Source organism: Bos indicus, chromosome X (genome assembly GCF_029378745.1).
Source record: "Bos indicus isolate NIAB-ARS_2022 breed Sahiwal x Tharparkar chromosome X, NIAB-ARS_B.indTharparkar_mat_pri_1.0, whole genome shotgun sequence".
In the NCBI taxonomy this organism is placed as follows: domain Eukaryota; kingdom Metazoa; phylum Chordata; class Mammalia; order Artiodactyla; family Bovidae; genus Bos; species Bos indicus.
This window is the reverse complement of record NC_091789.1, coordinates 148,870,998-149,159,355: the sequence shown is the minus strand read 5'-3', so window position 1 is coordinate 149,159,355 and position 288,358 is coordinate 148,870,998. Positions and strand designations below refer to the sequence as shown.

At 42.7% G+C, this 288,358-nt stretch overlaps 3 long non-coding RNA genes and 1 other non-coding gene across 5 annotated transcripts; 2 read left to right on the top strand and 2 right to left on the bottom strand.

The window, feature by feature from the left end:
- Nucleotides 1-87,782: 87,782 nt before the first annotated feature.
- TRNAC-GCA (transfer RNA cysteine (anticodon GCA)) lies at nt 87,783-87,854 on the bottom strand. The gene has a single exon. It is a non-coding gene; the product is annotated as a tRNA-Cys (tRNA).
- Nucleotides 87,855-108,764: 20,910 nt separating this feature from the next.
- LOC139180876 (uncharacterized) lies at nt 108,765-272,937 on the bottom strand. Of its 2 annotated transcripts, none has more exons than XR_011565090.1 (3): nt 272,794-272,937; nt 117,728-117,827; nt 108,765-112,607 (listed from the first exon to the last, which is right to left on the bottom strand). It is a non-coding gene; the product is annotated as an uncharacterized lncRNA (long non-coding RNA). The 2 variants fall into 2 exon arrangements; XR_011565089.1 differs by lacking the exon at nt 272,794-272,937 and adding an exon at nt 118,748-119,236.
- On the top strand, nt 201,316-202,680 carry LOC139181738 (uncharacterized). Its single transcript, XR_011565489.1, has 3 exons — nt 201,316-201,447; nt 202,272-202,411; nt 202,605-202,680. It is a non-coding gene; the product is annotated as an uncharacterized lncRNA (long non-coding RNA).
- LOC139181737 (uncharacterized) lies at nt 204,003-208,183 on the top strand. The gene is made up of 4 exons (XR_011565488.1): nt 204,003-204,110; nt 206,276-206,377; nt 206,547-206,583; nt 207,985-208,183. It is a non-coding gene; the product is annotated as an uncharacterized lncRNA (long non-coding RNA).
- Nucleotides 272,938-288,358: the final 15,421 nt, after the last annotated feature.

Here is a 288,358-nt window from a genome sequence, read left to right as displayed (position 1 = left end):
TTTCAGTCTCCTATCTTTTTGCCTTTTCATACTGTCTTTTTCTTCACTCATCATTAAATGTCTACCCCTAGAGCCATAGGTAAGAGCAGATCTGCATTTTGTAAACTTTTCTGGCTCTTCACGTGAGAAAAGTATATACAGTGTGAATCATTTCCCCCACCTTCTATCACTCAGCACAATGTTTAAAACAGTTATCAGTGTCTGCATATGCAAGGAATCACATATTCACACCAAATGAAAGGAGTTTGTCCGCCCAGATAAAATTTTGTGTATTTGAAGTTATATTGGATAATTGTTGTATTCCAACTTTGTGGATGTTTTTCAGTGATTTCAATGCATTTCAATTCTGTAATGACTAAGAGGGCTTCCCTGATAGCTCAGTTGGTAAACAAACAAAACAAACAAACAAACAAACAAAACCTACCTGCAATGCAGGAGACCCAGATTCAGTCTCTGGGTTTGCAAATTCCCCTGGAGAAGGAAATAGCAACCCACTCCAGTCTTCTTGCCTGGAGAATCCCACGGACAGAGGAGGAGACTGGTGGGCTACTGGCCATGGGGTCGCAGAGAGTGGGACACCACTGAGTGAGAAACACTTTCACTTTCATTGTCTAATGAATCACTGCCTGGGTTGTGACAATGCCCAAGGTTTGCCAAGATGGCTATGCCTCTCGGTATTCAGAAACTATATATATAAAGGAAAAGTTCACTCTTTTTCTTTCTTCCTAAAATTCTAGATTTCTCCATGTTTACTGGCTGTAAACATGACCTGTTTGTATCTGCAGGTTATCTCTGCAACTACTCATCAGATTTAGTGTGTAGAAAATCCATCTTTGTCACTTGAAAGTGACTGGATCTGAGACAACATATTTTGTCTTTTGAAGGTTAGATTGTTCACCAGCACTGAAGTGATACCTAACACATATTCTTGGGTGTCATACAGAAAGAATCCTAATTATACATCAACTTTTTATTATCTTAATCAACCAACTTGAATGTGTGTTTTTTTTTAAGGGAGAATGGAGAATGCATAGAAAAATATGCCTCAGGCACAAAGGAAGAAAACTTTTATGCTGTTGACTGTAAGTATGAATGTTGCACTAGAAAGAGTACATGCAGTTAGAAATCTTGGTCTCAATTTTCTTCAATAACCCCATACACCTGAATTATACTCCTACTAAAAATCAGAGGTCAGGGAGTGGAACATCTCCCTTCAATGGAATGTACCTAAACGAGACCAGATCCAGACATCGTAGACTGTGAACTTAAGAGGACTTTACCAAGCATTATATGAACAATGCTAGTGGAGGTGACAGAATTCAAGCTGTGCTCTTTAAAATCCTAAACAGTAATGCTGTTAAAGGGCTGCAAGCAATATGTCAGCAACTTTGGAAAACTTGGCCGTGGCCACAGAACTGGAAAAATCAGTTTCCGTCTCAATCACAAAGAAGGAAAATGACAAAGAATGTTCAAACTACCACACCATTGTGCTCATTTCTCATGTGAGCAAGGTAGTGGTAAAAATCCTACAAGTTAAGTTTCAGTAGTACATGATCAGACAACTTCCAGCCTTATAAGCATGATTTAGAAAAGGCAGATGAACAGGATCAAATTGTCAACATTCACTGGGTCATGGAGAAAACAAGGCAATTCTGGAAAAAAATAATTTTTTTTTCTGGCTTCATTGACTATGGTAAAGCTTTTGACTGTGTGCATCACAACAAAGTGTGGAAAATTCTAAAAGATATGGGAATACCAGATTGCCTTACCTGGCTCCAGAGAAAGCTGTATGTGGATCAGTCAGCAACCATGAGAACTGGACGTGGAACAACAGACTGGTTCCAAATTGGGAAAAGAGTACAAGATATCCTCATGCAGCTTCTATGACTTACATGCAGAGCATGTCATGCTAAACACCAGACTGGATGAATGACAAGCTGGAATCAAGATTGCTGGCAGAAATATCAAGAGCATCAGATACGCAGATGATACCACTTTAATGGAGAAAGTGAGGACAAACTAAAGAGTCTCATGATGACAGTGAAAGAGGAGACTGAAAAAGCTGGTCTGAAACTCAACATTCAAAAACACGAAGATCATGGCATCTGGTCCCCTCACTTTACGGCAAATAGAAAGTGGAAAGAGTGGAAGCAGTGACAGGTTTTATCTTCTTGGGCTCCAAAATAACTGCGGATTGTGACTGCATCCATGAAATTAAAGATAATTTGTATTTGGAAGGCAAGCTATGATAACCCAAGAAAGCTTTTTAAAATGCAAAGACATCACTTTGCCAACAAAGATCCATTTACTCAACAGTATTTTTTTTTTGTCTAGTTATGTATGGATTTGAAGGTTAGACCATAAAGAAGGCTGAGCACCAAAGAACTTATACTTTTGAAAGGTGGTGCTGGAGAACACTCTTGAGAGTCCCTTGGACTGCAAGGAGATCAAATCAGTCCATTCTAAAGGAAATCAGTTCTGAATATTCATTGGAAGGACTGATGCTGAAGCTGAAGTTCCAGTACGTTGGCCACCTGATGTGAAGAACTGACACATTGGAAAAGACCCTGATGTTGGGAAAGTTTGAAGGCAGGAGGAGAAGGGGATGACAGAGGATTAGATGGTCAGATGGCATCATCGACTCAAAAGACATGAATTTGAGCAAATTCTGGAAGATCGTAGAGGACTGAGGAAGTTGGTGTGATACAGTTCATAGGGTCATGGAGAGTCAGACATGACATAGTGATTAAATATCAACAAGAACAATGTTACTAAGCATGAGTGTATAATTTATATTTTGTAGGGTTCGCACAGATAATTTATAACAGGCTTATGAGCTGAGGTCTCGGGGTCTATCTTGAGGTGGCACATTAGTGCCATTCACTCTTTAAAAACAATTTTATAATATCTTGATCCATTCAAGTGACATGCATGAACTCAAGGAAATCATTGTGAGTTCAACCATAAAGGCAGCTTCTATACAAAGCAGTGGGTTTGCTGGCTAGCTTTGTATCTCTGAGCTCTTTATAGTGGCCCTAAATAACCTTATTATTTTCACATGGCCTAAGGGAAACATGTTTGATTAAAATTTAAACACAGCAATATGTGATTACAATCCTTGCCTAAACTAAGTAGTCACACACTACATATGTGAGAGCCACAAATTAGTAAAATTCATGCCTAAAATATTTCCCCAACTTTGATCGATAACTTCTGATATTTGAGGTTTTCTAAATGATGCCTTCATTTTTTCTTATTCCCACTCTATGGTTTCCTTTGGCTGAATCATGAATGCTTCCACTGTCTTCACTCTTCTCCATTTTTGCAACCCTTTTTAGCTTGATTTTTATCCACTGACTAACCAAGTGAGACAAACAGAAGTGCAAGACTTCTTAGAAGTTCTCTTGGGGACCAACCATTGCAGCCTTCAGGTTTGTTTGGGGGACTGTAAATTGTACCCACATCAGACCCAGTACCAGCAGTGGCCTTGATGGTGACCTGATGCCCAGAAGATAGGTTTCCTCTCACTGTCCCATCCCTTCATGAACATCACAGTCAATTCAGTGATGCTGCTATGCCCACCTTGGTGAAGCCATGGTGAACCACAGGTGGTCCCTGATAATCTGAGGACAGGCATAGTCTCATTTAAACTGTCCCAACGTGAGCAAGGCTGGTGGAATCAGCGTGGCCTTGGGAAAATTGCATATTCTTGTCAGGGCTCTGAGACTCTGAAGCTGCCAGAGTCCAGCTCCAGCAGCCAGGGATTCAACCTGAAGGGGTGAGCAGTGTCGGTGAGAAGCAAGACAGCCTCTCAGTTTTCTTGGACTGCCTATTTATTTCAAGTTTAAGATTCTCTTTTATACTTTTACAAAAACATTAGGTCAGAGGTTTGCCATTTTCAGTTCCCCCTCACCAGACTTTTTATCTCCATAAATCATTACTGTCCTTCAAACAGATTTCCTGCTTCAGCGATTCTCTTGGAATCAGCTTTACCATCTATTATCTACTTCCTCTTATGTGTCCTGTAGTTAACTTGTGATTACATTGTAACTCATGCTTCATTCCTCAGTTTATTTCTTATCTTTCTAAATCCTGTTTTTCCCTAACATCCTGAGCTCACTATCTCTTAAAAAGGCTTTTAGCTATAGTATCTCTAAAATTCCTAACCTCTATAAGCTATAGTAAAATATGCTAACATTACACTATTCCTTAAATTCCTTCTTCAACTTCTAACTATTTTAATTATTTCTAAGCCCTAAATTCAGTAAACTCCTTTGCCATAAACATTTTCCTCACAAATAGGCTTCAGATATCAATCCCTCCCATGGCCTCAAGCTGTGGCCTATGTGCTCATCCTGGAATGCTCTTTTGTGAAAGTCCTTGAACAAATGTCAGTGACTAACTTTATGAATTATTTTCTGAGCACAGCTGCAGAAGGCTTTGTGCCTTCTCATGCTCCTCTCAAGAACAATAAGCACCTTAATATTCCTTTTCAGTGAACTCAGCCCAGGAGAGGAAAAAACAAGTCAGAATCACAAGGCCTAACTCCTTCATCCCGGGTCCATGCCTGCGGGACAAAGAGAGGGGGTTGGGGCCATGCCTCCATTTTGTCACTAATGCCTAGTACGGCTCCCGACATGAAGCTGGTTTGGATGCCTTTTCTTATTTTCCCCCAAGAACACTAATAATTTTCAGTGTTACAGAGACTGAGCAAAGATGTTTGCATGCTTCAGGAACCCAGATGGGCATTTTTAGATTCCATGTTGCTGAGTGATTGAAGGACGGTGAGGTGGAGGCCAGGAGAGAGATAATGGACATAGAGTGTAGTGTGACACACAGTAGGTCAGAGATGCTTCTTGTCCAGACACATGGGGCAGAGTGAATGGGCAGGACAGAAAGGAGGGGCAGCGTTCCAGGTGGGGAAGGAGGTCACCTCTAGGTGGTCAGTGCCTACATCAAAAGGTTGCCTGGCCTATGCAGGCAGTCAGGAAGATAATGAACACAAGTTAGGTTGATTTTTGTCCAGAGAAACCAATTCCACGGCTGGGGAAACAGAAATACAAAGTATTTTTGAACCTGGATTTGATAATATGTGTATGTTGTTTAAAACACTCTTGGGGACTTCCCTGGTGGTCCAGGGGATAAGAATCTGCCTGCCAGGGCAGGAGACATTGGTTCAATCCCTAATCCGAGAAGATCCACGACTAAGCTCATGCACCACAACTACTGGTCCTGTACTCTAGAAGCCCGAGCTGCAACTACAGAAGCTCATGCTCTCCAGAGCCTGTGCTCAGCAAAAAGAGAAGCCACGGCCTGCACACCACCCCTAGACTGTACTCCACAGTCACCACAAGTGGAGAAAGCCCACGGGCAGCAGGGAAGACTCAGCAAGTCAAAAATAAATAAATAAACAGAAAGAGAATCTGTTAGGTTTATCAGAACACATGTTCTGTCCAGCATCTTAGTAAGAGAGCAAAGAATGACTGGCTAATTGTGGGAAAAGGTGAGGATGAGGAAAATTCGTGCCTCCTTTCCTTGCCATGGTTAACAGTAGCATTCTGTGCAGGCATAAAGTGAGTGGGTCCATACATGATGGACCGTTCTTCATGCCCATCTTGTGTCACAATAATCTAAGTGACAACAAGTTAAGGTGCGGCTGTTTGTATCTTTTCTCTCTCTCGTAGACGCGGGTCACAATGAATTTCAACTCATTCGGGGGGACGCGAACTCTCTCTTGACGCATAATGTCAACGTGGATGAAGATGGCAAGGAGACAGAACTGGTGCAATTATTTGGTAGGTATGACATCCTGTAATTCCCATAACCATTGTCATGTAACATGTACACTGTCAGCACTTTCATTCAGAATATCAGGAGGTGCTGACAGTATTCTATATTCAGGGTGTAAGGCCTGCATCATTATGCTCACTGAATTAAGGATCCTGGAGGTAATCCACCAAGAAACAGGGGGCCATAACACATCATCAGACATTGCAAAATGATTCCTATCTGTTGAAATTTTTTAAAATGAAGTTTTCCTAGAATATTTTTACACATGTCAACAAATTTCAAGCCATGTCTATAATGAGGCTGACTTTGTTTCATGTTTAAATTTTTATTTACTTTTTAATTGAAAAGTAACCGCTTTATAGATTGTACTGTTTTCTGCCAAACATCCACATGAATCAGCCATAGGTATATATATGCTTGTGTGAATGTTGCTCAGTCGTATCTGACTCTTGGTGACCCCATGGACTCTTGGTGACCCCAGGGATTCTTCAGACCAGAATACTGGAATGGGTAGCCTTTCCCTTCTCCAGGGTAACTTCCCAACCCAGGGATCAAGCCCAGGTCTCCCAGACTGCATGAGGATTCTTTACCAGCAGGGTCACAAGGGAAGCCCAGAGGTATACATATATCCCCTCCCTTTTGAAACTACCGCCCATCTCCCTCCCCATCCACCCCACACCCAAGGTTGATACAGAGCCCCTGTTTGAGTTCCCTGAGACATACAGCAGATTTCCATTGGCTTTCTATTTTACATATGGACAAGTCAGTCTCCATGTTACTCTCTCCATACATCTCACCATCTCCTCCCCTCTCCCCATGCCCATAAGTCTCTTCTGTATAGCTGTTTCTCCATGGATGCCCTGCAAATAAATTCATTATCAGTACCATCTTTCTAGATTCCATATATATGCAGATCCTATATGTATGTGTTAGTATATGATATCAGTTTTCTGATGCATTGAAGTCTTGGAACAGACACTTATAAGATAAATCTTTGTCTTTTTCCATGTTTCAAATGCATTGTTTTTATGAACATTGACATCACCCCCTCAAGGCACTGAGAGGTGTGTGTTCCATGGGGACAACAGGGGTCTATTTGAGAAAGGTTATTGGGTCGAACGGTAGGTTCATGAAAGAGTAAATTGCCCCCTGTTATTATGTGTGATGAGGTGAATGTGTCCGTGGAAGGGGACAAAGGTGTTTCCTACTAAGCTTGGTGTAGAAACAGATATGAGTGACAGGTACATATGTGAGGAAGGTGAGAGAAGCAAGTAGATTCCATATTAGGATGGACTGAGCCCCAAAGTCATGAAGATCCTGGCAAGTCTTTGTCGTCCAGCTCCTGATGCTGAGGAGTATGGTGTCCTACTCTCCAAGTTGAACTGGGCTCAATTCTTTAGACAGAAAGCACATGTGTGTGTGTGGGAAGCATTGAAAGCTCTTAGATTACACAAGTGAACATCTGATTGTCAAGTTCCGTTTCTTGTTCTGTAGATTTAGAAATTTCAGTGGGTTCCCAGGGGTCAACAGTTCTGTTTTTCTGCATGGTGATTTTACAGGCAAAGGAAATAATGTTGAACCGGAATACAAAGAGGAGTACTACAACACAGTGAGAGAAAAGGGGATTCCAGAAGAAAATATCCTGAACTTCATCGATAATGGTAAAGGAGTTATACTTTTCCCCTGAGCATACTATTCAACTGGTGTGTAAAAATCAGAAAACAAGTCAACTTATTCAAAATTTCTTCTTCCACAAGTAATCTCTTTTAAGATCAGTTATTACAAGAAAGAAAGAAAGGAAGGAGGGGAGAAAGAAAGAAAACTTGGAAATGCTGGGGAATGTTAGTAATCGGTGGCTCTTTTATTTCTCCCATTTTGTTTTTCCCTAGATAACTGTCCAGAGGAGTGAACAAAAGTAACTCTGACACTTTTGTAAGTAAACATGATCTATTATTAATGCTGCCCCTTTCAGATGAAGCAATAAGGTCACACTGTTATTTCATATGTGTGAAATGTTTGTTCCAACAATTTAAATGTGTCACTGAAGATTTTTTTTTGTTCCATAATTTCACTGCTCTTGAGCCATATTATTGCCAACAGTTTGGTTGATTAACACTAAGCAGCTGTGGTGAGAAAGTCTTATCCTGCAGGAATCTTGCAGACGAGAGTCATCAGACAGAAGCAGGAATCCCCACGAGTTGGTGAAAATTGTTAGTGTTCCCATCAGTCCTGACCTTGTGGTTGTCCCCACACTTTCCTCCTCCAAGAGACTCGGTATTAAACAGAGCTCTGCTTCCCTGAAGCAGGGCTTCCCGGATAGCTCAGTTGGTAAAGAATCCACCTGCAATGCAGGATACCCTGGATCAATTCCTGGGTCTGGAAGATCTTCTGGAGAAGGGAAAGGCTACCCACTCCAGTATTCTTGGGTTTCCCTTGTGGCTCAGTGGGGGAGACCTGGGTTTGATTCCTGGGTTGGGAAGATTCCCTGGAGAAGGGAAAGGCTTCTCCAGTATCCTGGTGTGGTGAATTCCATGGACTGTCATGGTCCATGGGATTACAAGGAGTTGGACACGACTGAACGACTTCCCCTTTCACACTTTCTGCAAGACCTGTGTTTGATCTCATATGATTCTGACAGAACCAGTAAATGCCTTCCAACCACACTGTCTGAAACATGCATTTACAACATATTCCTACTCAGAAGATGTTCCAAAAGTGAGAAGTTTAAACTTTCTAAACTAATACAGCCTCCAGAAAGGACACTGATCTTAGCTAAAGTATGGCTTTTAATGTTCTGTCGAGAAAGAATCTTAACAAAAAGAGCGACTAAAAGCATTAGCGTCCAGGTGAATGTGATAACAAAGAAGTGGTACGTATATTCAATGGAATATTACTCAGCGAGAAAAAGAAGCAGATAACTCTATTTATAGCAACATGGATGGACCTAGATATTTGTCATGCTCAGTGAAATAAGTCAGAAAGAGAAAGACAAATGCCGTAAGTGTCACCTATAGTTTTCAGTTTAGTTCACTTGTTGTCATATCCAACTCTTTGTGACCCCATAGACTGCTGTATTTCAGGCCTCCCTGCCCATCATGAAGTCTCAAAGCTTGCTCTAACTCATGTCCATTGATTCGGTGATGACATCCAACCATCTCATCCTTTCTCGTCCCCTTCTCCTCCCACCTTCAATCATCCCCAGCATCAGGATCTTTCCAAATGGGTCATTTCTTCGTGTGGGGTGGCCAAAGTCTTGGAGTTTCAGCTTCAGCATCAGTCCTTCCAATGAATATTCAGGGCTGATTTCCTATAGGACAGACTAGTTGGATCTCCTCTCAATCCAAGGGACTCTCAAGGGTCTTCTCCAGCACCACAATTCAAAAGCATCAATTCTTTGGCATTCAGCTTTCATTATAGTCCACCTTTCAGTTTACTGTAGATAAAATGCCATGGTTCAGATGGTCATGAATTCTCCAACAATGCAGGGGACCAACATTCGATCCCTGGGTCGGGAAGATCCCCTGGAGAGGGAAATGGCAACGCACTCCATTATTCTTGCTGGAGCATCTCCATGGACAGAGGACCCTGGTGGGCTCTAGTCCATGGGGTCACAAAGCGTTGGACACGACTGAGTGACTTTCACTTTCACATAGATATCACTTCTGTTTGGAATCTAAACCATGACATGGAGGAACTTATTCACAAAACAGAAACAGACTCACAGACGTGGAGAACAGACTTGTGGTTGCCAAGTGGGAGGGGGTTGGGAAGAGAAGGACTGGGAGGCTTGAAGTTCAAAAGTGAATGTGAAAAAAAGGTTCGTTGCTCAGTCGTGTCTGACTCTCTGCAACCCCAGGGAACACAGCCCTCCAGGCTCCTCTGTGCATGGGATTCTCCAGGCAAAAATACTGGCAAGGGCAGCCATTCCATCCTAGAGAGCATCGCACCAACACAGGGATCAAACCTGGGTCTCCTGAATTGCAGGCAGATACCTTACTGTCTGAGAACTTGGGGATTAGTAGATGCAAACTATTATACACAGGATGGATAGAGAACAAGGTCCAACTGCATAAACAGGGGACTGTATACAATACTCTGTAAAACCTAAATGGGAAAAGAATCTGCAAAAGAATAGATACTAACTTTTGTATGTAAAATCACTTGGCTGTACACATGAAATTAATGCAACATTGATAATCAACTGTACTCTAATATTTAAAAAAGTAAAGAAGTTAATTCTTGAAGACCCAAAAGACAAAAGTTTCAGGATTAGAGTTGTCTGCTCCAAATACAGAGCCTGATAATCATCTTTAGATGAAGATGTACATGCATTGTGAAATCATTACTCACAGAATCAATCCTCAATGGGAAATCTCCAACCTTATGTACATCCTGGGGACAATTTCACATGGAAACTGCTGTCATGGAGATGTGCGTGTTGAGGTCCACTGGGAACTGGACACTGGATCAGCTACCAGCTCCCTCTACCCTGGACAGCCTACTGCCTGAGGCTCACCCTTGTGAGCAGTCCTACAATTAACTCTACTAAACCTTTGGTTCTCTTTTATTCACCTACAGAAAGAGTCACTGAGACCAGACATGTCCTCGTCTCCATGGAATCAAGATCAACAACATGAAGATGACTTTCCTGGTTCCTGATTAACATGAACCTGCTCTCTTCACACTCACACTCCCTTTCCCATCTCATCTCTCCTTGTCACTAAATCATGTCCCGATTGGTGTTATTTGATTGTTGAGGGTTTAAATAAATCAATTGAATATCTGCCCTGCATACACATGTCTGTGCAATAGTCACCTCATTTAAAACACACAAATGTCCACATTAAGTATCCTGGAAACTGTGCATTTCATAGGACAGGTGTTCATCAGACACAATCCTTATGTAGGTTTGGTAGACATGTCCTCAGCTGTCCAGGGAAGAGGGAGAAAATAGACTAAACCATCTTGGAGCAGAGTTATGAATCCTCCACTGCCGGGAGCCACCACGGGAGAACCCACCCATGACAAAGGTCATGCGGAAGAGACCTGACAGGCAAAGGCAGATCAGGCCTCGAGGGACCCCCTGAATCTGCTCAAGCATCTACCCCAAAACCAAAATCTGTCTACTGTTTATTATATTATGCCTTTCACCAACTCTTCTGTCATTAACAGGGGGCTATCCCTGATCACCTTTCTCTGGAAAAAATCAACTTAGGGCTGTAGTTAATAAGTCTCCTGGGCACCCCTCTGATGGCTTTCTAGCTTGCCTGACAGGCTTATCTAGACTCTTGCAGCTGCGCATGTGACTGTTCACAGCCTCCCAACCGTGAGAGACACGGGAAGCCTAAAACATTCTAGAAATATAGAGCCTTTCAAAGAGTTAAAAAATATTAAAGTAGTGCTGGTGTAGGATTTCATTGCTAAGCCAATGCTTGCTGCCCAGTTTCCATATCCCTTATCCATTGTGCACCTGGGAGTGCATTAATGAACATGGTTGGAATGTAAGCAAAACAAGTAGCAGCCTTGGAATTAACCACATCAGACCTTTAAGCCAATTGGTTCTTTCTTTGTTGTAACTTACTGCACCTTTGCTCTGTGAGAATGTAACTCTGTTTAGCACTTTCTGAGGCTGACATAGATTAGAAATATAAAGAAAAAACACTTCAAGGGAAAATAAGTTTTCTGGGTGAGCAGCCTTTATCAAAAAAGAGTCATAAAATGTCCACAGGTCTCCAAGGCCAGATGATACTGTGCACAACATAGTTTGTGGGAAGGGTGTGCAGAAAAATCCTGGTTTTGATTAAGACAAAACTAATGTAATGTTTGGGCTGACTCTGTATGACTTTGCATCTTTCATTTCCCTCTATGTACAAGTCAAGGTATAAAAGTTCCTTTTGAAAATAAAGTTATGGACTTCGCTTACCGAAGCTTGGTCTCCCGGTGTTGTTCTTTTTTTCCTTTTCCCTCCTTTTCTCTCTCTCTTCTTCCTTCAGGATGACTCCTTGGGGCACAGGGGCTCTCTGAGTTCACTTTTTTGCCTGGGCTTCCAAGACCCGATCGGGAAGCCACCCTGTGTCTTCACTAGGTGGGGGGGTCTTCCTCCTCACTCCACCGAGAGGGAGCCTATGGCCTCTGTGAACAGAGCAAGTTCAGTGCCAGGAGCTTTATTGGCTTTCTGTGCTTATCAAGGGAGATCAAGCCCTGCTCTCTGCTTTGCTATCCTTTCGCCTAGGTCGTCATCCCGAGGGTACCCCTGGATCCTGCTGGGGCTAGACCCCAGCACTTCACTGTATGGGCTTCTCTGATGGCTCAAATGGTAGAGAACCTGCCTGCAATGCAGAAGACCCAAGTTCTATCCTTGGGTGAGGAAGATCCTCTGGAAGAGCAAACAGTAACCCACTCCAATATTTCCTTAAGAATTCTATGGACAGAGGAGCCTGGTTGGCTACAGTCCATAGGATCCTAAAGCGTTGGACAGGACTTAGCAACTAACACTTTCAGTTTCAGCCTACACTATGGAAGGGGTCAGTCTGATCAAAGTCCCTAAAATGCATCTTATTCGTTCACGAGAAAGGAATGTAGGTTCCACTCACTAAGGCTTATGCACAGAAAGCGTAGGGTGACATTACTGTTCAGTTCAGTTCAGTACAGTCTCTCAGTCGTGTCCGACTCATTGCAACCCCATGGCTGGATGGCATCACCAACTCCGGGAGTTGGTGATGGACAGGGAGGCCTGGTGGGCTGCAATTCATGGGGTTGCAAAGAGTCGGATACGACTGAGAGACTGAACTGAACTGACCTGAACTGAATAACAGCACTCCAGGCCTCCCTGTCCATCACCAACTCCCGGATTTTCCCAAACTCATGTTCATTGCCTCGGTGAACCATCTAGCATTCTCATCCTCTGTCGTGCCCTTCTTCTTCTGCCCCCAATCCCTCCCAGCATCAGGGTCTTTTCCAATGAGTCAGCTCTTCGCATGAGGTGGCCAAAGTATTAGAGTTCCAGCTTCAGCATCAGTCCTTCCAAAGAACATCCAGGACTGATCTCCTTCAGGATGGACTGGATGGATCTCCTTGCAGACCAAGGGACTCTCAAGAATCTTCTCCAACACTACAGTTCAAAGGCATCAATTCTTTGACGCTCAGTTTTCTTCACAGTCCAACTCTCACATCCATACATGACCACTGGAAGAATCATAGCCTTAACTAGACGGACCTATGTTGGCAAAGTAATGTCTCTGCTTTTTAATATGCTATTTAGGTTGATCATAACTTTCCTTCCAAGGAGTAGGCGTCTTTTAATTTCATGGCTGAAATCACCATCTGCAGTGATTTTGGAGCCCCCCCAAAATAGTCAGCCACTGTTACCACTGTTTCCCCATTTATTTCCCATTAAGTGATGGGACCAGATGCCATTATTTTAGTTTTATGAATGTTGAGCTTTAGGCCAACTATTTCACTCTCCTCTTTCACTTTCATCAAGAGGCTTTTTAGTTCCTTTTCATTTTTTGCCATGAGGGTGGTGTCATCTGCATATCTGAGGTTACTGATATTTCTCCCAGCAATCTTGATTCCAGCTTGTGCTTCTTCCAGCCCAGTGTTTCTCATGATGTACTCTGCATAGAAGATAAATAAGCAGGGTGACAATATAAAGCCTTGATGTACTCTTTTCCTATTTGGAACCAGTCTTTTGTCCCATGTCCAGTTCTAACTGTTGCTTCCTGACCTGCATACAGGTTTCTCAAGAGGCAGGTCATGTGTTCTGGTATTCCCATCTCTTTGAGAATTTTCACAGTTTATTGTGATCCACATTGTCAAAGGCTTTGGCATAGTCAATAAAACAGAAATAGATGTTTTTCTGGAACTCTTGCATTTTCAATGACCCAGCGGATTTTGGCAATTTGATCTCTGGTTCCTTTGCCTTTTCTAAAACCAGCTTGAACATCTAGAAGTTCATGTTCACGTATTGCTGAAGCCGGGCTTGGAGAATTTTGAGCATTACTTTACTAGCATGTGAGGTGAGTGCAATTGTGTGGTAGTTTCAGCATTCTTTGGCATTGCTTTTTTGGGATTGGAATGAAAACTGTCCTTTTCCAGTCCTGTGAAAAAAACTGTCCTTTGGGGAGGAGCTAAGATGGCGTAGGAGTAGGATGGGGAGAACACTTTCTCCCCCACAAATTCATCAAAAGAACATTTAAACATTGAGTAAATTCCACAAAACAACTTCTGAATGCCGGCAGAGGACATCAGGCACCCAGAAAAGCAACCCAACTCTTCAAAAGGAGGTAGGAAAAAATATTAAAGACAAAAAACAGAGACAAAAGAGGGAGGGACAGAGTTCTGTCCCGGGAAGGGAGTCTTAAAAAGAGAGACATTTCCAAACACCAGGAAACCTTCTCACTGCCGAATCTGTGCCGAGCCTTGGAAGCACAGAGGGCAACATAACAGGGAGGAAAAATAAATAAACAATCAAAACCCGCACATCGCGAGCCCTATGGAAACTCCCCAAGCGGAGAAGTGGCGCAGACGCCTGCATCTGCCATTAGCAAGTGGGGGCTGGGCAGGGAGGTGCGACTCAGGCTGCATCGCAAGGATCTGGCCTGAACACCCCGAGCGCTATCTGAGCGAAATAATTTGGGCTAGCAAACCAGACTGTGGGATATCTACCACGCGAAAAGCCAGCCCTAACCTAAGACACCACCAGGCCCGCGCACGGAACAACGGACTGAACAGAGATAGCCGGTGGCAGACCATCCCCCTCTGGTGATAGGCAGCCAGAGCCGGAAGGGGACAATCGCAGCCCCAGAGAGACATTATCTATAAAACTGTAAGCAGGCTTCTTTGCTAACTAAAACTTCTTGGGGGTCTGGACGGTCAACATCTGCCTGAGAAGGTGCGCCAGTGCACACCTAGATAACCGAGTGGTGGGGAGGCGATAAGTCGCAGCAATCGGGCGCGCCAAACACCTCATCACCTGAGCTGCTCGGATCTGGGAAGGGCACAAAACATAGGCCCAACGGAACGTCTGCGCCTCTGAGGATGACCCGAGTGCCTGAACCTGAGCGGCTTGGACCTGGGAAGTACAGGCAACCCAGGGCCGGCCACGGATGGTTCCCGGCGGAGCAACCTAGAGCCTGAGCAGCATGGGCAGGGAGGCTACATGCGCTGTGAATGGGGGGCAGACCCAGTGTGGCTGAGGCACTGCGAGCACACGCCAGTGTTATTTGTTTGCAGCATCTCTCCCTATCTCCCCTCAGCGCGACTGAACAAGTGAGCCTAAAAAAAAAAAAAAAGTATCCTCCACCGTCCCCTTTGTGTCAGAGCAGAAACCAGACACTGAAGAGACCGGCAAACAGAAGAAGCTATACAGGTGCAACCGCCTTGGAAGCTACAGGCAATAGATTAAAACCCCGTGGTTAGTACCAACTACATAGGAAGGGGCCTATAGATCTTGAGAAATATCAGTCGGACCAAGGAACTAGCCAAAAATGAACTGAACCCAGAATACTCACAACAAAACCGGAGAAACTCCTAGATATATTTTTACTATTTGTACGATCATTCTTTCTTTCTTTCTTTTTTTAATTAAAAAAAATTTTTTAAGTCCTCTATTATTCCTTTAATTTTCACTTTTATAACCGATTACTTTGCAACAACAACAAAAAAAGTCCCTAATTTTTTTTAAAGCAAACTCCATATATATATTTTTTAATAATTTTTTTGACCTTGTTTTTTTTTTTTTTTTTTCCTCTTTTCCTTAACATTGTATTTTTGAAATTCCAAACTCTACTCTAGATTTTTAATTTTAGCTTTTTGGTATTTGTTATCAATTTTGTACCTATAGATTTTTTTTATAATTTCTGTGACCCTTTTTTATTTATTCTTTTTCTTTTTCTCTGTTTCTTTCTCTTCTTCTTTTAAATGACATTGTATATCTGAAATCCCAAACTCTAGCATTTTTAATTTTTAATTTATTAAATTAATAATTTTAAGAATTTTTTATTTTTGCTTTTTTAAAATTTATTTTTAAATTTATGCTTTTTAATTTATGCTTTTTGGTATTTGTTATCAATTTTGTACCTGTATTTTTAATTTATGCTTTTTGGTATTTGTTATCAATTTTGTACCTGTATTTTCTTTATAATTTATGGGACTTTGTTTGTTCTTGTTTGTTTTTTTCTTTCTCTTTCTTTTTCTTCTTTTTCTAACACTGTATTTTTGAAATTCCAAACTCTACTCTAGATTTTTAACTTTTGCTTTTTGGTATTAGTTATCAATTTTATACCTATATTTTCTTTATAATTTTTGTGACCTTCTTTGTTTTTGTTTGTTTTTTCTCTCTTTCTTTTCCTTCTTCTTTTCTTCAACATCATATTTTTGAAATTCCAAACTCTACTCTAGGTTTTTAACTTTTGCTTTTTGGTATTAGTTATCAATTTTGTACCTATATTTTCTTTATAATTTTTGTGACCTTGTTTGTTTTTGTTTGTTTGTTTTTTCTCTCTTTCTTTTCCTTCTTCTTTTCTTTAACATCATATTTTTGAAATTCCAAACTCTACTCTAGATTTTTAATTTTTGCTTTTATGTATTTGTTACCAATTTTGTACCTTGAAGAACCCAATCTTCAGTACCCATTTTTCACTAGGCAGCGAGATTACTGGCTTAACTGCTCTCTCTCCCTTTGGACTCTCCTTTTTCTCCACCAGGTCGCCTGTGTCTCCTCCCTAACCCCTGTCTACTCCACCCAACTTTGTGACTTTCTGTGTGTTCCAGACGGTGGAGAACACTTAGGGAACTGATTACTGGCTGGATCTGTCTCCCTCCTTTTCATTCCCCCCACTTATCCTCCTGGCCACCTCTGCCAACTTCTTCCTTCTTCTCTTCTCTGTATAACTCCGTGAACAACTCTGAGCGGTCCAGTTGTGGAGTGCACATAAGGAAGAGATTACTGGATAGCCCACTCTCTCATTGATTCCACCTAATCTCATTCGGGTCACCTCTAACTCCCTCCTCCCTCTTCTCTTCTCCATATAACGCTGTGAACCTCTTTGGGTGACCCTCACGGTAGAGAAACTTTTCATCTTTAATGTAGATGTTTTATCAATGGTGCTGTATAGAAGGAGAAGCTCTGAAACTACTGTAAAAATAAGACCGATAACTGGAAGCAGGAGGCTTAAGTCCAAACCCTGACTCCAGGGAGCTCCTGACTCCAAGGAACATTAATTGACAGGAGCTCATCAAATACCTCCATACCTGCACTGAAATCAAGCACCACACAAGGGCCATCAAGTTTCAGGGCAAGACATACCAAGCAAATTCTCCAGCAATAAGGAACACAGACCTGAGCTCCAAGATACAGGCAGCCCAAAGTCACCCCAAAACCATAGACATCCCATAACTCATTACTGGGCATTTCATTGCACTCCAGAGAGAAGAAATACAGCTCCACCCACCAGAACACCGACACAAGCTTCCCTAACCAAGAAACCTTGACAAGCCACCTGTACAAACCCACACAGAGTGAGGAAACACCACAATAAAGAGAACTCCACAAACTGCCAGAATACAGAAAGGACACCCCAAACTCAGCAATTTCAACAAGATGAAGAGACAGAGGAATACCCAGCAGATAAAGGAACAGGATAAATGCCCACCAAATCAAACAAAAGAGGAAGAGATAGGGAATCTACCTGATAAAGAATTCCAAATAATGATAGTGAAATTGAGCCAAGATCTTGAAATCAAAGTGGAAACACAGATATACAGCCTGGAGACAAAGATTGAGAAGATGCAAGAAAGGTTTGACAAGGACCTAGAAGAAATAAATGAGAGTCAATATATAATGAATAATGCAATAAATGAAATTAAAAACACTCTGGAGGCAACAAATAGTAGAATAACAGAGGCAGAAGATAGGATTAGTGAATTAGAAGATAGAATGGTAGAAATAAATGAATCAGAGAGGATAAAAGAAAAACGAATGAAAAGAAATGAGGACAATCTCAGAGACCTCCAGGACAATATTAAATGCTACAACGTTCGAATCATAGGGGTCCCAGAAGAAGAAGACAAAAGGAAAGACCATGAGAAAATACTTGAAGAGATAATAATGGAAAACTTCCCTAAAATGGGGAAGGAAATAATCACCCAAGTCCAAGAAACCCAGAGAGTCCCAAACAGGATAAACCCAAGGTGAAACACCCCAAGACATATTAATCAAATTAACAAAGATGAAACACAAAGAACAAATATTAAAAGCAGCAAGGGAAAAACAACAAGTAACACACAAGGGAATTCCCATAAGGGTAACAGCTGATCTTTCAATAGAAACTCTTCAGGCCAGGAGTGAATGGCAAGACATACTTAAAGTGATGAAAGAAAATAACCTACAGCCCATATTATTGAACCCAGCAAGGATCTCATTCAAATATGAGGGAGAAATCAAAAACTTTTCAGACAAGCAAAAGCTGAGAGAATTCAGCACCATCAAACCAGCTCTCCAACAAATACTAAAGGATATTCTCTAGACAGGAAACACAAAAACGGTGTATAAAATCGAACCCAAAACAATAAAGTAAATGGCAACAGGATCATACTTATCAGGAATTACCTTAAACGTAAATGGGTTGAATGCCCCAACCAAAAGACAAAGACTTGCTGAATGAGTACAAAAACAAGACCCCTACATATGTTGTCTTCAAGAGACCCACCTCAAAACAGGGGACACATACGGACTGAAAGTGAAGGGCTGGAAAAAGATTTTCCATGCAAATAGGGACCAAAAGAAAGCAGGAGTAGCAATACTTATATCAGATAAAATAGACTTTAAAACAAAGGCTGTGAAAAGAGACAAAGATGGTCACTACATAATGATCAGAGGATCAATCCAAGAAGAAGATATAACAATTATAAATATATATGCACCCAACACAGGAGCGCCGCAATATGTAAGACAAATGCTGACAAGTATGAAAGGAGAAATTAACAATAACACAATAATAGTGGGAGACTGTAATACCCCACTCACACCTATGGATAGATCGACTAAACAGAAAATTAACAAGGAAACACAAACGTTAAATGATACAATAAACCAGTTAGACCTAATTGATATCTATAGGACATTTCATCCCAAAACAATGAATTTCACCTTTTTCTCAAGCACACATGGAACCTTCTCCAGGATAGATCACATCCTGGGCCATAAATCTAGCCTTGGTAAATTAAAAAACATAGAAATCATTCCAAGCATCTTTTCTGACCACAGTGCAGTAAGATTAGATCTCAATTACAGGAGAAAAACTACTAAAAATTCCAACATATGGAGGCTGAACAACACGCTGCTGAATAACCAACAAATCACAGAAGAAATCAAAAAAGAAATCAAAATTTGCACAGAAATGAATGAAAATGAAAACACAACAACCGAAAACCTATGGGACACTTTAAAAGCAGTCCTAAGGGGAAAGTTCATAGCAATAGAGGCATACCTCAAGAAACAAGAAAAAGAGTCAAATAAATAACCTAACTCTACACCTAAACAACTAGAAAAGGAAGAAATGAAGAACCCCAGGGTTAGTAGAAGGAAAGAAATCTTAAAAATTAGGGCAGAAATAAATGCAAAAGAAACAAAAGAGACCATAGCAAAAATCAACAAAGCCAAAAGCTGGTTCTTTGAAAGGATAAATAAAATTGACAAACCATTAGCCAGACTCATCAAGAAACAAAGGGAGAAAAATCAAATCAATAAAATTAGAAATGAAAATGGAGAGATCACAACAGACAACACAGAAATACAAAGGATCATAAGAGACTACTATCAACAATTATATGTCAATAAAATGGACAACGTGGAAGAAATGGACAAATTCTTAGAAAAGTACAACTTTCCAAAACTCGACCAGGAAGAAATAGAAAATCTTAACAGACCCATCACAAGCACAGAAATTGAAACTGTAATCAAAAATCTTCCAGCAAACAAAAGCCCAGGTCCAGACGGCTTCACAGCTGAATTCTACCAAAAATTTAGAGAAGAGCTAACACCTATCCTGATCAAACTCTTCTAGAAAATTGCAGAGGAAGGTAAATTTCCAAACTCATTCTATGAGGGCACCATCACCCTAATACCAAAACCTGACACAGATCCCACAAAAAAAGAAAACTACAGGCCATTATCACTGATGAACATAGATGCAAAAATCCTTAACAAAATTCTAGCAATCAGAATCCAACAACACATTAAAAAGATCATATACCATGACCAAGTGGGCTTTATGCCAGGGATGCAAGGATTCTTCAATATCCACAAATCAATCAATGTAATACACCACATTAACAAATTGAAAAATAAAAACCATAGGTTTATCTCAATAGATGCAGAGAAAGCCTTTGACAAAATTCAACATCCATTTATGATAAAAACTCTCCAGAAAGCAGGAACAGAAGGTACATACCTCAACATAATAAAAGCTATATATGACAAACCCACAGCAAACATTATCCTCAATGGTGAAAAATTGAAAGCATTTCTGCTAAAGTCAGGAACAAGACAAGGGTGCCCACTTTCACCATTACTATTCAACAGAGTTTTGGAAGTTTTGGCCACAGCAATCAGAGCAGAAAAAGAAATAAAAGGAATCTAAATTGGAAAAGAAGAAGTAAAACTCTCACTATTTGCAGATGACATGATCCTCTACATAGAAAACCCTAAAGACTCCACCAGAAAATTACTAGAACTAATCAATGATTACAGTAAAGTTGCAGGATATAAAATCAACACACAGAAATCCCTTGCATTCCTATAGACGAATAATGAGAAAACAGAAAGAGAAATTAAGGAAACAATTCCATTCACCATTGCAACGGAAAGAATAAAATACTTAGGAATATATCTACCTAAAGAAACTAAAGACCTATATATAGAAAACTATAAAACACTGGTGAAAGAAAGCAAAGAGGACACTAATAGATGGAGAAATATACCATGTTCATGGATTGGCAGAATCAATATAGTGAAAATGAGTATACTACCCAAAGCAATTTATAGATTCATTGCAATCCCTATCAAGCTACCAACGGTATTCTTCACAGACCTAGAACAAATAATTTCACAATTTGTATGGAAATACAAAAAACCTCGAATAGCCAAAGCTATCTTGAGAAAGAAGAATGTAACTGGAGGAATCAACCTACATGACTTCAGACTCTATTACAAAGCCACAGTTATCAAGACAGTATGGTACTGGCACAAAGACAGAAAATAGATCAATGGAACAAAATAGAAAGCCCAGAGATAAATCCACGCACATATGGACACCTTATCTTTGACAAAGGAGGCAAGAATATACAATGGATTAAAGACAATCTCTTTAACCAGTGGTGCTGGCAAAACTGGTCAACCGCTTGTAAAAGAATGAAACTAGAACACTTTCTAACACCATACACAAAAATAAACTCAAAATAGATTAAAGATCTCAATGTAAGACCGGAAACTATAAAACTCCTAGAGGAGAATATAGGCAAAACACTGTCCGACATACATCACAGCAGGATCCTGTAGGACCCACCTCCCAGAATATTGGAAATAAAAGCAAAAATAAACAAATGGGACCTAATTAAACTTAAAAGCTTCTGCACAACAAAAGAAACTATTAGCAAGGTGAAAAGGCAGCCTTCAGAATGGGAGAAAATAATAGCAAATGAAGCAACTGACAAACAACTAATCTCAAAAATATACAAGCAACTCCTACAGCTCAACTCCAGAGAAATAAATAACCCAATCAAAAAATGGGCCAAAGAACTAAATAGACATTTCTCCAAAGAAGACATACAGATGGCTAACAAACACATGAAAAGATGCTCAATATCACTCATTATCAGAGAAATGCAAATCAAAACCACTATGAGGTACCATTTCATGCCAGTCAGAATGGCTGTGATCCAAAAGTCTACAAGCAATAAATGCTGGAGAGGGTGTGGAGAAAAGGGAACCCTCTTACACTGTTGGTGGGAATGCAAACTAGTACAGCCACTATGGAGAATAGTGTGGAGATTCCTTAAAAAACTGGAAATAGAACTGCCTTATGATCCAGCAATCCCACTGCTGGGCTTACACACTGAGGAAACCAGAAGGGAAAGAGACACGTGTACCCCAATGTTCATCGCAGCACTGTTTGTAATAGCCAGGACATGGAAGCAACCTAGATGCCCATCAGCAGAGGAATGGATAAGAAAGCTGTGGTACATATACACAATGGAGTATTACTCAGCCATTAAAAAATACATTTGAATCAGTTCTAATGAGGTGGATGAAACTGGAACCTATTATACAGAGTGAAATAAGCCAGAAAGAAAAACACCAATACAGTATACTAATGCATATATATGGAATTTAGAAAGATGGTAACAATAACCCTGTGTACGAGACAGCAAAAGAGACACTGATGTATAGATCAGTCTTGTGGACTCTGTGGGAGAGGGAGAGGGTGGCGAGATTTGGGAGAATGGCATTGAAACATGTGTAATATCATGTATGAGACGAGTCGCCAGTCCAGGTTCGATGCACGATGCTGGATGCTTGGGGCTGGTGCACTGGGACGGCCAGAAGGAGGGTTTGGGGAGGGAGGAGGAAGGAGGGTTCAGGATGGGGAGCACGGGTATACCTGTGGTGGATTCATTTTGATGTTTGGCAAAACTAATACAATATTGTAAAATTAAAAAACAAAACAAAACTGTCCTTTTCCACTCCTGGAAAACACTGCTGAGTTTTCCAAATTTGCTGGCATATTGAGTACAGCACTTTCACAGCATCCTCTTTCAGGATTTGAAAGAGCTCAACTGGAGTTCCATCACCTCCACTAGCTTTGTTCATCATGATGCTTCCTAGGGCCCACTTGAACTTCACATTCCTGGATGTCTGGCTCTAGGTGAGTGATCACAACATTGTTATCATCTGGGTCGTGAAGATCTTTTTTGTACAGTTCTTCTGTGTATTCTTGCCACCTCCTCTTAATATCTACAGCTTCTGTTAGGTCCCTACCATTTCTGTCCTTTATTGAGCCCATCTTTGCATGAAAGTTTCCCTTGGTATCTCTAATTTTCTTGAAGAGATCTCTAGTCTTTCCCATTCTATTGTTTTCCTCTATTTCTTTGCATTGATCGCTCAGGAAGGCTGTCTTATCTCTCCTTGCTATTCTTTGGAACTCTGCATTCAGATGCTTATTTCTTTCCTTTTCTCCTTTCCTTTTCACTTCTTTTCACAGCTATTTGTAAGGCCTCCTCAGACAGATATTTTGCTTTTTTCATTTCTTTATCTTGGGTATTGTCTTGCTACCTATCTGATGTACAATGTCATGAACCTCCGTCCATTGTTCTTCAGGCACTCTGTCTATCAGATCTAGTCCCTTAAATCTATTTCTCACCCCAATATATAATCGTTAGCAATATGATTTAGCTCATACCTGAATGGTCTAGTGGTTTTCCCTACTTTCTTCATTTTACTTCTGAATTTGGCAATAAGGAGTTCATGATCTGAGCCACAGTCAGCTCCCAGTCTTTTTTTTTTTTTTTTTTGCTGACTACACAGAGTTTCTCTATCTTTGGCCTCAAAGAATATAATCAGTCTGATTTCGGTGTTGACCATCTGATGATGTCCATGCGTAGAAGATTCTCTTATATTGTTGGAAGAGGGCATTTTCTATGACCAGTGCATTCTCTTGGCAGAATTCTATTAACCTTTGCCCTGCTTCATTCTGCATGCCAAGGTCAAATTTGCCTGTTACTCCAGGTGTTTCTTGACTTCCTACTTTGCCTTCCAGGCCCTATAATGAAAAGGACATCTTTCTACGGTGTTAGTTCTAGTTCTAGAAGGTCTTGTAGGTCTTCACAGAACTGTTCAACTTCAGCTTCTTCTGCATTACTGGTCTGGGCATAGACTTGGATTACCGTGATGTTGAATAGTTTGTCTTGGGAATGTACAGAGATCATTCTGTCATTTTTGAGACTGCATCCAAGTACTGCATTTTGTACTCTTTTGTTGACTATGATGGCTGCTCCATTTCTTCTAAAGGATTTTTGCCCATGGTAGTAGACATGATGGTCATCTCAGTTAAATTCACTAATCCAGCCTATTTTAGCCCGTTGGATCCTAAAATGCCAACATTCACTCTTGTCACCTCCTATTTGATCACTTCCAATTTACCTGGAACTACCATTCCAGGTTCCTAAGCAATATTGCTCTACAGCATCAAACATTGTTTTTATCACCAGTCACATCAGCAACAGGTGCTGTTTTTGCTTTGGCTCTGTTTCTTTATTCTTTCTGCAGTTATTTCTCCATTGATCTCCAGGAGCATATTGGGCACCTACAGACCATGGGAGTTCATCTTTTAGTGCTGTATCTTTTTGCCTTTTCATACTGTTCATGGGGTTCTGTAGGCAGGAATACTAAAGTGGTTTGCCATTCCCTTCTCCAGTGGACCACATTTTGTCATATCTCTCCACCATGACCTGTCCATCTTGGGTGGCCCTACATGGCATGGCTCATAGTTTCATTGAGATAGACAAGGCTGTATCCATGTGATTAGATTGTTTAGTCTTCTATGATTGTGATTTTTAGTCTATCTTCCCTCTGATGGAGAAGGATCTGAGGCTTATTATGAAAGATTGCTGATGGGATAGACTCACTGAAGGGATACTGGGTCTTCTTCTGATTGGTGAGGCCCTGCTAAGTAAATCTTTAATCCAGTTTTCTGTTGATGGGTGGAGATGTGTTCCTTCCCTGATATTTACCTGGGGCCAAACTAAGGTGGAAGTAATGAAGATAATGGTGACCTCCCTCAAAAGATCCTATGCATGTACTGCTAGAGTCCCTGTGTTTAACCATGTAGCAGGCCTCCACCAACCCACACCTTGACCCGCCAGACACTCCCTACACTCATGGGCAAGTCCAGAACAGTCTCCTGTGGTGTTACTGTTCCTTTCTCCTGGGTCCTGGTGCACAAAGTACTGTTGTGCCCTCCAGGAGTCTATTTCCCAGTCCTCTGTAAGTTCTGGCAACTCTATGATGGGGTTAATGGCGACCTCCTCCAAGAGGACTTATGCCATACCCACAGTCAGAGCCCCTGTGCCTTGACACTCCCAGAATGATCCTTCTGATGAAGCCGAATGGTCACTGCCCTCTTTTTCTACAAGATTGTGGAATGGACTTTGACAGTGGGGAACTGAACCAACACTGACTCCGTGTTGGAACTGTTCCTTTGATTTGCTTTTTGTTGTCATTGTGATTATAATTGAACATAATGCCCTGCCTCAGAAGACCCTACCCTTCAGCCTGATTGTTAACGTGCCTTTTCTCAGCTCACAGGGAGATAAACTGACCCTGCCTACCTATGAAAAGAAGAAATTAACACACACATTCCAAAGGCTGGCCCACTGAGATGTTCTGCAAGACCAAAAATCCATTGTACTCTAGTTCCTCACTGTCTCTAGCTCTTTGTTCTGCTTTTTTACTTCAGTTTCTCATAACTTCTCTCCCTCTGGCTCTATTAAAGAACCTGGCCTCCAGACCCTGACAAGATGGTTACTTTGAGACATTAGTCTGCCATCTTCTCAGCCGACTGTCCAAAGAAAGTCATATTCCTTGTCTCCCCACCTTTCTCGGATTCACTAGTCTGTCAGTTGCACAACTAAAGAGTCTATATGCCATAACTAAAGATCCCACCTATGACAAAACAAGGATTTTGTGTGCTGCAACTAAGACCTGGCACAGACAGATAAATAAAGAAATATAATAAATCATTTTTGTAATAAAAGTTATATATAGAGTTACTTTCTTTAAAACACTGGGCTTGTGTTCTATTGTCTCAACTTTAGACTCTAACTACATTTCAACCTTGGTCATGTATCCTTGAGGGAACCTGGAAATTTGAGTGGCCAAGATCAATATCCTCCTTGCACTGTTTAGTTAGGAGTTGCTCAATCTAAGATGTAAAAGCAGTGGTTACAGAAAAAAAGAGACAAGTAAAACAAAATTAATAACCTGCTGTTAGAGACTTCTCAGTTACAAAAACCTGAATAAATTTGAGGAGAAAACAGGAAAATGTACCAAGCAGTACTTAGCGTTATTTGGAGGGAGTTACAGCAGTAATGTTTTTTAAGATGGTTCTGTTTTTATTTATTCCTCTATTGCCTACATTTTGACCAATATTAATGAGAGTTGGAATTAAAGGTCATAATGCGTCCTTTCAGTACAAAGCAATAGGATGTTTTTTTGTTAATCTGTTACCTTAAGAATGAAAACTTTTTTCCTTTCTATTCTATCTCTTAATTGGTGGAGAAGGCTTTACAATGTTCTCTTGGCTTCTGCCATACAACAATGCAAATCAGCCATAATTATTATTGATCACCTCCTTTGTGAGCTCCTCCCCTCACACATCTCACCCCTCCAGGTCATCACAGAGTGGGTGTCTGTGCTCTCTGTGTTTCAGCAACTTCTCACCAGCTCCATATGATTTGCAGGGAAGGAACACAGATGCAGATACAGAGAACAGACTAGTGAACACAGTGAGGGAAGAAGAGTGCTAAGACCAGTGGAAACCAACATGATTATTACAACTGTTGCAATATCTCTTAGAAGAACTAGCGCCTAATCTCCCCTTGATTGGCAGTCAGATCTTCCTAAGATGGGATGGTCCTAGGATACACTCCCAGGGGACACATGTTGGTAAGAGTCCAAAAAGAAAACCTGGGAATGCTGGGGGTACAAAAGTAGAGATGGAAGGCTGATGATGGGATGATAAGGGGTGTTAGCTGGGATCAAATGACTACTCAAATTTATCGGAATCAGGGACTTCTCTGGTGGTCCAGTGGTTAGGATTCTGCCCTTCCCCTGCACAGAGTACAGGGTCCATATGGATTTCATCTCTGTTCAAGAACTAAGAACCTGCATGCTGCATGGTGTAGCCAAGATAAAGAAACAGACAAAAAGAAGGAAATTAATATCTGGATCAAAGACCAAAGAGAGGAAACGGTTTCAGGATATTCTGAGAGATGAAAACCGTCTATCACGCAGACTTCACAGCTGAAAATAAGACAGGATAATATACAGACGAATATTTGAACAGAAGACATAGCATGATATTGCAACTGAAACAAAAGAGAATAAAAGGAAAAGATAGAGATACTATTGTAAGTCCACGTGAACATGAAGGAAAGTGATCCTCTGAGGATGTGAGCTGAGGATGCCCTTGAGAGCACAAGCTCTCCTCAAAGGTCGTACTTCAATCCAAATGAAGGATTCTGAGCTCTGATCTGTCCCAGGAGCAGCCAGCACGGGGTCAGTTCTCACTTAGTTGACTCAGGAAATCTGAATCTCGTTTCTTAATTTATATACTGAGAACAAAATAAATCTTTTAATGTATTTATGTGACAAATTACCATGAATGAAGATGAACATAAGTAAAATATGATAAAAAAAAAAAAAGACTCTTTTCACTGTTTCAGTGACCTTGAGTTCAGAAATTTATTTTTTCCATTCAAAAATTATAAAAATTCCAAGGACTGATGTCCAACTTTTTTGCTTGCTGGGAGAAACAACTGAGTTAGTGAGTAAAGATTATATTGCAAATAAAATGGGTAAAAGGGTGTCCGGAAAGAAATCACTGAAAATAAACTACTGATGTGACTTCTTCAGATGAGGTTAAGGGGCATTTGAATGGATTGTCCTCTTAGTACTTAGGAGGAAAAAGCCCACACTGGAGCAGGAGAAGGTGATAAATGCTACGTGCTGACCTGCTCCTCACCTCAGAATAATAGGAATCTTTCCAAGGGTCTCTGAGGAGATAGTGTTCCCTTGGCTAAACCACACAGTCAATCTTTGCTTTCAGAAAATAAATGTTACACTATTTCCTCCATGTTAAGGAAACAGTGAAGGAGTGAGGGATATGTACCTTGGACAGCTCATCTCATTTTGCATCTCATGATGAATAGGAAAATAAATAATTGCCACCTTGCAATATTGGATGTATTGCAATTTCTCATTTACTTTAAAGGTCAAATGCCCACATCCACATATGCTTCTCCTAAAACAAATCTCATTATCAAAATGACAGAATGCCAGATAATCTAATCTGTGCAAACCAGGATACTGAAGGTGCCTTCTGTTGTAACTGTGATCATATGAGGAACAACAATTGGTTCATGTTGTGTCACGCCAAAAGATGCAGGCTATAAAAGTGGCAGCAATTTTCCAACCACTGGGGCACCCTCAGCTTCTACAGAAGAAGGGTCATGAGAATCAACAAGATGAAGGCTCTGCTGTTCAGTCTTGTCCTTGGTCTGCTTGTTGCCAGTCAAGGTGAAGCTCAGGGAGATGCCTCACAGGTACCAAGGGCATTTGAACGGTGGTCCAAGCTTGGGAGGAGGTCTTGGAGTGTATCCATGTGAGTGTCCCTTTCAGGGTTTGGTCATGTGGATTGCTAAGTCTAGCCATGTCCCTGCAACTCAAAATTGCTCCATTTACTGGAGCAATTCACTCTATACCTGCCCTTTGTGATGTCTGTATCATCTCTACCATCCATTCATTGGCTCTCATGTATGTTCACTACTCTTGCAAAACGGAAGGAAGATCACACAGCTTTGGATTAGGGCTCTTACATTTGATAAGATAGCTCAAGCTATCTCAGTAATACCTCAATTATTTCCTTTCCTGACGTGAGTTTTCACATGATTTTATACCTAGAGCTGTGTTCATAAAGATAGGTAACCTCTGCTAAGTGAAAGGGCAAGGAACCTCCTGAGGGATGATGTTGGGCAGAATTTACAGAGATGGACTAAGATTTCTGAAAGGAATTTTGCTTTTAGTTTACAGGAAGATGGATAACCCATTACGCCGCAGCCAATAACATAGAGAAAATCACCGAGGGTGGGCCATTCCACATTCTCATGCGTTACATCGAGTTTGATGAAGAAAATGGGACAATACACTTCCACTTTTATGTCAAGTAAGTAAAAATCACCCAGAAGGTAAACACCTATACACCCCGACTGGAGGGAGGGTGTGTCTTCCCCATCTGCAGGGAGCTCTCTGGGTGATGTTGAGAGCATGTGACACTGAGCTGTGAAGTTGACCAGGGTCTCTGAGCTAGGGGAGGAGGGAGGCAGTTCCCCTGAGAGCCTCCAGGGAATGTCCTGAAAACTCTACTTAGAGGGGGAACCCAGAAGCTCCACTGCCATCAACTCATTAAAGGAAAGAGGAACACAACAGAGGGATGAGGCCCGTCTTCTGGAATCCACAGTCCCCACCAGGGACTTGACCCCTGCACAATTTGTAACAAACGGTTCCCATTGACCCAGATGCCAAGAGCATGGGGACAGTACACAGTCAGCTCTGCCCTCGGGGTTTCCTCCCTGGAGGTTTCATCACCACTGAGTTTACCAAAGCCATCAGAGCTCCTAGTGACCTTCCCAAGTGCCTTCCCAGGCGCCTGCCAATGCAAGTGACATAAGAGAGCCGAGTTCGATCACTGGGTCAGGAAGATCCCCTGGAGGAAATGGCAACCCACTCCAGTATTTTGCCTGGAGAATTCCATGGACAGAGGCGCTGGTGGGCTATAGTCCATGGGGTGGCAAGCAGTTGGACATGACTGAGCAACCAAGCACACACGCACACACACACACAGATTTAAGTGCCATTCATGGAATGTCCATATAGGAACATGCAAGCATGGCAGAAATCAAAACAATTGTTCAGCAATTATCCACCACTCCACCCCACCCCCAAAATAAACAAACCAGAACATGTAAACTCAGGTATGCACTGTGAGGAATAAAAATATTAAGAAAAGAAACAACTAAATGTTTTATGCTCAGAGATATTGCTTTATAAATATACATAACTGATTATATATTATATATAACCATATGTTTGATACCATCAGTTCAGTCACTCAGTCTTGTCTGACTCTTTGCGACCCCATGGATTGCAGCACGCCAGACTTCCCTGTCCTTCACCATCTTCCGGAGCTTGCTCAAACTCATGTCCATGGAGTCGGTTATGCCATCCAACCATCTCATCGTCTGTCATCCCCTTCTCCTCATGCCTCCAATCTTTCCCAGCATCAGGGTCTTTTCCAATGAGTCACTTCCTCACATCAGGTGGCCAAAGCATTGGAGTTTCAGCTTCATCATTTGATAGTATACTTCCAATTAAGATAAAACCACTCATACAGGAACAGGGAGAAGGTAATGGCGACTCACTCCAGTACTCTTGCCTGGAAAATTCCATGGATGGAGGAGCCTGGTAGGCTGCAGTCCATGGGGTCACGAAGAGTGGGACACGTTGAGTAACTTCACATTCAATCTTCATTTTCATGCATTACAGAAGGAAATGGCAACCCACTCCAGTGTTCTTGTCTGGAGAATCCCAGAGACGGGGGAACCTGGTGGGCTGCCGGCTATGGGATCGCACAGAGTCGGACACGACTCAAGGGACTTAGCAGCAGCAGCGGCATACAGGAACAGACTCACACACATATATATCCCATCTCAGGAGAAACATTTGTCTGTTCTCATTAATATTTTAAGAACATGTGCCATCATCCTCTTTGCTGTATTTTACAATTTCTGTGTCTTATGTTTAAATTTTCATGTGGCTAATCTTTCTGAAATCAATTTTGCCTGGAATAAGAAATGGCAACCCACTCCAGTATTCTTGCCTGGAGAATCCCATGGACAGAAGAGCCTGGCGGGCTACAGTCCATGGGGTTTCAAAGAGTCGGACACAACTGAGCAATTGAGCACACAAAGTATAGTTACATGTAATTAAATGCACCATTGTGGAATACACAGTTCAATAAGCTTTCACATGAGCACAATTGTTTCATTGTCTACACAGTCAAGATATAAAATTCCAGGCTTCAGCTGGTGGCTCAGTGCTTAAGAATCCATCTGCTAATGCAGGAGACATGAGCTCCTTCTAGGTCTGGAGGGACCCCACATGCCCGGGAGCAAGTAAGCCCAAGTGCTACGATGACTGTGCCTGAGGGCTATATGCTCTATAGGAAGAGAAGCCACCAAGGTGAGAAATCCCAGCACTACAACTAGAGAGTAATAACCCTTGCCCTCAGCAATACAGAGAAGCCTGAGTGGCAAAAAGACATAACACACTCAAAAATACAAACAGTTTTGTTTTAAAAAACAAAGATATAAAATTTGTCTAGCACACCTCCTTTTATTCAGTTCAGTTCAGTTCAGCCACTCAGTCATGTCTGACTCTTTGCAACCCCATGGACTGAAGCTCACCAGGCCTCCCTGTCCATCATCAACTCCCAGAACTTGCTCAAACTCATGTCCATTGAGTTGATGATGCCATCCAACAATCTCATCCTCTGTCATCCCCTTCTACTCCTGCCCTCAATCTTTTCCAGAATCAGGTTCTTTTCCAAGGAGTCAGTTCTTTGCATCAGGTGGCCAGAGTATTGGAGTTTCAGCTTCAGCATCAGTCTTTCCAATGAATATTCAGGACTGATGTTGTATAGGATGGACTGCTTGGATCTCCTTGCAGTCCAAAGGACTCTCAAGAGTCTTCTGCAACACCACAGTTCAAAAGCATGAATTCTTTGGCACTCAGCTTCCTTTATAGTCTAGGCCTCACATCCATACATGACTACTGGAAAACCCATAGCCTTGACTAGATTGACTAGATCGTTGGCAAAGCAATGTCTCTGCTTTTCAATATGCTGTCTAGGTTGGTCATAACTTTCCTTCCAAGGAGTAAGTGTCTTTTAATTTCATGCCTGCAATCACCATCTGCAGTGATTTTGGAGCCCCCTAAAAAAAGTCTGACACTGTTTCCACTGTTTCCCCATCTATTGGCCATGAAGTGATGGGACCAGATGCCATGATCTTAGTTTTCTGAATGTTGAGCTTTAAGCCAACTGTTTCATTCTTCTCTTTCACTTTCATCAAGAGGCTCTATAGTTCTTCTTTACTTTCTGCCATAAGGGTGGTGTCAGTTGCATATCTGAGGTTCTTGATATTTCTCCTGGCAATCTTGATTCCAGCTTGTGCTTCTTCCAGCCCAGCGTTTCTCATGATGTACTCTGCATAGAAGTTAAATAAGCAGGGTGACAATATACTGCCTTGATGTACTCCCTTTCCAATTTGGAACCAGTCTTTTGTTCCATGTCCAGTTCTAACTGTTGCTTCCTGACCTGCATATAGGTTTCTCAAAAGGCAGGTATGGTGGTCTGGTATTCCCATCTCTTGAAGAATTTCCCACAGTTTATTGTGATCCACACAGTCAAAGGCTTTGGCATAGTCAATAAAGCAGAAATAGATGTTTTTTCTGGAACTCTCTTGCTTTTTTGATAATCCAGCAGATGTTGGCCATTTGATCTCTGGTTCCTTTGCCTTTTCTAAAACCAGCTTGGACATCTGGAAGTTCACGGTTCACATATTGTTGAAGTCTGTCTTGGAGAATATCCAGCATTACTTTGCTAGCATGTGAGATGAGTTCAATTGTTTGGTTGTTTGAGCATTCTTTGGCAATGCTTCCCTTTGGCATTGGAATGAAAACTGACATTTTCCAGTCCTTGGCCACTGCTGAGTTTTCCAAATTTACTGCCATATTGAGTGCAGCACTTTCATAGCATCATCTTTTAGGATTTGAGATAGCTCAACTGGAATTCCATCATCTCCACCTGCTTTGTTCGTAGTGATATTCCCTAAGGCCCATTTGAGTTCACATGCCTGGATGTCTGGCTCTAGGTGAGTGATCACACCATCATAATTATCTGGGTCGTGAAGATATTTTTGTACAGTTTTTCTGTGTATTCTTGCCACCTCTTCTTAATATCATCTGCTTCAGTTATGCCCATACCATTTCTGTCCTTTATTGAGCCCATCTGCATGAAATATTCCCTTGATAGCCCTTATTTTCTTGAAGAAATCTCTAGTCTTTCCCATTGTACTGTTTTCCTCTATTTCTTTGCACTGATCACTGAGGAAGACTTTCTTATCTCTCCTTGCTATTCTTTAGAACTCTGCATTCAAATGGGAATATCCTTCCTTTTCTCCTTTGCTCTTTGCTCTCTTCTTTTCACAGCTATTCATAAGGCTTCCTCAGACAGAATTTTGCTTTCATCTTTCAGTGTCCTATCTGCATATTCTAAACTTTTCTGGCTCTTCACACGAGAAAAATATGCACTATGAATCATTTCCCCCACCTTCCATCACTCAGCACAATGTTTAAAGCAGTTATCAGTGTCTGCATATGCAAGGAATCAAGTTTTTCACACCCAATGAAAGGAATCACATTTTTCAAGCCAAATGAAAGGAGTTTGTCTGCTCCAATAAAATGTTGTGTGTTTGCAGTTATATTGGATAATTGTTGTATTCCCACTTTGTGGTTGTTTTTCAGTGATTCCAATGCATTTCAATTCCTTAATGACTAAGAGGGCTTCCCTGATAGCTCAGTTGGTAAAAACATCCGCCTGCAATGCAAGAAACCCCGGTTCAATTCCTGGGTCAGGAAGATCCACTCAAGAAGGGATAGGCTACCCACTCCAGTATTCTGGCCTGGAGAATTCCATGGAGTGTATAGTCCATTGGGTCACAAAGAGGCAGACATGACTGAGTGAATTGTACTTTCACTTTCAGTGACTAAGAACACTCACCACACTTCACTGTGGGCATTCCTCATTAATCCAGTTTCTGTAGGGTTATTTCCCTTTTAGTATTAGTGTCATGAAGATTCTTTATATGTGTCAAATACACCTTTTTTTCACATACATGTACAGAGGACATATGTGAAGCCACTTACTCTTTTGTTACAGAGGTAACAATATATACTTATCATATATTATATGCGTACATTTCTTTATAATATCAATAAGCACACCAAGTTTACTTAAGTGTTTTCTTCTGTAAGTGTCTGTGTGAGTGTGAAATGTGTCTGTATACAGACATGTGTCTTTCAAGTTTAATCCTCATATGGCATTGTGATGGAGGAAGAGTGTGTGTTTGGAGAAAATTAAACTTTTTTTAAATTTTGTGATTTTTGGCTGTCATATTGTCTAATGAGGGCTTCCCTGATGGCTCTTATATGGTGTAATAGGGCCTGGTGACTCTCATATTGTCTAATAAGGGCTTCCCTGGTGTCTCAGAGGGTAAAGAATCTGCCTGTAAAGCAGACCTGGATTTGATCCCTGGGTCGGGAAGTTGCCCTGGAGTAGGAAATGGTGAAACACTCCATTATTCTTGCCTGGAGAATCCCACGGACAGAGGAGGAGACTGGCAGGCTACTGGCCATGGGGTCGCGAAAGTCGGACACATCTGAGTGACAAACACTTTCACTTTCATTGTCTAATGAATCACTTCCTGGATTGTGACAACGCCCAAGGTTTGCCAAGATGGCTTGCCTCTCAGTTTTCAGAAACTATATATATATATAAAGGAAAAGTTCATTCTTTGTCTTTCTTCCTAAAATTCTAGATTTCTCCATGTTTACTGGCTATAAACATGACCTGTTTGTATCTGCAGGTTATCTTTGCAACTACTCGTCAGATTTAGTGTGTAGAAAAACCATCCTTGTCACTTGAAAGTGACTGGATCTGAGACAACATATTTTTTCCTTTTGAAGGTCAAATTGTTTACCAGACACTGAGGTGATAGCTGACACATATTCTTGGGTGTCATACAGAAAGAATCCTAATCCTAATACATCAACGTTTTATTATCTTAATCAACCAACTTGAATTTTTTTTTTTTTTAAGGAAGAATGGAGAATGCATAGAAAAATATGTCTCAGGCACAAAGGAAGAAAATTTTTACGCTATTGACTGTAAGTATAAATGTTGCGCTGGAAAGAGTACATGCAGGTAGAAATCTTGGTCTCAATTTTCTTCAATAACCCCATACACCTGAATTCTACTCCTACTAAAAATCTGAGGTCAGGGACTGGAATGTCTCGCCTCAACGGAGTGTACCTAAACGAGACCAGATCCAGACATCCTAGACTGTGAACTTAAGATGACCTTACGAAGCATTATATGAACAACGTTAGTGGAGGTGACAGAATTCAAGCTGTGCTCTTTAAAATCCTAAAAAATGTTGCTGTTAAAGGGCTGCAAGCAATGCGTCAGCAACTTTGGAAAACTTGGCAGTGGCCACAGAACTGGAAAAGATCAGTTTCCATCTCAATCCCAAAGAAGGACAATGACAAAGAATGTTCAAACTACCACACCGTGGTGTTCATTTCACATGTAGTGTGAGCAAGGTAGTGCTCAAAATCCTACAAGTTAAGATTCAGCGGTACATGATCGGACAACTTCCAGCCGTATAAGCATGATTTAGAAAAGGCAGATGAACCGGATCAAATTGTCAACATTCACTGGATCATGGAGAAAGCAAGGCAATTCTAGGAAAAAACAAACAAACAAACAATTTTTTTTTCTGTTTCATTGACTATGATAAAGCCTTTGACTGTGTGGATCACAACAAAGTGTGGAAAATTCTAAAAGATATGGGAATACCAGATTGCCTTACCTGGCTCCAGAGAAAGCTGTATGTGGATCAGTCAGCAACCATGAGAACTGGACGTGGAACAACAGACTGGTTCCAAATTGGGAAAAGAGTACAAGATATCCTCATGCAGCTTCTATAACTTACTTGCAGAGCACGTCATGCTAAACACCAGACTGGATGAATGACAAGCTGGAATCAAGATTGCTGGCAGAAATATCAACAGCATCAGATACGCAGATGATACCACTTTAATGGAAGAAAGGGAAGAGGAACTAAAGAGTCTCATGATGATGGTGAAAGAGGAGACTGAAAAAACTGGTCTGAAACTCAACACTCAAAAATTTGAAGATCATGGCATCTGGTCCCCTGACTTTATGGCAAATAGAAAGTGGAAAGAGTGGAAGCAGTGACAAGTTTTATCTTCTTGGGCTCGAAAATCACTGCGGATTGTGACTGCATCCACGAAATTAAAGATAATTTGTATTTGGAAGGAAAGCTGTGACAACCCAAGACAGCTTTTTAAAATGCAAAGACATCATTTTGCCAATAAGGTCCATTCTGTCAACAGAATGGTTGTTTTTTCAGTAGTTATATATGGATTTGAGACTTGGACCATAGAGACAGCTGAGCACCAAAGAACTGATGCTTTTGAATTGTGGTGCTGGAGAAGAGTCTTGACAGTCTCTTGGACTACAAGGAGATCAAACCAGTCCATTGTAAAGGAAATTAGTCGTGAGTATTCATTGGAAGGACTGATGCTGAAACTAAAGTCCCAGTATGTTGGCCACCTGATGCAAAGAACTGACTCATTGGAAAAGACCCTGATGCTGGGAAAGTTTGAAGGCTGGAGGAGAAGGGAATGACAGAAAATTAGATGGTCAGATGGCATCATTGACTCAAAGGACATGAATTTGAGCAAACTCTGGAATATCGTGGAGGACAGAGGAACCTGGTGTGGTACAGTTCATGGAGTCATGGAGAGTCAGCCATGATATAGCGATTAAACATCAGCAAGAACAATGTTACTAAGCATGAATGTTAATTTATATTTCGTAGGGTTCTCACAGATAATGTACAACAGGCTTATGAACTGAGGTCTTGGGGTCTATCTTGAGGTGGCACATTAGTGCCATTCACTTTTTAAAAACAATCTTATAATATCTTGGTCCATTCAGGGTGAGATGGATGAACTTGAACTCAAGGAAATCATAGTGAGTTGAAACATAAAGGCAGCTTCTATAAAAAGCAATCGGCATGCTGGCTAGCTTTGTATCTCTGAGCTCTTTATAATGGCCCTAAATAACATTATTATGTTCACATGGCCTAAGGGAAACATATTTGATTAAAATTTAAACACAGAAATATGTGATCACAATCCTTGCCTAAACTAAGTAGTCACACATTACATATGCAATAGCCACAAATTAGTAAAATTCATGCCTGAAATATTTCCCCATACTTTGATTGATAACTTCTGATATTTGAGGTTTTCTAAATTATGCCTTCATTTTTTTCTTATTCCCACTATATGGTTTCCTTTGGCTGAATCATGAATGCTTCCACTGTCTTTACTCTTCTCCATTTTTGCAATGCTTTTAGATTGATTTTTACACAGTGAATAAACAAGGGAAAACAAAACTGAAAGACTTCTTGGAAGGTCTCTTGGGGGCCAGCCATTGCAGCCTTCAGCTTTGTTTGAGTGACTGTGAGGTGTACCCACATCAGGCCCAATACCAGCAGTGGCCTGATGGTGACCTGACGCCCAGAAGACAGGTTTCCTCTCAGTGTCCCGTCCCTTCATGAATGTCACAGTCAATTCAGTGATGTTGCTATGCCCACCTTGGTGAAGCCATGGTGAACCACAGGTGGTCACTGATAATCTGAGGACATGCATAGTCTGAAATAAGCTGTCCCAATGTGAGCAAGGCTGGTGGATTCAGCATGGCCTTGGGAAAATTGCATAATCTTCTCAGGGCTCTGAGACTCTGAAGCTGCTTTGGCTGCCTTTTTTTTTTTTTTTTTCCAAGCACACTAATAATTTTCAGTGTTTCAGACACTGAGAGTGGTGTTTGCATGCTTTGGGGACACAGATGGGCATTTTTACATTCCATGTTGCTGAGTGATTGCAGGAAGGTGAGGTGGAGGCCAGGAGAGAGATAATGGACTTAGAGAGTGTAGTGTGACACGCAGTAGGTCAGAGATGCTTCTTGTCTAGACACACGGGCAGGGCAGAGGGGAGGGGCAGCGCTCCAGGTGGGGAAGGAGGTGACCTCTAGGTGGTCACTGTCTACACGTCCCAGCAGGTAAGCTGTTTTCACACCAACAGACAGGGCAGTGGGTTGTCATACCCCAGTCTGAGGGGCTTGGGAAACACAATACTTAAAGTGTTCAAAAGGTTGCCTGGCCTGGTGGAGGCACTCAGGAACAGAAGGTGATGAACACAGATCAGATCAGATCAGTCACTCAGCCGTGTCTGACTCTTTGCGACCCCGTGAACCGCAGCACGCCAGGCTTCCCTGTCCAACACCTGGGGAGTTTCTCTTTCAGTATCCTATCATTTTGCCTTTTCATACTGTTCATGGGGTTCTCAAGGCAAGAATACTGAAGTGGTTTGCCATTCCCTTCTCCAGTGGACCACATTCTGTCAGATCTCTCCACCATGACCCGCCCATCTTGGGTTGCCCCACGGGCATGGCTTAGTTTCATTGAGTTAGACAAGGCTGTGGTCCTAGTGTGATTAGATTGATTAGTTTTCTGTGAGTATGGTTTCAGTGTGTTTGCCCTCTTATGCCCTCTTGCAACATCTACCGTCTTACTTGGGTTTCTCTTATGTTGGGCGTGGGGTATCTCTTCACGGCTGCTCCAGCAAAGTGCAGCCAATGCTCCTTACCTTGGAGGAAAGGTATCTCCTCAACACCACCCTTCCTGACCTTCAACGTGGAATAGCTCCTCTAGGCCCTCCTGTGCCCGTGCAGCCACGGCTCCTTGGACATGGGGTTGATTTTTGTCCAGAGAAACCAATTCCATGGCTGGGGTAACCGAAATACAAAGAATTTTTGAACCTGGATTTGATAACGCGTTTGTGATGTTTTAAAACACTCTCGGGGAATTCCCTGGTGGTCCAGGGGATAAGAACCTGCCTGCCAGGGCAGGAGACATAGGTTCAATCCCTAATCCGAGAAGATCCCACACGCCATGGGGCATCTAACCTCATGCACCACAACTACTGGTCCTGCACTCTAGAACCCCGAGCTGCAAGTACTGAACCCCACGCATCCCAGGGCTTGTGCTCAGCAACAAGAGAAGCCATGGCAATGAGAAGCCCACACACCACACCTAGACTGTACTCCAGAGTCACCACAAGTGGAGAAAGACCACGGGCAGCAGGGAAGACTCAGCAAGTGAAAAATAAATAAATAAATAAGCAGAAAAGGAATCTGTTGGATTTATCAGAACACACGTTGTAGAAAACATCTTAGTAAGACAGTAAGGAGTGACTGGTTAATGGTAAGAAAAGGTGGGGATGAGGAAAACTCGTGCATCCTTTCCTTGCCATGGTTAACAGTAGCACTCAGTGCATGCATAGAGTGAGTGGGTCCGTACTCAATGGACCGTTCTTCATGCCTGCCATGTGTCACAATAATCTCACTCACCATATGTTAAGGTGGGGCTATTTGTATCTTTTCTCTCTCTCCTAGACGAGGGTCACAATGAATTTTGAGTCGTTAGAGCGGACGACATCGCTCTCATAGCACATGTTATCAACGTGGATGGAGACGGCAAGGAGACAGAACTGGTGCAATTATTTGGTAGGTATGACATCCTGTAATTTCCATTGCCATTCTCATGTAACACGTCCACTCTTGGAACTTTCATTCAGAATATCAGGAGGTGCTGACAGTATTCCATAATCAGGGTGTAAGGCCTGCATCTTTATGCTCACCAAATTAAGGACCCTGGAAGGTAATCCACCAAGAAACAGGAGGCCATAGGGTCCAGAATATCACATCGTCAGACATTTGCAAATGATTCCAATCTGTTGAAATTTTAAAAATGAAGGTTTACTAAAATATTTTATTTTACACATGTCAACAAATTTCAAGCCATGTCTATAATGAGGCTGACTTTATTTCATGTTTAAAGTTTTATTTTTTTTAATTGAAGGATAACTGCTTTATCGATTGTGTTGTTTTCTGCCAAACATCAACATGAATCAGCCATAGGTATACATATGCTTGTGTGAAAGTTGCTCAGTCGTATCTGACTCTTGGTGACCCCATGGACTATACACTCCATGGGATTCTTCAGGCCAGAATACTGGAATGGGTAGCCTTTCCTTTCTCCAGGGTAACTTCCCAATCCATGGATCAAGCCCACATCTCCCACATTGCAGGAGGGTTCTTTACCAGCAGAGCCACAAGGGAGGCCATAGGTATACCTATGTCCCCTGCCTTTTGAAACTGCCTCCCATCTCCCTCCCACTTCTTGAGGTTGATACAGAGCCCCTGTTTGAGTTCTCTGAGACATACAGCAAATTCCCATTGGCTATCTATTTTGTATATGGACATGTCAGTTTGCATGTTACTCTCTCCATACATCTCATCATCTCCTCCCCTCTCCCCATGCCCATAAGACTCTTCTCTATGACTGTTTCTCCACTGATGCCCTGCAAATAAATTCATTATCAGTACCATCTTTCTAGGTTCCAGATGTATGCAGATTCCATATGTTTGTGTTAGTATATGGTATCAGTTTTCTGATGCACTGTAAGCCTTGGAACAGACACTCATAAGATAAATCTTTGTCTTTTTCATGTTTCAAATGCATTGTTTTTATGAACACTGACATCACCCCCTCAAGGCACTGAGAGGTGTGTGTTCCATGGGGACAACAGGGGTCTATTTCAGCAAAGGTTATGGGTCGAACGGTAGGTTCATGAAAGAGTAAATTGCCCCCTGTTATTATGTTTGATGAGGTGAATGTGTCCGTGGAAGGGGACAAAGGTGTTTCCTACTAATCTTGGTGTAGAAACAGATATGAATGGCAGGTACACATAGGAGGAAGGTGAGAGAAGCAAGTAGATTCCATATTAGGATGGACTGAGCCCCAAATTCATGGAGATCCTGACAAGTCTTTGTCATCCAGCTCCTGATGCTGAGGAGTAGGGTGTCCTACTCACCAAGTTGGACTGGGCTCAATTCTTAAGACAGAAACCACACGTCTGTGTCCTGAGAACAATTGAAAGCTCTTATATTATACAAGTTAACATCTGATCGGCACGTTCCCTTTCTTGTTCTGTAGATTCAGAAATTTCTGTGGATTTCCAGGGGTCAACAATTCTTCTTTTTGCATGGTGATTTTACAGGCACGGGAGATGATGTTGGACCAGAATACATAGAGGCGTTCTACAGCACCGTGAGAGAAAAAGGGATTCCAGAAGAAAATATCCTGAACTTCATCGATAATGGTAATGGAATTATACTTTTTCCCTGCCCATACCATTCACCTGGTTTGTAAATATCAGGAAACAAACGAACTTATTCAAAATTTCTTCTTCCACAAGTAATCTCTTTTAAGAACTGTTATTTAAAAAAAAAAAAAAAAGAAAGAACGAAACATTGGAAATGCTGGGGAATGTTAGTAATCAGTGGTTCTATTATTTCTCCCATTTTGTTTTTCCTTAGATACCTGTCCAGAGGAGTGAAAAAAAAGTGACTCTGACACTTTCGTAAGTAAACACAGTCCATTATTAATGCTGCCCATTCCAGATGAAGCAATAAGGTCACACTGTTATTTCATATGTGTGAAATGTTTGTTCCAACAATTTAAATGTGTCACTAAAAAATTGTTTTGTTCCATAATTTCGCTGCTCTTGAGCCATATACAATTGCAAACACCTTGGTTGATTAACACTGACTAGCTTTTGTGAGAGAGTCTTAACTTGCAGGAATATTGCAGACCAGAGTCATCAGAGAGAAACAGGAATCCCCATGAGTTGATTGAAATTATTAGTCTTCCCATCAGTCCTGACCTCGTTGTTGTCCCCACACTTTCCTCCTCCAAGAGAATCGGTATTAAACAGAGCTCTGCTTCCCTGAAGCAGGTCTTCCCTGATAGCTCAGTTGGTAAAGCATCCGCCTGCAATGCAAGAGACCCTGGTTCGATTCCCGGGTTGGGAAGATCTGCTGAAGAAGGGATAGGGTACCCAGTCGTGTATTCTTGCCCTTGTGGCTCAGCTGGGGAGACCTGGATTTGATCCTTGGGTTGGAAAGATTCCGTGGAGAAGGGAAAGGCTTCTCCAGTATTCTAGCCTGGAGAATTCCATGGACTGTCACGGTCCATGGGATTGCAAGGAGTTGGACACGACTGAGCGACTTCTACTTTCATGCTTTCTGCAAGACCAGTGTTTAATCTCATATGATTCTGACAGAACCAGTAAAGGCCTTCCAACCACACTGTCTGAAACATGCATTTGCTTTATATTCCTACTCAGAAGATGTTTCAAAAAATGAGATGTTTAAACTTTCTAAACTAAGACCGCCTCAGGAAGCGACACTGATCTAAAGTATGGCCTCTACATTTTTGTTGAGAAAGAAAATTAAGGAAAAAAAGCATCTGAAAGCACTAGCTTCAAGGTGAATATGATAACAAAGATCTGGTATGTATATTCAATGGAACATTGCTCAGCCATAAAAAGAAGCAAATAATTCCCCTCAGAGCAAGATGGGTGGAGCTAGATATTTGTCTCGCCGAGTGAACTAAGCCAGAAAGAGAAAGACAAATACCATAAATGTCACTTATAGTTTTCATTTCAGTTCAGTTGCTCAGTTGTGTCCAATGCTTTGTGACCCCCAAGGACTGCAGTACACCAGGTTTTACTCAAACTCATGTCCATTGAGTCGGTGATGTCATTCAACCACCTCATCCTCTGTCATCCCCTTCTACTGTATTCAATCTTTCCCAGCATCAGTGTCTTTTCTAATGAGTCAGTTTTTCACATCAGGTGGCCAAAGGATTGGAGTTTCAGCTTCAGAATCAATCCTTCCAATGAATATTCAGGATTTATTTCCTTTAGGATGGACTGGTTGGATCTCCTTGCAGTCCAAGGGACTCTCAAGAATCTTCTCCAACATCACAGTTCAAAAGGATCAATTTTTCAACACTCAGCTTTCTTTATAGTTCAACTCTCACTTTAGTGCAGGTAAATGTCATGGCTCAGACGGTAAAGAATCTGCCAACTATGCAGGAGACCCACATTCAATCCCTGGTTAGGGAAGATCCCCTGGAGAAGGAAATGGCAACACACTCCAGTATTCTTGCCTGGAGCATCCCCATGGACAGAGGAACCTGGTGGGCTGTAGTCCATGGGGTCACGAAGAGTTGGACATGACTGAGTAACTTTCACTTTCACATAGATATCACTTCTGCTTGGAATCTAAAACACAACACGGAGGAACTTATTTACAAAACAGAAACAGGCTCACAGACATGGAGAACAGCCTTGTGGTTACCAAGTGGGAGGGGGTTGGAAAGAGAAGGATTGGGAGGTTTGCTGTTGAAAAGAGAAAGTGAAAGAAAGGTTCGTTGCTCAGTCGCGTCCGACTCTCTGCGACCCCATGGAACATAGCCCTCCAGGCTCCTCTGTCTATGGGATTCTCCAGGCAAAAATAGTGGCGTGGGTATCCATCCCTTCTGTAGAGGATCTCACCAACACAGGGATCGAACCTGGGTCTCCTGAATTGCAGGCAGACTCCTTACTGTCTGAGAAGTTTGGGGTTAGTAGATGCAAACTGTTATGTACAAGATGGATAGAGAACAAGGTCCAACTTCATGGCACAGGAGACTGTATGCAATACTCTGTAAAACCAAAATGGGAAAAGAATCTGAAAAAGAATAGATACTAGTTTTTGTATGTATAATCACTTGGCTGTACAGCAGAAATTAATGCAATGCTAATAATCAACTATACTCTAATATTTAAAAAAAAAGTAAAGAAGTTAATTCTTGAGGACTCAGAAGACAAAAGTTGCAGGATTAGAGTTCTCTGCTCCAATTACAGAGCCTGAAATTCATCTTTAGATGAAACACCACCATGTACATGCATTCTGAAATCATTACTCCTAGAATTGATGCCCAGTGGGAAATCTCCAACCATATGTACATCCTGGGGACAATTCCCCAGGGAACCTCCATCACAGACATGTGCAGTGTTGAGGTCCACCTGACATTGGACATTGGATGAGCTACCAGCTCCCTGTACCCTGGACAGCCTATTGCCTGAGGCTCACCCCTGTCACACAGTCGACTCTACTAAACCTCTGGTTCTGTTTTATTCTCCTACAGAAAGAACATGTCCTCGTCTCAATGGAATCAAGATCAACAAGAGGAAGATGACTTTCCTGGTTCCTGATTAACATGATCCTGCTCTCTTCACACTCACACTCCCTCTCCTATCTCATCTCTCCTGGTCACTAAATTATGTCCTGGTTGGTGTTATTTGATTTCTGAGGGTCTAAATAAATTGATTTAATATCTGCCCAGCACATGCATGTCTGTGCAAAAGTCACCTCATTTAAAACACAGGACAGGTGTTCCTCAGAGACAATCCTTATGAAGATTTGGTAGACATGTCCTCAGTTGTCTAGGGAAGAGGGAGAAAATAGGCTAAAACAGCATGGGGCAGGGTTATGGACCCTCTTACAGTAGGGACTTCCCTGCTGGCTCATACGGTAAAGAATCTGCCTGCAATACATAAGACCCAGGTTCTATCCTTGGGTCAGGAAGCTCCTCTGGAGGAGGAAATGCTAACCCACTCCAATATTCTTGCCTGAAGAATGCCATGGACAGAGGAGCCTGGTTGCCTACAGTCCATAGGATTGTGAAGAGTTGGACATGGCTGAGCAACTAACATTTTCACTTTCAGTCTCCTGTACGGAAGGGAGCATTCTGATTAAGGGAAAGTCTCTAAAAAGCATCTTATTCATTTCTGAGAAACGAATGTATGTTCCACTCACTAAGGCATATGCATTGAAAGCACAGGATGACATTACCATAACTGAGGGGAAATGTGTAGCCTGACATCACCAGGGCTTCTGCAGTTGAGCTGAAGGACTCATATTTCTGAACAAGTGAAACAGAAGTAATCAAAGATGGGGCAGCAGCTGACACTTGAGAGCCAAATGAGGCAGCAGCAATGAATGTTTCCGTGGCTTTTCTTTGGAGTCGTGGAGGTCAAGGACAATGTCTTAGTTCTTCCCTTGTGTAGCAGAGTGTATGCAGTTGGGAGTTCTGACTGTGGTCCTCACAGTTTCTGGAAATGCTGGGATACATACAGGAGCAACTGCATATAGAGTAAGAGGGTGAACATTTTAAAGCCCCTAAAGCTAGCATAACAAAGTCACAACTGTGAAATATCATATACACATATATATGTATATATACCTATGTACACATGCACATATGTATAATTAATACAAACATATGTGCTCCTGAGTATGTTTGTAATATCAATATTAATAAGGACATTTTTGTTTCTTCTTTCCTCTTCTTGTTATTTTTTAAACTTAATGAATTTTTTATAATTGGAGGCTAATTACTTTACAGTATTGCAGTGCTTTTTGCCATACATTGACATGACTCAGCTACCGGTATACACGTGTCCCCCTGGCCCAAATCCCCCTCCCACCTTCCTTCACATTTGATCCCTCTGGGTTGTCCCAGTGCACTGGCTTTGAGTGCTCTGTCTCATGCATTGAACTTGGACGGTCATCTACTTCACATGTGGTAATATACATGTTTCAATGCTATTCTCTCAAATCATCCCACCCTTGCCTTCTCCCACAGAGTCCAAAAGTCCGTTCTTTACATCTGTGTCTCTTTTGCTGTCTTTCATATAGGGTCATCATTATCATCTTTCTAAATTCCATTTATATGTGTTAATATACTGTATTGGTGTTTTTCTTTTTGATTTGCTTCAGTCTGTATAATAGGCTCCAACTTCATCAACCTCATTAGAACTGATTCAAATTTTAATAGCTGAGAAATATTCCACTGTGTATATGAGAGGGTAACAGGCAGGAACGCCAGGGGTCTCCAAACGGAGGAAATAGGCTGCAAGTGTCAGAAATTTTTATCTCCAGCGGTAGCAGGAAACAAACTAGAGATATTGTTTTCCTCTCTATACAAATTTAAAAGGAGGTTTCTCTGTGAAGAAGGCTGAGCGCTGAAGAATTGATGCTTTTGAACTGTGGTGTTGGAGAAGACTCTTGAGAGACCCTTGGACTGCAAGGAGATCCAACCAGTCCATTCTGAAGGAGATCAGCCCTGGGATTTCTTTGGAAGGAATGATGCTAAAGCTGAAACTCCAGTACTTTGGCCACCTCATGCGAAGAGTTGACTCATTGGAAAAGACTCTGATGCTGGGAGGGATTGGGGGCAGGAGGAGAAGGGGACGACAGAGGATGAGATGGCTGGATGGCATCACTGACTCGATGGACGTGAGTCTCAGTGAACTCCGGGAGTTGGTGATGGACAGGGAGGCCTGGCGTGCTGCGATTCATGGGGTCACAAAGAGTCGGACACGACTGAGCGACTGATCTGATCTGATCTCTTAAAATACTGTGTTGCCATAATGACACCTGGTTTCACCTGAAGTTAAGTATTCTCAAACCTTGAGATAACCAATGCATTTCTGTTATGGAAATGTTTCTTAAGCTATGCTAATGTACTATGCATTTACCCCAAACTCTGTCTTCAAGTTGGTTCCGTCTCTTGGCTCAGAACCTACTTGACAAACCAGCATGTTATACTCAGATATTGTTCCCCTAATCTATGTAAATGAAACTATTTGTATGGTGATCTGCCCTTCTTTAAGATTCAGGTTAATCATTTTATGGCCCAGGGTGAACCATTTGGTGCCAAGATTATCCAAAAATGCATCTTATGGGTGAGAGGCCTGGTGCCATTCTGAGTTTTAAGACATTCCTTTCTTTTATTAACAGACTGCTAGTGACTATATAACATCCAGCTGAAGACTAGCAGGGGGGCACTCTTTCTGCCCCCTTCTGATGACTATGTCAGAAGCTTTTTTTTATCTCCTTTATACTTTAATAAAACTTTATTACACAAAAGTTCTGAGCGATCAAGCCTTGTCTCTGGCCCCCGATTCAATTCTTCTCCTCCAGGGCCAAGAATCCCGGTGTCTTTGCTTGATTCAACAACAACCTTTCATCTATGTACCAAAGCTTGCCTGTCCATTTGTCTGCTGATAGACATCTAGGTTGCTTCCGTGTCCTGGCTATTGTAAATAGTGCTGCAATGAACACTGGGGTACACGTGTCTCTTTCAATTCTGGTTTCCTCGGTGTGTATGCCCAGAAGTGGGATCACTGGGTCATAAGGCAGTTCTATTTCCAGTTTTTTAAGGAATCTCCACACTGTTCTCCATAGTGGCTGTACTAGTTTGCATTCCCACCACCAGTGTAAGAGGGTTCCCTTTTCTCCACACCCTCTCCAGCATTTATTGCTTGTAGACTTTTTCATGGCAGCCATTCTGACCACCATGAGATGGCATCTCATTGTGGTTTTGATTTGCATTTCTCTGATAATGAGTGGTGTTGAGCATCTTTTTGTGTGTTTGTTAGCCATTTGCATGTCTTCTTTGCAGAAATGTCTGTTTAGATCTTTGGCCCACATTTTTATTGGGTCGTTTATTTTTCTGGTATTGAGCTGCATGAGCTGCTATATGCATTTTAGATTAATTCTTTGTCAGTTACTTCACTTGCTATTATTTTCTCCCATTCCAAAGGCTGTCTTTTCATATTTCTTATAGATTCCTTCGTTGTTCAAAAGTTTTTAAGTTTAATTAGGTCCCATTTGTTTACTTTTGCTTTTATTTCCATTATTCTGATAGGTGGGTCATAAAGGATCTTGCTGGGATTTATGTCATCGAGTGTTCTACCTATGTTTTCCTCTAGGAGTTTTATAGTTTCTCTAGGAGTTTTATAGTTTCTGATCTTACATTTAGATCTTTAGTCCATTTTGAGTTTATCTTTGTGAATGATGTTGTAAAGTGTTCTAGTTTCATTCCTCTACATGTGTTTAACCAGTTTTCCCAGCACCACTTGTTAAAGAGGTTATCTTTTCTCTATTACATAGTTTTGCCTCCTTTGTCAAAGATAAGGTGTCCATAGGTGCGTGGATTTATCTCTGAACTTTCTACTTTGTTCCATTGATCTATATTCCTGTCTTTGTTCCAGTACCATACTGTCTTGATGACTGTAGCTTTGTAGTATAGTCTGATGTCAGACAGGTTGATTCCTCCACTTCCATTCTTCTTTCTGAAGATTGCTTTGCCTCTTCAAGATTTTTTGTGTTTCCATACAAATTGTGAAATTATTTGTTCTAGTTCTCTGAAAAATACCATTGGTAGCTTGATAGGGATTGCACTGACTCTACAAACTGCTTTGCATAGTAAACTCCATTTTCACTATATTGATTCTTCTGATTCAAGAACAGGGTATATTTCTCCATGTATTTGTGTCATCTGTGATTTTCTTCATCCGTTTTTATAGTTTTCTATATATAGACTGCAGCCATGAAATTAGAAGATGCTTACTTCTTGGAAGGAAATTTATGACCAACCTAGATAGCATATTCAAAAGCAGAGACATTACTTTGCCAACAAAGGTCCGTCTAGTCAAGGTTATGGTTTTTCCTGTGGTCATGTATGGATGTGAGAGTTGGACTGTGAAGAAGGCTGAGAGCCGAAGAATTAATGCTTTTAAACTGTGGTGTTGGAGAAGATTCTTGAGAGTCCCTTGGACTGCAAGGAGATCCAACCAGTCCATTCTGAAGGAGATCAGCCCTGGGATTTCTTTGGAAGGAATGATGCTAAAGCTGAAACTCCAGTACTTTGGCCACCTCATGCGAAGAGTTGACTCATTGGAAAAGACTCTGATGCTGGGGGGGATTGGGGGCAGGAGGAGAAGGGGACGACAGAGGATGAGATGGCTGGATGGCATCACTGACTCGATGGACGTGAGTCTCAGTGAACTCCGGGAGTTGGTGATGGACAGGGAGGCCTGGCGTGCTGCGATTCATGGGGTTGCAAAGAGTTGGACACGACTGAGTGACTGATCTGATCTGATGTGATCTGAAGCGAGTCAGGATGGGAAAAAGATCACATGATATTACTTGCAGGTGGAATCTAAAGTATACATTGAAGACGTTATTTACAAAACAGATTCACAGACGTAGAAAACACACTTGTGTTCCCCAAGGAGCAGGACTCTGGGTAAGAAGAGAATTGGAAATTTGGGAGTAGCAGGTGTAAGCTACTATACACAACATGGAAAGCTACTATACACAACATAGAAAGTCGTACTACACACCAGAGGGAACTAAACACAATATTCTGTAAAAAAAAAAAAAAAAATTTAAATGGGAAAAGAATTTGAAAAAGAATAGATATTAACATGCTTCTACTGCTAAGTCACTTCAGTCGTGTCCAACTCTGTGCGACCCCATAGATGGCAGCACACCAGGCTCCCCTGTCCCTGGGATTCTCCAGGCAAGAACACTGGAGTGGGTTGCCATTTCCTTCCCCAATTCATGAAAGTGAAAAGTGAAAGTGAAGTCGCTCAGTCGTGTCCGATCCTCAGCGACCCCATGGACTGCAGCCTTCCAGGCTCCTCCATCCATGGGAGTACTGGAGTGGGGTGCCATTGCCTTCTCCAGATATTAACATATATATGTATAAATTATTCACCTTGCAGTACTATTGCACTAATACAACTCTGTTAGTGAACTATACTCGAATATAAAATAAAAATTTAAACATTGATTCTTGAAGACCCCAAAGACAAAGCCATGGGATTAGAGGAGCTTGCCCCAATCACAGATACAGGAAACCATCTTGAGGTGAATCTTTCCCATGAACTTGAATTCAGAAACCATTCCTCCTAGAATCGATCTCAAATGGGAAAGGTCACCCCAAATGTACCTCCTGGGGAAAGTTCCACAAGGACCCCCACCCACATCACAGAGATGTGAATTAGTGAGGTCCACAAGGATTCTGACATTGGATCAGCTACCAGCTCCTGTACCCTGGATAGCCTACTGCCTGAGTCTCATCCCTGGTGGCTGTCAAAAAGTCAACTCTACTAATTTTTTTTTTTTTTTTTAATTCACCTACAGAAATAGTCACTGAGACCAGACACATCCTTGTCTCCATGGAATCAAGACCAACGATCAGCAGATGACTTTCTTGGTTCCTGATTAACATGATCCTTCTTTCTTCACACTCACAGTCCTGTTTGCATCTCATCTCTCTTTGTCACTAATCATGTCCTGTCTGGTGGCATTTGATTTCTGAGGGTTTAAATAAATTAGTTTAATTCGCAATGGAGTTACTTGTGTCTTTCCTTAAAGTCTCCATTTTAAAACACACAAATACGCATGTTAAATTTACCCATCCAGAAACATATGCCTTTCAAGGGATAGGTGTTCCATCAGAGACAATTCTGAGGATGGGTACATAGAGATGTCCTAGAGGTATTGAAGGGAGAAGGAGAAAAAAGACTAAACCATCATGGGACAGGGGACAGAGGTGTGGATCCCCTTACTGCAGTGGGAGGGGGCAATCTGTTCCAGAAAGATGTCCCTAGAAAGCATCGTATTCATCACAGGGAAAGGAGCTTGTGTTCCACTCTCTGAGCTTCATAGAGAGAAAGTGGAAGATGCCACGGGCCACAACTGAGAAGACATGCGTATTCTGACCACACCAGCACTTCTTCAATTGAGCTGAAGGACTGATATTTGGTAACATTCCCTCACTAGGACTCAAATGTGTGCAGCAACTGAGTCTCGGTCAATGCATAGTAATAGGAGGTCAGGGCAGTGTCTGCAGGAACAAGAAATTGACAGCTCAGTCAGGAAGATGGAATTATTCACAACATCTAAAGATGGTCTTCCATCCTCTTAGGCTTAGAAGAGCAGTGGACGCTAATATCTGGAAGGACTGGACATTCCCACTGTCATGGGCAGGGCACACTGATCACCTCCCCATGGTGGTCAAGCTCTTTACAACATAGAAGATCTAGCAGACGCTCAAGATGGACAACTTATTCCAAGCATTGGGCCAAAGCTCGCAGATTTAGTCGAAGAGCATGGGAAATAGTACTACACTAAGTAATATTTAAGAGAATACATGTTTCTGTTTCTGCATAGATATGGCCTCCAAATGGGCTACAGTTGGCCAAGCCAAAGCACCAGTAATGAATGCTTCTATGGCTTAGTTGGTAGGAATGGAGGTCAAGGACAGTGTGTAAGTTCTTGCACTTTTTTAGCAGAGTGTGTGTGCTTGGAGTTCTGACTCAGATCTTCACACTACCTCTGGAAATGCTGGATTGGATGCATGGAAGAACACATAGGCAACTGAAGAGAGAGCAAGACAGTGAATATCTTAAAGGGATATTGAAGTCCAAGATGTGATATAAACAGCTAAAAAATTGTGAACTATCATATATATGCAGGAGTTTCCCTGGTAGTTCAGTTGGTAAAGACTCTGCCTGCAATGTATGAGACCCCCGTTCAATTCCTGTGTTGGGAAGATCTGCTGGAGAAGGGATAGGCTACCCACTCCATTCATTCTTTCCTTGTGGCTCGGCTGGTAAAGAACCTGCCTGAAATGCAGGAGACAGGGTTGGGAAGAGATCTTGGACAAGGGAAAGGCTACCCACTCCAGTATTCTGGCCTGGAGAATTCCATGGAGTGTACGGTCCAAGGGGTCACAAAGAGTCAGACATGACTGAGCGAATTTCACTCATATATGTACGAACACACACTTGTATGTGTTTGACTGTGCATCTTTTCATAACTACATTTATTAAAAATGTATTATCACCACATATTACACAAATAAACAATGTGATAAAACTATGAGCAGATTTATTGAAATTAGGACTCCTGTAGAAATGGACACATTACTTGAAAGATGTGTCACGAGGATTTATCTGTCAAAGACATTGAGTAGAATGCTCCATAAAGTTGCAGTTCTAGATTTAATTAATACCCAAGAAGTAAACAAGAATTATCACTAAACTTGGAGAAAGCCATCCATTGACACATGACCATATGATTCACATTAAACTATTTTCCATTCTTGAAAATTCTATGAAAGTGAAAGTCGCTCTGTGGTGTCTGACTATGTGCGACTCCATGACTATAGAGTCCATGGAATTCTCAGGTGAGAATATGAGTGGGTAGCCTTTCCTGCTCCAACGGATCTTTCCAATCCAGAGATCGAACTCATGTCACCCGCATTGTAAGCAGATTCTTTACCAGCTGAGCAACAAAGGAAGCCCAAGAATACTGGCGTGGATAGCCTATCCCTTCTCCAGTGGATCTTCCGGACCCAGGAATCGAACAGGAGTCTCCAGGATTGCAGGCAGATTCTTTACCAACTGAGCTATCATTTGCTTTCTTATCCCCTAGACAGGATTAGGTACTTCCAACAGATTTGGTTAAATTCTATATGCCCAGCTGCTGCTGTTGCTAAGTCGCTTCAGTTGTATTCAACTCTGTGTCAGCCCATAGACAGCAGCCCACCAGGCTCCTCCGTCCCCAGGATTCTCCAGGCAAGAACGCTGGAGTGGGTTGCCATTTCCCTCTCCAATGCATGCAAGTGAAAAGTGAAAGTAAAGTCACTCAGTCGTGTCCAACTCTTTGTGACCCCATGGACTGCAACATATCAGGCTCCTCCATCCATGGGAGTTTCCAGTCAAGAGTACTGGAGTGGGTTGTCACTGTCTTCTCCACTATATGCCCAGAGAAAACCATAATTCAAAAAGGTAAATGTACCATAATGTGCACCAGCACTATTTGCAAAAGCCAGGACACGCAAGGAACCTAAATTCCTGTCCACCAACACAGGAATGGATAATATGTGGTTGTTGTTATGGTTTACTGACTCGGTTGTGTCCAACTCATTGTGACCCCATGCACTGGAAGAGCTCACCAGGCTTCTCTCTTCGTTGAATTCCTCAGGTAAGAATACTCGATATACAAGATGGAATACTACTCAGCCTATTCCAGCAATGTGGATGGACCTAGACTCTGCCGTACAGAGTGAGAAAACTCAGAAACAGAAAGGAAAATATCTCATATTAACAAAGGTATTGTATGTGGAATATACTAAAGTGGTACAGATGACAAGTTCCAGGGCAGTAAAAGAGACATACACTTAGAAAACAAACATATAGACACCAAGGCAGAAGGCATGGGGTGGGATGAATTGGGAGATGGGGAATACCACATACACATGATTGATACTACATATAAATCGGTAACTAGCATAGGGAACTCTACTCAGTGCTCTGTGGTGACTTACACGGGAAGGAAATCCAAAAAAGAGGCTATACATATATATGTATGACAAATTCACTTTGCTGTACAGCAGAAACACAACAGTGTTCAAAGCAACTGCAATCCAATAAAAATCTTATAACAACTTGATATATATGCATTTTCATTAACTCATGAACATCTAATATACTGAAGAGTAGTCTTTTTTAAAATATCAGTTCAGTTCAGTCACTCAGTTGTGTCCAACTCTTTGCAACCCCACAGACTGCAGCATGCCAGGCTTTCCTGTCCATCACCAACTTCCGGAGCTTGCTCAAACTCGTCCATCGAGTTGGTGATGCCATTCAACCACCTCATCCTCTGTCATCTGTCGGGGTCCAGCCCCAGCAGGATCCAAGGGTACCCTCAGGATGGACGGTGTAGGTGAATGAATCACACGGGGAGGCCAAGCTTCAGTGAGCAAGGCCTGTAACTTTATTTTCAAAAGGAGCTTTTATACCCTGACTTGTACATAGAGGGAAATGAAAGATGCAAGGTCATGTAGAGTCAGCCCAAACACTCCAGCAGTTTTGCCCTTATCGAAACCAGGATTTTTTTCTGTACGTCTTTCCATAAACAAGGGTCTTATGCTATGTACATTATTTTCTGGCCTGGAGGCCTATTGACATTTTATGACCCTTTTTTGATAAAGGTTGATCAACCAGAAAACTTGTTTTCCCTTGAAGTGTTTTTTCTTTATATTTCTAATCTGCATCAGCCTCAGAAAATACTAAACAGAGTTACATTCTCACGGAGCAAAGGTGTGGTGGGTCACAACAAAGGAAGAACTTATTTGCTCAAAGGTCTGATGTGGTTAATACCAAGGCTACTACTTGTTTTTCTGTTTTTTTTTTTTTTTTAACATTTTAACTATATTAACTAATGCACTCCCAGGTGGACAATGGATAAGGGATATGGGAACTTGGCAGCAAGCATTGGCCCAATAATGAAGCCCTTTACCAGTACTTAAAGGGCTCTATGCCCATTGGGACTTTTAGAATGCTTAGGCTTCTCGTGCCTTTCATGGTTGGGAAGTTGTGAACAATCATGTGCGTTAGTTGTAAGAGTAAGGAAAAACCTGTCAAGCAAGCTAGAATGCCAACAGAGGGGTTAGAATAGAAATATTTCTTTCATGTCCAGGAGACTTAACAACTTAGAGCACTAAGTTGATTTTTTTCAGAGAAAGGTGGTCGGGGACAGCCCCCTGCTAATATCAGAAGAGTGGTTGAAAGGCATAATATAGTAGACAGTAGACAGACAGATTTTGGTTTCGGGGCAGATGCTCAAGCAGGTCCAGGGAATCCCTCGAGTCCTGATCCACCTTTGCCTGTCAGGTCTTCTCTGCATGACCTTTGTCATGCGTGGGATCTCCCGTGGTGGCTCCCAGCAGTCATTCCCCTTCTCCAAACATACATGAGAGTTGAAATATAAAGAGTATTATATTTCTGTTTCTTTTAAATACTAATATTTCTAAAGATTGTTGATTCATAGATATATAACTGATGAATCCAATTTCATATATTTTCTACTATGAATGGATCATAGCTTCCAGATAGTTAATTTTACTTCTAAATATTTCCACATCACAATGGTTTGCTGATGGTTTTGTATGTATCAATTGTTTCAGAATTTCTTTAAATGGAATGGCTGTTCAAAGTGAATGCACTTCTAAGGACCTCCCTGATGGTCTACTGGCTAGGACTTTGCCTTCCAATGCAGGGGATGTGACTCAATCCCTGGTTGGTGATCAAAGATTCCCACGTGCCTCACAGCCAAAAATCCAATATATAAAACAGAAGAAGCAGTGTAACAAATTCAACGTGTGTATGTGTGTTACTCCGTCATGTCCGACTCTTTCTGACACCATGGATGGTGGCCCACCAGGTGCCTCTGTCCATTGGATTTCCCAGGTAAGAATACTGGAGTGGTTTGCCATTCTCTTTTCCATGGGATCTCCCTGACCCGGGGTTCAAACCCATGTCTTCTGCATTGCAGGTGGAGACTTACAGTCAGAGCCACAGATAAGCCCATCAGGCAAGATCAGGCATGTTCAGGGTCATAGAATTCTATGGTCATAGAATTTTGACAGATTCAAACCGCCAAGGGGCCTTTTCTAATCAGATTTGTATAGTTCTCAAGTCATAGTTTCTTCTTACAGATTCACACAGAACTCACTCTTTCAAATACCCCAGAGCATCTACTCACACTGAGCGTTGATCTGTCCTTTACACTCGAAACCTGTCTATGGAAACATTCCCTTTTTCCAAAACAAGACTCCAAATACACTCTGGGTTCTCACTTTTCTTTATTCTTTACCCTACAACTATTAAAAAGGATATAATTTGGCAATTATCTGTTAGCTGTGTTAATATTTTTCTGTTTCATTTAACAGGGAGACAGTTCACAGGACAATGTATTGAGTCTGTCTGTTTCCTGTTGAATTCTGAGGTTTTGGTTCTTGTAGGCACTAAATTTGTATTTTGTGAATCAGGACAAAGTGTGGACAGGGGACAATGTTATGACAGGAGGAATGATACAGAACACACGTTCTTTATGACGGACGCATCGGTAAAAATTTACAGCACATGGTACGGAGTTTATTTCTGGTCTGCTACTGTCCGATGAAAGAGAAATCAAGACATTCTCCGGAGAAAAGAATTTTTTCTCTCACTCGGTGCACACACCCTCAGAGGGGGCAGAACTGGGGTTTCCTGTTATCGATGCTGCCTCTTGTTTCCAAGCAAACATTAGACAACACTTACCCATTGTTACAGTAGGGTGGAGGGGGTGGAAAACTCCAATTCCTATATAATTGATATTAATAATAACACAGGTTGATCAAGGATGAAGTCAAGAGGTTGCCTGACTGAGATATCCAGGAAGGAAGGAAGTGTCCATCATTGAGAAAAACTAACATGTATGATGAAAAGAAAACAGACACTGATTGCCAAACACCAATATGGGAACATACAAACCACAAAGAACAGCACTGAGACACAACAGGACCTTTCTCTACGGGACCTGCCCTCTGCGTTATCTGTAGGAAGTTTGCTCCCATTCACATCAACCTGCAACAATCCTAAAAGCTTCCACAAGTATTAGGAAACACATGGACATGTCACTTTTTTTTCTTTTTCTTTTCTATCTCTCTGTTCCTCTCCAGAGGTTCTCCATGGAAAATAGGAACTCAAAGGAAGCTCCGAGTGGTGATGATTTTTAGCAGGATCACTTGAGACAAAGTCTAGATATTACCTCCTCCACTCACATTGAGTGTTGATCTGTCCTTTACAGGGGCTCTGTGCACCTCAAAGTGTCTCCCTGACATTTAGTAACAAATGATCCGTCTTTTCCTGAGTCAGACTGATGGGGCAGCCTTGGAAGCTATGCTGAAATCTACAGCCTGGGTTGACCATTGAAAGGGGCCCCTCATCAGTGTTACCCTGCTTCTAGGTGGGGACTCCCTAGAGACCAACATGTCTCTAAGGACATGTCTACCTTCCATCTTTGTATATTCCAGTTTGTCTAACTGAACCCTGATGGCTGTCTTTCCCTGAGGTCACAGGTCTAAGGGACAAACAGTCACAGAGTTGGGGTGTGGGGTGACTTCTAAACTCACTTGGGGCCAGTGTACTCCAACCTTCTAGACCCATTTTCCTTGTCCAATAGATGGTGTTGACCAGATCCACTTGTGCTGAAGCAATGCACCCATGCGTGTCACTGAATGACCCTTGGCTCTGTACTCAAGATCCTTCATAGGCCCAGCTGGTAATAAAATGCTAACACACTTCTTCAGGCATGAGGTTAAGGAGCATTTATCAGATCTGCCTCCTAGTTATAAGAAGGACAGACCCCACTGAAGGGCAAGAGGAAGTGATAAAGACTTTGTTTTGATCTGTTTGTCACCTCAGAGAAATAGGATGTTTTACAACAGCATGTACTGTTGTTAATACCCTAAATTTGCCATGACAAATCTAAATGACAATAAATTAAGGTGGGGTTTTGTATCTGCATATTCTCTCTCTCACAGACGCAGGTAAAAATGAAGTCAGAGATTTTTTGCATTGGAAAACGTTCTGATAACACATTATATCAATGTGGATCCACAAGGCAAGAAGGTAGTAGTGAGTGGATTACCTGGGATGTATGACATTCTCCTATTCACATCGACACGGTCATGTAACATTTACATCATTAGAATTCATTCAGAAAATCAGTATGAGGTGACAATGTCCATTAATAAGTGAACAAAGCCTAGGTCTTTCTGTCCACTGAGGTAAGGCCCCTGGAATGTAATCTACCAAGAAAGAGGAGCTTGGTAGAGTATGGGTGGGAAGGACCAGATCGTCAGATAGTTCTAAATAATTCCCATTCTGTTGACATTAAAGAATAACGTATGGGGTTTTACTAGAAATAATTGCCTGAGCTTCTTCTTCGTCTTCTTTTTTTTTTTTTTTAACATTTCAACTAACTACAAGTCACTGCTCTAATGAGTTCAATCTCCATTTCTTGATTTTATACTGGTTTTCAAATGCACTCTAAACCCTGGAACAGAAATGTTTATAATAAATTTTCATCCTGTTCAACTTTTCAAATGCACTGTTCTTATAAACACTGACATCACCTCAAATACCCATGTGGAAGTACCGAGAAGTGTGTGTACCATTGCAACAACATGTGCCTATTTCAGAAAAGGCACTGGGTACAGCAGTGGGTTAATGAAAGCCTAAATTGTCTCTCATTATTAAGTGTGACATGGGGAGTGTCTGTCTCTCGGGAAAGAACCATGTTTCCTATTTATTTGGGTCAGAAGAAGGCATGAGTGGCAGGTACATGTTCTAGGAAGTTGGTCAAGGAGCAGATCAGTTCCCCACTGTGATGGATGGAGCCCCAAATTCATGGAGCTGCTACGAGTCTTTGTGGTCATACTGGAAATCTGGCCAGGGGTCTAGTTATATAGTCAGACAGGGATTAATTCTTAGGACAAACAGCAGACATCTGTGTCATGGGAAATGGTAACTGTGGTTCAGTTTACACCAAGTGAAGATCTGACATGCACACTCAACTTCTTGTTCTACATTCAGAAATGTCTGTGTTCTGAGAGGCAAAATTCTACTTTCTGCCTGCTGTTTTTTCACTTAAGGGAAATGATATTGAGGAGGAAGATGTGAAGAAGTTCAAGGAGCTGGTAAGAGAGAAAGGGATTAAAAACAAATTATTCTCATTATTAGATAGAAAGAGAAATTAAGGAAACAATTCCATTTATCATTGCAACGAAACGAATAAAATACTTATGAATATATCTATCTAAAGAAGCTAAAGACCTATATATAGAAAACTATAAAACACTGGTGAAAGAAATCAAAGAGGACACTAATAGATGGAGAAATATACCATGTTCATGGATCAGAAGAATCAATATAGTGAAAATGAGTATACTACCCAAAGCAATCTATAGATTCAATGCAATCCCTATCAATCTACCAACGGGATTTTTCACAGACCTAGAACAGATAATCTCACAATTTGTATGGAAATACAAAAAACCTCACATAACCAAAGCAATCTTGAGAAAGAAGAATGGAACTGGAGGAATCAACCTGCCTGACTTCAGGCTCTACTACAAAGCCACAGTTATCAAGACAGTATGGTACTGGCACAAAGACAGAAATATAGATCAGTGGAACAAAATAGAAAGCCCAGAGATAAACCCATGCACCTATGGACAACTTATCTTTGACAAAGCAGGCAAGAATATACAATGGAGAGAAGACAATCTCTTTAACAAGTGGTGCTGGGAAAACTGGTCAACCACTTGTAAAAGAATGAAACTAGAACACTTTCTAACACCATACACAAAAATAAACTCAAAATAGATTAAAGATCTAAACATAAGACCAGAAACTATAAAAATCTTAGAGGAGAACATAGGCAAAACATTCTCCAATATACATCACAGCAGGATCCTCTATGACCCACCTCCCAGAAAACTGGAAATAAAAGCAAAAATAAACAAATGGGATCTAATTAAAATTAAAAGCTTCTGCACTACAAAAGAAACTATAAGCAAGATGAAAAGACAGCCTTCAGAATGGGAGAAAATAATAGCAAATGAAGCAACTGACAAACAACTAATCTCAAAAATATACAAGCAACTCCTGAAGCTCAATTCCAGAAAAATAAACGACCCAATCAAAAAATGGGCCAAAGAACTAAATAGATATTTCTCCAAAGAAGACATACAGATGGCTAACAAACACATGAAAAGATGCTCAACATCATTCATTATCAGAGAAATGCAAATCAAAAGCACTATGAGGTACCATTTCACGCCAGTCAGAATGGCTGCGATCCAAAAGTCTACAAGCAATAAATGCTGGAGAGGGTGTGGAGAAAAGGGAACCCTCTTACACTGTTGGTGGGAATGCGAACTCGTACAGCCACTATGGAGAACAGTGTGGAGATTCCTTAAAAAACTGGAAATAGAACTGCCTTATGATCCAGCAATCCCACTGCTGGGCATACACACTGAGGAAACCAGAAGGGAAAGAGACACGTGTACCCCAATGTTCATCACAGTACTGTTTGTAATAGCCAGGACATGGAAGCAACCTAGATGTCCATCAGCAGATGAATGGATAAGAAAGCTGTGGTACATATACACAATGGAGTATTACTCAGCCATTAAAAAGAATACATTTGAATCAGTTCTAATGAGGTGGATGGAACTGGAGCCTATTATACAGAGTGAAGTAAGCCAGAAAGAAAAACACCAATACAGTATACTAATGCATATATATGGAATTTAGAAAGATGGTAACAACAACCCTGTATGCAAGACAGCAAAAGAGACACAGATGTATAGAACAGTCTTTTGAACTCTGTGGGAGAGGGAGTGGGGGATGATTTGGGAGAAAGGCATTAAAACATGTATAATATCATATAAGAAACGAGTTGCCAGTCCATGTTCGATGCAGGATACAGGAGGCTTGGGGCTGGTGTACTGGGATGACCCAGAGGGATGGTATGGGGAAGGAGGTGGGAGGGGGGTTCAGGATGGGGAACATGTGTATACCCATGGCGGATGCATGTTAATGTATGGCAAAACCAATACAATATTGTAAAGTAAAAAAAAAAATTTTTTTAAGGAACAAATTATTATGCATATCAAAAAAAAGTGCTAATGGAATTATACTTTTTCCTTAATATATCATTCACCTGGTAAGTAAATACTCTAGTAGGAAACAAATCAATTTAAAATTTATTTAAAATCTCTTTCTTCATGAATAATCTTTTCTATTATACTTTACTGAAAACAAAATTGTAAAAATATTGGGGAATGGTAGTAATCTGTGGATCTTTTATTCCTTCCCACAGATAACTATCCTCCAAGTAGAAAGACAAAGCCTTCAAAACAACCAAAGTGTAAGTGAAAATTGTCTGTTATTAGTGCTGTTCCATCCAATAAATCAATAAGGACATACTGTGATTTCATATATGCCAAATTTTGCAGGTAACAGTTTTTAGTCCCAGTAACTTACATTCTATCTCTAGAGAACTTTGTTATGTTGGATACTTTCTCTTCTTGCTGCTGCTACTAAGTCGCTTCAGTCGTGTCTGACTCTGTGCGACCCCATAGACGGCAGCCCACCAGGCTCCCCTGTCCTTGGGATTCTCCAGGCAAGAACACTGGAGTGGGTTGCCATTTCCTTCTCCAATGCATGAAAGTGAAAAGTGAAAAGTGAAATTGAAGTCGCTCAGTCGTGTCCGCCTCTTCTCTTGAGCCATATTAAATTGCAAATTCGTTGCTTGATTCATGCTGAGCAGCTTTGGTGCAAAAGCCTTATCCTGCAAGAACCTTACAGACCAGAGTCATCAGAGAGAAGCAGGAATGGCCACAGTAGTTGCTGGAAAATTATTAGTGCTTCCATCAGTCCTGACCTCATGGTTGTCCACACACACTCCTCCTCCAGGAGGACAGAGAGTAAAGAGAGTTCACTTTTTTTTTTTTTTTTTGTATTTTTTTGTATTATTATGTCAGAACATAATACTGACAGTTCCATTAATGGATTAACAACCACACTGAAACACCTGTTTGGTTTCTATTCCTCCCTCAGGTGACTTGTTAAAGCAGGACTTTTAAACTTTCTAAAACACGATAGCCTCAGAAAATGATATAGATCTAGACTAAAAGTGTTTTTTTTGTTGTTTTTGTTTTGTTTGTTTGTTTTTTTCTGTTAGAAAGAAATGGAGTAGAAAAAAGCCAACAGTAACATTGGCTGTCAGGTGAATATAATTCTTGAAGCCAGTAAATACAAAAAGTGTTGAATTAGGAGACCTTTAAGCCATGTGTCGATGAACCCACTCCTGTGAATGTGCACTTGTAGAAGATCCCACCGTATCGTACTGAGGAAAATTTCACAGGGACACCCACCTACATCTCAGAGATGTGGAGTACTGAGGTCCACCAGGATTCTGACAATGGCTCAGCTCCCAGCTCCTGTTTCCTTGACATTCTCCTGCCTGAGGCTCACGCCTGTCAGCTGTTGCACAGTCGACTCCACTAAACCTTTGGTTCTGTTTTATTCACCTGCAGAAAGAGTCCCTGAGACCAGACACGTCCTTGTCTCTGTGGAATCAAGATCCACAACATGAAGACGATTTCCCTAGTTCCTGAGTAACACCATCCTTCTCTCTTCACACTCACACTCCCTCTCCCATCTCATATTTCCTGGTCAGTTAATCATCTCCTGGTTGGTGGTATTTGATTTCTGAGTGTTTAAATAAACTGGTTCAATATACACCCGAGTTATGTGTGTCTGAACCAAAAGTCCGTGTTTTAATACACACAAATATGCACATTACATTTAATTATCCAGAAGCATAGACATGTTAACATGTCTTTAATAGGATAGGTGTTCCATCAGAGACACTTCAGAGGCCGAGGAGATATCGGAGGAGGGCATCGAGGAGATGCCCTAAGGTATCCAGGGGAGAAGGGGATAAAGGATTAAACCATCATGAAAGAGAGGACAGGGGACAGGACCCTCTTACTGCAGTGGGAGGGTCAGTCTGGTCAAGAAAACATCCCTCGAAAGAATCTTATTCACTGAAGAAAAGGAACTTGGGTTGGACTCACTGAGCTTCATAGAAAGTATAAGATGCCATGTGCTGTAATTGAGGGTAAATATCTATTCTGACAGCACCAGTACTACTGATTGAGATGAAAGACTGGCAATTCTTGTTGACTAGATCACTAGTACGGAGAAGGCAATGGCACCCCACTCTAGTGGTGCTAGTCATAAAAGAGCCCACCTGCCAACCCAGGAAACATAAGAGAGGCAGGTTCAACCCCTGGGTCGGGAAGATCCCCTGGGGGAGGGCACGGCAACCGACTCCAGTATTCTTGCCTGGAGAACCCCACTGAGAGAGGAGCCTGGCGGGCTATATACTCCATGAGGTCGCAGAGAGTCACACATGACTGAAGTGAATCGGCACAGACACAAGCAATCAGAGATAGGTCAGTAGCTGAGACTGGATTGATTCATAGCAACAGACAGTGCAGAGTTTTCAGGAACAAGATGACAGAGTTCAGTTAGGAACTGGCAACTGCAACCACAGTTCACAGGACCTAAAGAGGATTTTCCAGCCTCTCACGCATCAAAGAGCAGTGGACACTAGTATTGGCAACAACTGGCCATGCCCACAGTCATAGACAGAGCACACAGATCAGCTCCCCAGGATACTCGAGGTGTTTACAGACTACAGTATCTAGCAAATGCACTCCTGGTTTCTACCCTGCCTCATTTTTTACCCCACAACTTAGAAGCAGGATATATTAGGCAACTACAGGTTGGTTTCTTTGCATCTTTGTCGCCTCTCTGGAAAAGGGGTCCCCAACTACCAGTCCAGTGCCGTGTTAGGCACTGGGCCAAACTGCAGGTGAGTGGCAGGCAAGTGAATGAAGCTTCATCTGTATTTGCAGCCACTCCCAATTGCTTCCCTGGGCTTCCCAGGTGGTGCTGGAGGTAAAGCTTCCGTCTGCCAATTCAGGAGACATAAGAGACCTGGTTTCGATCTCTGGGTCTGGAATATTCCCTGGAAATGGGAAAGGCTACCCAGTCCAGTATTCTTGCCTGGGAAATCCCAGGGACAGAGGAGGCTGGTGGGCTACAGTCCGTGGGGTCACAAAGAGTCGGACAGGACTGAGGGACTAACACTTTCACTTGTTGTTGTTGTTTCCACATATAAAAGGTTACTTTATAAAATAAAGAAGGCACGGAGTCTTCCTACAGAAAACTGAGACTTGTCCCTCCTGAGTGTACACAACTGGATAAGGGCTGGCCTGGGAATCACTGCTCTGCATCTTGGATTTGGTTTACAACCTGGCGTTAGCTTGCTGTTGTTCAGATGCTAAGTCGTGTCTGACTCTTCACCGCCCCATGAACTATAGCACGCCAGCCTTCCCTGCCCTTCAACATCTCTCCTGGAGTTTGCTCAAACTCATGCCCATTGAGTCAGTGATGTCATCCAACCATCTCATCCTCTGTCGTCCCCTTCTCCTTCTGACCTCAATCTTTTCCAGCATCAGTGTCTTTTCCAAAGAGTCAGCTCTACACATCAGGTGGCCAAAGTATTGGAGCTTCAACTTCAGTCCTTCCAAAGAATATGGTGGATTGATTTTCTTTATGATTGACTGATTTGATCTGGCTTTAGCTGCTGCTGCTGCTGCTAAGTCGCTTCAGTCGGGTCTGACTCTGTGAGACCTCATAGACAGCAGCCCACCAGGCTCTCCCATCCCTGGGATTCTCCAGGCAAGAACACTGGAGTGGGTTGCCATTTCCTTCTCCAATGCATGAAAGTGAAAAGTGAAAGTGAAGTCAGTCAGTCATGTCCGACTCTTAGCAACCCAATAGACTGCAGCCCACCAGGCTCCTCCATCCATGGGATTTTCCAGGCACGAGTATTAGGGTAGGGTGCCATTGCCTTCTCTGGAATTAGCTAACACTCACCAACTACTAGAATAGGGTAGAGCAGTGGAAAATCCGATTTGCTTTGACAAAAAACATGATGATCCAGGATGATGTCCAGAGGCTGACCAACTAAAGAACCAAGAACCCACACAGGAATTAACACACACACAGCTTGAACTGAAAACAAAGAACAAAGAGACACCAACTGATAAATATGGGAACCAAGACAGGGACATAAAACCAAAGGTAAACAGTGGCAAGCCAGGATTGGACCGTCGTATGGGGAAGCTGCAGTCTGTGACATTTGGAGGAAATTTTGCCCTGTCCACATGTCCCTGCAGCCTAACAGTTTCCACAAGTATTATCAGGGTCATCGAGTATGCCAGGTTTTTTTGTTTGTTTGTTTTGTTTTTTTTTTGTTTGTTTTTAACATTGACCTCGCCTTGACTATCTTTCCTTTCTTCAGGGATTTGAGGTACAACCAGTTCCAGAGTGGGAGATCCTGGTTGATGCCTGTTTCCTTCTAAGCACACCCAAGGCAGTGCACCCTGGCCTCAAGAACAAAACTTCCTGGGATACACACTGCCTCATTCATTAAACAGCTGTAGGCACTAGGGACAGAGTCACTATCCAAATCCAAAGACCATGACATGGCAGAATTTACTCATCACTGAATGAAGACTGCTTGTAAGAAGAAAAATAAAAGATGATGGGGGCAAGGACAAAGGAATTAGGGGATTTGGAATCTATGATACTAGACAGAAAACCACATCCTGTAGAAATCTGCAAGTTCCTAAACGGAATATGGCAGAAAGTGAAGAAGAACTAAAGAGCCTTTTAATGAAAGTGAAGGAGGAGAGTGAAAAAGTTGGCTTAAAGCTCAACATTCAGAAAACGAAGATCATGGCATCCGGTCCCTTCACTTCATGGAGAACAGATGGGGAAACAGTGGAAACAGTGGCTGACTTTATTTTCGGGGCTCCAAAATCACTGCAGATGGTGATTGCAGCCACGAAATTAAAAGACGCTTACTGCTTGGAAGGAAAGTTATGACCAACCTAGACAGCATATTAAAAAGCAGAGACATTACTTTGCCCACAAAGGTCCATCCTTCAAGGCTATGATTTTTTCCAGTGGTCATGTATGGATGTGAGAGTTGGACTATAAAGAAAGCTGAGTGCAGAAGAATTGATGCTTTTGCACTGTGGTGTTGGAGAAGACTCTTGAGAGTCCCTTGGACTGCAAGGAGATCCAACCAGTCCATCCTAAAGGAATCAGTCCTGAATATTCATTGAAAGCATTGAAGCTGAAAGTCCAATACTTTGGCCACCTGATGTGAAGAACTGACTTGTTTGAAAAGAGCCTGATGTTGGGAAAGATTGAGGGCAGGAGGAGAAGGGGACGACAGAGGATGAGATGGTCGGATGGCACCACCAACTCGATGGACATGAGTTTGAGTAAACCCTGGGAGTTGGTGATGGACAGGGAGGCCTGGGATGCTGCAATTCATGGGGTGGCAAAGTCGGACATGACTGAGCAGCTGAACTGTGCATGAACTGAAAAAATACCAACTAGTGAATTGTGTCAGAAAACTGAAAAGTGGGTTCCCAGAACCAGGTGGAAGATGGATGAGAAGCAGCAGGAATAAGGATGACCAAGGAGCCCCAGGATAGTGTTGAACTTGATAGTTATGCTCACCATGCCGACTAGGGAAAATTTTTTCACAGCTGTACTCATACAAAGCTTATCAACTGCATGCCTGAAATAGGTGAACCTTTGTTGTATCTCAACTAAATTAGTTTTAAAAATTCATTTCACTTTAGCTATAGAGTTCAATTCAGTTGCAGAGCTTCAGACCATTTCTATATTTTTATATATCTAATCACTATCCACCATTTTCTTCTTCTTATTATTAACATGACTATCATAGGGCTGCAATTGTCCTGAGAGCAAACTGTCCCAGTGAGTATAATTTAGAGAGCGGTTGTCCATGGTTTCTTTCCTCTAGGTTCCCTGAGGTGTGGATAGTTTAGGAGGAAGGTTGAAGGAACCTGGAGCTACAGGTAAGGCCAAAACCTTACCCACTGTAGGGAGACTAGGTCATACCTCAAAGGCAAAATAAAACTGTAGAGATGAACTTGGGAGGGATCCTTGAGTAGGGTAGGAGAAAAGAATTTGATCTTATTGAATATATTTCATGACATTTAAATATAACAATAAAAAAATAGAGAAGCTGTAGTGTATATACACGCACACACAGAATGGAATACTACACAACCATTAAAATTATAAAATTTTGCCATTTGCAGCAACTTGGGTGGATTTCGAGGGTATTAGGCTAAGTGAAATAAGTTAGGCAGAGAAAGACAAATACTATATACCACTTATGCGTAAAATCTAAAAAATAAAACAAACTAATACAGCAAAAAAGGAGCAACTCACAGATACAGAGAACAAATCGTGATTACTACTGTGGAGAGGAAATGAATAGAGTTAAGGTAACAACAGGAGGGGAGTAAGAGCGACGAACTACTATGTATAAAATAATGTACAAAGATATATTGTACATCATAGGGAATAAAGCCAATATTCTTATAACTATAAATGTTGTATATAGAAATTATGAATCACTATATGGTACACCTCTAACTTATACAATATTTCACATCAACTACACTTTGATTTCAAAACAAAAAATATATAGACTCCTCTGAGGAATGCCCTGATAAACGATTCCTGGCAGAGACACCATATATTAATCTCCTTAAACTGGACAGGAGTACCATTTTTAGTTTTAGAAAAGAATCTTAAACAGACCTCTTCAGTGTTAAAGGCATAATATGGGAGTCGAGCCTATGTGTCTTGGACTGTCTGACCCATTTTGGAAACTGAGGATATAAAAGAATATAAATCAACTGCCCTTGAAATACCTCACATGTCCTGTGATTTCTCAATCTGAAGGCAAATGTCCAGATCAAATTAAGCTTCCCTTAAAATTTTCTCCTCTTTATAAATACCTCAGATTGCTAAAAAGTATCACCTGCCAACCAGGATATCAGAAGACTATGTCTATATAACCAAGGTCTTGTGATTAAGTTCTGTTTGATCATTACGTATCCTGCCAGGAAACCCATCCTATAAGAGGTGGGACCAATTCACAACCTCTCAAACACCTGGGACACCCTCAGCTTCTCTAGAAGAAGTTCCACAAAAGTCAGCAAGATGAAGGCTGTGTTCCTGACTCTTCTCCTTGGTCTGGTGTGTGCGGCACAGGAAACTCCAGCTGAGACAGAAGCCTCAGAGGTACCCAAATTCAGCTGATCTGGGAGAAGGTCTTGTCTCCTTGAGTGTGTGTGTGTGAGATGCTTTTGTTTTTTGATTTCTTTATTTTACTGAAGGATAATTGCTTTACAGAATTTTGCTGTTTTCTGTCAAACCTCAACATGAATCAGCCATAGGTATACATATATGCCCTCCTTTTTGAAACTCCCTCCGACCTGCCTCCCCATCCCACCTCTCTAGGTTGATACAGAGCCTCTGTTTGAGTTTCCTGAAACATACAGGGAATTCCCATTAGCTATCTATTTTACATATAGTAATGTAAGTTTCCATGTTACTCTTTCCATACATCTCACCATCTCCTCCCCTCTCCCCATGTCCATAAGTCTGTTTTCTATGTCTGTTTCTCCATTGTTTCCCTGAAAATAAATTCTTCAGTACCATTTTTCTAGATACCATATACATGCGTTAGAATACGGTATTTATCTTTCTTTTTCTGACTCACTTCCCTCTGTATAATAGGTTACAGGTTCATCCAACTCATTAGAACTGACTCAGATGTGTTCCTTTTTGTGGCTGAGTAATAAACCATCATGTATATGTACCACGATTTCTGTATCTGTTCATCTATAAACGGACATCTAGGTTGTTTCTATGTTCTAGCTATTGTAAATAGTGCTGCAATGAACAACTGGATACGTGTCTTTCAATTTTGATTTCCTCCGAGTATATGCCTAGGAGTGAGATTGCTGGGTCATATGGCGGTTTTATTCCTAGTTTTAACTTTTTCCATTTTTTTCCTTTTTTTTAAATTAAAATTTATTTATTTTAATTAGAGGCTAATTACTTTACAATACTGTATTGGTTTTGCCATACATCAACATGAATCTGCCACGGTTGTACACATGTTCCCAATCCTGAACCCCCCTCCCACCTCTCTCCCCATACAATTCCTCTGGGTCATCCCAGTGTACCAGCCCCAAGCTTCCAGTATCCTGCATTGAATCTGGACTGGCGCATTTTAGAAGGATAGGAGTTAGCTCCTCTAAATGTTTGATAGAATGCTCCGGTGAAGCCATCTGGTCCCGAGCTTTTGTTTTTTGTGGGATGTTTGATCACAGCTTCAATTTCAGTGCTTGTAATTGGTTTGTCCACACTTTCAGTTTCTTACTTGTTTGGTCTTGGAAGATTAAACTTTTCTAAGAAATCTGTCCATTTTTCCAGGTTATGTACTTTATTGCCTTATTGTTGTTCATAATAGTCTCTTATAATTCTTTGTATTTCTGCATTGTCTGTTGTAACCTCTCCTTTTTCACTTCTAAGTTTCTTGATTTGATTCTTCTCTCTTTTTCTCTTGATGAGTCTGGCTAAAGGTTTCTCAATTTTCTTTATCTTCTCAAAGAACCAGCTTTTAGTTTTATTAATCTTTAATATTGTTTCTTTCATTTCTTTTTCCCATTTCTGCTCAGATCTTTATGATTTCTTTCCTTCTACTAATTTTGGGTTTTTCTTTTTTGTTTTTTTGTTGTTGTTCTTTTTCCAGTTGTTTTAGGTGTAAAGTTAGCCTTTCTATTTGGTGTTTTTCTTATTTCTTAAGGTAGGATTGTATTGCTATAAACTTCCCTCTTAGAACTGCTTTTGCTGAATCCCATAGGGTTTGAGTTGTGTTTTCATTGTCACTTGTTTCTAGAAATTTTTAAATTTCCCTTTTGATTTCTTCACTAACGTCTTGATTGGTTATAACTGTGTTGTTTAATCTCCAAATGTTTGTGTTTCTTACACTTTTTTCTTGTAATTGATATATAGTCTCATTGCATTGTGGTTGGAAAAGATTGGAGAAGATGCTTGATCCAATTTCAGTTTCCTTAAATTTCCTGAGGTTTGATTTGTGACTCAAGATGTGGTCTATCCTGGAGAATGTTCCATGTGCACTTGAGAAAGTGTATTTGTCTGTATTTGGATGGATTATCCTTAAAATATCAATGAGATTCATCTCATCTAATGTATCATTTAAGACTGGTGTTTCCTTACTAATTTTCTGTTTTGATGATCTGTCCATTGGTGTGAGTGGGGTGTTAAAGTCTCCTACTATTATTGTATTATTGTCAATTTCTCCTTTTATATCTGTTAGTGTTTGTTTTATGTATTGAGGTGCTCCTGTATTGGGTGTATAGACATTTACAATTGTTATGTCTTCTCTTGGACTGATCCCTTGATCATTATGTAGTGTCCTTCCTTATCTCTTGTTCTCTTCTTTTATTTTAAGGTCTATTTTGTCTGATATGAGGATGACTACTCCAGCTTTCTTTTGCTTCCCATTTGCATGGACTATATTTTTCCATCCTCTCACTTTCAGTCTATATGTGTCTTGAGGTCACCAGTGGGTTTCTTGTAGACAGCATATATATGGTTTTGTTTTTGTATCCATTCAGCCAGTCTGTGTCTTTTGGTTGGAGCATTTAATCCATTTACATTGAAAGTACTTATTGATATTAAGTTCCTATTTCCATTTTCTTGATTGTTTCGGGTTGACTTTGTAGATTTTTTTTTCTTCTGTTGTATTTCTTGACTATATCTATGACCAGATTGTATAGATATACCATGGTCCACCTATCTACATGAACACAATGCAACCCTCTGCTTTCTGTCCTTTGTATTTTTTTTTTTTCATCTTATTTGTCTGTAGGTGGAAAAAAAATAATATGGTATCATTCAGAGACCTATGAACTGTCATGGTCTTTACTAGCATTGTTTTAGCAATTTCAAAAAAACTCGGGATTCAGGCTTTCTGCTCAAATATGAACCATGCTTTCCTTCCATGTTATTCAGCAAGGTAGGGAGGTGAACCCTACTCTTTACTTAATAAGATTGAATTTACTTCTCTTCTGAGATAAATGCAGAAACAAACATGGTCCTGTGTATTGGTGAAAAACAAGTAAAGGACTGAATGACACCACAAAGGTTTTCCCTCTTAGATCACAGGAGATTGGAACACCATTTACATGGCTGTAGATAACAAGGAGAAGATTGAGCAAGGAGGCCCACTGAGGGGATATATCCGTCACTTTGAATGTATCAACAACTGCGAACAACTCTCCGTTACCTTTTATGTCAAGTAAGCCCAACCTGCCTAAGCTGAGAACATGTTGACTTCCAACATGGAGTCCAGTCTCCAATGAGCAAGAACGGCGTGAGCATGGCTGTGAGGGTGTGAGTTGTGAGATCTATTCATGGAAGGGTGAGCTCAAGTGCTGGTGAATGGATGGTGAGGAAGGAACAGAGAAGGAGATGTTTATGTGGTAAACTGTGAGTATCAAGTTCTGCCAAGGTGTGCGTCTTCTCAAGTTTGTTAGTCACTCAGTTGTGTCCAACTCTTTGCGACACCGTGGACTGCACAGCCCCAGGCTTCCCTGTCCTTCACTAGCGCCCGGAGCTTACTCAAACTCACGGCTATTGAGTCATTGATGCTATCTGACAATCTTATCCTCTGTCATCCCCTTCTCCTGCAGCCCTCAACCATTCTCAGCAACAGTGCTTTTTCGAGTTATTTGGCTCTTCTCATTAGGTGGCCAAAATATCGGAGCTCATTTCAGCATCAGTCTTTCCAATCAACATTTCCTTTAGGACTGGCTGGTTTGATCTCCTTTTTTCCAAGGGACTCTAGGAGTGGGTAGCCATTTCCTTCTCCAGAGGATCTTCCCCATCCAAGGATTGAACCTGGGTCTCCAGCATTGCAGGCAGATTTTTTATACTCTGAGCCACCAGGGAAGGGCAAAATCACAGAATGTGTTCAGATTGATGGTCTTTACTCAATCCAAGACAACTGCATGTCTGGAATTGTGAACTATTTCTTCTACTCATTACAAAAGAAACCTTGGAAATGACACTTAATTGTCCAGGAATTAATTCTGCACCAGAAAATCAAGATAAGGTCCAATTTGGAAGGTGCCATTGATGGCACCTGGGAAGAAGCCCTGGACATGGATTCCCCATGTTCCTCAGACATGGGGAAGTGTTTAAAGCTACTTAAGAGCACAACAATCCTTTAAAAAAGTGTCTGTCTGTGATTTGACGTACATATGTGTGCACAGTCGCTCAGTCTTGCCCAACTCTAATCAACCCCATGGACTGTCATCTGCCAGGCTCCTCTGTCCATGGGATTCTCCAGAAGAAATACTGGAGTGGGTTGCCATTCCCTCCTCCAGGGGAATCTTCCCAATCCAGGGACCAAATCCACATCTCTGGCATCTCCAGTGCTGGCAGGCAGATGGTTTACAGTGGAGCCCCTTGAGAAGCCCTGCATTTAACCTTACAAGATCAAATTTGGTTTAACTGAAGAACTTCTTTAAGTATTAAATGTTCTTTATTAGCATGTTTAAGCAGTAGAAACTTATTGATTTAAATCCCATAGATAAGGATGAGATTAGTTAAAATAACAGACAAAATTCAAACTAGTCTTTACGTAATTTGAAAGGAAAAGGAGGACTGGCACAAACTTCTATCTCTATAGTTTACAATACTGGAAATCATTCTCAAATACCAATACTGTAGTACTGAGTGATCTAATGTTTCCATATTTGATTTCCAAGGAGAAAAAGTACAATGGAGAATTCTAATTATGTCTCCTGCATTTTTTTAATTTGCAAAATGGCCATGCAGCCACAGGAATTAAATAAGAATCATTTCAGAGAATATATCTTCAACATTTTGCAATAGCCTTATTTCTTCCCATTTTATAAACTGTTGTACTAATAAACAACTTTGGTTTAACTTAACTTTTATTTTAATTTTATATTCAGTCCACTCACTCAGTCATGGCCAACTCTTTGCAACCCTATGGACTGCAGCAGGCCAGGAATCCCTGTTCATCACCAACTCCCAGAGCTTACTCAAACTCATATCCATGGAGTCGATGATGCAATCCAATCATCTCATCCTCTGTCATCCCCTTCTCCTCTAGCCTTCAATCTTTCCCAGCATCAGGGTCTTTTCAGATGAGTCCGTTTTTCCCATCAGGTGGACAAGGATTGGAGTTTCACCTTCAGCATCTGTCCATCCAATGAATATTCAGGACTGATCTCCTTTAGGATGCACTGGTTGGATCTCCTTGCTGTCCAAGGAATTTTCAAGAGTCTTCTCCAACACCACAGTTCAAAAGCATCAGTTCTTCAGTGCTTAGCTTTCTTTATAGCCCAACTCTCATGTGCATGCATGACTACTGGAAAAAATATAGCTTTGACTAGATGGACCCTTGTCAGCAAAGTAAAGTCTCTGCTTTTTCATACGTTGTCTACGTTGGGCATAACTTTTCTTCCAAGGAGTAAGCGTCTTTTAATTTCATGGCTGCAGTCACCATCTGCAGTGATTTTGGAGCCCAGAAAAATAAAGTCTGTCACTGTTTTCATTGCTTTCCCATCTATTTGCCATGAATCGATGGGACTGGATGCCATGATCTTAGTTTTCTGAATGTTCAGTTTTAAGCCAATTTCCTCACTCTCCTCTTTAGTTCTTCTTCACTTTCTGCCATAAGGATTGTGTCATCTGCGTATATGAGGCTACTGATATTTCTCCAGGCAATCTTAATTCCATCTTATGCCTCATCCAGTCCAGCATTTCTCATGATGTACTCTGCATATAAGCAGGGTGACAATATACAGCCTTGACATACTCCTTTCCCTGTTTAGAACCAGTCTGCTGTTCCATGTCCACTTCTAACTGTTGCATGTTGACCTGCCTACAGATTTCTCAGGAGGCAGCTCAGGTGGTCTGGTATTTCCGTCTTTTAAGAATATTTGACAGTTTGTTGTGATCTACACAGTGAAAGGCTTTGGCATGGTCAATAAAGCAGAAGTACATGTTTTCCTGGAACTCTCTTATTCTTTCAATGACTCAGCAGATGTTGGCACTTTTATCTCTGGTTCCTCTGCATTTTCTAAATCCAGCTTGCACATCTGGAGGTTCACAGCTCATGTACTGTTGAAGCCTGGCTGGGAGACTGTTGAGCATTACTTTGCTAGCATGTGAGATGAATGCAATTGTGCTGTAGTTTGAGCATTCTTTGGCATTGCCTTTCTTGAGGACTGGAAATGAAAACTCACCTTTTCCAGTCCTGTGCCCACAGCTGAGTTTTCCAAATTTGCTGGCATATTGACTTCAGCACTTTCACAGCATCACCTTTTAGGATTTGAAATAGCTCAAGTGGAATTCGATCAGCTCCACTAGCTTTGCTTGTGGTGATGCTTCCTAAAGCCTACTTGACTTTGCATTCCAGGATGTTTGGCTGTAGGTGAATGATCACAATCTCATGATTATCTGGGTGATGGAGATATTTTTCGATAGTTTTTCCATGCATTCTTGCTGCCTCTTCTTAATATCTTCTGCTTCTGTTAGGTTCATGCCGTTTATGTCCTTTATTGTGCCCATCTTGTATGACATGTCCCCTTGGTATCTCTAATTTTCTTGAGAAATCTCTATTCTTTCCCATTCTATTGTTCTCCTCTATTTCATCACATTGATCAGTGAGGAAGGCTTTCTCGGCTCTCCTTGCTATTCTTTGAAACTCTTCAATCAATTGGATATATCTTTCCTTTTCTCCTATACCTTTAAGTTCTCTTTTTTTTCTTAGCTATTTGGAAGGCCTACCCAGACAAACAATTTTCCTTTTTGCAATTTCTTTTCTTGGGGATAATCTTGGTCCTTGCCTCCTGTACAATGGCAAGAACCTCCACCCATTATTCTTCAGGCACTCTGCCTATCAGATCTAGCCCCTTGACTCTATTTGTCACTCCCACTGTATAATCATAAGGGGTTTGATTTAGGTCATACCTGAATGGTCTTGTGGTTTCCCCAAACTTCTCCCACTTAAGTCTGAATTTGGCAATAAGGAGTTCATGACCTGAGCCATAGTCAGCTCCCAGTCTTGTTTTTGCTGACTCTAGAGAGCTTCTTCGTTTTTGGCTTCAAATAATCTAATTCACCTAATTTCAGGATTGACCATCTGGTGATCTCCAAGAGTCTTCTCTTTTATTGTTGCAAAAGAGTTTGTCTATGATCAGTGTGTTCTCTTGGCAAAACTCTATCAGCCTTTGCCCTGCTTTATTATGTACTCCAAAGCCAATTTGCCTGTTACTCCAGTTATTTCTTGACTTCCTACTTTTGCATTCCAGCCCCCTATAATGAACAGGACATATTTTTAGGCTGTTAGTTCTAGAAGGTCTTGTAGGTCTTCATAGAACTGTTCAACGTCAGCTTCTTCCACATTACTGGTTGGGACATAGACTTGGATTCCCGTGATACTGAATGGTTTGCCTTGGGAATAAGCAAAGATCATTCTGTCATTTTTGAGATTGCATCCAAATACTGCATTCTGGACTCTTGTTAACTATGATGGCTACTCCATTTCTGCTAAGGGATTCTTGCCCACAGTAGTAGATGTAATGGTCATCTGACTGAAATTATGAGTTGATATGATGTACATAAATTTGTAGAACTGCTTTTTAAATCATGACTGGGCTTAAGAATTCGGTCACAGAGTTCCTGAAAATTCAACTGTCAGTTCTTAGGAGCTGGTATGAGGTTGCTGAAGTCCACCTCCTACTATTATTGTGAGAAGTACTTTGCTATCATTCACAGACTGTACAGTCTAGAAGACTGGAAGTTTTTGCTGTCTTAGCAAGAGGAGTCTTTGGAGAAAGATTTCCTAGTTCACTACCCATCTTAACTGGTTCTAACAACACACCCATAGAAATGTCAGTGAGAAAGATCACCATCAGAAGGAAGACTAACGATAGCTTGAGAAGAATAGGACATGTCCAGTTGAAAAGGAAAGTAGTGGATCGTATTGAGGTTTGAATTTTTTTTTTTCTGTTACAGACATGGGTGAAAATTCTTTTCAAGTGACTCGTGTATCAGAAAACATGGTACTATTATATGGTGAAAACTTTGACGGAATACAGAAGACAAAAGTGACTGTTGCCCTCGGTATGTACCGAAGCGTATTCTATGGAAATAAATAGAACATTTATTTCATGTTCATATTTTCAGTATTTTTATGCAAAGGACAGAAGTGCATACAGATGTTATATTTTATTAAGCACACTGAAGCAGACGTGTTCACATGGGAGAATTGACTTCACATGCCATGAGTTAGGGCAGAGGAAAGATTGTCTACCAAGAAACAGAACAAATTATCCACTGGTGATTCTATCATGTGGCTCTTTTAAAAATTAGATACACTTTACCTGGAGGTGCAATGAAATATTCCAGGATGGTCCATGGATTTCTTCTCAAATATACCATATTGGAATTGCCAGATTCTGACACCAAAGTGAACCAAAGTTTGACTTTGAGTTTAGGAGACTCACAGTTCCCGATCATGAATGCATTCAGTTCCAACGCAAAGGCTTTGTTCTTGGTCACAACTGTTAAAATAAATCCTGAGACCTGAACTCAATGCTCTTCAAAATGAAGTTGTAGAGCAAAAATACTCCATCATATTGAATCCTTCAGAGGCATTTTGTCAGTTGTTTCAATCACTCACTGCTAAGTCCTGTTACTTTGTATGGTATTACATGTGCATTGGGGGTGGGTGGGGGTTGTGTCTGATCCCTAAGAATGACAAACGTGAGTTTTTCTCTCAGTAGCACGTGTGATGAAATTCATCTGCCTGGCGAAAAGTACAAATCATTTCTCCCCCACTGTTTGAATATTGTCATTCCGTCACTAAGTCCTGCCTGACTCTTTGTGACCCCATGGACTGCAGTACACAAGGCTCCTCTATCCTCCACTATCTCCCAGAGTTTGCACAAAATCATGTCCACTGAGTCCATGATGCTATCTCACCCACCACATTTGACTGGAATTCATGAAAACCCCAGGGACGGAATCCTAGGATGTAGACAAAGTGGACAGCAAGAGTTAGAGCTGGGAGGAATTCTAAGTCTCAAGCCCCACCATGACCTTCTTGGCTGTACCATTAGAGACAGGTTGACTTGGGGCTGCTTAAGCTCACAGGGTGAGTGGTCTGTAGTTCTCTCAGTAGTTGTGAGAACTGGAATGTGGTAACATGTTAACTATGTGGACTCTATCCCATGGACCCACCTGAAGACCTGTGTGCACACTCTGGCACCTCTATAGAAAATTCACAGGTGAGCCGGGTTTAGGTGATGGGGGAGGGCAGGGGTGACTGTGAGACTTACTGGTCACTACAGGTAAGAGCCAGAGGACACTCTGTAACCTAGGAAGGATTCTAACCCACACCTCTTCTGCTCTGTTTGCTATAACATCCAGGCAAAGGAGACAGTTTGGCTTAAGAAGATTTTCAGAGGTATGAGGAGCTGAACAGTGAAAGGGGGATTCCAAATGAAAATATAGATGGTGTCACCAAAACAGGTAAAGCCCCGGAGGACAACTGGGATCAGAAATGAAAACACATCATTGAGGATTCTTGATTCAAATTTCATATTCACTCATTCATCTTTTATAAAAGCTGTTAGGAAATAATTATTGGAAATAGAGGTATATCAATACTCATTTTCTCCCTTTTTCATTCTCTTTCACAGACAACTGTCTTAAATAAGAACTGAGAACATCTGTTGGGTGAGTAGAAACATGATACCTAACAATGCTGAGTATTTATTAGCAGGTGAAGACTTTTTTTTCTGGGGTATACTGCTTTAAGAATGGGTTATAGACACAGTGGACTATCACTCAACCATAACAAAGACTGAAATAATGCCATTTTAAAAACATGGACGGGCAACAGATGATCATATTAAGTGAAATACATCACAAAGAGGAAGTAAAATATCATATGATATCCCGTACATGTGGAACATAAAATATGATGCAAATATTTACAAAACAGAAACTCACAGACACAGGAAACAAACGTATGGTTACCGAAGAGAAATGTGGGGGGAGGAGAGGAATAAATCAAGAGTTTGGGGTTAAGACAGACATACTACCAAACATAAAATAAACAACTAGAATCTGCTCTAGAGCACAGACATCTATACTCAATGTCTTGAAATAACTTATAAAGGAAAAAAAAATCTAAAAAGGTATATATTTACGTACATGTGTGTAACTGAGGGCTTCCCTGGTAGCTCAGTATAAAGAATCCCCCTGCCAATGCAGGAGATGCAGATTCAGTCCCTTGGTCAGGAAGATCCCCTAGAGAAGGAAATGGCAACCCACTCCTCTATTCTTGCCTGGAGAATCTCAGGGACAGAGGAGTTTGGTGGGCTACAGTCCACAGGAGACAAAAGAGTGGGAGACAACTTAGTGACTAAACAACAAGAAGTGTATAAATGAATCACTTGGCTGCATATCTGAAACTAACACAACATTGCAAATCAACCACATTTCAGGATCAGTTCAGTTCAGTCTCTCAATCATGTCTGACTTTCTCCAACCCCATGGACTGTGGCACGCCAGGCTTCCCTGTCCATCACAAACTGCAAAACTTTGCCCAAACCCACGTCCATTGAGTTGGTGATGCCATCCAAACATCTCATCCTCTGTTCAATAAAAACTGATTTAGAAAAGAATAGGAGAACAAGACACTACACCTAGCCAGGTGAGAAAGGCTGGGGCTTCCATAAGTATTTGGGTTTAAACGTGCAAAGAATCACACTGGTGTAGACTCCACAGTGAGATGCTTTGAAGACAAAGGAGGGGACTGTGTGAAGCCCTGAGCTGTGAGATATGATGATCGCTGGGGAATCCCCCTGAGAATGAAGGACCTTGTAGCCACAACACATGCATGATGATAAATAAGATTGCAGAAGATGCGTGTGACACAGCTTACATCATATATGATCCCCTACCTCTTGGACCTGTGAACATGTGACTTAGTAACTCTCAAATAAGAGTCGATACAGCATTGCTCAGTTAGTTTCACCAGGCGGTAGTTCTATGCAACCTCACATGGGCACACACACAGAGGGACTTCTGTGAAATGGGTCTTGTCAGGAAATTTCTCCACTGATTACACTAGCCACTGCTTCCATTTTCTCTTTCGTGCTCTGACCAATATCATGTTAATCCTAATCAGCTCAACAATGTTTTACTTTTTTTCATGTTTAAAGAAGAAAAGGAAGCAAGAATATGAGATGGATCTTCATCAATAATGTGTCACAATAACCGATATGAAGATAAAAGACCTTTTCCTTGAAATCATCATGTCTTCTTTCTCAAGACTTTATGATCTTGGGCCCATGGCTTCCTTGCCATGAATCTCCTCTGGTCTTGTTGATGTTACTGAATTTCTAAACTTATCAATAAACTGATTAACGCACAAACGTGTCAGTGAAGAAAGGTGCCATGTTTGCAAATGCACAATACATGTAAATGCAAGTATGCAGGAAATTGAGTAAAGAATCCGACAGGAGTGTAACTCTGTTTAGGACACATGGTGTGATTCGTGGAAGTATCTTGGTGAGAAGAGAAAATAAATCACAGATGGTAGTTTTATATTTTAAAAAATATTGCCCAGGGCTTCCCTGGGCACTCAGGTTGTAAAGAATCCACCTGCAATGAGAGAGACCTGGGTGCTAACCCTGAGTCGGGAAGATCCCCTGGAGAAGGGAATGGCAACCCACTCCAGTATTCTTGCCTGGAGAATCCCATGGACTGGGGAGCCTGGTGGGCTATAATCCATGGGGGGTCACAAAGAGTCGGACACTACTGAGTGACTAACTTTGACATGAAGTTCCCACCAGATGTCAGTGAGGGATGGGACTGGTTAGTCAGACAAGTTCAAAATACCATTCTGTGTTTGGGGCTCCAGTCCATGGGGTCGCAAAGACTGAGCACACACATACACACATATCAAGACAAAATGACCAGTGCTAGAGTTTAGAGAAAGCTTCAACAGATATACTCTCTCCACATCTCATCTACTTATAGTTCTTTCCTGAAAATGAGAGATATCATTTCCCTTAGACTATAATGAAAGTGAAAGTCACTCAGTTGTGTCCAACTCTTTGCAACCCTATGGAACCCTATACAGTCCATAGAATTCTCCAGGCCAGAATACTGGAGTGGGTAGCCTTTCCCTTTTCTAGGCGATCTTTCCAACCAAGAGATCAAACCCAGGAATTCCACATTGTGGGCGGATCCTTTATTGTCTGAGCCACCAGGGAAGCCCAAGAATACTGCAATGGGTAGCCTATCCCTTCTCCAGCAGATATTTCCCACCCAGGAATTGAACCAGGGTCTCCTGTATTGCAGGCAGATTCTTTCCCAACTGAGCTATCAGGGAAGCCCCTATAGACTATAATGACTAGCCATTAAAAATGAGCAAGTAGCTGGAATCTGAGAAGTTTAAGTTGTAGGAAGACAACACAGATGCAAGATGAAGAACTTGTGTCTATAATGCACAAACCCCCAATACTTATAGAATCCATTTCGACGATGAAACCACAGCAGCAGGCTACACACATGAAGCCAGGACCTATTTTAGGTAGACAGAATTCCCACGTACCTACTAGCAATGAACAATACACTTAGCATGCAGGAGATCCTCATTTTCTTAACAAAAATTCACCGATGGGAAGGTCTATTGAGTGGTTTCAGGGGACAAAATTCCAAAGCTTGTTATAGGACTTCTGGAAAGAGACTGAAAGAGGAACTCAGAAAATTCTCTCTTTCAACAACCAAGAAACTATGAAGCTCACAAAATTATGATGTTATCAAAGACAACTATTTTAGAGTTCTGGATAAGTGTATATAAGTGTATAGTTCAGTCTCTCAGTTGTGTCCAACTCTTTGCAACCCCATGAATCTCAGCATGCCAGGCCTCCCTGTCCATCTCCCTGTCCAACTCCCGGAGTTCACCCAGACTCACGTCCATCGAGTCAGTGATGCCATCCAGCCATCTCATCCTCTGCCGTCCCCTTCTCCTCCTGCCCCCAATCCCTCCCAGCATCAGAGTCTTTTCCAATGAGTCAACTCTTCGCATGAGGTGGCCAAAGTACTGGAGTTTCAGCTTTAGCATCATTCCTTCCAAAGAAATCCCAGGGCTGATCTCCTTCAGAATGGACTGGTTGGATCTCCAAGGTGTATAGAAAAAGGCCTTCAAGGTGGCTCAGCTGATAAAGAATCCACCTCCAATGCAGGAGTCATGGGTTTGATCCCTGGGTTGGCAAGATCCCCTAGAGAAGGGAATGGCAACCTGCTCCAGTGTTTCTGCCCAGAGCATCCCATGGACAGAGGAACCAGGTGGGCTACCGTCTACGTGGTCACAGGAGTAAACACATGGTCACAAGAGTAGACACGTGGACATGACTTAGCGACTAAACAACAGCAGTCTTCAGTTCCAGGGTCCGTTTCTTCCCATTTTCTTGAGGCTAGTTTTTGGAACTGTGACTGCATTCTTCCTGACTACAGTCCAGTCATCATGTAGCTAACTTCTCTACCTAGTGGAGGTTTCAGTATATATAAGACAGCTCACAGGACATGGCTCAGAATATTGTCTATAGTGCTTCAGGAAGAACTAAAGGGCCTTGATGCTATTTACTGACTAAACTATTACTGTTTAGACTGGTTGGACTGTTTTCCTTTGTCTGCATATTCTAACTTCTCTGATTAAACTGATTCTTTGGCTAACATTTTTCCACAGACCAAAGGCAGGTGGAGGACGTGAGGGGCAAGGACCACAGGGTCCCGCTCCGTTTCAATAAAATACCTGGGAATGGGTTTTGTCCACAAAGAGATGCCATGCATTGTCATTAGAATACATGCAGTTCTGTGTATATTAAGATTTCCAAAGGTCATGATCAAGGGGACTATAAAGTGTTTGTAGAGAAATCTTAATCATAAAATCAAAGGAAAAAATAATTCAAGTACATCAGTCTTCCTTTGAAAATCCAAAATGACGACTTCTGCCTTTTCCTTTGTTACATTGTTCATTTCATTTATATTTAATGCAGGTCATTGCATGGCTGGGTTTAAGTCTGGCATTTCTCAGGTCTCTAGCTGCCTGTTGGTTCTCTTCTTGTGTCCCATGGATTTCATTTCCCTGCAGACGTCTACCTCAGGTCTGTCAGATGATTCTATATCAATTATGAAGTGAAGTCGCTCAGTCATGTCCGATTCTTTGCGATCCCAGGGACTGTAGCCTACCAGGCTCTTCCCTCCATCAGATTCTCAGTCCATGGGATTCTCCAAGCAAGAGTACTGGAGTGGGTTGCCATTTCCTTCTCCAGGGGATCTTCCTGACCCAGGAATCGAACCTGGGTCTCCCGCATTCCAGGCAAATGCTTTAACCTCTGAGCCACCAGGGAAGCCTGTTATATCAATTATATGTCTTATATATATACTCTATATATAATGCATTATATCATAATAAATTATATCTATAATAAATTATATAAAATAAATTATATACATTTTAAATTACATACTTATTACATATTAACTAACTATATTTAATTATATTAAAGCATCAAATACATTTCATGATTGTAATTTCCTGTACAATCAGTTGGGAAGTCCCAACTCTTGTTTTTTTTTTTTTTTTTTTGCATTTTAAAAAAATTTATTTATTTTAATTGGAGGCTAATTACTTTACAATATTGTTTGGTTTTGCCATACATCAACATGAATCCACCACGGGTGTACATGTGTTCCCCATCCTGAACCCCCCTCCCACCTTCCTGCCCGTACTATCCCTCTGGTTCATGTCAGTGCACCAGCCCCAAGCATCCTGTACCCTGTATTGAACCTGGACTACCGATTCATTTCTTATATGATATTATACATGTTTCAATGCCATTCTCCCAAATCATCCCACCCTTGCCCTCTCCCACAGAGTCCAATAGACTGTTCTATACATCTATATCTCTTTCGTCCTCTCCCATACAGGGTTATCATTACCATCTTTTTAAATTCCATATATATGCGTTAGTATACTGTATTAGTGTTTTTCTTTTTCTTTTTTTTTTAATTTTATTTTATTTTTAAACTTTACAATATTGTATTGGTTTTGCAAAATGTCGAAATGAATCCGCCACAGGTATACATGTGTTCCCCATCCTGAACCCTCCTCCCTCCTCCCTCCCCATACCATCCTTCTGGGTCGTCCCAGTGCACCAGCCCCAAGCATCCAGTATCGTGCATCGAACCTGGACTGGCGACTCGTTCCATATATGATATTATACGTATTTCAATGCCATTCTCCCAAATCTTCCCACCCTCTCTCCCTCCCACAGAGTCCAAAAGACTGTTCTATACATCAGTGTCTCTTTTTGCTGTCTCGTACACAGGGTTATTGTTACCATCTTTCTAAATTCCATATACATGCGTTAGTATACTGTATTGGTGTTTTTCTTTCTGGCTTACTTCACTCTGTATAATAGGCTCCAGTTTCATCCACCTCATTAGAACTTATTCAAATGTATTCTTTTTAATGGCTGAGTAATACTCCATTGTGTATATGTACCACAGCTTTCTTATCCATTCATCTATTGATGGACATCTAGGTTGCTTCCATGTCCTGGCTATTATAAACAGTGCTGCGATGATCACTGGGGTACACGTGTCTCTTTCCCTTCTGGTTTCCTCAGTGTGTATGCCCAGCAGTGGGATTGCTGGATCATAAGGCAGTTCTATTTCCAGTTTTTTAAGGAATCTCCATAGTGGCTGTACCAGTTTGCATTCCCACCAACAGTGTAAGAGGGTTCCCTTTTCTCCACACTCTCTCTAGCATTTATTGCTTGTAGACTTTTGGATCGCAGCCATTCTGACTGGCATGAAATAGTACCTCATAGTGGCTTTGATTTGCATTTCTCTGATAACGAGTGATGTAGGGCATCTTTCCATGTGTTTGTTAGCCATCTGTATGTCTTCTTTGGAGAAATGTCTATTTAGTTCTTTGGCCCATTTTTTGATTGGGTCGTTTATTTTTCTGGAATGGAGCTGCAGGAGTTGCTTGTATATTTTTGAGACTAGTTGTTTGTCAGTTGCTTCATTTGCTATTATTTTCTCCCATTCTGAAGGCTGTCTTTTTACCTTGCTTATACTTTCCTTTGTTGTGCAGAAGCTTTTAATTTTAATTAGGTCCCATTGGTTTATTTTTGCTTTTATTTGCAGTATTCTGGGAGGTGGGTCATAGAGGATCCTGCTGCGATGTATGTCGGAGAGTGTTTTGCCTATGTTCTCTTCTAGGAGTTTTATAGTTTCTGGTCTTACATTTAGATCTTCAATCCATTTTGAGTTTATTTTTGTGTATGGTGTTAGAAAGTGTTCTAGTTTCATTTTTTTACAAGTAGTTGACCAGTTTTCCCAGCACCACTTGTTAAAGAGATTGTCTTTTCTCCATTGTATATTCTTGCCTCCTTTATCAAATATAATGTGTCCATAGGTGCATGGATTTATCTCTGGGCTTTCTATTTTGATTCACTGATCTATATTTCTGTCTTTGTGCCAGTACCATATTGTCTTGATAACTGTGGCTTTGTAGTAGAGCTTGAAGTCAGGCAGGATGATTCCTCCAGTTCTATTCTTCTTTCTCAAGATTGCTTTGGCTATTTGAGGTTTTTTGTATTTCCATACAAATTGGGAAACTATTTGTTCTAGGTATGTGAAAAATCCCGTTGGTAGCTTAATAGGGATTGCATTGAATCTATAGATTGCTTTGGGTAGTATACTCATTTTTACTATATTGATTCTTCCGATCTATGAACGTGGTATATTTCTCCATCTATTGGTGTCCTCTTTGATTTCTTTCACCAGTGTTTTATAGTTTTCTATACATAGGCCTTTAGTTTCTTTAGGTAGATATATTCCTAAGTATTTTATTCTTGTCATTGCAACGGTAAAAGGAATTGTTTCCTTAGTTTCTCTATTTCCTCATTATTAGTGTATAGGAATGCAAGGGATTTCTGTGTGTTGATTTTATATCCTGCAACTTTACTATATTCATTGATTAGCTCTAGTAATTTTCTGCTGGAGTCTTTAGGGTTTTCTATGAAGAGAATCATCTCATCTGTAAACAGTCAGAGTTGTACTTCTTTTCCAGTTTGGATTCGTTTTATTTCTTTTTCTGCTCTGATTGCTGTGGCCAAAACTTCCAAAACTATGTTCAATAGTAGGGTTTAATAAACTCTTAATTTAATACGACTATAATTCCTAGAGTTACAATGATGAAAATAGCATGTCTGTCTGTGTGTGTGGGGGTGGGGTCTGTGTATACCTTTGTGTGTGTCTGTGTGTTTCTATGTCTGTGTGTCTTGTGTGTGTCTGTGTGTTTCTATGTCTGTGTGTCTTGTGTGTGTCTGTGTGTTTCTATGTCTGTGTGTGTGTCTCTATGTGTGTCCTTATGTGTTTTTGTGTGTCTGCATGTCTGTGTGTGTGCATGTGTCCGTGTGCGTGTTTGTGTGTGTGTGTGTGTGTGTGTGTATCTGTGTTTGCATGTTTCTGTGTGCCCCATTTTTCTTGTTCCTGGACTGAAAACCATGGGGGCAACTCTGCAGTTAATGGGAACAGGTCACTGCGAGATTGCACACAGACACCACACGTGCTACACTTTACAGTCATTTCTCTAATACTCTAACGAGTGAAGAAGTGACTTTTCTCGAGCACAGAAGGATCCAGAGTTTCCATAACTAACACATAAGGCCAGCAGAAAGTGGGGTGTGGTCAGGAGATGGGAGTTGCATGAATCACTGAGTCAGGGAGACAGCTGCTGCCATTTAATTCTTGAGAAAACATTACCAGGCGGTAAACACCTCATGACTGTTCCCAACTCACGAGATCCTTTGGAGACTGTGCATCTGGAAAGGGGAGACATTTCTTCCATTAATATTGTGCAAAGAAACAAAAATTTTTTAAACTACGTCATGTATATCAGTTAGATGAACCAAAGTTTTTTGAATTCTCAAATGTATTTAAGGATTCACTCGTGGGATGGTGGGCCCACATTTCCCGACTCTGTGATTCTTCTTCACAAAGAATGAGAACATAACTTGTAGGAGGACAAATTTTTGATACTGCACGTGTGTGCTATAGCAAATGAATTTAATAAATAGGCCATTTCATAAATATACCATAAATATAAATGTAACTATTGTTTGCTTATTTATTTATAAATAAATCAGTTCAGTTCAGTCCAGCCAGTCAGTCGTGTCAGACTCTGTAACCGCATGGACTGCAGCACGCCAGTCTTTCCTGTCCATCAGCAACTCCCAGAGCTTGCTCACACTCATGTCCATTGAATAAGTGATGCCATCCAACCAGCTCATCCTCTGTCATCCCCTTCTCCCGTCTTCAATCTTTCTTGGCATCAGGGTCTTTTGCAATGAGTCAGGTCTTCGAATCAGATGGTCAAAGGAATGGAGTTTCAGCTTCAGCATCAGTCCTTCCAGTGAATATTCAAGATTGATCTCCTTTGGGATGGACTGGTTGGATCTCCTTGCTGTCCAAGGAACTCTCAAGAGTCTTCTCCAACACCACAGTTCAAAAGCATCAATTCTTCAGCGCTCAGCTTTCTTTATGGTCCAACTCTCACATCCATACATGATTTCTGGAAAAACCATAGCCTTGACTAGATGGACCTTTGTTGGCAAAGTAATGTCTCTGCTTTTTAATATGCAGTTTAGGTTTGTCATAGCTTCCCTTCCAAGGATTAATTTCCATAAAATTTGCAATATAGTTATCAATAATATATCGTTATAAATTGGTACAGGGTTGTTTGTGTGCTATCAATGTTTAAGGTGATAGCAATGTATAACAGTGGATATATATTTACTGTTTAATGCTGTATGAGTTTCATATAATAAAATATACTCAAATACAGAAATGTTTACATGGTTTACATAATTTATAAATAAGTATTGGAAGTCCCTGGTGTCCTCATGGTAAAGAATCCACCTGCTAGGGCAGGGGACACGTGTTTGACCCGTGTTCCATGAAGATTCCATGTGCCCCGGGGCAGCAAAGCCCTTGCACCACAACTACTGAGCCCATGTGCTGCAACTACTGAAGCCTGTGCTCAGGAGCCCATCCTCCAAAATAAGAGAAGCCACTGCAATGAAAAGTCTGTGCACCACAACTAGAGTAACCCCCACTTGCTGCAAGTACAGAAAGCCTGCATGCTCAACAAAGACCCAACACAGCCAAACATAAATAAATACATAAAATGCTTCTATATGTCTAATTCATGTGTTACTTGGCTGATCATATCAATATAATAAATGTGGCTGTAGATAACACTACATAAATGGATTACAGCTTATAGCACATCCTTATACTGCATAGAGATATGGAGCTATTTCCTCCGAGTCTTCTAAAGGAAGCAGAAAGGTGCTGATTATTTCATTTTTTGTCAGTACAGGAGCAGGTAAGCTACCAGATAATGGGATCCTGGGACAACCAGGGTTCTAGAACATTATAGGGATGAGCCAGAAGCAGCGAGAGGAGCAACAAGGGAACTGTAATGAATATCTCGTATCAATCTATAATGGAACAGAATCGGAAAAACACTGCTAAGTCACTTCAGTTGTGTCTGACTCTGGGCGACCCCATAGACAGCAGCCCACCAGGCTCCCTGTCCCTGGGATTCTCCAGGCAAGAACACTGGAGTGCGTTGCCATTTCCTTCTCCAATGCATGAATGTGAAAAGGGAATGTGAAGTTGCTCAGTTGTGTCCAACTCTTCGTGACCACATAGACTGCAGCCCACCGGCTCCTCGGTCCATGGGATTTTCCAGGCAAGAGTACTGAAGTGGGTTACCATTCCTTTCTCTGTGAAAAACCCTAGATATGAATATATGTATAACAATCACTGCTGCACAGCAGAAACTAACAACACCATAAATTAAGGATATTTCACTGTTCTAAAAACAGGTAAGGAAGGCAGGAAGGAATCATATCACAGTAAACTCCAATGCAAAGAAAAGAACTGCAGGGCTCGGCTCCCAGAAGGGTGTGTCTCAGGTGCCCTCCTCAGCAGGGCAGACAGTAACCTGAGGTCAGTCTGCCAGGGTAGGGGTGCAGAAACGGAGCCCAGAAGCAGTGACTTCCTTCTGCTACTTTACGTCTCAGATGAAACACCACTCCCCTACTGCATCAGAAGTGAATATTCTCAAGACACAAGTCCACCGTCGCCCAGGAGCTTAGCGACACGGCTCACACCATGCCCAAGGCACCCTTCGTTCAGAATCCATGTAAACATGCTTCACCTTGTCACCTCCTGCTTCAACATTTTTAGCAATCTCCAGGGAGTAAAGAACTAAATCTTACATGAGTCTTAACTTGAAATTCAACAGTACTGACACAGGGACTGTCTTGGTGGTCCAGCGGTTAAAACTCCACCTTCCAAAATGCAGAATGTTGGGTTCCATCCTGGTCAGAGAACAAACATCATGCATGCCCTGGAGCAACTAAGAGTTGACACAGCCAAAAACAAAAAACAAAAAATACTGATGCCAACCTAACTTTCAGGCCAAACACCCACACTTCTATTAAAGACACGCTGTTCGTCTGTCTGTATTTAATCCAAATAGTTTCTTCATTTTTTTTACTTTTTCGATCTTGGTAATGTATTCACCTTTGTATTTTTTATTTACCTACCTTATTATATTTTATAATTTTCTACATTGTTTCATAAATAGACTACACAAGCCTTGATACGAGTTATGGTACTAAATAATTATTTAGTTTTTCTAATTAATTAATTTTGAAAGTGAAAGTGAAGTTGCTCAGTCGTGTCGGACTCTTTGCGACCCCATGCAAGGTAACCTACCAGGCTCCGCGGTCCATGGGAATTTCCAGGCAAGAATACTGGAGTGGGCTGCCATTTCTTTCTCCAGGGGATCTTCCCAACCCAGGGATCGAACCTGGGTCTCCTGCATTGCAGACAGACGCTTTACCGTCTGAGCCACTAGGGAAGCCCAAGTGTTGTTTATTTATTTTTAATTTATTTATTTTAATCAGAGGCTAATTACCTTACAATATTGTGGTGGTTTTTGCCATACATTGACATGAATCAGCTGTGTACACATGAATCCATGTGTACATGGATTCCCGCCACCCCCCCCCCACCCCACATCCTGAACCACCACCTCCCACCTCTCTCCCCATCTCATCCCTCTGAGTTGTCCCAGAACACCAGCTTTGGGTGCCCTGCTTCATGCACTGAATTTGCACTAGTCATCTATTTTACATATGGTGTAAAGAATTCTTTACTTAAGAATTTCTCAGACTACATATTGCAAAGCACCTACATTATTTTGTACAGGGAAAACAAGAACACTTTAGGTCTCTAATTGGCCCAGAAGAATCTGTCCTCTCAGTCACTATCAACTACATTGCTCTGAGCACCTGATTAATTACTGGGGACACCAGTCCTCCATGTCCTTCTCTGAACCTATGCCGTATCTGAACACCATTGTCATTCTCTCAATGTCCCTGGTCTAAAAGGGGGAAATCCTTAAATACATGTTGAAACTTGGCAAATGGAACTGTTTCAAGGTCTGCTCCACATTGAGTACAAACTACTTTAGGAAAAAAAAAAAAGGATTTCATTTAGGGGTCTATGTGGGTTCCTATACCCCAATGTATTTTGCTGGTAAGGTCTATGGGAACATGTGTACCTTGCCATCTCTGTATCTCTAAGGTCTCGGTTATTAGCACCCGATGAAAAAGAAATCAAGAACTGAGTTTGATTTCATTCATAGGAGGCAGAAAGTCACAGGAGAAATGCAGCCAGAAACTACAGCACTCACTAAATGACAACAAAGCTATCCTGACTGAGTATATTTTGCTGGGTGGACAGACCCAAATTCATGTCTTAATGATACAACCCTCTTTCATTTTGCACATAAGGCTAACGGGAAGAGACATTACTCAAAGTTTTTGCAGTATAAACAGACTTCATACTAAATGAAAGCAAGGTTCATACAGTTGCTATTAAATATAATCATGAGATACAATAAAAAGAGTGACCAGGGAAACCAGGCCACTAAAATAAGTGTGAAGAATTTTAAGTGAAATGTTTGCAGTTTAAATAATGAGTCACAGGCAGGAAATAGGAGCCACTGCAAAATTTTTATCTTTAGAAATTATTTTCAAGGATCTTCTCCAGCAAACAATATGTAAAATCCTGGAAAAGAGGAATCTATGGCAAGTTTAATCTCAATCTATGGATTGAGTTTAATCAGTGTGGATCAATGAACTCTTAAACTTTGCAGGGAGTTAAGGAGCAGGACTCATTAGACAGGACCCTGATTCTGGGGAAGGTTGAAGGCAGGAGAAGGGGATGACAGAGGAGGCAATGGTAGGATGGAATCACCGACTCAATGGACATGAGTTTGAGCAAGCTCCAGGAGTTGGTGATCGACAGGGAAGCCTGGACTCCCTGCAGTCCATGGGGTCGCAAAGTGTTGGACACGAATTAGCAATTGAACAACAAGAAGTAGGGAGGTATACTCAAGGGGTAAATGCCATTGTGATTCTAACAAGAAATGAGTAAATAAACGTATCTACCTCCTCACACACTTACCCTGTCTGTGGGTTACATGAATGAGATAAGAACACTTAAAAGCTATGCTCTAAGTGAGTGGCAAGTATACGTGAAATACTAATTATAGTCACCATGCTGTTCATTACATCGTTCAATAAATCACAGGAGTTCTTCAGGTAATTATAACTAAACAAAAACACCTTGTAGCTCAGTTGGGAAAGAATCTGCCTGCAATGCAGGAGACCTGGGTTCAAATCCTGGGTCAGGAAGATCCCATGGAGAAGGGAATGGAAACCCCACTCCAGTATTCTTGTCTGGGAAATCCCAGGGACAGAGGAACCTGGTGGGTCACAGTCTGTGGTGTCACAATAGTCGGACACTACCTAGTTGGCTAAACAACAACAACTTATTTAAGTCAATAAAGCTTTATGTTTGAGACTGAGTATCTGATTATGTTGAGGGCTCTGCAAGTCTCAAGCATTTATTCAATGATTATTTGTTTTTGGTTCAAAATTTAGGAAACATATTGTCCTGCTGGTTTAGATAGCTTTGTGGGAAAATCAGGAGAAAAACATGATACTATAATCTAGTATAAATGGATGAGCAATCCTATACTCATTGTGAACCATGAACACTTTATACTTTTGACACAAACGTGTTGAAGGTTAGAAATATGAGCTTCATGTTCTAATTGTCTTTAATTAAATGCTGTCTCAAACACAAATAAAGAATGGTGGCGGGTTGCGGGGGGCGGGGGCGGGGACAAAACAGAACGAAAATTGTGCCAGGAAAGGAGGAACATATACCCAATCGAATTTTACATTAAAGTACAAAAGAAATTCAGTGGAAAATAAGACATTTATGGATTAAAGTTGCTGGAAAAGTGGGATATCCACACACCCAAAACAAATAATTCAATGCATTCACTGCTTCATGTTCTAGAAATAACAGAGAGATTCATAGACCTACATGTAAGACCTAAAATAAGAAAGGTCTTCCCTTGTGGCTCAGCTGGTAAAGAATCCGGCTTCAATGCCAGAGACCTGGATTTAATCCTTGGGTTGGGAAGATCCCCTGGAGAAGGGAAAGGCTATCCACTCCAGTATTCTGGGCTAGAGAATTCCAAGGACCATACAGTCTGTGGGGTTGCCAAGAGTCGGACACGACTGAGTGACTTTCACTTTCAAAGCAAGGAAGACTCAAGAGGTAAAACATGGGAGGAAGCTCTGTGACCAAAGACCAAGAGGTTACTGATTAGAAAATATACCAAGGCAGATTCATTCACAGGGGTACTACATTAGTAATCAGGCCTAGACCAACATGAAAATATTTACAAAACTGAGGAACACTCTTAAGAAAGTACAAAAGAAGCCTGGGGCTGAGGAAAAATATTTGTCCTTCCATCTAGAAAAGGACTTGTTCCCAGACTGCATAAACAACCTCCAACCTTCATAATAAGGAAACAAATAATTCACTTCATAATGAAAGGATGATTCAAAGAGACACTTAGCAAAGAAAATAGACAAATAGGAAGTAGAGACGTAAAAAGTGGTCTCATGGCTTTATTCCCTTGGGAAATGGGAGTTACGATGGTAACTAGATACACTCACACACTTACTTTAATATCTGAGATGAAAACAAATGATCACACTGAATCCCGGCAAGGATCTGAAACAATGGAAACTCTCAACGACTGTTGGCAGTACTGTAAAATCAGAACATACTGAGATCCAGTAGTTCTACCCCCAAGTGTACACCTAGGAGATACGATGGCTCAGTTTCTTATAAAGACTTGTCTGTGAACCTGTATCCATCAACATGTGAATGGGTAAAACGGGATATATCCATACTTCCTTGCTGGCTCAGGAGTAAAGAACCCCCCAGCCAGGTGGAGAAGGCAATGGCACCCCACTCCAGTACTCTTGCCTGGACAAGAGTCAGACACAACTGAGCGAATTCACTTTCACTTTTCACTTTCATACACTGGAGAGGGAAATGGCAACCCATTCCAGTGTTCTTGCCTGGAGAATTCTAGGGACAGAGGAGTCTGGTGGGCTGCTGTCTATGGGGTCGCATAGAGTCGGACACGACTGAAGAGATGCAGCAGGAGCAGCCAGTGCAGGAGACACTGGTTCCATCCTTGGATTGGGAAGACAAACTGGATGAGAAAATGGTACCCACTCCAGTTTTCTTCCCTGGGAAATCCCCACAGAGGAGTCTGTCCATGGACAAAGGCTATAGTCCATGGGGCTTCAAAGAAGTTGGACACACTTAGCAACTGAGCCCACACACATCACTGTGCCCAAGCAAGACAATACTTTACCAACTGAATTATCAGGGAAGACCAAAAGGTTGATCTTCCCAACCCAGGGATTGAACCCAGGACCTCCTGAATTGCAGGCAGATTCTTTACCACCTGAGCCACAAGGGAAGAATAAGAATACTGGAGCGGGTAGCATATCCCTTCTGCAGGGAATCTTCCCAACCCAGTAATCAAACTGTGGTCTCTGCATTGCAGGTGGATTCTTTACCAACTAAGCTATCAGGGAAGTCCCAAAATAATGCCATGCAGGGGTCAATAGGAATGAAGTCTACAAATAATATAGACAATTATTAAAACAAACATGCTAAGTGAAAGAAGCCAGAAGCACACCCACAGATTCAATTTTTGGAAACTTCTAAAGTATGTCAATTGACTTATTGTGCCAGAAAACTGAAGAAGGGGTTCCCAGGACCGGGTGGGAGGTGACTGAGAAGGGTCAGAAGAAAGGATGAGCAAGGAGCCCGAGCATAGTTCTGAACTTGACAGATAAGCTCACCATGCTGATTGAGGAAAGGTTTTCACAGCTCAGTTCATCCAAAGCTTATCAACGGTGCACCTCAAATATGTGAACTTTTGTTGAATTTTGACTAAATGAGTTTTAAAAACTCACCTTTCATTTCAGCTGTAGAGTTCAGTTCAGTTCAGTCGCTCAGCCATGTCTGACTCTTTACAATCATGTGAACTGCAGCACACCAGGCTTCCCTGTCCATCACCAACTCCTGGAGTTTGCTTGGTTCAGTTACAGAGGTTCAGTTCAATCTCTGTACTTTTATATCTCAAATCATTATCCACCCATTTTTTAAATTATTATTATTAACAAGATCATCACAGAGCTGGTGTCGTCCTGAGAGCAAACTGTCTGAGTATTATTTACAGAGTAGTTGCCCATGATTTCTTTAATGTGGGTTCCCTGATGCATGAATAGTTCAGGAGGAAGGCTGAAAGAACACACATCTTAGTATCAGAAGCTAAAAATAAGGCAGAAATCTTACCCACTGTAGTGAGACTAGGTTATATCCACAAAGCAAAACAAAACTGTGGAGATGAACTTGGGAGGAATCCTTGAGTAGGGAAGGAAATAAGAATTTTCTCTTGTTGAAACAAGTTCATTAAATTTACATATAACAATCCAAACTAAAAGAAGCCATAGTGTATACACACACACACACACACTGGAATACTACACAACTATAACAAAGTTGAAGTTTTTCCATCTGTAGCAACTTGGATGGACATTGAGGGTATAGGCTAAGTGAAAGAATTTAGACAGAGAAAGACAAATACTGTATGATATTACTTATGCCGCTGCTGCTGCTGCTAAGTCACTTCAGCTGTGTCCGACTCTGTGCGACCCCAAAGACGGCAGCCCACCAGGCTCCCCTGTCCCTGGAATTCTCCAGGCAAGAACACTGCAGCGGGTTGCCATTTCCTTCTCAAATGCATGAAAGTGAAAAGTGAAAGTGAAGTCACTCAGTCGTGTCCCACTCTTTTCGACCCCATGGACTTCAGCCTACCAGGTTCCTCCATCCATGGGATTTTCCAGGCAAGAGTACTGGAGTGGGGTGCCATTGCCTTCTCCTGATATTACTTATATGTTAAATCTAAAACATAAATCCAACAGGTCAATATAAAAAAGCAGCAAACCAACAGATACACACAACCAGCTATTGGTTACTAGTGTGGAGAGTGGAGAAGGCAATGGCACCCCACTCCAGTACTCTTGCCTGGAAAATCCCATGGATGGAGGAGCCTGGTGGGCTGCAGTCCATGGGGTCACTAAGAGTCAGGCACAACAGAGACTTTTCACTTTCATGGCATTGGAGAAGGAAATGGCAACCCACTGCAGTGTTCTTGCCTGGAGAATCCCAGGGACGGGGGAGCCTGGTGGGCTGCCGTCTGTGGGGTCGCATAGAGTCGGACACGACTGAAGCAACTTAGCAGCAGCAGTGTGGAGAGCAAAGGGGGTTGGGGTAAGGTAACAGGAGGGGAGTAAGAGGTATTAGCTATTCAGTATAAAATCAACAGTGTTCAAAACTATATTGTACAACACAGAATAAAGCCAATATTCTTATAATGATAAATGGAGTACATAAAAAATTATGAATCATTACATGATATGTCATATATTCAACAGTGGAAACAGTGTCAGACTTTATTTTGGGGGCTCCAAAATCACTGCAGATGGTGACTGCAGCCATGAAATTAAAAGACACTTACTCCTTGGAAGAAAAGTTATGACCAACCTAGATAGCATATTGAAAAGCAGAGACATTACTTTGCCCACAAAGGTCCGTCTAGTCAAGGCTATGGTTTTTTCCAGTGGTCATGTATGGATGTGAGAGTTGGACTGTGAAGAAAGCTGAGCACCAAAGAATTGATGCTTTTGAACTATGGTGTTGGAGAAGACTCCTGATAGTCCCTTAGGCTGCAAGGAGATCCAACCAGTCCATTCTGAAGAAAGCAGCCCTGGGATTTCTTTGGAAGAAATGATGCTAAAGCTGAAACTCCAGTACTTTGGCCACCTCATGTGAAGAGTTGACTCATTGGAAAAGACTCTGATGCTGGGAGGGATTGCGGGCAGGAGGAGAAGGGGACGACAGAGGATGAGATAGCTGGATGGCATCACTGACTCAATGGACATGAGTCTGAGTGAACTCTGGGAGGCCTGGCATGCTGCAATTCATGGGGTCACAGAGTCAGACACGACTGAGCGACTGAACTGAACTGAACTGAACATGATATGTCTGTATCATACCGCACCATTAAAAATGCAAAAGACCTTCAGGCTGGGAAAGATTGAAGGCAGGAGGAAAAGTGGATGACAGAGAATGAGATGGTTGGATGGCATCACCAACTCGATGGACATGACTTTGAGCAAGCTTTGGGAGTTGGTGATAGACAGCGAAGACTGGCATACTGCAGTCGATGAGATTGCAAAGAATTGGACACAATTGAGTGACAACTAACTGTACATCAACTGATACTTCAATTTCAAATAAAATATAAAGACTCCTCTGAGAAATGCCCTCATAACCGGTTCCTGGGACAGACGCCACATATGAGTCTCCTTACACCAGACAGGGGCTTCCCTCATGGCTCAGTCAGTAGAGAATTCGCCTGCAATACAAGAGACTGCCTGCACGCAGGTGACCTGGGTTCAGTCCCTGGTCGGGAGGATCCCTTGGAGAGATAAATGGCAACTCAATCCAATAGCCTTGCATGGGAAATCCCATGGACAAGAGGAGCCTGGTGGGCTACAGTCCATGGGGACCAAAGTCGGACACAATTGAGTGACTAAGCCACATCAGAAAGTACCATCTTTATTTTTGAAAAATAACCTTAAGCTGACTGCTTCAATGCTAAAGGAATAACACAGAATTTGGGGTTATGTGTCTAGGACTGTTTGTCCCATTTTGGAATCTGAGGATACAAAGTAATATAAATATCACTGTGCTTGAAATACGTCATATGTGCTGTAATTTCTCATCTAGTCCAAAGGCCAAACATCCAAACTTACTTATGCTTCTCTTAAAACTAATACATTTATAAAAACCACAGATTGCGGAAAAAGCTCAGCTGCCAACCAGGATATCAGAAGATGGTATCTCTGTAACCAAGGTTTTCTGATTAATTACTGTTTGATCATTACGTATTCTGCCAAGAGATGTATACTATAAAAAAGTGGAAACAATTCACAATCTCTCCAACAACTGGGAAACCCTCAGATTCTATAGAGGAAGAATCACTAGAGTCACAAGATGAAGGCTGTGTTCCTGACTCTTCTCCTGGGTCTGGTTTGTGCTGCCCAGGAAGCTCCAGCTCAGCCGGAATCCCCAGAGGTACCCAAATTCTGCTGATCTGAGAGAAGGTCTTGGTTCTGTGAGTGTGACAGAGAGAGACAGTCTTGGTTACATGGATGACCAGCTTGTGTATGTACCACACACATACTGTGATACACATATCTATGTGAGCATAACATAACCCCTGTCTTCCTGCTTGTTGTATTTTTTTTTCATCTTATTTGTCTGTATGTAAGAAAAAAAAGCGAATATGCTATCATTTAGGGAGTTATGAACTGTCATGGTTTTTAATGGTGTTGTTTTAGCTATTTCAAGGAACTCTAAATTCTTTCTGCTTGAATATGAATCATTATTGCATTTCACAGTCATTATTGCATTATTATTATTGCATTATTCGGCAAGGTAGGAGGTAGAACACTACTTTGCTTAATAAGACTGACTTGACTTCTCTTCTGAGGGAAACACAGAAGCAAAGATTGGGCTGGGTATTGGTGAAAAACATGTAACCAGATTGACTGGTTTATGGAAACCTTCCTTGTTAGATTACAGGAAACTGGTACACCATTTACATGGCCGCGAATAACAAGGAGAAGATTGAGGAAGGAGGCCCCCTGCGGACATACTTCCGCCAATTTGAATGCATTGACAACTGTGAAAAAATGTCCATTACTTTCATTGTCACGTAAGCACAATCTGCCCCAACTGAACACAACTAGACTGTTGAGTTCTATCATGGGGTTCGGTCTCCAACGGGCAGTGAACGGTGGGGGTGATGCAAGTGAAGATGAGTGTGTGAACCCTGTTCATGGAAGGGTGACCTCCAGCGCTGGGGAATGGATAGTGATGAAGGCATGTCTTGTCTGTTTGTCTTTCAGGCATTACGATAGTTGCACCTTACTCACAGTAGTGGCACAGAGAGCAGAAGGAAATGTTTACCACGTAGATTGTGAGTAGGCAAGCTTTGTCAATGTGTGTGTCTTCTCAGGTTTGTGAGTTACTAAGTTGTGTCTGGCTCTTTGTGACCCCATGGACTGAAGCATGCCAGGCTTCCCTGTCCTTCACCATGTCCCGGAGTTTGCTCAGACTCATGTCCATTGAGTGATGCCATCCAACCATCTCGTCCTCTGTCACCCTCTTCTCCTGCAGCCCTCAATCTTTCCCTCATCAGGGTCTTTTCCAGTGAGTCACCTCATCCCATCAGGTGGCCAAAGAGTTGAAGCTTAAGCTTAAGAATCAGCCCTTCCAATGAATATTCAGGGTTGGTCTCCTAGAGGACTGACTGGTTGATATCCTTGCAGTCCAAGGGACTTGAGAAGTGGGTAGTCATTTCCTTCTCCAGGGGATCTTGCCAACCCAAGAAGGGAAGCCAGGTCTCTTGCATTGCAGGCAGATTCTTTACCGTCTGAGCCACCAAAGAAGCCCAAAACCATGGACCTTGGTGAGATCGATGATTTTGGCTTCATCTAAGACAACTAGATGTCTGGACTTGTGTACTATTTTCTCTATTCATTACAAAGGCCACCTTGGGAAAGACATTACATTTTCCAGGCATTAGTTCTGCACCAGAAAACTAGGATAAGGTCCAATTTGGAAGGTGCCATTGATGGCATCTGAGAAAAAGCCCCATGTTCCTCAGACATGGGGAAGTGTATACAGCTACTTAAGATTGCAACAATCCATTAAAAAATTATTTTCTTTTATTTGACATGCATGTGTCTGTGCTCAGATGCTCAGTCTTGACTGACTCTTAATGACCCCATGGACTATAGGCTACAAGTTCTTCTGTTCATGGGATACTCCAGGCAGGAATACTGGAGGGGGTTGCCATTTCCTCCTCCAGGAATATTCCTGACCTGGGGATTAAAGGGACATCTCAGGCATCCCCAGGACTAGCAGGCAGATTTCTTACAGCTGAGCACCCTGGGAAGCCACTTATTTAAGCTTACAAGATCAAAATTGCTTTAACTAAAGAAATTCTTTAAATATTAAAAGTTTTTACTAGCCTGATTAAGAAGTAGAACCTGATTAAAGTAAATGCCACAGAAAAGTATGAGGATAAAGTAACAGAAATTTTTCAAAATAGTTTTTATGATATAGAAAAAAAAGGGAGGCTAGCACAGATTTGTATCTCTATGGTTTGCTATACTGGAAAGAATTCTCATATATCAATGCTGTAACATTGAATGATTAAATGACTACATATTTGATTTTCAAGGAGAAAATGTGCAATGGAGCATTCTAATTTGGTCTGCTGCATGTTTTTTAATTTCCAATGTGGACATGCAGCCACAGGAACTAAAAAAGAATCATTTCAGGGAATATATCTCCAGCATTTGGCAATCGCCTCATTTCTAGCCCTTTTACCACCCTCTGTACTAGGAAATAACTTTATCTATTAACTTTTATTTTCACATGATTTGCTTAGAGAATACCTTTGTAATCAGGACTGTACTTATAAATTTGGTCACAAAATTCCTGAAAAGTTAATAGTCATCTTTAACAGTAAGCTCTTATGAGCTGGTATGAGATGGTTCGGGCCCACCAACCTACTACAGTTGCAATAGGCAACTTCACTATCATTCATAACCTGTTCAGTCCAGAAAACTGAACGTCTTTACTATGTTCAGAAGAGAGTCATGTGGAGAAAGCTTTCCTACTTCACTAGCTGTTTTAACTGTTACTTACAACACACCCACTATGAATGTCAATGAGACAAAGGTCACCATCAAAGGCATGTGAAGAATACGAGATGCCCAAATGAAGAGGAAAGAAGTTAACTGTATTGAGATTTGAATTTATGTTTTTCTGTCACAGTCATGGGTAAAAATTCTGTGCAACTGATCCCTGTATCAGAAAGCATGTTGGTATTCTATGCTGAAAACTTTGATGGAGAGAAGACCACAAAACTGACTTATGCCCTCGGTATGTACTGTAACTCATTCTATGCAAGCTGGTCATGTTGATATAATCAGAATTTTTGTATTGAGGACAGAAGCATTACAGACGGTATATTTTATTATGCACACTGGGGCAGACATGTATTCACACAGGAGAACTCAGACGTCATGTGACATGAGTTAGGGTTGCGCCCAAAGATTTGTTATATGGGAAACTGAAGAAATGTAGCCACTGGTGATCCTATCATGCGGCTTTTTAAATTATTAGATACACTTATCCTGGAGGTGCAATGAAATATTCCAGGATGGTCCATGGGATTCTTGTCAAATATCGCATATTGGAGTGGCCAGATTCTGAAACCAAAGTGAACCAAGGTTTAAATTTGAGTTTAGTAGACTCACAGTTCCCAAACATGAATCCATTCATCTCCACCACAAATGGTTTATTCTTTGTCATGATGGTTAAAATAAATCCTGAGACCTGAACTTGATGCTCTTCAAATAACCACTCGATCATATTGAATCCTTCAGAGGCATGTGGTCAGGCATGGGAATCACGTGCCATGTGGCCAACTCCACAGGGTCACTGCCTGGCCCCTTTATGCTTTCTGATCCACGTTGGGGCTGGGTAGGGGGAGTGTCTGGTCTCTGAGGATGACAATGCCTGAGCTTTGCCCCTCAGTGACATGTGTGATGAGATTAGTGCTTGGGGAATGTTCAAATCACTTCTCCCCCTTCGTTTGAATATTGTTGTTCAGGCACTAGCGTCTGCCTGACTCTTGGCGACCTCATGGACTGCAGCACGCCAGGCTCCTCTATCTTCCACTCTGTCCCAGAGTTTGTGCAAACTTTTGCTCATTGAGTTAGTGCTGATATCTAGCCACTCCTTTGACTGGAGACCAAGAAAACCCCAGGGAAGGAATTCTAGGATGCAGACAAAGTGGACAGAAAGGGTTAGAGTTAGGAGAAATTCTGAGTTTCCAACGCCACCATCACCTTCTCGGATGTTGCACTAGAGACAGCACTGACTCGGAGCTGCTTAAGCTCACAGGTGAATGGTCTGTGGTTCTCTCAGCAGTTGGGAGAACTGGAATGTGAGAAAATGGAAACCATGTGGACTCTACCTCCACGGACCCATCTGAAGACCTGTATGCACACACGGGAACCTCTGTAGAAAATTCTCTGCTGAGCAGGGTTTAGGTGATGGGGGAGGGGAGTGGTCATGGTGAGACTTACTGGACACTACAGATACGAGCCAGGGGACACTCTATAACCAATGAAGTATTCTAATGCACACCCATCTGCCCTGTTCACTATGAAATCTAGGCAAAGGAGACAGTTTGAGTCAAGAAGATATTCAGAAGTATGAGGAGATAAACAATGAAAGGGGTATTCCAAATGAAAATACAGAAGATGGCGCCCAAACAGGTAAAGGCCCTGAGGACAGCAGGTATCAGAAATGAAAATACATCATGAGGATACTTGATCCAAATTTCCTACTCCCTCAGTCATCTTTCATACAGGACTTTATCAAATAATTATTTCAAGTAGAGGCATATCAATAGTCAATTTTCCCCTTATTCATTCTCTTTCACAGACAACTGTCCGAAATAAGAACTGAGAACCTCTGTTTGGTGAGTAGCACATGACACCTAGCAACACTGAGTCTTCTTTAGTATGTCAAGGCTTTTTTTTTTTTTTTTCCTGGGGGCATACTGCTTTAAGAATGGGATATATACACAATTGGCTATTACTCAACCCTGACAAAGACTGAAATAATGCCATCTGCACCAACATGGATGGACCCAGAAATAATCAAAAAGTCACAAATAGAAAAGCACATATCATATGATATACCTTGCATGGGGAATGTAAAATACAACACAAATAAACTATTTGCAGCATAGAAACAGACTCAAGGCCCAGAAAACAAAATATGGTTACCAAAGGGATAACTGGGGGAAGGGATGATTTGGGAGTTTGGGTTTAAGAGATATATACTACTAAACATAAAATGAACACCTAGAATATGTTGTATAGCACAGATATCTGTACTCAATGACTTGTAATAACCTGTAAAGAGAATAATGTAAAAAGGTATATATTTACATACATATGTGTATTAACTGAGGGCTTCCCTGGAAGCTCAGTATAAAGAAATCTGCCTGCTGATGCAGGACATGTGGGTCATGGAATAGTTAATGACTAGCCACTCATAGCACCCCACTCCAGTACTTTGCCTGGAAAATCCCATGGATGGAGAAGCCTGGTGGGCTGCAGTCCATGGGGTCGCTAAGAGTCGGACACAACTGAATGGCTTCACTTTCACTTTTCACTTTTTTGCATTGGAGAAGGAAATGGCAACCCACTCCAGTGTTCTTGCCTGGAGAATCCCAGGGACGGGGGAGCCTAGTGGGCTGCCGTCTATGGGGTCGCACAGAGTCGGACATGACTGAAGTGACTTAGCAGCAGCAGCCACTCCAGTATTATTGCTTAGAAAATGCCAAAGACAGAGGAATCTGGCAATGTACCATAGGGACAAAAGAGAGGGATATGACTTGGCAACTAAATAAAAACAACAAATGTATGCATAAAGCACTTTGCTTTGAACCAGAAACTAACACAACATTGCACATCAACTAAATTTCAATAAAACTTTATTTAAAAAAAATAGGATCACAAAACGGTCCATCCTGCCAAGTGGCAAAGGCTAGGGCTTACATAAGGGTTTGGACTTAAGTATCTAAATGCACACACTGGTCTAGACCCCGCAGTGACATGTTTTGTAGACAAAGAAGATTGTGTGAAGCCCTGAGCTGTGAAACATGAACTCTGGGGAACCCCAGTGTGAATGAATGATCTTGCAGCCACATCTTTATGATTGTAAGGAAGATTTATAGATGTTAAGCAGCATAGGTCACCCAGTACACAGTCTCCTACATCTCAGACATGTGCATATGTAACTTAATAACTCTCATCATAAGACCTGATACTGGGTTGCTCACAGCTCGTTTCAGTTCACTTTAGTTGCTCAGTCATGTCTGACTCTCTGGTACCCCAAGGACTGCAGAACACCAGGCTTCCTTGTCCATAATCAATTCCCCAAGCCTGCTCAAACTCATGGCCATCGACTGGTGATGCCATTCAACCATCTCATCCTTTATTGAACCCTTCTCCTCCCACCTTCAATCTTTCCCAGAATCAGGGTCTTTTCAAATAAGTCAGTTCTTCGCATTAGATGGCCAAAGTATTGGAGTTTCAGCTTCAGCATCAGTCCTTCCAATGAATATTTAGGACCAATTTCCTTTAGGATGGCCTGGCTGGATGTCCTTGCAGTCCAAGGAACTCTCAAGAGTCTTCTTCAACACCACAGTTCAAAATCATCAATTCTTTGGCAGTCAGCTTTCTTTACAGTCCAATCCTCACATCCATACATGACTACTGAAAAAAATAACATAGCTTTAGCAGATGGACACAAGGTAGCCATTCTATGCAAACCCCATGGGCAGTCACACAGAGTGACTTCTGTGCAATGGGTCTTGTAAGGGAATTTCTCACTACTTCCAGTAGTAACTGTTTCTATCTTTCATTCTCTGACCAACATCATGTTAACTGTAATCATCTCAACAACGTCTTAAATTTTTTCACGATTAAAGAAGAAAATGAAGTAATGCTATGAGAAGCATCGCATCAGTAATGTGTCCCAATCATCCATATGAAGATTATAGACCTTTTCCTTGAAATCGTCTGTTCTTCTCTCCGAGGAAATCATGATTCTACATGGCTTTCCTGCCACAAATCTCCTCTGCTCTTGCTGATGTTACTGAATTTCTAAACTGTTCAATAAAATGATTAATACACATATGTGTCCATAAAGATGCCATATTTGCAAATACAAAAAAATATGTAAATCCAACTATGTAGAAAATTGAGTATAGCATGTGGCAGGAGATAACTCTGTTTAGAACACATGGTGTGAACACTGCGAGTGTGTTGGTGAGAAGAGAGAATAAACCACAGATACTAATTTTCTCTGAGCTTCCCTTATGGCTCAACTGGTAAAGAATCTGCCTGCAACACAGGAAACCTGGGTTCGATCCCTGGGCTGGGAAGAACCCCAGAGAAGGCCATGTACACCCACTCCAATATTCTGGCCTGGAGAATTACATAGACTGTATAGTCCATGGGGTCACAAAGGTCCACCATGACTGAGCGACTTTCCCTTTCAACAATTTTATACAGTGATATGAGGTTTCCACCTGAGGTCATGTGAGCAATGGGGATGGTTAGTTACAGAACTTCAAATAGAACCTGTGCTTTCCTAACTGGCATTGGAAAACAACTCAATTCTGTTTTTAAGCAGTGCTCATCTGCTGTGGGGTTGCCCGTTGTGGTAAGGATTTGGCAGAATGCAGTGTTACATGGGGTTCCCAGGTGGCTCACTGGTTTAGAATATGCTGATTCAGGTCACACAAGAAAAAAGGGACCCTTCCCTGGGTTGGGAAGATCCCCTGGAGAAAGGAATGGAAACCCACTCCAGCATTCTTGCCTGGAGATTCCCATGGACAGGGGAACCTGTCAGGCTATGGGGTCCATGGGGTCTCAAAGAGTCAGACACGATTTATTGATTGAGCACACACACACACACACACACACACACACACACACACAACAAAAGTGAACACTAACTATTCAAGAAAGAGCACTGAGGTTGGATACAAGGCACCAGTTATGTGGTGTCCTATTCGGGGCTGCTAGCATTCAGGTCCACCCCCAGAAGCAGTGTCTTTGCTGCTGATAGAGATGATGAATTATCTGTAGCTGTTCAGTAACTCATCAGGGGTGTTTTAAAATAATAGTCATTCATCAGTGCCTAATGATGGGGAACAAAGGAGCCATGTGGGAACCCACAATGGTCATGCCACTGGATCAAAGAGATTCAGTCCATTTCAATTCAGTTCAGTTCAGTCACTCAGTGGTGTCCAACTCTTTGCAACCCCATAGACTGCAGCACGCCAGGCCTCCCTGTCCATCACCAACTCCTGGAGTTTGCTCAAACTTATGTCCATTGAGTCGGTGATGCCATCCAACCAACTTATCCTCTGTCGTCTCCTTCTCCTCCCACCTTCAATCTTTCCCAGCATCAGGGTCTTTTCCAATGAGTCAGTTCTTCCCATTAGGTGGCCAAAGTATTGGAGTTTCAGCTTCAGCATCAGTCCTTCCAATGAATATTCAGGGCTGATTTCCTTTAGGATGGACTGGTTGGATCTCCTTGCAGTCCAGGGGACTCTCAAGAGTTATCTCCAACACCACAGTTCAAAAACATCAATTCTCTGGCACTCAGCTTTCTTTAACATTGACTGAAAAATGGCTCAGAGGGTAAAGCATCTTCCTGAAATGCAGAAGACCTGGGTTCAGTCCCTGAGACCTGGGTTCAATCCCTGGGTCAGGAAGATCCCCTGGAGAAGGCAATGGCACCCCACTCCAGTACTCTTGCCTGGAAAATCCCATGGACGGAGAAGCCTGCAGGCTACAGTCCATGGGCTCGAAAAGAGTTGGACGACTGAGCAACTTCACTTTCACTTTCAGCTTTATAGTCCAACTCTCACATCTTTACATGACTACTGGAACACAATGGCTTTGACTGTACGGACCTTTATTGGCAAGGTACTGTCTCTACTTTTTAATATGCTGTCTAGTTTTGTAAGCCAGCCTTAAAATGACAGCAAGAATTAAACCAAACCAAAAAATAAAACCGAAATACTGAGCAGAGGTACTTCCCTAGGGGCCCAGAGGTTGGGAATCCACCTGCCAAAGCAGAAGACACAGGCTGAATCCCTGACCCTGGAAGATCCTACATGCAGCAGGACAACTAAGCACTATTGATCTTCTTCTCTATAGCCCTCCCTTGAGACTCAACAAGATAACCACCACAAGGAGAAGGCCTCAAATCACAGTAGAGAAAGGCAGAGAACACAACAAACACCCAGTGTGTGTTTTAAAATTAAACATATACTGAGCAGTGGTTTAAGTGGCTGCATGCACACTGCATCGAACTAAGACTCTATAAATTTATTACCAGTGACTCAGTAAAAAAAAAAAAAAAAAAACCAGTTTGCTCAGCCCTACATTCAAAACAATAGTGGAAAACAACTGCCCCAGAGAGATAAAAAATGAGAACTCACATGTTACTCTGTACTGATATAAAACGGGGCTTCCAAAGTGACTCAGTGGCAAAGAACCCACCTGCCAATGCAGGAGATGTGGGTTTGATCCCTGGGTCAGGAAGATCCCCTGGAGAAGGAAATGATAGCCCACTCCAGTATTCTGGCCTAGAGAATCCCATGGACAGAGGAGCCTGGTGGGCTACTGTCCATGGCCTGGAAAAGACTCAGAACACGCCTGAGCGACTCAACAACAATCATCAGTTTCAGGGTCATTTTCTTTCCCTTGTCTGAGACAAGTTCTCAGAACTGTGACAACTTAATGGCAACCCACTCTAGTGTTCTTGCCTGGACAATCCCAGGGACTGGGGAGCTTGGTGGGCTGCAGTCCATGGGGTCGAGAAGAGTTGGACACAACTGGATGACTTCACTTTCACTTTTCACTTTCCTGCATTGGAGAAGGAAATGGAAACCCACTCCAGTGTTCTTGCCTGGAGAATCCCAGGGATGGGGGAGCCTGGTGGGCTGCCGTCTATGGGGTCGCACAGAGTCCGACATGACTGCAGTGACTTAGTAGCAGCAGCACGTCATGACTACAGTATGGTTATCCTGTAGTTACCTTGTCCATTTGGTGGGGGTTTCAGTGTCTGTAAGACAGCTCCCAGGACATGGCTCGCAATACTGCCTACAACCTTTGAGGACAAACTAAGGGCCTTGGATTTGCTTACTGACTGAAGTATTAGTGTTTAGCACGGTTGGATGTTTTTCTTTGCTTCTGTGTTTCTCCCTTCTCTGATTAAACTGATTCTCTGGCTCAAGTTTCTCCCCAGACAAAAGACAGGTGGAGGACATGGTGGGAAGGGCCATGGGGTCCTGCTCGGTTTCACTAAGATCCATCGGAAATGGATTCTGTGCAGGAAGGGTTGCCATGCACTGAGACGAGAACGCAGGTAGTTCAGTTCATATTCAGAGCTCGGATGGTCATGACCAGGGCAATCTAAGATGTTTGTAGAGAAGTCTAGAATAATAAAGGCAAAGTAAAAAAAAAAAAAAAAGAAAAGAAAAGAATACATGTAGTTCTGTCTTCCTTTGTGAACACAAAAGACAATCTGCCTTCTACTTCATTAAAGTGTATAGTTCATTTGTACTTAATGCAGTTCACTGCATGGCTGGGTTTAGGTCTGGTATCTCTCAGGTCTCTAAGTGTCTGTTGGTACTCTTGTTCTGTACCGTGGGCTTCATTTCACTGCAGACATGTACCTGACGTCTCTCAGGTGATTCTAGATTAATTATATGCCTTATATAGATACTCCATATATAATGTGTTAGCCACTCAGTCGTGTCCGACTCTTTGCCACCCCATGGATTGTAACCCACCAGGCTCCTCTGTCCATGGAGTTCTCCAGGCAGGAACACTGGAGTGAGTTCCTATTTCCTCCTCCCCATATACAATAAACTATATCTATAATGAGTTATACCTATAATAAATTATATCTATAATAAATTATATGTGTTATATGCTAATTAATTAAAGATCAAATACTTTTCTTGGTTTGAAACCGCCTGTATGTGTCTTGGAGGAACAAACTCTCTAATAAACTCCTTTTATTTAATAGGACTGTAATGCCTAGAATTACAATGATGAAAACAGTGTGTGTGTTTGTGTGTATATGGGTTAGTTTGTGTGTGTCTGTGTGTATCTATGTGTTTGTGTGCCTGTGTTTCTGTGTGTCTCTTTGTGTGTATCTATGTGTGTGTCTATGTGTGTGTGTGTGGCCGTGTTTGTGTGTATCTGTGTGTGTATGTCTGTGTGTGTGTCTGTGTTTCTGTGTGTCCGTGTTTGTGTCTGTGTGTGTGTTTATGTGGTTGTGCGTGTGTTTCTGTGTGTATGTGTGTGTCCGTGTGTGTGTGTCTGTGTTTCTGTGTGTGTATCTGTGTGTGTGTGTCTGTGTGTGTGTTTATGTTTGTGTGTCTGTGTTTCTGTGTGTCCGTGTGCATGTGTGTGTCCGTGTACGTGTATCTATGTGTGTGTCTGTGTGTGTTTATGTGTTTGTGTGTCTCTGTTTCTGTGTGTCCGTGTGTGTGTGTGTTTATGTGTGTGTGTCTGTGTTTCTGTGTGTCTCTTTGTATCTATGTGTGTCTCTGTGTGTTTGTGTGTCTGTGTTCATGTTTGTGTCTGTGTGTGTATCTGTGTGTGTGTGTCTATGTGTGTGTGTGTGTCTGTATTTCTGTGTGTCCGTGTTTGTGTCTGCGTGTGTGTTTATGTGTTTGTGTGTCCGTGTTTGTGTCTGTGTGTGTATCTGTGTGTCCGTGTGTGTGTGTGTTTATGTGTGTGTCTGTTTATGTGTGTGTCTGTGTTTCTGTGTGTCTCTGTGTGTTTGTGTGTCTGTGTTCATGTTTGTGTCTGTGTGTGTATCTGTGTGTGTGTCTATGTGTGTGTTTATGTGTGTGTGTGTCTGTATTTCTGTGTGTCCGTGTTTGTGTCTGCGTGTGTGTTTATGTGTTTGTGTGTCTGTGTTTCTGTGTGTCCGTGTGTGTGTGTATCTATGTGTGTGTCTGTGTGTTTGTGTGAGTTTCTGTGTGTCCGTGTTTGTGTCTGTGTGTGTATCTGTGTGTCTATGTGTTTGTGTGTCTGTGTTTCTGTGTTTCTGTGTGTCCATGTGTGTGTGTGTGTGTGTGTGTGCGCACGCCATCTTTCTTTGTTCTGGACTGAAATCCATGGGGACAACTCTGTAGCTGATGAGAATCGAATGCTCCCAGATTGCACACAGACACCACACGTGCTACACTTTACAGACGTTTCTCTAATACCTGACGAGTGAAGGGGTGACTCTTGTCAAACACAGAAGGATTCAGAGTTTCCATAACTCTCTCATAAGGCCAGCAGAAAGTGGGGGTGTGGTCGGGAGACGGGAGATGTGTGAACCACTGAGTCAGGGAGACAGCTGCTACTGTTTAATTCCTGAGAAAATATTACCAGGCAGTAAATACCTCATGACTGTTCCCAACACACTAGATCCTTTGGAGACTATGCGTCTTGAAAGGGGACCCATTTCTTCCATTATTGTGCAAAGTAAGATCAATTTTTTTAAACTAAGTAAGGTACATTAATTAGCTGAAATTCAAAAAAATTTTTAAATTCCAAAACATATTTAAGAATTCACTCATGGGATGGTGGGCCCACATTTCCTGACTCTGTAATTCTTCTTCACAGAGAATAAGAATATAAGAAACACACAGGTTTATATCCAGATGTGTATTACACCAGACAAATTTAATAAATACACCATTTCCTAAATATACCACAAAGAGAAATATAACTTTATGGTTTATTTATTTATAAATACAGAAATAAATTTCCATAAAACTTGCAATATAAACTTATCAATATTATATCATTATAAATGGATACAGGGTTGAATGTAATGTTTAATTAATCATGCAGCCATGAAATTAAAAGACACTTACTCCTTGGAAGGAAAGTTATGACCAACCTAGATAGCATACTGAAAAGCAGAGACATTATTTTGCCAACAAAGGCCCGTCTACTCAAGGCTATGGTTTTTCCAGCAGTCATGTATGGATGTGAGAGTTGGACTGTGAAGGAAGCTGAGTGCCAAAGAATTGATGCTTTTGAACTGTGGTGTTGGAGAAGACTCTTGAGAGGCCCTTGGACTGAAAGGAGATCCAACCAGTCCATCCTAAAGGAGATCAGTCCTGGGTGTTCATTGGAAGGACTGATGCTAAAGCTGAAACTCCAATCCTTTGGCTACCTCATGCGAAGAGTTGACTCATTGGAAAAGACCCTGATGCTGGGAGGGATTGGGGACAGGAGGAGAAGGGGACAACAGAGGATGAGATGGCTGGATGGCATGACTGACTCGATGGACATGAATTTGGGTGAACTCTGGGAGTTGGTTTTGGACAGGGAGGCCTGGCATGTTGCAATTTATGGGGTCACAAAGAGTCGGACACAACTGAGTGGCTGAACTGAACTGAACTGAATCATGTATAGTTGTGAGATTCACATTATAAGATGTACACAAATATACAAGTTATTGACATGATTTATCTAATTTATGAATAAATACTAGGACTTCTGTGAGGGCCTGGTGGTAAAGATTCCACCTGCCAATGCAGGGGACACAGGTTTCATCCCAGGTCCAGGAAAACTCCACATACCTTGGGACACCTCAGCCCATATGCCATAAATACTGAGCCCAAGTGCAGCAACTACTGAATCCCACAATTTGGAGCCGGGCCTCCACAACAAGCTGAGCTACACAATAGCCAGTGCGCCACGACTACAGAGAAGCCCCCACTCACTGCAAGCACAGAAGGTCTGCATGGTCACTGCAAGCACAGAAGGTCTGCATGGTCAACAAAGACCCAGAGCTGCCAGGTGTAAATAAGTAAATGTTTATATAGTTTCCACTCATGGGTCACTTACCTGAGTGTGTCAATATATTAAAGGCAGCTGTACATAACTTTACACATATGGAATACTGCCTATGGCATATGAATACTGCCATGACCTGTTTTCGGGGTCTAGCCCTGGTGGATCTAGGGAAATTTGAAGGGGAGATGGCTTCGGCGATCAGGATACGATAGCTTTAATTAAATATTAATTAGAGATATATAAAGAGTAATAGAATAAGGATAGCTCAGTAGGAAAATTCAGTGGAGAAAAGAGGCTGAATAACTTGGTTTACCTGGAAAGCTAATAAAATTTTAAGGCAAGGAATTTACGCCACCTACGTAGGCCACAGACGTCTTCCCATTCTCCTGAAGGAGAGGAGACCCTAAGGCCTCTCCGATCAGATCTTAGAAGCCCAGGCATAATTAGTAGGCTTGACAAGCCTCCACGTTCCAGAAGGTGATTTAGCCAGAAGGTGAAAGAAAGAACGACATGGGGAGACCAGTCTTTTGAGGAACTGACCCCTTTTTTTATTTTTCCAGGGTCTGTTTTTATACACTGAGATGTTATATAAAGGTCACGCAGGGACAGCAGTCCTGACTTTTATTAAAGTCAGGTGTTTTATACAAATGTATACAAAGGTCTTAGGGGTGTTACATCATCTTTTGGTTATGGGGCCTGTTGACAATTTATGACCCTCTCCTTGTGACAGGTCAGTCAACCAGGACACTTATTTTTTTAGGGGTGATTATTTTTAAAACAGACACCACCCTCTAAAGGTACCACATAAAGTTACATTTTTATAGGGTGGGGGTGTAGTGGGTTTTAATTAAAAAAAAATTTGTTTAGCCCAAAATATCAAAGGTTAATACTTATTTTTTATATATTCATTAATGTGTATAAGGACAGGAAATGTGAAAACTTAACAACAAACATTGGCTCAACAAATAAAAAATCCACCAACAGTGTAAGAGGGTTCCCTTTTCTCCACACCCTCTCCAGCATTTATTATTTGTAGACTTTTGGATCGCAGCCATTCTGACTGGTATGCAATGGTACCTCATAGTGATCTTGATTTGCATTTCTCTGATAATGAGTGATGTTGAGCATCTTTTCATGTGTTTGTTAGCCATCTGTATGTCTTCTTTGGAGAAATGTCTATTTAGTTCTTTGGCCCATTTTTTGATTGGGTCATTTATTTTTCTGGAGTTGAGCTGTAGGAGTTGCTTGTATATTTTTGAGATTAGTTGTTTGTCAGTTGCTTCATTTGCTGTTATTTTCTCCCATTCTGAAGGCTGTCTTTTCACCTTGCTGATAGTTTCCTTTGATGTGCAGAGGCTTTTAAGGTTAATTAGGTCCCATTTGTTTATTTTTGCTTTTATTTCCAATATGCAAACTAGTACAGCTACTATGGAGAACAGTGTGGAGATTCCTTAAAAAACTGGAAATAGAACTGCCTTATGATCCAGCAATCCCACTGCTGGGCATACACACCAAGGAAACCAGAAGGGAAAGAGACACATGTACCCCAACGTTCATCGCAGCACTGTTTCTAATAGCCAGGACATGGAAGCAACCTAGATGTCCATCAGCAGATGAATGGATAAGAAAGCTATGGTACATATACACAATGGAGTATTACTCAGCCATTTAAAAGAATACATTTGAATCAGTTCTAATGAGGTGGATGAAACTGGAGCCTATTACACAGAGTGAAGTAAGCCAGAAAGAAAAACACAAATACAGTATACTAACGCATATATATGGAATTTAGAAAGATGGTAACAATAACCCTGTGTACGAGACAGCAAAAGAGACACTGATGTATAGAACAGTCTTATGGACTCTGTGGGAGAGGGAGAGGTGGGAAGATTTGGGAGAATGGCATTGAAACATGTAAAATATCATGTATGAAACGAGATGCCAGTCCAGGTTCAATGCACGATACTGGATGCTTGGGGCTAGTGCACTGGGACGACCCAGAGGGATGGTATGGGGAGGGAGGAGGGAGGAGGGTTCACGATGGGGAACACATGTATACCTGTGATGGATTCATTTTGATATTTGGCAAAACTAATACAATTATGTAAAGTTTAAGAATAAAATAAAAAAAAAATAAAAAATAACCCTTCACCAATACAATTTTTAATCAGCCCACTATACTATACTAATAGTTTTCTAACTTTTCTAAAAAACCTGTTTTTAAAAGGTTTAAAACATTTCGTGCCTCTCATGGTGAAGAGGCTATAAAAAATCACATGTGGCCAGACAGCCTGTCAGACAGGCTAGAAAAGCTTCAGAGGAGTTTGTAGATTGAAACACTCTTGCGACGCCCAGGAGTTTTTATTAACTGGAGCTCTAAGTTAACTCCATCTCCGAAAGAGGTGGTGGGGAACAGCTCCCCGTAAAGTCAGAGGTGTAGGTGGGAGCACAAAGTAGTAAAGTAGGCAGGCTCTGGTTATGGGGGTAGATGTCCGAAAATTTCCAGGGGGACTCCTGAGGCTCGATCCCGCCTTTGTGTATGTCGAGCCTCCTTCCTCATGACCTTTGTCACGGACAAAGCTCCTCATGCTGGCTTCCGACAACCTGTCACACCTTATGCTGTATATAGATATTGAGCTATTTCCTCCAAATCTCCTAAAGGAGACAGAGGGATGCTGAAAGACACTTTCCTTGTCACTGCAGGAGCATGCAGGCCAACAGATGATGAGGTCCCAGGACAAGCAGGGTTCTAGAACATTCTAAAGATGAGCCAGAAGCAGTGAGAGGAACAACAAGGTGCTTTTGCACAGCACAGGGAACTATATTCAATATCTCATTCCGATCTATAATGGGACAGACTCTGAAAAACACTAGACGTTGTGTATATGTGTAACTGAATCACTGCTGCATGGCAGAAACTCACACAACAATAGAAATCAATGATAGTTCCATTCTGTTTTTATAAAGCAGTAAAAGGAAGCCAGGAGGGCACCAGTAACCCTCAACAGAATGAAAAGAACTGCAGGACTCGGCTCCCAGTGTGGTGTGTCTCCCTGCCACACACACATATACCTCAGGATCCCACCAGCCATGTGGTGACCTATCAGCAAGACACACGGTAATCTGAGGTCAGCGGGCGCTCTCACCCTGCAGGGAACCAGGGGCGGGGGCGCAGAACTGGAGTCCAGAACCACAGTGAATTCCTCCTGCTACTTTATGTCTCAGATGAAACGCCACTCCCCTGCTGTGTCTCATCAGAAGTAAATATTCTCAAGACACAAGTCTACCATTGCCCGGAAGCTTAGCAACACAGCTCACACCATGCCCAAGGTGCCCTTTGTTCAGAATCCAGGTAAACTCACTTCACTGTGTCATTTCGTGCTTCAACATTTTTAGCAATTTCCAGGGAGTTAAAAACAAACAAACAAACAAACAAAACAAATCTTACATGATTCCTGTCTTGAAATTCAACAATACTGACGCAGGGACTGTCTTGGTGGTCCAGCGGTTAAGACTCCACCTTCTAAATCACAGAATGTTGAGTTCCATGCACGGTCGGAGAACCAAGATCATGGGTGGCCTGGAGCAACTAAGAGCTGACACAGCAAAAACAAAACAAAACAAAACAAAATACTGATGCCAACCTAACATTCAGGCCAAATACCCACATTTCTGCTTAAGGCCACACTGTTCACCCTTCCATATTTATTTTCATCCTTCAAATAGTTTAATCCAAATAGTTTATTCCATTTAATCCAAACAGTTTTTTAACTAACCCAAATATTTTCTTCCTCTTTACTTTCTGGCTTTTGGTATTTAATCCAAATAGTTTCTTCCTCTTTACTTTTTTGCTTTTGGTAATGTATACATATTTGTGTTCTACATTTGTCTACCTCACAACATTTTATAATATAATTTTTTCAATTGTTTCATAAACAGATCCCTTGAAGAAAGTTTATAGTAAGTAAGTAAGTAAGTCAAAGTTGCTCAGTCCTGTCGCTATTTGCAACCCCATGGACTATACAGTCCATGGAATTTTCCAGGCCAGAATACTGGAGTGGGTAGCCTTTCCTTTCTCCCAGGGATCTTCCCAACCCAGGAATCAAACCAGGGTCTCCTGCATTGCAGGCAGATTCTTTACCAACTGAGCTATCAGGGAAGCCAAAGAAGACTTTATGCGAAATAAAGCATTTCTCAGTTAGCTGAAATATTTCAAAGCACCTACATTATGCTTGACAGAGGATGAGATGGTTAGATGGCATCACCAACTCAATGGACATAAGTTTGGGTAAACTCCAGGAGTTGGTGATGGACAGGGAGGCCTAGCGTGCTGTGGTTCATGGGGTTGCAAAGAGTCGAACATGACTGAGCGACTGAAGAGAACTGAACTGACATTATGCTGGCAAGGAAAACGATAATTTTTAGTCTTTATTTGGGACAGAATAGAATTTGTTTTCTCTGTCACCATTCACCACCACTGCTGTGAGCACCTCATTTATTTTCAGGGACTCCAGCCCTCAGCTCCATTCTCTGAATGTATGCCTTGTTCTAACATCATTCTTTTATTTGCTCTGGTGTAAAAGGGGCAGTTCATAAATACATTTTGAAAATTTGGCAATAGGAACTGTTTCATGCCCTGCTACACATCACCTCCAAACTACTGTAAATAATAATAATAATAATTTCATTTAGGTGTCTATGTGGGTTCCTATTCCTCAAGTTGTTTTGCTAGAAGAGTCTATGGGAACATGTGTACCTGGCACTCTCTATAACCCTGAGCTCTCAGGTTTCTGCACCACATGAAAATAAAATAAAAAACTGAGTACGGATAGGTGGCAGGTCACAGGAGAAATGCAGCCAAAATCAAAACTTACTAAATGACAATGCAACTTTGCTGACTGAAGCAGATAGTATCGTGTGGACAGACACACGTTCAGGTGTTAATCATAAAACCCTCTTCCATTTTGCACATAAGACTAATGGAAGAGACATTACTCAAAGCCCTTTGCAATACAAACAGACTTCTTATCGATTGAAAGGAAGGTTTATACAAATGCTCTTAAATATAATAATGAGGTACAATAAAAAGTGTGACCAGGGAGACAGACCACTAAAATAGTTTCAAGAATTTAAAGTGAAGTAGCTGCAGTTTAAATAATGAAAGTGTTAGGCAGCAAACAGGAAACAGGAAACATGAGCCACTAAAAAATATTTTATCTTCAAAAACTATTTTCAAGGTCTTTCTCCCAGTTGACAATATATCCATCTGATACTATGGCATTGTGGATCTATGGCACGGTGACTACAGCCGTGAAATTAAAAGACACTTGCTCCTTCAAAGAAGAGCTATGACAAATGTAGGTAGTGTGTTAAAAAGGAGACACATTACTTTGCCAACAAACATCTGTGTAATGAAAGCTATGGTTTTTCCAGTATGGCTGTGAGAGTTGGACCAAAAAGAAAGCTGAGCACCGAAGAACTGATGCTTCTGAACTGTGGTGTGGGAGAAGACTCTTGAGAGTCCCTGCAACTGCAAGGAGATCAAGCCAGTCCATCCTAAAGGAAATCAATTCTGAATATTCATTGGAAGGACTGATGCCAACACTGAAGCTCCAATACTTTGGCCACTGTATGCGAAGAGCCAACTGATTGGAAAAGACCCTAATGCTTGGAAAGATTGAAGGCAGGAGGAGAAGGGGACAACAGAGGATGAGATGGTTGGATGGCATCACCAACTCAACAGACATGAGTATGAGCAAACTCTGGGAGATGGTAAAAATGAAAGCCTAGGGTGCTGAATTCCATGAGGTTGCAAAAAGTTGGACACAACTGAGGGCCTGAACAATACAATAGCAACAGGATTGAGTTTAATCAGTGTGCATCAGTGTACTCTTAAAGTTTTCCAGGAGTTAAGGAGTAAGGATGGAGAAGGCAATGGCATCCCACTCCAGTACTCTTGCCTGGAAAATCCCATGGACGGAGGAGCCTGTAAACTGCAGTCCATGGGGTCACTAGGAGTCGGACACGACTGAGCGACTTCACTTTCACTTTTCATGCATTGGAGAAGGCAATGGCAACCCACTCCAGTGTTCTTGCCTAGAGAATCCCAGGGACGGGGGAGCCTGGTGGGCTGCCGTCTGTGGGGTCGCACAGAGTCGGACACGACTGAAGTGACTTAGCAGCAGCAGCAGCAGCAAGGAGTAAGGAAGGTGCAATCAAAAAGTAAAAGCCACTCGCGATTTTAGTAAGAAACAAGTGAAGGAACACGTCTGTCTCATCACGTAGTTACCCTGTGCGTGTGTTGTGAGTGAGATAAAAACATTTAAAAGCTATGTTCTAAGTGAATGACAAGTATACATGTTATATTATTAATTACAGTCACCATACTGTTCATTACCTCTTTCTTTAAATCACAGGATCTCTTCAGGTAATTGTAACTAAACAAAAACACCTGATTGCTCAGTCAGGAAAGAATCTGCCTGCAATGCAGAATACCCGGGTTCAATTTCTGGATCAGGAAGATCCCCTGGAGAAGGGAATAGCAACCCATGCGAGTATGCTTTCCCAGAAAATCCAATGGACAGAGGAGCCTTGTGGGTTGTAGGTTACTGTCCATGGGGTTGCAATAGTCCGACACTACTGAGCGGCTAAATAAAAACAGCAAAGGATTCATTTAAGTCAATAAAGCTTTGTGTTTGAAACTGGGTATCTGCTTATGTTAAGGACTCTGCAAGTCTCAAGCATTTACTCCATGAGTATTTGCTTTAGGTTCAAAACGTAGCAAACATAATACTGTAATGATCTATACATGGATGAGTAGTCTTATATTCACAAGTTTGTGAACCATGAACACTTAATGCTTATGACACGAACTTGTTGAAAGCTAGTCATATGACCCTCGTTTTTCAATTGTCTAATTTAATGCCGTCTCAAACACAAATAAAGAATGGGGGCCAACAGAGGAAAGCAAAAATGAAACCTGTGTGGGGTACAGAAATATACACGCAGACTGTGCATAAAAGTACAAGGGAAATTCAGTGGAAAATAATAAATTTGTGGAGCAAAGTTGTTGTAAAAACTGGATATCCATTGGCCAGAAAAAAATAAAAAAGAACTTCATTCATCACTCTGTGTTTTAGAACTAGCACAGAGAGATTTATAGACCTATATGTAAGACCTAGAGCAAGAAATGCTCTAGAGGTAAAGCACGGGAGGAAAGCTCTGTGACCTAAAACTAAGGTTACTGATGACAAAATACACCTAGGCAGAGTCACTCACTGGAAACAGTACATTAGTAACCTGATCTTGATCAACACGGAAATGTTTACATACCTCAGGGATACCCTTAAGGAAGGGTAAGAGAAGCCTGTGACCAGGGGGAAAAATATTTGCATATCTTCTATCTGAAAAAAGGACTTGTATCCAAAATACATTAACAATCTTCAACCTTTAAAATAAGGAAACACATAACCTACTGGGTCATGGCCAAATGACTTGCAGAGACACTTAATCAAAGAAAATAGACAAATGGGAAGTACAGACATTATAAGATGTCTCTTTATTTCTTTAAGTGATGGAAGTTACAACTGTAACTGGATGCCATTGTGCACTTGTTATGATATCTGAAAGGAAAGCAAGTGGTCACATCAAGTCCTGGCAAAAATCTGGAGCCAAGGTAGTTCCATTTACTGTTGGTAGGACTCTAAAATCCTAAGGTATTGAGATCCAGTACTTCTACCCCTAAGTGTCTATCTAGGAGATAAGATGGCTGAGTTCATGACAAAGATTTGTCTAGGAACCTGTATCCATCAACATTTGAATGGATAAATGGAATAAATCCACACTTTCCCTGGTGGCTCAGAGGTAAAGGACGCATATGCAAATGCTGGAGGTGTGTGCTCCATCCCTGGGTTGGGAAAGTTTCCCTGAAGGAGGAAATGGCAAGCCACTCCAGTATTCCTTCCTGGGAAATCCCATGGACAGAGGAGCTCGGTGGGATAAAGCCCATGGGGCTGCAAAAGAATTGGACACACTTAGTGACTAAGCACCCACATATCACTTTGCCCAAGCAAGATAATACATACAGGAGTAAATGGGAACACAGTCTACAAAAAATAAAGAAGATTATTAAAATAAATATGCTAAGTGAAAGAAGCCAGACACACACACAGAGATTCAATTTTTGGGAAAATTCTAAAGAAAAAATAATTTATTTTGGTTTCAGAAAACTGAAGACTGTGTTCCCAGGACTGGGTGGGAGAAGGTTAAACGGGGAACAAGGAAGGATGACCAAGGAGCCCAAGGATAGTTTTGAACTTGACAGATATGCTCGCCATGTTGATTAAGGAAAAGATATCACAGTTCTATTCATCCAAAGCTTATCAACTGTACCCCTAAAACATGTGAACTTTTGTTGTATCTCAGATAATACTTTTAAAAGCTCATCTTTCACTTCAGCTCTAGAGTTCAGTTCGGTTATAGAGGTTCAGTTCATTATCTGTATCTTTATACCTCTAATCAATATCTATCCATTTACTTTTTTTTTTTTTAATTAATAGGGCTGGCGTCATCCTGAGAGCAAACTGAGAATTATTTAGAGAGAGTTTACCCATGGTTTCTTTAATCTAGGTTCCCTAATGCATGGATAAGTTCAGGAGGAAGGTTGAAAGAGCATGGATATTAGTATCAGGAGCTACATGTAAGGCAGAAATCTTACCCACTGTAGTGAGACTAGGTTATATCCACAAGGCAAGATGAAATTGTAGAGATGAACTTGGGAGGAATACTTGAGTATGGTAGGAGATCAGAATTTTCTCCTGTTGAAAATATGAAATTAAAATATAACATTCTAAACATAAAGAAGTCATAGTGTACACACACATACACACACACATGAGATACTATGCAACCATAAAAATGTTGAAATTTTGCCATTTGCAGCAACATGGATGAACTTTGAAGGCATTCAGCCTAGTGAATAAAGTTGAAGAAAGACAAATACTGTATGATATCACATGTGAAATCTAAAAAATCAAATAGGCTAGTGAATATAACAAAAAATCAGCAAATACACAGATACAGAAACAAATTAGTGATGGGTAGTGTGGGAAGGAGGGGAGGGGTAAGGTAACAAGCAGGGAGTAAGAGGTAGAAAATACTATGTAGAAGATAAACAGTATACGAAGATATATGGTACAACATAGGGAATAAAGCCTATATTTTATAACTATAAATGGAGTATACAAAAATTGGAAGTCACTATATGGTACATATAGTACCATAGCATCTACATATAGATGCTAAAGCTGACACTCCAGTACTTTGGCCACCTCATGCGAAGACTTGACTCATTGGAAAAGACTCTGATGCTGGGAGGAATTGCGGGCAGGAGATAAAGGGGACGACAGAGGATGAGATGGCTGGATGGCATCACTGACTCGATGGACGTGAGTTGGAGTGAACTCCAGGAGTCGGTGATGGACAGGGAGGCCTAGCGTGCTGTAATTCATGAGGTCGCGAAGAGTCAGACACAACTGAGCAACTGAACTGAACTGATATGGTACATCGCTAACTTCTATAATATTGTACATCAACTGTACTTCAATTTCCAAAACAAAACAATATAGACTCCTCTGAGGGATGCCCTGACAAGCAATTCCTAGTAAAGAACCCACATGTTAATCTTCATAAACCAGAAAGTACCGCCTTTAGTTGTTGAACATAAGCTTAAACTGACCTCTTGAATGCTAAACAAATAACACGGCAGTTGGGGCTATGAGTCTTGGACTGTTAGTCCCATTTCGGAATCTGAGGATATAAAAGAATATAAGTATCAGTGTTTTTGAAATATTTCATACATCCTATGCGTTCTCATTTATTCTGAAGGCAAATGTCCAGATCTACCTAAGCTTCTTTTTAAAAACCAAAGATTGCAAAAATGCTCAGCTGCCAACCAGGATATAAGAAGATAATGCATATGCAATCAAGGTTTTGGGATTAACCACTGTTTGATCATTATGTTATTCACCAAGAGACCCATCTTTTGAGAAGTGGGACCAATTCACAACCTCTCTAACAACTGACACACCCTGAGCTTCTCTAGAAGAAGGACCACAAGGGTCACAAGATGAAGGTTGTCTTCCTGACTCTTCTCCTTGGTCTGGTTTGTGCTGCCCAGGAAGCTCCGGCTGAGCTAGACCCTTCAGTTCAGTTCAGTTCAGTCACTCAGTCGTGTCCGACTCTTTGCGACCCCATGAATCACAGCACGCCAGGCCTCCCTGTCCATCACCAACTGGAGTTCACTCAGACTCATGTCCATCGAGTCAGTGATGCCATCCAGCCATCTCATCCTCCGTCATCCCCTTCTCCTCCTGCCCGAAATCCCTCCCAGCATCAGAGTCTTTTCCAATGAGTCAGCTCTTCGCATGAGGTGGCCAAAGTACTGGAGTTTCAGCTTCAGCATCATTCCCTCCAAAGAAATCCCAGGGCTGAGACTCTTCAGAGGTACCTAAATTCAGCTGATCTGGGAGAAGGTCTTGGTTCTGTGTGTGTGTGTGTGTGAGAGAGAGAGAGAAAGAGAGAGCCTTGTTTATATGTATGAGCAGATTGTATAGATATGCCATGGTCCACCTATCTACATGAGCATAAAACAGCCCTCTGTCTTTCTGCTCTCTGTATTTATTTTTTTCCATCTTATTTGTCTGGTATGTGAAAAAAAAATGTTACTATGGTACCATTCAGGGAGCTAAGAACTGTCATGGTTTTCAATGTTGCTGCTTTGGCTAATTTAAGAAACTCAAATTCTATGCCTTCTGCTCAAATATGAATGATTATTTCATTTCATATTCTTCTGCAAGGCAGGAGGTAGAATCCTACTTGGCTTAATAAGATTGAATTTACTTCTCTTCTGAGGTAAATGCAGAGGGAAAGATTGTGTTGGGTGTTGGTGAGAATCCAGTGAAAAGACTGAATGATGTTTATGGAGACTTAGAGTTCTTAGATTACAGGAGACTGGCACGCCATTTCCACGGCCACGGGTAACAAGAAAAGACATAGGAAGGGGGCCCCCTGAGGGCATACGTCCATTGGCTTGAATGTACTGACAGCTATGAAGAGTTCTCCATTAAATGTTATGCCAAGCAAGCACAATCTGCCTAAACTGAGAACAATGAGACCGCTGACTTCTGACATGGGGCCCGGTCGACAATAGCGTGAGTCCTGGTTGTGAAGTTGAGTGTGGGAACTCTATCGATGGAAGGGTGCCCTCAAGCGCTGGGGAACAGATGGTGACCAAGAAACATCTTGTCTGTTTGTTTTTCAGGCTTTATGAGACATGCATGTTACTTAATGCAGTTGCAAAGAGAGAAGGGGATGTTTATGTCCTAAGACGTGAGTATGCGAGCTCTGCCGATGTGTGCATCTTCTCAAGCATGTTAGTTGCTCAGCTGCATCTGACTCTGCAACCCCATGGACTCTAGCCCACCACGCGCCTCTGTCCATGGGATTCTGCAGGCAAGAATACTAGAGTGGGTTGTCATTTCCTACTCCAGGGGATCTTCCCAACCCAGTGATTGAACTCACGTCTCCTGCCTCTCCAGCAACAGTAGGCAGATTCTTTAGTGCTGAGCCACCTGAGAAACCCTTTATTTAACCATCAAGATCAAATTTTCTTTAACTAATGAAATCTTTAAATATGAAAAGTTTGTCTTTAGCATGTTGAAGAAGTAGAGCCTGATTCATTTAAATCTCACAGATAAGTACGAGAATAGTTAAAATGACAGCAAAAATTTCACACTAATTTCTAAATAATTTGAAAGCAAACGGGGCACTGGCACAGACCTTGATCTCTATAGTTTACAGTACTAGAAATAAATGTCAAATACCAATACTGTACTATTAAGCAATGAAAAGCCTACATAATTTATTTTCATGGGAAAAAATTTACAATGGAACATTCTAATCTTGGTCCAAGGCATGTTTTTTTAATTTCATGTGTGGACACGTGGACACAGGACCTAATTAGGAAACATTTCAGAATATATCTCTCCAACATTGGGCAATAGCCTCATGTATAGCTCTCTGATTACCACGGTACCAGAAAGTAACTTTATCTATTAATTTTATTTTCACCTGACCTCCTTAAATTCATGACAGTACTTGTAAATTCGGCCAAAAAATTCCTGAAACTTTTAACAGTCAGCTCTTGTGAGCTGGTATGAGATAGTTGATGGGGAACACCTAGTCGAGTTTCAATAAGCAACTTTGCTATTGTTCACAGATTATTCAGTCTAGGAGACTGGAAGTCTTTACTGTCTTAAGAAGAGGGGTGTGTGGAGAAAGCTTTGCTAGTTCACTAGCTGTTTTAACTGGTTTTAATGACACACCAGTAGAAATGCCAGTGAGATAGAGACCACCATCGGAGCAAAGACTGATGACAGCATGCGAAGAATAAGACATGTCCAGCAGAAAAGAAGTTAATTGCATCGAGATCTTGATTTTTTTTTTTCCTGTCACAGATATGGGTTCAAATTGATTTGTATATCAGACAACGTGTTAGCAATCTACGGTGAAAACTTTGATGGAGTGAAGACTACAAAACTGACTTGACTCCTTGGTACATTATTGTAGCTTATTCTATGCAAATTAACTATGTTCATATTTTCAATATTTTTATACTAAGGACAGAAGTCCTTATACTAAGGACACCTTATAGTTTATTAGGCACAGTACAGAAGACATGAGTTCACACGGGAGAATTCAGACATCATGTGACATGAACCAGAAACGCAGAAAGGTTGTCTACTAGAAAACTGAAGAAATGCATCCGCTGGGGATTCTACCAGATAACTTTTTTTAAAAATTAGATACACTTACCCAGGGAGTGGAATGAAATATTCCAGGATGTTTCATGGGTTTCTTGCTAAATATCACATATTGGAGTTGCCGGGTATAGACACCAAAGTGAACTAAGGTTTAAACTTTGAGTTTGCAGACTCACAGGTCCTGGCCTTGACTGCATTCATTTTGAATATAAATGCTTAATTTTTTTTTGGGGGGGGGGTCACAATCGCTAAAATAACACGTGACACCTGAACCCAAACCTCTGCAAATAACCACTGGATCACATAGAATCCTTCAAATGCACTATGGTGAAGCATGTCACTCACATCTGGCCAACCACAAGGTTCAATAACATGACTTTCTATCCCTTCTGATATTATATGCACATTTGGGGTGGATGGGGCTTGTATCTGGTCTCTGAGGATGACAGAGCCTGAGTTATTCTCCGAGTAGCATGTGCCATGAGATAAGCGTGCTTGGTGAAAACTCCAAAAATTTCCCTCCCATTCATTTCAACATTGCTAAGTTGTGTCTGACTATTAAGGCTCCATAGACACCAGCATGCAAATTTCCTCTACCCTCCACTATCTCCCAGAGATTGCTCAAACTCATGTACATTGAGGCAGTGATGTTATCTATCCATCTTAATTGATTAAGGTCAAGGAAAATCCCAGAGACAGAATTCTATGATATAGACAACGTGGACAGAGTTAGGCTTGGGAGGAATTCTGAGTCTCATTTCCACTGCATAAATGTAAGGAATTTGTTTTAAGTCATACCTGGATGGTCTACTGGTTTTCCCTATTTCTTCCATTTAAGTCTGAATTTTGCAATAAGGAGTTCATGATCTGAGCCGCAGTCAGCTCCTGGTCTTGTTTTTGCTGAGTTTACAGAACTTCTCCATCTTTGGCTGCAAAGAATATAATCAATCTGATTTTGGAACTGACCATCTGGTGATGTCCATGTGTAGAATCTTCTCTTGTGTTGTTGGAAGAAGGTGTTTGCTATGACCTGTGTGTTCTCTTGGCAAAACTCTGTTAGCCTTTGCCCTGCTTGATTTTGATCTCCAAGGCCAAATTTGCCTGTTACTCCAGGTTATTTCTTGACTTCCTACTTTTGCATTCCAGTCCCCTATAATGAAAAGGACATTTTTTTAGCGTGTTAGTTCTAGGAGGTCTTGAAGGTCTTCATAGAAATGTTCGACTTCAGCTTCTTCAGCATTACTTGGATGATTTCAGCATTAGACTTGGATGACTGTGACACTGAATAGTTTGCCTTGGAAATGAACAGAGATCATTCTGTAGTTTTGAGATTGCATCCAAGTCCTGCATTTCAGACTCTTTTGTTGACTATGACTGCTACTCCATTTCTTCTAAGTGACTCTTGCCCATGGTAGTAGCTATAATGGTCATCTGAATTAAATAACCATTTCTGGTCCATTTTAGTTCACTGATTCTTAATGTCGATATTCACTCTTGCCATCTCCTGTTTGACCACTTCCAATTTGCCTTGATTCATGGACCTAACATTCCAGTTTCATATGCAATATTGTTCTTTACAGCACTGGACTTTACTTCCATCACTAGTCTTATCCACAACTGGGTGTTGTTTTTGCTTTGACTCCATCTCTTCGTTCTTTCTGGAGTTATATCTACACTCTTCTCCAGTAGAATATTGGGCACCCACCAACATGGGGAGTTCATCTTTCACTGTCATATATTTTTGCCTTTTCACACCATTCAGGGCTTTTCAAGGCAAGAATACTGAAGGGGTTTGCCATTCTCTTCTCCAGTGGATCACACACTGTCAGAATTGTCCACCATGCCTGTCCATCTTGGGTGGCCCTACATGGCATGGCTCATAGTTTCATTGAGTTAGACAAGGCTCTGGTCCATGTGATCAGTTTGATTAGTTGGATTAGGCAAAGGAGAAAAGGAAAGATATACCCACTTGAGTGCAGAGACCCAGAGAATAGCAAAAAGGAAAAGAAAACCTTCCTCAGTGATCAATGCAAAGAAATAGAGGAAAACAATAGAATGGGAAAGACAAGAGATGTTTTCAAGAAATGTAAAGATATCAAGGGAATATTTCATGCAAAGATGGGCACAATAAAGGACAGAAATGGTATGGACCTAACAGAAGCAGAAGATATTAAGAACAGCTGGCAAGAATACACAGAAGAACTACACAAAAAAGATGTTCATGACCCACATAATCACGATGGTGTGATCACTCATCTAGAGCCAGACCTTCTGGAATGCAAATTCAAGTCAGCCCAAGGAAGCATTGTTATAAACAAAGCTAGTGAAGGTGATGGTATTCCAGTTGAGCTATTTAAAATCCTAAAAGAGGATGCTGTAAAAGTGATGTACTCAATATGCCAGCAAATTGGGAAAAATCAGCAGTGGACACAGGACTGGAAAATGTCAGTTTTCATTCCAATCCTAAAGAAAGGCAATGCCAAAGAATGTTCAAACTACTGTGCAATTGCACTTATCTCACACACTAGCAAAGTAATGCTCAAAATTCTCCAAGCTATGCTTCAAGAGTATGTGAACTGTGAAATCCCAGATGTTCACGCCTGGATTTAAAAATGGCAGAGGAACCAAAGATCAAATTGCCGACATCCATTGGATCATCAAAAAAACATGAGAGTTCCAGAAAAACATCTATTTCTGCTTGAAATATGCCAAAGCCTTTGGCTGTATGGGTCACAACAAACTGAGGAAAATTCTGAAAGAGATGGGAATACCAGACCACCTGACCTGCCTCTTGAGAAATCTCTATGCAGGTCAGGAAGCAACAGTTAGAACTGGACATGGAACAACAGATTGGCTTCCAATTGGGAAAGGATGTGCCAAGGCTGTATATTGTCACCCTGCTTATCTAACTTATATGCAGGCTACATCATGAAAAATGCTGGACTGGAAGAAACACAAGCTGGAATAAAGATTGCCAGGAGAAATATAGATAACCTCAGATATGCAGATGACACCACCCTTATGGCAGAAAGTGAAGAGGAACTAAAAAGCCTCTTGATGAAGGTGAAAGAGGAGAGAGAAAAAGTTGGCTTAAAAGTTGACATCCAGAAAACGAAGATCATGGCAAATCTGTCCCTTCACTTCATGGAAAATAGACGGGGAAACAATGGAAACAGTGAGATAATTTATTTTTGGAGTGCTCCAAAATTAGTGCAGATGATGACTCAGTGATGAAATTAAAAGATGGTTGCTCCTTGGAAGAAACCAACCTAGACAGCATATTAAAAAGCAAAGATTTTGTTGACCAACCTAGAGAGCATATTAAAAAGCAGAGACATTACTTTGCCAACGAGTTCCATCTAGTCAAGGCTAGGGCTTTTCCAGTAGTCATGAATGAATGTGAGAGTTGGACTATAAAGAACACCAAGGAACACATGTATACCTGAGGCAGATTCATTTTGGTATTTGGCAAGACTAATTCAATTATGTAAAGTTTAAAAATAAAATAAAATTAGAAAAAAAAAAAAAAAAAGAACACCAAGTGCTGAAGAATGGATGCTTTTAAACTGTGGTGTTGGAGAATACTCTTGAGAGTCCATTGGACTGTAAGGAGATCCAACCAGTGCATCCTAAAGGAACTCAGTCCTGAATATTCATTGGAAAGACTGAGGCTGAAGCTGAAACTCCAATACTTTGGCCACCTGATGGGAAGAACTGACTCATTGGAAAAGACCCTGATGCTAGGAAAGATTGAAGGCAGGAGGAGAAGGGGACAACAGAGGATGAGATGGTTGGATGGCATCACTGACTCTATGGACATGAGTTTGAGTAAACTCCGGGAGTAGGTGATGGACAGGGAGGCCTGGCATGCTGCAGTCCATGGGGTCACAAAGAGTCAGACAAGACTGAGCGACTGAACTGAACTGAACTGATAGAGATAAGTTGCTGTAGAAATTAGAAATCCATATGCCAAAAAAAAAAAAAACAAAAACCCTTCATCACATTCATTACTCGATGTTTTACAACTAACACAGAGAAACTCACATACCTGTATGTAAGACCGAAAGCAAGACAGACTCTGGCAGTAAAACGCAGGTGGATACTCTGTGACCACAGATTAGGTGGTTACTGATTAGAATATACACCAAGAAGGATCTTTCAGTGGGAACAGTAACCAGGCCTCTATCCAAATATTTAACTAGTGGTTAGAAGTGTGGGAATGGGTGTAGGGGTAATGTAACAGGAGGGGAATAAGAGGTATAAAGTACTATGCATAAAATAAACAATGTTCAAAGATATATGGTACAGCATTTATAGCTATAAATGGAGTGAGTATATAAAAATTACAAATCACTATACGGTACATCTCTAACTTACATAATTTGGTACATCAACTACATCTCAATTTCAAAACAAAAAAATATAGACTCCTCTGAGGGATGCCCTGACAACCAATTCCTGGTAAAGAAGCCACATATTAATCTTTTAAACCAGATTATACTGTCTTTAGTTTCAGGGTATAAGCTTAAACTGACCTTTCAATGCTAAATAAATAACACATGAGTTGGGGCTATGAGTCTTGGACTGTTTCTCCCATTTTGGAATCTGAAGATATTAAAGAATATTAAGTATCAGTGTCTTTGAAATACCTCGTATGTTCTCTAATTTCTCATTTAATCTGAAGGAAACTGTCCACATCGAAGCTTCCCTTAAACTCATCTCTTTATAAAAACCACAGATTACCAAAAAAAAGCTCACCTGCCAACCAGGATACTGGAAGATGACATCTATGTAAGCAAGATCTTGTGATTAACCACTGTTTGATCATTATGTATGCTGCCAACAGACCCATCCTATAAGAGGAGGGATGAATTCACAACCTCTCCAACACCTGAGACACCGTCAGCTTCTATAGAAGAAGGACTGCAAGATGAAGACTGTGTTCCTGACTCTTCTCCTTGGTCTGGTTTGCGCTGCCCAGGAAGCTCCAGCTGAGCTAGACCCCTCACAGGTACCCAAATTTAGCTGATCTGGGAGAAGGTCTTTCTTGGTCTGTGAGTGTGTGTGTGAGAGAGACAGAGCCTTGTTTATCTGTATGACCAGATTGTATAGACATGCCATGGTCCACCTATCTCTATGAGCATAATAAAACCCTCTTATCTTTCAGCTCTTTGCATTTTTTTTTTCCAAATTATTTGTCTCCATGTGAAAAAAAGAAAAAAAGCCTACCATGCTATCCTTTAGGGATTGATGAACTGCCATGGTCTTTAATGTTGCTCTTTTACCTATTTTAAGAAACTCAAACTCTATGCTTTCTGCTTGAATATGAATGATTATTTCATTTCATGTTATTCTGCAAGGCAGGGGGTAGAATCCTACTTTGTTTAATAAGATTGAATTTTCTTCTCTTCTGAGGTAAATGCAGAGGCAACGATTGGGTTGGGTATTGATGAGAATCCAGTGAAAAGACTGAGTGATGCTTATGGAGACCTTCCTTCTTAGATTACAGGAGACTGGCACAGCATTCTCATGGCTGCAGATAACATACAGAAGATTGAGGAAGGAGGCCCCCTGAGGGCATACATCCGTCAGCTTGAATGTACTGACCGCTGTTCCTCACTATCCGTTAACCTTTATACCAAGTAAGAAAAATCTGCCTAAACTGAAAACAATGAGACCGCTGACTTCTGACATGGGGTCCGGTCGACAATGTGCAGTGAACGGTGTGAGTCATGGTTGTGAAGATGAGTGTGTAAACTCTATCGATGGGAGGGTACCCTCAAGCTCTAGGAAACAGATGATGACAAATCTTGTCTGTTTGTTTCTCAGGTTTCCCAGCCAATGCACATTCCTCAATGTAGTTGCAGAGAGAGAAGGGGATGTTTATCATGTAGGATGTGAGTATTCGAGCTCTGCTGATGTGTGCGTCATCCCAAGCATGATAGTTGCTCAGCTGTGTCCGACTATTTGTGACCCCATGGACTCTAGCTCAGCAGGCTCCTCTGTCCATGGGATGGTGCAGGCAAGAACACTAGGATGGGTTGTCATTTCCTCCTCCAGAGCATCTTCCTGACCCAGGGATTGAGCTCAAGTCTCCTGCAACTCCAGCAATGGCAAGTGGATTCTTTATTGCTGAGCCACCTGAGAAACCCCTTATTTAACTGTCAAGATCAAATTTTCTTTAGCTAAAGAAATCCTTTAAACATGAAAAGTTCTTTTTTAGCATGTTGAAGAAGTAGAACATGATTCATTTAAATCTCACAGATAAGTATGAGATATTAAAATGACAGCAAAAAATTTCACACTAAGTTTTACCTAATTTGAAATCAAAAGGGGCACTGACACAGACCTCTATCTCTATAGTTTCAATACTAGAAAGAAACCTCAAATACCAATATTGTAATGTTAAGTAATGAAAAATACCTATTTGATTTTCATGGGGAAAGTGTACAATGGAACATTCTAATCCTGGTCAAAGGCATTTTTTTTTTAAATTTCATCTGTGGATATTGGACAAAGGACCTAATTAGGAAACATTTCAGAGTATATATCTCTAACATTTGGCAATACCTTCATTTATACCTCTCTGATTACCTCTATACCAGAAGGTAACTTGTGTTATCTATTACCTTTTATTTTCACATGATTTCCTTAAAGTCACAGAATATCTTTGTAATCATGACTGTACTTGTGAATTTGTACCAAAAAAAAAAAATCCTGAAAGTCTCACAGTCAGCTCTGGTGAGCTCATATGAGATGATTGAGGTGCAACACCTACTCTAGTTGTGATAAGCAACTTTGCTATTGTTCACAGACTGTTTGGTCTAGAAGACTGGAAGTCTTTACTGTCTTAAGATGAGGGGTGTGTAGAGAAAGCTTCCCAAGGTCACTAACTGTTCCAACAGGTTCTAACCACAGATCGCAAGAAATGCCAGTGAGATGGTGGCAGTTCACTATCAGAGCAAGGGCTGATGATAGATGTGAAGAATGTGACATGTCTAAATGTAAAGATGTTAATCACATTGAGATTTGATTTTTTTTTTTTTTTCCTGTCACAGATATGGGTTCAAACTTTTTCGAACTGATTCCCGTGTCAGAGAACACATTAGCAGTCTACGGTGAAAACTTTGATGGCGTGAAGAGCACAAAAGTGACTCAACTCCTTGGTACGTTATTGAAGCTTATTCTGAGCAAATTAACAGTGTTCATATTAGCATGATTTCATTTCAGAAGTGCATGAACACCTTATATTTTATTAAGCACACCGCAACAGACATGAGTTCACACAAGAGAATTCAGACTTCATGCGCCATGATCCAGGGCTGAAGAAAGGTTGTCTGGTAGAAAACTGAAGAAATGCGTCTACTGGGGATTCTACTGGGTGACATTAAAAAATATATATATATACACTTACCCAGGAGGTGCAATGAAATATTCCAGGGTGCTCCATGGGTTTCTTGACAAATATCACATATTGGAGTTGCCGGGTTTGGACACCAAAGTAAACCAAGGTTGGAACTTTGAGTTCAGAGACTCGCAGGTCCCGGCCATGACTGATTCCTCTTGAATACATTTTTTTTTTTTTTTTGGCCATGATCATTAAAATAATACCTAAAATCTGAACCCAAACCTCTGTGAATCAACCCTGGATCATATAGAATCCTTCAGAAGCAGCGTGGTCAGTCTTTCTGAACACTGGCCAACCAGAAGGTACATTTTACATGACCCTTTAACCCTTCTGATATTATATCCAAACTGTGGGTGGGTGAGGCTTGTGTCTCTTTTCTGAGGATGACAGAGCCTGAGTTTTTCTCTGAGTCCCATGTTCGATGAGATTAGTGTGCCTGGTGAAAACTCCAAAAAAATGTATCCCCCATTCATTTCAACATTGTTGTTCAGTCACACGTCGTGTCTGACTCATGGTGGCTCCATGGACTGCAGCACAGAAAGTTCCTCTGACCTCCACTATCTCCCCGAGTTTGCTCCAACTCATGTTGATTGAGTCAGTGATGGTCTCTACACATCTTAATAGATTAAGGTCCAGGTAAACCCCAGAGACGGAATTCTAGGATGCAGACAATGTGGACAGGAGGAGTTGGACTTGGGAGGATATCTGAGTCTCAGGACCCACAGTGGCCTTCTCCAATGTACCATTTCAGCATGCATCTGACTTGGAGATGCGTAGGCTCACAGGTGAATGGTCTGTAGTTCACTCAATAGTTGTAAGAACTGGAATGTGATAAAATGTTCACTATGTGGACTCTATCCCCTGGACACATCTGAAGACCTGATGTGAACACTCAGGCACCTCTGTAGAAACTGTTCTGGTGAGCAGGGTTTAGGTGATGGAAGAGGGCAACGGTGATGATGGGACTAATTGAACACTACACAGAGGAGCTGGGTGACACTGTATAAGCTACCAAGGATTCTAATGCACACCTCTTCTGCCCTCTTTGTTATTAAACCCAGCCAAAGGAGACGGTGCCACTCAGGAAGACATTCAGCAGTATGAGGAACTGAACAGAGAAAGGGGGATTCCAATAGAACATATAGAAGATCTCACTCAAACAGGTAAAGCCAAGAGGAACACAGGGATCCGAAATGAAACCACATCACGAGGACACTCGAATCAAATTTCCTATCCACACAGTCGTCTTTTACAAAGGCGGTTATGAAAGAATCCTTTGAAATAGAGGCATCCCAGTGATTATTTTTCCACTTATTCATTCTCTCTCACAGATGACTGTCCTCAATAAGATCTGACCGCCTCTTCTGGGTGAGTAGAATAATCACATATACAACACTGAGTTTTCTTTCTAAGGGAAAGAGTTTTTTCTGGGGCATACCACTTTAATCATGGGGTATATATATACACAAGGGACTATATTACGCAACTATGTAAAGTAATGAAATAATACCATTTGCAGTAACAAGGGCAGATCTAGAGATGATCATGCTAAGGGAAGTAAGAAAGAGAAAGGCAAGCTTGATATCACTTCCATGTGGAACCAAAAAATATGGCACATATGTATAGAAATAGAAATAGAAACAGGCTCAGAGTCCAAAAAACCTTGATGGTTCCTAAAGAGAAAATGGGGAGAGGGATATACTAGGAGTTTGGGATTAAGAGATACACACTCCTGGCTTGTATATACATGCATGTCTAACTGAGGGCTTCCTGGTGGTTCAGTGATAAAGAATCCACCTGCCAATGCAGGAAATCTAGGTTTGATCACTGGGTTGGGAAGATTTCCGGGGGTTGGAAATGGCAGTGCACTCCAGTATGCTTGCCTGGGAAATCCCATGGACAGAGGAGTCTGGCAGGCTAAAGTCCAGAGGAACACAAAAGTGTGGGACAGGATTGGCGCCTAAACAACAACAAAAAATGCATAAAGCATCATGTCGCTAAACACTTGAAAGTAACACAACATTGCACATCAACTACATCTCAATAAAAATTAGTTTTAAAAAGGAACAGGAACACAAAACTCTCTACCTTGCCACATGGTAATGGCTGGGGATTCCCGTAAGTGGTAGAGCTTAAATATCTAAACCATCACACTGGTCTAGACTCCACAGTGAGATGCTTTGAGGACCAAAGAGGAGACTGTGTGAAGCCCTGAGCTGTGAAATACGATGATCCCTGGTGAATACCAACGTGAGTGAATGACCTTGCAGCCACAACACCTTCATGATGAAAAATAAGATTTATAGGACAAGTAGGAGGAACAGGTTAACCAGTAATCTCCTACACCAGGGAGCTGTGGAGATGCAACTCAGCAACTCTCAACATACCAGCTGATACACAAGTGCTCATAAATAGTTTCATCGGGTGGTAGGTCTATGCAACCCACTATGGGCACACACACACACACACACACACACACACACACACACAGACTTCTGCAAAATGCGTCTCGTAGGGAAATTTCTCCAGTGCTTTCAAACACAAGTGCTTCTATTCTCTGTTTCATTCTCTGACCAACATCATGTTAATCCTATTCAGCTCAACTACGTTTTACATTTTTTTTTCTGTTTATAGAAGTGAACAAAGAAAGAATATGTGTCACATCACAGCACTAATATGTCACAATCAGCCATATGCAGATAAAAGTTTCCTTGAAATCCTCATTTCTTCTCTCCCAGGAAGTCATGATCCAGGAAACATGGCTTTCACTATGAAACTCCTCTGCCCTTGCTGATGTTACTGGATTCCTAAACTGATCAATAAATTGATTAATGCATAGATGTGTAGTGATCAAACGTGCATAATTGCAAATGCACTAAACATGTAAATTCAACTGTTTGGAAAATCTAGTGACAATAAAGCAGGGGAACTCTGTTTAGGATGCATGGTGTGAATCCTGCAAGGATCTTGTTGAGAAGAGAGAATAAACCACAGGTGGTAGTTTTTTTTTTTATTTTATTTTATTTTTAAACTTTACAATATTGTATTAGTTTTGCCAAATATTGAAATGAATCCGCCACAGGTATACCTGTGTTCCCCACCCTCCTCCCTCCTCCCTCCCCATACCCTCCCTCTGGGTCGTCCCAGTGCACCAGCCCCAAGCATCAAGTATCGTGCATCGAACCTGAACTGGCGACTCGTTTCATACATGATATTATACATGTTTCAATGCCATTCTCCCAAATCTCCCCACCCTCTCCCTCTCCCACAGAGTCCATAAGACTGATCTATACATCAGTGTCTCTTTTGCTGTCTCGTACACAGGGTTATTGTTACCATCTTTCTAAATTCCATATATATGCGTTAGTATACTGTATTGGTGTTTTTCTTTCTGGCTTACTTCACTCTGTATAATAGGCTCCAGTTTCATCCACCTCATTAGAACTGATTCAAAAGTATTCTTTTTAATGGCTGAGTAATACTCCATTGTGTATATGTCCCACAGCTTTCTTATCCATTCATCTGCTGATGGACATCTAGGTTGCTTCCATGTCCTGGCTATTAGAAACAGTGCTGCGATGAACACTGGGGTACACGTGTCTCTTTCCCTTCCGGTTTCCTCAGTGTGTATGCCCAGCAGTGGGATTGCTGGATCATAAGGCAGTTCTATTTCCAGTTTTGCAAGGAATCTCCACACTGTTCTCCATAGTGGCTGTACTAGTTTGCATTCCCACCAACAGTGTAAGAGGGTTCCCTTTTCTCCACACCCTCTCCAGCATTTATTGCTTGTAGACTTTTGGATCGCAGCCATTCTGACTGGTGTGAAATGGTACCTCATAGTGGTTTTGATTTGCATTTCTCTGATAATGAGTGATGTTGAGCATCTTTTCTTGGGTGGTAGTTTTATAGGGTTGTATAAGGTGCCCACCAGAAGTCATGAGAGAGATGGGGTTGGTCAATCTGACAACTTCGAGTAGAATGGAAGCTGTCCTAAGTAGCAGCTGAGATTCACTCAACTATGGGTAAAGCAGCATTCACCTGCTGTGGGGTTGCAGGGGGTGTAAGGACTTAGCAGAATGCAGGAGAAGGCAATGGCATCCCACTCCAGTACTCTTGCCTGGAAAATCCCATGGTTGGAGGAGCCTGGTGGGCTCCAGTCCATGGGGTTGCTAAGGGTCAGACAGGACTGAGCAACTTCACTTTCACTTTTCACTTTCATGCATTGGAGAAGGAAATGGCAACCCACTCCAGTGTTCTTGCCTGGAGAATCCCAGGGACGGGGAAGCCTGATGGGCTGCCGTCTATGGAGTCGCACAGAGTCAGACACGACTGAAGCAACTTAGCAGCAGCAGCAGCAGGCTTCCATGGGCTTCCAGAGGTGCACTGGTAAAAAAAAAAAAAAAAAAAACCTACACAGGTAGGAGACGCAAGAGATTCAGCTTCGATCCCTGGGTCGAGGAGATGTCCTGGAAGAGGAATTGGAAACCCAGTCTAGTTATCTTGCCTGAAGAATCCCATCAACAGAGGAATCTGGTGGGCTATACATTCCATGAGGTGGCAAAGAGTCAGACACATTTTATCAACTTAGGACTCAGACACATACAACAAAACTGAACAGTACTTACTCAAGAAAGAACACTCATGATCGTGACAAAGTGCCAGGTCTCTGCTGTCCGACTCAGGGCTGCTACTGTCCAGCCCCATCCCCAGAAGCAGTGATCCTCCTGCTGATGCAGGTGCTGGGTTATCTCCACTCTGCAGAAAAGTCCCTCGCAAGGGGCGTTTTGAGATAATAGTCATTGATTGGTGCCTACAGATGGGGAAAAAAGGAGCATTGTGGCTCCCCAAAATGGTCATGCCACTGGAGCAGTAGAGAGATCAGGAAAGTGGTTAAGGGAGATGGGAAAGATGGGGCAGTCCTAGGACACTCTGGAGATCTTGGGTAGACTCCTGGGGATGCGGAAGGCTGTGTGCGCCTGAACTGCTGCAGGAATCACAGGAAAGACAGAACAGAACACTGGTCACCCAGGGCTCCCTGTGAGCCACATGCACTTTGTTCCATGCATATGAAGGTCTGCAAGGGCAAGACATTTGAGCCTGGTCACTTGAATTGTGTTGCAAGAGAATGGAACAATAGCAGTTGAGGACTAAGCTATTCCCCATTCATGGATCACTGACTTGTGTGGTGAAGGGGCTTGCATAACTCAGTGAAGCTATGAGCCATTTCACATAGGGCCAGCCATACACGAGTACAGTGGAGAGTCTGACAGAACGAGATCCACTGGAGGACTGAGTGGCAAACCACTCCAGTATTCTCACTGTGAAAACGCCACGAGCTGTGTTAAATGGCAAACGGATATGACACTGCAAGCTGAGACAATATCCCCTCCACTGTCGCAACGTGTCCAATATGCTCCTGGGGCAGAGTGGAAGATAACTCCTAATGCCTTCAGAAACAGTGAAGCTACGCTCACTGTGGGCTGACCCCTAGGAAGCCAGCCTTTAAACTGAAAATTAGAATTTAAAAACGATAACTGAGCAGAGAGACTTCCCTAGGTTTCCAGTGGTTCACAATCCACCTGCCAATGCAGGGGACACACACTGAACCCCTGATCTGGGAAGATCCCATGTGCCAAGGGGCAAGTAAACCCGTGGACCACAACTCCTGAGCCTGTGCTCTAGGTTCTACGAGCCACAACAACTGAACCACCAAACTGAGAAGCTCTCAAACCTAAAGTCGAGAAAAGCTGAGCGAGCAACAAAGACCCAATGTGTGTCTGAAAACAAAACAAAACAAAACCCTAACCAGAGGTTGTAAGAAGTGTGACTATGCAAACAGACCACTAATGAAGACCACTAACTGAAACAGGTGGAGTCTGAATAATGAAAGCAACATTCGGAACCAGGAAGGACAGGACATATGAACCATTAAAAAATTTTATCTTAACAATTATTTTCAAGGAAGTTTATCCAGCTGACAATATATTAAATCCTGCAGAAGAGGGATTTATGACAAATGGACTGAGTTTAGTCACTGTGGATCAATGAACTCTTAAAAGTTTGCAGGAAGTTAAAGAGCAGAAAGGTTTACTCAAAGAGTAAATGTCACGTGCGACCAGGCTCCTCTGTGCATGGAGTTCTCCAGGCAAGAATCCTGGAATGGGTTGCCATTCCCTTCTCTGGGGATCTTCCTGATCCAGGGATTGAATCCAGGTCTCCTGCACTGCAGGAAGATGATTTACCATCTGAGCCACCAGGGAAGCCCTAAATAAGATACATGTGAATAAACACATCTATCTTATCACCTACTTACCATGTGTGTGTGTGTGTGTGTGTGTGTGTGTGTGTGTGTGTGTGATGCATACACCTAAAAGCTATGCTCTTAGTGGCCGACAAGTATTTGTACACTACTATTAATAATAGACACCATGCTATTCATTACATCTTCTTTAAGTCACAAGACATCTTCAGGTGATTATAACTAAATGAGAATAAAGGCGTACACACACACACACATACACACACACACACACACACACACAGTACTTCAGTCATTTAAAGCCTTATGTTTCAACTGAGTACTGCTTATGTTGAGAACTCTGCAGCCAGCATTTACTCAATGAGTATTTGTTTCAGCTCCAAAATGTAGCAAATCTAACATCTTGCTCTTTCGGATATGCTTTATGAAAATCAGTCGAAATATAAAATTCTCTAATGATCTATAAGTGGATAAGATACTCTACTTTCACAAGCTTTTGAATTGTGAACACTTTATACTTCTGACAAGCAACTGTTGAAGGCTAGTCATATGACCCTCATGTTCTAATTGTCTTTAATACTGCCCCAAACACAAATCTAAAAAGGGAGGAAAAAAGCCAAAACAGAAACAAATTTGTTCATGGGGAAGGAACAGGAATATACACACAAGTGGATTTTGGATAAACTTAAAAAGGAAAATAATAATCTTATAAAGAAAAGTTGCTGGATAAATTAGAAATCCATGTGCCCCGCCCCCCCCATCACTGAAAAAAAAAAGCTTCAAGTCATTCATTGTTCCACGTTTTACAACTAACACAGAGTCTCAGAGACCTATATGTAAGATGAAAAGCAAGAAATACTCTACCGATAAAATATAGGTGCGTACTCTGTGACCAAATATTAGGTGGTTACTGATTAGAATATACACCAAGCAGGATCCTTCAGTGGGAACAGTATGTCAGCAACCAGGCCTTGATCTAAATATTTACATCGTTGAGGGACATCCTTAACAAAGCACAAGAGAAGCCTGAGACAGGGGAAAAATATTGGCACACCTCTGTCTGTAAAGAGGGTCTTCCCTGGTGGCTCAGACAGTAAACAATCTTCCTGCAACGGAGGGGACATGGGTTCACTCCCTGGAGAAGGAAATGGCAACCCACTAAAGTATTCCTGCCTGGAAAATTCCATGGGCAGAGGAGCCTGGAAGGCTACATACCATGCAGTCAGAAAGAGTTGGACATGATTGAGCAACTTTATTTTTATCTGAAAAAGAACTGGTATGCAGAATATATTAAAAGCCTACAAACTTCATTAAAAAAATTAATTCACTCAGTAATGAACAAAGGATTTGTAGAAACACCAAAGAAAATAGACAAATGGCAATCCCACCTCTTCATTCATTCAGGAAATGGAAATTACAAGTGTAACTGGATAGCATCACACACTTATTATAATGTCTGAAATGAAGATGACTGCCCACACAGAGTCCCGGCAAGGATGGGGCAATGGAAATTCTCATCTCCTGTTGGCAGGACTCAAAAATCAGAAGGTAGTGAGATCCAGCAGTTCCACCCCTAGCCGACAGCTCAGATCCATACAAAGATGTGTGTGTGAACATGTATCCATGAACATCTGAACGGATAAAAGTGGGATATATCCTGAAGATAATATGCAGGGGCAATGGAAACAGAGTCTACAAAAATATATATATATAGATATTTATTCAAACAAATATGCTAAGTGAAACCCATGAGAAACACACATAGGTTCAATTTTTGACAAATTCTAAAGAATACCAATTAATCTATCATGCTAGAAAACCGAGGAGTGGGTTCCCAAGTCTAGGTTGCGGAGGCGGCTGAGAAAGGGACAGGAGGAAGGGTGACCAAGAAGCTGAAGGATATCGTTTTGAACTTACATGTAGTTTCCGGAGCTGTATTTAAGGCAGAAATCTCATATGCTGTAGGGAGACTAGTTATACCCTCAAGGCCAAATTTAATTGTAGAGAGAAATTTGGGAGGGATCTTTGAGTAGGGGAGAAGATGAGAATGTGCTCTTGTTGAAAACATTTCAGTAAATCTAAAAAATATATAAATATGAAGAAGCCACGGTGATGGTAATGATGGTTTAGTCACTAAATATGTCCCAACTCTTGAGACCACATGGACTGTAGCCATGGAATGCTACACAACCATGAAACGGTGAAATTTTGCCATCTGCAGCAACATGGATGGAGTTCCAGGATATGACGCTACGTAAGATAAGTCGGGTGGACAGGGACAAACACTGGGTTATATCACTTAGTGTGTTGGTGGCTCAGTCGTGTCCTACTCTTTGCAAACCCGGGGGACTGTAGACCACCAGGCTCCTCTGTGCACGGGATTCTCCAGGCAAGAACACTGAAGTGGGTTGCCATTTCCTTCTCCAATTATATCGCTTAATGTGGAATCTAAAAAACAAAACAAACTATTGTATATAACAAAATACGGGAGACTCATACATACAGGGAGAAGGCAATGGCGACCCACTCCAGTACTCTTGCCTTGAAAATCCCATGGACGGAGGAGCCTGGTAGGCTGCAGTCCATGGGGTCGCGAAGAGTCGGACACGACTGAACAACTTCACTTTCACTTTTCACTTTCATGCACTGGAGAAGGAAATGGCAACCCACCCCAGTGTTCTTGCCTGGAGAATCCCAGGGACGGGGGAGCCTGGGAGGCTGCCACCTATGGGGCTGCACAGAGTCGGACACGACTGAAGCGACTTGGCAGCAGCAGCGTAGATACAGAGAACAAATCAGTGGTGACCAATGGGTAGGGGGAAGTGGTGAGGATAACATACGAGGAGCAGAGTAAGAGGCATAAACTAACTTGAATAAAATAAATAATGTAAAAAGATATATTGAACAATATGGAGAATAAGACAATATTTTATACTATTAATGGAGTATACAAAACTATGACTCATTTTATGGAACACCTGTAACAACAACAAAAAAACCAGCACACATCAACTATACTTATTTCCTCCTCTGAGGAATGCCCTTACAACTGATTCCTGGTAGAGAAGCCACATATTTATCTTCTTAAACCAGACAAGACCATCCTTTGTTTTAGAAAAGAAGCTTAACAGACCTCTTCAGTGTTAAATAACACAGGACTCGGGGCTATGTGCCTTGGACTGTCTGTCCCATTTGGAAACTGAGGGTATAAAAAGAATCCAAATACCACTGTCCTAGAAATACCTCGTATGTCCTGTGATTCCTCACTTAGTCTGAAGGACAAATGTCGAGATCCACTGTAGATTCTCTTCAAATTAATCCCATAAGAAGAAGAACAGACTGCCAGAAAAGCTCGCCTGCCAACCAGGATAAAAGAGAATGACTTGCAAATAACCAAGGTTGTGTGATTAACCACTGTTTGATCATTATGTATTCTGCCAAGAGACCCATCCTATAAAAAGTGGGACCAATTCAAACATCCCTTCACTACTTTTTACGTCAAGTAAGCACAATCTGCCTAAACTGAAAACAGCAAGACTGCTGTCTACCTAGATGGGGTCCCGTTATCGATGTGCAGTGAAAGGTGTGAGTCATGGCTGTGAAGTTGAGTGTGTAAACACTGTTGACACAATGGTGTCCTCAAGCACTGGGGAACAGACAGGGAAGGAATGGTGAGAAAGGGATGTCTTTGTTTTTCAGGCGTTACGAGGCATGCATGTTACTCAATGTAGTTGCAAAGAGAGACGGGGATGTTTATGTCATCAGATCAGATCAGATCAGTCGCTCAGTCGTGTCTGACTCTTTGTTACCCCATGAATCGCAGCACGCCAGGCATCCCTGTCCATCACCAACTCCTGGAGTTCACTCAGACTCACGTCCACTGAGTCGGTGATGCCCTCCAGCCATCTCATCCTCTGTTGTCCCCTTCTCCTCCTGCCCCTAATCCCTCCCAGCATCAGAGTCTTTTCCAATGAGTCAACTCTTTGCATGAGGTGGCCAAAGTACTGGAGTTTCAGCTTTAGCATCATTCCTTCCAAAGAAATCCCAGGGCTGATCTCCTTCAGAATGGACTGGTTGGATCTCCTTGCAGTCCAAGGGACTTATGTTTATGTCATAGGATGTGCGTATTCCAGAGTTTCTGACTCGTGCATCTTCTCCAGGGTGTTAGTTGCTCTGTCTTGTCCGACTCTTTGCGACCCCATGGACTGTAGCCCACCAGGATCCTCTGTCCATGGACTATCCCAGGCAAGAAGACTGGAGTGAGTTGCCATTTCCTCCACCAGGAGATCTTTGACAACCAGGAATCGAACCCACATCTACTGCACTGGCAGGCAGATTCTCTGCAACATTGACCCACCCAATTATTTATTTGACCTACATGATTAAGAAAATTTGTTTTAACAAAAGAAATGCTATAACTAAAAGTTACTTACATATGTATTTAAGATGTAAAATCTTTAAAATCTAACAGAAAAGTATGAAAACAGGTAAAATGACCAAAAAAATTCTACTCAATTTTTGCATAATTTGAAAGCAAAAGGAAAACTGTTTCAGACTTCTATCTCTATAGTTTAAAATACTGGAAATAACTCTCAAATACTTAATAGTGTAATCACTTAATATCATAATGTAGTGATCAAATGTCTACATATTTGATTTTCATGGGAAAAAAATGTACAGCAGAGCATTCTAATATTCACCTGAAGCGTCTTTTATAATTTCCACTGTGGACATGCATCCACAGGAACTAAGAATCATTTTGAGTACATATGTGCAACATTTTGTAATATCCTCATTTCTACCTCTTTTATAACCTTTTGTACTAGTAAATGACTTTGGTGTTTCTATAAACTTTTATTTTAATATGGCTTATTTACAGAATTACTTTTTTTTTACTCATGACTGGGCTTGCAAATTTGGTCACACCATTCCTAAAAATTTAACAGTAGGCTCTTGCGAGCTGGTACGAGATGGTTGAGGTCCTCCACCTACTATGGTTGCAGTAAGCAATGTTTCTCTCATTCACACACGGTTCAGTCTAGAAGACTGGAAGTCAGAAGAGGGGTGTGTGGAAAAAGCTTTCCTAGTTCACTAGCTGTCTTAACTCATTCTAGCAACACAGCCACTAGAAATGTCAGTGCAACAGTGTTCACTATTGGAAGGAAGACTGAAGATAGCATGTGAAGAATAAGAAATGTCCAACTGAAAAGGAAAGAAGTTAATAATACTTAGGTTTCAATTTTTTTTTTGGTCACAGACATGGGTAAAAAATTTTTTTCAAGCTGATTCCTGTGTCAGACAACATGTTGGTACTCTATGCTGAAAACTTTGATGGAGTGAAGACCATAAAAGTGACTCATGCCTCGGTACATATGTAGCATATTCTATGCAACCTACTCATGTTCATATTATCAGTATTTTTATATGAAGAACAGAGGTGCATACACAGCTTATATTATATTAAGTACACTACAGCAGACATGTGTTCAAGCGAGAGAATTCGGACTTTATGTCACATGAGTCAGGGTGGTGGAAATGTCGTCCAATAGGAAACTCAACAAATGTATCCATGGGGGATTCTATAAGATGGCATTTTAAAAAATCAGATACACTTATCATGGAGATGCAATGAAATATACCAAGATGGTCCATGGGATTCTTGCCAAATATCACATATTGGAGTTGCCGAGTTTTGACACCAAAGTGAACCAAGGTTTAAATTTGAGTTTAACAGATTCACAGGTCCCATCCTTGACTGCATTCATCTACACCACAAACACTCTATTTTTGGTCAAAATCACTTAAAGGATGCCTGACAGCTGAACCCAAAGCTCTGAAAATAACCACTTGTTCCTACTGATCCTTCAGAGGCATATATCAAGGTATGTCAATCGCCGTGCATCCAGCCAAACCCACGGGGTCACTGACAGGTAGCTTTAACCTTTCTGATATTATATCTACATTGGTGGATGGTGGGGATTGTGTCTGCTCTCTGAGAATGAAAAAGTGTGCATTTTCCTCTCAGTAGCATGTGTAATGGGATTAGTGTGCCTGGTGAGAAGTCCAAATCGTTTTTCCCCAATCATTTGAATATTGTTCTTCAGTTGCTAAGTCCTGCCTGATTCATTGTGACTCCATGGATTCCAGCACAGCAGGCTCCTCTGTCCTTCACTGTCTCCTGGAGTTTGCTCAAAATATGCCCGTTGACTTGGTGATGCTATCTAACCATGTCATGTGTCTGGGATTTGTGAAACCACAGGAAGAATTACAGTGGTAAAGAATCTGCCTGCGATGCAGGAGACCCCAGTTTGATTCCTGAGTTGGGAAGATCCCCTGGAGAAGGGATAGCCTACCCACTCCAGGATTCCTGGCCTTTCCTGGTGGCTGATAGTAAAGAATCCTCCTGCGATGCAGGAGACCAGGTTCGATCCCAGAGCTGGGAAGATCCCCTGGAGAAGGAAATGGCAAACCACTCCAGTATTCTGGCCCAGAGAATTCCATGGACAGAAGAGCCTGACGGGCTCAGGCCATGTGGTCACAAAGAGTCAGAAACAACTGAGAAATTTTCACTTACTAATTAGGCAAGTTGGACAGAAAGAGTTAAGAGTTGGGAGGATTTCCGAGTCTCAGGACCCACCATGACCTTCTCTGACATACCATTAGTGCCTACATCTGACTCGGAGATGCTTGAGCTCACAGGTGAATGAATGGTCTGTAGTTCTCTCAGTAGTTGTAACAAGTAGAACGTGAGAGAATGTTAACTATGTGGACTGTAACCCCCATGGACCCCTCTGAAGACTTGTGTGCAACTCAGGCACCGCTGTGCTTAATCACCTGGTGAGCAGTGTTTCGGTGATGGTGGAGGGCAGTGGTGTTGGTGAAGCTTACTAGACACTACAGGTAGGAGCCAGGTGACACTCTGCAACCTACGAAAGGTTCTAATGCACACTGCTTCTGCCCTGTTTGCTATGAAATCCAGCCAAAGGAGTCAGTTTCACTGCAGAAGAAATTCAGGAGTATGAGGAACTAAACAATGAGAGGGGAGTTCCAAATGAAATGCCGCCCAAGGAGCTAACACCCCAGAGGACAACAGGTATCAGAAATGAACACGCATCACAAGGACACACGATTCAAATTTCCTATTCGCACAGCCATCTCTTACAAAGGCTGCTATAAAACAATCCTCTGAAACAGAGGCATGTCAATGGTCATTTTTCCCCTTATCCATTCTCTTTCACAGACAACTATCCTAAACAAGAACTGAGAACCTCCGCTGGGTGAGTAGAAGGATGATACATACAATACTGAGTTTTCTTCGTAAGTGAAGACATTTCTTCTGTTGCGTACTGCTTGAAGAATGCAGTATATACACAATGAACTATTACTCAACTAAGAAAAAGAATAAATAACTTCATGCTCAGCAAAACGGTTGGAGCTACAGACAATCATACTAAGTGCAGTAAGTCAGAAAGAGAACAGCAAATATTATATGACATCACTTATAGGGAGAACGTAAAATGCGATGCAAATGAACTATTTATAAAGCAGAAAGAGAGTCACAGACACAGGAAACAAATTTATCATTACCAAAGAGAAAATTTGGGGGAGGGGTAAATTAGGAGTTTGAGATTAATAGATACACACTACTATACATAAAATAAATAACGGGACTTACTATATAACACAGAAATCTACTTGTCTTGTAATAACCTATACACAAAAAGATTCTAAAAACGTTTATATTTAGCTCCACAGATGTATAACTGAGGGCTTCCCTGGTGGCTCAGTGGTAAAGAATCTGCTTTCCAATGCAGGAGATGTGAGTTTGATCTCTGGGTCATCAAGATACCCTGATGGAAGAAATGGCAACCCACTCCAATATTGTTCCGTGGGAAATCACACGAACAGAGGAGTCTAGCACTCTGCAGTCCACAGGGACACAAAAGAGAGGGATGTGACTTAGCAACTAAACAACAAGAAATCCACAAATGAATTACATTGCTTGCAATATATACATTTCAATATAAATTAATTTTTAAAAAAGACTGAGATAACAAAACATGCACCGTGCCACGTGACTAAGTCTCCGGCTTCCTTAAGTCTTTGGATTTACATGTCCAATCACTCAACATTGGTCGACAGTCCACAGTGGGATGCTCTGAGGTCAAAGGACAAGACCCTGTGAAACCCTGAGCTGGGAAATATGATGATCCCTGGGGAATCCCACTGTGAATGAAGGGCCTTGCAGCCGCAACACCTTCGTGATGATAAATAAGATTGCAGATGATATAAGTGGCGCAAGTTACATGCTATATTATCTCCTACATCTTGGACATGTGTGTATGTAACTTAGTGTCTCTCAACAGCTGATACACAACTGCTCACAGCTAGTTTCACCAGGTGGTCAGTCAGTCAGTTCAGTCGATCAGTCGTGTCTGACTCTTTGCGACCCCATGAATTGCAGCACGCCAGGCCTCCCTATCCATCACCAACTCCCGGAGTTCACTCAAACTCACGTCCATCAAGTCGGTGATGCCATCCATCCATCTCATCCTCTATTGTCCCCTTCTCCTCCTGCCCCCAATCCCTCCCAGCATCAGAGACTTTTCCAATGTGTCAACTCTTCACATGAGGTGGCCAAAGTACTGGAGTTTCAGCTTTAGCATCATTCCTTCCAAAGAAATCCCAGGGCTGATCTCCTTCAGAATGGACCGGCTGGATCTCCTTGCAGTCCCAGGGACTCTCAAGAGTCTTCTCCAACACCACAGTTCAAAAGTGGTAATTGTATGCAAACCCACAGGGGCACTCACACAGAAGGGACTTCTGTGAAATGGGTCTTGTAGGGAAATTTATCCACAGCTTCCATCAGTAAGCACTTCTGTTTTTCATTTCATGCTGTGGCCAATATCATATTAATCCTAATCAGCTCAACAACGCTTTATTTTTTCTCTTGTTTAAAGAAAAAAACAAAGTAAGGATATGAGAAACATAGAGGCACTAATGTGTCCCAATCATCCATATGAAGATAACAGACCTTTTCCTTGAAATCATCATTTCTTATCTCCCGGGACATCATGACCCTCAACCCATGGCTTTCCAACAATGAATCTTCTCTGCTCTTGCTGACGTTACTGAATTCTTAAATTATTCAATGAATTGATTGACGTACATATGTGTCAGTAAGGAAATGTGCCGTATTTGAAAATGCACAAAACATGTAAATCCAATCATGCAGAAAATCAAGTGTACAATGAAGGAGGAAATAACTCTGTTTAGGACACATAGTGTGAGTCCTGCAAGTGTTGTGGTGAAAAGAGAGAATAAGCTACATTTGGTAGTTTTATAAAGGGGTGTAAGGTTCCCACCAGATGTCACGTGAGAGATGGGACTAGTCAGTCAGACAACTTCAAAATAGAATATGTTCTGTCCTGGCCAGCACCCGAAAACAACTCAATTATGCAGTTAAGCAGTGTTCATCTGCTGTGGGGTAGCTGGTGAAGTGAAGTGAAGTGAAAGTCGCTCAGTCGTGTCCAATTTTTGTGACCCGCATGAACCATACATTCCGTGGAATTCTCCAGGCCAGAATACTGGAATGGGTAGCCGTTCCCTGCTCCAGGGGACAGGGCTCAGGTGTCCTGCATTGCAGATGGATACTTTACCAGCAGAGCCATGAGGGAAGCTGGTAGTGGTAAAGATTTAGCAGAATACAGCGTTACATGGCCTTCCAAGGTGTTACAGTGGTAAAGAACCTGCCTGTCAGTGTAGGAGATGGAAAAGATGCAGGTTTGACCCCTAGGTCAGGAAAAACTCCTGGAGGAGGAAATGGCAATCCACTCCGGTATTCCTGCCTGAGAATCTCATGGAAAGAGGAGCCCAGTGGGCTCCAGTCCATGAGGTCGCAGAGTCAGATGCCATTTACTGATTGAGCACGGATATATGTACAAACAAAAGTGAACAGTATTTACTCAAGAATGAGCACTGATGGTAGTTAGAAAGAACGGGGTCTGTCGGGTCCAACTTGGGGCTGCTAAGTCCAGCTTCACACCCAGAAGCAGTGGCCTTGCTGCTGACGCAGGTGCTGAGTAATCTGCAGTTCTGCAAAAATGTGCCTCATCAGGGACGTTTTCAAAATAATATTCATTGATCGGTGCCAACTGAAGGGGAAAAAAGGAATATTGCGGGTACCCAAAATGATCATGCGGCTGAGACTGTAAAAAATTGTCTCAGGGAGATGGGAAAGATGGGGTAGACCGAGACCGCTCTGGAGACATTTGGTAGGTTTCTGGAGATGTGGAAGGCTGTGTCCACTTGAAGAGCAAGTGGACTGACAGCAAAGATGGAATAGAGTCCTGGTCACCCAGGGCTTACTGTAAGCTACATGCACTTTGAATGCATGTTGCTGCTGCTGCTGCTGCTGCTAAGTCGCTTTAGTCGTGTCCGACTCTGTGTGACCCCATAGACAGCAGCCCACCAGGCTCCCCCATCCCTGGGATTCTCCAGGCAAGAACACTGGAGTGGGTGGCCATGTCCTCCTCCAATGCATGAAAGTGAAAAGTGAAAGTGAAGTCGCTCAGTCGTGTCCGACTTGTAGCAACCCCATGGACTGCAGCCCACCAGGCTCCTCTGTCCATGGGATTTTCCAGGCAAGAGTACTGGAGTGGGGTGCCATTGCCTTCTCCATTGAATGCATGTTACACCCATACAAAGGTCTCCAAGGATAAGATATTAGTGCCTGATCACTAGAACTGTTCAAAGAAAATGGAACAATAGTAGTTGACTACTATCCTATGCCTCTTGCATGGATCACTGCCTTGTGTGGCAAAGAATATAACCAATATCATTTCGTATTGACCATCTAGTGATTTCCTGTGTAGAGTCGTCTCTTGTGTTGTTGGAAGAGGGTGTTTGCTACGACCAGTGTGTTCTCTTTGCTAAATTCTTCGCCTTAGCCCTCCTTCATTTTGTACTCTAAAGTCAAACTTGCCTGTTACTCCTGGGGTCTCTTGACTGCCTACTTTAGCATTCCAGTCCCTATAAGGAAAAGGACATCTTTTTTGGTGTTAGTTCTAGACGGTCTTTCTAGGTCATTATAAAAGTGTTCAACTTCAGTTTCTTCAGCATTAGTGTTTGGGGAGGAGACTTGGATTACTGTGATAAATAATAGTTTAAAAATTAATAGTTACCAAGGGAAAGTAGGCAAAGGGATAAATTGGGAGTTTGAGATGAACAGACAGACACTAAAATATATAACATAAACAACAGAGCAGAGAGAGCTATACTCAATGTCTTGAAATGACTTATAAGAACAAGAATGTACAACGGTATACATTCACCTACATTTATGCATTTACTGAGGGCTTTCCAGGTGACTCAGAGGTCAAGAATCTTCCTGCCAATGCAGGAGACACAGGAGAGGCGAGTTCTATCCCTGAGAGGGGGAAGATCCCATGGAGCAGGAAATGGTAAGCCACACCAGTATTCTCGCCTGGGAAATCCAAAAGACAGAGGAGTCTGGCAATCTATAGTCGATAGGACACAAATGGTGGGACACGATTTAGTGACTAAAGAACAACAAAGGTATAAGTAAGTCACGCTGCTGTACAGCTGAAAGTAACACAGCATTGCAAAACCAAGGACTTTCCAATTAAAATTAATTTACAGAAAGAGAATAGCATAACAAAGCAGCCCACCTTGCCAGGTGGCAACGGCTCCGGCTTCCTTAGTATTTGGATTAAATATCTACGCACTCACACCAGTCTAGACTCCACGGTGAGATGCTCCAAGGACAGAGGAGGAGGCTGTGCGAAGCCCCGAGCTGTGAGATACGATGACCCCCGGTGAATCCCACTGCGAATGAAGGACCGTGCAGCCGCAACACATCCGTGATGATAAAGGAGCCTACAGAAGATGTAAGCCTCACAGGTGACACAGTATATAGTCTCCTACGTCTCAGACCTCTGAATATGTAACCTAGTGACTCTCAGCATCCGAACTGATGCAGGAGTGCTCACCGCTAATTTCACCAGGTGGTAATCCTATGCAAGCCCACAGGGACAACACAGAAGGACTTCTGTGAAAAGGGTCTTGTAGGATAGTCCCACACGGCCACACGCACAGAAGGACTTCTGTGAAAGTTGCAGGGAAGTTTCTCCACTGGGTCCACCATCCACGGCTTCTTTTTTCTCTTTCATGCCATGACCAACATCCTGTTAATCCTAATCAGCTCAACAATCTTTTACATTTTTTTCTCATGTTTAAAGAAATAAGCGTATGAGCAGCACTGAAGCATTAATGTGTCCCAATCATCCAGATGAAGATAATAGACCTTTTCCTTGAAATCATCATTTCTTCTCTCCCAGGAAATCAAGAATCTGAACCCATGGCTTTCCAACTATGAATGTCCTCTGCTCTTGCTGATGTTACTTGATTCCTAAACTGATCAATAAATCGATTAAAGCACATAAGTAGTCAACAAAGGTGCTATATTTGCAAATGCACAAAACATGTAATTTCAACTAGGCAACAAATCGAGTGCACAAGGAAAGGGGCAATAACTCTGTTTAGGACACATGGTGTGAATCATGCAAGTGTCTTTGCAAGAAGAGTGAATATACCACAGATGGTAGTTGTATATAGCAGTATCAGATTCCAACCAGATGTCACATGAGAGATGGGATTGGTTAGTCAAGACAACTACAAACAGAATCTGAGTTGTTCAATGTGAACAACGTGAGTTGTTCAATCTGAAAACAGAACCACGGTGGGATTAAGCAGTATTCATCCGCTGTGGGGTTGCAGGCGGGGAAAGGATTTTGCATGCAGTCTTACATGGGCCACCAGGCGATGCAGTGGTAAATAAAATACACCTACAAACGCAAGAGACGCATGAGACACATGTTAATCCCTAGGCCAAGAAGAGCCCCGGAGGAGGAAATGGCCGTATTCTTGCCTGGAGAACCCATGGACAGAGGAGCCTGGTGGGCTACAGTCCATGTGGTCGGGATCACAAGATCAGACACGATTTATCAACCAAGCATACACACACACACAACAAAATTGAACAGTGTTTATGAAAGAAAGAGCATTGATGGTGTTTACAAAGCACTGGGTCTGTGGTGTCTGACTACGGGGGCTATTCTCCAGCTCAAACCCCAGAAGCAGAGGCCTTGCTGCAGGAGCGGAGTTACCTAAAGCTCTGCATAAAAGTTCCTCATCAGATATTTTTCGAAGCAATAGTCATTGATTGGTGCCAAGTGATTTTAAAAAAGGAACATCTTTGGCATCACGTAGGTCATGCTACTTGAACAGACAAGAGACCAGGAAAAATGTGGAAGGGGGACGGGAAAGGTGAGGCAGTCCTAGACCACTCTGGAGACCTCTGGTAGGCTCCTGAGGACGTGGAAGGCTGGGTGCACCTGAAATCCTGCAGGAGTGACAGGGAAGACAAAACAGGGCACTGGGCACGTTCCCTGCCAGGGCTCATTGGAAGCTGCATGCACCTCGAATGCATGTTACAACCACACACAGCTCTCCAAGGTCAAGATATTGGTGTCCTTTGACTCGAGTTGTTGACAGAAAACAATAGTGGTTGACGGCTACGCTATACTCCCTTCATGGGTGACCGCCTGGTGTGCTGAAGGAGGTGGCATGACTCAGTGAAGCTACGAGCCATTTCGTGTAGGGCCACCAATGACAAACGTGTCATTGTGAAGAGTTCTGATAGAACGAGATCCACTGTAGGAGGGGAGTGTCAAACCGCTCCAGTATTCTTGCTGGGAGAACCCCACGAGCTGCGTAAAATGGCAAAGACATGCGACACTGAACGTGAGCCCCCCAGGTTGGAAGGTATCCAATATTGCTGCTGGGAAGGTGTAGAGGACAACTGCTAAGCCCCGGAAAGAGTGAAGCGATGCTCACTTAGGTCTCACCCAAGCAAGCCAGCCTAAAACAAGAATTAAAACTAAGAAACGGAAAAATGTAACTGAGCAAGAGGGACTTCTCTAGGGGTCCAGTGGTTCAGAATCCACCAGCCAACGCAGGGGACACAGATTGAATTCCTCATCTGGAAAGATCCCACATGCTGTACGACAACCAAGCCCATGCACTGCATCAACTGTGCTTGTGCTAAAGAGCCCGAGAGAGAGAACCGTCACCATGAGCAGCCCTCGAACTGCACGTAGAGAAAAGCAGAGCACAGCACTGAGACCCAGTCTGCATTTTTAAATGTAAAAAAAAAAAAAAAAAAACTGAGCAGAGGTTATAAGAAGTGTGACCACTGAGACATACCACTGCTGCTGCTGAGTCACTTCAGTCGTGTCCGACACTGTGCGACCCCATTCACGACAGCCCATGAGGCTCCTCCATCCCTGGGATTCTCTAGGCAAGAACACTGGAGTGGGTTACCATTTCAGTTTTAAAAATTTTAACAGTAAAAGTTGCAGATTGAATAATGAAAACAACACTAGGACTCAGGCAGGAAATATGACCCATGAAAAACTTTTATCTGAAATATTATTTTCAAGGATATTTATCTAATTAAAAACATATCAAATCCTGGGGAAGAGGGATCATCTATCATGAGGGGATTAAGTTGAAACAGTTTAAACTTAAAAGTCTAAACAGGATATAGAATTTTGCATGGACTTAAGGAGCAGGAAATGGCACCCCACTCCAGTACTCTTGCCTGGAAAATCCCATGGATGGAGGAGCCTGGTGGGCTTCAGTCCATGGGGTCACACAGAGTCGGACATAACTGAAGTGACTTAGCAGTAGCAGCAGGAAGGAACAGGAAGGTAGAGTCAAAGAAAAAATGTCACTGGTGATTTACATAAGACACAAGTTATCTAACACATCTGTCTCCTGACATCATAGTTACCCCCTGTGTGTGTATGTGTGTATGTATGTGTGTGTGTGTGTTATACATAAAAACACTTAAATTTCTGCTCCAATCAACTGACAGGTATGTGTGCAATCCTATTTGGCATAGTCACCATGCTGTTCGTTACATCTTTCTTGAAATCACAGGAGCTCTTCAGATAAAAGAAGTAAGCAGAAAAACACATCCAAAAAAAAAAAAAAAAACCCCAGAAAGTAGAACTTATGGTACTTAGAGCCTTATGTTTGAAACCTAGTATCTGCCTCTGTTGAGAACTCTGCAGCCAGCATTTACGCAAGGATTATTTCTTTTGGTTCCAAAATGTAGGAAAACTAATATCTTGCTATTTCAGGCACTCTTTGTGAAAATCAACAGATATATACAATACTCTGCTGCTGCTGCTGCTAAGTTGCTTCAGTCATATCTGACTCTGTGCGACCTCATAGACGGCAGCCCACGAGGCTCCCCCGTCCCTGGGATTCTCCAGGCAAGAACACTGGAGTGGGTTGCCAAACAATACTCTAATGACCCATAAATGGATGAAAATTCCACTTTCACAAGCTTGTGAGCCGTGAACACTTTGCTTTTGACACAAATTTGCTGAAGGTTAGTCATATGACCTTCATCCTCTGTCTTTATCATTGGCCAAAAGAAGGAATCTAGAGTGGGGAAATACAAACCAAAACACAACCAAATCTGGTCTTGGGGAAGGGACAGGAATATACAGACAAATAGATTTTGGATATTGTTACCAAGGAAATTCAGTAAAATAATTATTGTATAGGGAAAACCGTTGGAGAAATTGGAAATTCATATGACAAAAAAAAAATAACTTCAATCCACTCATTGCTACATGTTTTACAGCTAACAAAGAGAGACTCATACACCCATATGTAAGACGGGAAGCAAGAAAGTCTCTAGAGGTGAAACACAGGTGGATACTCTGTGGCCAAAGTTTAGGCAGCTACTGATTAGAATCTATACCAACACTGGGAACAGAACGTTAATAACCAAGCCTCAGTCAAAATATTTACATCTTTGTGGGACAGCCTTAAGGAAGCAGAAGAGAAGCCAGCAACGGGGGGAAAAGATATTGGCACATCACTATTTCAAAAGGGACTCATATCCAGAATATCTTAAAAACCTACAAACTTCATAAAAAATGAAACCTTAATAAACTCAGGAATGAACAAATGACTTGCAGAGACACTTCACAAAGAGAATTGACAAGTGGCAGCCGCCCCTCTGTATTCATTCAGGAAATGGAAATCTCACCTGTAGCTGCATTCCACCACACACTTATCATACCATGTAAACTGAACACAGCTGGGCACACTGAACGCTGGCAAGGACACAGCAACGGCGATCCTCGTCTCCCGCTGGCAGGAATCAAGACTCAGGACGCACTGACACCCAGCAGTTCCACCCCTAAGTGACGACCCAGCAGACGAGCAGCTTAGTTCCTTAGAAAACCTGTCTATGAGCATGTACCCATCAACACTGCAAAGGATAAGAGTGGGACATACCCTGAAGACACTATGCGGGGCCAATGGGAATACAAAAATATAGGTATTTACTCAAACGAACACGCTGAGGGAAATAAGCCAGAAACACACACACAGATTCAATGTTTGAAAAATTCTAAATAATACCAATTAACGTATTGTGCCAGAAAACTGAGGAGTGGGATCCCAAGTCTGGGCTGGGGGAGGTGGTTGAAAAGGGCAGGAGTAGGTATCATAAGGGAGCCCAAGGATAGTTTCGAAGCTGACAGACAGACGCAGAGACTAACCGGGAAAAGCTTTCATGGTTCTATTCATCCAAAGTTTATCAACTGTACAATCTGAAATATGTGAGTTTTTGTTGTCTGTCAGTTACATCTCAACCAAGAGTTTTAAAACCTCATCTTTCAGTTCAGCTATAGAGTTCAGTTCAGTAACACAGGTCTAGTTCAATATCTGTATTTTACAGCTCTAATCAGGATCCATGCATTTATTTTTTTTTATTTTTACCATGATCATCATCATGCTGGTGTCATCCTGGAAGCAAACTGCCCAACAGAGTGTCATTGAGAGAGTCGCTGCCTATAGGTTCTTTCATCTAGTTTGCCTGATGAGTGGACAGGCAGGAGGATGGTTAAAAGAACCCAGATCTCAGTGTCAGGGGGCTGCGTGTAAGGAAAAAATCTCATATGCTGCACTGAAAGTAGGTTATACCCTAAAGGCAAAATTAAATTGGAGAGACGAATTTGGGAGGCATCCTTGAGAGGGGAAGAAGATGAAAATTGGCTCCTGTTGAAAATTTTTCCTTAAAATTAAATAAAATATATAAAGAAATCATGGTGATGATGGTTTAGTCACTAAGTCATATCCAACACTTGTGACCCCAGGGGCTGTAGCCCGCTGGGCTCCTGTGTCTATGAGATTCTCCAGGCAAGAATACTGAAGTTGGCTGCTATTTCCTTTTCCAGGGGATCTTCCCAACTCAAGGATGGCATCTGCACTCATCTCTTGAATTGGCAGGTGGATATTTTTTACCACTGGCACCATCTGGGAAGCCCAAAGAAGGCATAGGAAGTGTATGCATATATATATCAGTTCAGTTCAGTCACTCAGTCATGTCTGACTCTTTGCAACACCATGGACTGCAGCTAGCCAGGCTTCCCAGTCTTTCGCCATCTCCTGCAGTTTGCTAAAACTCATGTCCATCAAGTCAGTGTTGCCATTCAACCATCTCATCCTCTGTCATCCCCTTCTCCTGCCTTCAATCTTTCCAAGCATGAGCAACTTTTCCAACGAACCAGTTCTTCATATCAGGTGGCCAAATTATTAGAGTTTTCACCTTCAGTATCAATCATCCAGTGTATATTCAGAACTAATTTCCAATAGGACGGACTGGTTGGATCTCCTTGCAGTCCAAGGGACTCTTAAGCATCTTCTCCAGCACCGCAGTTCAAAAGCATCAATTCATTGTGCAGCCTTCTGTATGGTTCAACTCTCACATCCATACATGACCACTGGAAAAAACCACAGCTCTTAGTAGATGGACCTCTGCTGGCAAAGTAATGTCTCTGCTTTTCAATATGTTGTCTAGGTTGGTCACAGCTTTCTCTTCCAAAGAGCAAGCGTCTTTTAATTTCATGGCTGCAGTCACCATCTGCCGTGATTTTGGAGCCCAAGAAGATAAAGTCTCTCACTGTTTCCATTGCTTCCCCATCTATTTGCCACCAAGTGCTGGGACCAGATGCCATGATCTTAGTTTTTTGAAAGTTGAGTTTTAAGACAGCTTTTTCACTCTCCTCTTTCACCTTCATCAAGAGGCTCTTGAGTTTCTCTTTGCTTTCTCCCATAAGGGTGGTATCACCTGTATGCCTGAGATTACTGATATTTCTCCTGGCAATTGTGATTCCAGCTTGAGCTTCATCGAGCCCAGCATTTCACATAATGTATTCTGCATACAAGTTAAATAAACAGGATGACTATATACAGCCTTGAGGTACTCCTTTCCCGACTTGGAACCAGTCTGTTGTTCTATGTCCTGTTCTAACTGTTGCTTCTTGACCTGCATACAGATTTCTCAGGAGTCAGGTAAGGTGGTCTATATTTCCATCTCTTGTAGAATTTTCCAATTTTATTGTGATCCACATAGTCAGAGTTTTCCGTGTAGTCAATAAATCAGAAGTAGACGCTTTTGTGGATCTCTGCTGGTTTTTCTGATGATGCAATGGATGTTGGCAATTTGATGTCTTGTTCCTCTGCCTTTTCTCAATTCAGCTTGAACATCTACATAGGCATACACACACACACACATGTATCTATGTATATCCATACACAAATCAGTGGAATACTCGGCAGCCATAAAAATGTGAAGTTTAGAATAACATGGATGGACTTTGGGGGTATTATGCTAAGTCAAATAAGTCAGATGGAGAAAGACAAATACTGTCTAATATCATGGCAAATGACTGTGACAGCTCCTGACTCTCTGAATGATACCACGTTAAGTGTTCTTCTAACCTACAGACAAATAAGATGAAGAAAAAATAAAAGCATGGGTAGACAAAGGGTTGTATTCCACTTATGTGTGCAAAATAAAAAATAAAACAAACTCCTGAACATAACAGAAAAAGGAGCATACTCATGGATACAAGAACAAACTCGTGGTGACCGGTGGGGTGAAGGCAAGTGGTGGGTTAAGCCAGGAGTGGAATAAGAGGTACAAACGAGTATGTTACAATAAATAAAGCATAAGATATATTGTGCAACATAGGGAATAAAACAGCCTACAAGTTTATAACTTCAAAAAGAGCAATAACATTATGAATACCTATGTAGTATACCTGTAACAAAATATGTTGTACATCAACTATATTTCAATTTCAATATAAAAAAAAATACAGACCCCTCTGAGGAATGCCCTGATAACTTATTTCTGTTAGAGACAACACATATTTATCTTCTTAAACCAGACTGTGCCATATGAAGTTTTAGAAAATAAGCTTAAACAGACGTCTTCAATGTGAAAGAAAGAACACAAAGGTTAAGGATAGGTGTCTTGGACTGTATGAAGATAGACAAGAAAACAGATATCACTGTCCTGGAAATACCTCAAGTGTTCTCTGATTTCTTATTTACTCTGAAGACTTAATGTCCAGATCTACTGCCGCTTATCTAAAAATTAATAGCTTTATAAGAACCATATAATGCTAAAAGAAACTCGGCTGACAACCAGAATATCAGAAGATGACGTCTATGTAACCAGGGTTGTGTGACGAACCACTCTTTGATCATTACGTATTCTGCCAAGAGACATATCCTATAAAAAGTGCAACCAATTCACAACCTCTCCAACAGCTGGGACATCCTCAGCTTCTCTAGAAGAAGGACCACGAGACTCCCAAGATGAAGGTTGTGTTCCTGACTCTCCTCTTTGGTCTGGTTTGTGCTGCCCAGGAAACTCCACCTGAGATAGACCCCTCAAAGGTACGCAGAATGAGGTCATCTCCTAGAAGGTCTTGCTTGTTTGAGTGTGTGTGTGTGTGTGTGTGTGTGTGTGTGTGCGCTTGTTTTTGTGTACATGTTAGAGATAAACTCATTTATATGTAGGATCAGATTGTATACATACCGTGGTCCATGGAACTACATGAGAAAAATACAACCCTTTCTCTATCTGCTCTTTTATTTTTTCTTCATCTTACTTGTCTATAGGTTAAAAAAAAAATTAACCTGTTATCATTGAGAGAGTCATGATCTGTCATGAAAGCAAGGAGACTGCTGACTTTGGACATGGGGTCCAGGCTCCAATGTGCAGTAAGAGGTGTGGGTCATGGCTGCAAAATTGAGGGTGCAAACTCTCTTCACAGAATGGTGTCTTCAAGTGCTGGGAAATGGATGGCGAGCAAGGAATGTCTGGTCTGTTGGTTTTGCAGTGTTGATGGGACATGCCTGTTACTCACAGAAGTGGCAGAGAGACAAGAAGGATATGTTGATGAATTAAAATGTGAGTATTTCAGCTTTTCCGATGGGTTTTCTTCCCAAAACCATGGAACGTGTTCAGTTGGAAAGCCTCGGTTCCATCAAAGACAACTAGATGTCTGGATGGGAGGACTGTTTCCTCTACTCATTACCAATGCAACCTTGGAAAAGCCATTTAATTTTTCAATAATTGATTCTGTCCCACAACACCAGGATGAGGCCCATGGGTGGAATGTGAGCATTGATGGTCTCTGGGAAAAAGCCTCAGCACGGTGACTATATATGTTCCCTGGGTGTGGTGAAGTGCATAAATGTACTTAAGATTATAATGACTCTTTCAAAATTGTTTCTATCTTTTATTTCACCTACATGATCAAATTTGCTTAAATTGAAGAAATTCTCTAAATATTAAAAGTTCTTTATTAGTAAGTGTAGTAAATAGAACTGGAGAAGGCAGTGGCACCCCACTCCAGTACTCTTGCCTAGAAAATCCCATGGACAAGAGGAGCCTGGTGGGCTTCAGTCCATGGGGTCGCTAAGAGTCAAACATGACTGAGCAACTTCACTTTCACTTTTCACTTTCATGCATTATAGAAGGAAAGGGCAACCCACTCCAGTGTTCTTGCCTGGAGAATCCCAGGGATGGGGGAGCCTGGTGGGCTGCCGTCTATGGGGTCGCACAGAGTCGGCCACAACTGAAGCGACTTAGCAGCAGCAGCAGCAGCAGCAGCAAGTAGAACATGATTAATTTCAAGCCCCAAAATGAGAACAGCTAAATCAAGAGCTCTGCAATGCAGGAGACCCATGTTGGATCCTGGGGTTGGGATGTACTCTGTAGAAGGACATGGCTACCCACTCTAGTATTCTTGGCTGGAGAATCCCATGGACAGAGGAGTCTGCTGAGTGATGGCACAAGGTCCGAAAACCGTACACACGACATCGATTTTCACTTCACTTCAAAATAAAAGCAAAAATTTCAAACTAATATTTACATACATTGAAAGTGACTATAGCAGGGACGTCTATCTCCATAGTTTGAAATATCAAGAAATATTTCTCAAATATAATATCAGTACATAATTTGAAAGGGGCTCTAACATAGATTTCTATCTATGTAGTTGAAAATAACAGGAGACGATACTCAAATATTTATATCAACACTGTAACATTACATGAAGTGATCTAATATTCATGTATTTCATTTTCATTGAACACATATACAACAGAGCACTCTAATCTTGGTCTGATGGAACTGTTTTAATTTCAACCGTGGACATGCAGCCACAGGATCTAATCTGCAATCGTTAAAGAGTATATATACCCAACATTAGGCAATAGGCTACCTGGTACCTCTTTTGTTACCTCTTGTGCTAGGAAATAACTCTAGATTATGTAGTAACTTTCATTTTACTAAGATTCACTTAATTATTTAGAGTTCCATTCTAACCATGACTGTACTTGCAAATTTGGTCTCAAAATTCCTGAAAATGTAACAGTCAACTCTTGTGAGCTGGTATGAGATGGTTGAGGCTCAACACGTACTATAGTTGCAACAAGCAACTTTGCTATCGTTCACAGACTGCTCAGTTTAGAAGACTGGAAGTCTTAAGGATCTTCAGGAGAGGTGTGTGTGGAGAACGCTTTCCTACTTCACTAGCTGTCTAAAAGGTTCTAACAACATACCACTAGAAATGTCATCAAGACAGACGTTACCATCAGAGGGAAAATAGATGATAGAGAGCGTGTGAAGGATAAGACACGTTCCACTGAAAAGGAAAGAAGTTAATCATACTGCGCTTTCAGTTATATTTTTCTGTCATAGACGAGGGTACAAATACTTTCAAACTGATTCATGTATCGGACAACATGCTGGTAACTTACATTGAAAATGATGATGGATCAAAGAAAACAAAAATTACTGACGGTGTTGGTAAGTACTGGAGCTTATCCAGGACAGAGTAGAGGTGTTCGTATGATCAGTATTTTTATACTAAGGAGACAGGTACACACACCTTACAATAGGGGTTCACTGGTGGCTCAGATGGGAAAGAACCCACCTCCAAAGGGGGAGACCTGGAATTACCCCTGGGTTGGGAAGATCCCATGGAGGAGGGCTTAAACAACCCACTCTAGTATATTTTACCTGGAAAATCCCCTTGGACAGAGGAGCCTGATGGACTACAGTCCGTGTGGTAACAAAGAGCTGGACATGCTGAGCTGTGTGTTCACACAGAGAATTCACAGTTCACATGACCTGAATGAGGGCTGCAGAAAGGGCGTGTGCTAGAAAAAATGAGGAAATGTATCCACTGGGGATTCTATCAGATGACTTTTTAAAAAATTACATACATTTATCCCAGAGAAATAATCCAAAATGATCCATGGGTTTCTTTTCAAATATCATACAACCTACTTGCCAGGTACTAACCCCAAAGTGAAGCAAGGTTTAAACTAAAGTTTAGCAAGCTCAGAGGTCCCAGCCATGACAGCATTCGTTTCCACCACATGTGTTTTTTCTTTGCCACAATCATTAAAACACTTCTCAAGACCTGGACCCAGTGCTCTGCATGTGCAAGCAGATCATATTGAATCCTGCTGAGAAAGTGTGGTCAGCCATGTAAGTCAATCTGCCATCCGGCCAATGCCTTGGGTTCACTGACACATTCCTTTACCCTTTCTGATGTTATATCCTCATTGAAAGTGGGTGGGTGTTGTGTCTGGTCATTGAGGTTGACCAGCATGAGTTTTTCCTTCAGTAGCATGTGTGATGTTGTTACCAAAAGTAGGTTCCTGCTGCCCGCCCTTCAAAAGCCAAATAAGAAGCCAGCTTCATAGTAAGGAAAGTCTGCTTTGGTTCAGATGCTGATAACTGGGGAGATAGTGGACTTCTGTGCAAAGGCTGACTGCCCCACCCAATAATGGACACTCAGGGAGTTAAAGCTCTATAAACAAAGGGAGGCGGCTCCTTGCAGAAACAACAAGTCAGCTCCAACAGTCATTTTGAAATTGGTGATCAGTGGTCTGACCAGCGTCATCATGATTGTTTTAGGCACAGTTAATTGACAGTTCCAGGGTCGCTATAATCCCATTTCCTTGACATCAAATCTCTGAATCCTGGCAGCTTATGTCATGGCTACAGTTTGGTCATCCTGTAGTTAACCTGTCCACCAGTTGGGGGGGTTGGGGGGGAAGCAGTTCAGTGTCTATAAGACAGCTCGCAGGATATGACCCAGAACAGTATCTATTGTCCTTTGGGGAGGAACTACAGGTCCTTGTCTTTGCTTCATGACTACATAATTATTACTTGGTCTCTTTTGACTGTTTTGCTTTGCTTTTCCGCATCCTCATTTCTCTGATTAAACTTATTCTTTGACTTAAATATTTCACAGATAAAAGGCAGGCCAAATACAGGGTGGGCAAGGAACACAGGGTCTCGTTCCGTCTCACTAAGATTAGTGTGGTTTCGAAACTTCCCCATATTTCCCACACCCATTCATTTCATAAGGGTTCATGAAAACCCCAGGGATGGACTTCTAGAGTGTCAACAAAGTGGACAGGAAGAGATGGAGTTGGGAGGAATTCCGAGTCTCAGACCCGCCATAACCTTCTGTGATGTCCCATGAAAGACTGCATCTCATGGGGGGATATTTAAGGTCTCAGCTGAATGATTAGTAGTTAACTGAGTAATTCTCTGAACTGGAATGTGATAACGTGTTAACTATGTGGACTCTACCCCAACGGACACATCTGAAGACCTATGTGCACACTCGGGCACGTCTGTAGAAAATTAACTGAAGAGCAGGGTTCAGGTGATGGTGGAGGGCAGTGATGCTGGTGAGGCTTACTGATCACTACAGGTAGGAGCCAGGTGACTCTCTACAACCCATAACGGATTCTAATGCACACCAATTCTGCCCTGTCTGCTATGAAATGAAGGCAAATTAGACCGTTTCACTGAAGAAGAACTTCATGAGTATCAGGAGCTGAACAAGAAAGGGGGATTCCAACTGAAAATATAGATAATGTCATCGAAAAAGGTAAAGCCCCAGAAGACAACAGGTGTCTGAGATGAAAACATATGACTTGGACATTCAATTCAAATTTCCTATTAGCAGAGACATCTTTTATAAAAGCTGTTTTTAAATAATCCTTTGAAATGTAGGCATGTCAATCATCATTTTTCCCCTTACTGATTCTCTTTCACAGACAACTGTCCTCCATAAGAACAGCGAACACACACTTGGGTGAGTAGAAATACAACACTTACAACAGTTTTTTTTTTTTTTTCTCAGTAGGTTAACAGTTTGGGGTTGGTGGGGTTTACTGCTTTAGGAATGGGATACGTACACAAAGCAATTTTACTCAGACATGAAAAAGAATGAAATAATCCATTTAAAGCAACATGGATAGATTTAGAGAAGCTCTTACTAAGTAAAGAAAGTCATAAAGAGAAAGGCAACTTCCATGTGGAATCTAAAATAAGATTCAAGTGAACCAGTAATAAAAGAGAAACAGACCATCAAACACAGATAATATTAATGGTTACCAACAGGGAAGCAGGAAAGGGGTGAATTAGGAGTTTGAGATGAGCAGATACACACTGAAATATATAAAATAAACAAGGAAGGCCAACTGGAGAGAACGGGGAACTATACTCAGTGTCTGCTAATAAATTTTAAGAACAAGAATGAAAAAAGGGATACATTTACCTACACACTCGATGGACGTGAGTCTGAGTGAACTCCAGGAGTTGGTGATGGACAGGGAGGCCTGGTGTGCTGCGATTCATGGGGTCGCAAAGAGTCAGACACGACTGAGCGACTGAACTGAACTGATATGTTACTGGAGGCTTCCCAGGTGACCCAGAGTTCCAGAATCTGCCTGCCAATGCAGGAGACACAGGAGGTGGGGGTTTATTCCTGGCTTGGGAAGATCTTTGGAGTAGGAAATGGTACCCCACATCAGTGTACTTGCCTGGAAAATCCAATGGACAGAGGAGTCTGGCAAGATACAGTCCACATGGTCACGGAAGAGAAAGACACGATATAGTGACAAAACAGCAAGAAATGCATAAATGAGTCACTTTGCTCCTGAATCCAACACAACATTGAACATCAACTACATTTCAGTTAATTCTAAAAAAGAATGGGATGACAAAACTCTTCACCTTGCCAAGCGTCAAAGGCTTGGGCTTCCTTAGTCTTTGGATTAGAATATTCTAAACACTGCCATCAGTCTAGAATCCAATGAGAGATGCTTTGAGGACAATGGAGGTGGTGTGAAGCCCTGAGCTGTAAGACACGATGATCGCTGGGGAATTCCACACTGAATGAGTGAGCTTGGAGCCACAACACATTCATGATGATAAATGAGACTACAGAAGAGGTAAGAGGCACAGGTCACACAGCGTATCATCTCCTACATCTCAGAGCTGTGAATACATAACTTAGTAACTCTCAGTATCCGACCTGATACTGGACTGCTCACAGCTAGCTTCACCAGGTGGTAATTCCATGGAACCCCCAGGGGTACACACACAGAGGAACTTCTCTGAAATGGGTCTCGTAGGAAAATTTCCCCACTGCTTCCATCAACAACTGCTTCTATCATGCTCCAGACAATATCATATTAATGCTAATCAGCTCAACAATGTTTTACCTTTTTTTCATGTTAAAAGAAAAAAACGAACCAAGAATAGAGCACCATCAAAGCACTAATGTGCCCCAATCATCGATATGAAGATGGTAGACCTTTTCCTCGAAATCATCATTTCTTCTCTCCCAGGAAATCATGACCCTGAACCCATGGCTGTCCAACTATGAATGTACTCTGCTCTTGCTAATGTTACTGGATTCCTGAACTGATAAATAAATTGATTAAAGCACTTACGTGTAGTGAACAAATGTTCTATACTTGCAAATTCTCAAAACATGTAAATTCAACCATGCAGAAAGTCGAGTGTCCAACGAAGGACGAAATAACTCTTTTTAGGATGCATGGTGTGAATCCTGCAAGTGTTTCTGTGAGATGAGAGAATAAACCACAGAAAGTAGTTTTATATGGTGAAATGAGGATCTGATCAGATGTCACATGAGAAATGGGATTGATCAGTCAGATGCCTTCAGACAAGGCAATGGCAACCCACTCCAGTAGTCTTGCCTGGAAAATCCCATGGACGGAGGAGCCTGGTAGGCTGCAGTCCATGGAGTCGCTAAGAGTCGGACACAACTGAGAGACTTCACTTTCATTTTTCACTTTCATGCATTGGAGAAGGAAATGGCAACCCACTCCAGTGTTCTTGCCTGGAGAATCCCAGGGACGGGGGAGCCTGGTGGGCTGCCGTCTATGGGGTCGCACAGAGTCAGACACGATGGAAGTGATTTAGTAGCAGCTATAGTCAGACACCTTAATCTGTGCTGTCCAAAGTGGAACCTGAAAACAACTCAACGATGGTGTCAAGCAGCGTTCATCTGCTGTGGGGTTGCAGGAGGTGGTAAGGATGGTGCAGAATGCAGGCTTACTTGGGGGCGCAGTGGTAAAAAATACACCTAGCGATGTAGGAGATGTAAGAGATGCAGGTTCGATCCCTGGGTCAAGAAGATGCCCTGGAGAAGGAAATGGAAACCCACTCCAGCATTCTTGCTTGGACAACCCCATGGACAGAGGAGCCTGGCAGGCTACAGTCCATGGAGTTGCAAGATCAGACACAATTTATCAACTGAGCACACACACACACACACCAGAAGTGAACAGTATTTACTAAAGAAAGAGCCCTGATGGTGTTTATAAAGCATGGGGTCTGGGGTGTCTGACTGGGGGGGGACTATTTTGCAGCTCAAACCCCAGAAGCAGAGGTCTTGCTGCTGATGCAGGTGCTGAAATACCTGCTGTTACTGCTACTGCTGCTAAGTTGCTTCAGTCATGTCCGACTCTGTGCGAAATACCTAAAGCTCTGCATAAAAGTTCCTCATCAGATACTTTTCAAAATAATAGTCATCAATTGGTGCCCACTGATGTGAATAAAGGAGCATCTAGGGTACCCCATGGGTCATGCCAGTTGACTATACAAGAGACCAGGAAAAATGTTTAAGGGAAATAGGAAAGATGAGGCAGCCCTAGAACACTAGGGCTCTGGAGAATTCTGGTAGGCTCCTGAGAATGTGGAAGGCTGGGTGCATCTGAAATGCGGTGGAAGACAGAATAGGGCACTGCTCATGAGCCCTGCCAGGACTCATTGTAAGCTACATGCATTTTGAATGAATATTAAAACCACACATGGCTCTCCAAGGAGGTCAAGGTATTTGTGTCCCCATGGAAAAATCTGAAGACCTGTGAGCACACTCAGGTACATCTGTGGAAGAGTACCTGGAGAGCAGGGTTTAGGTGATGGGGAGGGCAGTCGTGCTGCTGAGTCTTACTGGGCAGTATAGGTATGAGCCAGGTGACACTCTAACCTTTAAAGAATTCTAATGCACACCTCTTCTGCCCTGTTTGCTGTGAAACCCAGGCAGAGGAGACAGCTTCACTCCAGAAGAACTTCAGAAGTATCAGGAAGTAAACACCGAAAGGGGGATTCCAAATGAAAATATAGAAAATGTCATCGAAACAGGTAAAGCCCCAGAGGACAACAGGTATCCGAAATGGAAACACATCACCAGGACATTCATATCAAATTTCCCTTTTCCCAGGGACATCTGTTACAAAAGCTGCTTTGAAATAATCCCTGGAAATAGAGGCATGCCAATGGTCATCTTTCCCCTTATTCATTCTCTTTCACAGACAATCGTCCTCCATGAGAACAGAGAACACCAGCTGGGTGAGTAGACGCGTGACAAATGACAAGGCTGAGTTTCTTTTCTGTAGGTTACCATTTTGGTGGGCGGGGGAGGGTATTTTTAACTGCTTTAACAATGGGATACATACACGTCATATTGCCCAGTCATGAAAAAGAATGAAATAATGCCATTTGCAGCAACATGGATGTACCTAGAGATGATCTTCCTGAGAGAAGGAAGTCGGAAAGAGAAACGCAAATATGTGCTATCACTTCTGTGTGGAGTCTGAAGTATGAGGCAAATGAACCATTAATAAGACAGAATCAGACTCTCAAACATAGATAAAATTAATGGTTACCAAAGGGGAAGCAGGCAAAGAGTAAAACAGGAGTTTGAGATGAGCAGATACCCAGTAAAATACATAAAATAAACTAAAAAGATCTACTGGATAGCACAGCAAACTACAGTCAATGTCTTGTAATAACTTAAAAGAAGAAGAATCTATAAAAAGGTATACATTTACCTACATATATAGATATATAAATGAGGGTTTCCAAGGTGACTCAGAGGTCGAGAAACTGCCTGCCAATGGAGGAAATGCAGGAGAGGCCGGTTCTATCCCTGGCTCAGGAAGACCCCTTGCAGTAGGAAATGGAAACCCCATCCAGTATTCTTGCCTGGAAAATCCAATGAGCAGAGGACTCTGGCAAGATACAGTCCATAGGACACAAAGTTTGGGACACACTTTAGCGACTCAGCAACAACAAATGTATACATGAATCACTTTCTTCTATACCTGCTGCTGCTGCTGCTGCTGCTAAGTCACTTCAGTCGTGTCTGACTCTGTGCGACCCCATAGACGGCAGCCCACCAGGCTCCCCTGTCCCTGGGATTCTCCAGGCAAGAACACTGGAGTGGGTTGCCATTTCCTTCTCCAATGCATGAAAGTGAAAACTGAAAGTGAAGTCGCTTAGTCGTGTCTGATCCTCAGCGACCCCATGGACTGCAGCCTTCCAGGCTCCTCCGTCCATGGGACTGACAGTAATACAGCATTGCACATCAACTACATGTCAATAAAAATCAATATTAAACAAGAATGGGATGACAAAACATTCCACGTTGCCACCAGCCAAAAGCTCAGACTTCCTTAAGTATTTGGATTACATATCTAAAGACTGACATGGTCTAGACTCCACAGAAAGATGCTTTGAGGACAAAGGAGGAGAGTGTGTGAAGCCCTGAGCTGTGAGTTATGATGATCGTTGGGGAATCCCACTGTCAATGAAGGACCTCGCAGCCACAACACACGCATGATGAAATATGAGCCTACAGAAAATGTAAGTGGCACATGTCACAGAGTTTACAATCTCCTACATTTCAGAGCTGTGAATGCATAATGTAGTACCTCTCAACAGAAGACCTGATACCGGACTGCTCACAACTCATTTCACCAGGTGGTAATTCTACACAATCACACAGAGGCAAACACACACAGATGCACTTCTGTGGAATGAATCCTGTAGGAACATTTCTACACTGTTTCCATCAAAACCTGCTTTTCTTTTATAATTCCTCCTCTGGGCAATATCATATTAACCCTAGAAAGCTCAACAACCTTTCACTCTCCTTTCAGGCTTAAAGAAAAAAATGAAGTAAGAATATGAGCAGCATCGAAGCAGTAATGTGTCCCAATCATACATATGAAGCTAACAGACCTTTTCCTTGAAATCATCATTCCTTCTCTCCCAGGAAATCATGACCCAGAACCCATGGTTTTCCAACTATGCATGTCCTCTGTTCTTCCTGGGGTTACTGGATTCCTAACCTGATCAATAAATTCATTAATGCATATATGTGTAGTGAACAAAATTCCACTGGCAAATGCACACAACATGTAAATTCAACCATGAAGAAAATCGAGTGTACAAAGGAGGAGATAATGCTGTTAGGACACATGATGTGAATCCAGCAAGGGTGTTTATGAGGAGAGAGAATCAACCTCAGATGGTAGTTGTATACGGTGATATAAGGTTCCTGTGAGATGCCATGGGAGAGATGGAATTGGTTAGTCAGACAACTTCAAATAGAATCTGAGCTGTCCTAAGTAACACCTGAAAAAAACTCAAGTATGGGATTAAGCAGCGTTCATCCACTGCAGGGTTGCAGGGGGTGGTGAAGATTTTGCAGCATGCAGTCTTCCAGGGGGTGCACTGGTAAAGAATACACCTACTAATGCAGGAGACACAGGGATGAAGCTTTGATCCCTAGGTCGAGAAGACGCCCCAGAGGAGGAAATGGAAACCCACTCCAGTGTTCTTGCCTGGTGAATCCCACAGACAGAGAAGCCTGGCGGGCTCCAGTCTACAGGGTCGCAAGAGTCAGACACAATTTATCAACTGAGCACAAACACACATACAACAAATGTGAATAGTCTTTACTAAAGAAAGAGCCCTGATGGTGTTTACAAAGCACGAGCTCTGTGGTGTCCAACTTGGGGCTGGTACTTTGCAGCTCAAACTCCAGAAGCAGAGAATTTGATGCTGATGCAGGTGTAGAGCTACATAAAGCTCTGCATAAAAAAGTTTCTCATCAGACATTTTTCAAAGTAATAGTCATTGATTGGTGCCAGGTGATGGGAATAAAGGAGCATTATGGGTACCGGATAGATCATGCAACTGGACAAGGCAAGAGACCAGGCAAAATGTTTAAGGAAGATGGGAGAGATGAGGGGGTCCTAGACCACTCAGGGGACCTTTGGTAAGCTCCTGAGCTTACTCCTTGGAAGGAAAGTTATGACCAACCTAGACAGCATATTAAAAAGCAGAGACATTTGACCCAGAGGGATGGTATGGGGAGGGAGGAGGGAGGGGAATTCAGGATGGGGAACAGGTGTACACCGATGGTGGATTCATGTTGATGTATGGCAAAACCAATACAATATTGCAAAGTAAAAATAAATACATAAATAAACCCAACTGAAGGTCAAAAATAAATAAATAAAAAGCAGAGACATTAGTTTGCCAACAAAGGTCCGTCTAGTCAAGGCTATGGTTTTTCCAGCAGTTATGTATGGATTTGAGAATTGGACAATAAAGAAAGCTTAGCACAGAAGAATTGATGCTTTCGAACTGTGGTGTTGGAGAAGACTCTTGAGAGTTCCTTGGACTGCAAGGAGATCCAACCAGTTCATCCTAAAGGAGATGAGTCCTTTGTGTTCATTGGAAGGACTGATGTTGAAGCTGAAACTCCAATACTATGGCCACCTGATACGAAGAGCTGACTCATTGGAAAAGACTCTGATGCTGGGAAAGATTGAGGGCAGAAGCAGAAGGGGACGACAGAGGATGAGATAGCTGGATGGCATCACCAACTCAATGGACATGGGTTTGGGTGGACTCCAGGACTTGGTGATGGACAGGGAGGCCTGGCATGCTGCAGTTCATGGGGTCGCAAAGACTCGGACACAACTGAGAGACGGAAATGAACTGAACTGAACTGATGATAAGGAAGGCTTGGTGCACCTGAAATGCTTCAGGAGTGACAGAAAGGGCAGACTAGGGCACTGGTCACGTATGCCGCCAGGGCTCACTGTAAGCCAGATGCGCTCTGAATACATGTTACAACCACACACTCATCTCCAAGATCAAGATATTTGTCTCCATTAACTCGAGTTGTTGATAGAAAATGGAACAATAGTGGTTGACGACCAAGCTATACCCGCTCCAAGATCACTGCCTTGTGTGCTTAAGGGGCTGGCATAACTCAGTGAAGCTATGAGACTTTTCGTGTAGGGCCACCCAAGACAGACAGGTCACAGTGAAGAGTTCCAACAGAAGGTGATCCACTGGAGGAGCGCGTAGCAAACCACTCCAGTATTCTCGCTGTGGAAACCCCATGAGCTGTATAAAACGGCAAACAGATATGACGATGGAAGTATGAGCCCCCCAGGTTGGAATGTGTCCGATATTGCTGCTGGGGAAGAGTGGAGGACAGCTACTAATAGCCCCAGAAAGAGTGAAGCTATGCTCATGTAGGTGAGCACCCAAGGATGCTGCCTAAAACAAGAAGGAAAGCAAAGAAACAAAACACTGACTTTCAGGTCCAGTGGTTCAGAATCCAGCAGCCAATGCAGGGGACACAGATTGAATCCCTGATCCAGAAAGATCCCAGGTGCTGCACAGTAACTGGAGAACCATCAAAATGAGAAGCCCTCCAACCGCATGTCGAGAAAAGCAGAGCACAGCAACCAACACCCAGTGTGTGTGTTAAAATTTTAAAAAAATAACAAAAACTGAGCAGAAGTTATAACAAGTGTGACCACTCAGACACATCACAAAATAGTATTAAAAATTCTAACAGAAACAACTTCGGTTTGAGTCATGAAAGCAACCTTAGAAACAAGACAGGAAATATGAACCATTAAAACAATTATATGAAATATTATTTTCAAGTATCTATATCCAGTTAAAAATATATCAAATCCTGGGGAAGAGGGATCTATGACAAGTGTGTTGAGTTGAGTCGGTGTTGACATAGGAACTCTTAGAACTTTGCAGAGTGTTAAGAGAGCCGAGCGCCAAAGAATTGATGCTTTTGAACTGTGGTGTTGGAGAAGACTCTTGAGAGTCCCTTGGACTGCAAGGAGATCCAGCCAGTCCTTCCTGAAGGATTCATGGGCTCGCAAAGAGTCGGACACGACTGAGCGACTGAACTGAACTGAACTAGAGGAGCAGGAAGGTAGAGACAAAGAATAAATATCACTGGTGATTTACGTAAGACACAAGTACACTAACACATCTGTCTGCTCACACATTACCCCGTGTGTGAGTGTGTGTCTGTGTGTGTATGAGATAAAAATATGTAAAAGTTCTACTCTAAGCGACTGACCAGGTATTTGTGCAATACTATTAGTCATTGTCACCATGCTGTTCGTTATATCTCTCTTTAAATCACACGACCTCCTTAGGTAATGATAGCTAAACAGAAAAACACATACAAAAAGACCAGTAACTTAAGTCACTTAAAGTCTTATGTTTGAAACCGAGTACCTGCTTATGTTGAGAACTCTGCTGCGGCTGCTGCTGCTGCTGCTAAGTTGCTTCAGTCGTGTCCAACTCTGTGTGACCCCATAGATGGCAGCCCACCAGGCTCCTCCATCCCTGGATTTCTCCAGGCAAGAACACTGGAGTGGGCTGCCATTTCCTTCTCCGCAGCCAGCATTTATTCAAGTATTATGTGTTTGGGCTCCGAAATGTAGCAAAACTAATGTCTTGCTCTTTCAGACACCCTCAGTAAAATGAAATATGCACTACTCTGGCTTCCCTGGTGGCTCAGCTGGTAAAGAGTCTGCCTGCAATGCTGGGGTCCTGGTTTAGATCCTTGGGTTGGGAAAATCCCATGGAGAAGGGAACAGTTACCCACTCCAGTATTCTGGCCTAGAGAATTCCAAGGACTGTATAGTCCATGGGGTCACAAAGAGTTGAATGTGACTGAATTCCTTTCACTTTCAAAGATCCATAAATGGATGAGAAATTTTATTTTCACAAGCTTATGAACCATGAAAGCTTTGCTTTTGAGACAAACTCCTTGAAGGCCACTCATGTGATCTTCATGTTCTAACTGTCTTTCGTAAGTAAGTGAAGTCGCTCAGTCGTGTCTGACTCTTTGTGACCCCATGGACTGTAGCCTACCAGGCTCCTGTGTCCATGGGATTTTCCAGGCAATGGTACTGGAGTGGATTGCCATTTCCTTCTCCAGCGGATCTTCCCAACCCAGGGATCGAACCCAGGTGTCCTGCATTGTAGACAGACACTTTACTGTTCTGTCTTTTAACACTGACCCCCAAAAATGAAGCAAGAATGGGGAAACACAAACAAATCTGCTCTGGGGGAGGGACGGGGATATAGAGACAAACAGATTTGGGATACAGATATAGAGGAAATTCAGAAGAAAATAATAATTTTATAGGGAAAACTATGGGAGAAATTGGAAATGCACATGTAAAAAGGATATCAAGAGCTCAACCCTTTCATTGCTCCATGTTTGACAATTTACACAGAGACTCATAGACCTACATTCAAGATCAAAAGCAAGAAGGACTCCAGAGGTGAAACCGAGAGGTGGATAAGCTGTGACTAGGATTATGTTGTTACTGATTAGAATATACACCAACTGGGATCCCACACTGGGAACAGAACGTGAATAACCATGCCTCAATCAAAGTATTTACATCTTTGAGGGATAAGCTTAAGGAAACACAAGAGAAGCCAGCAACGACAGGCAAAATCTATTGGCCTATCTCCATCTGAAAAGAGACCCACGTGCAGAATGTGTGCAAAAACATACTAACTTCATAGAAAACACACAAATAATTCACTCAGTGATGAACAAGTGACTTGCAGAGACACTTAACAGAGAAACTAGACAGACGGCAATTCCACCTCTTTATTCCTTCAGGAAATGGAAAGTACCACCGAAACTGGATACAATCACTCATTATTATACTAATGAAATGAAGGCAGCTGACCACACGGAGTCCTGGCAAGGATGGAGCAATGGAAAGTCTCATCCCCTGTTGGCAGGAATCGAAAATCAGAAGGCACTGAGATTCAGCAGTTCCACACCCAAGTCTCTACCCACGAGATAAGATGGCCCAGTTCCTTACAAAGACTCATCTATGAACGTGTATCCATCAACACTGGAATGGATAAAAACGGGACATATCCTGATGATACTATACAGGGGCAATAGGAACAGAGTCTATAAAAATATATAGATGTTTATTCAAACAAATATGCTGAGGGAAAGAAGTCGGAAACACACACGAGGAAATGGAATTTGAGGTACAAAGTGCTATGCATAAAATAAATAATGGACAAAGATTATTTGAAAAATAAAGATTGTACAACACAGGGAACAAAAAAGCCAATATTTTTATAACTTCAAAAATGGAAATAAAATTATGAATACCTCCTATATGGTACTCCTGTCACAAAAAATATTGTGCATCAACTATATTTCAATTTCAATATTAAAATAATATAGACCTCTCTGAGGAATGCCCTGATAAATGATTCCTGGGTAGAGACACCACATATTTATCTTCTTAAACTGAAGGTGCATCATTAGTTTTAGAAAATAAGCTTAAATAGACCTCTTCAATGTGAAAGGAGTAACACAGGAGTTGTCTAAGAAGCACAGAATGCCAAAATGCTCAGCTGCCAGCCAGGATGTCAGAAGACCGCATCTATGTAACCTACGTCTTGTCATTAAACACTGTGAGATCATTATGTACTCTGCCAAGAGACAGGTCCTATAAAAAGTGGAGCCAATGCACATTCTCTCCAGTAACTGGGGCACCCTCCGATTCTGTAGAAGGATGAGAGTCAGAAGGTGAAGGTTCTGTTTCTGACTCTTGTCCTGGTTTGTGCATTCCAGGAAACTCCAGCTGAGACAGACGCCTCACAGGTATGCAGAAGGAGCTGATCTGCTAGACGGTCTTGCTTGTTTGAGTGTGTGTGTGTGTGTGAGTGTTTGCATGTTTGAGTCTATGAGGTTGTGTGTGCATGTGACAGATATTCTGGCTTATATGTATGAACAGATTGTATACATACCTTGGTCCACATATGTATATGATCATAATACAACCCTCTGTCTTTCTGCTCTTTTTTTTTTTTAATCTTAATTGTGTGTTTGTTAAAAAAAAATCCTAACATGCTATCATTCAGAAAGTTATGAAGTGTGACACTATTTACTGGCATCGTTTTGCTTATTTCAAATAACTCTGACTTCTCTGCTAAAATCTCTGAATTTGATGCTTTTTGCTCCAATAGGAAAGATGATTTTATGTCGTGTATTCAGCAAGGTAAGGGGTAAAAATCCTCTTTGCTTAATAAGGTTCAACTTACTTCTCTTCTGCGGTAAATGCAGAAGCATAGATAGTGCCGTGTATTGGTGAGTACCCAGAGAAGAGATTGACATTTATGAAAAACTTCCTTCTTAGGTCACAGGAGGCTGGTGCACCATTTACATACTGCGGATAACAAGGAGAGGGTTGTGGAAGGGGGCCCACTGAGGTGTTACTGTTATCAGACTGAATGCAACAATGACTGTACATACCTCTCCCCTACATTTTATGTCAAGTAAGCACAGTCCTCCTCAACTGAGAACAAGGAGTCTGTTGACTTCGGACATGGGGTCTAGCCTCCAATGTGCAGTGAAAGGTGTGAGTCATGGCTGTGAAGTTGGGTGTGCAAACTCTATTCACGGAAGGGTGTCCTCAAGCCCTGGGGAGCGAATGGTGATGAAGGAATGTCTTGTCTGTTGGCTTTCCAGGATTGACGGGAGATGCCAGTTATTCACACAAGTGCTAAAGAGACAAGAAGGGGGTATTTATCTCATAGAATGTGAGTATTCCAGCTTCTCTGATGGGTTGTCTTACCCTAACCATGGAACGTGTTCGGATTGATAGTCTCCGTTTCACCCAAGACAGCTACATGTCTGCATCGGTGAACTCTTTCGTCTACTCATTACGAATGCAACCTTGGAAAAGCCATTAATTTTTCAGCAATCAGTTCTGTCCCACAACAGCAGGATGAGGTCCAAGGGTCAAATGTGGCCACTGATGGTCTCTGAGAAAAAGCCCCAGAACACGGACTCCTCATGTTCCTCCGACATGGAGAAGTGCGATAACCTGCATAGGATAATAACGACTCTTTCACAATTTTTGCTTATACTTGACCTACATGATGAATTTTGCTTTAAGAAATTCTTTAAATATTAAAAGTTCTTCATTAGCAAGTTTAGTAAGTAGAACATAATTAACTTAAAGCCCGAAAATGACAACAGCTAAAATAAGAGTGAAAATTTCAAACTAAATTCTATATAATCTGAAAGGGACTTTAGCATAGACTTCTATCTCTACAGCTTAAAATAAGGAGAAAAAGTTCATGTATCAATATATAAATTGAAAGATGCATTAACACAGATTTCTATCTGTAATTAAAATAACAGGAAATAAATCTCAAATATTAATATCAGTACTGTAATATTCTGTTCAGTGATCAAATGTCCATGTTTCATAATGATGGGGGAAAAATGTGCAACAGAGCACTCTAATCTTGGTCTGATGCATTTATTTTAATTTCAACTGTGGAACAGAGACACAGGAATTAATCTGCGATCATTTCAGTGTTTATCTGTCCGACATTTTGCAATAGACTCATTTGTCCTTTTACTAGCTCTTCTACTAGGAAATAACTCTGGATGGTGTCCTAACTTGGATTTAAATATGATTCATTTAAATTTTTTGAATTTCTTTCTAACCATGACTGGCGAACTGGGTCACAACATTCCCGAATATTTAACAGTCAGTTCTTGAGAGCTTGCATGAGATGGTTGAGGTTCAAACCTACTAGAGTTGCAGTAAGAAACTTTGCTATCATTCATAGACTGCTGACTCTAGAAGACGGGAAATCTTAATTCTCTTCAGGAGAAGGGGGTGTGGAGAAAGCTTTCCTAGTTCACTAGCTGTCTTAACTGGTTCTAAAGTGCATCACTAGAAATCTCAGTGAGATATAGTCTACCATCTGAGGGAAGACTTATGATTACATGTGAAGAATAAGACACGGTCAAGTGAAAAGAAAAGAAGGTAATCATATTGCTGCTGCTGCTGCTAAGTCGCCTCAGTCGTGTCCAACTCTGTGTGACCTCACAGAAGGCAGCCCACAAGGCTCCCCTGTCCCTGGGATTCTCAAGGCAAAAACACTGAGTGGGTTGCCATTTCCTTCTCTAATGCATGAAAGCGAAAAGTGAAAATGAAGTCACTCAGTCATGTCCGACGCTTAGCAACCCCATGCACTGCAGCCCAGCAGGCTGCTCCTTCCATGGGATTTTCCAGGCAAGAGTACTGGAGTGGGGTGCCCTTGCCTTCTCCATTGAGGTTTGATGTTTTTTCCTTCTGTTATAGATGCGGATACAAATGTTTTGCAACTGATTCATGTACCAGACAACATGCTGGTAACTTATTTTGAAAACGATGATGGACAGAAGATCACAAAAATAACTATAGGTACTGGTAGGCACTGTAGCTTATCCAATACAAACTAGATGTGTTCATATGATCAGTATTTTTACAGAAAGGAGAGAGGCACATACATAAGTTATATCAGGGCCTGACTGGTGGTTCAGATGGGAAAGAACCCACCTGCAGTGTGGGACACCTGGGTTTGATCCCTGGGTTGGGACAATCCCCTGGAGGAGAGAATGGAAACCCTCACCACTATTATTGCCTCAAAAATACCCACAGACAGAGGAGCCTGGTAGGCTACAGTCCATGGGGTCGCAAAGAATTGGACACGACTGAGAGAATAAGCACAGAACCTTATACGGAACACACTGGAATAGACTTGTGTTCACATGGAGAATTCAGACTTCACATGACATGAGTCAGGGATATAGAGAAGTTGTCTGCTAGAAAAATGAGGAAATGTTTCCACTGGGGATTCTATCAGATGGCTCTTTTAAAAATGACATACACTCATCCCAGATTGCAAATGAAATATTCCAGGATGCTCCATGACTTTCTCGCCAAGTATCACACAACGGAGTTGCCGGGTCCTGACACCAAAAAGAACCAAGGTTTAAATCTGAGTTTAGTAAACTCACAGGTCCCGGCCATGACGGCATTCGTCTCCACCGCAAACACTTTCTTCTTTGTCAAAGTCATGAAAGTACTGTCTGAACCTGAACCCAAAGCTCTGCAAATACCACTGGATCACATTGAAGGCTGCAGAGGCAGTGTGGTCTGGAATGACAGTCATTCTGCAATCTGGCCAGGCCCCTGGGTTCACTGACATGTCCCTTTATCCTTTCTGATGTTAAACACTCATTGGAGATGGGTGGGTGTCCTGTCTGGTCTCTGAGGATGACAAAGCGTGAGTTTTTTCTTCAGTAACATCTGTGATGTGGTTACCAAAAGTGGGTTCCTGCTGCCCACTCTTCAAAAGCCAAATAAGAGGCCAGCTTCACAGAAAGAAAAGTCTGCTTTGGTTCAGATGCTGACAACTGGGTGGAGGGTAGACTTCTGTACAAAGGCTGAATGTCCCACCCCACAACTGACATTCAGGAATTTAGAGCTCTATAGACAGAGGGAATGGGCTCCTTGCAGAAACAACAGAGTCAAGTCCGACAGTCACTCTGAAATTGATTGGTGGTCTGACCAGCATCATCATGACTGTTTTAAGCACAGTTAGTCCACAGCTCCAGGGTCACTATGATCCCATCTGCTTGAAGTCAGTTCTCTGAATCATGGCAGCTTATGTCATGGCTACAGTCTGGTCATCCTGTACTTAACCTGTCCAATGGGTGGGGGTTTCAGTGTCTATAAGACAGCTCACAGGATGACCCACAATCATGTCTACTGTCCTTGGGGAGGAAATAGAGGTCCTTGTCTTTGTTTCATGAACACATTATTTTTTGGTCTGCTTTGACTGTTTTCCTTGCTTTCCCATGTTCTCATTGCTCGGATTAAACTTATTCTTTGACTGAAACCTTTTACAGACAAAAGGCAGGCCAAAAACATGGCAGGTGCGGCAAGGAACACAGGGTCCTGCACCATCTCAATGGGGTCAGTATGCTTCTGAAAAATCCAAATCATTCCCCTACCACATTCATTTCAGGAGGATTCATGGAAACCCCTGGGACGGACTTCTAGGATGTGGACAAAGTGCACAGGAAGAGTTAGAGTTGGGAGGAGTTCTGAGTCTCAGACTCTCCGTGGCCTTCTATGATGTGCCACGAAAGATTGCATCTCCCTGGGGCATGCTTAAGCTCACAGCTGAATGATCTGCAGCTCACTCAGGAGCTGTGAGGAGTGGAACATGTTAACTGTGTGGACTCTACCCCCACAGACCCATCTGGACACCAGTGTGCACACTCGGGCACCTCTGTAGAAGACTATCTGGAGAGCAGGGTTTAGGTGATGGTGGAGGGCAGTGGTGTTGGTGAGGCTTATCCATCACTACAGATATGAGGCAGGTGACACTCTGTAACCTACAAAAGATTCTAAGGCACACCTCTTCCGCCCTGTTTGCTGTGAAATCCAGCAAAAGGAGACAATTTCACTCAAGAAGAACTTCAAAAATATCAGGAACCGAACAATGAAAGGGGGATTCCAAATGAAAATATAGAAAATGCCATTGAAGCAGGTGAAGCCCCAGAGGACAACAGGTATCTGAAAATGAAAACACATCACTAGGACATTGAATTCAAAATGCCCATTGGCGCACACATCTTCTTAAAGAGCTGTTATGAAATAATCCTTGGAAATAGAGGCATGTCAATGGTCATTATTCCCCATATTCATTCTCTTCCTCAGACAGTTGTCCTCCATGAGAACAGAGAACATCAGTTGCGTGAGTAGAAATATACCATGTATAACATTGAGCTTTTTTCCACTAGGTTAACACTTTGGCAGGGGGAGGAGTTCACTGCTTTAACAATGAGATACATACGTGGTGGAGTATTGCCCACTCATGAAAAAAGAAATGAAATCTGTCATTTGCAGCAACATGGATGGAGCTAGAGATGATCTTACCAAGTAAGTCACAAAGGAAAGTGAAATATGATTTTATCACTTCCACGTGGAAGCTAAAATACGATGCAAATGAACCATTAATCAAACAGAAACAGACTCTCAACACAGAAAAAACTAATGGTTACTAAAGGGGAAGCACGCAAGGGGTAAATTAGGTGTTGAGATCAGCAAATACACACTAAAATATATAAAATTAACAAGAAAGACCTACTGGACAGCAGAGAGAACTATACCCAATGTCTTGTAATAACTTTAAGAAGCAGAATCTAAAAAGGTATACATTTACCTACATAGATAGATAGATAGATAGATAGATATAAGTGAGGGCTTCCCAGGAGACACTGGAGAGGCAGGTTCTATCTCTGGGCCGGGAAGATCCCTTGGATAGGAAATGGTAACCCATGCCAGTATTCTTTTCTGGAAAATCGGTTGAACAGAGGAGTCTGGGAGGCTATACTCCATATCATCACAGAAGAGTGGGAAATGAATTAGTGACAGAGCAACAACCAAAGTGTAAATGAATCAATTTTCTGTATAGCTGAAAGGAACAGACATTGCTCACCAACTAAATTAGGATAAAAATTAATCGAAAAAACTACGGGATAACAAAATGCTTCACCTTGCCATATGCCAAAGGCCCAGGCTTCCTTAGGCTTTGATTTAAATATCGAAACACTGACACTGGTCTAGCCTCCACAGTGAGAGGCTTTGAGGACAATAGAGGAGACTGTGTGAAGCCCTGAGCTGTGAGTTATGATGATCCCTGGGGAATCCCATTGTGAATGAAGGACCTTGCAGCCAAAACACCCTCATGACGATAAATGAGACTACAGAAAAGTGACACAGGTCACATAGGATATTATTTCCTACATCTCAGACTTCTGAGTATGTATCGTAGTAACTCTCAACAGAAGAGCTGGGACTGCACACTGCTCACAGCTGGTTTCACCAGGTGGAAATTCTGTGCAACTCCCACAGGGGCACACACACTGAGGAAATTCTGTGAAATGGGTCTTGTAGGAAAATTTCTCCACTGTTTCCATCAGCAACTGCTCCTATATTTTCTTTCATGCTCTGGCCAATATCATATTAATCCTAATCAGCTCAACAATGTTTTACATTATTTTCATGTTTAAAGAAAGAAAAAAAAAAAAAAGAACATGAGCAGCATCTGAGCACTTCATTTCAGTTCAGTCGAGTCGCTCAGTCGTGTCCAACTCTTTGCAACCCCATGAATCACAGCACGCCAGGCCTCCCTGTCCATCACCAACTCCCGGAGTTCACCCAAACCCATGTCCATTGAGTCGGTGATGCCATCCAACCATCTCTTCTGTCATCCCCTTCTCCTCCCGCCTTCAAACTTTCCCAGCATCAGGGTCTTTTCCAATGAGTCAACTCTTCGCACCAGGTGGCCAAAGGACTGGAGTTTCAGCTTCAGCATCAGTCCTTCCAATGAATATTCCAGACTGATCTCCTTTAGGATGGACTGGTTGGATCTCCTTGCAGTCCAAGGGACTCTCAAGAGTCTTTTCCAACACCACGGTTCAAAAGCATCAGTTCTTAGGTGCTCAGCTTTCTTTATATGTATCCCCATCATGCAGATGAAGATAATAGACCTTTTCCTTGAAATCATCATTTTTTCTCTCCCAGGAAACCAAGGCTCTGAACCCACGGCTTTCCATCTATGAATGTGCTCTGCTCTTGTTGATGTTACTGGATTCCTAAACTGATCAATACATTGATTAATACCCATATGTGTAGAGAACAAAGTAGCTCTATTTGCAAATGCACAAAAGATGTAGATTAAATTAAGCAGAAAATCGAGTGTACAGTGAAGGAGGTGATAACTCTGTTTAGGATGCATGGTGTGAATCATGCAAGTCTCATTTTGAGAAGGGAGAATAAACCACAGATGGTAGTTTTATATGGTTATATAGCTTTCTGACCAAATGTCAGGTGAGAGATGGAACTGGATACTGAGACAACTACAAACAGAATCTGAGCTGTTCCAAGTGGCACCTGAAAAAAGACTGAAGTATGGTGTTAAGGAGCATTCATCTGCTGTGGGGTTGCCAGGGGTGGTAAGGATGTTGCAGAATGCAGTCTTACATGGGCTTCCAGGAGTTGCAGTAGAAAAAAATATACACCTACAAATACAGGACACACATGAGAAGCAGGTTCGATCCATGGGCCAAGAAGATGCACTGGAAGAGGAAGTGGTAACCCTGTCCAGAACTCTCACCTGGAGAATCCCATGGACAGAGGAGCCTGGCGGGCTAGAGTCCATGGGGTCGCAAGAGTCAGACTTGATTTATCAATCAAGGGCACATGCTCAGACAACAGACCTGAACAGTGTTTACCAAGAAAGAGCTGCTGCTGCTGCTGCTGCTGCTAAGTCGCTTCAGTCGTGTCCGACTCTGTGCGAACCCATAGACGGCAGCCCACCAGGCTCCCCCGTCCCTGGGATTCTCCAGGCAAGAACCCTGGAGTGGGTTGCCATTTCCTTCTCCAATGCAGGAAAGTGAAAAGTGAAAGTGAAGTCGCTCAGTCATGTCCGACTCTTAGTGACCCCATGGACTGCAGCCTACCAGGCTCCTCCATCCATGGGATTTTCCAGGCAAGAGTACTGGAGTGGGCTGCCATTGTCTTCTCCAAGAGAAAGAGCACTGGTGGTGTTTACAAAGCATGGGGTCTGCTGTGTCCGACTTGGGGCTGCTACTCTCCAGCTCAAATTCCGGAGGCAGAGGCCTTGATGCTACTGTGGGTGCTGAGTTACCTAAAGTTCTGCATAAAAGTCCCTCATCAGACACTTTTCAAAGTAATAGTCATTGATTGGTGCCAACTGATGGGCAAAAGGAGAATCAAAGGTACCCCACATGTCATGACTCTGGACTAGACAAGACACCAGAAAAATGTGTAAGGGGGATGGGAAAGACATGGCACTCCTAGACCACTCTGGACACTTCTGGTAGGCTCCAGAGGACGTGGAAGGCTGGGTGCATCTGAAAGGCTGTGGAGTGTCAGGAAAGACAAAACAGGGCACTGGGCACAAAGCCCACCAGGGCTCATTGTAAGCTACATGCACCTTGAATGCATGTTACAAACACCCACGGCACTCCAAGGTCCAGGTGTTTGTGCCCATTGACTTAAGTTGTTGACAGAAAATGGGCCAGTAGTGGTTGAGGAATAAGCTATACCCCCTTCCTGAATTACTGCTTGTGTGCTGAAGGGGCTGGCATGACTCAGTGAAGCTACGAGCCATTTCGTGTAGGGCCACCAATGACAAACATGTTATAGTGAAGAGTTCTGACAGAACGTGATTCACTGGAGGAGCACATGGCAAACCACTCCAGGATTCTTGCTGGGAGAAGCCCACAAGCTGCGTAAAATGGCCAACAGATATGGCACTCAAAGATGAGCCCTCCAGGTCGGAAGGTATCCAATATTGCTACTGGGGAAGAGTGGACAGCAGCTACTAATAGCCCCGGAAGAATGAAGCTATGCTCACTTAGGTCTCACCCAAGGAAGCCAGCCTAAAACAAAAACTAATTCTAAGAAACACACAAACAAAAAAATCTGAGCAGAGGGACTTCTCTAGAGGCCCAGTAGTTCAGAATCCACCAGCCAATGCAGGGTCTGCTACTGCTGCTGCTAAGTTGCTTCAGTCGTGTCCCACAGACAGCAGCCCACCAGGCTCCCCGGTCCCTGGGATTCTCCAGGCAAGAACACTGGAGTGGGTTGCCATTTCCTTCTCCAATGCATGAAAGTGAAAAGTGAAAGTGAAGTCGCTTAGTCATGTCCGACTTTTCGAGACCCCATGGACTGCAGCCTACCAGGCTCCGCAATCCATGGGATTTTCCAGGCAAGAGTACTGGAGTGGGGTGCCATTGCCTTCTCCGAATACAGGGGATAAAGACTGAATTCCTCATCGGGGAAAATCCCACATGCTGATTGACATCCAAGCCCATGCACTCCATCAACTGTGTTTGTGCTAAAGAGCCCGAAAGAGAGAACCGTCACCATGATAAGCCCTCGAACTGTGTGCAGAGAAAAGCAGAGCACAGCACTGAGGCTCAGTCTGTGTTTTTAAATTAAAAACAAAACAAAACAAAAAAAACTGAGCAGAGGTTATTAGAAGTAGGACTACTGAAACACACCATTAAAAGGGTTTTAAAAATTCTAACAAACAATTGCACATTGAATAATGAAAGCAACATTCGGAACCAGGAAGGAAACATGAACCATTAAAAAGTTTTATCTGAAAAATTACTTTCAAAGAACTATCCAGTTGAAGTGAAGTGAAGTCGCTCAGTCATGTCCCACTTTTTGCGACCCCGTGGACTGTAGCCTGGCCAGGCTCCTCTGTCCATGGGATTCTCCAGGGGATCTTCCCGACCCAGGCATCAAACCCAGGTCTCCTGCATTGCAGGCAGACGCTTTAACCTCTGAGCCGCCAGGGAAGCCCTGGGAAGAGGGATCCTCTATCACAAGTGGATTAAGTTTAATCACTTAATCCATTGGATATATGAACTCTTAGGACTTTCCAGGGAGTTAAGGAGCAGGAAGGTAGTGTCAGAGAAAGAATGTCACTGGTGATTTACATGAGACACAAGTTAAATAACACATCTGTCTCCTCACGTAGTCAGCCCATGTGTCTATGTGTCTATTTATATTAGAGATAAAAACACTTAAAATTCTGAATCAACTGACAGGTGTATGTGCAATCCTACTAATCACAGTCACCATGCTGGTCATTACCTCTTTCTTTAAATCACATGAGCTCTTCAGATAATACAGTAAACAGAAAAACACATACAAAAAAAAAGAAAGTAGAACTTAAGTCAATTAAAGCCTTATGTTTGAAAGCAAATCCCTACTTCTGTTGAAAACTCTGCAGGCAGCATTTACTCCAGGATTATTTCTTTTGGCTCCAAAATGTAGCAAAACTAATGTCTTGCTATTTCAGGCACTCTTTGTGAAAATCAAAACATACATACAATACTCTAAGATCCATAAATGGATGAAAATACTATTTTAACAAATGGCAACCCACTCCAGTGCTCTTGCCTAGAGAATCCCATGAAGGCAGCAGCCTGGTAGGCTACAGTCCATGCGGTCGCAAAGAGTGGGACACGACTGAGCGACTTCACCTCACCTGTGAACCGAGAACATTTTGCTTTTGACACAGACTTGCTGAAGGCTAGTCATATGACCTTCATCCTCTGACTGTCTTTACATTGCCCAAAGGAAGGAATCTAGAGTAGGGAAATACAAACCAAAACACAGCCAAATCTGCTCCTGGGAAAGGGACAGGAATATACAGACAAATAGATTTTGGATACAGTAACAAAGGAAATTCAGTAAAAATATCGTATAGGGAAAACTATCGGAGAAATTGGAAATACATATGACAAAAATGTTAATAATAATAATCACTTCATCCCATGCATTGCTACATGTTTTACAACTAACACAGAGAGACTCACAGACCTGTGTAAGACAGAAAGCAAGAAAGACTCTAGAGGTAAAACGCACGTGGATACTCTGTGGCCAAAGTTTAGACGGTTACCGATTAGGATATGCACCAAGCAGGATCCCACACTGGGAACACAATGTTAATCGCCAAGCCTCAATCAAAATATTGACAGCCTTAAGGAAGCAGAAGATAAGCCAGCAACGGGGGGAAAAGATATTGGCACATCACTATTTCAAAAGGGACTCATATCCAGAATATCTTAAAAACCTACAAACTTCATAAAAAATAAAACCTTAATAAACTCAGGAATGAACAAATGACTTGCAGAGACACTTTGAGAATTGACAAGTGGCAGCCGCCCCTCTGTATTCATTCAGGAAATGGAAATCTCACCTGTAGCTGCATTCCACCACACACTTATCATACCATCTAAACTGAACACAGCTGGGCACACTGAACGCTGGCAAGGACACAGCAACGGCGATCCTCGTCTCCCGCTGGCAGGAATCAAGACTCAGGATGCACTGAGACCCAGCAGTTCCACCCCTAAGTGATGACCCAGCAGACGAGCAGCTGGGTTCCTTAGAAAACCTGTCTTTGAGCATGTATCCATCAACACTGCAAAGGATAAGAGTGGGACATACCCCGAAGACACTATGCGGGGCCAATGGGAAAACAAAAATATAGGTATTTACTCAAACGAACATGCTGAGGGAAATAAGCCAGAAACACACACACAGATTCAATGTTTGTAATTTCTAAAGAATACCAATTAACCTATTGTGCCAGAAAACTGAGGAGTGGGATCCCAAGTCTGGGCTGGGGGAGGTGGTTGAAAAGGGCAGGAGTAAGTATGACCAGGGAGCCCAAGGATAGTTTTGAAGCTGACAGATATATGCAGATACTAACGAGGGAAAAGGTTTCACAGCTCTATTCATCCAAAGTTTATCAACTGTACAATCAGAAATATGTGAGTTTTTGTTGTGTATCAGTTACATCTCAACCAAGAGTTTTAAAAACTCTTCTTTCAGTTCAGCTATAGAGTTCAGTTCAGTAACACAGGTCTAGTTCAATTTCTGTATTTTACAGCTCTAATCAGGATCCATGCATTTGCTTTTTTATTATTACCACGATCATCATTTCTTCTACTAATGGATTCTGGCCCACAGTGGTAGACATAATGGTCATCTGAGTTAAATTCACCCATTCCAGTGCATTTTACTTCATTGATTCCTCAAATGTCAATGTTCACTCTTGGCATCTCGTTTGACCACTTCCAATTGGACTTGATTCATGGACCTAACATTCCAGGTTCCTACGCAATATTGCTCTTTACAGCATCAAACCTTACTTCCATCACCAGTCACATCCACAACTGGGTGTTGTTTTTGCTTTGGCTCCATCTCTTCATTCTTTCTGGAGGTATTTCTCCACTAATCTCCAGTAGCATAAATATGATCTCCAGTAGCGTAAATTGGGCACCTACCAACCTGGGGAGTTCAGCTTTCAGTGTCATATCTTTTTGCCTTTTCATACTGTTCATGGGGTTCTCAAGGCAGGAATACTGAAGTGGTTTGCCAAATGGCAACTCATTCCACTACTCTTGCCTGGAGAATCCCATGGAGGGAGGAGCCTGGTAGGCTACAGTCCATGGGGTCGCAAAGAGTCAGACACAACTGAGCAACTTCACTTTCACTTTTCTCCAGTAGACCACATTTTGTCAGAACTCTCCACCATGATCCGTCCGTCTTGGATGGCCCTACACACCGTGGCTCATAGTTACATTGAGTTAGACAAGGCTGTGGTCCATGCGACTAGATTGGTTAGTTTTCTGTGATGATGGTTTTCAGTTTGTCTGCCCTCTGATGGAGAAGGGTAAGCTTCCTGATGGGAGAGACTGACTGAGGGGGATCCTGGGTCTTGTTCTGATGGGGGGGGGGGGGCATGCTCAGTGAACCTTTTATCCAGTTTCTGTTGATGGGTGGAGCTGTGTTCCCTCCATGCTATTTACCTGGGGCCAAACTGTGGTGGAGATAATGAAGAAAATGGTGACCTCCCTCAAAAGATCCCACGTATGCACTGCTACAGTCCATGCCCCCAACCCTGCAGCAGGCCAACAATGACCCACACCGTTGCCAGAGACTCCCAGACACCCACAGGCATGTCTCCTATGGAGTCAATGTTCATTTCTCTTGAGTCCCGGTGCACAAGGTTCTGTTGTGTCCTCTGAGTCTATTTCCTAGTCCTATGTAAGTTTTGTCTTCTCTATTGTGGGGTTAATGGCGACCTCCTCCAAGAGGATTAATGCCACACCCATACCCAGAGTCCCTGACCCTGTGGCTGACCACTGCCGAACCCACGGGCCAAACTATGGTGGCTTCCCTGGTGGCTCAGATGGTAAATAATCGGCCTGCAATGCTGGAGACCGAGGTTCGATCCCTGGGTCGGGAAGATCCCCTGGAGAAGGAAACGGCAACCCACACCAGTATGCCTGCCTGGAAAATTCCATGGACTGAGGAGCCTGGTGGGCTATAGTCCATGGGGTCCCAAACAGTCAGATATGACTGACTGGCTTCACTTCACTTCACTCAAACTATGGTGGAGGTAATGAAGGTAATGGTAAACTCCCTTAAAAGATCCCAGGCATGCACTGCTACAGTCTATGCTCCCAACCCTGCAGCAGGCCAACACTGACTCATGCCTTCCCCAGAGACTCCCAGACACCCACAGGCAAGTCTCCTGTGGGGTCACTGTTCATTTCTCCTTGGTCCTGGTGAACAAGATTCTATTGTATCCTCTGAGTCTATTTCCCAGTCTTTGTAAGTTCTGGCTTCTCTATAGTGGGGTTAATGGCGACCTCCTCCAAGAGGATTTATGCCACAGCCACACCCAGAGCCCCTGTCCCTGCGGTGGACCACAGCTGACATGTACCTCCACAGGAGATGCTCAAATACAGTTCTGTCTAAGTCTCGGTGGGATGTCTGGGTCCTGGTGAGCACAAGGTTTGTTTGGGCCCTCTGAGAGTCTCTGGCAGGAACAGGGTTTGATTCTAAGTGCGAACTTGCCCGACCTGCTGTCTTGCCATCTTAGAAGAAATTGAGTAGCCATCATCGTCAACAAGAGAGTTGTAAATGAAGTACTTGGATGCAGTTCAAAAACAACAAAATGATTTCTGTTCGTTTCCAAGGCAAACCATTCAAATTCATGGTAATCCAAGTCTATGCACCAACCTGTAATGCTGAAGAGGCTGAAGTTGAACAGTTCAAAGAAGACCTAAAAGACCTTCAAGAATTAACATCCCCAAAAGATCTCCTTTTCATTATGGGGGACTGGAATGCAAAAGTAGGAAGTCAAGAAACACCTGGAGTAACAGGCAAATTTGGCCTTGGAATATGGAATGAATCAGGGCAAAGGCTAATAGAGTTCTGCCAAGAGAATGTACTGGTCATAGCAAACACCCTCTTCCAACAACACAACAGAAGACTCGACACATGGACATCACCAGATGGTCAACAACAATATCAGATTGACTATATTCTTTGCAACCAAAGATGGAGAAGTTCTATACAGTCAGCAAAAATAAGACTGGGAGAGGACTCTGGCTCAGATCATGAACTCCTTATTGCCAAATTCAGACTTAAAATGAAGAAAGTAGGGAAAACCACTAGACCATTCAGGTATGAGATAAATCAAATCCCTTATGATTATACAGGGGAAGTGAGAAATACATTTAAGGGACTAGATGAGACAGACAGAGTGCCTGATGAACAATGGACGAGGTTTGTGACATTGTACAGGAGACAGGAGGCAAGACCATTCTCAAGAAAAAGAAATGCAAAAAAGCAAAATGGCTGTCTGAGGAAGCCTTACAAATAGCTGTGAAAAGAAGAGAAGCCTAAAGCAAAGGAGAAGAGGAAAGATATACCCATTTGAATGCAGAGTTCCAAAGAATAGCAAGAAGAGATAAGAAAGCCTTCCTCAATGATCAATGTAAAGAAATAGAGGAAAACAGTAGAATGGGAAAGACTAGAGATCTCTTCAAGAAAATTAGAGATACTAAGGGAACATTTCATGCAAACATGGGCTCAATAAAGGCAGAAGTGATATGGACCCAACACAAGCAGAAGATTTTAAGATGACTTGCCAAGAATACACAGAAGAACTGTACAAAAAAGATCTTCAGTTCAGTTCAGTTCAGTTGCTCAGTTGTGTCCAACTCTTTGCAACCCCATGAATTGCAGCCCACCAAGCCTCCCTGTCCATCACCAACTCCCGGAGTTCACCCAGACTCACGTCCATCCAGTCAGTGATGCCATCCAGCCATCTCATCCTCTGTCGTCCCCTTTTCCTCCTGCCCCCAATCCTTCCCAGCATCAGAGTCTCTTCCAATGAGTCAGCTCTTCGCATGAGGTGGCCAAAGTACTGGAGTTTCAGCTTTAGCATCATTCCTTCCAAAGAAATCCCAGGGCTGGTCTCCTTCAGAATGGACTGGTTGGATCTCCTTGCAGTCCAAGGGACTCTCAAGAGTCTTCTCCACCACCACAGTTCAAAAGCATCAATTCTTTGGCGCTCAGCCTTCTTCACAGTCCAACTCTCACATCCATACATGACCACTGGAAAAACCATAGCCTTGACTAGACGAACCTTTGTTGGCAAAGTAATGTCTCTCCTTTTGAATATGCTATCTAGGTTGGTCATAACTTTCCTTCCAAGGAGTAAGCGTCTTTTAATTTCATGGCTTCAGTCACCATCTGCAGTGATTTTGGAGTCCAAAAAAATAAAGTCTGACACTGTTTCCCCATCTATTTCCCATGTAGTCCCAGATAATCACGATGGTGTGATCACTCACCTAGAGCCAGACAACTGGGAATGTGAAGTCAAGTAGGATTTAGGAAACATCACTATGAATAAAACCAGTGGAGGTGATGGAATTCCAGTTGAGCTATTTCAAATCCTAAAAGAAGATGCTCAACATTCATAAAACTAAGATCATGGCATCTGGTCCCATCACTTCATGGAAAATAGATGGGGATACAGTGGTAACAGTGGCTGACTTTATTTTTCTGGGCTCCAAAATCACTGCAGATGGTAACTGCAGCCATGAAATTAAAAGACGCTTACTCCTTGGAAGGAAAGTTATGACCAACCTATATAGCATACTAAAAAGCAGAGACATTACTTTGCCAAAAAACGTTGGTCTAGTCAAGGCTATGGTTTTTCCAGTGGTCATGTATGGATGTGAGTTGGACTGTGAAGAAGGCTGAGCACCAAAGAATTGATGCTTTTGAACTATGGTGTTGGAGAAGACTCTTGAGAGGCCCTTGGACTGCAAGGTGATCCAACCAGTCCATCCTAAAGAAGATCAGTCCTGGGTGTTCATTGGAAGGACTGATGCTAAAGGTGAAACTCCAATACTTTGGACACCTCCTGCGAAGAGTTGACTCATTGGAAAAGACCCTGATGCTGGGAGGGATTGGGGGGCAGGAGGAGAAGAGGACGACAGAGGATGAGATGGCTGGATGCCATCATCGACTCAATGGACATGATTGTGAGTAAACTCCGGGAGTTGGTGATGGACAGGGAGGCCTGGCATGCTGCAATTCATGGAGTCTCAAAGAGTCGGACACAAATGAGCAACTGAACTGAACTGAACTTACGCAGCATATTAAAAAGCAGAGACATTACTTCGCCAACAACTGTCTGTCTAGTCAAGGCTATGGTTTTTCCAGTAGTTATGTATGTATGTGAAAGTTGGACTAAAAATAAACCTGAGTGCTGAAGAACTGATGGTTTTGAACTGTGGTGTTGGAAAAGGCTCTTGAGAGTCCCTTGGACCGCAAGGAAATCCAACCAGTCCATCCTAAAGGAAATCAGTCCTAAATGTTCATTTGAGGAACTGATGCTGAAGCTGAAACTCCAATACTTTGGCCACCTGATGCGATAAGCTGACTCATCTCAAAAGACCCTGATGCTGGGAAAGATTAAGGGCAGGAGAAGAAGGGGACAACAGAGGATGAGATGGTTGGAAAGTATCACCGACTCAACGGACATGGATTTCAATAAACTCCCAGAGTTGGTGATGGACAGGGAGGCCTGGCATGCTGCAGTCCATGGGGTCGCAGAGAGTCGGACACGACTGAGCGACTGAAGTGAACTGATGATCATCATAGTGCTGGTGTCATCCTGGGAGCAAACTGCCCAAGACAGTGTCATTTAGAGAGTGGCTGCCCATAGGTTCTTTAATCTAGTTTGCCTAATGCATCAACAGGCAGGAGGATGGTTGAAAGAAGCTGGATCTCAGGGTCAGGGGCTGCATGTAAGGCAGAAATCTCAGACACTGCACTGACTGTAGCTTATAACCTAAAGGAAAAATTAAATTGGAGAGACAAATTTGGGAGGGATCCCTGAGTGGGGTACAAGATGAAAACTGGCTCCTGTTGAAAATGTTTCATTAAAATTAGATAAAATATATAAGGAAACCATGGTGATGATGGTTTAGTCACTAAGTCATGTCCAACACTGGTGACCCCAGGGACGGTAGCCCGCTAGACTCCTGTTTCCATGAGACTCTCCAGGTAGGAACACTGAATTTGGCTGCTATTTCCTTCTCCAGGGGATCTTCCCAACTCAAGGATGGAATCTGCACTCATGTCTTGCATTGGCAGGTGGGTTCTTTACGACTACCACCACCTGGGAAGCTCAAAGAAGCATAGGAAGTATATGCAATAATTCAGTTCAGTCGCTCAGTCATATCCGACTCTTTGCAGCACCATGGATTGCAACTAGCCAGGCTTCCCAGTCTTCATCATCTCCTGGAGTTTGCTCAAACTCATGTCCATTGAGTTGGCGATGCCATCGTCTGTCATCCCCTTCTCTCCCACCTTCAATCTTTCCCAGCATTAGGGTCTCTTCCAATGAATCAGTTCTTCACATCAGGTGGCCAAATTATTAGAGTTTCACCCTCAACATCAGTTCTTCCAATGTATATTCAGGACTAATTTCCCTTAGGTTTGACTGGTTGGATCCCCTTGCAGGCCAAGGGACTCTCAAGAGTCTTCTCCAGCACCACAGTTCAAAAGCATCAATTCTTCAGTGCTCAGCCATCTCTATGGTCCAACTCTCACATCTATACATGACTACTGGAAAAACCATAGCTCTTAGTAGACAGACCTTTGTTGGCAAAGTAATGTCTGTGCTTTTCAATATGCTGTATAGCTTGGTCATAGCTTTTTCTTCCAAAGAGCAAGCGTCTTTTAATTTCATGGCTGCAGTCACCATCTGCAGTGATTTTGGAGCCCAAGAAAATAAAGTCTCTCACTGTTTCCATTGTTTCCCCTCTATTTGCCATGATATGATGGGACCAGATGCTGTGATCTTAGTTTTTTGAAGGTTGAGTTTTAAGACAGGTTTTTTACTCTTCTCTTTCACCTTCATCAAGAGGCTCTTTAGTTTCTCTCATTTTCTGCCATATGTGTGGTGTCTTCTCCATATCTGAGGTTATTGATATTTCTCCCGGCAATCTGGATTCCAGTTTGTGGTTCATCCAGCCCAGGTTTTCACATAATGTACACTGCATGTAAGATAAATCAGCAGGGTGACAATATACAGCCTTGACGTACTCCTTTCCCAAGTTGCAATCAGTCTGTTGTTCTATGTCTGGTTCTAACTGTTGCTTCTTGACCTGCATACAGATTTCTCCAGAGGCAGGTCAGGTGGTCTGGTATTCCCATCTCTTGAAGAATTTTCCACATTTTGTTGTGATCCACATAGTCAAAGTCTTTGGCATAGTCAATAAAGCAGAAGTAGATGGACTTAATACCTGTAGCTCAAACAGTAAAGAACCTTCCTGCAATGCAGGAGACCAGAGATCAATCCCTGGGTTGGGAAGTTCTTCTGGCAAAGGGAATGGCAATCCACTCCAGTATTCTTGGCTGGAGAATTCCATGGACAGAGAAGCCTGGTGGGCTACAGTCTGTGGGGTCACAAAGAGTCAGACACGACTGAGCAACTAACACACATACAGATGCTTTTCTGGATCCCACTTGCTGTCTGGATGATCAAATGGATGTTGGCAATTTGATTTCTTGTTCCTCTGCCTTTTCTAAATTCAGCTTGAACATCTATGTATGTATATACACACAGACGTACCTGTGTATATCCATACACAAATCAGTGGAATACTTGGCAACCATTAATATGTGAAGTTTAGAGCAATGTGGATGGACATTAGGGTATTATGCTAAGTGAATTAAGTCAGACGGAGAAAGACAAGTACTGTATGATATCATGGCAAACGACTGTGACAGTTCATGACTCTGGGAATAATAATTACGTTTTTTATAAACCTACAGAAAAATAAGATGAAGAAAAAATAAAAGAATGGATAGCCAAAGTGTTGCATTCCACTTACATGTGCAAAATAAAAAATGAAACAAACTCCAGAACATAACAAAAAAAGATACAGAGAAGAAACCAGTCGTGACCAGTGGGGTGAAGGAAAGTGGTAGGTTCAGACAGGAGGAGTGGAATAAGAGGTAGAAACTACCATGTTAAAATAAATAATGTATAAATATATACTGTACAACATGGGCAATAAAAAAGCCTATGTACTTGTAACTTCAAAAGGAGCAATAAAATTATGAATACCTATATGGTATAAAGTGAAAGTGAAGTCGCTCAGTCGTGTCTGACTCTTTGTGACCCCGTGGACTGTAGCCCACCAGGCTCCTCTGTCTATGGGATTCTCCAGGCAAGGATACTGGAGTGGGTTGCCATTTCCTTCTCCACTATATGGTATACCTGTAACAAAAAATACTGTACATCAACTATATTTCAATTTCAATATAAAAAAATGCAGACCCTTCTGAGGAAGGCCCTGATAACTGATTCCTTGTAGAGACAACTCATATTTATCTTCTTAAACCGGACAGTGTCATCTGTACTTTTAGAAATTAAGCTTAAATAGACCTCTTCAATGTGAAAGAAATAACACAGAGGTTGAGGATATGTGTCCTGGACTCTTGGATGATGGACAAGAATATAAACACTGTCCTGGAAATACCTCAAGTGTTCTGTGATTTCTGATTTACTCTTAAGACTTAATGTCCAGATCCACTTCAACTTCTCTAAAAATAAATATCTGTATAAGAACCACAGAAAACCACAAAAAAAGCTCAGCTGCCATCCAGGATATGGGAAGATGACGTCTATGTAGCCACATCGGATGATTAACCATTGTTTGATGATCGTGTATTCTGCCAAGAGACGTATCCTTTAAAAAGTGCAACCAATTCACAACCTCTCCAACAGCTGGGATAGGCTCAGCTTCCTAATAGGACTACGAGAATCCCAAGATGAAGGCCGTGTTCCTGACTCTCCTCTTTGGACTGGTTTGCACTGCCCAGGAAACTCCAGCTGAGATAGACCCCTCAAAGGTATGCAGAATGAGGTCATCTCCTAGAAGGTCTTGCTTGTTTGAGTGTGTGTGAGTGTGTGTGTGTGTGTGTGTGTGTGTGGTTGTTTTTGTGTAGATGTAAGAGATAAACTCATTTATATGTATGAACAGATTGTATACATACCGGGGTCCATGTAACTACCTGATAAAAATACAACCATTTGTCTATCCGGTCTTTTTATTTTTTCTTCATCTTATTAGTCTATAGGCTAAAAAAAAAAAAAAAAAAACGAATTTAATATGCTATCATTCAGAGAGTCATGGCCAATCATGACATGTTTTATTTAAAAAAAAAACCCTGAATTCTATGCTTTCTGCTCGAATAGGAATCATGAATTCATGACATGGTATTCAACAAGATAGGGGGTAGAACTCTGCTTAATGAGGTTGAATTTACTTCTCTTCTGTGTGAAACGCAGAAGCAAAGGTGGTGCTGTGTACTGGTAAGTAAGCAAAAGAGATATTGACTGATGCTTAAGGAGACCTTCCTTCTTAGATTCCAGGAGAGTGGCGCATCATTTACGCAGCTGCAGATAACAAGGATAAGATTGTGGAAGGAGGCCCACTGAGGAATTACTATCGTCGGATTGAATGTATCAATGACTGTGAATCCCTCTCCATTACATTTTATCTCAAGTAAGCACAATCCTCCTTAATGGAAAACAAGGAGACTGCTGACTCTGGAGATGGGGTCCGGGCTCCAACATGCAGTGAAGGGTGTGGGTAATGGCTGTGAAGTTGAGGGTGCGAACTCTATTCAAGGGTGTCCTCAAGCACTGGGAAATAGATGGTGAGAAGGAATGTCTTGTCTGTTGGTTTTTCAGGGACCAGGGCACATGCCTGTTGCTCACAGAAGTGGCAAAGAGACAAGAAGGATATGTGTACGTCCTAGAATGTGAGTATTCCAGCTTTTCCGATGGGCTGTCTTCCCAAAACCATGCAACGTGTTCAGCTGGATAACCTCGGTTCCATCAAAGACAACCAGATGTCTGGATGGGTGGACTGCTTCCTCTACTCATTACCAATGCAATCTTGGAAAAGCCATTTAAGTTTTCAGGAATTAATTCTGTCCCACAACACCAGCATGAGGTTCAAGGGTGGAATGTGGCCATTGATGGTCTCTGAGAAAAAGCCACAGAACGGTGACTATACATGTTCCCTGGGAGTGGTGAAGCACATAAGATTTTATATATATATATATATATATACACACACACACACACACACACACACACACACATACACACACACATATACATACACATATATACATATATATATTACTATCTTAAGATTACAAAGACTCTTTCAAAGTTGTTTCTATCTTTTATTTCATCTACATGATCAAATTTGCTTAAAATGAAGAAATTTCTTAAATATTAAATTTCTTTATTAGTAAGTACAATAAGTAGGACATGATTAATTTAAGGCCCCAAAATGAGAACAGCTAAAACAAGAGCTCTGCAGTGTAGGAGACCCAGGTTTTATCCCTGGGTTGGGAAGTACCCTGGAGATGGAAATGACTACCCACTCTAGTATTCTTGCCTGGAGAATCCCACGGACAGGGGAGTCTGATGGGTGACAGGCCGAGGTTCACGGACGTCAGACATGACTGGCTGATTTTCACTTCGCTTTGAAACAAGAGCGAAAATTTCAACGAATTTTTACATACCTTGAAGGTGAGTTTAGCATAGACTTCTATCCCTACAGTTTGAAATAACAAGAAATATTTCTCAAATGTAATATCAATGCATAAGTTGAAAGCAACACTCACAGATTTCTATCTCTGTAGCTGAAAATAACAAGAAATGATCCTCAAATATTAATATCAACACTGTGACATTACATTAAGTGATCCAATGTTTCATTTTCATTGAGAACATATACAACAGAGCACTCTAATCTTGGTCTGATGCAACTATTTTAATTTCGAATGTGGACATGCAGCCACAGGATCTAATCTGCAATCGTTAAAGAGTATATATGTCCAACATGAGGCAGTTACTTGTATCTTGTACCTCTTTTGTTAGCTCTTAGGCTAGGAAATAACTCTGGATTATGTAGTAACTTTCATTTTACTAAGGTTCATCTAATTTTTTAGACTTGCTTTCTAACCATGATTGTACTTGCAAATTGGGTCACAAAATTTCTGAAAGTATAACAGTCAGCTCTTGTGAGCGGGTACGAGATGGCTAAGGTTCAAAATATACTATAGTTGCAACAAGCAACTTTGCCATCATCCATAGAGTGCTAGAAGACTGAAAGTCTCGATGATCTTCAGGAGAGGGGGGGTGTGGAAAGAGATCTCCTACTTCACTCGCTCTCTTAAAGATTCTAACAATACACCACTAGAAATGTCATTGAGACAGAGTTTACCATCAGAGGGAAAACAGACAATAGAGAGCGTGAGAAGAATAAAACATGTTCAACTGAAAAGGAAAGAAGTTCATCATACTGAGGCTTGATTTTTTTTTTTCTGTCACAGTTTACGGTACCAATACTTTGGAAGTGATTCATGTGTCAGAAAACATGCTGGTAACTTATGTTGAAAATTATGATGGGGAGAGGATCACAAAAATGACTGAAGGCCTTGGTAAGTACTGTAGCTTATGTAGATGAGCTCCTATGATCAGTACTTTTACGCTAAGGAGAGAGGTACAGACACCTTATGATAGGGCTTCACTGGTGGCTCAGATGGTAAAGAACCCACACCCAATGTGGGAGACCTGGGTTTGATCCCTGGGTAGGGAAGATCCCATGAAGGAGGGCATAACAACCCACTCCAGTATTCTTGCCTAGAAAATCCCCATGGACAGAGGAGCCTGGTGGGCTACAGTCCATGTGTTAACACACAGCTCACAGGATATGACGCAGAGCAGTATCTATTGTCCTTTGGGAGGAACTACAGGTCCTTGTCTTTACTTCATGACTACATTATTATTACTTGGTCTCTTTTGACTGTTTTCCTTTGCTTTTCCACAGTCTCATTTCTCTGATTAAACTTATTCTTTGACTTAAATATTTCACAGTCAAAAGGCAGGCCAAAGACAGGGTGGGCAAGGAACACAGGGTCCCGTTCCATCTCACTAGGATTAGTGTGGTTTCGAAACTTCCCCATCATTCCCACACCCATTCATTTCATAAGGGTTCATGAAAACCCCAGGGTTGCACTTCTAGAATGTAGACAAAGTGGACAGGAAGTGATGGAGTTGGGAGAAAGTCTGAGTCTCAGACCTGCCATGACCTTCTTTGATGTCCCATGAAAGATTGCATCTCACAGGGGGATGTTCAAGGTCTCAGCTGAATGACTAGTAGTTCCCTGAGTAGTTCTCTGAACTGGAATGTGATAACGTGCTAACTATGTGAACTCTACCCCCATGGACACATCTGAAGACCTGTGTGTACACTCGGGCATCTCTGTAAATAACTGTCTGGAGAGCAGGGTTCAGGTGATGGTGGAGGGCAGTGATGCTGGTGAGGCTTACTGATCACTACAGTTAGGAGTCAGGTGACTCTCTACCACCCATAACGGATTCTAACACACACCTCTTCTGCCCTGTCTGCTATGAAATCCAGCCAAAGGAACCAGTTTCACTCCAGAAGAACTTGAGAAGTATCAGCAGCTGAACAGTGAGAGGGGGGTTCCAAATGAAAATATAGAAAATCTCTTCAAAACAGGTAAAGCCCCAGACGGTGACAGGTTTCCGAAACAAAAACACATCACTAGAACCTTCCGTTCAAACTACCTATTGGCAGAGATATCTTTAATAAGAGCTGTATTGAAATAATACAGCTTTGAAATATAGGCATGTCAATGGTCATTTTCCCTCTTATGCATTCTCTTTCACAGACAATTGTCCTCCATAAGAACAGTGCAGAGCGGTTGGGTGAGTAGAAATATGACGCATACAACACATTTTTTTTCCTCAGGAGGTTAACACTTTGGGGGAGGGGGGTTCTACTGCTTTAAGAATGGGATACATATACAATGGAATACTACTCAGCCAAGAAAAAGAATGAAAAATGCCATTTGCAGCAACATGAATGGAGTTAGAGATGCGGCTACTAAGTAAAGTTACTCAGAAAGAGAAAGGCAAATATCATATGCCATCACTTCCGTGTGGACTCTAAAATATGATTCGATTGAACCAATAAAACACAGAGACAGACTCAAACACAGACAAAATTAACGGTTACCAAAGGGGAAGCAGGCAAGCGGTAAATTCCAAGTTTGAGATGAGCAGATACACACTAAAATATATAAAATAAACAACAGAGACCAACTAGAGAGAATAGGGAATTATACTGAGCGTCTTCCAATAACTTTTAAGAAGACGAATGAAAAAAGGGATACATTTACCTACACATATATGTAAGTGAGGGCTTCCCAGATGACTCAGAGTTCCAGAATCTGCCTGCCAATGCAGGAGACACAGGAAATGTGAATTTATCCCTGGGTCAGGAAGATCCTTCAAATAGGAAATGGCACCCCATGCCAGTATACTTGACAGGAAATTCCAGCGAACAGAGGGATCTGGGAAGCTACAGTCCATACTGTCACAGAAGAGTGGGAACAACATAACGAGAAAGCAGCAACAAATATATCAATGAATCACTTTGCTCTATACCTGAATCTAACATAACACTGAACATCAACTACATTTCAATAAAAATTAATTTAAAAAAAAGAATGGGATGACAAAACCCTTCACCTTGCCAAGTGTCCAAGGGTTGGGCTTCCTTAGTCTTTGGATGAGAAGAGCTAAATCCTGACATTGATGTAGAAGCCACAGTGAGATGCTTTAAAGACAATGGAGGTGGTGTGAAGGCCTGAGCTGTGAGTTATGATGATCGCTGGGGAATCCCTCTGTGAATGAAGGAGCTTACAGCCACAAAACATGCATGATGATAAATGAGACTACAGAAGATGTCAGTGGCACAGGTCACACAGCATATCATCTCCTGTATCTCAAAGAGCTGTGAATACCTAACTTAGTGTCTCTCGATAGCAGACCTGATACCAGACTGCTCACAGCTAGTTTCACCAGGTGGTAATTCTACAAAACCCCCAGGGGTACACACACAGAGGAACTTCTGTGAAATGGGTCTTGTAGGAAAATTTCCCCACTGCTTCCAGCAGCAACTGCTTCTATCATGCTCCAGACAATATCATATTAATGCTAATCAGCTCAACAATGTTTTACTTTTTTTTCATGTAAAAAGAAAAAAAAAAAAAAAAAAAAACGAAGCAAGAATAGAGGAGCATGAAAGCACGAATGTGCCCCAATCATCCATATGAAGATGGTAGACCTTTTCCTCGAAATCATCATTTCTTCTCTCCCAGGAAATCATGACCCTGAACCCATGGCTTTCCAACTATGAATGTCCTTGGCTCTTGCTAATGTTACTGGATTCCTAAACTGATCAATAAATTGATTAAAGCACATATGTGTAGTAAACAACGGTTCTGTATTTGCAAATACTCAAAACTTGTAAATTCAACCATGCAGAAAGTTGAGTGTACAACGAAGGAGGAAATAACTCTGTTTACCATGCATGGTGTGAATCCTGCCAGTGTTTCTGTGAGATGAGAGAATAAACCACTGAAGGTAGTTTTATATGGTGAAATGAGGTTCCAATCAGTTGTCACATGAGAAATGGGATTGGTTTTCAGATACCTTATTCTGACCTGTCCTAAGTGGAACCTGAAAGCAACTCAACGATGGTGTCAAGCAGTGTTCATCTGCTGTGGGGTTGCAGGAGGCGGTCAGGATGTTGCAGAATGAAGTCTTACATGGCTTCCAGGGGGCGCGGTAGTAAAAAATACACCTAGCAATGTAGGAGATGCAAGAGATGCAGATTCAATCCCTGGGTCAAGAAGATGCCCTGAAGAAGGTAATGGAAACCCACTCCAGTATTCTTGCCTTGAGAATCTATGAACAGAGGAGTCTGGCAGGCTACAGTCCATGGAGTCGCTAGAGTCAGCCACGATTTATGAACTGAGCACACACACATACAACCAAAGTGAACAGTGTTTACTAAAGAAAGGGCAGTGATGGTATTTACAAAGCACAGGGTCTGTGATGTCCGACTACAGTGGGGGCTACTCTCCATCTCAAACCCCAAAAGCAGACACTTTGATGCTGATGCAATGCAGGTGCAGAGTTACCTACAGCTCTGCACAGAAGTTGCTCATCAGATATTTTTCAAAGTAATAGTCATTGATTGGTGCCAACTGATGGGCAAAAGAAGCATCATGGGTGTCCTGTAGGTCATGCCAGTGGACCAGACAACACACCAGGAAAAATGCGTAAGGGAGGTGAAAAATATGACACCATCCTAGACCACTCTGGAGACCTCTGGTTGATTCATGAGGATGTGGAAGGCTGGGTGCACCTGAGCGGCTGTGAAGTGACAGGCAAGACAGAATAGGGCACTGGGCCCGGACCCTGCCAGGGCTCACTGTAAGCTGCGTGCACTCTGAATGCATATTACAAGCACAGCCTGATGTCCAAGATCAAGATACTGGTGTCCGTCGACTTGAGTTGTTGACGGAAAATGCAACAATGGCGGGTTGACGAATAAGCTGTACTCCCTTCGTGGATCACTGCCTTGCATGCTGAAGGGGCTGGCATAACTCAGGGAAGCTATGGGCCATTTCGTGTAGGGCCACCCAAGACAGAGGGGTCATAGTGAAGAGTTCTGACAGAAGGTGATCCACTGGAGGTGGGGCGTGGCTAAGCACTCCAGTATTCTCGCTGTGGGAACCCCATGAACTGTATAAAATGGCAAACACATATGACCCTGAAAGATGAGCCCCCCAGGTTGGAAGGTGTCAATATTGCTACCAGAGCAGTGCAGAGGGCAGCTACTAATAGCCCCCGGGAAGAATGAAGCTACTGCTCACTCAGGTCTCACCCAAGAAAGCCACCTACAACAAGAATTAAAACGAAGAAAGAACAAACGGAGCAGAGGGACTTCCCCAGGGGTCCAGTGGTTCAGAATCCACCTGGCAATGCAGGGAACACACACTGAATCTATATCCTGGAATATCCCACGTGTGTATGATGGCAAAGGCGTGCACTACACAAACTCCGCTCATTCAGAGTCTGAACAAGAGAACCATCACAACAACAAGCCCTCAGCCCATCACTAGGGAGAGGCAGAACACAGCAAGTAAGACCCAGTGTGTGTTGTAAAATTAAAAAAAAAAAAAAAAAAAAACCCTTAGCAGAAGTTATAAGAAGTATGACCACTGAGTTACCCACCTTAATACTTTTTTTTCTTAATTTAAATTTATTTATTTTAATTAGAGGCTAATTACAATATTGTATTGGTTTTGCCATACATCAACATGAATCCGCCACGGGTGTACACGTGTTCCCAATCCTGAACCCCCCTCCCTCCTCCCTCCCCATACCATCCCTCTGGGTCATCCCAGTGCACCAGCCCCAAGCATCCTGTATCTTGCATCGAACCTGGACTGGCGATTCATTTCTTATATGATATTATACATATTTCAATGCCATTCTCCTAAATCATCCCCCCTCTCCCTCTCCCACAGATGCGAGACACCAAAATACTTTTAAAAATTCTCAGGGAAACAGTTGCCGTTTGAATAATGAAAACATTAGGAACCAGGTAGGAAATATGAACCATTAAAAAAATTTTATCTGAAAAATTATTTTCAAGGATCTCCATCCAGTTGACAATATATCAAATCCTGGGGAAGAGGGATCCTCTATCACAAGTGAATTAACTTTAATCAGTGTGGATATACCAACTCTTAAAAGTTGGCAGGAAGATCAGGAACAGGAAGGTAGAGTCAAAGAAAAACCACCACTGTGATTTACATAAGATACAAGTTGACTAATACATCTGTTACTCATTTTACCCCGTATTTGTGTTTGCATGTGTGCGATAAAAACACTTAAAAGTTCTGCTCTAAGCCACTGACAGATATACGTGCAATGCTATTTGTCATAGTCAACATCCTGTTCATTACAAACTTCTTTAAATCACAGGAGCTCCTTGGCTAATTATAAATAAACAGGAAAAAATATACCAAAAACAAATATAACCAGCAGTAGAACTTAAGTCAATTAAACCCTTATGTTTGAGTATCTACTTATGTTGAGAATTCTGCAGCCACCATTTATTCAAGGATTATTTCCTTTGGCTCCAAAACGTAGCAAAACTGTCTTGCTCTTTCAGACACGCTCTGTGAAAATCACCAGAAACACGCACCACTCTAATGATCCGTGAATGAATGAAAATTCTGTTTTCACAAGATGTGAACCGTGAATGCTTTGCTTTTGACACAAACTTGTTGAAGGCCACTCATGTGACCATCATGTTCTAACTGTCTTTAACACTGCCCCCAAAATAGAACCAAGGATGCGGAAACACAAACCAAAACAGAACCAAATCTGCTCCTGGAGAAGGGACAGGAATATAGAGACAAATAGATTTTGGATACAGTTACAAAGGAAATTCAGAAGAGAATAATAACCTTATAAGGAAAACTGTTGGAGAAATTGGGAACTCGTGTGACCAAAAAAATAAATAACTTCAACTCTTTCATTGCTGCACGTTTTACAACTAACGCAGAGAGACTCACAGACGTGTATTTAAGACCCAAAACAAGAAAGACTCCAGAGGCAAAACACAGGTGGACACGGTGACCAAAGATTAGGCGATTACTGATTAAAATATACACCAAGCAGGATCTCACACTGGGAACAGAATGTTCATAACCAAGCCTCAATCAAAATATTTACATCTTTGAGGGACAACCTTAAGGAAATAAAAGTAAAGCCAGCAAGGGAGGGGGGGGAAATGTTCGCACATCTCCATCTAAAAGAGACTCCAGAATATGTTAAAAACCTACAAACTTCATAAAAAACAAATAATTCATACAGTAATAAACAAACAGCTTGCAGAGACACCTAACAAAGGAAACAGACAAATGGCCATCACCCCAGTTTATTCATTGAGGAAATGGAAAATACTCCTGAAACTGCATAGACTAACGCACTCATGACAATCTCTGACATAAAAACAGCTGACCATACCAAGTCCTGCCAAGGATGGAGCAACGGAAATTCTCATCTCCTGTTGGCAGGGATCGAAAATCAGAGGCACGGAGATCCAGCAGTCCAGACATGGAGATCCCCTAAGTCTCTACCCAGGAGATAAGATGGCTCACTTCCTTACTAAATCATGTCTATGAACACGTATCCATCAACACTGGAATGGATAAAAGTGGGATATATCCTGATGGTACTATGTAGGGGCAATGGGGAAGGAGTCTACAAAAATATCGCTAAGTCGCTTCAGTCGTGTCTGACTCTGTACGACCCCATAGATGGCAGCCCACCAGGCTCCCCCGTCCCTGGGATTCTCTAGGCAAGAAGACTGGAGTGGGTTGCCATTTCCTTCTCCAATGCATGAAACTGAAAAGTGAAAGTGAAGTCACTTAGTCATGCCCGACTCTTAGCGACCCCATGGACTGCAGCCTACCAGGCTCCTCCGTCCATGGGATTTTCCAGGCAAGAGTACTGGAGTGGGGTGCCATTGCCTTCTCGGACAAAAATACATAGATGTTTATTCAAACGAATCTGCTGAGGGAAAGAAGTCAGTAACACACACACAAGGAGTGGAATAAGAGCTATAAAGTACAAAATAAATAATAACATACAAAGATTATTTTAAAAGTAAGGATTGGAAAACATAGGAAATAAAATAGCCAATATTTTATAGCTCTAAAGGTAGAAATAAAATTATGAATACCTATATGCTACACCTGTAACAGAAAATATTGGGCATCAACTATACTGCAATTTCAATATTAAAAAAAAATATGAACCCCTCTCATGAATTCCCTGATAACTGATTCCTGGTAGAGATACCACATATTTATCTTCTTAAACCAAAGGTGTGTCATTCATTTTAGAAAATAAGCTTAAACAGACCTCTTCAACGTGAAAGGAATAACACAGGGTTGTATAAGAAGCACAGAATGCCAAAATGCTCAGCTGCCAACCAAGATGTCCGAAGATTACATTTAGGTCACCGTCATCCTGTGATTAACCACTGTTTGATCGATAGGTATTCCGCCAAGAGACGTATCCTATAAAAAGTGGAACCAATTCACATTCTCTCCAACAACTGGGGCGCCCTCCGCTTGTCTAGAAGGAACAACACAAGACTCACAAGATGAAGATTCTGTTCCTGAGTCTTGTCCTTCTCCTGGTTTGTGCCGCCCAGGAAACTCCAGCTGAGATAGACCCCTCAAAGGTACCCCGAATGAGCTGATCTGCTAGAAGGTCTTGCTTGTTTGATTGTGTGTGTGTGTGCACGTGTGTGTGCGAGGCTGTGTGTGCATGTGACAGAGATATATTTGTGTATATGTATGACCAGATTTGGAGAAGGCAATGGCACCCCACTCCAGTACTCTCTCGAGGAAAATCCCATGGACGGAGGAGCCTGGTGGGCTGCAGTCCATGGGGTCGCTAAGAGTCGGACAGGACTGAGCGACTTCACTTTCACTTTTCACTTGCAGGCATCGGAGAAGGAAATGGCAACCCACTCCAGTATTCTTGCCTAGAGAATCCCAGGGATGGGGGAGCCTGGTGGGCTGCCATCTCTGGGGTCACACAGAGTCAGACACAACTGAAGCGACATAGCAGCAGCAGCATAACCAGATTATATACCTTCTGTGGTCGACATATCTACACAAACGTAATATTGCCGTCTGTTTATCTCTTCTTGGCTATTTTTCATTTATCTTATTCATTTGTAGGTAAAACAAACAAAACCCCTAACAAGCTAACATTCAGAAAGATATTAACTGTCACAGTCTTTACTGGCATGGTTTTAGCTATTTCAAAAAAGCTCTGAATTGTCTGCAAAAATTTCTGAATTCTATGCTTTGTGCTCCAATAGGAAAGACGATTTCATGTCGTGTTACTCACCAAGGTAGGGGGTGGAACTTCTCTTTGCTTTAATAAGATTCAATTTGCTTCTCCTATGTGGCAAGTGCAGAAGCATAGACAGTGCCGTGTATTGCTGAGTGACCAGAAAAGAGATTGACTGACGTTTACAAGGAACTTCCTTCTTAGGTTGTAGGAGAGTGGCGCACCATTTATGCAGCTGCAGATAACAAGGAGAAGATTGTGGAAGGGGGCCCACTGAGGTGTTATAATCGCCACATTGAATGTATTAACAACTGCGAACAGCTCTCCCTTTCATTTTATATCAAGTAAGCACAATCCTCCTCGACTGAAAGCAAGCAGTCTGTTGACTTCGGGCATGGGGTCTGGTCTCCACGTACAGTGAGAGGTGTGAGTCACGGCTGTGAAGTTGGGTGTGCAAACTCTATTCCCAGGAGGGTGTCCTCAAGCCCTGGCGACTGAATGGTGGGAAGGAATTGTCTTGCCTGTTGTGTTCTTCAGATCTGATGGCACATGCCAGTTTTTCTCAGGAGTGCTACAGAGACAGGAAGGAGGTGTTTACTTCATAGAATGGGAGTACTCCAGCTCCTCTGATGGCTGGTCTTCCCCAAACCATGGAACGTGTTCAGATGGATAGTATGTGCTTCACCCAAAACAACTAATATCTCTATGGGCGGACTATTTCCTCTACTCGTTACCAATGCAACCTTGGAAAAGCCATTTAATTTTTCAGCAATCCATTCTGTGCCACAACACCAGGATGAGGTCCAAGGTTGGAAAGTGGCCACTGATGGTCTCTGAGAAAAAGCCCCAGAACACTGACTCCTCATATTCCTCGGGCATGGAGAAGTCCAATTACCTACTTAGGCTAATAACAACTCTTTCACAATTTTTTCTTTTACTTGACCTACGTGATTCAATTTCTTTTGAGTAAAGAAATTCTTTAAATATTAAAAGTTTTTCATTAGCAAGTTGAGTAAGTAGAACATGATTAACTTAAAGTCCAAAATTGGAAACAGTTAAAATAACAGCCAAAATTTCAAACTGATTTTTTTTACATAATTTGAAAGGGACTTTAGCATAGACTTCTATCTCTATAGCTTAAAATAAGGAGAAATAATTCTCATATATGAATATCAATACATAATTTGAAAGAGGCACTAACGTAGATTTCTGTCTCCATAGTTGAAAATGACAGGAAATAATTCTCAAATATTAATATCAGTACTGTAATATTTTATTCAGTGATCAAATGTCTGTATGTTTAATTTTCATGGGGAAAAAATGTATAACAGAGCACTCTAATCTTGGTGTTATGCATTTATTTTAATTTCAACTGTGGACACAGAGCCACAGGATCTAATCCGAAACCATTTCATATTATATATGCCCAGCATTTTGCAATAAACTAATTCGTACCTTTTTTATTTCCTCTCGTACTAGGAAATAACTCTGGATGATGTACTGACATTTATTTTAATATCATTCATTTAAATTTTTGAATTCCTTTCTAACCATGATTGTAGTTGAAAACTGGGTGTCAAAATTCTTGAAAATTTAACAGTCAGCTCTTGTGAGCTCCTATGAGATGGCTGAGGTTTAACACCTATTAGAGTTGCAATAAACACCTTGTTATCATTCACAGACTGTGCAGTCTAGAAGACTGGAAGTCTTCATTTTCAGGAGAAGGGGCTGTGGAGAAAGCTTTCCTAGTTCACTAATTGTCTTAACTCGTTCTAACAACGCGTCACTAGAAATCTCAGTGAGATACAGTTCACCATCCAAGGGAAGACTGACAATATCATGTGAAGAATAAGTCAGGCTCAAATGAAAAGAAAAGAAGTTAATCATGTTGAGGTTTGATGTTTTGTTTTGTTTTGTTTTTTTCCTCTGCCACAGTCGAGGGGAGAATTTATTTGCAAATCATTCATGTAACAGACAACATACTGGTATTTTATTATGAAAATGACGATGGAGAAAAGATCACAAAAGTAACTGAAGGTTCCGGTACGTACTATAGCTTACCCAACGCAAAGTAGATGTTTTCATACGATCAGTATTTTTACAGAAAGGAGACAGGTACACACGTAACTTATATTAGGGCTTGACTGGTGGCTCAGATGGGAAAGAAATCACCTGCAGTGTGGGAGACCTGGGTTTGACCCCTGGGTTGGGAAGATCCCCTGGAGGAGTGAATAGAAATGCACTCCGGTATTCTTGCCTGGAGAATCCCACGGACAGGGGAGCCTGGTGGTCTATACTCCACGGGGTCACAAAGAGTCGGACAGGACTGAGAAACTAAGCACAGCACCTTATATGAAGCACCGTGGAACAGATCTGTGTTCACACGGAGAATTCAGACTTCATGTGACATGAGTCGGGGATATAGAAATTCTGTCTGCTGGAAAAATGAGGAAATGTTATCCACTGGGGATTCTATGTGATGGCTCTTTTAAAAATGAGATACACTTATCCCAGAGATCCAAGGAAATATTTCAGGATGCTCCACGAGTTCCTTGCCAGGTATCACACAAATACAGTCTCTGGGTCCTGACACCCAAGTGAACCAAGGTTTAAATCTGAGTTTAGTAAACTCACAGGTCCCGGGGCCGTGACTGCATTCATCTCCATGACAAATGCTTTCTCCTTTGTCACAATCATAAAAGTATTGCCTAGAGTTCTGCAAATACCACTGGGTCACACTGCCGACTGTACAGGCAGTGTGGTCTGGAATGTCAATCATCCTGCCGTCCGGCCAATCCCTTGGGTTCCCTGCCACATCTCTTTATCCCCTCTGATATTATATCCTCATCGGGGATGGGTGGGTGTCGTGTCTGGTCTTTGAGGATGAGAAAGCGTGAGTTTTCTTCCTCAGTAGCATGTGTGATGTCGTTACCCAATGTGGGTTCCTGCTGCCCACCCTTCAAAAGGCAACTAAGAGGCCAGCTTCTTAGAAAGAAAAGTCTGCTTTCATTCAGATGCAGACAACTGGTGGGAGAGTGGACTTCTGTCCAAAGGCTGACTGCCCCACCCCACAACTGCCAAACAGGGGGACAAGAGCTTTTATAGACAGTGGGAGGGGGCTCCTTGCAAAAACAGAAGTCAGCTCCAACAGTCATTTTTAAATCGGTCATCAGTGGTCTGACCAGCATCATCGTGATTGTTTTAGGCACAGTTAATCAACAGTTCCAGGGTCTCTGTATTCCCATCTCCTTGAAATCAATTCTCAGAATCATGGCAGATTATGTCACGGCTACAGTCTGGTCATCCTGTAGTTAACTTGTCCACCGAGTGGGGTTTCAGTGTCTATAAGACAGCGTACAGGATATGACCCAGAACAGTATTTATTGCCCTTGGGGAGGAACTACAGGTCCTTGTCTATGCTTTATGACTACATTATTATTATTTCATGTCCTTTGACAGTTTTCCTTTGCTGTATGACATTTGTAATTCTCTGATAAACTTACAACTTTGACTAAAATCTTTCACAGACAAAAGGCAGGCAGGAAATATCAGGTATGGGGCATTGCACATAAGGTCCTCCACCATCTCAGTGGGGTCAGTGTGCTTTTGAAAATTCCAAATCATTCTCTGCCCATTCATTCCATTGCTGCTGCTAAGTCTCGTCAGCCATGTCCGACTCTGTGTGACCCCATAGACGGCAGCCCAACAGGCTCCTCTGTCCCTGGGATTCTCCAGTCAAGAATACTGGAGTGGGTTGCCATTTCCCTCTCCATTTCATGAGGGTTTGTGAAAACCCCAGGGATGGAATTCTAGGATGTAGACAAAGTGGACAGGAAGCATTAGAGTCTGAGAGTTGAGTCTCAGACTTGCCATGACCTTCTCCGACGTACCTTGAAAACCTGCTTCTCCCTAGGGTATGCTTAAGCTCACAGCTGAATGATCTGTAGCTCACTGAGTAGTTGCAAGAACTGGAGCGTGGTAGCATGTTAATTATGTGGACTCTACCCCCATGGACCCATGTGAAGACCTGTGTGCACACTCGGGCACGTGTGTAGAAAAATACCTGAAGAGCAGGGCTTAGGTGATGGTGGAGGGCAGCGGTGCTGGTGAGACTTACCCATCACTACAGGGAGCAGCCAGGTGACTCTCTACAACCCATAAAAGATTCTAATGCACACCTCTTCTGCCCTATTTGCTATGAAATCCAGCCAAAGGAACCAGTTTCACTCCAGAAGAATTTCAGAAGTATCAGCAGCTGAACAATGAGAGGGGGATTCCAAATGAAAATATAGAAAACATCATCAAAACAGGTAAAGCCCCGGACGGTGACAGGTATCCGAAATGAAAACACATCACTGGGACATTCAATTCAAAATTCCCATTGGCACAGATATCCTTGTAAAAAGCTATTATGAAATAATCCTTGGAAACAAAGGCATGTCAATGGTCATTGTCCCCCTTATTCATTCTCTTCCACAGACGACTGTCCTCCATAAGAACAGACAACATCAGTTGGGTGAGTAGAAACATACCTCATACAACACTGAGCTTTGTCTCAGTAGGTTCCCTCTTTGGGGCAGGCGGGGCCGGGGGGGGGGGTCACTGTTTTAAGAATGGGATACATACACGATGGAATATTACTTGGCCATGAAAAAGAACGAAATAATGCCATTTGCAGCCACATGGACGGACCTAGAGGTGATCTTACTAGGTGAAGTAAGTCAGAAAGAGAAAGGCAAATATCATTTGCCATCACTTCCATGTGGAACCTTAAAATATGATGCAAAGGAACCATTCATAAAACAGAAACACAGACAAAATTAACGGTCACCAAAAGGGAAGCAGGCAAGGGGTAAATCAGGAGTGTGAGATGAGCAGATCCACAGTAAAATATATAAAATCAATGACAAAGACATAGCAGATAACACAGAGAACTATACGCAATGTCTTGTAATAACTTTCAGAAGAAGACTCTAAAAGGTATACATTGACCTACATATATGTATAACTGAGGCTCTGGAGGTGACTCAGTGGTCAAGAATCTGCCTGCCAAGGCAGGAGACACAGGAGACATGGGTTCTATCCATGAGTTAGAAAGATCCCTTGGAAAATGGTAACCCACTCTAGAATACTTGCCTGGAAAATCCAATGGACAGAGGAGTCTGGAAAGCTATAGACCATAGGACATAAACAGTGGGACATGACTCACCAACTAACCGACAACAAATGTACAGATAAATCACTTTGCTGTATAGCTGGAAGTAGCCCACTGTTGCAAATCTAGGACGTTTCAATAAAAACTAACTTACGAAAAGAATAGCATAACAAAAAGTCCACCTTGCCGGACAGCAAAGGCTCTGGCTTCCATAAGTGTTTGGATTTAAATGTCCAAACACAACACTGGTCTAGACTCCATGGTGAGATGCTCTGAGGAAAGAGGAGGAGGCTGTGCAAAGCCCCGAGCTGTGAAATACGATAACCCCCGGTGAATCCCACTGCGAATGAAGGACCGTGCAGCCGCAACACATCCGTGATGATGAAGGAGGCTACAGAAGATGTAAGCCGCATAGGTGACACAGTATATAGTCTCCTACGTCTCAGACCTCTGAATATGTAACCTAGTGACTCTCAGCATTCGAGCTGATGCAGGAGTGCTCACCGCTAATTTCACCAGGTGGTAATCCTATGCAAGCCCACAGGGACAACACAGAAGGACTTCTGTGAAAAGGCTCTTGTAGGATAGTCCCACACGGCCACACACACAGAAGGACTTCTGTGAAAGTTGCAGGGAAATTTCTCCACTGGGTCCACCATCCACTGCTTCTCTTTTCTCTTTCATGCTATGAGCAACATCATGTTAATCCTAATCAGCTCAACAATGTGCTACTTGTTTTTCTTTTTCTCATGTTTCAAGCAGAAAACAAAGTTAAGAATATGAGCAGCGTCACAGCACCAGTGGGTCACAATCATCCGTATGAAGATAATAGACATTTTCCTTGAAATTGCCATTTCTTCTCCTGCAGGAAGTCACGACCCATGACTTTCGTACTACGAATCTCCTGTGCTCTTGTTGATGTTACTGGATTCCTAAACGGATGAATAAACTGATTAATGCATATACGTGTCAGTGAGGGCATTTGCCATACCCCTAATGCACAAAGCATGTAAATCCAACCAGGTAGAAATCGAGGGTACAATGAAGCAGGTGATAACCCTGTTTAGGACGCATGGTGTGAATCCTGAAACTGTCTTGGTGAGAAGAGAGAATAAACCACAGAGGGTAGTTTTACAGTTCTTTCCCTGGATTGCGATGGGAACAACATGCAATAATAATATACCGGGTCCACAAGTGAGCCTATTTAACAAAACAGAAATGGACTCTCGCAGACATAGAGATCAGACTTGTGGGCGCCATGAGGCAGGGAAGGGATGGCGTGGGACTTTGACATTAGCGTATGCAAACGTTAATATGCAGGATGAACAAACAATAAGGTCCTACTCCAGAGCACAGAGAACTATATCCAGTCTCCTGAAATAAACCACATTGGCAAAGAATATCAGAAAAAGAATGTCTGTATGAGTATAACTGAGTCACTAGTCTGTACAGTTCAGTTCAGTCGCTCACTCCTGTCTGACTCCTTGCGACCCCGTGGACTGCAGCACACCAGGCCTCCCTGTCCATCACCAACTCCCAGAGTTTACTCAAACTCATGTCCATTGAGTCAGTGATGCCATCCAACCATCTCATTCTCCATCGTCCCCTTCTCCTGCCTTCAATCTTCCCCAGCATCAGGGTCTTTTCCAATGAGTCCGTTCTTTGCATCACTTTTGACTTCAGCATCAGTCCTTCCAATGAACACTCAGGACTAATCTCCTTTAGAATGGACTGGTTGGATCTCCTTGCTGTCCAAGGGACTCTCAAGAGTCTTCTCCAACACCAGAGTTCAAAAGCATCAATTCTTTGGCGCTCAGCTTTCTTCATAGTCCAACTCTCACATCCATACATGACCACTGGAAAAACCATAGCTTTGACTAGACCGACCTTTGTTGGCAAACTAATGTCTCTGCTTTTGAATATGCTGTCTAGGTTGGTCATGACTTTTCTACCAAGGAGCAAGCATATTTTAATTTCATGGCTGCAGTCACCATCTGCAGTGGTTTTGGAGTCCAAAAAAATAAAGTCTGTCACTGTTTCTACTTGTTTCCCCATCTATTTCCCATGAAGTGATGGGACCGGATGCCATGATCTTAGTTTTCTGAATGTTGACCTTTAAGCCAACTTTTTCACTCTCCTCTTTCACTTTCATCAAGAGGCTTTTGAGTTCCTCTTTACTTTCTGCCATAAGGGTGGTGTCATCTGCATATCTGAGGTGATTGATATTTCTCCCGACAATCTTGATTCCAGCTTGTGTTTCTTCCAGTCCAGCATTTCTCATGATGTACTCTGCATATAAGTTAAATAAGCAGGGTGACAATGTACAGCCTTGACGTACTCCTTTTCCTATTTGGAACCAGTCTGTTGTTCCGTGTCCAGTTCTAACTGTTGCTTCCTGACCTGCATACATATTTCTCAAGAGGCTGGTCAGGCGGTCTGGTATTCCCATCTCTCAGAATTTTCCACAGTTTATTGTGATCCACACAGTCAAAGGCTTTGGCATAGTCAATAAAGCAGAAATAGATGTTTTTCTGGAACTCTCTTGCTTTTTCGATGATCCAGCAGATGTTGGCAATTTGATCTCTGGTTCTTCTGCCTTTTCTAAAACAAGCTTCAACATCTGTTCACGGTTCATGTACTGTTCAAGCCTGGCTTGGAGAATTTTGAGCATCACTTTGCTAGTGTGTGAGATGAGTGCAGTCGTGCGGTAGTTTGAGCATTCTCTGGCATTGCCTTTCTTAGGGACTGGAATGAAAACTGTCCTTTTCCAGTCCTGTGGCCACTGCTGAGTTTTCCAAATTTGCTGGCATATTGAGTGCAGTACATTCACAGCATCATCTTTTAAGATTTGAAATAGCTCAACTGGGATTCCATCACCTCCACTAGCTCAGTCTTCCCCACTCAACATATGATCTCCTGGTAAACACCGCAGTCAGCCTAACCCTGAGTACAACCAATGCCTTGGGTCCCTTTACCAGGCCAGCCTCCCACTCCCACCCTTGGTGAGAAAGGGATGTGCTGTCAGGGATGCCAAGACAGAAGGAAAAGCCACGTTCACGGTTTATAGTGAGCAGGACACACAGAAGGACCCAGCCTTTCTGCATTCAGAGCCAGAGCCCTGGAGGGGGGTTCCGTGGGGTTGTTCCAAGCAGGCCTGGAAGGATCCAGAGTGTCTGCCTGTCATGCTCCTATGACTCAGTCATCAGCTGCGTGCTTCTCCGTGACACACGTGGCTGGGTCCCCAAACAGATGCCTGGAGTGGGAAGCCTGAACCCCACAGAACAAGCCACCATTTCTGAATGTGCACGGCTCATTCTTCAAGCCATCCCTGGGATTCCTTGGTGGCTCTGTGGTTAAGAATCCACCTGCCGACGACAATGATCCAAACTAGGTACTTGATGGAGGAAGCCAATCACTGTTCTTTCTTTAAAAATGTAGCACGAATGTCATTACTATTATTTGGCAACTACATAATCAGAATACTCCCATGACAAAAAAGTTACTAAATTTAAAGGACATTTGTAAAACTCTATCATGTAAATGAATAGATGCTGTCTATAAATACCAAGATTTTTTGCAAATAAACATTAGAACCCAGAAAGTGTCTTTGGAATAATGAGCAATATATCCATCAAACGTGTATCAGTCAGTTCAGTCACTCAGTTGTGTCCGCAGCACGCCAGGCCTCCCTGTCCATCACCAACTCCCGGAGTTCACTCAGACTCACATCCATCAAGTCAGTGATGCCCTCCAGCCATCTCATCCTCTGTCGTCCCCTTCTCCTCCTGCCCCCAATCCCTCCCAGCATCAGAGTCTTTTCCAATGAGTCAACTCTTCGCATGAGGTGGCCAAAGTCCTGGAGTTTCAGCTTTAGCATCATTCCTTCCAAAGAAATCCCAGGGCTGATCTCCTTCAGAATGGACTGGTTGGATCTCCTTGCAGTCCAAGGGACTCTCAAGAGTCTTCTCCAACACCACAGTTCAAAAGCATCAATTCTTTGGCGCTCAGCCTTCTTCACAGTCCAACTCTCACATCCATACATGACCACTGGAAAAACCATAGCCTTGACTAAACGGACCTTTGTTGGCAAAGTAATGTCTCGATTTTGAATATGCCATCTAGGTTGGTCATAACTTTCCTTCCAAGGAGTAAGCGTCTTTTAATTTCATGGCTGCAGTTACCATCTGGGAGTACCAACCCCACTTCCAAGGAGCGGGGGCTGCGTGGGCACAGGAAGGCCTAGAGGAGCTATCCCACGCTGAAGGTCAAATGTGTATGCTGCTGCTGCTAAGTGGCTTCAATCGTGTCTAAATCTGTGCGACCCCATAGACGGCAGCCCACCAGGCTCTGCCATCCCTGGGATTCTCCAGGCAAGAACACTGGAGTGGGTTGCCATTTTCTTCTCCAATGCATGAAAGTGAAAGGTGAAAGTGAAGTCGCTCAGTCGTGTCCAACTCTTCGTGATCCCATGGACTGCAGCCTACCAGGCTCCTCCGTCCATGGGATTTTCCAAGCAAGAGTACTGGAGTGGGGTGCCATTGCCTTCTCCGCAAATGTGTATAAACATATACAAATATGTATAAACATTGGTGACACCAACTCAGTGGACAGGATTTTGAGTAAAGTCTGGGAGTTGATGATGGACAGGGAAGTCTGGCGTGCTGCAATCCATGGGGTCGCAAAGAGTCAGATAGGACTGAGTGACTGAACTGAACTGATTGGTGACATATTCAAAAAAGATGGATCTAAACGGAAACATAACTTGCACCAAGTTATCAAATACATAAATTATGCCTGATTTTCTCTTTAGCTTCACTAACTTCATTAAAACCATCAATAATACATGGTATTCTGTTAAAAAATAAATGAAAATAAAAAAGAATCTGCCTGCCCATGCAGGAGACATGGGGCTGCTCCGCAAAGATCCCACATGTCACGGGGGAAGAAAACTAAGTCTGGGAGCCACAAGTGTTGAGCCCATGTTGGAAGACAAGAGAAGCCACCACAATGAGAATCCCCCGTGTACTGCAAAGAAGAGAAGCTTCCACTCGACATGACTACAGAAAGCCCACCCAAAAGCAACAGAAGAGCCAGCAGAGCCAAACATAAATAAATTTAAAAAAAAATTTTTTTTTCCTTAAAAAGGACTGGCTTCTGCTTGCTTCCCGAACAGGTCACTGAACCAAGTTCGTCTAGCCGGATGCCCAGCAAATGCAGACGCCCAGCATGGTAGAAGGAGAAGGCGTCCAGCTGGCACCAGGAGAGGCGACGGGAGGACCCGGCTGCCAGTCTGCCTCCAGGGAAGGCCGGGGTGGAGGGTGGATGGTAGGAGACAAAGCTTCAGGGCCGATGGTGACGATGCAGCCAGGCCAGAGCAACAGGAGAGATGCGGACAAGGCCTGCCCGAGGTCCTTCTTTGCAAACGGGACCGTGCCCCCAAACCCCTGTGATGATAAGGGTACCTGCACGCACACACAGGTGGGCAAGCCCGGTAGAGACAGCACAGTAAGGCCAGGGGTGCACAGGAAATGCAGATAAGGCCTGCCCCAGGTTCTTTGGTGCAGGCAGGACTGTGCCCCCGGCCCGCCGCGATCACAAGGGTACCCCGCCCGTGCATGCACAGGTGCGCAGGCCTGGGGAGGGGCGCATGGCGCCAGCCAGTCACTCAGCTCAACCAAGCGTAGCTGAGACTCCACGTTGCTGGAGAGAAAGACTGCAGCCAACCACGCAGCCTTGCAGGCTGCCTGCTGCCTGGAAGACAGGTGACTCTCTGTAGGTCTTTGGTTAAAGAGTAAAGCTTTCAAAGCAAATAAATAAATATATATGTAGAGAGAGAGAGAGAGAAATACTCCTGAAGCCAGTAACTTGTAGCCCAGTGCTGTGCAGCAAGAGAAGAGACCGGAAAACCTTCCACCCCAAGGAAAAGTAGCCCCGGCTCCCCGCAAATCAAGGAAGCCTGTGTGCTGCAGGAAAGATCCAGTCTAGTCAAAAATAAAAATAAATAATTAAAATGTAAAACCACGGTCTAGAGTGCAGCTCAGACAGCAATCTGCCTGTAAAGCAGGAGACTCAGGTTCGATCCCTGGGTGGGGAAGATTCCCTGCAGAAGGAAATGGCAACTCACTCCAGTATTTCTTGCCTGGAAAATGCCATGGACAGAGGAACCCGGCGGGCTACATGGGGTTTCGCAAGAGTTGGATACAACCGTACACAAAAGTAAGGACACAACTTTGTATTCTTGTGCAAGGAATCAACCTTACACAAAAGGATACAACCTTACACACACACACACAGAAGGAGTTGGATACATGCGATTCATGAGGTGGCAAGAGTTGAGTATAACCTTACAGAAAAACAACATAATAACCAGGCCAAAGAAGATAAATAAATACTTGCAGGACACAACAATATGAATGTGCTTACTGCCACTGAACTGTACAGTTAAATAGGATTAAAATAATGTTTTATTATTATATGACTTTTACCACAATAAAAACAAACAAAAAATTCAGGGTAGTGGTTAATCATGGATTAACCCATGATTGCAGCATGATTGCTAGAGTAGAGACACCTGGGCTGCTTATTGTTCAGTTGCTCAGTCTGTTTGATTCTTTATGACCCCATGGACTGCAATCCACTAGGCTCCTCTGGGAGAAGGAAATGGCTACCCACTCCAGTATTCTTGCCTGGAGAGTCCCATGGACGGAGGAGCCTGGTGGGCTGCAGTCCATGGAGGTCACAGGAGTGGGACTTAGTGACGGTAAGTAATCTGCTTGCAATTCGGGAGACCTGGGTTCCAACCCTGGGTTGGGAAGATCCCCTGGAGAAGGGAATGGCTACCCACTCCAGTATTCTTGCCTGGAGAATCCACACGGATGGTGGTACCTGGTGGGCTGCACTCCATGGGGTCGCCGAGAGTCAGATACGACTTGAGTGACAAAGCACAGGCTCCTCTGTCCCTGGGATTCTCCAGGCAAAAACACTGGAGTGGATTGCCATCTCCTCCTCCCCGGCATCTTCCCAACTCAGGGATGAAAACTGGGTCTCCTGCATCAGCAGGGGTTTCTTTACTACCGTATATACTTTATTTTCCAGCACCAACTTCTCTGATGCCGAGAAGAGTTGGCCAGAAGAGACATGTGAAAAGACAGCAGCTGTTCCCCTTCCTTGTGTCTTTCTTTACAGACCCTTGAGGGTTCTTAAAAGGGAGCCTATTTAGCTGTCATGCCCTGCAGGGAAGGAGGAAAACCAGTTCAGCCACTCTGACGAGTTCCTTCCTGCTTCCCTTACATCTATGGCAATGACTCCGCAGTTTCCCCCATAGGTATTTATGTAAGATGATTGAGCGCCGTCCGCATGAAAGCCAACTGCCCGCTGCTTCATCCTCAAGAACCCCAAACTGGAGGTACTCTCATTATGCCCACAGCACAGAGAAGGGATAAAAAAAAAATGATGGGGTATTCGCACATGGAGTTCTAATCAGAAACGAAGTGGAACAACCCACCAACGTAGGCGGTTTCATAATGCAACCCAAAGTGGGGTCTGGCTGCTCCCTGCTCCAAAGCCAGTGAAAAGACCAGACTGCTGGAAAGGAAAGTTTATTTTGGAAGCCAGCAACAAGGGAGAGGGGGAGCCCAAACTCCTGTCCAAAGGCTGCCTCCCTGCCCACCCCCTCACCCCCAACTGACAGTCAGGAGGTAAGAGCTTTTATAGACAGAGGGAGGGTGTTCCACATACAAACAGCAGGCACCTCTAACAGTCAACTTGAAACTGATCATTGGTTGTCTGCTAAGAGTCATCTTGACTGTTTCAGATACAATTAACCTTGAGTTCCAGAGTTGCTCCGTTCCCATTTCCTGAGGCCAGGTCTTGGAACTGTGTCAGCCCATGACCTGGCTACAGTCTGCTCATCATGTACTTAACCTCTCCACCTGGCGAGGGTTTCCGTAGCTATAAGACAGCCCACAGAATATGGCTCAGGGTATTGCCTACAGCCCTTGAGGAGGAACTGAAGGTCCTTGACTTTGCTTAATGACTAAACTAGTATTATTTAGTCTGGCTTGACCGTCCTTAGGGGAATTAAATAAATAGTCTTGTTGGGGCTTCAGAGGCAAAGCACAGCGGGCCCCTGACCTTGCTTCTAACCTGCCTGGACGCTGCCTGCTGTGAGTGCGAGGCTTGCAACACCATAGAAGAGCTGGGGGAGGAATCTTGAAACTTGTGGAGCCCCTGGAGGGGTCCTGGGCAACCAAGCCCCAGGCTTATCTACCTGCCAAGTTTTTGCAAGACAAAAATGAAACCAGAGCTGCTATGTGCCCACAGACTGAGGATACCAGTGTGGGTTTGTGTGTCTGTGTGTGGCTGTGTTTGTGTGTGTGCGTGCCTATGAGTGTGTGCGTCTGTATGTCTGTGTGTGTATGCATCTGTGTGTGTGTGTGTGTGTCTGTTTCCCTGTGTGTGTGTATGTCTGTGTGTGTGTCTCTGTGTGTGTGTCTGCATGTTATTTCTCTTTGTGTTTGTGTGTCCGTGTGTGTGTGTGTGTGTGTGTGTGCTTGTGTGCACACATGCTATTTTTCTTGGTTCTGGACTGAAAACCACAGGGGTAACTCTGTAGTTAATGGAACAGGTCACTGCAAGATTGCACACAGACACCGCAAGTGCTACACTTTACGGACGTTTCTCTAATAACCTGATGAGTGAAGAGGTAACACAAAAGGCTCCAGAGTTTCCTTAACTCGCTCATAAGGCCAGCAGGGAGTGGGGGTGTGGTCAGGAGATGGGAGGTGCATGAATCGCTGAGTCAGAGAGACAGCTGCTACCGTTTAATTCTTGAGAAATCATTACCAGGCAGTAAACACCTCACCACGGTTCCCAACACGCTAGATTCTTAGCAGGCCATGCTTCTGGAAAAGAGGACCCATTTCTGCCTTTAATATTGTGCAGCGAAAGATAAATTTGCACAAAGATTTGCAAAACTTTTTTAAACTCTGGAAGGTACATTAATTAGCTGAAATTCAAAATAGTTTGAATTCCAAAATGTATTTACAGATTCACATAAGGGAGGGCGGATCCACATTTCCTGCTTCTGAAATTCTTCACAGAGAATGAGACTATAAATTGCTGAAAGACATTTTTTTACTGTACATATATATTACACTAGAATGCATACTAGGGTTTTCATATAATTGAAAAAAACCCGAGGACTTATTTCCATCACTTAAAACTTTATGTTTGAAACTGTATATCTTCTTAGGTTATTATTATGTTATGGTGGCTTCCCTGATAGCTCAGTTGGTTAAGAATCCGCCTGCAATGCGGGAGACCTGGGTTCGATTCCTGGGTTGGGAAGATCCCGTGGAGAAGGGATAGGCTACCCACTCCAGTATTCTTCGGCTTCCCTTGTGGCTCAGCTGGCAAAGAATCCGCCTGCAATGCGGGAGCAATGTGGGAGACCTGGGTTCTATCCCTGGGTTGGGAAGATCCCTTGGAGAAGGGAACGGCTGCCCACTCCAGGATTCTGGCCTGGAGATTTCCATGGACTGTATATATAGTCTGTGGGGTCGCAAAAGAGTCGGACATGACTGAATGACATTCACATACTACCATATCACACACTACCATCTTCTTAGGCTGAGGGATCAGCGAGTCTCCAGCTTTTACTCAGCTACAATGAATGTTTGTAAAGCTTGCCTCTCTGCTCGCAAACTGTGAGTCCTGAAAACACGGCAGCCTAGAGAATGAGTGTCCATGTAACAAGGATTCTAGTTCACGTGCTCTCACAAGGCCCCACAGAAGTCTCCAGGTGATGGGGAGGGGCTTGTCTCTCAGAGTCTAGGGGGAAAGGGTTGCTGAAAGAATGGCCTTGGGGGCTTCCGTGGAGGTCTAGAACGCAGTGGGTGTGGGTTCAATCCCTGCAGTTCAAACTAGAGTCCGTGTGCCATGGCAAAAGATCCCGTATGCCACCACAAAGACCCAACACAGCCAAATAAATCTATAAATAAATATTAACAACAACAGCAAAGACAAATAAATCTATGAATAAATATTAACAACAAAAAAAAGAAGATGATGATGATCTCGGACCTGGGTCCGAAATATAGCAAAACTAATGTCTTCTTGTTTCAGATAGGCCCCCTGGGGAAAAAACGGTAGAAATATATAATGATCTACAAATGGATAAGCAATTCCATTTTCACAAATTTATTAACCATGAACAGTTGATGTTGTTGAGGCCAATCTGTGGAAGTCTTGGAGTCTTTGCCTGTCTCGGGAAGTTCATAGCACCTCCTTAAACACTGGCACTGAACATGTATTTTCTGGCTTGAGGCTAGGTCATGCTTTTTGCAGGACAAGCTCCGGGAGACAACAGCCCCCTGCTCCAACAAACCAAAGACATCTAATTACAAAATACCCCGTTTTACACGTGCTTGTCTATTAGCAGATGTTTCCTTTCAGCTTTGCTTCACTCCCGTCCGCCCACGTCCCATGCCAACCATTAAGTGCTGTCCAGTTCAACAGCAAATGAGACTGTGTCCTAGTTCATCTGGCTGTCTCCCACAATTTACGGCCTTCTGTTAAGTGTTCTGTAAGTGGCCTACGGGGAAAGGCATTTCAATAATTAAACTAATAAAAGTTCCCAATTCCATCATCCTGGGAGCAGCCACACTGAGACGGACCCCTTCAACGACCAAGATTGGAGGGGAAAAAAAAAAAAAAAAAAAACAGGACAGGCTCCTTTTTTTGTTAATTTATTATCTCCACGGTGAACAATTCCTTTCCAGGTACCTAATAAAGAGAAAAATCGATCAACCAACCAACAAAGAAAAAGGTAGAGTGGTTGCAAGCTAAGTCACTTCAGTCATGTCTGACTCTTTGAGACTCAATGGACTGTAGCTCCTACCAGGCTGCTCTGTCCATGTGATTCTCTGGGCAAGAATACTGGAGTGGGTTGCCTTGCCCTCCTCCAGGGGAACTTCCTGACCCAGGGATGGAACCTGCATCTAATCTGTCTCCTGCAGTGGCAGGTGGGCTCTTCACCACTAGCGCCACCCGGGAAGCCTTCAAAAACTGAAAACTGGATACCAGTTTCAAACATTTCAAATGTTAGCATTCTTGGGTTTTTTGTTTGTTTTGTTTTGGTGGAATTTATTTTTCAGTAATCTCTTAGCAAAGAAGCCTTTCAGATGTTATTTCTATTTATTTCTTATTTATTTATTTATTTTTGTATTGGGATACAGCCAATGAGAATCGATGCTTTAAATTGTAGTGCTAGAGAAAACGCTTGAGAGCCTCTCGGACAGCAAGGAGATCAAACCACTCCATCCTAAAGGAAATCAACCCTGAGTATTCATTGGAAGGACCGATGCTGAAGCTGAAGCTCCAATCCTTTCACCACCTAATGTGAAGAGCCTACTCGTGGGAAAAGACCCTGATGCTGGGCAAGACTGACAGCAAAAAAGAGAAGGGGACGAGAGAGTATGAAATGCCTGGATGGCATCGCTGAATCAGTTGACATGAATGTGCACAAACCTCCGGGTGATAGTGAGGGACAAGGAAACCAGGTGTGCTGCCGTGCGTGGGGTTGCAACGAGTTGAAGAGGACTTGACGACCCAACAAGAACAATAAACAGCAGACGGACCACACCGTGACAGTTTCAGGCGGACAGCAAAGGGACTCAGCCACACACACACAGGGATCCCTTCTCCCCCAAGCTCCCCTCCCACCCAGGCTGCCACATGTCACGGGGCAGAGGTCCCTGTGCTGTCCAGTAGGTCCTAGTGGGTTCTCCATGTTAAAAACAGCAGTGTGTCCATGTCCATCCCAGACTCCCTGACTATCCCCTCCCCCATCCTTCCCCCCTGGTGACCATAAGGTTATTACAGAGTATTGAGCAGAGCTCCCTGTGCTGTCCAGCAGGTCCTTGCGGGTTCTCCATGTTAAATACAGCAGTGTGTCCATGTCCATCCCAGACTCCCTGACTATCCCTTCCCCCATCCTTCCCCCTGAGAACCATAAGGTTATTACAGAGTATTGAGCAGAGTTCCCTGTGCTGGACACCAGGTCCTTGCTGGTTCTCCATGTTAAATACAGCAGTGTATCCATGTCCATCCCAGACTCCCTGACTATCCCTTCCCCCATCCTTCTCCCCAGCAACCGTAAGCTTATTCTCAAATTCTGTGAGTCTGTTTCTGTTTTATAAGTTCATTTGTATCATTTTGCCTTAGATTTCACATATAAGGGATGCCATAGGATATTTCACCTTCTCTGTGACTTATTTCACTCAGGATCACAGTCTCCAGGTCCACCAATTTCACAGCAGGTGGCATTATTTTGTCAAATGTTATTTTTTTAAAGAATTATAAAGAGCAAAGAAAACATGTACTAAAAACCTTTTTCATGAGCACATGCAAAATACAAAATTGGTTTTTATATGTCCCTTCTGACCCTTGTTGTCATTGCATTTTTTTCAGTTTTTCTTTTTTTAATGTGGATCATTTTTAAAGGCTTTACTGAATTTGTTACTATATTACTTCCATTTTACATTTAGGTGTTTTGGCCCCAAGACACATGGTACCTCAGTTTCCCAACCAGGGATCAAATCAGCAGCCCCCTCATTGCAAGTTCTGAATCACTGGCCTATCAGGGAAGTCCCATCAAGTGGATGCTACTTCTCAGACCAATTTCAACTCTGAAAAATCAGAACTGTCTTTTTAGTTACCAAGGGCTTCCCTGATGGCTCAGACCATAAAGAACCCGCCTGCCAGTGCAGGAGACCTAAGAGACCTGGGTTCTTTCCATGGGTTGGGACAATCCCCTGGAGAAGGAAATGGCAACCCACTCCAGTATTCTTGCCTGGAGAATTCTTGCCTGGAGTATTCTTGCCTGGCTCCTGTGGTGGAGCCGACCACAGGAGCCTGGTGGGCTCCAACCCACGGGGTCGCAAAGAGTCCGACATGACTGAGCGACGAACACAACACAGATTTCCATTTTACTTCACTTTTATCCTAAAATAAATGCAGACAATAGGTAACAAAAATGAAGTCCACATGGAGTGACTCAGCTGAGAGCTACAGATGCCTAATAAGTCTTTGTGCTAGCTTTCCAGCTGACTTGCACCTATCTTTATGGTCTTAAAAACCCACCTTTCTGGAATGAAAATGAAAGTGGTATGAGGAAAGATACTTTTGGATGACTGTCGGAACATTTTCTGCTTCAATGATTGAGTTAATAGTCTCCTATTTAAATAGTCTTTTTTTTCCCCCCTGACCATTTAAGCAAAATACTGAGAACATTTCCGAATGGCTGTCTCCATCATTTGTGTGAGTGGTGACCACACGGAACAAAATGAAAATGAATAAAGATAAGTGGCTGCAGATATGGAAAATATACAACGTGTCCCTTCCTATGTGTACAAATCTATGCTGTCACTTAACGGAGCTTTTTAAATAAATCTCTCATTTTAGTACGTTTTAGCAACGAGCACATTTGTTTACTTCTTTGCTTTAATTATCTTTACCAAAACTGAACTAATTAAACTGAGTTTTAAGAATTTTCGTACAGAGAAGGAAAGGGGGAGAGAGAGAGTCAAATGAATCATGGTGCTGCTTTATAAACAGTTCTCTGTAACGACGATACAAAGAAAGCAACAGAGAAAGAAAAACTGGATCATAAAAATTGGCACTAAAGTCTGAAATAGATACAGGATGGCCCCATGAACCTTGACACTTGGCCAAGCATGGATAATTGAACCTCATATCAAAAATTCTTAAAATCACATTTAATAATGCAATAATTATAAATATGCTGGCGAGTATGTACTATAGGTAGGAAATGAAAATGATGCAAAGATGTGTGTACACTGCATAAAGCAGTATAACTCTGTGTGTGTTAGTTGCTCAGTCATGTCTGACTTTTTGCAACCCCATGGACTGTAGCTCTGCAGGCTCCTCAGTCCCTGGGATTCTCCAGGCAAGAATCCTGGAGTGGGTTGCCATTCCCTTCTCCAGGGAATCTTCCCAACCCATGGATCACACCTGGGTCTCTCACATTGCAGGCAGATTCCTTATCATCTGAGCCTCTAAGGAAGCCCTAAAACTGTATATGGTTGAGTTTAAAATACATTGTTCAGATTTATCCATCAGGATAGATATATAAATAAACACCGTTCTAGATGTTTTTCAGTTCCTAAAAAAAAAAAGAGAGAGAAAAGAGAAAATCATGCTTTTGAATGCAAATATATTGTTCTTATTTCCTGGAAATAAAAGCAGAACTCTGGGTTGTAAACACCTACCAATATTCCTCATACATATGAAATCATCATTTCTTGCTCCAAATGCTTGGTTTAAAATTAAGAGATCCTCTTTATAAAATGGCTGGGGATGACACCTTATTTACTATATGTTTTATGGACAATCAACATTATAATATGAATATCGCATTTTAAATGGAAATTTTCCCCTTTCCTTTCTTATGTATTACAACGTAATATATGTTTTTTTGACATAAAACTGAGGCAGTTAAAAAGAAACAAATGTAAAAGTCAGTCCCTACTTTTAACATTCTCAACCACCTAGAAAGACTTTCATTATTTATCATCTCACTGTAGATATAGATTAGACATTAGATATGGACAGACATTATGCAAATACAGAGGGGGATAATGATAATAGCTAAGTTTTCTACAGATAGATTCAATTATCATAGTTTTACTCATGGAAACACATGTACTATAGACACACACATTAAAAAAAATGTTATGACAAAAAATGTGTCTAGTGATGATTTGGGACTTCCTTGTAAAGAATCTGTCTGCAATGCAGAGGACCTAGGTTTGATCCCTGGGTCAGGAATATCCCCTGAAGAAGAGAATGGCAACCCACTCCAGTACTCTTGCCTGGAGAATCCCATGGACAGAAGAGCCTGGCGGGCTCCAGTCCATGGGGGTCACAAAAGAATTGGATATGACTTAGTGACAAAACAGCAACAATGATGATTCAGTTTAAAAAGCAGTGTGCTAAAGATCTTATTTAAGAAATGTTTGAAGATCAGTTGCTATGACATTGAACGGTGATGGGTTTAAAAATGGAAGAAACTGAAATCTGAGGATTAAGACCATCAAGGAAGCAGAGGATATATATAATTTGAATCAATATAGGTCTTGCATATATAATGAGCTTATAAGCCAGAAATACATAGTTAGGAAGTATCAGTTTTTTCCATAATCCAAAATGGATCAACCTAATATTAAACTACAAAAATAAGACTATTTCCAATCCAGCTTGAAGTTGCCCTGGATGAAACCTTAGGAGTCCCAACAATGGACTTTGCCACTTACAAAGAGGCCTGATTTTGCCCACGCATATATACGCACACATTACATACAGTCAAATAATTTCAGAGAGTATCTTAACATCACGTTCTTTAAAAATCTTGGGAGGTACTTTCTCAAAATGAACATATTCTGCAAAACTCTTGAGCACCCAGATTGATTGACTGTGGCTTAAAAGAATTCTTGAAAACCTATTTATCTCAACAAGCCAAGTGCAGATATTCAATATGCTTGTCAGTGACTGACCAATGGGAATGAGTTTGTGTTCGAAAATTAACGTAACACCGAGGAAAACAAAATTTAATGCAAGGAAAACAGTGTTTTCTCAATTTAACGCCATTCGTTATATACCACTTTTTTTAAAAAGGTACAACTAAAATCACCAGAAGATTTTTATTACATTTTTTTAAAGGTGAAAATGGTGGGAATTCCCAGGTGCCGCTAGTAGTAATGAACCCAACCTGCCAACGCAGGACATGTAAGAGATGCAGGTTCCATCCGTGGGTGGGGAAGATCCCCTGAAGGAGGGCATGGCAACCCACTCCAGTATTCTTGCTGGGACAATCCCATGGACAGAGGAGCCTGGCGGGCTACAGTCTATAGGGTCACACAGAATCGGACGTGACTGAAGTGAGACAGCCTGCAAGCAGAATGTGATAAAGACGGAATCTCTCCAGCCCAACTACTACAAGTTTGAGACATGATGCATAAGACAAAGGACAAAATTATACCCTGGTTTTCTGACTTGGGTATGCAAACAATCTCATAGATTTAAAGCGAAAGTACATTTATAAATGTCACCACAAACTGCGGTGACATGTTCTGTTTAAGTTGTTTCACTATTATTTCTCCACAATATTGTACCGCCTGATCTTCACGAAGAATTATATTTCCGCTGACTGTACAAAATTTGCCAACTACGACAAACGTAAAAACGAAAGGAATTCATGATGAAAGGAAAACAAGTATCCACTGAGAGTTCTACCCAAGGAAATATAATAGTCATGAAATTTATTTCTGAAACATAAAACATCAGGTATACCCTGTTAATATTTATAGGGACATAAACTGCTAGAGATTTCTCACTCTGATTAACTTTCTATCAATATGCAAGCAGGGAGATGATTATGTTTGAAATTAGGAGATAAGGCATTTATATTTGCTACACTAAGATGATTTCTTTCCTTGATGAAGCTAATTTCAGGTAGAGAAGTTCAGATTAATCAGAGGAAGTGTGTGTTTAGTAGTCTTCCATAAAAATCTAAAGTTATCCTCTCAAAGTAAGTAGAATGCAAGTGGTTTCCAGAACATCAATTAAGTACCCTTATTCCAATTCTGCTCCTGCTCAGTACAAATGAGATAATTTATGTTACAAGTATTTGATTTTTTTTCCCTCTTATAATATTAAAAAGCAGAGAGATCACTTTGCCAACAAAGATCCATCTAGCCAAAGCTATGCTTTTTCCAGTAGTTATATACAGACGTGAGAGCTGGACCAGAGAGAAGGCTGAGTGCCAAAGAATTGATGCTTTTGAACTGTGGTGCTGGAGAAGACTCTTGAGAGTCCCTTGGAGAGAAAGGAGGTCAAACCAATCCTAAAAGACATCAACCCTGACTACTGATTAGAAGGACTAATGCTGAAGCTGAAGCTCCAATCCTTTGGCCACCTGATGCAAACAGTCAACTCACTGGAAAAGACCCTGGTGCTGGGAGAGATTGATGGCAAGAAAGGGGCGACAGAGGATGAGATGGTTGGATGGCATCAGCGACTCGATGGACATGAGTTTGGGCAAACTCCGGGAGTTGGTGATGGACAGGGAAGCCTGGTGTGCCACAGTCCATGGGTCGCAAAGAGTAGAACACGACTAAGGGACTGGAGGAGGAAATGGCAACCCACTCCAGTGTTCTTGCCTAGAGAATCCCAGGGAGGGCGGGGCCTGGTGGGCTGCCGTCTACGGGGTTGCACAGAGTCGGACACGACTGAAGCGACTTAGCAGCAGCAGCAGCAAAGGACTGCACAACAACTTCATGTTATATGGCAAAACTGGTAGGTATTACTGGCTGTCCTATTGGCTAACTGTGGAATGTGGACTGAATGCCCCATCTACAAATAAACTGTGAAGCGCTGAGGGGGTGGCATGGACTTCATTTCCTCTTGGATGCCCTGTATTTCAAGCAGGAAGGGAAACAGTGATGATTCTGCTCCTTGATCAGGGTCCCAGTCCACCTGGATCAACAGGATGGGAAACATGGCCCCACTACATCTCCCCAGGGCGGACAAGTGTGCACACAATGAAAAAGGAGGCTCCCTGGGACGGCGTGAAGCACAAACTAAAAGGGAGGAACTAGGAGTCATCTGCAGCCATGGACAGAAGAGGTTTGCTGAGGACAAGAGCGTGTTTGTCCAGTCAACTCTCTTGCATCTTTCTTTCTTAATTATTTATTATTGCAGTATAGTTGCTTTACAGTGTTGTGTTGGGTGTTGGTTTCTGCTGTAAAGCAAAGTCAATCAGCTTTAGGTATAAACATATACCCCGTTTTGGGGTTTCGTTCCCACTTAGGTCATCACAGAGAGTTCAGCAGTGTTCCCTGAGCCATACAGTAAGTTCTCATCAGTTATGCATCTATAGCATTTGACCTCCCCAGTGGCTCAGTGGTACAGAATCTGCCCGCCAACGCAGGAGACGCCAGTCAGGAAGACCCCCTGGAGGAGGGCATGGCAACCCACTCCAGTGTTCTTGCCTGGAGAATCCCATGGACAGAGGAGCCTGGTGGGGCTACAGTCCATGGGGTTGCCAAGAGTCAGACACGACTGAGCGACTAACAACTTATGTCCAGCTGAAATTATCACAGCATTGTTAATCATCTCTAAGCAAGTGTTAGTCACTCAGTTGTGTCTGACACTTTGTGACTCCACGCTTTGTGGACGGTAGGCTGCCAGGCTCCTCTGTCCATGGGATTCTCCAGGCCAGAATACTGGAGTGGGTAACATTTCTTTTCTCCAGGGGATCTTCCCAACCCACGGATCAAACCCAGGTCTCCCGCCTTGCAGGTGGCTTCTTTACCAGCTGAGCCACCAGGGAAGTCCAAGAATACTGAAGTAGGTAGACTATCCCTTCTCCAGGGGAACTTCCTGACCCATGGCATGCTCCAAATGCCTCCACGAGGCTGTTTTCTTACCACTGTAACCCGAGAGAGACCCAGACAGAACCTCAGGTGTATTATAGGTAAACCCTTCTGTTCTGAAGAGCTTGGCATTTCCAGATGATTACAGATCCCACTCAACAAGCAAAGAAAGCGCTGACTTTACATTCCAGCAATCTGCCTGTGATTGTTTATATTTTATGAGGAAAATAACTTTTAGGAGATGGGTGAGTGGTTCCACACGTGACGTCTACATGGGTCACCAGCTCATTCTTGAGTCCTTTACGCTGGCAAGACACTGCAGCTACGAGACCGTGATGCCGGCACTATAGGGAACCTGTATTAATTATCGTTCCTTAAGATCAACAGTTTTTAGCTTCTTATTAAGAAATGTAATCAGATTATGGTGACTGCTGACAGGCAATGAGTTACAGACAGTGAGTTTTCAGCATGGATGATGAACTTAAGACAGGGACGTTTTTAGAATCTAATGCAGTATGTTGCAACCAGTCCAACCAGTCCATCCTAAAGGAAATCAACCCTGAATATTCATTGAAAGTACTGATGCTGAAGCTGAAACACCAATAACTTTGGCCACCTGATGGGAAGAACTAACTCATTGGAAAAGACCCTGATGCTGGGAAAGATTGAAGGCAGGAGGAGAAGGGGACAACAGAGGATGAGATGGTTGGGTGGCATCACTGACTCGATGGACATGAGTTTGAGCAAGCTCTGGGAGTGGGTGATGGGCAGGGAGGCCTGGCGTGCTGCAGTCCATGGGGTCGCAAAGAGTCGGACACAACTGAGCAACTGAAGTGAACTGCAGCGTGCTGTACTGATTCTTCAGTTTGTAATGATCACGCAGACTTCTGCACTGTAAATAGAGTATTTGCATAGTGTCCAAAAAAATATCTATTCGTGAAAACGATTAGACTGGTCCACAATGTTTTCCTATGGCAATTAGAATCATTCCTCAAAATTTGTGAGTTTTATTTTTTATTTTTTGGCTGCACCATGCAGCATACAAAATCTTAGCTTCCCAACCAGGGATTGAACGCATGCAGCCTGCAGGTTAAGTCATCTGTATTCATGATGATGCAGAGAGAAGCCACAGGAAGAGTGCATTTTAACTGCCACCTTCTACTTCTGACATTTTCTAGTGAATAAGCAACTTTCCTCACTGGATGGGAGGATAATATATGTAGTATGTCTGAATATATCATCTATTAGGATTATCTGCTTAGTTTGGGAGTTTTGTTGTTGTTCAGTCGCTCAGTCGTGTCCAACGTTGCGACCCCATGGACTGTAGCATGCCAGGCCTCCTGGAGTTTGCTCAAATTCATGTCCATTGAGTCAATGAGGCCATCCAACCATCTCATACTCTGTCGTCCCCTTCTCCTCCTGCCCTCAATCTTACCCAGCATCAGGGTCTTTTCCAATGAGTCAGGTCTTCGCATCAGGTGGTCAAAGTACTGGAGTTTCAGCTTCAGCATCAGTCCTTCCAGTGAATATTCAGGACTGATTTCCTTTAGGATGGACTGGTTGGATCTCCTTGCAGTCCAAGGGACTCTCAAAAGTCTTCTGCAACACCACAGTTCAAAAGCAAAATATATCATATATAAGATCCTAAATGGAATCTGAAGCAAGGGAAGCTTGTATGTATCATATATAAGACCCTATATGGAATCTGAAATATGAGCACAGCACCTAAACCTCTTCCTTCTCCTAACCCACATCAGTTCATCCACAATCGAGTTTACTGTTATTTTGGTAAGCTTCTGAGAAAACTAGAAAGTGGGCCAGTTCTAGGTTGAACACTTTTTTTTCAGACAAAACACAAAGGTCCTAAAAGGAGTTCTCTAAATTATAGAAGAAAAAGTCTTGTCTCTGAACCAGCATGTCTTATACCCACATCTGCCCCCAAAGGCAAGAATTAGATTCTGTGGAGTTTCCAGCGTAAGTTACTGTGCAATTTAAAAGCTATCAGGCCAAACCCCTTTTTATCATAATTACCTGCAAATTAGAGAAGCACATTCATTTTTAAAAGTTAGCTCATTTGCATACAGACTGTATGTACATATATGCAGAATAAATATTCTTTCCACTTCAAATTCTGTTCATTTATAGAAGTATATTTCTTCTCAGAGTTAGAATTTTGTCCTCAAGATGAGAATGATTCAGTTAAAACTCTGTTCTAGTTTTTACCAGAATAATAAGCTTTTGGAAAGTATCCTAAAATCGTTCCTCTTTCCACTAGGAAGCTAATAAAATGTGAAGCCAGAACACACACATACACACACACACACACAACCCGAATCTAACAAGAAAAATGCTCTGGAAGAAATAGTATTTTTATTACTTTTTTAATTAGATTTAATCTCTTCCCTTAGAAATAATAAAAAATTTTTTTTTTCTTTTCAAATTGATTTTCCTCTAGAGAAGCACAGATCTCTCTGCATTTTCACGCCAAAAGAAAAGACCCTTGGTGAGTTCCAAATGGCACAGGATACAAAGTAATCATTTTGGATTTGGAGGGAAAATGGTATTTCTGTAAAAAAGGATAATCCCCAGCTCTGTAAATTGAGCGCAGTGGAGATAATCCGTCCACCAGCTCCAGACATCCAATGTGGATTTGTAGAAGTAAGCTGTAAAAGGAACTGCCACTTATTTCAATGAAAAAAGATTACATAGTTTTACAATTTTGTTGTTTTAATTTCATCTTACCTTTTCATGTTTGAACTTTCAACTTAGACATTATTCTTTTCTTCTTGAGCACCATCATACTTCAAAAGTGCTTTTTTCCTAAAATTCAAGGTTTTTGTTTTTTTTTTTAAGCAGAAACTTGAGTCTAAATAACCCATTAGACCACATCATTTAAAACAAACAAATGAAAAAAAAAAAACAAAAAAAAACTTCACTATACTAGGATCTTAGTTCTAGCCACTCAACAGCAAGGATTATTGTTTTCTAGATCCAACAACAGTAATTCTCCAATATGCTTTAGCTTTATCATTGTTGGAGAAGGGCATGGCAACCCACTCCAACATTCTTGCCTGGAAAATCCCATCAACGGAGGAGTCTGGAAGGCTATATAGTCCATGGGGTCGCTAAGAGTCTGAGTGATTAACACTTTTTGTATTTTCCGCTCATGACGTGATGCGTTAAAATCAGTGGCTTGGTAATAACATCTTGGCCAAAGATACTGATTTCAGAGTCATTTGTCTTTTAAACACACGCTTTCTTTGGGAATCTTGCAAAGAACTCCTTTTAGTAAACGTGAGCATCAGAGTCTGGTATTTAAATTACTTATCTTTTTCACACATATTACACTCACAGCAGGAAAGTAAATAAAAATAGCATATGCTTCCTTGTCCACAGGCTAAACAAATATTTTCTTATGGCAAAGGGAAAGGAAAATATAAATTTGTGTTATATGTTTAACAAAAAAAAAATCATGTCAACCCAAAATACCAAGGCTGAACAAGAATTAACCGTTTTTATTTCATGAGATTGAACAGTGAATAACATATTAGGGAGAAAAAGATGTTAAGGTATGCATGTACATTTGTTTTACATATACTGTATTATAATATATGATATTGTAAATAGTACATTACGTATTAAAATGTATTTTTACAATTATAATTTATAATTGTTATTATTTAGAAGTAGTTGTAACAATTTACTATATATTATTAATTATATTAGAATAATTATATATGTAATATATATAACATAAATGTGTATGTTTTTTATATATATATATAAAACAAATGTATAAGCTAGTGAAAGTGAAAGTCACTCAGCTGTGTCCGACTGTTTGTGACCTCATGGACTATACCGTCCATGGAATTCTCCAGGCCAGAATACTGGAGTGAGTTGCCATTTCTTCCTCTAGGGGATCTTCCGAACCCAGGGATCAAATCCACCTCTCTTGCATTGCAGGCAGATTCTTTACTGTCTGAGCCACCAGGGAAGCCCACAGTTAACAATACTGTGCTGTATACTTTGAAGTTACTAAGACAGTCGATTTTAACAGTCCTCATCACAAATATAATAGTTTGTAACTATGCATGGTGTTGGATATTAATTAGATTTATTGTGGTGATCACTTCACAGTGTATACAAATATTGAATCATTATGTTCTATGCCTGAAATTAATGTGATGCTCTATGTCAATTAAATCTCTCTAAAAATAAAGTTTAAAAAGCATACTATATTTATCTGAGAAAACTCAAAAATTAATCCTAACCCCAACCCCCGGCTTAGAAACTGCTAATCTGTTTTTGCTGTGGAGACTCACTCTTTATTATATTTTGGTAAGGACATCCTTTGTATCATCAGAGATTCTACCAAATAAACAGGGTTAAGAGGCTTCTGGGCTTCCCTGGTGGCTCAGAGGTAAAGAATCTGCTTGCAGTGCAGGAGACCTGTGTTCCATCCCTAGGTCGGGAAGATCCCCTGGAGAAGGGAATGTAGCCCACTCCAGTATTCTTGCCTGGAGAAACCCATGGACGGAGGAGCCTGCGGGCTACGGTCCACGGGGTCACAAAGAGTCAGACAAGAGTAAGCGGCTAATACAATATGCCTGTCAAGGGGACCTGGTAAACATCATTGAGTCGTGCATTTTCCCAATGGCTTCAATTCCCTAGATTTCTTGAGTGTCAGTGTTGATGATGCTGGAACACAGACACAGCCAGGAGGAGAGGGGATCACGGATGACCGCTGTTCCTGCAAAGAAACAGGCTTTGATGGTGTCTCTCTGCTTCCTGGACAGATGCCGTCGTCATGGCTACAAGCTCAGCACCACGCTCCTCCCGCTTAATGGGGACCACTGCCTTGTCTGGGAAATGTCTCCACGAAGACTCTGCGTGTTCTCTCTCCATGTCGCTTCCTTATTCGTATCTCCATCAGCAAGAGAAGACGTGCTCTAAGAGTGAAATCCCTGTACCTTCCTGCCGGAGTTCCCAGACTGAGGGCCGTTCCAGGCTTTGTTCCATCAAGTGCGATTCCTTCTCAGCTTACCCGCAGTGCTCATCAACTGCTCACCTACTTATGTTAGAAACGCCATGGGGACCCATGCTCACGGGGTCTGATTTAGTCCTTCTTTATGCAAAGTTGCAGTGACATTCTTCACTGCAGCAGTCCTGGTGGTGGTTGGTGGTTTAGCCGTAAGTTGTGTCCGACTCTCTGCGACCCCACGGACTGTAGCCTGCCAGGCTCCTCTGTCCATGAGATCCTCCAGGCAGGAATACTGGAGTGGGTAGCCTTTCCCTTCTGCAGGGGATCTTCCCGACCCAGGGATCAAACCCAGATCTCATGCATTGCAGGTGGAGTCTTTACCAATGGAGCTTCAGGGAAGCCGCTACAGCGGCTTACTCCTTATCAATTAAATGTAAGGAGGAATGCCCAATCAGCACATTACAAATGCTAAAACGAGAGGGACCTCTTATGGAATGTACTCAGAGCACCGTTTTTCCCAGTCAAATGTTTCACAATGTTTCTATTCTTTATTAAATTTATTTATTTTTAAATGAAGGATGATAGCTTTACAATATTCTTTTTTAACATAGTGTTTTTATTCCTCAACAAATTGTGATATGTGAGATTTACTGATTTGGGTGATTAGCTAATTTTTCATTCATTAGTTGGACCATAAAGAAAGCTGAAAGGAAGTGAAAGTCGCTCAGTCATGTCTGACTTTTTATGACCCCATAGTCCATGGAACTCTCTCGGCCAGAATACTGGAGTGGGTAGCCTTGAGCATCCAAGAATTGATGGTTTCAAAATGTGGTGCCGGAGAATGCACTTGAGATTCCCTTGGACGGCAAGGAGATCCAACCAGTCCATCCTAAAGGAAATCAACTCTGAATATTTATTGGAAGGACTGATGCTGAAGCTGAAACTCCAATACTTTGGCCATCTGATGGAAGGAGCCTACTCAATGGAAAAGACCGTGATGATGGGAAAGACTGACGACAAGAGGAGAAGGGGATGATGGAGGGTGAGATGGTTGGATGGCATCACTGAATTAATGGATGTGAGTTTGAGCAAACTCTGGGAGATAGTGAAGGATGGGGAAGCCTGGCATGCTGCAGTCCACGGGGTCACAAAGAGTCAGACAGGACATTGAGACTGAACAACAACAATCACTGGTTGACCCACTGCAACTATTTTTATATTTTCTAGGTTTTATAAGGGCTTCCCTGGTATACCACTCACCTAGTAAAGAGTCCACCTGCAATGCAGGAGACCCTGGTTTGATTCCTGGGTTGGGAAGATCCCCTGGAGATGGGGCAGGCTACCCATTCCAGTATTCTGGGGCTTCCCTTGTGGCTCAGTTGGTAAAGAATCTGCCTGCAATGCAGGAGACCCTGGTTCCAAACCTGGGTCAGGAAGATCTTCTGGAGGAGGGCATGGCAACCCACTCTAGTATTCTTGCCTGGAGAATCCCATGGACAGAGGAGCCTGACGGGCTACAGTCAATGGGGTTGCAAAGTCGAACACGACCGAGCGACTATGCACAGCACAGCAAAGACTTTATAAATGCCTAACTTTAAGAGATGAACTTTCTCCTCAGCATCCCAGCGACCATGATCTGAAGCGTCTTAGCAATTCTGAGTTCCATCATGTCTGACTCTCTGTCTGAAATGAAAGACCACTAGCCTCCACGAGAGACAGGAAAAACAAAAAAGCTCTAAATGAATGCATTGAAATTCTCCACCACACCCTGTGTAGGATTGTCTGGCTGGATCCAATATCACTGATGTTCTTTCAATCACTTTTAATCACAAATGCATCGGAGCAATTTGAGGGAAGTGAGTCAGACATGACTGAGCGACTGAACTGAAGAAGTTAAGGACTAGATATCAAGATCCTATTATTAAAGAACAAACTTTTTTCTTTCATGTCTTTCAAAAAGGAAAAAATAACATTTAAAAAAAAACAGTTGCTTTGGCGACATTAATAGACTGGGTAACTTGCAGTGGATTGTTTAAGTGCTGAAGGCCAGTAAGAAGACAATGGAACAGTTCAAGGGAATAACAGAGCTTCATATACAGGTTCGCATAATCAAAGTCTTTATTCCCCTTTTAAAAGAGCATGTTGTTTCCTTGGGAACAGTACTGTTCACATTCAACTGCACTCAGGAGGTCAAGCTCATCTGAATCATTTTAATTCTCAGTTAAATTTTTTTAAATGTCTCCTAACTCACTCAAGCATTGCCGGAATCTAAGACTTTTTGGCCCGTGAATTATGTCAGTTGCCAAACTGAGAAGGCAAGTTTTGCCCGTATTTTTTTCCTGTCTCATGATTTTACAGACTGCAGCTCAGCATGAAAAGTAATGGGAATTTAACTCTTATAATGGGAACCCTCTTACACTGTTGGTGGGAATGCAAACTAGTACAGCCACTATGGAGAACAGTGTGGAGATTCCTTAAAAAACTGGAAATAGAACTGCCTTATGATCCAGCAATCCCACTGCTGGGCATACACACTGAGGAAACCAGAAGGGAAAGAGGCACGTGTACCCCAATGTTCATCGCAGCACTGTTTATAATAGCCAGGACATGGAAGCAACCTAGATGCCCATCAGCAGATGAATGGCTAAGAAAGCTGTGGGACATATACACAATGGAGTATTACTCAGCCATTAAAAAGAATACATTTGAATCAGTCCTAATGAGCTGGATGAAACTGGAGCCTATTATACAGAGTGAAGTAAGCCAGAAAGAAAAACACCAATACAGTATACTAACGCATATATATGGAATTGAGAAACATGGTAACGATAACCATGTATGTGAGACAGCAAAACAGACACAGATGTACAGAACAGTCTTCTGGACTCTGGGAGAGGGCGAGGATGGGATGATTTGGGAGAATGGCATTGAAACATGTCAATTATCACATGTGAAAAGAGTCGCCAGTCCAGGTTCGATGCATGAGACAGGGTGCTCGGATCTGGTGCAGTGGGATGACCCAGAGGGATGGGATGGGGAGGGAGGTGGGTGGGGTGTTCAGGATGGGGAACACATGTACACCCATGGCTGATTCATGTCAAGTATGGCAAAACCAGTACAATATTGTAAAGTAAAAAAAATTAATTAATTATTTAAAAAAAGAAAGAAAAGCAATGGGAATTTAACTCTTATAAAGATGAAGCCTAGGAAGTACTTGCCTGGTGGCAGTGTGGATAAGAATCTGCCCGCCAATGCTGGGGACACGGGTTCGATCCTTGGTCCCGGAAGACCCCACGTTCCACAGAGCAAGTAAGGGAGAGCAGTGAGAAGCCCAAACACCTTAACTAGAGAAGGCCCACGCACAGCAACGAAGACCCAGCACAGCCAAAGATAATTTAAAAATAAGTAAATATTTTAAAGATGAACCCTTTCTGCATTTAAACACACGAGCCCATGGACTATATAGTCCATGGAATTCTCCAGGCCAGAATACTGGAGTGGGTAGCCTTTCCCTTCTCCAGGGGAATCTTCCCAACCCAGGGATGGAACCCAGGTCTCCCGCATTGCAGGCGGATTCTTTACCAGCTGAGCCACAAGGGAAGCCCAAGAATACTGGAGTGGGTAGCCTTTCCCTTCTCCAGGGGAATTTTCCCAACCCAGGGATGGAACCCAGGTCTCCCGCATTGCAGGCGGATTCTTTACCAGCTGAGCCACAAAGGAAACCCATGTAAACACACACTAAATTGCAATATAGGGAAAAGATAAAAATAAAAAGACAAAAATATCTTACCTAGAAGTTGATTGAATGGAAGCTTCGTTCTTGTCCTGTTCATCTGAAATTTAGCAGGAGTTCAAACTGCTGTTTTTCTCTCATTTACTTATTTCCTGCCCATCCCATTCAGAGTCTTTTTTTTTTTTTGTATCCTCTCAACATTTCTACCTACATCAGTTTGAGCAAGCACCAGGAGTTGGTGATGGACAGGGAAGCCTGGTGAGCTGCAGTCCATAGGGTCGCAAAGAGTCGGACACAACTGAGCGACTGAACTGAACTGAACCTACATTTTGAGTGGAGGGGTAGAAGCCAGTGAAACTGTAGGATCTACTGTGCCTTTATGTAAAGGTGAGTATCCTGAGGTTTGGGTATAAATACCACTACTGGGGGGGGGGGGTCTGTCATTTTTCAAGAGATTCATCTTTCAGCCAGTGGATAAATATCAAACATAGGCTCTAGTCCAAATCCTGATGTAGGAGTCTTCATCAGTAAAACAATCTTTCACTTCCATCGTCACTTCAGTAAAACGAACTGTCACAGACATCTATTCCTGAGGCCTTATATTCAAGGAGAAATGGATGGAGGAAGAAAAAAAAAATGATTAAAATAAACCACAGACGATGGGGGAAAAAATTATAGTTGTTATGGAAAAAAAAAATCTGCTCTACCCCTCGGAGAAGGCAATGGCACCCCACTCCAGGACTCTTGCCTGGAAAATCCCATGGACGGAGGAGCCTGGTAGGCTGCAGTCCATGGGGTTGCGAAGAGTCGGACACAACTGAGCAACTTCATTTTCACTTTTCACTTTCTTGCACTGGAGAAGGAAATGGCAACCCATTCTAGTATTCTTGCCTGGAGAATCCCAGGGATGGGGGAGCCTGGTGGGCTGCCGTCTCTGGGGTCGCACAGAATCGGACACAACTGAAGGGACTTAGCAGCAGCAGCAGCAGCAGCAGCTCTACCCCTTGGATTCTATAACAATGGATTATTATACCTGCTTTGTAATTTCATTTTTTTTAACTTTTCATTTTGTATTGAGGTATAGCAGATGAACGGGCTTATCTAGAAGCTGATTAGCTTATCCAGAAGTTGACTGAATGGAAGCTCAGTTCTCGTTCTTCCCATCATCTGAAATTTAGCAGGAGTTCCATCTATGGGGTTGCACAGAGTAGGACACGACTGAAGCAACTTAGCAGCAGCAGCAGCAAACTGCTCTTTTTCTCTCATTTATTTGTTTGACTCCCAGATGCTGCTAGTGGTAAAGAACCTTCTTGGCAATACAGGAGACATCAGAGACACGAGTTCAATCCGTGGGTGGGGAAGATCTCCTGGAGGAGGGCATGGCAACCCGATCCAGTGTTCTTGCCTGGAGAATCCCATGCACAGAGGAGCCTGGCGGGCTACAGTCCACGGGGGTCAGAAAGAGTTGAAGAATACTGAGTGCCTGAGCACACACACACACACACACACACATAGCCAATTTACAATGTTGTGACAATTTCAGGTGAACAACTAACGGACTAAGCCATACATTTCATTTTTCACATAACAAAACCCTGTGAAGTCTGACATAGAATGACTGAAGATTATTAATACTTCCTATTTTATTTTTTTTATTATTTTATTTTTTAACTGTACAATATTGTATTGGTTTTGCCATATATCAACATGAATCCGCCACAGGTATACACGTGTTCCCCATCCTGAACCCTCCTCCCTCCTCCCTCCCTGTACCATCCCTCTGGGTCGTCCCAGTGCACCAGCCTGTTTCCAGGGAGATCGGATATTTAAGTGTAGAACTATTAGAACCAATCTTATTGAAGGTTTTATCACAAAAGGATTTTATTGAATGCTTATAATAAACTAATGAATGATAAGTTAGATCGGCACATTTGTTGTTTATTAATCAGAAAAACATATGGAGTTACAAAAAAAATTGTGCTATAGTCTAAATGTGCCCCACCAGAATTCGGGCTCCAATCCTTCGGCTGCTGCGAAGAGCCTGTTTATTGGAAGAGACCCTGATTCTGGGAAAGACTGAGGGCAAGAGGAGAAGGGGATGACAGAGGATGAGACGGTTGGATGGCATCACCGACTCGATGCACATGAGTTTGAGCAGCTTCACCAGGGAGACAGTGAAGGACAGGGAAGCCTGGCGTGCTGCAGTCCATGGGGTCGCAAAGAGTCATATGACTGAACAACAACAAAATTCATATGCTAAATCGTAATGCCCTGTTTCTTAATTGACTCTACCCCAATTCAAAAATAACAAGTTTTTTTGTTCTTAAAGGAATATATTGTACAGCACAGGGAAATATAGCCATGATTTTGCAATAAGTTTAAATGCAATATAATCTATAAAAGAGTAATACTACTGCACTCAAAACGTAATGTATTTACTTGGTACATTTTCTGCCTTGTTTGTTAGGTTTATTATATAGTCATGTTAGTTTCTTACTCTCTTTTATTTGGGGCAATATCATTGGGAAAAAAAAAAGAGAGAGAGAGAGAGTGCAAACAACAACCCAGCAAGCCCCCTAACTTAACCACCATGCAGTATTTTTATTATCTTTACTGACATAATACTGTAGTGCAAAATAATAAATCTTAGAACATCATCTAAAATTTCTCCCAGGAAAAATAAAATATATGACAATAAAAGCCTAACACATAATCTATAATTTATCAGTTGATGTATTATTACAGGACAGCAGAAAAGAAGTGAATAATACTTTTCATCACCTACTGATCCTTTCCCTTGATACCCCTGGTGGCTCAAGTCGGTAAAGAATCCACCTGCAGTGCAAGAGACCTGAATTTGATCCCTGGATCGGGAAGATCTCCAGGAGAAAGAAATGGCAACCCACTCCAGTATTCCTGCCTGGAAAATTCCACAGACAGAGGACCCGGGTGGGCTACAGTCCATGGGGTGGCAAGAGTCAGACACGACTGAGCAACTAAACCACCACCAATCTATAAAAATATGGAATTTTGTACATCTGAAACTAATATAATAATGTAAATTAACTATATAGCAAAAAGGAGAAAAAAGACCCAAATGATAGAACTTGGGGAGGAAGCCTTTGGGAGTTGATGGAGCCGCCTAAGAGGATTAGCGGCCTTACAGAAGACACCCCAGGGAGAAGGAAGTGGCAACCCACTCCAGTATTCCTGCCTGGAAAAGTTTATGGACAGAGGAGCCTGGCAGGCTGCAGTCCATGGGGTTACATGACTGAGCACGCATGCATGAGGGTGGAGGGAGATGGGTTGATAGCAATAAACTGGTTGAACTAAAAGAAAAAAAAAGAAAGAGTAGAAACTCTAGGGAGCCACTGGCCCCTTCCACCTGGTGAGGACTGACCTAGAAGACAGCCTCTGTAAAGGGGTGCCTCCCCAGACCATGAATCTGATGCTGCTCTGACATTGCAGGTTCCATGTGGGAAATAAACATCTCTGGTTTACCAGTCAAGACAATCTGTATATTCTGTTACAAAAGCATGGACGGACTAAAACAAATCGCATGTTGCAACTGTATCTCAAGCTTGAATTATGGCGGAAAGCAAGAAGCTGGTTGAGGAATGGCCAATAGAGCCTTGGCTAGGGAGCTTTCACCATTTACAGTCACAGAACCCTGTGTTCTCCCAGGAGCTGCTTAAAGAGGCTGATCCACAGACCGTGGTCCTGATGTTCTGGGGGGTGGGGTGGGGGGTTGGCACTCGGGGAGATCCCCCATCACCTGGGAGGGGGCAAGAGGAAGCCAAGAGCATGTGCTTGCAAAGCGCAGCCTCTGCATTCACTCTGCACAGCTCAGCGGGCCTTGCTGCCTGCCAGACTCCCTGCCCCCTCTGCCTGCAAACAGAAACTATAACGGGATCCCAGCCACACGGGCCCCCACTGTTTCTCCAGGGAGACCCCCAGCCCCCAGTTCCTGCTGGGTGCCTGTGAGCAGAGCCTAGCTCTGCAAGGCTCCATGGAGATCAGATCTGCGGCTGCGCCCGGAAATTCCAGGAGGCCTGGGGGAAGGCTGCAATGTGGCGCTTTAGTTTGCACGGAAGTCGCTGAATTGAAAGGGGGAGCGGGACACCCGGCAGGGAGCCGGGACCCGCCTACAGTCTGGCAGTGGAGGCGCGGGGCGCCCGGGGGTGGAGGCTGAGGACGCGGCACGGGGGGCCGTTCAGGAGCCCCTGGATGGAGCCACGGCCGACCCCGGGGAGAGACGCCCTGCACAGGGGAAGGGGCTCCTCTCCGCCTCTGACTTCTCCTCGGTTTGTGCCTCTCCGCCCCACACCTCACTTGCTCTCCCTTTCTCTGTCCGTCTCTGCAGCTCCGTCTCCCATCTCTCTCCCACCCTATCTCCATTTCTTTAATGCTCTCTCTCTCTCTCTCTCTTTCTCTCTGGGTGCCTGTCTCTCCCTCTTTCTCTGTCTGTCCCTCTCTCTTTCTGTCCCTCTGCTGAGGCTCTCTTTCTCTCCCTCTCTCTGTCTCTCTCTCTCTGTGTCTCTCTCTGTTCTCTGTCTGTCTCTCTCTCTCTGTCTGTCCCTCTCTCTCTACACCTCTCTCCCTCTCTCTCTGTCTCCATCTCTTTAACACTCTGTCTCTCCCTCTCTCTGACTCTCCTTATCTCTGTCTCTCAGACTCTCTGTGTCTGTCTCTTTCACTTTCTCTTTCTCAGGTCTGAGTTTACTTGCCCCCAAAACAATCCTGAAACAGTCCTGAATCCTCCATTCACGAAGTCATTCCTCTCAAGTTCTTGGGAGTAATTCAGTGAACTCTTAAATACAGGATAAGAGACAGTCCCCAACTGCATAGTATTCACCAAAGGGGAAAAAAAAAAAAAAAGGATAAAACCCTCTGCCTGCCATCCATGTGAGGATGGAGCTAGACTACAAAGCAGCCTCACACTGTGTGACGAAATGGTGCTAATGAAGGCGTGTGCTCCTGCAGGAGAGCTGGGAGGAACCCTCTGCTTTAAGGAATCGCCATTAATTACATTTCCCTACTTCTATGCCAGCACAGATACCATGAGGCTCTGCACAACACCGAGTCCTTGAACTAACATTCTTTCCTTTGTGATGGTGTTTTGGAAAAGAAAGTGGGGTTTTTAGTCATTTTAAAGGGAAAGATTACAGGAAAATATCACATTTACGTATTTTATGTATGTTTTATACATGTATCTATAAATATGTTGAGGCTGAAACTCCAATCCTTTGGCCACCTGATGCGAAGAGCTGACTCACTGGAAAAGACCCTGATGCTGGGAAAGATTGAAGGCAGGAGGAGAAGGGGACGACAGAGGATGAGATGGCTGGATGGCACCATGGAATAGATGGACATGGGTTTGGGTGAACTCTGGTAGTTGGTGATGGACAGGGAGGCCTGGCGTGCTGCGGTTCATGGGGTCACAAAGAGTTGGACACGACTGAGCAACTGAACTGAACTGAAGTGATGTATGTATATACACATGTACACATATTTTATATATATATATATATATATATCTGTGTGTATGTGTGTGTATATACATATATATATAGAGAGAGACAGACAGACAGACAGACAGAGAAAGGGCTTCCATGATAGCTCAGCTGGTAAAGAATCCACCTGCAATGCAGGAGACCCCAGTTCGATTCCTAGGTTCGGAGGATCCACTGGAGAAGGGAAAGGCTACCCACTCCAGTGTTCTTGGACTTCTCTTGTGGCTCAGCTGGTAAAGAATCTGCCTGCAATGCAGAGACCTGGGTTCAGTTCCTGGACTGGGGAGATCTCTGGCATTCAGAGAGAGGAAATATGTGTGTGTGTATATATGTATATATAGAGAGGAAATATGTGTGTATATATATATATATGAAGAGAGAGAAAGAAAATGTGTATATATATATACAGAAAGAGGAATATATATATATATAGTCTGTGATTCATATTTTGGGGCTGCATATTTCTTTTAGGGGCTTCCCAGATGGCACTAGTAGTAAAGAACCTGCCTGCCAATACAGGAAATGTAAGAGACAGGAGTTTGATCCCTGGGTCAGGAAGATTCCCTGGAGGAGGGCATGGCAACCCACTCCAGTATTGTTGCCTGGAGAATCCCTTGGACAGAGGAGCCTGGCGGGCTACAGTCCATAGGGTTGAGAAAAGAGACAGGACTTAGCGATTAAACAATCCATGAAGTGTACATATAGCAATTTATATCTATTTATCCATCCACAGGGTTGCAAAGAATCAGACACGACTGAGTGCACACACACACACACACACACACACACGTGAACTTCATGAAACACGGGATGGGCTGTCCCTACATAACTGAACAGAACATGAGATTTCTGCAAGGATTCAGCCTCCTGGATTGCAGGATAAGTACGCATCTTTGATTCACACTGCAGGTAGGCAGTTCCACTTAAATGGCACTAATTGTCAGTCTAAAAGAGCAACGGGTCCTTACAGATTTCTTCGGAAGTGTCTGTCACCATGTTATGGAATGATTGCTGCCTGCTTGCAGAAAAGACAGCTCTTGTTATTATCTGAAAAAAAAAAAAACCTTCTGGTCAACCAAAGTGTGTCTCTTTTCCACTAACGTATTTCAGAGCCTGGAGTAGCTCCAAGCCAGGTCCCAACCCTACGGCCCTGCACAGAGCTGATCCCCTGAGTATATGTTATGCCATTTGATATCACGTCTTCTCGGATGGCCCCATGAAGACCTTCATAAAGGGTCTCACCCGCCAGTGGGATTCTTCACCAACCTTCGTTGTTCAGTTCAGTTTGGTTCAGTTGCTCAGTCGTGTCCAACTCTTTGCGACCCCATGAATCGCAGCACGCCAGGCCTCCCTGTCCATCACCAAGTCCTGGAGTTCACCCAAACCCACGCCATTGAGTTGGTGATGCCATCCAGCCATCTCATCCTCTGTCGTCCCCTATTCCTCCTGCCCCCAGTCCCTCCCAGCATCAGGCTCTTTTCCAATGAGTACTTATACATAATTGATGAAACAAACAAACGTGGATTCATTTTGTGTAAAAAGTAATTGTAACGACAAGGAATGTAGTCTTTGGACATATCAATCGTCATATGGCTAATGATATATCTATCATAATGTATAGATACAATGTATAATACATTAATACATCATATAATATTTACTAGCATAGTAACATGATTTTTCTATTATATGGCTCCTTTCTGTCATTGTTTTCAAAGGGTTGATATGATGAAATACGAAGCATTTATTTTGCATGAAAATGATTCTTTAATTAATTTTAATTGGAGGCTAATTACCTTACAATATTGTGGTGGTTTTTGCCATACATTGACATACATTCATACATCGACATGAATCAGCCACAGGTGTACATGTGGCCCCCTAGAAAATGATTTTTTAAATAGTGTATCCTTCAGTCCAGTTCAGTCACTCAGTCATGTCCGACTCTTTGCAACCCCATGGACTGCAGCACGCCAGGCTTCCCTGTCCATCACTAACTCCTAGAGCTTACTCACACTCATGTCCATCGAGTCAGTGATGCCATCCAACCCTCTCATCCTTATGTCAGATTATATTGGGCTGGTCAAAAAGTTCATTCAGGTGTTTTCAAAACAGGTGTTAACAGAAAAATATGCACCAACTCTTCAGCCAACCCAATCTACTCTAGTAAATGAAACTATATCACTATTTTAATATATTATGTATAACGTATAACTGGGCTTCCCCAGTGGCTCAGATAGTAAAGACATTGCCTGCAATGCTAGACACCTGGGTTAGCAAGTATCACTAGAGAATGTCATAATTCTGTTATATTTGTTGTTGTTAATTTGCTTAGTGGTGTCTGACCCTTCTGTGACTCCATAGACCATAGCCCGCCAAGCCCCTCTATCCATGGGATTCTCCAGGCAAGAATACTGGAGTGGGTTGCCATGCTTGCCTCCAGGGGATCTTCCTGAACCTGGGATCCAAAGTACATCTCCTGCATTGCAGGCAGATTCTTTCCCACTGAGCTACCAGGAAAAGCCATTCTATTGTACAGGGCAACCATGTATTATTGTATTTACACACACTGTCTTTTTATTCTGTGACAAAGCTAAACGCCTTCTACAGGTCATGGGGACTGCCTTGGGGCACAGACTTGTTCAGCACTAATACGTTATTACTGTCTATACATGTGGAAGAAGCAAAAATTGATCCGTGTGAGAAGGTAACGCCTCTTAACAGGATGGGGAGGTGATCTCAGTTGTTCACAGACAGGGGTGACACCACAGCAGGTGCTGAGAGGGTCAGCCCTGGAGTCCTTTCTCATCATCAGGTCAGTTCAGTCGCTCAGTCATGGCTGACTCTTTGCGACCCCATGGACCGCAGCACGCCAGGCCTCCCTGTCCATCACCATCTCCCGGAGCTTGCTCAAACTCATGTCCATCAAGTCCGTGATGCCATCCAACCATCTCATCCTCTGTCGTCCCTTCCCCTCCCGCCTTCAATCTTTCCCAGCATCAGGGTCTTTTGCAATGAGTCAGTCCTTCGCATCAGGTGGCCCAAGCACTGGAGCTTCAGCTTCAACATCAGTCCTGCCAATGAATATTCAGGACCTCTGATCTCAGATGCCTGTCTACTGTCAGTCAGACTGCGGCTGAGTCACAAGCCTACCCGCCCGTGGCAGGCAGCTACGCACGCATAGGCATTGGTTACACGTCCACAGCTGGTTAACAAAAAGCAGGGCGTGCCAGAGACAGAGGCAGTGACAGCCATCCAGGGAGTCAGAAATCAAAGCCTCCCAACTTTCCCCTCTAAAGCCTGCCCTGTAACACTGACCCGGGAACGCTGCTGAAAACATCTGCTTGCATGTCGCTGGCCCGTCGAGGACCGGGACATCCCTCTGTCTTCGACGAGCCCGGAGCAGGCGATGGGGAGGATTTTGTTCCTCCGAGCTCCTCCCCTATCTTCCCTCCCTTAGTGTCTCCTATTCTGCCCTCTCTCCCCCCCTGCCCTTCCATCATTCGCCACTCCCTTTCCTCTTTCTTCCCTTTGTCCATCAATCCTTCCTTCCATCCTTTTTCCCTCTCTCTGCTCCCTTCCTTCCTTCCTACCGCCATCCAGCATTTCTGACAGTGAGGTTACTGAACTGAGCGGTCCAGCAGCTCACAGCAGAGGATCTAAAATTACTGTTGACCACCGGCATCCTGAGTTGCAATGTCCTGTCTGACTCTTTGCGACCCCGTGGACTGTAGCCCGCCAGGCTCCTCTGTCCATGGGGATTCTCCAGGCAAGAACGCTGGAGGGGCTTGCCACTTCCTTCTCCAGGGCATCTTCTCGACCCAGGGATGGAACCCACGTCTCTTCTGTCTCCTGCACCGGCAGGCAAGGTCTTGAACAGTGAGCCACCTGGGATATGACATCAAAATGTGGGCTGGAGAAATGGAAACGGCTCATCTCCGAGGACTACAGAGAATGAAACAAACACAGAATGTGTGTGTGTGTGTGTGTGTGTGTGTGTGTGTGTGTGTAACACTATGCCAAAAGATTACAGCAAGAATGAAAACCACTCTGTAAATGGATCTCCTTGCTGTATCTTTTTGGTTTCCTACATTTTAATTTCATGTGCTGGTGGACTTTATTTTCGTTCTTAAAACACGTCTAGGATTTGCTTTATGAGCCTTTCATGAAAATTAATGTTAAGAGCGAAGATTTGCATGCATTAGTCGGGTTGCCTTCGATGTGTTAAATCATTTAATCCTTACAAAATTCTGAACCCCTCTTATTACATTTTTACAGACAGGAGTGTGGCCCACAGAGACTAAGTTATACAATATCATACCTTAGTGACAAGGCCAAGATATACTGGGTTGGCCAAAACGTTCGTTTGGGTGCTTCCGTAACACAAACCGGAATGAACTGTTTGGCCAACCCCATAAACTGAAAGCTAGGATTCTAAGGCCCATGCTCTATTCTATTATATAGACTTCCTCCCATTAAGTGTGGTACTTGCTCAGTCGTGTCTGACTCTTTGAGACCCCATGGACTGCAGCCCGCCAGTCTCCTCTGTCCATGGGATTCTCCAGGCAAGAATACTGGAGTGGGTTGCCATGCCCTCCTCCAAGGAGTCTTCCTGACCCAGGGATAGAACCCAGGTCTCGTACACCTCCTGCATTGGCAGCCGCGTTCTTTACCACTAGCGCCACCTATAGGCTTCCTCCCATTATTACATTACAAATATAATTACCAGCATGTAAGTTTTAATATGGACTTCCCTGGTGGCTCCGCGGTAAGGAATTTGTGTGCAATGCATGAGACATGGGTTCGATCCCTGGGTCGGGAAGATCCCCTGGAGGAGGGCATGGCAACCCGCTCAAGTATTCTTGCCTGGAGAATCCCATGGACAGAGGAGCCTGGTGGGCTACAGTCCATGGGGTTGCAGAGTCGGACACGACTGAGCGACTAACACCAGGTACATATATGTGCCAACAGGTAGACGATAGATACATGTCAGAGATACTCAGTGCTTATGAGTTTTTAAAAATTGTTAACTCACTTGAAACTTCTAATGAGATCCCCCAAATTTCTTTGTTTTAGGATTATATCTCTTCATAGTTTCCATATTAGAAATTAAAACTGAAAACAAAAAAAAAATAGGGACTTCAAAGGTGGTCTGGTGGCTAAGACGCCAAGTTCCCAATGAGGGGCCCTGAGTTTGAACCTTGGTTGGGGAACTAGATCCCACAAGCTGCAATGAAGAGTCTGCATGTGGGATCAACTAAAGATCCTGCGTGCTGCAATAAAGATAAAAGATCCCACATGCTGTAACTAAGAGCTGGTGTGGCCAAATAATTTTTTTTAATTAAAAAATGGATATATTTCTTTCTTCACTCATTTACACACAACAATAAAACGTCCTGACATTTTGTCATTTATAACATGCTGTTATACAATGATATTTTCTAAATTAAGAAAAAGCAGCATGCTATACTACTGATGCTATAATTTGCTTTGCAAATCTCTATCTTCACAGAAGGCACTGAGATGCTCATATCTGCGTCTGTGTTCAATCTACTGTCATGCCACATGGAACACAGCTTCTGGAAAGCTCTAGTGATAGAAAGGAATTACAAAAGGGAAATAATGTCTTTGTGCAATAATGAAAATAAAACTAGATACACGGGCATCGTGGAAGTATCTGGGGTGAGCCAGAAATCTCCAGGGCAAACAACACACTTTGAGAATTACTAATCAGTCTACCTATCTGTCTGTCTATTTATCTGTGAAATCTAGCTATCATACTATCTATGCTTCTATTTACTCATTCATCTACCTACATACTGATCTAAATATTTAGGTCTATGTAGTTTTTCAACTATCTATTCAAATCTATCAACAAATCAATCTATCCATCTATCTATCTACAAGTCTAGCAATATAATCATCCACTCATCCATACATCCTTCCAGCCATCCATCTAACCATCCATCCACCCATCCATCCATCCATCCACCCTTTCATCTATCCATCCACCCATGCATCCAGCCAGCCAGCCATCATCCACCCACCCATCCTTCGATCCATCCATCCATCCAGCTATCCATTTATCCATCTACCCATCCATTCACCCTTTCATCCAATCATCCATCTATCTACCCATCCACTCATGCAACCATCCACCCTTTCACCTATCCATCCATCTATCCAGCTATCCATTCATCCATCCAGCCATCCATCATCCATCCATCCTTTCATCTCATCCATCCATTACCCATCCATCATCCACCCATCCACCCATCTCCCTACATACTGATCTACTTATGTAGAGCTACATAGTTACCTAACCATTTATCATTACTTTATAATGAAATTCTAAAGGAATAATATAGAAAGCCAACAGCAAATACATGGGCATGATCATGACTTTTACCAGCAGAGTATATTCTGAGAATTCTCTCCTGGCCCTTGTATTTCTCTTGTAATCAGGAATTTTCTGCAAAAGGTGGTAAGGAAATTTTCTTCATTTACATTGACGCTATTTTGGACATTTCTCTGAATATTCTGCTTACTGATAATGAGACAGACTGCCTCTTCAGTCTATATATGTTAAGTAAACAATTTGGTGTGCACATTAATTACTCTAGGGCTAAGCCTAGGAACAAGTGAGCATTATGAATATATTCCATATTTTTATCCCTCAAAGTATGTAGTTTAGATTTGTCCTTCCATTATTTGCTCATTCATACTTTTTCCCCTAATTGTTCAGACGATTGTAATTTCCCTTATAAATTTGGAGGGATTTCTTATATAGTTAGGTATTATTTTCTTGGCTGTGAGATTAGACATAGTAGAAATGTTCCTTCAATTGACCAATACTTTAAAAAGTATTTACCCATATCAATCCTATACTTTGATGGTAAAAATACTGACCGATTTTTGTGTTATATATGTTGCAATTTAAAAAAGAAACACTCTACAAACCTAAGCCAGTTGGACATTTTCCTACATTTTTTCTATTAAAAACGGTTTACATTCTGCATGCATATTTATCTGTCTAGAATACAACTTTGATTATGGATCTAGAGAAAGGTGCACTAACATTTCTTACATAGATAGAGCTCGTTTTCAGTGCCATATACTGAATGCTCAATCTTTTTTGCATTGATCCATGACATCGACTGATTTGTATATTAAGTTTCCAATCAGTCTTAGTTCTGCCAGTTTCTGTACTACTCTTTTAGTCTCTCTCTAATCTTTGGACCATCAACAAATTATTTTTAATATCATTTAAGTATGTTAGTTGCTCAGTCGTGTCTGACTCTTTGCAACTTCATGAACTGCAGCCCCCCAGGCTCCTCACAGCATGTTAAAAAGCAGAGACATTACTTTGTCAACAAAGGTCCGTCTAGTCAAGGCTATGGTTTTTCCAGCGGTCATGTATGGATGTGAGAGTTGGACTATGAAGAAACCTGAGAGCCAAAGAATTGATGCTTTTGAACTGTGGTGTTGGAGAAGACTCTTGAGAGTCCCTTGGACTGCAAGGAGATCCAACCAGTCCATCCTAAAGGAGATAAATCCTGAATATTCATTGGAAGGACTGAGGCTGAAGCTGAAACTCCAATCCTTTGGCTACCTGATGAAAAGAACTGACTCATTGGGAAAGACCCTGATATTGGAAAAGACTGAAGGCGGGAGGAGAAGGGGACGACAGAAGATGAGAAGGTTGGATGGCGTCATCGACTCAACAGACATGAGTTTGAGTAAACTCCGGGAGTTGGTGATGGACAGGGGAGCCTGGTGTGCTGCAGTCGTGGGGTCACAAAGAATCGGACACGACTGAACGGCTTCACTTACTTCACTCACAGCTTTGCAAATATTTATCAGGTAAGGCAGTAAGCTCTGCTCATTCTTATTTTTTGGTTTTAATGTAGCTATGTTGTATTTTCTACTCTCCATTTAAACTTTCAGGTAGTTAATACAGTTTGTAAAGAACCAAGAAGAACTTTGACAGATATGTCTCTGACAGCACAATTAAATCTGGAGGGAAGTTATCTTAATATATTTGTTATGCTTTACAGAATCTGCATAATCATCTCTATTAGTTTGTGTTCCTTTGTTGAACTGTGTTTAGAGAAGTTAATTCTGAGATTTGTAATACTTTCCAGTAGATATTCCAATATATTTAACTTGCATTATGCTTAACACCTCATTATTGAGTAGAAAAATACTACAAAAATTTTTAAGTTGATCTTCTAAACTAATCTTTTGTCAAATAATCTTGCTGAGTTTTCATTACATTTGAGTCATATAGATATAGTATTTTTTTTTTTTTTGTCTTGTAGGAGATCAGTTCTTCTGCAACTAATGGCAATTTTAAGTCTTCCCTTAAACTCTTTATTCAGCTAGTTTATTTTTCTTTCTACTATTTATGAGGATTGGTATTATTACTTGTTGTCCAGTCTCTCAGTTGTGTCTGACTCTTTGTGACCCCATGAACTGCAGCACGCCAAGCTTCCCTATCCTCCACCATCTCCTGAAGTTTGCTCATGTCCACTGAGATGGTGATGCCATCCAACCATCTCATCCTCTGTAATCCCCTTCTCCTCTTGCCTTTAATCTTTCCCAGCATCAGGGTCTTTTCCAAGGAGTCAGTTCTTTGCATCAGGAGGCCAAAGTATTGGAGCTTCAGCCTCAGTCCTTCCAATGACTATTTAGGACTGATTTCCTTTAGAATGGACTGGTTGGATCTCCTTGCAGTCCAAGGGACTCTCAAGAGTCTTCTTCAACACCACAGTTTAAAAGCATCAATTCTTCAGCACTCAGCTTTCATTATAGTCCAACTCTTATATCCATACATGACTACTGGAGAAACCATAGCTTTGAGTAGATGGCCTTTTGTCAGCAAAGACAATTAAGATTAAGGGAGTACAAGCCACACTCACACCGTGATCTTGCCAGACCCCAGGTCTGACCCATGGATGTAAAACCCTCATCATATTTCCTGGGTGGGGTTGGGACGTTTTTCTTTTTTGCAGCAGAAGCCTGCTGTGGCGTCCTTTGTCTGGCAAAACAATAAGGCTGCCCTTTTCTACACCACTCAAACTCTGTCTGTGGGATTTGATATGGGACCCATCCACAGAGGGGCTGAGCTTTTGGTAACAGGAAGGCAATGCTTTACCTGGATCACCACAGTGATAAGAGTTTGGGGTCTTTACTACAACATTTTTTTTTCTTCTCCATTTGTTTGTCTTTGACCTAACAGGTGCTAACAAGGGGAATCCGGCATTTGGTTACTAAAAAATAAACACTGAAGTGATGGTTTTCCATGATCAAGGATGTCAACTTGCCATCTGCCTCTGCAAGGATTAAATCATGTGCTCTAGGAGCTGCTGACCTGCAACATCCCCTGAAGGGAGGACACAGTGGAAAGCAGAAACAAGGCATCTGTGCTCTGGGAAAAACTGGTAGGACAGGTCTTCAGCTAGTTAGATATTCTCAGGAGCTGATTTTATGAGCCCATTTCTTGTATTGCCTCCTGTCTAGAAAGGCACGAACATTCTGCATGGTGACGACTGTTTCTCGTGATAAACAGAAGCTCCAGGAGACTAGTAGAAAATTCCTGGAGAAAATATGTGCCTGATTGCACAATCTCCCCCTTCACCAAAAATCACATATATCCTGACCTTGCCCCGCTGCCTCTTTGGAGTATCTGAGAGATATCTGGAGCAGTCTCTCAGAGCCACCTGAGGTGCTGTCTCCTGGGCTGCAATTTGCTCCCAGATAAAACTTAAATCACAACTCTGACGTTGCGCAGATTTTTTTAGTCAACATGGAGGACACGTTTCATGATATCCCCAAAATAAACCTGAATTCTGAACCACCTGGCTGTTGGCTGGGAAGTTAGAGCCTCTTCAGGTGCTGTTTCTCTGTGTGTAGGGAGAATGTCTCTATGAAGCAAGGAGAGAGACCCCTCCTCGCATCGCAAGGCATCATGAGGGGAGAGAAACTAGCACTTCAGTGACACACGCCATCAAACTTCTGTTCTCTCAAAACTCTTGTTCTCATCCTTTAATATATATTTCACCAGGCTGGTGGGAGTTTAATCATTTTCACTTTGTTCTCTTATAGAATAAAGTTGTAGGAATACAAATGAAGAGAAAAAGGGGAAAAAAAAAAGACTCAGAAGGCCTGTCATTATTATTAGGCTGTCAGACACTGAAAAATATCGGCAGTCATAGAATTCTGTTTTTAAAGCTACAAGTGTAGTAATGACTTCTAAGCATTAATTACACGGCACGATAATTAGCATGATGGAGACACTCTATCCTTCCATTTAACATTTATTTACTTTGCTTTGGGCGATGTGTGATTTAATTTTAACACACTGCGCTCCACTCATTACATAAACCGGTGTTTACCCCAAACTGTTGTTTTTATGGCGATGAAAATGTCAGTCCTTTCTGCAAACTGATTTTTAATGAGGAAAAACATAAAGACAGCCAAGGGAGGGAGGGCAGGAAGGTGGGATGGAGGGTGGGAGAGTGGGAGGGAAAAATAGATAAGGTTTCAACTCATTTTTAAAGGAAAACAAACAAACAAAGACAACTTCATCAAGGAGATTAGAAAAGACCTAGGAGGTAGGGATGTAAACAGTGAGTGAAGGGGAAGTTCAAGATTTCTCTTCCCCTATGTGCCCTGTTTATTTTCATGACCTGCATCTTCTTTATAACTGACAATTGTGATTTACACACGCCACAGGACTTTGTCAGACCACTTAGCATTTCTGTAGCACAGCAGTGCTGGAGAAGACTCCTGAGAGTCCCTTGGACGGCAGGTATACCCAACCAGTCCATCCTAAAGGAGGTCCGTCCTGAATGTTCATTGGAAGGACCGATGCTGAAGCTGAAGCTCCAATACTTTGGCCACCTGAAGAGCTGACTCATTGGAAGAGACCCCGATGCTGGGAAAGATTGAAGGCAGGAGGAGAAGGGGTGGCAGAGGATGAGATGGCTGGATGATCACCAGCTCAATGGACATGAGTTTGAGCAAGCTCCAGGAGATGGAGATGGACAGGGAGGCCTGGCAGACTGTAGTCCATGAGGTTGCAGAGTTGGACATAAAAACAAGATTCTGTTATCAGGTCACTTTTAACTTTGTGGTTGAATGACCCACATCCTTTTCTACCTGTTGAGTGTAAACTTGGGTCTTTAAATGAAAACATGTACAACGTAAGGAATATAGTATTTTACAATAACTATAAGTGGACTGTAACCTTTAAACACTGAATCACTGTCTTCTGCGCCTGTAACTTACATATAACACTGCATGTCAACTCTACCTACGTAAAAAAGCATGAGAAAACAAAATGCAAAAATGCAAAAAATAAAAATAGGACTTCCCCGATGGCAGCGTGGATCGCCTTTCCCTTCTCCCAGGGATCGTCCCAACTCAGGGATCGAACCCAGGTCTCCTGCATTGCAGGTGGTTTCTTTACCGGCTGAGCCACCAGGGAAGCCCACAAGACAGGTGACGCTGAAAGAGAAATGCTTTGTGTTGCTTCACAGGAGCCTGATCCTCTGAACAACTCAATCTTCGCACAGGCAGTCTTTGGGACACTGTATCCTGTTCACGATTAGTTAGGAAAGTGATATAGGGATTGTATAGTGTTGTGGTTGTTCAGTCGCACAGTCGTGTCCGACTCTTTTGAGACCACATGGACTGCAGCCCCTCCGGGCTCCTCTGTCCATGGGATTCCCCAGGCGGGAATACTGGAGTGGGTTGCCATTTCCTTCTCCAGGGGAATCTTCCTGACCCAGGGGACTGAACCTGAGTGTCCTGCATTGCAGGCAGATTCTTTACCATCTGAGCCACCAGGGAAGCCCAGGATTGGAAGGGTGTTCACAGCAAACAGCAAAGAGCCAGCACGCACTGTTTCTTCCAGGGATGCAGGATGGGGTTTGGGGAGGGGCGTGAAGGATGATGCCAAGGCCTTGAAAACCAAAGGCAGGAGTGAGGCTGGTAGTTTTGTCAGCCCGAGGTCCTCCACTGGCTTCCAGGATAAAGTGAGAGGAGGGCGTCCGTCCTTGTCTTCTGCCCGTCATCTTAGAAGCCATTGCTCATGGCCAACCAGAGCCAAAGAGACACATGGTGGAGCATATAACAGTGATCAGGGCTTGGAGACCACTGAGGAATTTGGTTTCCTTTTGATGGGGTGTGTGTGTGTGTGTGTGTGTGTGTGTGTGTGTGTGTGTGTGTGTGTGCGTGCGTGTGTGTGTGTGTTTTCAATGGCACCGTCTCCTGCTTTTGGTGGGAAAACCATGACTACGCAATGACCAAATACAGGTCAGAGGAAACTGGCAAGAGAAAGCTTGGTGCTTGTTTATGCCTCCAGCTCACCGCTCACGTCACACCCAACACCTTACACCAAGGTGGGAACGTCCATTGAGCTTTGGTAGCAGAATGACTATTTTCCAAGTGGTCTTCACTGCCGCTGACATCCAGCTATGAAGATGACAACTCACAGCTGACGGAATGCTTTATTTTGTATAGTTAATAATTCTGGTTTTTCTATAGAATGTCCAAGTCTAGCTTGCTTCAACTGCCAAGAGTAGGGGATGACAGAGGATGAGCTGGTTGGATGGCATCACAGACTCGATGGACATGAATTTGAGCAAGCTTCGGGAGTTGGTGATGGACAGGGAGGCCTGGCCCGCTGCAGTCCATGGGGTCACAAAAAGTCGGACACGACTGAGCAACTAAACTGAATGTTACGAGAAAGAAGAGAGACACCGGAGTTCACAGTGTATAGTTCTGTTTATGTCACGTGGGAAGCAGGCAAAATGAAAGAGGCATGAAGAGACATAGGTGCAGTAACCTAAATCAGGTAGAAGTTAGCGAAGAGGGACAGGGAGGGAGAAAGCCGTGTCTGGGAGGAGGCTGGAGGGAATTTGTAGAAACCTGGGGAGATCTGTTTCCTCACCTGGGTGGTGCTTACACAAGTGTGTTTGTCATAATTCATTCAGTAGAACATTTATGTTTCACATACTTTTCTATATGTATGTCATATTTTGCAATAAAAGATTGCAAAAAAAAAAAAACAAAACGCTGAGAGAGACAACACAATTATTGTCACTTGGCTCTTTCATCATTTAAGGGTCAGTACGTGATGCTGACCAGCCCCCTCACTTGGGTTGCCCTGAACAAAAATTTGAGAGAAGGCAGCTCTGCTGACTGAGTTATGAATAAGCTTAACTATTTGGGGTGTTTAAAGATATAATGGGGCTTCCCAGGTGGCATTAGTGGTAAACAATCTGCCTGCCAATGGAGGAGATGAAAGAGACACAGAATCAGTCCCTGGGTTGGAAAGATCCCCTTGAGGAGGAAACAGAAACCGACTCCAGTATTCTTGCCTGGAGAATTGCATGGACATAGGAGCGACTTCCCCTTCACTTTTCACTTTCATGCACTGGAGAAGGAAATGGCAACCCACTCCAGTGTTCTTGCCTGGAGAATCCCAGGGATGGTGGAGCCTGGTGGGCTGCCGTCTATGGGGTCGCACAGAGTCGGACACGACTGAAGCGACTTAGCAGCAGCAACAGCAGCAGCAGCAGGAGCCTGGTGGGCAGCCCAGTGAAGCAACTTAGCACAGACAAGATATATTGAGCACTTCTGTCAACAACAACCAAAAACAAGTTAGCTCTACATGTGATAAATGAGGAGGGCATGGCAACCCACTCCAGTATTCTTGCCTGGAGAATTCACATGGACAGAGGAGCCTAGCGGGCTGCAGTCCCTGCAGTTGCACAGAGTCAGATGTGACTGAGCGACTAAGCACAGCACAGCACATGTGGTAAATGGATTTCCACTTATAATGAGTTAATTCAGACACTGACATGCTTAGCCAAAGTGTCAACCACGCATCGGCACTTGCCGTGGGCATCTGCCATCCACCTCTACAAGGATTCAATCAGGTGCTGCTCCAGCTGCTGACCTTCAACAGCCCCTGAAAGGGGCTCAGGGTGGAGAGCAGACAGGAGGCATCCGTGTTCTGGGAAAGACTGATAGGACAGGTCTTCAGATGGCTAGATATTTCCAGGAGCTGATTCTGAGAGCCTGATTCTTGTATCTCCTCATGTCTAGAAAAGCAGTAAGATCTTTTATGGTGATGACTGTTCCTCGTGACTAGCAGTAACCCTCACGAGACCAGCAGAAAGTTTCTACAGGGAAAAAAAATATATATATGTGTGTGTGTGTGTGTGTGTGTGTGTGTGTGCTTGATTCTATGTATTCCCCCTTCACCAAAATCACAAACATACTGACCTCCCCACTCCACACCTCTTTGGGGCCGTTTCTCAGAGCTATGTCAGGGGCTGTCTCCCGGACTGCAGTCCTCCTTTTGCCCCACATAAAACCTGACACACAGCCCTAAGGTTGTGCATTTTTTAAGTCCATGAAAGGTACTGAAAACTGAAAGTGAAAGGTGCTCATTTGTGTCCCAGTCTTTGCGACCCCATGGACTACACAGTCCATGGAATTCTCCAGACCAGAATACCTGGAGTGCGTAGCGTTTCCCTTCTCCAGGGGATCTTCCCAACCCAGGGATGAACCTGGGTCTCCCACGTTGCAGGCGGATTCTTGACCAGCTGAGCCACAAGGGAAGCCCCACAAAAGCTACTGCTGCTAAGTCGCTTCAGTCATGTCCGACTCTGAGTGACCCCATAGACGGCAGCCCACCAGGCTCCCCCGTCCCTGGGATTCTCCAGGCAAGAACACTGGAGTGGGTTGCCATTTCCTTCTCCCATGCATGAAAGTGAAAAGTGAAAGTGAAGTCGCTTAGTCATGTCCGACCCTCAGCGACCCCATGGACTGCAGCCTTCCAGGCTCCTCCATCCATGGGAATTTGCAGGCAAGAGTACTGGAGTGGGGTGCCATTGCCTTCTCCACAAAAAGGTACTAGTTTACTGAAAATATTAAGTCTGGTTTAGTGTCAAACCACATTAAATAGGTCAGACAACAGGCACCTGTATACATTTGTGGAGAAAAACAAGTCATAATATCAAAGGCGTATTTTAAAACTGTAATTTTTAAAGTGGAAACTTTTCCAAGAGCAATCAGCAAGTAAGGTAATCTGACATATATCTGAATCACAGCACAGCAAACAGAATTGATTAAATATGGTTCTGTCACTTGCTTAATAATTTAAACTGTATACTCCTCAATGATTCAATAAAGAGTAAATTTTAAAATGAAAACTCAGGGGTTTTAAACATTATTAAGAGAAGGAGTTTCAAGTTGCATTTGTCTTTATAATGTCTCTCAAATTTTTCTCAGCAGCTGCACAAATCCCGTTATTGCAATTATTTATAGCAGACTTGTTTTCTACAATCAGGGTATAAACGTTATTGGTGAGCTCGTCCACAGTGAAGTATTTCAGTCACGATCCAACCAGAACTCATTCATCTTTACGAATCGACATGATCTTCCTCCAACAAAAGAACAAGGCTGGTGAGGAGCTTCCCTGGTGGACTACTGGTTAACAATCCACCTGCCAATGCAGGAGACACAGGTTTGATCCCTTGTCCTGGAAGATCCCACGTGCCAGGGAGCACCTAAGTCCGTGCGTCACAACTGCTGAGCGTTCGCTCTAGAGCCCATGAGCAGCACCTACAGAGCTTACATGCCACAAATACTGAAGCTCGTGTGCCAGAGCCTGTGCTGTGAAACAAGAGAAACCACTGCAATGAGAAGACCATGCAACTGTAACGACAGAGCAGCCCCTCGCTCGCCACAACCAGAGACAAGCCTGCATGACAACGAAGACCCAGCACAGCCAAGAATAAATAAATACATACAATTAAAAAAAAAAACTTATCATAAAAAAATAAGGATGCTGAATAAAATGGCTTCTAAAGCAACCTCTGTTTCCAACATTCCTAAGATCTGGTAAAGCACAGAGGCATTCCTAGGCTTCAGGAAATGGATTTTTTTCCAACACCAAGGTGACCCTGACTTAGATATTCAAATGCAATGAAGACAGGCAGCGATGCATTCCCTGTGAACATGTGAAAGTACTTAATTAATCTGAACAGCCTGAGTGAATCAGAAGGAAGTGATGAAGTAAGAGGTTGTCTCCATGCATAAGCAATATCCCTCCCATGAAGTCCACTGGGATGTCTGTCCTTCTCCATCTCCCGCTCAGCATCCCGCCCACCACCCACCATGGCAAGCCTGCATGCTGTGAGTTACCATCCCCATCAATTCAAGGTGGCACCCGCAAGGTTTGGGGCAAGTACACAGGGGCTGCTCTTGGTACACCTCTGCTCTAGGAAGAAGGGGAACAGAAGCTTGAATCCCTCACAGGGGAAGGGAAGCTCACTCAGACCTTAAGGCTTGAATGAATTCGAGCTGTGTCTGACTCTTGGCTTCCCCATGGACTGCAGCTCGCCAGGCTCCTCTGTCGACGGGATTCTCCAGGCAAGAATACTGGAGTGGGTTGCCATTTCCTCCTCCAGGGGGACCTTCCCGACCCAGGGATTGAACTCGCATCTCTTGAGGTTCCTGCATTGGAAGGCAAATTCTTTACCACTGAGCCACCTGGGAATCCTCTTAGATCTATATCAAAATAATAAATTAAACCAACCCTTTGTGTAGCTCTGTTATATTTTCTTCACCAGAAAGGAAGTGCTTTTGGATATTCTTCACATCAATCTCTCTGAATATTTTTGAACCAAAAATAAAACAGAGATGCAAATTCTAGCAGAGGAATTTCCAAAGAGAAACAAATTCTAGCAGAAGAATTCCAATAGTGTCTGCACCTTTAACAGTCTGCACTTGGACAGACAATTCAACAATGGCCTTGGGCTGTAGCTGTTTACGGTTTTACATTTTTAAAATTGGTAACCAGCATAGGGTAGTTGAGTCATGGATACATACAATGTCCTTCCTCCCAGCGTCAGGCAGAATCAAGGGATTGCTTCGCTCTTATAATTGCTTGACATTGTTTAAGGGTTTCATTCTTGACCCAGGCTCAATGATTGCGCAGAATGACAGTCAGTTCTGGAAGAAGTCCAAAGCCTTATTTTAAGTAATAAACACTTCTCCTTCACCACGGAAAAGCAATTGTTACTAAGTTCAATCAATTCGCTAATAGCTCTCCCCCTCTTTCTCCAGGAACTCAAGCTTTTTGTTAGGTATGGCATTTTACTTTAGAAATCTCTCTCTCTTCTTCTTCTTTTTTTTTTTTGGCAATAATCATTTATTTACTCTCAATAGTTTTGAAGATTAAAAATATATATATACATATATTCATTTAAAATGACAATCAGTGTCTGCTCCTGTTACCAAAAGCCGGGTCCGTCTGCTTGCAGCCCAAAAGGCAATAAGGAAGCCAGGTTGCTGGACAGCAAAGTTTGCTTTATTTTGTTGCTGGCACTTGCGGGGCAGGGGTGGGGGCGGGAGCCTGTACAAAGGCTGACTACCTGCCCCTGACAATTGGGGGCTAAGAGCTTTTATAGACAAAGGGAGGAGGCTTCTTGAAACACACAGTCAGCTCTGACAAGTTATCTTGAAGCTGGTCAGCAGTGGTCTGATGCTTGGTTGTTTCAACTGCAGCTGATCTTCACTTCCAGGGTCGGTTTCTTCCCACATCTTGAGGCCAGTTCCCGGAATCATGAGAGCTTATGTCCTGGCTGCAGCCTGGTCATCACGTCATTAACTTCTGCACCTGGTAAGAGTTTCAGTATCTATAAACAGCTCACAGGACATCAGTTCAGTTCAGTCGCTCAGTCGTGTCCCACTCTTGGCGACCCCACAGACCACAGCATGCCAGGCCTCCCTGTCCATCACGAACTCCCGGAGCTTGCTCAAACTCATGTCCATCTAGTCAGTCATGTCATCGCAGGACATGGGTCAGAATATTCTATAGTCCTTGAGGAGGAACTAAAGGGCCTTGGCTTTGCTTAGTGAGTACATGATTATTATTTGGTCTGCTTTGACGGCTTTCCTTTGCTTCTGTACATTCTGCCTTCTCTGATTAAAGTGTTCCTTCGGCTAACATTTTCCACAAACAAAAGGCAGGTGGAGGATATGGCAGGCAAGGACCAAAGTCTCTGGCTACATTTCATTACCATACAGTGTCACATCTTAAAACATTACACGTCTGCTTTGTTTAAATTATTTTCTATATGTACTAAAAAAGAAAACCAACATTCAAAAGTACTTTTACACAAACAGCTTTGTGTGCAGATGTGTGTGTGTGTGTGTGTGGTCACATCTTAAAACATTAGAAGTCTCCTTTGCTTTGTATGGACTTCTCTGGTGGCTCAGATGGTAAAGTGTCTGCCTACAATGCGGGAGACCAGGGTTCAGTCCCTGGGTCAGGAAGATATCCTGGAGACAGAAATTGCAACCCACTCCAGTACTCTTGCCTGGAAAATCCCATGGACGAAGGAGCCTGGTGGGCTACAGTCTATGGGGTCGCAAGGAGTCGGATATGACTGAGCAATTGCACTTTCTTTTGCTTTCTATATGGACTGAAAAAGAAAAGCTATATTCAAATGCACTTTTACAAAAAACAGCTTTGTGTGCAGGTGTGTGTGTGTGTGTGTGTGTGTGTGTGTGTGTGTGTGTAATTTCCTGGGTAGTTTGTCCTGGAAGAGAGCCTACTTTCAGTTGGGTATGCATCTCTGCTTGGCATGCTGGTGATAAACTATGTCTTGACTATTCAAGGTGACTAACAGGCACGGTGGACAAAAATGAGACACTGAAGACGCTCTGGGGAAGGCGATTTAAATCATTCTTTAAACAGTAATTTTTTTTTCAACTGGAGGATAATTGCATTACAGTATTGTGTTAGATTCTGCTGTCCAACGACGTGAATCAGCCACAGGTACACACAAACCCCCTCCCTCCTGAACCTGCCTCCTGCCCTCATGCCACCCCTCCAGGTCATCACAGAGCATCAGGCTAAGCTCCCTGTGTTATGAAGCAGCTTCCCACGAGCTGTCTGTTTTACACATGCTGGCGTGTATGTGCCAATGCTGCTCACTGCTACTCTCCCCATTCATCCCAGCCTGTCTTTCCCCAACTGTGTCTTCACAAGCCTGTTCTCTACGTCGGCACCTACATTTCTTCTCTGCAAACAGGTTCCTCTGTATCATTTTTCTAGATGCCACGTGTAGGTGTTAATAAGCGATACTTGATTTTCTTTTTTTGACTTAGCTTCACTCTACACGGGGCTTCCCTGGTGGCTCAGTCAAAGCGTCTGCCTGCAATGCGGGAGATCCAGGTTCAATCTCGGTTGGGAAGCTCCTCTGGAGAAGGAAATGGCAACCCATTCCAGTATTCTTGCCTGGAGAATCCCATGGAGCAAGGAGCCTAGTAGGCTATAGTCCACCGGGTCACAAAGCATCTCGCAAGTGAGCGGCCCTGTGTGAGTGAGGTGGGGATGGGCGTGGGTAGAACGCCAATTTTTTTCCCCAAAGGCAAGCGAATGGAGTCACTATTGTGCCTCAGCTCCTTCGTGCTCCAGGCTGAATAGAGATGTTTGGCAAATGCAGTTCATTTTCAGAGAAATACGGCTGTCTGCCCGTCAAAATTGCTGTGCGTGGATGACATGGGCTTTTGGTCAAAGAAATCAAGCCCTCCTAAAGTGAGTCCCTTTTTTTATTGCCTCAGTTCACAGAGGAGGATGAACACGACTCTGATATGGTTGTTACGTTGTGATACACACTATTCCTAAAACAGTTTTATGAATGGATGCTTTCAACTCGTGTATTTCTCAGACAGCCAGAAAAAGCAACGCCATTTCCCTCTTCCCTTCCAAAAAAAAAAGGACAATCATTGTTACAAAACTTTGAATATGTGGACCTTCCCCTGCAAAAATGATCCAAATGTCATGTGATGTCATGTACATGTGGATTCTTAAAAACAAACAAACAAAAATGACACAAACAAACTCATACAAAAGAGAAACAGACTCAGATATAGAAAACAAAGTTATGGTTACCAAAGTGGAAGGAGTTTGGGATTCACATATACAGACTACTATATATAAAAAGGTAACGAACAAGCACCTGCTGTAGAGCGCAGGGGACTATATTCAATATTCTCTAATAACCTATATGGGAAAAGATTCAGAAAAAGAATGGATGTGTATGTGTGTGTGTGTGTGTGTGTGTGTGTGTGTGTGTTACTCGCTCATTCGTGTCCATCTCTGCGACCCCATGGACTGTAGCCCGCCAGGCTCCTCTGTCCAAGGGATTCTCCAGGCAAGAATACTGGAGTGGGTTGCCATTTCCTTCTGTGGGATATATGTATATGTATAACTAAATCACTTTTCCAGGGCTTCCAAGGTGGCTCTGTGGTGTTGGAGAACACTCTTGAGAGTCCCTCTGACTGCAAGGAGATCCAACCAGTCCATTCTAAAGGAGATCAGCCCTGGATGTTCTTTGGAAGGAATGATGCTAAAGCTCAAACTCCAGTACTTTGGACACCTCATGCGAAGAGTTGACTCATTGGAAAAGACTCTGATGCTGGGAGGGATTGGGGGCAGGAGGAAAAGGGGACGACAGAGGATGAGATGGCTGGATGGCATCACCGACTCGATGGACGTGAGTCTGAGTGAACTCCAGGAGATGGTGAAAGACAGGGAGGCCTGGCATGCTCCGATTCATGGGGTCACAAAGAGTTGGACACGACTGAGCGACTAAACTGAACTAAACTGACAACTAAATCACTTTTCCAGGGCTTCCAAGGTGGCTCAGTGGCAAATATGCCACCCACGGCAAGAGACACGGGTTGTATTCCTGGTCCGGGAAGCCCACATGCCTCGGAACAACTAAGCCCATGCACCACGACCACTGAGCCTGTGCTCGAGAGCCTGGGAGCCACAGCTACTGAACCCATGTGCTGCAACTATTAAAATCCGTGTGCCGGGAGCCCGTGCCCCACAACGAGAGAAGCCACTGCGATGAGAAGCCCACACTACCACACCTAGAGAAAGCCAGCTCGTAACGATGAAGACCCAGCACAGCCATAAATAAATCACTCAAATGACTCAGATAACTCAACAAATAAATCACCTTTCCGTACATGTGAAACTAAGCCAACATTGTAAATCAACTGTACACCAATATAAAATTTTAAAAAATTTAAAAATAACAAGAGCTTAAAAAATAAACAAAAAGCAAAACAAACAAACCAGAAACTCCACCTATTGCTTCATGATGCAACGTATGCATTTTACTTCACACCTGAATGGACAGAAGCATATCTCACACAGTTGGTAAAAATCACCTAGGGAGAACTCACTTCTGAGGGCCTGTCCTTCACTATCCAACAACACTGGCTTTCTGGTCACCAAACATGTGCGTGAGGTCCCCCAGTAAGCTGGGTTCCTGCAGTTCAATATGACACTAGCTGGGCTTGGTGCAGACCCCACAGGTCACAGGTTCAGCCCCACAGGACGGCCATCACCAGAGGTCACCTGGAAGACCCAGATTGGCCAACCGGCTGTGAATTTGGGTTCCCATCACTCCCCCCTTCGGTCTGATCATTTCCTAGACCAGGTTACAGAACTCAGGGAAAGTTAATTACATTTACAAATTCACTATCAAAAATATAATAAAGGATGGCAGGAAGTGAAGAAGAATTAAAGAGCCTCTTGATGAAAGTGAAAGAAGAGAGTGAAAAAGTTGGCTTAATAAAGCTCAACATTCGGAAAACTAAGATCATGGCATCCGGTCCCATCACTTCATGGGAAATAGATGGGGAAACAGTGGAAACAGTGTCAGACTTTATTATCAACAATATAATAAAGGATCCACCCAGAGAAAAACATGGCCCAAAAGGATTCATGCACCCCAGCGTTCACTGCAGTGCTGTTTACGATACCCAAGACATGGGAAAAAAAACTCAATGTCCACCAACAGAGAAATGGATAAAGAAGATGTGGTACATAGATACAATGGAATATTATTCAGCCATAAAAAGGAATGAAATAATGCCATTTGCAGGAACGTGGATGGACCTAGAGAGGATCATACTGACTGAAATAAGTCGGAAACAGAAAGACAAGTATCATATGATATTTATATTTGGAATCTAAAAGGCAATGATATAAATGAAATTATAAAACAGAAACATACTCACAGACTTAGGGAATAAACTTGTGGTTTCCCGGTTGGACAGGTAGGGAAAATGGATAGTTAGGGAATTTGGGATGGACATGGACACACTGCTGTATTTAACATGGAGAACCAGCAAGGACCTGCTGGACAGCACAGGGAACTCTGCTCAAGGACAGGTGGCAGCCTGGATGGGAGGGGAGTTTGGGGGAGAATGGATATGTGTGTATATGTCTGGCTGAGTCCCTTTGCTGTCCACCTGCAACTACCACAGCATTGTTAATCAGCTGTGTGTTGCTCAGTCATGTCTGACTCTTTGCAATGCTATGGACTGTAGCCTGCCAGGCTCCTCTGTCCATGGGATTTCCCAGACCAGAATATTGCAGTGGGTTGCCATTAATCAGCTATACTCTAACATATTTTTTTAAGGCACACACCAAAAAAAAAGGATATAAAGAAAGATTCGGATGAACAGTGAGATGAAGGGATACACTGGCTGAGGTCAGGAAGGGTCCTAAGTACATGAGTTCTGTCCCCTCCCGCTCCCAACTCCTGCCGAGGAGCCGGGGTGCACCACCCCCCCGACATGGGACTGTGTTGACCTGCTGGGATCAACTCTGAACCCCTTAAGATGGGGATTTTCACGGAGGTTTCATCAAGGGGAGCTCGGTCACTAACTCAGCCTCCCGCCTGCCCGCACTCTGAAGATGGGGAGTTCCAAAGTCCTAATCTTCCCGCCCCACCTGCGCTCTGAAGATGGGGAGTTCCGAGGTCCTAATCAAGGCGGGGTCTTGCCGGTGATGAGCCCCCACCCAGGGGCCCCACTGAGAGGCTCCTGAATAGAACCAAAGACACTGGCGTCCCCCAGGAGTTTTGGTGATGGACAGAGAAGCCGCCAAGGGTCGGACAGGGCCGAGCGACTGAACTGAGCTGGTCACCCACGAAGTTCTGAGGGATTTAGGAAGGTTGAGTCTGCAAAAGGGGCCAAGACCAACTGTCAGAAGAAAAGATGCTTCTAGGATACAGCACACATAAACTTATCTAGGACACAGAAGTAGACTCACAGTCAGAGGGAGCAGAGTTGTGCTTGTCAAGGAAGGGGAGGGGATGGACTGGAAGTTTGGAGTGAGCCGATGCAAACTGTTGTATACAGAATGGATAAACAATCAGGTCCTACCGTACAGCCCAGGGAACTCTATCCAATATCCTGTGATAAATCTCATCACGGGAAATAATACAAAAAGAAAGAATGTAACATATGTGTATAACTGAATCACTTTGCTGGGCAGCAGAGATAGGCATGGCACTGTGAATCAACTACACTTCAATTTTAAAAAGTAATAATAAACATAAAAGATGCTCCCAGGAGCTGTGCCAGGAACCTGGGGTGAAACCAATATATATGTTTCCTTCCATTTCACATTAGATGTCTGAAGTCTGCTTAACGTTTTCAAGCTCACCTAAGATTTTAAAATCCAGACATGTATATTATCATATGTGAAACAGATCGCCAGTCCAGGTTTGATGCATGAGACAGGGTGCTCAGGGCTGGTGCACTGGGATGACCCTGAGGGATGGGATGGGGAGGGATGTGGGAGAGGGGATTCAGGATGGGGAACGCATGGACACCCGTGGCAGATTCATGTCAATGTACGGCAAAAACCACTACAATATTGTAAAGTCATTAGCCTCCAATTAAAATAAAAAGAAAAAAAGAAAATAAAATCCAGGAGGAATACCAATATCGTCACTCCCACTCAACTATGACAGGAGCCAGAGCTAGTGCATCCGTGACAAATCATTGTCTTCCCAGGTTAAAAGATGACATTATGTAATGGTAGGAAATGGCAATCCACTCCAGTATTCTTGCCTGGAAAACCCCATGCACAGAGGAGCCTCGCCAGCTACAGTCCACAGGGTCGCAAAGAACCGGACACCACTTAGCAAGGAGCACTTCTGCTTTCACTGAACATACACTGCTGATTCTTTCACACTGAGCTCACAGCGTGTGACTCACCCCTCAACAAACACGTGCATTTGCTCCGTGAAACACATCACAGCATTGCTGTGGTTAAGATGCTAGACAGCACCTCAGCCCTTCACTGGCAGTGGTGGGGGCATGGTAAATAGCAAAGTCACCCCTCAAAAGCCCAGAAACAGGAAATGTGTGGCACTCAACAGACCACAAGCAGTACACTTTACAGGAACAGAACTTTATAGGAAGGCACACAAGAAAAGAGAGTGACTGTGTTCCACTGCACTTGGAAACTGGCCTAACAGGCGACAAATGGCTGCCTGCTCAGCGAAAGCCTGAGAAAGACCTGGAGACAGTGAATACTGACTTGGGGGTTACAGAATAAATCTTAGTGGGCTGACGAGTTTGCAAATACGGACTCAATAAACAATAAGGATTGAATAGAGATGGGTGCCTGTGTGCGTGCGTGCAAAGTCACTCCAGTCATGTCCAACTCTTTGCAACCCTTTGGACTATAGCCCACCAGGCTCCTCTGTCCCTGGGATCCTCTAGGCAAGAATACTGGAGTGGGTTGCCATGCCCTTCTCCAAGAAATACAGAGAATGGACAGAAAGATAGATATTGCTAATAAATATGTAGTTAGACAGATATTGATAATAGATGATAGATACTTATAACAGATAGGTAGGTAGATAATAATAGATAACAGATACTTAGAGAGGCACATTTTGCCTGAACTCTCCACTATGACCCGTCCGTCTTGGGTGGCCCTACGTGGCATGGCTCATAGTTTCACTGAGTTACACCAGGCTGTGATCCATATGATCAGTTCCGTTAGTTTTCTGTGACTATGGTTTTCATTCTTTCTGGCCTCTCCAGATAATAATAGATAGATAAATAATGATACATACAGAGCATGCGTGCTCAGTTGTATATGACTCTTTCCAACCCCATGGACTGTAGCCTCCCAGGTTCCTCTGTCCATGAGATTTCTCCAGTGTTACATAGATCATGATAATGGATTAAATATATATATATATATGTATTTATATATATATATAGGTAGAAACATATATATGTATATATATAAAGACAACAGAGAGAGAGTATATGTATAAAGGATATATATATCTGTCTGTAGATAATCAAATCTACATAAATCCCATGGACAGAGCCTGGCGGGCTTCAGTCTTGTGAGTTCACAAAGAGTCAGACACAACTGAGCGATTAAGCAACAAAAACATACTGCCGTTATAGCTTCATCTGTCTTGACTGCAAAATCATTTTGAGGCCCAGAGATTAGAAAATCGGATGCTAAATGTTTAACAATCTATGAACAGCAAATCACAGGTTTGAAACTTTTGATTTCCGATTTAACAAAAGTACCCTGAATTTACTTATAATTTTCACTTGAAATTGGGCTCTTGTTGGTACAAGTGGATCGCCTGTCATAGTAAGTGAAGTAAGTCAGAGAAAGACAAATATCATATGATGTCACTTATGTGCGGAATCAAGAAATTATGCAAACAATATTTTTTTGTGGAACACTCATTCATTAAAAACAACCAGACAATCGGTAACTGGTTACCCCATGCAATTTTTCAGAATCTGAGCAAAGTAGTTCAAAAGTAAGAAACAGTCTTAGTAGATTTTGGTGGTTCTTTAAACCCTGTTTGATGAATATACAGTTGGCCATCAAATGGGAGCATAAGAATAGAAAGGAGAAAAAAGGAAAGGAAAGGAAAAGTAATTTTTTGATATCCCCAAAGGAAAATAAGATACTTTTATATATTATTTGGGGCTTCTGTGATAGCTCAGTTGGTAAAGAATCTGCCTGCAATGCACGAGACCCCGGTTCAATTCCTGGGTCAGAAAGATCCCGTGGGGAAGGGATAGGCTACGCATTCCAGTATTCTTGGGCTTCCCTTGTGGCTCAGCTGGTAAAGAATCTGTGTGCAATGCAGGAGACCTGGGTTCGATTCCTGGGTTGGGAAGCTTCCCTGAGAATGGAAAGGCTGCTGCTGCTGCTAAGTCGATTCAGTCGTCCCCAACTCTGTGCGACCCCATAGACGGCAGCCCACCAGGCTCCCCTGTCCCTGGGATTCTCCAGGCAAGAACACTGGAGTGAGTTGCCATTTCCTTCTCCAACGCATGAAGGTGAAAAGTGAAAGTGAAGTCGATCAGTAAGTGTCCGACTCTTAGCGACCCCATGGACTGCAGCCTACCAGGCTCCTCCATCCATGGGATTCTCCGGGCAAGAATACTGGAGTGGGGTGCCATTGCCTTCTCCAATGGAAAGGCTACCCACTGCATTATTTTGGCCTGGAAAATTCCATGGACTCTATATTCCATGGGGTCTCAAAGAGTCAGACACAACTGAGCGACTTTCACTCACGTCACCTATGTTAATAGAGCTAATCCTGAAAACAGTAGAGTGTTTTTTCAATAGCTTAACTCAGAATTACTCTTTTGAGTCAGAATCCCAGTCAGTAGTTAAAAAGTCATTTTCAAAATCCTAATATTGTACAAGTGGGCTTGTGCCCTCGTTCCTCATTGGAATAAAATTTTACGCGAGGCATTTATTATTCATTAGGCTTGAGTCTTGGCTTTAAATCACTCTAATGAGGAGGTAGGAGGGACAGAAATTTCCTATTATATCCTTTCACAGGAAACATTTCAACACGTTGCCTCTGCATTATTTAAAACAGCAGCAAGAGCAATTCTGAAATACCATCCACCTACTCTAGCACCTATGCCAACTAATATTTAAATTCATTCAGGTTCTATGGAAAATGGAGGAGGAGAAGAGTGATGAGGCCGTTTAGAATCGCATTAGGGGCTGTCCGCCTAACGGGAAGGAGTGGACTAGAAAGTGAGGTGGTTAATTACAGGGGACGGCCGAGAACAGCACTGAGGCAGTGGAGAAGGCTCCAGTTCTGTCTTTGGTCATGGGAAACGAGCGAACGATTCTGCTGAATCCTCATGGCGAATGGGAACAAGTCATGAGAAAGCTATCATAAGAGAAATTGAAAAAAAAAAAATTGTCTTGGATGAGTGAGGGTGTCAAACTAGGAAAACTCAGACATCCCTGGAGGTTCGGTGATTAATACTCCACGCTTCCACTACAAGGGGTGTGGGTTCCTTTTACGGTCTGTAAAGTGCCACATACCGGGAGTTGTGGCCAAAAAAAAAGGAAAAAACAACAGCAAAAAATATACACAAGGAAAGCTTTACCTTAGGTGTTTGGAATTAGCAGGGAGACCCTATTAGGTATAAACTAGATAAGCAACAATGACCTGTAGTATAGCACAGGAAACTATAATAATACACATCTTGTAGTAAACTATACTGAAAAATAATCTGAAAATTATATATATATACATTTACATACACACACATATGTACAACTGAATCAGTTTGCTGTACACCTGAAGCTAATACAATGTTGTAAATAAATTATACCTCAATTGTAAGAAAAAAGAAAAAAAAACTTTGAGTGATGATGTAGATAACACTGGGAATGTCCTTGGACTTTCTGAGCCTTGGCAGGACCGATACTGGGGGCCAGCTTCAACTGGGTTGCAGGGTATTGTCCTGGACGTTTATAGAAGCCTCCGTGGCTCCCATGCCCTAGACATCAGAAGCACCCCTTCTCTACTTATGACAGCCAAAAACATCTCTACCTCTCTCCTGAGGGGCCAAATTACCCCACCTGAGGACCAGCATCAATGCAAAGCTGTAGCACGTCGCTTCTAATCTGTAGGATACAAGAGAATTCATAATTCCAGGTCATCAACAGACTGCTCTTCTATCTACACTAGATATTCTGTTGGTCTTTGTCAGGTCTCGGCACTAGTCATAAAGAATCTGCCTTCAGGTTCGATTCCTGGGTTGGGAAGATCCCCTGAAGAAGAAAATGCCAAACCACTGCAGTATTCTTCCTGGAGGATCCCACAGACAGAGGAGCCTGGTGGGCTATGGTCCATAAGCTCGCAAAGAGTCAGATAGGACTAAAATGATTTTTTGTACACACATAGCTGCTAGCATTATATATATATATATATATATATATATATATATATATATATATATATATATTACATGCACTTGACTTTCCAATACAAATCTAATAGCATAATTCCTAATACAATGAATCTAGAAGGAATTCCTGGTTATATCCTTTGATATTCAAAGTTTTAAAGGATTGTCATTTCAGGCTTCCCTGGTGGCTCAGTGGTAAAGAGTCTGCCTGCCAATGCAAGAGACCTGGGTTTGATCCCTGGGTTGGGAAGACTCCCTGGAGAAGCTAATGGCAACCCACTCCAGTGTTCTTGCCTGGAGAATCTCATGGACAGAGAAGCCTGGCAGGCCATAGTTCATGGATTGCAAAAGAGTTGGATACAACTGAGAGAGTAAACAACAAACATTTCAATCCATCGATTATATAAAACCCAGTTTTCTCTTCCTAATTTGCAGAGTGTCCCATTAAAATGTGTCAAGAGGTCATGCATTTCTGCCTTGTACATCACGTATTTTTACCTCTGTATTGAGACAGTTTCAAATTTGAGAGGGTAGTCTATGGATATTTTTATCACAATACTCAACATATGAGGAAAACTCTCAATGATTTCTGTAGTGAGAACCAGCATAGTTTCTTCATTTTTATAGACTGAATTCCATCTTCTCCCTTTCCCCAAAATGTATACGTTGAAATTCTAACTCTCAGGAGTTCAGAATGGGACTGTTTGGCCTTTAAAGGGGGAGTGAAGGTAAAACTTGGAGAAGGCAATGGCACCCCACTCCAGTACTCTTGCCTGGAAAATCCCATGGACGGAGGAGCCTGGTGGGCTGTAGTCCATGGGGTCGCTAAGAGTCGGACATTTACTGAGAGACTTCACTTTCACTTTTCACTTTCATGCATTGGAGGAGGAAATGGCAACCCACTCCAGTGTTCTTGCCTGGAGAATCCCAGGGACGGGGGAGCCTGGTGGGCTGCCGTCTATGGGGTCGCACAGAGTCGGACACGACTGCAGCGACTTAGCAGCATCAGCAGCAGAAGGTAAAACAAGGTCACTAGTTTGGGTCCTGATGTCATAGGACTGCGATCCTTAATAAGAGCTCAGGACACAGACGCACCCAGAGGCATGACCTCGTGGGGACACAGGGAGCAGATGGCCGTCCACAGGCCCAGGAGAGAGGTCTCAGGAGGAACCAGCCCTGGCCACACATGGGTCTCAGACTCCAGCCTCCAGGACTGGGGGAGACATTACAGTCTATTATTGCTCCAGCCACTCCCTCCTCAGTATTTTGTCATGGAAACCCAAGCAGAGGAATACAATCAGGTTCAGCCTTACCAATGCTGTTTGATAAATAATCTTACCTTAACTTGGAATAAAAAAAAAAAAAAACCAGAGAGAGAGAAAATGACATTTTTTAAACTGAAATATCTACTTCTTCACCCTCAATGATGCTAACGGACTGAATAAAACAGGAATGAAGAATTATTATTGCTCCTGTTATGTTAAATTTAAATTTATATCTTTGAATTCATGATCCCAGAAGATACTTCAAAACACTTATTCACATTCACAACTGTAATCGTATTCCTTCAGATGACTATTGTATTTTTAAAGCAAAGCCGTGGCCATTTCCTTAACATTCTTTATTAATCATGTTTAGATTTGGTTCCTGATGTTAGTTACTTTAGAATCCAGATGACAGAATGACCGGCAATCATATTTCCACATTCTAATAAAAAAGAAAGAAAGTGTAGTCACTCAGTCTCGTCTGACTCTTTGTGACTCCATGGACTGTAGCCTGCCAGGCTCCTCTGTCCATGGGATTCTCCAGGCAAGAATACTGGAGTGGGTTACCATTTCCTTCTCCAGGGGATCTTCCTGACTTAGGGACTGAACCCAGGTCTCTTACACTGCAGGCAGATACTTTACTGCCTAAGCCACCAAGGAAGCACCTCTAATAAAGTGAAGTGAAGTGTTAGTCACAGAGTCCTGTCTGTATTTGCAACCCCATGGCTTGTAGCCCCCCAGGTTCCTCTGTCCATGGAATTCTCCAGGCAACAACACTGGAGTGGGTTGCCATTTCCTTCTCTGGGGGATCTTCCTGACCCAGGGATCCAACCCAGGTCTCTCACATTGCAGGCAGATTCTTTACCATCTGAGCCACCAAGGAAATCTGTGTAATAAAGTGAAGTGTTAGTTACTCAGTCCTGGCCCAGTCTTTGCGACCCCATAGACTGTAGCCCACCCGGCTCCTCTGTCCATGGGATTCTCCAGGCAAGAACACTGGGGTGGGTTGCCATTTTTTCCCCCAGGGGATCTTCCCAACTCAGGGATTGAACCCACGTCTCCTGAATTGGCAGGCAGATCCTTTACCGCTGAGCCATTGGGGAAGCCCAGCATGACATCAAGTACCTTAAATTTACTGTTGAACTTGAGTGGCATTCCTCCACCCTGCACCCTCAGGCTGCCTCTCTTCCATGCCCACCTCAGATCACGGTCGTAAGCAAGAAGACATATTCCTCTGGTGGGCTTTCCTGGCAGCTCAGCTGGTAAAGAATCCTCCTGCAACGCAGGAGACCCTGGTTCGATTCCTGGGTTGGGAAGGTCCCCTGGAGAAGGGAAAGGCTACCCACTCCAGTATTCTTGGGGCTTCCCTGGTGGCTCAGCTGGTAAAGAATCTGTCTGCAAGGCAGGAGACCTGGGTTCCATCCCTGGGTTAGGAAGATCCACTCCAGTATTCTGGCCATGGAGAATCCCATGGACTGTATAGCCCATGGAGGTCACAAAGAGTTGGACGTGACTGAGCAATGTTCAGTTCTTCACGTTCCTCCGGCATGCTGACATCATCAAAAAGGCCTTGTGCAAGACATATGCAAAGCAAAAACAACACAGAGACCCTGGGTTTCTGCAGAACCCTGGAGTAGTTCACCAGTGGAAACTCAGCCAGCGCAGGTCTCCAAAGTCACATCTGTGGTAGATAAGCGAGTTGGAAAAAGTAGTGCTGGATAAGAGAGACACGCACGATTCATGTCAGGTAAGGGGGCTTTATCCCGTAGGAACTACACCACCACCCATCAGTCCTTCAGTGCTACATGAGAATCACCTGGGCTCTTGTTACAACGCGGCTTATAACTCTGCACACCTGCAGGGGGGCGCTGTGTTTCCACCCAGTTCGCCCGACACACTGCAAGCCAGTGATCCTCACAAGAGTGGTCCCCAACCTTTTTTTGCACTAGGAACTCGTTTCGTGCAAGAGACTTTTTTCCAAGGACCTGGGACTCGGGGGGGGGGGGGGGGGGGGATGGTTTCTGGATGATTCAAGCACTTTACATTGTTGCCACTTTATTTCTATTTTTAGTACATCAGCTCCACCTCAGATCCTCAGGCATTAGATCCTGAAGGCCAGGGACCTCTACCCGGGACTCTACCGTGCATAGCAAGCCCATAGGCCTCGACGACACAGAGATTACAAAGGAAAAACGATGTACTGATAGTTCACTTACTTGGACAAAAGTCATGCCATGTAGGTGATATTAGAACATTCCAGCCAAGGTGCGTGATCTTAATAGAAAAGCAATCATTCAAACGGGAAAAAGAAAAAAAAAAAAAACAACCAACTCAGGGCTTCCCTGGGGGTCCAGTGGTTTGTTGCAGAAACCAGTAATCAAGAAACCAAGCACCACACTCAGAGAGTTGGAGAACTCAGGTTTATTACACCAGCGGGCCTAGAGGAGTTAACTCTCCAAGCTCTGAGCCGAACTCCAAACAAAGGAGTTATGTAGAGTTTTTTTAGACAGACTATAGTGGGCAACACTGGCTGTTAATAAGCTGGTTTAAACTAAGGGGTTTTGCACGCTGGGAACAGCAGTCAAGAAGGGGAAGGGGATGCCTGACCTTTACACAGACAGGCATGGTTAAGCAGGTTTGCAGGGGCCAGGCAACTGTAAAGAGCAGGACAACCGCGAGTGAGATAAGCTCCAGTTCCTAGTATTGTTAAGTCCCGACTTTCTGAGACTATGAGATCTATGTGATCCAGACTTTTCAAGGAGCAAGCTGAGTTGCAGAGGCAGAACCAGCAGGAGGTTATATAAAATTTTAACTTTTCCTCTTCAGTTAAGAACCCGCCTGCTAATTCAGGGGACAAGGGTTCCATCCCCGGTCTGGGAAGATCGCACATGCTGCAGGGCAACTAAGCAAGTGCAGGACAGATACCGAGCCCGCCTGCACCTGGAGCCGGATGCTCCGCAACAAGAGAAGCCACCGCAATGAGAAGTCCAGTGCAAAACCGTTACTAGAGAGTAGCCCCCTGCTCGCTGCAACTAGAGAAAGCCCGTGCCCTGCAAGGAAGACCCAGCACAACCTAAAGTAAATAAATATTTTAAAAATTTAATAAAAAAAAAAAAAAAAAAAGCCAGCACTGAGTCTCAGAGCACGAAGGATATGGAGCCTGGGGTTGACGCATTTGCAAACACATAAGGAAATTAAGAGAGGGAAAGAGAAGCGGGCAATCATACAAACAGCAACAACGTTACTGAACTCAATAAACAGTGCATGTCTGAAAAGCACAGAGGAAGGCAAGCTGGGGCCGTGTGCAGTCAGGCCCAGGCGGCCCAGACCCAGGCTGCTAGACTCAGTGGCACCTGGAAAAAAAAAAAAACCTGCAAAAAGTCTTACCAACAAAGGAAGGAAAGAGATGAGCGCAGGCAAACCAAAAACTTGCCAGGCTGAGCACAGGGTCGCAAGTATGCCAACAACGCAACCAGGGAGATTTAGATGCAGGAAGTGAACTTACCTCCTCAGCTGCAAGCCTCGGGGAGGAAACTGAGGTGTCCTGGTCACAGGAAAATCCCAGAGGACACAGCGTGTCCAGCGAGCAATCCCGGGAGGGCCGAGGTGCAGAGCTGCAAACTGAGCAAAGGTCTCCGCTCTAGCCATCTACGCCTGATCTGCCGTAAAGCTACGTCGTAAACGTAGGTCGTACGGCTGGGTCTGCTTTTCGACCTGCCTGCTGCACTAGCTTATGCTATGCTATGGTATGCTAAGTCACTTCAGTCGTGTCCGACTCTGCGACCCCATAGACGGCAGCCTACCAGGCTCCCCCATCCCTGGGATTCTCCAGGCAAGAATACTGGAGTGGGTTGCCATTTCCTTCTCCAATGCATGAAAGTGAAAGTGAAGTCGCTAAGTCGTGTCCGACCCTCAGCGACCCCATGGACTGCAGCCTACCAGGCTCCTCCGTCCATGGGATTTTTCAAGCAAGTGTACTGGAGTGGGGTGCCATTGTGTTCAAACCTAGGCAGCATATGAAAATGCAGAGACGTTACATTGTCAACAAAGGTCCGTCTAGTCAAGGCTATGGTTTTTCTAGTAGTCATGCATGGATGTGAGAGTTGGACTATAAAGAAGGCTGAGCGCCAAAGAATTGATGCTTTTGAACTGTGGTGTTGGAGAAGACTCTTGAGAGTCCCTTGGACTGCAAGGAGATCCAACCAGTCCATCCTAAAGGAAATCAGTCCTGAATATTCATTGGAAGGACTGATCATTCATTCAGTTTGAAGCTGAAACTCCAATCCTTTGGCCACCTGATGCGAAGAGCTGATTCATTGGAAAAGACCCTGATGCTGGGAAAGATTGAAGGCAGAAGAAGGGGATGACAGAGGATGCGATGGTTGGATGGCATCACTGACTCCATGGACATGAGTTTGATTAAACTCCAGGGGTTGGTGATGGACAGGGAAGCCTGGCATGCTGCAGTCCATGGGGTTGCAAAGAGTAGGACACGACTGAGCAACTGAACAGTACTGAACTTGAGAATACACTAAGTGTAATCCCAACTCAAATTACCTTCAGCCTGATTTCAAAAATGTAGATGGCCACTTCAAGACGACCAGACTTGAAGAGAAGTATGAGAGAGGGGAGGTAAAAACTTGACATTCCTTTTTCTAAACCGTGTATGGGCAGAATTCATAAACCAAAGAAGACTTGGAGTCAGTGGAAGTTTTATTTCAATATTTAGTTGAAGCTTTTTTTTTTTAAAAGAGGGGCTTCCTTGGTGGCTCAGACAGTAAAGAATCTGCCTGCAATGTAAGAGATCTGGGTTCGATCCCTGGGTCTGGAGGATCCCCTGGAGAAAGAAATGGCAACCCACTGCAGTATTCTTGCCTGGAGAATCCCATGGACAGAGGAGCCTGGCGGGCTGCAGTCCACAGGGTCTCATAGAGTCAGACACAACTGAAAAATAACAACCAAGCAGACATCCTCTTATTCATAAGCGGTGCCACAGAATGAACACAGGTTGTGGAATCCAAGCTGAGTTTGGGTGACCTTGACTGGCTTTATCCATGGTCGGTCTTAACAGGGAAATGAAAATGCGTGTCCAGGGTCCAAGAGACCACTCAAACAGTAGCTGCTTAATTCAATGTTAGTTACTGTTGCGTTTATTGTAGAGGAAATGCTCTTCTTGGTTGAATCTCCGGACCTCAGGGCTACTCCAGGTTCTCTGAATTCTCATTGGTTGGTGGCGTGGGTCACCAGCAGAGTACCTTGTTGAGGATCTGAGTGGGAGGAAGCATGCACGCTCAAAGCACAGGTGCTTTGGCTAGGTATATGGGAAAAGGTGGTGAGAGTGTTTAATGCCAACGGGGCAATATTAAAAAAAAAAAAACCCACAGGTCCAGTGGCTAAGACTCTGTGCTCCCAAAGCAGGCAGCCAGGGTTCAATTCCTGGTCAGGGAGCTAGATGCCAGATACTGCAGCTAAGACTTTGCAAGACCCCACATGTCACTACAAGAGACCCCAGAAGCCACAACCACAAAACCTACATGCCACAACTAAATACCCTACATGCCACAACTAAGATCTGGCATGATCAAATAAATACATTAAAAAAAAATTTTTTTTAATCACTGGGAGAAGCAGTGGCTTCCAAAAGCGACCAGTCCCAGTTCCCAGCCTCCTGCCACATTCCCCAGCCGGTAGCATCTTGCCAGTGGGCAGCACCACCCAGACATCACCCCCCCACTGCCCCACCCCTGGATGTGTGAGTCCTGCCGGGTGAACCCTTCTCCAGGCGCCTGAAGAGCCAGCAGGCCTCATCCTCCTCAGAAGTCGGGGTCCCAGGCCCCCAGACTTGGAGTTCTGTGCAGCTCAGTCTCTCCCCTCTGATCTCCGCCTCCGGGAGTGGCAGCTGCTTTCTCGGGTAACTAGCTCTATGACCACAGATGCTCTCTTGCCCTTTTCAGTCTTCCAATAGCCTCTGAACCATTTCCCTCTATTAAATTCTCTGCTTAAAAAAAAAAAAAAAATTCACAGGGAGAAGGGTGGGTTCATTGACAGAAAGGCTACATTCTGCAATGGAGGCTGTGGTGCAGGTCTGTGGCTTTAGGCTAGTAGGGTTGTTACTAGGTACCTCAGCCACTGTTATATCTGTAGCTAGGACTTGCCAGGTGGCAGAGTGGTAAACAATCCGCCTGCCAATGCAGGATGCGTGAATTCGATCCCTGTGTCATGAAGATCCCCTGGAGGAGGGCATGGCATCCCACTGCGGTATTCTTGCCTGGAGAATCCCATGGACAGAGGAGCCTGGCGAGCTGCAGTCCCTGGGGTCACAAAGAGTCTGACACGACTGAACGTCTCAGCACATAGATGCCCCTGAACGTAAGGAATGCAAATTCTTCCAAGTGATCTTTCTAACAAAGAATTCAGAGGGAGTTGTGTGTGTTCCCAGGTTAAGCACTGTAACTATCTGTTGCCTCTGTAAGTGTGGCAGTTTAGACTATATAAAACTAACGCAGCGGGAAGGGATAAGGAGTTTGGGAGGGACATGGACACACTGCTGTATTCAACATGGAGAACCAACAAGGCCCTGCTGTCCAGCACAGGGAACTCTGCTCAATACTCTGTGATAACCTTATGATTCCCAGAGGGATGGATGGGGAAGGGATAGTCAGGGAGTCTGGGATAGACATGGACACACTGCTGTATTTAACATGGAGAACCAGCAAGGACCTGCTGGACGGCACAGGGAACTCTGCTCAATCCTCTGTAATAACCTTATGGTCACCAGGGGGAAGGATGGGGGAAGGGATAGTCAGGGAGTCTGGGATGGACATGGACACACTGCTGTATTTAACATGGAGAACCAGCAAGGACCTGCTGTCCAGCACAGGGAATTCTGCTCAATACTCTGTAATAATCTTATGGTTCCCAGGGGAAAGGATGGGGGAAGGGATGGTTAGGGAGTTTGGGATGGACATGGACATGGACACACTGCTGTATTTAATATGGAGAACCAACAAGAACCTGCTTTCCAGCACAGGGAACTCTGCTCAGTGTCACGTGGCAGCCTGGATGGGAGGGGAGTTTGGGGGAGAACGGATACATGTGTATATATGGCTGAGTCCCTTTGCTGTCCATCCAAAACCATCCCAACATTGTTAATCGACTATACCCAGGGGGGTCAAACCCAGGTCTCCCGCATTGCAGGCAGTTTCTTTACCAGCTGACCAACAAGGGAAGCCCGACCATACCTCAATACAAAATAAAAAATTCAAAAGAAAAAAAAAAAAAACAAAAAACAACCTCAAGAACCACCCACCCTGTATGCTTAGGCAGTCAGCCAGGTGGAGCCTCGGTTTTGAGTGTGATGAACTAACGTGAAAACTGAGACTTGTCCCATCTCTGCTCTTAAACCTCCTGAAATTCTGCAGCCAGTGCCTCAGACGTTAGTGGGAACCGAACTGAAGGGAACCTGGACTCAATTAGGTGTTTGCCTGTGATGTGAGAGACTGTTGTACTTTTATTCTTTTACATGTAGCTGTCTGGTTTTCCCAGGAGCCTTTATCAAAGAGACTTGTCTTTTCTACAGTGAATTGTCTTGCCTTCTTTGCATAGATTAACGGACTTAGGTGTGTGGGTTTCCCTCTGGGTTCTCTACTCTGTGTCACTGATCGGTGTGTGTATGCCTCTGCTACTGCTATGCTAATTACTTACCTTTGTAGCATGGTCTGAAGTCCCCTGATTTATTCTTCCTTCTCAAGACTGGTTCAGCTACTCAGGGTCTCTTGTGTTTGCGTACAAACTCTTGGCCCAATTCTATGAAAGACTCCATCTGTGATGAGATAGGAATTGCACTGAATCTATAGGTTGCCCTGGAAAACACGCTCTTTTCTAAGAAGATTGATTCTTCCAGTCCAAGAACACAGTATTTCATGCCATCCATTGGTGTCCTCTTCAGTTATTTTCCTCAACTTCTTAAATGTTTTTGGATCACAGGTGTTTTGGTTCCTTTCTTGTTGCTGTTCAGTCGCTCAGTCATGTCTGACCCTCTGCTTCTCTGGGTGGGTTTATTCTTAGGTGTTGTATTCTTTTTGACATGAATGATAAATGTGATTGTTTCCTTAATTTCTCTAATAGTTCACTGTTTGTGTGTAGAAATGCTGCAGATTTCTGTATATTAATTTTGTATCCTTCAACTTTCACTAAACTGATGAGGTCTCGTAGTTTTCGCATGTCTTTAGGATTTTCTGTGTATGTATATGGAGAAGGCAATGGCACCCCACTCCAGTATTCTTGCCTGGAGAATCCCAGGGACAGAGGAGCCTAGTGGGCTGCCGTCTATGGGGTTGCACAGAGTCGGACACGACTGAAGCGACTTAGCAGCAGCAGCAGCAGCAGCAGCAGCAGCAGCAGCAGTACATGTATATGTTGAGTAAGTGTGTGCTCAGTCACTTCAGTCTTGCTTCAGTTCAGTTCAGTTCAGTCACTCAGTCGTGTCTGACTGTTTGCAACTCCATGAACTGCAGCTCTCCAGGCCTCCCTGTCCATCACCAACTCCCGGAGTTTACCCTAACTCATGTCCATTGAGTCGGTGATGCCATCTAACCATCTCATCCTCTGTTGTCCCCTTCTCGTCCTGACCTCAATCTTTCCCAGCATCAGGGTCTTTTCAAATGAGTCAGCTCTTTGCATCAGGTGGCCAAAGTATTGGAGTTTCAACTTCAGCATCAGTCCTTCCAATGAACACTCAAGACTGATCTCCTTTAGGATGGACTGGTTGGATCTCCGTGCAGTCCAAGGGACGCTCAAGAGTCTTCTCCAACACCACAGTTCAAAAGCATCAATCCTTCTGCACTCAGCTTTCTTTATAGTCCAACTCTCACATCCATACATGACCACTGGAAAATCCATAGCCTTGACTAGACGGACCTTTGTTGACAAAGTAACGTGTCTGCTTTTTAATATGCGGTCTAGGTTGGTCATCACTCTCCTTCCAAGGAGTAAGCGTCGGTCTTGCTTAGACTTCCACTGTGAGCTGTGTCTGATTCTTTGCAACCCCATGGATTACAGCCTGCCAGGCTCCTCTGTCCATGGGATTCTCCAGGCAAGAATCCTGGAGTGAGTTGTCATGCCCTATTCCAGGGGATCTCCCCAACCCAGGCACAGAAGCCGCATCTCTTATGTCTCCTGCACTGACAGGCAGGTTCTTTACCACTAGCACCACTCGGGAAGCCGTGTCTGTATAGCAAACAGTGACAGTTTTACTCCTTTTCCAGTTTGTGTTCCTTTTATTTGATTTTGTTTTCCTCTGCTCGGACTAGGCCTTCTAAAACGGTGTTGAATAATAGTGGTGAGAGTGGACATCCTTGTCTTGTTCCTCATCTTAGAGGGAAAGCTGTCAGCTTTTCACCATCGAGTACTACATTACCCGATAGCTCAGTTGGTAGAGAATCCGCTTGCAATGCAGGAGACCTGGGTTTGATTCCTGAGTTGGGAAGATCCCTTAGAGAAGGGATAGGCCACCCACTCCAGTATTCTTGGGCTTCCCTGTGGCTCAGCTGGTAAAGAATCCACCTGCAATGTGGGAGGCCTGGGTTCAATCCGTGGGTTGGGAAGATCCCCGGGAGAAGGGAACAGCTACCCACTCCAGTATTCTTCAGCTTTCCCATGGCTCAGCTGGTAAAGAATCCACCTGCAATGTGGGAGGCCTGGGTTCAATTCGTGGATTGGGAAGATCCCCTGGAGAAGGGAACAGCTACCCACTCCAGTATTCTTTAGCTTCCCTGTGGCTCAGCTGGTAAAGAATCCACCTGCAATGCAGGAGACCTGGGTTTGATTCCTGAGTTGGGAAGATCCCCTGGAGAAGGGATAGGCTACCCACTACAGTATTCTTGGGCTTCCCTGGTGGCTCAGCTGGTAAACAATCCACCTGCAATGTGGTAGACCTGGGTTCAATCCGTGGGTTGGGAAAATCCCCTGGAGAAGGGAAAGGCTACCCACTCCAGTATTCTGGCCTGGAGAATTCCATGGACTGTATAGTCTGTGGGGTTGCAAAGAGTCAGACACGACTGAATGACTTTCACTTTCCTTTCACTTTGTCATTTATGGGCTTTATTTTGTTGAGGTAGGTTTCCTCTCTGCCCACTTTCTGGAGAGGTTTTCTCATAAATGGATCTTGACATAACAGCCTTTTTATGAGCAAGCTCTTCGTTTATGGGATCAATCTTGCTGGTGCGTTTTCCTGGTCTATGTGAAGAGAACAATCGTACGACAAGGGAAGAAAACCAAACGCCTCCCAATTACCAGGTGAAAGGTACTTCCAGCCTCCTCGAATCCTGTTTTACTGTGGATGCTGCAGACATATTTTAATCGCTTTTTTAGGAGTTTCTTTATTTTAACTGGAGGATAATTACAATATTGTGATAGTTTCTGCCATACATCAGTATGAATCGGGCATAGGTATCCGTGTGTCCACTCCATCCTGAACCCGCCTCCCACGTCTCTCCCCACCACTTCCCTCTAGTCTGTGATCAAAGCGTTGGCTTTGGCTGCCCTGAGTCATACATCAAACTCCCACTGTCTATCTGTTTGACATATGGTAGCGTATATGTTTCAACGCTAGTCTCTCAAATCAGCCCACCTTGCCCTTCTCCCACTGAATCCAAAAGTCTGTTCTTTATGTGTCTGTCTCCTTTACTGCCCTGCATGTAGGACCATCTTTCTAGATTCCATATTTATGCATTAATATATGATATTTGTCCTTCTGTTTCTGACTTACTTCACTCTGTATAATAGGCTCTAGGCTCATCCACCCCATTAGAACTGGCTCAAATGTGTTCCTTTTTATAGTTGAGTAATATTCCATTCTGTATATGTACCACAACTTAGTTATCCATTCATCTGTCGATGAACATCTAGGCTGCTTTTGTGTCCTGGTTATTGTAAATAGTGCTTCAGTGAACATTGGGATATGTGTGTCTTTTTCAATTCTGGTTTCCTCAGGATAATAGCTTCTTAAAATCGAAGTAGAGTTGAATTTACTGTGCTTTGCTGATTTCTCCTGTACAGCAAAGTGATTCAGTTATACATCTGTATACATTTTTCTTCATATTCTTTTCTGCTGGGGTTTGGACAATGACGTGGCAACCCAGTCCAGTATTCTTGCCGGGAGAATCACATGGACAGAAGAGCCTGGTGGGCTATGGTCCATAGGGTCACAAAGAGTCAGACATGACTGAAGTGACTAAGAATGCATGATTTATCCCAGGAGCTTGGATATAGGTCCCTGTGCTATACAGAAGGATCTTGTCATTCATCCATTGTAATATTAATAGTTTGCGTCACTTAACTCCAAACTCCCAGTCCATCGCTCTCCCGTTTCTGTCCCTGGTGAAGACCACAAGTCTGTTCTCTGTGTCTGAGTCTGCTGTAGGCTCATTTTTGCTGTATTGTAGATTTCACATATAAATGGTATCGTGCAATGTTTTTCTTTGTCTGACTTGAAACCACTCAGTATGATCATCTGTATTTGCATCTGTGTTGCTGCAAAGGGACTGCAGCCTGCCAGGCTCCTCTGTCCATGGGATTCTCCAGGAAAGAATACTGGAGTGGGTTGCCCTTTCCTCCTCCAGGGGATCTTCCCGACCCAGGGATGGAACCCATGTCTCCTGCTTGGCAGGCAGATTCTTTACCGCTGAGCCACTGGGGAAGCCTTGAATGTTTTATTCTAGAACCCTACTAAAGACAGTAGCTCTGATGTGTCCACTCAGGTAGCCCTGACAGACTGCTCCAAAGAGGTAAGTGGGGAGCCACAATATATAGATGTTTCTGCTTGGGAGCTGGTACATGTAGTGGAACATCAAAAGATGACATCTATTAACAAAAAGCCAAACATCTGACGGTAATAATGTTAACTCTTCTTCTGTCTTTGGGAAGTAAGTATCTTTTGGCATTTTTATACAGTAAAAAGATGGTTGGATGGCATCACTGACTCGATGGACATGAGTTTGAGCAAGCTCCAGGAGTTGGTGATGGACAGGGAAGCCTGGCATGCTGCAGTCCACGGGGTCGCAAAGAGTCCAAACTAAGCTGGTTACTGAACAACAGAAATGTTTGGGAAGGTGTAAGGGTCTGGGCTCACTGAAGACATTCCAGGATGTCTTCCAGGCATGGTAATAAAGGCAATTGTGCTTGGCGGTGTCTTTTCGAAGGTGTTTGTGTGGTTAATTACTTTTTGACGTCCCAGGATGCTGGTGAGTCGTTGTCAGTGGGGACACAGAATGGTACAGGCACGCTGGGAGATAATTTGTAAGTTCTGGTTTCTTACCAAATTTATTATTTTTTATTTATTTGGCTGAGCCAGGTCTTAGTCACACCACATGAGATTTTTTAATTCCAGCACACAAGATGTTTAGTTGTGGCATGCAAATTCTTAGCTGTGGCATAAGGAATCCAGTTCCCAGACCAGGGATCACACTGGGGCCCCCTACATCGGGAGCACAGAGTCTTAGCCACTGGACCACCAGGGAAGTCCCTGGCACTTTCTTAAAAGTAAACATACTGTTAACCATGCGAAGCAGCAGTGACAGTCCTTGGCATTTCCCCTAAGGAGTCCAGAACTTCACATCTGCACTGTAACCTGCCCATGGATGTTTGTGGCATCTGTATTCACAACTTGGAAGCAGCCACGATGTCCTTCAGTAGGTGAACCGGCTAATAAAATGTGGTTCATCCCCGTAACAGGCTGTTAGTCGTCACTAAAAAGAAATGAGCCGTCAAGCCGTGAAAGGACACGGAAGAGACATAAAGGCATTTCACTGAGTGGAGGAAGCTAGTCTGAAAAAGCTACCTTCTCTGCGATGCCGACCTGGTGAAATTCTAAGGAAGGAAAAAACGATAGGAAAGGTAGAAAGATCAGCAGCTGCCTGGGTGGGGAAGGGGTGAACAGCTGGGGCACACGAATTTTAGTAGTGAGAATACTGGTATTAGAATGGTGGATAATGGAACTATGCGTGTGTGGGTGCTACGCTGCTTTGGTCTTGTCCCACTCTTTGCGGCCCCATGGACTGTAGCCCAACGGGGTCCTCTGTTCATGGGCTTCTCCAGGCATGAATACTGGAGTAGGTTGCCATGCCTTCCTCCTGGTGTGTGTGTGTGTATGTGTATGAATACACACGTATACATTTGAATATACACATATACATTTGAATATAGATGTATATGTGTGACTAGACGTGTATACGTTTGAATAACCATGTATACATTAGAATATGTATGCATACATAGAATATGCACACATTTGAATTTACACATATACATTTGAATATAGACATGTATATTTGAATATGCATGTATATATTTGAATATGCACGTATGCATTTGAATATGCACACATGCACATGTATGTTTCGTTATGCATTTATATATTTTAATATTCATATATATGAATATATGTTCAAGTCCGTAGAACATATTAACACCAAGAATAAAGCCCAATGTAAGCGATGGGGTGGTGGTGATCTGTCATATAGGTCTGTTAGTTTAACAAACGTACCACTCTGGGTGGTGAGAGGAGCATTCATGATGGGGGAGGCTGTGCATATGTGCAGGGGGTTGGGGATGGGTATCTGAAAACTCTCTCTGCCTTCCTCTCAATTATGCTAGAAACCTTCTAGCACAGGGAACTCTATTCAATATTTTATAATAACCTATACATGAAAAGAATCTGAAAAAGAACACATATGTATTACATATATGTATATGTGTGTGTATAACTGAATCACTGCTGTACATCTGAAACTAAAAGACATTATAAATCAACTCAGTTCAGTCGCTCAGTCGTGTCCAACTTTTTGCGACCCCATGGACTGAAGCACAATAGGCTTCCCTGTCCATCACCAACTCCCAGAGTTTACTCAAACTCATGTCGATTGAGCTGGTGATGCCATCCAACCATCTCATCCTCTGTCGTCCCCTTCTCCTCCCGCCTTCAATCTTTCCCAGCATCAGGGTCTTTTCAAATGAGTCAGTTCTCTGCATCAGGTGGCCAGCGTATTGGAGCTTCAGCTTCAGCATCAGTCCTTCTAATGAACACTCAGGACTGATTTCCTTTAGGATGGACTGGTTGGATCTCCTTGCAGTCCAAGGGACTCTTAAGAGTCTTCTACAACACCACAGTTCAAAAGCATCGATTCTTTGGCACTCAGCTTTCTTTATAGTCTTTATATAAATCTTTATGTTTATAAATATGTATAATATACCAGAGAAGGCAATGGCACCCCACTCCAGTACTCTTGCCTGGAAAATCCCATGGACGGAGGAGCCTGGTAGGCTGCAGTCCATGGGGTCGGTAAGAGTTGGAAACAACTGAACGACTTCACTTTCACTTTTCACTTTCCTGCATTGGAGAAGGAAATGGCAACCCACTCCAGTGTTCTTGCCTGGACAATCCTAGGGATGGGGGAGCCTGGTGGGTGGCCGTCTATGGGGTTGCACAGAGTCGGATATGACCGAAGCGACTTAGCAGCAGCATATATAATATACAAATATAATATATATATGTCTTCATATAAATCAAGTATATTCAATTAAAAAAGAAATAAATGCTAAAACAAATTTTAAAAACAAAAAGACTATGCTCTGAAACTAAATCAGCTATGCAATCTTTAAACTCCACAGATACCTCTCATAGCTTAAATCATAAGTATCAGTTTCACATACTGTCTTAAAAAGAGCACACTGTATTTGCTCAGCCACAAAGAAGTCTGGGCAACGTGAGTCACCTACGGCCTTTCCTTAAAAATTCAAAGTCCCCAGGGAATCCACCAATTGCCCTCCACATAGAGACCCAAACTAAGTGAAGTCACAGACTGAGTAGCTCTCTGTACACAGATGTTCACAGCGGTGTGATTTACAGTATCTGGAAAGTGCCAACAATCTAACTGTCCATCCATGGGTGAGTGGATAAACAGCGTGGTGTATCCATATTATGGACTATTGAAAAAACGTGAAAGTGTTAAGCCACTCACTCTTCTTCAACTCTTTGTGACCCCCTGGACTGTAGACTGCCAGGTTCCTCTGTCCATGGGATTCTCCAGGCAAGGATACTGGAGTGGGTTGCCGTGCCCTCCTCCAAGGGATCTTCCTGACCCAGGGATTGAAACTGGGTCTCCTGCATCTCCTGAATTGCAAACAGACTTCTTTACCTCCTGTGCTACCAGGGAAATCCCAATTCAGCCTTCAAAAGGAAAATCTCTTGACACAGGGTGAATGAACCTTGAGGACAGGATGCTACATGATGCAAACCAGATAGAAAGAGAAATATTGCATGATTCCTTATATGTGAGGCACTTAGAGCAGGTATCTACAGAAGCAGAGTGGGGTTGGGGGGCTAGGGCTGAAGGAGACAGGATGGAGTAGCTAATGCATACAGAATTTTAGTTTTGCCCAAAAAGCTTTGGAGACAGATGGGGGGGTGATGGCTGGTCAAGTACTATGTAAGTACTTAATGTGACTGAACTACTCTTTAGATTTTTTTTCTAAGCCTTTATTAAACTTTTTACAATACTGCTTAAGTTTTATGTTCTGGTTTTGTGGCCATGAGTCCTGTGGGATCTTAGCTTCGAAATGAGGGATTGAACCCACACTCCCTGAGTTGGAAGGTAAGTCTCAACCACCAGAGTTCCAGGGAAGTCCTCTACTCTTCAGTTTAAAGGGATAAAATTTATGTGTGTGTGTTTTTTTAACCACAGTTTAAAAAAATAATAGTAATAATAATAAGCTGGCCCTAGGGATACAGACGGAGAAGGCAATGGCACCCCACTCCAATACTCTTGCCTGGAAAATCCCACGGATGGAGGAGCCTGGTGGGCTGCCCTCTATGGGGTCGAACAGAGTCGGACACGACTTAAGTGACTTAGCAGCAGGGATACAGAAGCGTGAGGTTGAAAGCCCCATGAAGTCATCAATCTATGTGTGCATAGTAAGTCGCTTCAGTCATGTCTGACTCTTTGCGACTCCATGGACTGTAGCCCACCAGGCTCCTCTGTCCATGGGATTCTCCAGGCAAGAATACTGGAGTGGGTTGTCATCTCCTTCTGCAGAGGATCTTGTCGACCCAGGAATTGGACCTGCATCTCTTGTGTCTCCTGCACTGCAAGCAGGTTCTTTACCACCCGCGCCACCTAGTTGGGGGCTGTATATATATCTGAAGCCTAGACATAACCAGGCTTCAAATGACACACCTCCAGAAAGTGTTGGAGACGTAAGGAGACTTAAACGTGGGTTGGCTCCCCTGATAGCTCAGTTGATAAAGAATCCACCTGCAATGCAGGAGACCCCAGCTAGATTCCTTGGTTGGGAAGATCCCCTGGAGAAGGGAGAGACTACCCACTCCAGTATTCTTGGACTTCGCGTGGCTCAGCTGGTAAAGAATCTGCCTGCAATGGGGGAGACCTGGGTTCAATCTCCCGGTCGGGAAGATCCCCTGGAGGAGGGAAAGGCTACCCACTTCAGTATTCTGGCCTGGAGAATCCCATGGACTCTATGGTCCATGAGGTCTCAGAGTCGGACACGACTGAGTGAGTTTTGCTTTTACTTTCAAACATAGGTACCCTGGAAAGAAAAGGTATATTTTCACATTGAAGGTTATCTAAAAAAAGAATTTCTATTAAAAAAAAAAAAAAACTTCATGGCTCTGCTCTCCATTAGGTGCTAAAAAGGTCACGCTTTTAAAAGGAAAATGGCTCATTAGCATTTTATTCCTAGTTCTTTGATTATACTTGCCACTGCACCACTGCTTCTGAGCAGACTGTATTGTTTAAGACTATCACTTGGCTGAAGTTTCACCAAACCTGTGGCCACTGACCTAAAATAAAAATTGCTCAATTAGAAAGTCAACCTAAAACAAATGTTAAGGAAATCATGCAGGAAGAACATTAAAAAAAAAAAAAAAACACACCACATTTCTTTTTGTGTTACGATAGGAAAAGAAAGCCCATTAGCCAAGTGCTATGTGTAACCTTCGGTGTTTGTACAAATGCAGAATTTCATGGCTTGCCTGTTTCTTCATTGGGAGATTTTACTAATAGAAGAGGGAGCGGACAAAGCCTCTTGAAAAGCCAGTGTTAATATACGATACTTGTTTTTCTGTTTCTGAGTTACTTTATTCTGTATGACAGACTCTGGATCCATCCACCTCTCGACTTCTGATTTACATTCATTCCTTTTCATGGCTGAGTAATATTCCATTGCGTGTGTATACCAAAGCTTTACCCGTTCATCTGTCAATGGTTGTCTAGGTGGCTTCCTTGTCTTGCCAGCTGCAAGCATGACTGCTGTGAATATTGGGGTACATAAGTCTTCGTGAATTATGGTTTTTATCAAGGGTATATGCCCAGTAGTGGGATTGCTGGGTCATATAGTAGCCTTACGCCTAGCTTTTTAAGAAGTCTGCTTACTGTTCTGCATAGTGGGTGGATCAGTTTACTTTCTCATTAACGGTGCAAGAAGGGTTCCCTTTTTTCCACATCCTCTCCAGCATTTATTGTTTGTAGATTTTTTAAAAATTTTATTGTTTTTGGCTGTGCTGGGTCTCTGTTGCCGTGCCAGCTTTTCTCTGGTTGTGGCGAGCGGAGGCAACTCTCTAGTTGTGGTATGTGTGCTTCTCACTGAGCTGGCTTCTATTGTCGCAGAGCATGACCTCTAGGGCACATGGATTCAGTGGTTGCAGCTCCCGGACTCTGGAGCAGTTGTGGTTCAAGGGCTTTGTTTGCTCCATGGCATGTGGGATCTTCCTGGACCAGGGATCAAACACGTGTCTCCTGCACTGGCAGGCAGATTCTTTACCAGTGAGCCACCAAGGAAGCCCCCTTTGTAGATATTTTTGGTGATAGCCATTCTAACCGGTGTGAGGGGATACCTCTTTTGTGATCACTGCTGCTGCTGCTGCTGAGTCACTTCAGTCATGTCCGACTCTGTGGGACCCCATAGACAGCAGCCCACCAGGCTCCCTCGTCCCTGGGGTTCTCCAGGCAAGAACACTGGAGTGTGTTGCCGTTTCCTTCTCCAATGCATGAACGTGAAAAGTGAAAGTGAAGTCGCTCAGTCGTGTCCGACCCTCAGCGACCCCATGGACTGCAGCCCACCAGGCTCCTCCATCCATGGGATTTTCCAAGCAAGAGTACTAGAGTGGGGTGCCATTGCCTTCTCTGTTGTAATCACTACCATGTGTAAAATAAATAGTTAGTGGGAAGCTGCTGTATAACACAGGGAGCTCAGCTTGGTGCTCTGTGATGAACCTAGAGGGGTGGGGTGGTGTGGGAGGAGGAGGGAGGCTTAACAAAAAGGGGGTATAGTTTACATATGGCTGACTTAAACAGCAGAAACCAACACAGCATCATAAAGCAATTATCTTGCAATCAAAGAATAATTCTAAAAGGAAAAGCCAAGGTGAGTTCCTCCCTTTGAGCAACAGTAGGGTCTCCCGACCATCTCTCCCAAAAGGAGGCTTCCTTATGAATCAAGCCCTTTGGCTCCACACAAAAGAAAGACAAACACGTGTGTCTCCCTGACATCCTGTCCCAGGTGGAGCAGATGTTTTTGAGTCGCTCAGTCATGTCTGATTCTCTGTCGCCCCATGGACTGCAACACACCAGGCTCCTCTGTCCTCCACTATCTCCCAAAGATTGCTCAAACTCATATTCATCAAGTCAGTGATGCCATCCAACCATCTCATCCTCTGTCATCCCCTTCTCCTCTTGCCCTCAATCTTTCCCAGCATCAGGGTCTTTTCCAAAGAACGGGCTCTTTGCATCAGGTGGCCAAAGTATTGGAGCTTCAGCATCAGTCCTTCCAATGAATATTCAGGGTTGATTTCCTTTAGGATTGACTGGTTTGATCTCCTTGCAGTCCAAGGGACTCTCAAGAGTCTTCTCCAGCACCACAGTTTCAAAGCATCAATTCTTTGCCACCCAGCCCTCTTTATAGTCCAACTCTCACATCCATACATGACTCCTGGAAAAATCATAGCTTTGACTAAATGGACCTTTATCAGTAAAGTGATGTCTCTGCTTTTTAATATG